At 40.7% G+C, this 288,358-nt stretch overlaps 2 protein-coding genes across 3 annotated transcripts; one reads left to right on the forward strand and one right to left on the reverse strand.

Moving 5' to 3' along the window:
* The first annotated feature begins 49,347 nt into the window (after positions 1-49,347).
* On the forward strand, positions 49,348-130,039 carry TMEM164 (transmembrane protein 164). 2 transcript variants are annotated; one of them, XM_067548231.1, is made up of 7 exons: positions 49,348-49,393; positions 49,697-50,258; positions 88,029-88,078; positions 97,936-98,002; positions 114,757-114,835; positions 123,794-123,894; positions 124,295-130,039. In XM_067548231.1, the coding sequence occupies exons 2-7, from the start codon at positions 49,791-49,793 to the stop codon at positions 124,496-124,498; spliced, it is 969 nt and encodes a 322-aa protein (XP_067404332.1). In that variant the 5' UTR covers positions 49,348-49,393; positions 49,697-49,790; the 3' UTR covers positions 124,499-130,039. The 2 variants fall into 2 exon arrangements, with proteins under 2 accessions (XP_067404332.1, XP_067404333.1); XM_067548232.1 differs by lacking the exon at positions 49,348-49,393 and adding an exon at positions 49,413-49,514.
* A 2,759-nt stretch (positions 130,040-132,798) lies between these two features.
* Positions 132,799-231,482, reverse strand: AMMECR1 (AMMECR nuclear protein 1). The gene is made up of 7 exons (XM_067548233.1): positions 231,399-231,482; positions 230,610-231,144; positions 196,315-196,425; positions 157,968-158,082; positions 146,039-146,129; positions 144,013-144,109; positions 132,799-137,112 (listed from the first exon to the last, which is right to left on the reverse strand). The coding sequence occupies exons 2-7, from the start codon at positions 231,071-231,073 to the stop codon at positions 136,998-137,000; spliced, it is 993 nt and encodes a 330-aa protein (XP_067404334.1). The 5' UTR covers positions 231,074-231,144; positions 231,399-231,482; the 3' UTR covers positions 132,799-136,997.
* Positions 231,483-288,358: the final 56,876 nt, after the last annotated feature.

A 288,358-nucleotide genomic window follows, 5' to 3' on the forward strand; every position in this document is an offset into this window, starting at 1 on the left:
AGTTACTTTCCCTCTAAACTTCCAAATGCCATTAATATTAACCAGCAAAATATACTCATTCTGTATAGTATTCAATTATTTGGCTCAAGCTCAGAGTCCTGCTTAATATTTTATTCAAATATTAACTGAATTTTAAAATAGCTTGGTAGAGTATTTCTAACCTACCAGAAATACATTCAGAAGGTTCTGAATATTTGGATTTAATAATGCCTTCAAGAGGTAATTATTTCAAGAGTTCTTCTGGTTTTAGTAGAGATGAGGTACACACACAAGCAGAATGAGGGCTATCCCAAAAATAGATCCAGAACCTCATCTGATGTAAATAATCATAGTTCCCAATAAAAATAACTCAGTAATGAAATATTCTATCACCTGTCAACATATTATGTTCTATGGGATACATGCATGAAAGGCTCTTGAACAACGGATGCATTAAGAAACCCTTATCTAGATCTGGTCTCATTCTTTTTCTGTATTATTTTCTGATGGGTAATTTAGGCCCAAACTACCCATCAGAGTAGAGGGATTGTTAACCTAAATATAAAAAATGGTTGTATAGAACTACTATAATACTAATAAAAATAACAAAAATTAAAATGAAAATGGGTTTTGTAAGCCTTCTCCAAAATTATTTTCAACTCAAACACTACAGTTCTGTTTTACTGTATTAAAGACAGAAAGTTGAACTCATTCATCTAAATCTGTTTGAAATGCAGTTTTGGCAACTACTGATTTCATTACAAATCTCATGATAGTAGGATTTGTCTGTTGTGATACATGAGAATCTGAGCTTTCATCTTTTTTAAAAAGTAAGATTCTAGGCATCATGGTGGAGAAAAGCTTGACAACATGAACCTTAGAAGGTCCCCAAATCAGAAGGCAAATTTAAAAGAACCTAAAGTGTATTATTTTTTTAAATCTCTTGATTTTTAAGCCAATTTCATGATCTTTGTGGCCTGACTCATGATTTTTGAGCACTTGGGATTGGCAATGCTGGAAATGTAAAAAACAATATTAATGGTCAAAAGTAAATTAGATAATATTTAGGTTCTAATAATGTAAGATGGCAATAACATAGCTGAGGACTCTAAACTGATGTTGTCCTTTAAATTCTTCAGTGATTGTGGCAGCCAATTCACTTTATTTGTAGTGTTTCTCAACTTGGACCAAATCTTTTCATACTATTAACTTTTATCTAACGGTCCTTGTTTGAAGATTTAATGAGTAAAATGACAATAAAAAAAGGTTCAGAAATATGTTCTTTGCCGCAGAGCAACACCTGGTAAAAAAGAAATACTACAGAACTAGGACTTCATACATTATTCAGAAAAATTAATTACCAGTGCCTCCAAAATTGGCTTCTTTGGGGTCATTATCTCATATGCAAGAAGTATGTGTATGCTTTTTATCTGCTTAAAAATCAATCCCCAAAAAACCACACAGCAAAGATTTCACAATTCTTTAAAATTCAGCTTGTATCTTAAAGAGGAAAAAGCCACTGTGTTGCTCAGCTTTTAGCATATCCTCTAGTCATGACGTGGAACAGAAAATATGCAACCCTGGATGGTACAAACCAATGAATCACATTTTCCTGGGCTTTGTGTATGTGCGCACGCTACATCGGCATCAGGCCACTTCCTGAGTCCAGCCTCCTCCTCCGTTGGCAGCCAGGAAGGGGGCGCGCGTGGGAGGAGGTATCACTGCTGAGACCACAAAGAGCCGAGCCCTATTATCCAGCTGCATTCAGCCCCTGGGAAGGCAGATCATGCAGATGTGAGGGGGCAGATGCTGCTGATACAGGGCAACTACAGCAGCAACTGGCTCGGCTTTCAGTGCCTGCTCCCAGGCAGGAAACGGGAGACTCGGGAGTCTCTGCTCCCGGGCAAGTGCCGCACTCCAGACACCCGCTCAGCATCCAGCGCCCATGGAGGGCACGTGTAAGTGGCGCGATTATTGTTCAGGGCACGTCACAGAAAACACAGCCAGACACAGCCCCCGCCCCACAGCTTTTACCGCGCCAGGGGATGCAGCCGGAGGGCACAGCCACAGCGGAGGGAAGGGGTGGGGAGCAGGCGGAGGGCGCTGGGCAGGGGGCCCAGCGGGCACCCAGCAGGCAGCGTGGGTGGGAAGGAGGAGAGGCTGGAAAGGCGAGTCCCTCGCCAGCCGCCAGCCCGGGCCCTGCGCCGGCAGCCCGCAGGAAGGGCAGAGCGCGAGCAGCTTCTCCCCGCCGGCCGCTCCGGCCAGGTGCGGACAGCGCCCAGCAGCAGCAGGGCAGCCCGCCCTCCGGAGGGAGCTGTCCCCGCCAGGCCGCAGCCTCAGACCAGCGCCGTGTCCCCAACCCCAGGGCAGCGGGGGGAATCCCCCACCCGCCGCGCTCCTAGCCCGAGGCCAGCATGTGCGCAGCGACCCCCTCCCGCCACCGCTGAACGGCCGTTGGCGCGCGGACCAGGGGCGCACCGCACTCACCCGCTCGTGGCGCGGAGCCCTGGCTGAGGCGGCTGCAGCGAACCCGGCCGGCGGCTCCCCCAGCCAGCTGTTTAAAATGGCTGAGGAGAGCGCGCGGGGAGGGGGAGTAAGGAGGAGGGGCGCGTGGCCCGCTGTCCAATCCCCCGCCGGCTCCGCTGACGCCATCGAGAGCGGGAACTGGGGGCGGGCGGGGGAGTGTGCTGAGGAAGGAGTGTGGGGGGGAGCGGGGGTGAGGGAGGGGAGGGGAGGCGTGGGGAGAGCAGGGGATGCGCTGCAGGGGTGAGGAAGAGGAGAGGGGCAGGGAATGAGGAAGAAGCAGCATTGGGGTGGGGGTGAGGAGTGCACAGAGGGGCAATGGCTGTGAGGGTGACCAGAGATATGTGGGGCATAACAAGAGCCAGTGAATTGAAGAGGCTCCATGGGAGAATGACTAAGGCAGGTCTCCTGGTCATTGCTTCCTAACCTGCCCGAGGAGCCCCCCCCACCACGTGACAGTGACCCCACCCCCCACTGAGGGGACACATGCCACAAGTAGCTGGACAGGCTTATTTGAAATCCTACATGATTTCTTTCTTTATTAAACTCCAGCCTTTTGGGGCATTCTATTTAATTATTTGTTAAATGCCATCTGTTGCAGTTCAGGACAACTGCACCTGTCTCCCCCTCTGTGGTCCACCAAGGGCACCCATTTTTAGGCTCCCAGCCACTACCTCTCTTGGGTGGAGACATACATCTTTCTCCGCTCCTGACCAGGTTTTTTCCAGGTTGCACAGGTCCCTGCCTACACTGTGATATCCCCAGCAAGCCAGACTGCCTAAACAGGCCAGCCTCTGCATTTTACAATCTGTAATCGTCAGCAATTAAAAGTTACCACACAGCTATTTCTAAGCAAGCACATGTGTTCTTACGGTGCAAACATTGTAGAGAAAGTGTATTAAAAACAATAAAAGAAACTACATGCCTGCTAATAAGTTTACCAGAGATCACTCCAACTCCAGACTCAGGATCTGGTAGATGTCAGTCCTTCAAAATCCGCAACTGGGTTTTCCTTATGATTACAAATTCATGGCATGTTTCATTGGAACCAGAACCCCCACTAATAGGTCAGGCCATATCTACACGTACAGCTGTTCCAATACAGCTGTGCTGCTGCAGCATGTCTGGTGAAGATGCTGTATGGCAACTGGAGAGCTCTTCTGTTGACATAAAAAAACTACCCCTGCGAGAGGCATAAGTTACGCATACTAGTGCTTAGGTTGGTGTAATTTATGTTGTTCAGGGGTGGAATATTCACACCCCTGAACATCATAAACTATACTGACATATGTGGTAGTGTAGACATAGCCATAGTTTTTCCTTTGTACAGTTTGGACCTTTGATCTTGAGATTCCAAGAACAGGTAATCAGCAGATACTGGTTCTCTCCTCTTGGCAAAGCTTCAAAAAGCCAGGTTTTTGCATAACCAAAAGTGTGGAATTTGCATTCATCTCCCCAAGACATTCCTCAGGCAAACCATATAACATCTTTTATCCTAAAAGTCCATTCTTGTCTGGTACATTGTTCAATATAGTCCTTTGAAGTTCATACTACTTCACACAGTTCATATCCCTTCTCCCACTTAGAGAGGTTACATACAATCCCTGCACATAAAAATACATAAATTTTGCATTTAATATGATGGACTCCAAAGATACTTAAACTTCAGTAAGATTTTTTTCAAGGATATTGCAGGAAATTGCTATGTCTGTTACACCAAGAACATGCTCAGATGTTCCCAGGACACAAATCTAAAGGTGTTTCCTGTTCCAGAGAGCTTGCAGTCTAATAATGGCAAAGGGAAAGGCATTAGGAGATCCAGAGGGCACACCTAATTTAGACATATGGATTCAGATCTATTTAAATATTATTTATTTCATTTGCTTATCTCAGTGAGCCTCATGGAAAAACTGAGTCTTTAGAGTCATGTTTGCTGGTAGAGAGTGAAAATACTCAGTGTAAGTGGAGCAGAGGCAGAGCTAATCATAGGTCCAAGCAATGCGTCAAAACACTTGGAGCCACAGTCTACTGCCTTGCAAGGCATAGGCTGACCCAATCTCCTCTTCCAGTAGCGGGACCAAATGGGGAAGAAACTCTCCACCAGGCCTCAGAGTGGAAGGCCACTCATCACCTGATCTCTCCCTTCTTACAACCTGGGGACCTACAAGATTTAACAAAGACCCCTGTGTTTATTATCTGAAATATGGATAATGTGCCTCGTAATCAAAACTGGTAAGAACCACTCAGATTATCCATGCAACAGTCTGAGAGCCAGAGCCTGCTACCCTCCCCATGATTCACCCCCAAATTTGGCAGACACTCCCACATTAAATGTGGGACTATGGAGTCTGCAGTTTATGTGGAGAAGAGGTAGTACAAGATCAGTGTGATAATAAGATCTGGAGAACGACACGTGTTCACTCAGCCTTCCTTCCTCTTCCTTCTAACTCCAATCCATGCAGAGGGGAACAGAAATTTTTTTGTTCCTCTTTTTTGAGGTTTGCCCATGTGTCCCCTTTCTGAATAGAGGCATAGCCGAGTCATTAGTTTCAATGTGGTTTTCACTTTACTTATGTGAAATCTTACACAAGAGCTTTATTGCTCTCACTTTGCTATACTCTTATATATACTCTATATATACCTGTTGCAATCTTTTTTGCTTTGTTTATTGTCTAGTGTCCAGGGTCATCACTAAGGAAAATGACTGGCTTGCACAAGGCACCCCAGGGCACATTTTGTGCAGAATGTATCATTACATAAACTGCCTAATAGTATATTTAGGAATGACTAAGCTTGAAGATAAACTTGCTATGGTATTTTAAATAAACAAATGTAGATAGGCTAATATATTTGCTAATTCTTTATTAAAAAACATTGAAAGGAGTAAGAAGATGTACTAATCTGCAACCTGTTCTGATTTATTTTATACTTCCTGTAGTCCTAAAGCTTCAAATTAACTGATCTTGAATTTACAGGTGAAGTATTAGCAGACAAAGAAGCACGTCTTGTTATGTTTAAGGACATAGTCAAGGCTCTTTTTCATGTAATTTCATGCTGTTTCTGCCCTCAGAAAGGAATTAATTAGCATTAACGCTTTTGACCCAAGTAGTTAGCCTATGTTTGGGGTTTTGCATGTTGATTCCCTTCGGAACAGAAATTGATGATGGAGTCAGGTATTCTTTGATGCAATCCTCTTTATTTACAGAGAATGTGCAAAGTCCTGTTTCCCTGAACACAGCAGGAATCAAACAATAGGAGACAGTTTCTTCGCTGACAGTTCCAAGACCCTTTCCAGTTAGCACTCTTCCTGAAAGCTCTCTCTTAGCTGTTTCTTAGGGTCATATTACAAGTGCTTCTCTGGTTGTTTCTCGTGCTTCCTTGCTTTCTTCTTTTTTTGCTTCTATCATGTTTCTAATGCTTCTTTGACACATACACTCCTCCATCAAACAATACCCAGCCCCCTGCATTAGCATTCAGTCCCCAGCAACCCCCCAAACTCAGATTCTTGACTGGCCTAGAATCTGGACTATGTTTTGGGCAGTGGCTCCTATTGCTTCATCTAGCTTATTCCTTAAGGAAGCTAAATAGTGTTTTAATTTATCCTAAATGAGGGGCAGCTGTTATGCCTGCCAGCTTCAACAGGGTTTCACCTAACCCCCAGCATAACAGTAAACTTGCATCTTACAGAGTAATTTACACCTGTGCTATACAGGTATAAAATGCTACCGTTTTGATACCACCAAATTAAAATGGTAGCATTTTATACCCACATTCAAGCCTTTTCACACAGGGCAGCAGGAAATCAGGTCCCCCAAAACTTACAATCTAAATAGACAATGTATATACAAGGCATTGTAAAGAAGCCATAACACCTAGTAGTGTGAGTAAACGATTCACACACATTAGTCACTTCAATTATTTTTTTAAAACAAATCTTCACTAGTTAACAGTTCTTTGTTGGAAACAGGGATTTTGGACCTTTCTGAAGTGTGTTTTATGGAGGAACTTAAAGTCAGAGAGGGCAGAGTCATGGCCTACTGAATTAACTGAAGGATTCCAAGAGTAGCACCCACCCTAAAAATATTTGAGTGCAAGAATTTTCCTTTCTTTTAATAATTATTTGTTTAGGCTGATTCCAGTCTGTTCTTATATAGTGGTACGTGAAACTGTATTGAAAATTAATCCCTAAGTCATTCAGCAATGCTGGCCATGAAATAGCTGATTTAAATTATTTATAACAGGAAAGATAACTCTTTTATTACATCTGGTCTCCACTGCCCATAGATTTTTATGCTTTTGGGGGGACGAGTGACAGTTTCATAGATCTGCAGCACTGAGCAGCTGTACTCAATTCTGCTGTACGGACCTACACAAATCCCACTCCTCATTCTAAAATGAGTCATTATGTGGCAATTTGTGCAGACATTTGCAATCACATAATAATGAGTTTTATTATGTAATATTAAATCCCTAACTATGTGTCTTGAGTTCTATCTCATGCATACATACAGACGCACTCCATAATTTATACATACACACAGAAGTAACATTTGTAGTCAGTGAACGCACAGCAGCTTCTCTTACCTGCTTATATCCATGCAGTGAGTAAAGCTAGTTTCTTTCCTAGAAGGTTAGTGACCAACAATAACGTTTTGCCTGGTGTGCCTAGAAAGCCAGCAGTAGTTATGATTCATTATGCCATTAATATTAAAGCATTCGTTAGGCCCTAGACCACCCTTGATATCCACAACATCTCATGATGGCAGTCAAGTGCAGCAAAGATATCAGCTTCAGTATATTAACACGTTGTTTTAATGTATATTATCATCTTTCATCTAAGCAAATTCCTAGTTATTTAAAGATAATGGATTAAATTCAGTGCTGACTTATCTCCGTGTAGTGCCATTGTAGTCCGTGGGTTTACACAGTATGTAAAGACAGTGGAGAATTTGGCCCTATTTATTATTATTTATTAGTTACGGTGAAGCTGAAAAGCCCCAGTCAGGATTAGGACTCATCTGTATAATGTAAGGCACTGTACAAACATACGGCTAGATAGACATACAGTTCCTGGCCTGATGAGCTTACATTCTAAGAAAATAAGCAACACTGACTACAACAGAGTTACTCTGGATTTACATTAGCATAACTGAGGGCAGAATTTGGCCCATTGATTTTAATTTGCTGTTAGAAGCAGTCATTGACAAAGCAGTCATATAAATCTCTGGTATACTTCAGTAAACTAATAAAAAAAAATATCTACAAGTGCTTTTCTGCACTATGCAATCTTCTGCGATCTTTGGTGGGGGAAAGAGTTAATCACAGCTGAGACTTTGATGTTATTATATAAAGGGTTTGCAGTACTTCTCACCCAATGTAATATCTTGAGGCTAGCCTAGAGACGTTAAAGAGAAAGTAAAATGCTAAATGAGAAGATTTGTCTTTTTTTCTGTTTACAATATTTAAATTAACCAAAGTGTCCAACCTTGATCAGCAGGAGTCACAAAAGGAAAGCTTACTATAAAGAGGCTATTAGTTTAGGGTAAAGAGTTTTAGTTTGTAGGATGACAGAGACAGAGATTTTGGGGCTATCCAAATAAACACATTAATAGTAATAATTAATTGGTTTGTGCTCTTCCGGTATCTCACACTCCCTTCAGAACTTATCCTTTTGGAAAGAGCAGAGCTCTGTAGCCTTTTCCTAAGGACACTTAATATTTAAAGTGATAGTATCCCAATTCAACATAAAATCCTTTTTGGAAATTCTTTATCCCCATACAAAGATTCAAATTCAGTGATGGCATTGAGTTCAGTGGGATTTGTGCCTGTATGTGACAGTGCTGAATTTTATCCTGACAATCTATTCAAGAGAATGCCTTCATAAAATGACATGTGAGCAATATCACAATTCCGTGCACCAAAGTGAAGGTGCCTAGTTCCGAATCTGGATTTTCCATTTAGAACCTGAGTATCTAAAATTGGTATTTCTGCACCTCAACTCAGTGCTCAAATTTGAAAGTTGGGCTCTCATTTGATATATATGCAACATGTAGTAATTAAAAAGCAAATCAAAACTCAATCTCAGAGAGCAGTCAGCCATGCAAATAAAATTTCAAAGGAAATGTGCAGTGGAGAACTATAAATCATATTGCATTCCCATCCTAACAGTCTGTAGTAATGGGGCTGTTAGAGTTTGAACTTTTGCACACATTCCTTTGTCATGGTAATGAGTTGATAATTATCAGGGCTGTAAGACCTCAAATGTGTATGTTTCTCTTTCCCAAAGATTCACTCAGCCATACTGACTTTGATGAAGTTAGACCAGGGATAAATTTGATCCATTATCTCTAAAATGTATGTTACCTAGTGAAAGAATCTATTATCTATTTCGGTATAAGTAGGCTACTATGCAGGTACACAGCTATGCATACCCAGAGATTAAATAGTACTTTTCCTTTCAAAAGGTTGTAATTATTTCAGTTTTTAAGGCAAAACAAGTCATCAATCTGCAGTCCTCGAGAGTAAACAAACATCAAGCTCATTTATATATTTACTGGTGTAAAACTATGTATTAAGAAAGGAATTTCTGAAAACCCACAGCACAAAAGAGGATCAGAGACATAATCCAGACACAAATTAGAACAAGACTTAGAAAATGGGTAGGCAGGAAATGAATGTGAAACACTCAGAAAATCAGTTCAAACTGGTCTCAGTCTCAGACTTTATTTCTTTTGATTTCAGAGGCTCCTATTACACTGGGTGAGATTGCAGTCCAGCAACGGGGGGAGAGGGGCTGCAGTGGTTTTAAGTCATCTCTGCACTTTCCAATCCTGGACTGCTCTTCAGACACTGTTTAAGTTATGGCAGCCTCCCTGGGCTTTCCTATGGGCCACACAGCTGGCCAGAATTCCACAGCACTATATGTTACAACTCTGCCCTGACATGCTATTCCTGCCTCCGGCCCTTCCCCATATACCGGGCTTACATGGAGGTCATGGGAAGGCAGACTTATAGTTGTGTTCTGCAGTGTGCATTTGACCTGGAGGAATTCTTCCCTGACTGGACATGGGGCTATTAAAGCCCCTTTACACTGCTCTGGCCTTAGCACTCAGCGTAAAGAAGCCAGAGTGAGGGGTGAGGCTCTCACCCAATCTTGTTAGATATGTTGGAATACTAGGTGCAGTTGCAACACCTCTGTAAATAGTTGTCTTAATAAAGAACCAGTTTAATTTTAAAAGCATGGAGTCCTGTTTTTACCCAGTAGTGGTACATAAAACATGGTGGCAGCAGTCAGTCTAATGAGACCCACAGCAAGGAAGAGAGTGTGACTGACAAGCAAATAAAGTACCACATAGAAACAGAGCAGTCAGGCAGCATGGATTCTGGACCACCAAGAATGCTGACTTTCCAAACCAAAAAAACCTTGCGCAAGCAAGGAAGAAGTAAGAGCAAGAATAGAGTCTGTTCACAGAGCTGACCCTGGGGATAAAAAAGAGAAAATCAAGGTAAAGCCTTTTTACTACCTATTTGGAAAAAAAGGATGACAAGTGAGTAAGACACTGGTGCCAGGAAAAACGCCTGAAACACTGAACAGCTTATAAAAAGTATTTGTTGAGTAGTGTGAGCCCTGACAGAAGGTGACTGTAGAAAGCTACTGTTTTGTTTTGTTTTTACCAACAACTCGAAAGCAGAGAGGGAATAGGTATGTTACAGAGCTGAGAACTCTGGCATCCACATGTAACTTTGGAGACATAAAATATTCCTTAATTAAAGTCAAGATCGTTTATGGGACATGTGATTTTAGCTTGTTGAGAGAAACAAATCTAACTCTAGAGAAATGCCTCCAAATAATAAGGGCAGTTGAACTGTCTAGGGAAACATTAAAATAGTAACAGCTGCTAGTGTAGAACAAGTGCACAGGCTCAAGCTAAAACAACCCAGGAGGCGGATGGATACAGACCAGCCAAGAATACAAACCTCATGGCCCAAGGTATCTATTGTGGAAAGAAACACAAAAAACAGAAAGATAAATGTCAAGTTCAAGCTTATCCTCACCTTCAAGGCCCTCTGGGACTGTACTCCTCCTTACTTATTTCATATATCACCCCTCTACTCCACCAATGTTGCTAGCTCTGATATCCCATTTATCCACTTCTCTGAAAGCCATTTTTGTATACCATCTCTTCTACACTATCCCATGCATGGAATGCCTTCTTTAAACTGATCTGTAAATTCACTATCATTTTCTCTTAAAATCTGTTTTGAAGATACCTACTTCTACATCCTATAAGAAATAAGCTAACCAACACAATGTTCCCATCCCAACTATTCAAAAAATCATGAGTCAGGCCCCCAAAACATGAGGTTGGCTTAAAAATAATAATTTTTTAAATAATAAATTTGGTGTTCTTTTTATTTGACTTCTGACATTTTTTGAGCCTGTAGGATTCATGTTATCAAGCTTTTCTTGATGTGTGAACAATACCTAGCATATTGTGGGCAGTATTGTTATAATTTACTTTCATCATATTATCATTGTTCTCTTGTGAAGTTATTCTTTATTAACCCATTAGGAATAATCTCTCAGAAGGTTTTATTTTCTTAGATAGACAAAACATCCAATCTCTTTTCCTGCAGATGCTGTGCATTTTGTGGCAGGAAGTTTTCTTACAAGATATAGAGTTGTCTATGTCATTCAAAAATAATACCAGGCATTCTTCAGCAAATGATCAGCATATCCTGTTTATAATAGGTCATGTGTAATTAAATGGTTATAATTTAACTTAAAGGTATATGTAAAATTGCCAAATAATTAATCCCCCAAGTCCTAAAATGTATTTTTGTAAAAAAATCTATTTATTTCCACCATAACTTGTTTGTATGGTTCAGGTCTCCTCCCATCTTTTGTTTGTCTTGTCTTTATAGATTGTAACCTCTATGGGAGAGTGATTATTTCCTCATTATTTGTGTGTACAGTGTCTAGCACAGTGGGGCCTTCAATATTGTTTGGGGCTTCTAGTCCCTTCTGTAATACAAATAATAAATAATAATAGGTTCAACAATTCAAAAAGTTCCAAAACTTTTCTGTGGAAGTTAAACATTGTTCATGGCCTTTTCATAAATAGTATTTACATAACACAAATTTAATATCTGGCATAAAATAGTGAAATTCAGATCTGATAACAGGAAACACTTTTTCACCCAGTGTTTAAGCAGACTATGAAGTCATTGCCAAAGGATATTGTTGATTTCAGTGCTAATTTAGCAAGATTCAAAGAAGGATTGGACATTTATGTGGATAAAAAGAATATCTAGTGTTCTAAGTTAATGCTAGCAAAAAAATTAGAAGGGATATAAAACCTCATGCTTCAGGATTTAAACCAATCTAAATGTTAAGGATTAAGATGAAACTTTCATGGGGGACAAATTATCTCACATCTGAACACTGCAGAGTTCCTTGCCCCTTCTCTGAAGCTTCTAGTGATGGTCCCCGTTGGAGACCTACTTTACTATATGGACTGCTGATACTTGATGAGAATTGGGTTCCTATGTTCCTAGTGAAACTTTTCATTCCACATTGATAACATTTCTTTTGCTGTTGAAGAATGGCTACATTGTAAAAATAGTATTTTCTGTCTAAACCAGGACTGATCGGTTTCCACATCGTGCATATTTTTGAATGGACATTTCTTGTTTCACAAAAAGGCAGAAAATACACAGAAGACACGTACATTTAATTGTGTGCCTTCCCCTCAATTTGCTGCAAAAGGATAATTCGGTTCTTATCCTTCTTCCATCCCAGGGGAAAGTAAATTTATTTTGATTCAGCACTCCCATCTCAGTTACATGCTTTTTCAAATTACAGGAGTCCTAAATGGGCTTTAATCCATCATCCATTACCTTTAATTCTTTGGCAAAGTCAAAAAAGCTGTGATTGTCTTGAATTCATGTGACTCTGGCATTTAACTTTCCTGTGCTTTTAAAATGAAAGGGAACTCCACAGGCCTCATTGATGCAATCTGCCTCATGTCAATAGCTGAAATCCATGAACATATATTGCCCTGGAGCTTTCATGTGATATGTCATGAAACAGTTAATTAAATTGAAACTGATGGAGCATTTCATATGTATATAGTAATGTTAATGATTATACATGAACACATTAGGCCGAGATATTTTGGGGTCTCAGTGTTTAATTTACCCCTATGTAAAAACATATGCAAAGTGTTTTTAAAAAAAATACTGTAATTGCAGTAGCAGTTACAGCAATAAGAGTATTGATAAAGTAAGAGTAAATGTTTGTGAAAAACCCTGGCTTGGGGAGCAGTTTAGATCCAGATCTGAATCTGAACTCTGAAATCCAATCCTTTCTCTAGTATTGAGTTCCAGTACATTAAAAAGTTAAAGCCAGCTGAAAGTAGACACCATTATTTGTGGTAATATCAGGTTCTGAAGATCTGCTCAGCTATCAGTATTACATACTGCCAAGAGATTCCATGATAACTATTCATACGTAGAGAAACTGTGTCGCAGACCTATTTTTTTTTATTGGACAAGCAGTGGTAGTTGATTCTGGATGAGTTTCAGCCCATTTTGTGTGTATATTAAGAAGTTAATTTATCTAGCAGGAATGTCCTCAGAGGAGATGGAAATATTTTTGGAGACAATCGGGAGGCTCTGAAAAAAAATAAATTGTTAATGATAGCACAAGAAACATTTTGCTTCACTAATAAAACAACTGCTTGAACCACTCCACATCTTGCCTCTTGTATTTTTAATTAAGTATTAATCATCAGTTGTTCAATAATAATGTTCTTCAGGAGCAAAAAAAAAGTTGTTTTATGGGCAGTGTAAGTCCACACAAAGGATTGGATCTAAGCTGCACCTCTCAGGAACCAGGGACACGGCAAAGATGGCTTGGCATCACCCTTTCTATGCCTGAAGTTTGGCCCCTGGTTAAAGCAGCCCCAGTAGGAACAGCCTGAGTGCAGAGCATGTAACTAAGTGCTGCTTCTCAGCTGCAGCGCTGGCAACCAATCAGGGTTGCCTGAACACAATGTGGGCATACTCCTAATGAGTCTGTGCACATTTGTAACATTTCTCTGCACACTATTTTAAGCCCTGAGCTTGCCCAGTGCCTGCCAGCAATATTCCTGGCTTTGGCTGGTGCCACAAAGTGCATTCCTTTTCTGAGCAACAGTTTTACTCATTAAGAAGTAAATTCTACATGTAGATTGAGTTAGGTATGCAGAACACAAACCACAGAGTTTAATTTCACTTGCTATTCATTTCTTTGGTTTCTCTCCCCTCCCGTAGTTTGTTTTTGTTTTTCATTCATTTGATGCTCGGATAGAAACAAACAATCACATTATCTGCTTTGACCACTTTTCCTGTGAACCCAGGGCCCAGTTCTTCTCCCACTGAACTCAATTACAGAATTCTCATGGACTTAAATGGGAGCAAGACTGGGGAAAAATGTACTGGTTAAATATGTTTGTAGCCCTACATTTTTAACCAATTCAATTTTGTCTTTTTCTTGTGCAGAGGAGAAGGGAGCTGAAGAGCAGCTACAGCATCGTGTAGTAAACTATGCATGGGAGTAGGAGCCAGGAACCCTTGAACTATGCCACTGACTCCCTGTCTGTGAAATAGATACAATAATACCTGCCTAGCTACAAGGGTGTTGTGAAGATAAAGTAGAGAATAAAAACGAGAGTTCTGTAGCACTTTAAAGACTAAAGTGCTACAGAACTCTCATTGTTTTTGCTGTATACAGACTAACACGGCTACCGCTCTGGAACAAAAGTAGAGAATGTTTATAAAGCATTTTGAAGTGTTCATTAGAGGGGAGAGATGGTAACATTTGCTGTTCCTGATCCTTACTCTCCTTTTTGTTTTCAAAGCAATTACACACTTGACCAGACACCTGCTTTGTCAGACATTCCTTATAACTCAGACAGTCAGGAAGCAGATACTCAAATACCATGGTGATCAGTGAAGTATAGAAACAAGAAAGATTAGATTAGCTATATCTCCTTGGAATTTGCAAAGATCTCAAATACTTGATTTTTAGAAACTTCTAGAGAAGAGTAAACTTGAAATATTAAGGATTTGACTATGGAAGGGAGTGGGATTGCTGATGTATCTGAGATAGAACTGCCAGATCTGAAATTTCTATCTCTATTTCCCACTATGAACTAGCAGATTAGCTGGAAAGTACTCAGCCTAAATTAAGGGGATTACAAAATTCTGGCCACTATAGTTTTATCACCCTTGCAGCTGAACACATAAAATTCTCAAATTCTTTGTGGCAAGAATTTTCCACCCAATAAATCTGAATGAAAGATCCCTAAATTGTAATACATTATTAAATCCAATGATAAAGTCATACAGTAAGAGCAGAATCATGGAGAAGGTGCAAGCTATACAACTCAAATGATCAGATCTATGTTGCTGTTGTGCCACTCAAGTTTCCCGCACTGAATGGCAAGGGGCGGCTGGTACAAATGCCAACTCCCATTAGTACAGAAGGAGCTACCAAGATTGGAGCAATACTGAAATCTGAACATTTGGAGATGTGTGTCTGTGCTTTGAGCCATGATACAATGTGTTTGAAATCCCAACTTGAGCAGTTTCTGTAACAATGCTGAACTCGAGCTGATTCAAAATATCCTTATTTAGTATTGCAGTGACACCCACTTCCTTTTGTGGAAGCTGGCTGCCCACAGAAGGGGAACTCTATACACTGAACAATTGCACATGCGTAAGAAGGAATAAAATGCTACAAGGTCAGTTTGAGAGTTCACTGACAGAACATAATACTCGCTAATCAGATGAATTGCTACAGACAGTAAGAATAGCATTTCCCTCTGTCTTCATGCCATAATACTCAAGCTACACTACTAAGTCAAAATCTCTGGTCTAAAGGATTAATTATGTTCCAATGGTTTAAACAACATGTATATGCAACTTAATTCTCTGGGTATCCGGGACTAACCAGTCCACTGTGTGGCACATGTTGGCCACCCAAAACTTGGCTGGAGAAGTGGGGATGGTGCTCAAATCCTTGTGCTCCAAAAGCAAAGCCCCTACTACCACATGAACTGAAGGAGAATGCCTATTACTGTTAGTCCCACAGGCTTATAATACACACCTGAGCAGTTCTAAATCTACAGAGCAGAGGGTAGGAGATACACACACTAGCCAGTTTGTTACAATATGTATAGTAGTCTAGCGTAAATACTTGTCTACAAAAGATTCAGTTATGTAAAGTAGATACAGTTACTGGCCTGGCAGCCATAAACAATAAAAGGGAGAAATATCTTTTTTCCAATAAAAGAGGACAGTGGGGTGATTATACAACACCTCTGGGATAAAAAATTCTGCAGCAAGCCAAACAAGCTGCAGCCAAAGCCGAGGTTGTTGCATCCAGGGCCAGCTGTACCCCAGGCATGTACGAGCCCAATAGAATTGAAGATATTAGATTCCAATCTACATGAGGAGAGATTCTTGGAGCTACATACATGCTTTCAGACTAGGAAGGCTCCAGGAGAGAGAGAGTTCTTTAAAGAGGAACTTCTGTATAAAAGGGGAAGCTTTAAAAAGAAGACATTGAGCCCATTTACACCAGGTGATGTTACACAAAGGAGTCTGGCCCAGTGTAAGCAATTTAATTTGCCAATATTTTGTCTTTCTTTTAACCATTGCGGCTATTATTGTTTGTTTGGGAAAGATGATTCTTCACTTACAACACAGCAGCTACTGCTTCTTGGTCATAAATTGAACTCACAACTAGAGTTCTGCAAAACTGTGGTTTTGTTTCAAGGGGATTCATGTGAACTTTGTCTTCAGATTTGATCAATGTGGATTTGCACCCATAAGTCTTGCTTTAAGTTCCAGATTCACCAACATGAAAATCAAGTGAAAGCACTGACCTTCATGTATATTTGCATTGCCATATGGTGAAGAACTCTCATTTAAAGTCAAATCTTGTAAACAGCACAGATGGTTTCAGAAACAGTGAAATAAAGTTTTCTCCACCCCAACTGTAAAGGACTTTTTTCCAGTTTGATCTCATTACCATTCACAGGGCTAGCCTGTGGATTTGGGGGAAGGTCACTGAGGCAATTCCTTGGGAAGATTCGCAGACATAACTGAGTCATTCTGTGTAAAACCTGAAGTTTTCTTGCTACAAATTATCCCAAGTCTGCTGACTCTCAAAGCATGGTGCAAAGCCAATCTCTTACTCAGGCTTACAGTGGTATTTGTAGGTGAAGTAGGCTACAATTTGATTTAATTTCTGGTTGGTTATTTTCTCTCTTTGGGGTAAAGGGACATTGCTGGCTTTATGTCTTATGTCATCGGATTTTTAAATTATATTAAAAGCAATTAGAGCCTGGGATTCTTTCTTACATCTAAATGAACAAATAATATTGTCTCTGTTTTAATGTTCTTGGTGGCTCCTGTCCTCAGATGCCTTTAACAAACATACCTTGTTCTATTAATTCTATTTTAAAACTGCACAGACAAATCTGTTTTGATTTGAAGTAAGGGTGTAAGGAGCCTGAAACTGCATTTGTACAGTTTTACCATTTACCACCAGATTATCAAATTAACAATTTAATTTTGCATTCATTTTTGATTAGGTTAAAATGAGAGAAGACAGAACATGTTACTATAAATATTTGTGGTTTTGCTTTTTTTTTTTTTTTTTTTTTTTTTTTGCAGTGTCTAGACCTGTCAGATACATACATAGCAAAACAATTAATCATCTCTTGAAATGTTCCCTTAGGGGATTCCAATTGTGGTCTGCAAAATGAAGCAAAAGCCAGTTTAGATCCTACTTGAACTAAAAATATGGCTGTTTAACAGATACTGCTGTACTTTGTAAAGGAAACTAGACATTGCAAAATAGTAATTTACATAATTACGTATTTATTAATGATATGTCACCTTCATATATTTGTTCATAATCTAATTAGCTGTTGGATCAAATATTCTAACGTCACTTATTTAGGGGATGTTACAGGTTCAGTCGAGCCCCTCCCCTGCTACTCACCAGACTGCTGTGAGAGGATCCAACCGTTGAATCCCCGGATGTTCTCAGCCCCCAGAATCTGAATGGAATCCAGGCAATGTTGCTGTTGTATGGCCTCAGGGTAAATTATCCAGGAGCAGATTTATCTAGCACTCCCTCCTGAGAGCTGCAATCACTCAATCTCCTGACCAGCCCCTGGAACCTGTGTTGACCCCTCAGACTCCTCACGTAGCTTAAACACACCCTCTCCCAGAACTCCACCCAAAGACACGATGAGCCTTCTGATTTAACTTTTCAAGGAGGCAGGAGATAGGTTTAGATGCTTAACACTCCCAAAAACAGGCTTTGCACAATATTCTCAAATACCATTACTCTTTCTTTAATAGCATGAGAAAAATGCAGATCTACACAAAAATAACTAAACCCAGCATACATTTCCCTGCCTCAATTTCCTTCCCACTCCAGAAGGGACCAATATGATCATCTAGTCTGACCTCCTGCACAACACAGGCCACAGAACCTTACCCATACACTCCTGTAATAGACCCATGACTGAATTATTAAAGTCCTCAAATCATGGTTTAAAGACTCTAAAGTACAGAGAATCCACCAGCAAGTGAGCCGTGTCCCATGCTACAGAGGAAGGCGAAAAGCCCCCAGAGCCTTTGCACCTGTTCCAGCTTGAATTCATCTTTCTTAAACATGGGGGACCAGAACTGCACATAGTATTCCAGATGAGGTCTCCCCAGTGCCTTGTATAATGGAACTAACACCTCCCTATCTCTACTGGAAATACCTCGCCTGATGCATCCTAGGACTGCATTATCTTTTTTCACAGCCACATCACATTGGCGGCTCATAGTCATCCTGTGATCAACCAATATGCACAAGCCCTTCTCCTCCTCTGTCATTTCCAACTGATGTGTCCGCATCTTATAGCAGAAATTCTTGTTATTAGTCCCTAAATGCATGACCTTGCACTTGCCACTATAAAATGTCATCCTATTTCTATTACCCCAGTTTACAAGGTCATCCAGATCATCCTGTATGATATCCCAATCCTTCTCTGTATTGGCAATACCTCCCAACTTTGTCATCCACAAACTTTATTAGCACATTCCCACTTTTTGTGCCAAGGTCAGTAATAAAAAGTTTAAATAAAATTGGTCCCAAGACCGATCCCTGAAAAACTCCACTAAAAACCTCTCTCCAGCCTGACAGTTCACCTTTCAATATGACCCACTGTAGTCTCCCCTTTAACCAGTCCCTTATCCACCTTTCAATTTTCGTATTAATCCCCATTTTTTCCAATTTAACTAATAATTCCTCATGTGGAACCATATCAAATGCCTTACTGAAATCTAGGTAAATTAGATCCACTGCATTCCCTTTGTCTAAAAAATCTGTTATCTTCTCAAAAGAGGAGATCAGATTGGTCTGGCATGATCTACCTTTTGTAAAGCCATGTTGTATTTTATCCCAATTACTGTTAATCTCAATGTCCTTAACTACTTTATCTTTCAAAATTTTTTCCAAGACCTTGCATACTACTGAGGTCAAACTAACAGGCCTGTAGTTACCTGGATTACTTTTTTTCCCCTCTCTTAAAAATAGGAACTATGTTATCAATTCTCCAGTCATACAGTACAGCCCCTAAATTTACGGATTTATTAAAAATCCTTGCTAATAGACTTGCAATTTCATGTGCTAGTTCCTTTAATATTCTTGGATGGAGAATTGGATGGATATTCTTGACTGTCATTAGACCTCAAGTACCCGGCTTTCATCCATCTCCCCCATTGTTTTCTATGCACTTGTATATCTATGTTTCCTATTTACTGTATCATTCTACCTCTGCATCTGACAAAGTGAGCTGAGTCTCAGGAAAGCTTATGCCTACAAAAATTAAATTTGTTAGTCTTTAAAGTGCCACAGAACTCTCGTTGTTTATACTGGAAATTATATTCCTAAAGTCTGTGAGTTAAATCAGGTCACTACAAGTGAAAAAGGTGTTCCTTTCAGACAAACAGGAGACATTTATCTGCCTGATTATATGAAAACTGAGTATTGTATGCTTCTGAATGGATGCCTACTGGCATACTAAGACATCAGCTAATGAAGATGGAGAAATTAACAAGAGATTGCAAAATCTATAGGTAGGACACACAGCAGGAGTTAGTCCAGTTTGTGGGTAAAGGTCAAGGGATTGTTTTGATATATCTGGGGTTGCAAAGGGACAGCCTGGCCATGGTGTCTTTCACCTAGGAAGTAAGCTGACAGGACTTGCTTCATGAATGGAGATCATAGCCAAGCCTGGCTGTAGTACACTGGAAGGATTTTGGATGAGCTTTTGCTCTTTTGACATTACAATGTCCTATTAATTAAATGTAGGCTCTAGCATGAGTGTTAGGATTTTATTTTACATGTAACCCTTGTTTCCCATATTTTTGCTTGCTATCATTTGAATCTCTGTTCTTTATTAAATAAACATACTTGCTTCCTCTATGAACAAATCTGAGTGGAGCTGTGCTCTGTGGTGTAGCTGGGAAGCTGTGATATACTGTTCCTTTGGGAACAGAGGACATGGGAATTCTGTGATTGTCCAGTGGATTGGGAATGGGTATGCCAGAGACGCTTGGAGGACTATGGGATTGGAGAGTGCCTATTGTTGACCTGTAAAGAGAAAGCAGGACCTGGAGAGGTCTGGAAAGCAGTGCTTTATTGGTGTTGGGGAACACTTTAACTTCATTCTATGGGCAGGTGAGAGCGCGGTGCCTCACATCCTGGTTACCCCAGAAGTGTCACAATGAGTGTTTCAGAATCCCTTTTGCAAAGTCTGTATGTTATGTGCTTCAACTATCATGTGTCCCTGAAGAGATAAATTGTAATCAGAGTGCCCACAAGGCTGGAGATCTGGGAAAGGCTCTGCTTAAGCACATGGAATGTCGGGGGGTCCTGGTGAGGGTGTCCGTACTAGTCCTGGGGGCCTAGAACAACTGGATTGCAAAGTCCTTTTTCTGCGAAGGGGTAACAGACAGAGTTTGTGCCCAGTAACTGTGCCAAAGAGGCCAAAGAAAGAGAATGCTGGAGCCTGTCCAAACTTTTAAAGCTTAAAAGCACACAGACCAAATCAGACCAAAATCAGACCAAATCAGATCAGCCTGGTGAGTGTCCAGAAGGGGAGCCTTACTAGGGCTGTGTCACAAACCAAAAATAAGATATGGCCATGTCCCAGAGGCCTATAAGAGTGGGGGAGTGCAGAGGGGGTGCTTAACAAGCAGGATGTGGGAGACTGTTTCAAGAATAGAGTGCATGAAGGAAGTCTCACAGAGCAGAAGATAGAAATCAAATTGAATTTAATACGAAACAGGAAGGAAAGGAAGAGGTTGATGTGGTGGAGTGTCAGGACAGGAAGAGGTGTTTTAAAGAGACTGAGATGGGAGGCAGTCAGGAGAAGATTACAATAACCTTCAAAGCATGGACAAGCGTTTAAGCAATGAGGATAGTGAGGAAGGAATGGAATCTGGTGATAATAAAGACGGAGATGGGGACAGGAATCAGTCAGAAACTGGTCATGAAATGAGAAGGAGAGAAGAGTCAGAGATAACACTGAAGCCGTGGGTCTGGAATACTGGAAAGATAAAGTCAGTGATGACAGAGAAGGAAATAGATCCCTTAAGCAAGAATCCCCTGTCTTCACCACTTACACTATCTAGTGTCGGTGTAGCATTATTACTTTCAACTTCTCTGTTGTGGAACATTAACTCCTTGCAAAGTGTAAAATATTGACTATTAGCCCTTTGACCATAAACCAGCGAAGCAGCATATTTTCCATACAGCAACCTGGATGAACTGAAATTGACAGCAGATGTGTTTGGACATTACTATAATGCATTCCTGTTGAGAGACTGCCCCAAAAAACAACAACAACAAAAAACAAAACAAAAAAACCAAAACAAAACAAACAAACAAAAAACAACAGAGAAGTGGGACCATTATTTCAAAAGGCTAGGCAGGGGACAAGACTGTTTCTTGCATTAAGACAGCTGGAAATACACTTACAAGTAAGGTTTTAATTTCTCCCTATTTTGTTTTATTGCATTCAGTGTTTGTTATTTGACTTATAACACTGCCCACTTGTGGTGCTAACATTAAGGACCATTCAGAATTTCCATTATAAATCGTTGTTGCTGCTCAGCTCTGTGTGTATGAGTATCTATACCTGTCTAGCTGACCTGACAATTTAATTATTAAGGCATTTGTTTGAAAAAACAAATTGAATTTAGTTGTTTTAAAGTTCTGAAAGTGTTTTAAAAGTGAAATGTGGTGTTATTTATAAGGTTGTCTGGTTAGTTATTACTTTGTGTAATGCAGCCTTTGCACACAATTTTTAAAAAAGCCAATGGCTTTACAAGTTTTACAGGGCCTGACTCAACTCCCATGCAAGTTCACTTCCATGGGAATTAGATCGGGCCCATCTTGAGCCAAATGCTCCTCATCTAACTCGTGAAAGTATCCCCAAATGTCGAGGGGAAGAGTTTCAAGTGAACAATGAATGTAACAGCAGGTTCCTTGTGGAAGTCCAAAGTTATTTACAAAAATAAGTTTGATAAGTAATGCAACTATTTTCCTCTTTCCTTGACTAGTCTCTTCTCTTCACCATCTCATGCTTTTTAAAGTTTTTCTACAACTCTTTCTTTTATAATACTCCTTTTTCTTTCTCTCTTTTTATTCCCTATTTTCTCTCTCAACAAGTGCTGTCCAATTTTCTCCCCCTAGCGAGAGAGAGAGGGAGGGGAAAAAAACCCAAAACAAATTATCCTTCAATGCACAATGGGCCAAGTCAATAGGAATTGCAAGCATTCAGCACCTCTCAGGACTTAGACTGATAAAAACTATATGTAAAAGAAAAAGCAAGCAAACAAATTCAGAGGAAGGAGCCATATGAAAAAAAGCAAGAATGATCTACCATGTCCCAGGAACCAATACTTATTAGATGCTTGAGCCTTCTTCTGTTGAAGTCAATGACAGAACTCCATGGCTTTCAGTGATGCAGGATCATACCCTAATTTCAGGATTATCAATAATTAACATATAAAGCCAAATTCATCCCAGCGTGACTCCACTGATTTCTCTGGAGCAATAGTAGGGATGAGTCTGGCCCATATGCTATAGAAGGTGTTGGCAACAGCGCAGGGAGTTTAGGAACAATGGTAGGGAATGTGTGATAAACAGAAGACTTAAACAGTTTTAAACGGATCACCCAGGTTTTTCCTCCAGACTAATTATCAGTCCAAAATGTAATTTAATGGCAATTCCTCTTAATACTGGATTAAAAAGTTTAATACAAGCAATCCCTATTCAACACCCTTGGAGGTCTAATGTAATGCTAATTAAACCCGATAATCTCGTAAATCTATAGCTGTAAGTAGTGCTCTTGGCTGTTAGGTAATACTTCAGCCACATGCTGAAATTTCTATGACCCAGACCATTTGGTTTTTAAAAAAAGAATATTGAGATTTATTGGGACAAGAATAAAGTATCTGCCATTCCCAGGAAATAACAGTAAAATAACTACACTTAGTATTGTACAGCTTTAAAGTCCTGTACAAACAGTAACTAATACATTCTCAATGTATCCCTATAGATAGGAAAAGATTTTTCTCCCTGCTCTACAGATGAAGAACTGATCGAGAGAAGAAGAGGTCAATATCTTAAAAAGTGGCCTCCGATTTTAGGTGTCTTGGGTTTGGGTATCCATCTTGAGGCAGCTTGGGACTGATTTTTCAGAGTGACTGAGAGCCAGAGAATTCTGATTGATTTCGACTCCAATTGTTCATTCTCAGCCACTCTGAAAATCAGACCCACGGCATCAGCTGTGCACCCAAAAATCGGGACACTTACAATCAGAGGTCATTTCTGAAAATGATGGTGGCAACTTGTCCAAATCACAGAGGAAGTAAATTCCAGAGCTTGGATTAGAACTCCTACATTCCCGGTTCTACTCCTGTGCTCAGACCATTAACCATTCCTCCTTTTACTTGCAAATAGCCAAGAAAATTATCTGGTATATTGACCCCCAAAGACATTGAAATGGTGCATCTCTTTAAGACTGCTATGCAGCTATAAGCTGAGAAGTCCCAGATAGCGGGCAGAATCTGTCAGCATTGTACACATGCTATTAGGGAATTGAGGAAGCCAGCTGGGTTTTGCTGTCTGTCTCTGTGCGGGTGTGTATAGAGGCATTCACTCCCCACAAGATAGAACTAGTGTATTCAGTAGCTAGAGAAATTGTCTTAGTATAACAGCTAGTGTATTTAGCAATGGCTTGCCTCATCAAGACTTCCTTGGTGAGAAAAAGAAAGAAAGGAGGAGTAGCAGGAGGGGAATGGATGAAAGGGGAACCAGGAGGAAAAGGAAGTAAAACATGGTTCTTAACAGGGCCTGGAAGAAGGAAAGAAGAATGTAACCTAAGTGCGTAGCTACATGCTCAAGGCTCATGTTGCTACTAGGCAGGTGTAACTGGGTGGCTATGCAGCAGCACTCTCATTAATGCAGGGTCATGTTTCCCTGCGCAGCCTGCCCTTAGTTTGTGCTTGCATATGCAACCCTCCACTCCTGCACTGTGCCAGATGTGGTCCACATTGTTTCCTAGCTGCGTTATGAGCATTCTCCCTAACTGCTTCCCTTCCCAGCCCTCCCCAAGAAAACAAATTCTGGCATCTGTTAACAGTCAGCAATAGGGTGCTTCAGGCCTTCTTTGCCAACCAACCAAAAGACACTTGTTCCAAAGAACAAGAGGCCAGTCGTCTGATGGCATTAATTACACTACAGGGGTTGAGAAAGAGTGAATGTCATGTCCACCTTCTATCTACATAGTCAGAACAGCAGAGTGGGCTGAAATTAAACAGCTTCTGTGCTGCCACCTGCTGCAGGATTTTACATTTATTCTCTGCAAGAAGTTCTTGGCTTCCATTTTCAAATAGTGTGTTTGATGGAAGAGGACAAAGGGGCATATAACAGAGAATGTGTTGCTGGTGCATAGTATAAATTCCCTTACAGAAATCCTTTTAAGTTGGAGTTAAAGGTAAAGTATCTATCAATCTCATTTGGGGATGGGGGGGGATCTTTAAGAGAAGAATATTTCCCAAGAGCTCATTTGTGTGTGTGCATGCACACCATTACAGTGACTTTGCTTGAAATCAACCATGTAGAAGCCTCACTGGTAAATTTGCCTGCGCAGCTCCTGTGACTGAGTTTATAATCATGCTAACTGTGCATTCACAAGCCTGAACATATGGGCCTGTGGTTTTCTCTACAAAATAAAAAAAGTAGCCTGAAAAGCCAAAGTTATAGTGACACTTATACTTTAAGAAGTATGGACATGCATCATTAAGATGACCCAAACAGCCTTTGACTGCATCAATACGGCAGGATTCGGCTAGATAATAAGTGTTGCTAACCTGTACTTATCCACTCGACTTAGATAAGTAATTATTTGTAGGTAGGTGATTGAATTGTTCAGATTTTCACAATCCCCATGGCAAGAATGGGAGAGTAGATTTGATACTTTGGATAGGAAAGTTTCCTGACAGTATTGCAAGGCTGCAGGTTTTGCCCAGCAGGTTTTATTCAAGGTTGTCAGGTACCCCCACTATGAGAAAATTACTGTCTATTTTAGGATTTTCTAAGGTGCCTATGACCAAGGTACAAAAGTATCTAGGGGCTAGAACAGAGTATTAGTAGTCAGGAATGTTTGCAATGCTCTTTGAGGCCAACTGATGACAGACTCCGCATAGATGCAAAGTATTAATATTAATAGCACCCTGTCTCAGAAGTGGAAACAAACTGATATAGCTACCTGCAGACAAAGCTTGATGCATGGCAGCAAGCCTAGGGCAGTTTCATCCTGCCACTGGTCATGCCGAACCTGCTACAGGGATAGAAGTTTTCCACTCAAGGGTCATCACCAGCACAGCATTCGCTACAAAAAAACTCTGTGAAAATGGTTGGGGAGGAGGCTGGTAGCACCGGTTAAAACAGATTTATGCAAGCCCTACATAATATACACAATGGACCTTCACACAAAGATTGCAGGAACTTTTGGGCTGTTTAATAAAATTAAAAAGCATGAATTACCAGATTCTATTTGCAAGTCATATTAAGTGGAACAGCTTCAACAGGAGACATTAGGAGACTCGTCCCAAACTACCTTACAGTCTGGTGTTTAGGGCGCTCACTGGGGTGTTGAGAGACTGGATTCAAGTCCCCGCTATGAATCTGGCAGAGTGAGGATTTTAACCCAGGTTTCCCACATTGTGGCTGGGTGTTCTAACCATTGTGCTATAGGATTTACAGGAGTCACCACCCCCTCCTGCTCTGTTTTGTGCTGGGCCTAATCCAGCAGGCGTGCTCAGAGACTGCCTACCAGATTGTGCCCTACAGGACAGAATGTTTCTGGATCCCACTGGGGCTTAGGTGTCAGTTGTTAGACGCCAAGCTGCTCAGAGGGATCAGGCATTAGGTGGCTTTGTCCATGCCTGCTGGCAGAAACTTAGGTGCCTGGGGACTTTTCCAATGGAAACTTAGGTGCCATGGGAATTCAGGCACTACAGGCTTAGATGGAAGATGAATGGGGAGGTTGAGGATCTAAATTTTGGACTTAGGCACCTAGAGTTGCAGTTAAACACTGTGGCACCCTGTGTCTGAAAACAACACCCAAAACCTTACAGTCACCAATGTCATATAATTATAATATGTTCTGCACAAGGTATGCCTTGTTTGGTATTATTTTAAAAGTCTAGATCTGCTAAACATTAATATCCTGTTGGACTGTATGTGCTACCATAGTATGTGAAATTATAAAATATTGTTCTAAATGCTACTAGAACATGAGCCTAGAACCACCTAAACCAGCTTTTCAGGTACAACAGTGAAGTGCCCAGACCTGGTAATGGCCCATCAAGGAAAGATTCCATTATCAGGGATTGCTTACAGTGAAGACACCACTGTAGGATGCACATTCGCAGTGGGGTTGCTTGACCAATGGGAATCAGCCGTCATGTCACATGCATGGACTGTTCTAGGAAGCTGAAACCGAGTATAAAAGGGGGAGAATGACATCATCACTTGGCTTCTTTCTCTCCCCAACTCAACACCTGACAGATCATCTGGAAGACAAAAGGACTTTGAATGGGGGGAGGAGAGTCCCAAGCAGGGACGGTTGCCCAGCCTGTGTTTAAGAAACTGCATGTACCATCTAACAAGGGTGAGACATTGCTAATTCAAATCCTGTCAGGATGTAGAACTTAGACTGTGATCTTATGTTTATTTTCTTTAGTAACTACTTTTAATCTCTTGCCACTTAAAATCACAGGCTTTTTGATTAGGGCTAGACATTGTAGTCCTGGGATCCAGGACTGGGGAGCCAGCTGGAGTGCCTTTATTGTTGGTTCATGAGTGGCTGGAAAGCTTTCGTTGAACTCATTCCTTAATTTTAGTGGTAGAAAATCTTTGTTTTCTGTTCTTTTGATGTAACAAAATCTTCTGGTCTGTTGCTGGAAAATAAAGGGTGAGATGAATAGATACTGACTATGCTTACTGTTGATTTATGAGATATTATACAAGATTACCACTGAAATGAAACATAGCAAATGTCAGGAGTGCTACCAGGGAAATGAATAGAGTCTGAGAGAGCTGGAAGGCCAGTCCTTGGACATCCCTGTCATGCTGGTTGGATTGCGGGGGCATTTATTATATTGTTTGACATCAGTATGTCAAAATCATAGTAATTCATGTAAGATATGCCATGTCAGGTACTGTTAGAAAGGCTATAATGTGCTAAGTAAGATGATGATGTTTATGTTCATGTGTTATATGTGTAATGGAAGTTATGAATATGTTTGATATCTCTGTATTTCAAATTGTGCTGTCTGGGTCACACCCCAGACAGGAAAGCTGCAGAACAAAAGCCTGCTTGATGGCCCATTAAGAAATTCACAGATGCAAGGGGCCCCAGGGGAGAAGCCAGGGATATACCTGATTAGTCACCAGGACTTGCTCATGTGACTCTGGACTCCATTTTGGTTCCTGTAAAATTCCACAAGCAGCATGGAAAGGGCCAGAGGACATAAAAGGCAGAGACCTGGGATCCATTTTGTCTTCAGTCAGGTTCAGCCTTCAGCCACCTATCTACCTCTGGATCAATTCATCTGCAACTGAACTGAAGCTGTGAAACAAAGGACTGAGACCCATCCAGGTACTGGATGTACACCAGAGGAACTATACAAGCCTGCTAACTCCATAATTCTCCTAGAAACCTGCTATATATGGACTTTCAAATCATTTGTATGTATCTGATTGCTTTAATCCTTTAACATTTATCTTATAGTTTGTTTCTTTCTTTTTATAATAAACCTTTAGTTTTATTTGCTAAAGGATTGGCTGGCAGCGTGGTATTTTGGGTAAGATCTAAACTTATATTGATCTGGTACTGTGGCTAAACCACAGGATAAATCAGAAATTATTCCAAACATTTCCGAGATGTGATCTAAATGTTCCCATTATCCCTTTTTTTCTTTAAACAGAGGCATTGTTAGCATCTGTTAGGAAAGCATAGTTGGCATACAGGGTATTGTACACCTGTGCCTCACCTAAGAGTGGAAGAATTGTGGGATTCAACCCAAGACCAGAGAAGGCTCGAGGCCTAAGAACAGATGGGAAGACGGGACAGAGGTGCAACTAGCCCTGAACTGTGACAAACATCCTAAATCAAACCAGTGCAGCTTTCTTATGTAGACAAGCCCTCACTTTAATGGTCAGAGACCTCTGGGATAGACATTTTCTAGCATATTAGCCCGACTAACTGAAATCAAAGATGTCTGAGCCATCAAGAAATCACTGTACATTAGATTTTTTTTTTAAATCCTCTTTCGCTTGCCACTGTATAAATTAAAACTATCAGTAAACTCTTCCGGCGACAGTCATGAACAAAGAGAGGAGGAGGCATTTATTGCAGGGTTCATCCTAATTCTGACATAGGGGAAACAGCCACAGTTACTAAACATGGATCAGATACAGATTAAGGAGTAGAGTCCCCCTGTTTGTTTCAGACACTTCAAACTATACAGGTGTGCCTGATCCAGACCCTTAGATTTGTGTCCCCACCCCTCCCATCACCAGGACCTAGCCCCCTGTCCATCCCCCAAAAAATCCTTTTGAGAAACTGGGACCCAGATCTAAGCATTGTCACTCAGGTCTAATCCAGTGGCAGCTGCTATCCAAATCTGGCTCTTCCCTGCCCCGCCCCACCCCAGTAAACCACCACCAAACCTGCTTCCTTCTTTTACTGCCACCCCAGGGAAACAGACCATTTCCTGTGCTCTCCTTCCTTCCCAAACTGCTGAGTCTCTGCCATTGCCTCCTTCATTCCTTTATCCCTTCTGCTACTATAGGCCCCCCCTCTCCAACTGCCTCCTTCACTCCTAGACCTGGCCTGGCTTCAGGAATTCAGTCCAGCCATTCACTCCTACCATCCCCTGTTCAGCCTTGGTGTGACTGGGGAAGTTATGTCAAGTCGAGTCTGGGCCCTTCCCCATCCAAGGCCATTGACTAACCCACTGAGCCATCACCAGGCTGACTTTCAGGAGACTCTCTCTACATTTTCAATTAGTAAAAACTGAATCACGGGGCTGAGCACCCTCCACTCTCACTGAATTCATTTTGTGGGCTCAGGCCTACTTCTGGGGTTCAAAGTGAAATTGGATCATATTCTCAGTTTCCACATGGGATATCATCTCGCTGTGTGAATCTGCATCTGCCCCCCGAGAACACTCATCACCTTTAACTAAAACAGAAGAGCACTCACATTTTGGAGGGGTGCAGAGGAATGATAATGTCTCCTAGAGTTAAAGGAGCAAGAATTGTATTGCTAATTAAAAAGAAAAAATTTTCTAGTGTATTAGTGAGTTAAGAACAAGATAGACATATTTTAAGAGGGTGAATAACCACTAGGGGGTATCTTACTCCATAGAGTCCTTTTAATGAACTGGTGGAATTAAAGACAAGGTAGCACTGTTTAAGTAGAGAAACTAAACGTGCAACTCTGTCCTGACTGTAATATTGTTATTGGGCTCCTGAGTATTTTACCAGATGCATAGACTTACACAGCAAGATAGTGAAAATCCCTATTTTCCTCAATAATTGTCCTGTCAAAAACCCTAAAGGGATAACTGATCTGTGTAATAATATGAATTCAAAGTGGATATTGCTGCGCTTTATCTTCAGTGAATGATCATGGAAAAACAAGAGCAACGCTGAAAGAAATTGCACTCACAGAGGCATCCTACAGTAATGTAATGATAAGGAGAGCGACTGATCAAGAGGAGTTTCATAGTCATTATTGTTAGCAGATATATGATGTAGTGGAAGAGTAACTCTATATTATACAGCATCTGTTCCCCTCACTCGCCATGAAATGAACACAAAATATCATTAGCACAATTCTGTGGGAATGTTTGATGCATGACTCTGCATTTCCTCTACGCTCAGATAACAGATTTTAGGATCTGAGAGCGCATTAAGTATTTTGCCTCTGCAGAGACCCAGGTTCGATATTTGTCATGTCAATAAAGGGCCTGAGTTGCTACTTGCTTGAGTAAGGGTGGTGGGATTGGCCTCATCCTGCAAACTGCTGAGTTCCCTCAATTGTAAAAGAAATGGAAAATACTGACTTGGCAAGACTGGGCCCAAAGTGAGTCCTTTGTTGCTTTAGCATTGAATTCTGGTTTTCTACTCTCTGATGTAATAATTTGAAAAAAGAAAAAGAAAAAAAGAAAATGCTAGAACAAAAGGAGTCTGAAAAATCCCTTTGGTTCTGAAAACTTAAAAGCTCCAGTGCCTTGACAGTATGCCAAAGTAAGCAACAAGAGAAACTGCACTCACCACAATCTGCTCATTTTCATAATTAGATGGAACTAATGTACTCTGACAGGTATTAGGGAGCTGGGAAACTATTCAGCGTGGTCTCCCCCAAACAAATAAAAATCTCATAAAACAAAACATCTACAAGTGTTTTTTGAATGTTGCTTCTAGCACACACACACACAGTGCTACACAACATCTAGCAAACACATCTACATGCATGTGTAAATGCAAACAGTTACAAGAATGCAGTGTTAAGGTTGCAGGAATAAGCATTCAAAAGGGAGGAAATGTGGCAGTGAAGGTTCAGTGCACAAATTAAACCCTGCCTCCTTTCACAGATGCATTACAGTATTACCAACCCCAAGCATTAAAAAATCACGAGTCAGGCTGCCAAACCATGAGATTGGCTTAAAAATCATGAGATTTTAAAAAATAATAAATATGGAATTCTTTTTATTTGCCTTCTAATTTTTAAGCCTTTAGGTTTAATGTTTTCAAACTTTTCTCTTCAAACATTGGAGTAGAAACTTACTTTTTATGTATGTATTTATTTATATGAATTAAAATCGAGTTTTTGTTATATTCACATGACTCCAGGAACTGGGGCTTTAAGAAAAATACTAAATATCACAAGACTCATGCTAAAATAACAGCGAACACTGCACTCTGATTCACTAATTGTGATCACATACTGCTTTACAAATAATATACAATAACAGAATTTTTCTACAACCATAGTTAACCAGGGATTACATTGTTAAATACTTCCTCTCTCCCACCTTTTGTCTTGTCTGTTTAGATTGTAACTGCTCTGGGGCAGGGATGGTCTCTTACCATGTGAAGTGCCTAGCACAAAAAGCCACTGATTTTGATTGCTACTTCTAGGTGCTACTTCAGTACAAATAATAAAGACGATAATTAGGTTGGTGTTATACACGAAGAACAATTTGCTTGCCATCAGTTTTACCTTGCTTATGTCAGACATAGGGCCTGATCCTGATTGGTGTAAGCAGCTATAACTCCACATGGAAGCTAATGGGAGTTGCAGGTACTCAGCAACTCTCAGGAGCAGGTCCTCAAAATTCACCAGTCATCTTTCCATTTTTTAACATTTTTCACTGAGCTCAGTCTTGAGGTTCAGATTTAAGAATCCTGGGCAAGTCCCTCAGCTGGTGTAAATCAATGTAGCTCTAGTGACTTCAGCACCACTACACCCATTTACGCCAGCTGAGGGTCTGAACGTCCCCCTCTCTCACACTGTCGTCATCCTGGGCAGCAGCACTGCTGTCACCATCCTCACAAACAAATTTCAGGCTCTACAAAAGTGTCATTTCCCAACATTGACGAGGGATCAGAGACTGACAGGCATCCTTCCTTGCCATCTGCCCGAGGAGACCTGCGTATTGCTCCATTTCTTGCTAACTCACAGGTTTATTACTCAGGCACTTAACACCCACCAGTTCTCCGTGGCAATTTGAATGACCACTGACATGACAAAACCAATGCAAACACTCATTATCTGCTTTCATTTAATAATGTGTGTTCATTTAACACGTTACCTCTCCTAGGCATATTGAAAAGGCAACACCTTGACCTTACAATTTGTGTAACACATCCTCCTCATACAATAAATACATCAAATTTAGGGCCAATTCTTGTATAACTTTGATTAATTACACAGTCCAATGCAGCGCATTAAGAATACTGATGCACAAACCATAATTCATCAAATTGTATCCAACCTGAAAACAGCCATGAAATCAAACAAAAAAATAATAATTTTGGTCCAAATGGAGGGACCCATTCAAACAATTCTGCCTAGCAAATTCCAAGGAAAAGACAGAAATGGACAAAAGAAACCCAGTTCCCTCTAGACTTATTTTCTAGTGGTGTTTATAAAATGTCTTTATTGTAGCCTGTCTGGGGCAGGGACTGTATTTTTGTTCCGTGCTTATACAGCGCCTATCGCAGCAGGGTCTGGTCCATGACTAGGATTCCTAGATGCCACTGTAATACAAATAATAATTTATGCAGGAGACATACTCAATACAGAGTAAAATGGAACTGGTACAATATTGACACATGTGGAGGAGAATTCTCTGTTGGTGTAAATGAAGGGAACTTCCTCGAAGCCAGTAGCACTGTGCTCATTTATAGCAGCAGAGAGCTTAGCTCCGAATGTAGTATGTTGAGTCCAATCAACAGATCTGGTTATTCTAGCATTTATATACTCTTTCTTTTGTTTCTCTGATTTCTTGGGCCAAACTAATCTGGCAAGTGAGAGATGGTAGCTAGTTTGAAATCATTGTTTTCTCTCTGGAATACTAGGGCCAAAGCAGAAAAACCTAGCTGAAGAATATGCTTCACACTCTAACAGAAGCCTGACTAGCAAGTTAAAACATCTTGAAGTGACTTAAGAATTTTGACAACTTTTGTGCACCTGCAGTTGTTATCAGCTAATGAAGCTGGAAGTTAGCCAGACAGCAATGATGTTCTTCTGTTATTTTCAGCTGAGTGTCTGCTATAAATGTATATTCTTTGGTCACCCTGCTTTCTCATTGTTTTAACTTACTATTACTACTTGCAGAGCTGTTCTTTTCTAATCTGGCGTTCAGGCTTTAATGTGGTCTGATGGCCATCTTTCTCCCACCACCTTGCTTCTATCGCTCTTTAATTTCTAATGGAACCTTGTTTATCTAGGCAAGAGGGAAGGATGTGTGTGACCTTGTCCCGGAGAACCACTTTTCATCAATAGAGGCCCGATTTTCATTACTGTTGTGTACCCACAGCTCCAACAAGAGTCAATGAGGCAGCACTTCAGAAAATGAGGCCCAAGGCCTAGACAAGTACAACCAGCTCTGTGTGTGACAGAGGGCAGTAAGACGTTCAGAGATCATTTAAAATAAAATATATTTTTGAAATGCACATTATATCAAACCTAGGGCAATTCCTCTTCCGTCTCTCTTTGGATATCTGTGTAATGAAGTTGGCTGCAGCTGGCAAAATGATCTTCTCTTGAAAATAAAGATGTGGAAGATTTTAGTGAAGTACGGCTACCATGCCTGGACTCTCTCCCAGGACAAAGCAACCAAACAAAAATGGCTGAGCCTGATGGGGATTAACTCATGTGGGAGCTTGCCTTTGATTTACTTCTGTGGAGCTCTTTCAGGGGGGACTTGCTGAAAGACAAAGGTAAAGGAGATGAGGGCATTAATATGGGAAAACAGACAGTTCTTCATACATTCACTGACATATGAAGTGGAAGTGGCTTTTTGTTTGGCTGTTTCTTTTGTGGAGGGGCCGGAGGAGGATATGCAAGGAAGTGCAGTTGTTCCAACAGAAAACATTTTACTGTCATTGTATATCATCCGATGTCTTGTTTACTGTTTCTATGATGCTGTAATTTACTGGATATCTCTATAACTGTCACTATGTCTAAGAACCAATCAAATTTACTTTAGCAACAGAGTACTTTTGTTCATTTTGGGATCTATGTTACAGACCTTTAAACTGAAATAGTTATTCTACATGCCATGCCTTTTTGACATTAATCTCAGTTATGACAGTGCAGCCTAGGTACTGTTAATCACAAGAGCTGGCCAAAGAATGACCATTCCTTTTCATGACATCTGTTGAGGTTTCTTTGTTCTGCTGTGGAACAAACACAAAACCTTTCGAACAATTTCACAAAACGAAATTTTGTTGAAACATCCATTTGTGGAGTGAAAAAGTCAGGCTTTCAATGTGAGTCTCTCTGTCCCTCTCTGGAGAGTCGAATTGGACTTCAGAAACCTCCTTGTTGAAAACTTTGTGAAAGTTTTTGTTTCTGTGAAATAGTCTGGCTTTATGGAAACCACTTATTTAGAAGAAAAAACGTTAGGCAAACATATTCCAACCATCTTTATTAATCACAACCTTCATGCTGTCAGAAAGAGAAATTCTGCCTAATCTTGGAAGATTAAAAGTCTTTTAAGCCTTTTTATACATAGTCAAAGTGTGAATCTCAGTCAAGATCTTGCAATCTATGTTGATAGATAAAATAAGGCTCTTTAAGTAGCCAGGGTTGGTAATCCGACTTTTTAGGTTGAAGCAATAGTAATTAAAGGTCCAAAGGCTAATTAAAAAAAATAATAAGTGGGTTTTAATAAAAGCTGAACAGATTTATAGATTCATAGATTCCAAGGCCAGAAATGACCATTGTGATTTAGCCTGATATGGCCACGGAACTTACTCAAAATATTTCCTGGAGCATATCTTTTAGAAAAACATCAAATCTTGATTTAAAAATGGTCAGTGATCACCACCAGCCTGGGTAAATTGTTCCAATGGTCAATTACTCTCACTGTTAAAACTTTATGCCTTATTTCCAGTGTGAATGATCTAGCTTTAACTTCCAGCCATTGGATCATGTTATACCTTATTCTGCTAGAGTGAAGAGCCATTATTAAATATTGTTCCCTGTGTAGATTCTTATAGATGTAGCCTAACCGTCTCTTGGTTAAGCTAAATATATTGAGCTCTTTGAATCTATCACTATAAGGCACGTTTTCTAATCTTTTAATCATTCGTGTGGCTCATCTCTGAACCTTCTCCAATTTTCAACATCCTTCTTGAATTGTGGGCACCAGAATTGGACAGAGTATTCCAGTAGCAGTTGCACCAGTGCCAACTATAGCAGTAAAATACTCTACTCCTACTCAAGACCCCTATGCAATCTGAACAGGAGAGACACATATTTACTTTCACAGACCTCTGCCCCAACGCTCTCCAGAAGAATCCGTGGACAATTGGTTAAGCATCCAATTATAAGTATTACATAATTAGAAAAAACTGTCATTGGCTGATCATACCCTGAAAACAACGAGCCATTTCCAAATAACTGTTTCATGTGTGCCATATATACTGCACACTTTCATGTGAACTAGGGAAATAGCCCAGGGTGAAAGGTTACTTCCTCCTAACCAACAAGGAGTTAGACATTTCTATCAACTTTGTCTCTGGCACATTAACAAATATTTTACAAAACTACAGGGGGAAACCTCAACCAAGATCTAGTATGTCTATATTTTGTCTCCTCTGAAGATATTAGAATAGCCAAGTGTCTCCCTCTGTTCTTCTGAATACACTGTGAAAATAGCCTTATCTATTAGGGATGGTTGCCTTGCCATGTTAGAAGGGTTACTACTCTGGACTACATTTTTTATCTTATTATCAACGGCTGTATGGTCCAGATCTGTGAGTGGGCTGCTGAGTGGAGTCCTTGATCAGCCATTTAGTCATCCATTTCCCTTGCTTTGTCTGAACAGAAGCTCATTGTTCTTTAGAAGATAAACGTTGCCTCCTTTGTCATAAGCTTAACAAGTCATACTCGAGAGATCAAGACAGCAAGCACTGGCTGCATCTTATGTGGATGCACTTTTCCTAATTATTTTAGTGGTTAGTATCCCTCCTCCTTTTTTTGTTTTTGTTTTTTGTTTTGGTAGAAATAATTTCCATATCTTCAGCCTTGCTCCCTCCACAATGTATTCAAGTATCCTGAATTCTTTGTGAGAAAGAGCCCAGTCCTGTTCCCATTGAAGTCAATAAAGTCTTACCCTTGATTTCAAAGGAAGCAGGATTGATGACAGGGAGCACGTATCCTGATCCCTTTCCAGACTAAATGTTTCCCACAGTCATGTTACTGACATTACAGGGGTTATAAGAGCACTTCCACAGCTTGAACCCAGGCTAACCTTCTTTAGGAGACCCTTCAAAGACCCTTGTCTTTGTTTGATACAATCTCCTTGGGCTAATATAGCCCTGATCACAAGATGAGCCCCATCTGAGCGGAATCAGGTGATCTAATATAAAAGGAAGCTGCAGGGTGAGTGGGAGGAAGTAGACTGTGAGAGCTGAACTTCATCCAGATACGGCTGGGTAGTTTCAGGGAGAGCAGATTGACAGAGCTCTGTATATAGCTCAGGAACTAGAGTTGAATTATGATTTTGGATTTTATACTGCAGACTCGCTGAGGATTGTTCGGATTATTTTATGATTAAGGACTCTGAGGTCTGTGTGGAACTTCATTCGATGTTAAACCAGCCCCAGAAAGCGATGCTGTGAGCCACAACAGAGGTTAAAGGGCTCCCAAGATGGGTCTAACCCCTGGCCATCAGGGGCTGCTCAGCAAGTGGCTACACTTCTACATAGTCAAATATCTCCTTGTTTTTTATCACTGCTACTTGCCTTTTAGGCTGTATGCTGTTCAGGACAGGGAGTGGGTCTTCCTATGCATCTATATGGTGCCTTACACACACTAGTTACCATGTAATACAATTATGAAAATAGGTTTATTTATATCTGGAATAAAAATATGAGTCTACAGTCAAATAAGAAAAATAGCACCTGTTTAATCAAGGTGCTTAATTAAGACTTCATGAGCAGGAAAGCTAATGTGACCAGTTCAGACTGGCTTTATTGAACTCTTCTGGCAGTGTTCGCAAAATCCATTAATGAAACACAAGATAGCTAATTGTCAGAATAAATTATCATTGACTGATCAGCAACCTCAAGGGTCACACTTGCTTAACAACTTGGAAGAAATAATTTATGCTTATTTGCTCACATTAAGCACAGTATGTCTACTGCATAAATCCCAAGTATTTACTAACAAAAGAACCTCCTGAGCCATGTTCTTGTCAAAACATTTAGGATAAGATTTTCTGAACGGGAGTTTAAGGCCACTTTGGACTGCATACGTGGTACCAAGTAACCTTAAATGGCTGGAGAAGATGTCACTGTGGGCAGAAAGCTGGCTTCCTGTACCAGCCACTGCCCCCCATCTCTTCTGAATTTACTCAGCAGCATGGTGTCTAGTGTGTTTCTCTTCTTCCTCAGTAGAAGTTGGAAAAAACATTGTCAAAATGCTCCTTATTGTTATCTTAATCTAGGAAGGAAAAAAACACATACCCATTACAAGAGCTAGCAGAGGGTTGCACCACTGTAAACGTCGGAAGGAATGGTATATTGGCAAAATGGTCACCATCAAAATCTTTTAAACAATTTGCAAAGGCATTTAAGTTAACAAGGTATTTCCTAGGGACTTCTTGAACCAGAAGTAGAGTTGCACAAATACAATACCTACTTCTAAAGGCAAAACCATAAAGACTTTAATGGAAACCAGAACTCTAACTTTATGGGCATGTATCAGTTGCTTTCTATTTGCTTTTGGGAGTAATTCAAGGTGTTGACTTAGATCTCTAAAGTCCTGCATGGTTTGGGCCCTTGCTTTTTTATAGATCGTCTATCTATATGCAGCATAATAGCTGAAATCAGCTGGTATGTTCCCTAATTGTTAATGACTGGGGTTAGTGACAGTGTTCACAGAAAAGGAAATCCACTACACCCTGGAAATCAATTTACCATTGATCTCTGGTTTACTGACCTTCAGGACACAGTCTAAAAGATCAGTCTGTTCACTCATGTTTTCCTGTGAGGTCAAGTGGTTGAAAAGACCTAGTTTTTGGATGGGAGTTTTATTTACTTTACTCAGTTTATGTTGATTATTATAGTTTTTGCTGTGCATGTTCTGGCAAGCCCAAAGAAGTGAATTTTATAAAGCTACAAATAAACCCAGGGAAATCATTCAAGTTTGACCTTCATTCTGAACAAATTTACCATTCATGTCTTTCAAGTTTCAATTCTTTATTATTTGCTATCCATGTAATCCTTTTGATCTCAGCTGAGGAGAAAAAAAGCATCTCTTCCATTTAATTATCTGTTAATCTACTTTTATGGGAAACTCGGTGTCTCTTATATAAATATCATATCGGCTTTTTTAACCTTCAAATCTATCTATAGTTTTCCTTTAACATTCAGCTTTTTCCTTTGTCATTTAATTACAACCTCCTGAAGCTACAGCTAAATGTCACAACAAAATATTGGTTGTTGAGCTCTTTAGAAAAAGGAAAAAAACCCTTCCTAATGCTAATCACTGATATTATTCATTCTCCTCCTCCTTTGACAGGCAAGTTTCTTTGCCACTCTGTTTAAAAACAGAATAATCTTCAATAAAGCCTCACTGAAAACAGTGAGCCCAGTAAGCTAGTCACAAAACAGAGCAAGAATTTCAAATTAATTCTGACCCTGTCTGACCCTGGTTTTTTCCAGATAAAGTCATAGCATCACATATTAGGGGAAGTAATTCTCACCATCAGGCATGTATAAAATTATACCCCATTAAATTCTCTGCTGACAGTTCTGTTGACACCAATAGGTCAAATTCATTTCTAACTTGGAATTAATTTGGTTCATTGTCTTAAATGGATTTTCTTAGGGGAAGAAATCAGGGAAGAATTTGGTCTCTTGTGACCTATGTCAAAATACTTCCAAAGGACTGCCTCTCACTGTGCACCATGCAGTGGCAGCTCTGGTCAATGGGGACACAGCAACTAATGGAGGAGGTTCAGTATGAACTTGAGATCTGGAGGGGGGAGGGAAGATTGTTCTCAGTGAAGACCTTTTGGCTTGGAATTCACTGCTTCTGGGAAACACATTGAGCCTGAGGGTTGTCCCCCTATGAAGAGATGCAAGATTTGCCTTTTTAATAGCCACAAAGATGCATAGGAATTGCTACAGTGGCTCAGATCTGTAGTCCATCTAGTTTGATATCCTGTCTTCCACAATGGCTAGCACCAGACATTTCAAAGGAACAAACCTCCCAACAGCCAAGACTCTGATCCTGCAAACGCTTATACACATGCTGACGCATGTGAGTAGTGCAACTGAAGTAAACGGAACAATTCAAGTTACAAATTAAACATGTTTGCAGGATTTAGGCTCCAATACAGTAAATGGTTCTAATCCTAGTATGTGAGAGGAACATAGAATCTTAATCTTCTTTATCATAGTTCCTGAGGTATTTAAATTCATGTTATGGCACCTACATGCTATTGTGATAAGCACTTTAAAAATGTGTGTAAATTTTTTTAAGGACGCATTTTTGGTTCTTTTACCAGATTAAGTTCTCTGCATTTGTTTGAACAATAGTTTCCTGATATGCTCAAAGGATATTTAGTACTGGTCCCAAATCCTTTATCGTTTGGAACTACAAATAAATGTCTCAGGTTCTCAGAAGTGCAATGGGAGTTGCATCAGTGTTATCGAGAAAACAATTTTGTCCACTTCCTCTAATCTGACTCCAGAGGAAATATTAACCAAGTTTTTCTGTCTGTTGCACATAACAGATGTTTGTTTCCTTTTTCTTTGACAATTAATGTTTTTTGTATGTTTGTTTCTATCAGTGCTACAGTGTTTTTGTAGGGAGGAAAAATTAATTCAACCTCAGGAAACAAATAACAAATGTAATTCTACTGAAAGTTGGTTCACACATTGTGATCTAAACAGATTCACTTGCTGCTTTATAATTAAACCTTCAGCTCACTGATTAGAAACATGATGATCTGACATGCTTTTTTTAAGCATCTATTTTGAATGCTTCATGTTGACATTTAATTATTTTGATACTCCTTGGCATGTGTTCTTGCTACATTAGCTGACAGAAATATGAATAAATGAAGCAGCGTACTAACTTTCATCTTCCTACAAGATACTTACCTCTGAGTCCACACTAGAGGAAATCAGCAAGTATACTATTTTCTAGGTTTCTCAGTTGAGTAAACAAGTCTTAATTTTTTTAAATTACGGTGCATAATGTCAGAATGACTAATGACAGAATCATTATGAAACTGGATTCATGATGGCTGGGGCAAGGTTGGACTGGGTTAGCCCATCATGGCTTTCCCAGAAGAAATGGGGACTGATTTTTGGGCTGTTTTGGTTGCAAAGGTAACCTTTAAACAATATGAACCAGCCTTACAACAATGCAGCAATATTTGCTTGAGTCTGCAAAAAGCTTGACAGGTGTGAGTAGTCCCAGTTTTACAATTAAAGTTTACCCTGGAGACTATTCCAGTTACAGGATTAACTGGACCTTTGCTCCTTCTGTAGTCTCCCCAAAATTAACATTGATAGGAACATTCTCAGATTATTTTTTTTAAACGAAAAGTTTTGAAGTTTAGATTTAATAGTCTATTTCCCAGCCTCATTAGCGAAGTAACATGATAGTGTATAAGAATTCAAAAGTGAAAGTGACTAGTCTATTTGCCTAACTAACTCACAATGAGTAAAATGCAAAGAGTAAACAATCAGTATAAATCATTAGTGCACAATCTGCAGGTTCCATGCAGCCCATATGGTATTGTTTGCAGCCCCATTGCATCTGCCAACTCCCATGCCTTTGGCTAGAGACATTTATGGGGGCAGGAGGAAGAGCAAAGAATTTACCAAGACTGGTTACATATCTCTTTGATACAACTTCAACCTGGGTGCATGGCCACCCCACAATGAAAGCAACAAACGGAGAGCACAGGGCTGGGCAAGTTGCAGTGAAGACTGTTCTTGAGCCTCACCTTTGATCAGGTCCATGTAGAGCAATTTTCCTAATTTTTAAAAGTACAGTTTATCTGATGTCATTCCTATGCCCTAGAAATGGCAACCAAAAGTCTAGGCATGGAGTGAAAAAGTGTCAGCAGAGAGAAAAGGCTCAAGGGTTTCTGTTTCCTATTCTATTCCCATACAAGTCCCAGGGTTTTCCAGGCAATGTAAGTCCTATTGCCTTTAAGAAGGACCAACAGGTTTCTGTAAACATGAATCTAATACATTCATCCTCTGTAATGGCAGCATTGTAACCAAAATCTCAGCATTTTAACTGTTCAAAGGCTGTGGCACGCTTCAGAATGTGACAATATGCTAAGTACCACTGTAAAAAGGTGCTGTAGCCTTCCTCGGAGCCTGGGCCCAAGGAAGGGTCATGATGCCTCTACTGGACAGCACCAGACCCTGCAGGCCAAGCCACATGGAAGCAGAGGGGCGGAGCCAGGGCCAGGGAGGGAACTATAAAAGGCAGGGCCAGCAGCTCAGTCAGGGGGAAGCTGTTGCTGGAGGTGGACATGGCTTCCTGGAGGCTGTGCTCTTGGTTCCTGGCTTGCAAATAGGCTGTGCTCTTGGTCTGACCCAGGCCCTGTGGCTGTTTGGCACAACCGCCCGGCAGACCGGAGCCTCCAAAGCCTGCCTGAGTTGCTGGGCCTGAGTGACTGGGTAGGGCTGCTGGACCCTGGTAGCTGGGAACAGCTACCTGAGCCTGCTGGGTGGAGAAACCCCCTGAGGCTGGCCCTGACCTGGAGGAGCTGCCTGATGTGGAGGACCCACTGGAGTCCACTGAACCTTGTGGACTGGAGGAACCCCTGTGACCTGGAGGAGTTTCTGGACCTGCTGCTGGTGGATGGGGAGGACTTGTAGGATGCCCTCTCACTGTCTCCCCAGTGACCCAGAGGGAGATATGTGGATGCAGGTACCTGGGGACTGGATGGGAGGAAGTAGTCCAGGGACAGCTGACTAGAGAGTAGCTGAGTGCTTAGCCAGACCAGTCAGCGTGTTGCAGCTAGATCCCTGCTGCCACTGATAGGGCCCTGGACTGGGATGCAGTGGAGTTGGGTGGGCCTAACCATCCTGGGAGTACTTGGCCAGAGGACCCCAAGTGGTGCCAGCCCACCTGACTGTAAGGCTGGGGGCTATAGACCACTTACCTGCCCCACCTGCTTGACAGCCGGGGGCTGTAGACTGTACCTGCCCTGCCTACTTGAAGGCTGGGGGCAACAGACTGCTTGTCCACCCCACCCAGCTTGAGGACCAGGGTCTGTAAACTGTGGACCTGTGCCTGCCCCGCCCTGCCAGGGGGCACCAGACTGCTTACCAGCCCCGCCCTGTTTGAGGGCCGGGGGCTATAGACTCCTTTGCATGCCCTGCCCTTGCTGAGGGCTGGGGGCACTAGACTGCTTACCCACCCCACCTATTGGAAGGCTGGGGGTCATGGACACCCTACCAGCCCAGCCCTACATGAGGGCCAGGGGCCTATAGACTGACAGGGAAGCCTGCCCCGCTTGGGGCTGGAGCTACAGCCACATAAACAGGGAGCTTATTCACCTCGACACAGGTGCTGTGGCCTTCCTCGGAGCCTGGGCCTGAGAAGGGTCGTGATGCCCCTGGCTGGACCATGCCACCAGCCTATAACCACCCTTTAGAATAGAAGCAACAAACTAAAGGGAGCCTCAACCTAGCTTCCATTTGTGCAAGTTTGTACATGTGATCACTTATGCATACAAGTGATCTATTTTACATGTGCTACATTGGTTTGTGTTTAACAGAGGCTTACACTTGTAAATACTATCATTTGATAGTGCATGTATTGTTTGTGTTAGGGCTTGATCCAAAGGCCACTGAAATCAGTGGGAGTCTTTTCATCTAGATCATGCCTTTAGGTTTTTAAAAAAAAAAAAATCTAACATTTCTGCTGTTCCCTTCAGTCCAGCTCCTCTTCCCCTAGCTAGCCATCAATTCTCCTCCTACTGTCCATCTTAGTGAGAAGCCCACTCCTCCCTGTTTACTTGAGGCATACCAGAAACATATGATGCTAGCTGTAGTATTGAGGGCTGAGTCTGGGCAGGACACTGGGAAGCTCTTTGTTGTTATGCGCTGGTTGTTGGAACCAGACACCAAAGAAAGCAAATCTCCTGCAAACCCCTTAAGACCTGAGTGATGACTAAACACAACACCAGCTAGGCACCTGAGGGAGTGAGGGGGGAGCCTTCAAGGGATGTGGAATGGAGGTGGGAATAAAATGGAGAGAAGGAGACAGGGAAGATGAGGAAAACAAGGTAGGAATGTTATGGGGAAGGATGGTCTGTGGTTAAGGCACTGGACTGGCTTCAGTTACTGTCTCTGCTGTAGACTTTCTGTGTATCCTTGGGCAAGTCATTAAATCTATCTGTGCCTCAAGTCACATAATTAAAAATGGGGAATAATCACGCTCCCTTTTCTCCCCACCCTTTGTGTGTGGGATGGGTCATCTTCAATATGCTGTGTTGGGCCTATCTCCAATGTTTAAACTGACATGTCCTTGTAATTAAATGCCTTAGAAAGCTTTACATTGAGAACCCATACCAGGATAGACTCTTTATTTTTAAAAAGCTCTGTCCTACTTTTTGCATTTGGTGTGAGACATCATGGACTATTTGTACACAATTGATTAGGAGGTAGGCATACAGGATTGCCTTGTCAAGGCATGAGAGCATTTAGGAAACATCACTCTTGGTGTAATTCCACTGTCAGTAGTTACATCGGGGGATGAATTTGGCCCAAGGGTTAAATTTCATTCAGTTTCCCAAGAAATTGTACTCTTCCATAATTTGCTGCTTAAAAATATTTCTAAAACTTTTTAGAAACAATTTCTACAAGACACAGGTACAGCTATCGTGAATGAAAGTAAAATGGAGTATCCATTGGGTTTAGCTAGATATAGAGGGGTAGATTAGTGATCTAAAGGATAAAGTAAAGTTATGCCTTATCTAGGCCCTACCTGAGTAAAACATTTAAGAATGTGATTAACTTTAGTAGGATGTAAACAGATGCATCTGCTTAAGCATGTACTTTGCTGAATAGGGATGGATTTAGGCACATGCTTAAATGCTTTGCTGCATTGGGATGCTAAAGAAGACTTCCCTCAGTTTCTGGGGTGTGGTTTTTTCTTTTTTTTTAAGTTCCCTTGTCAAATCCTGACATTTGTTGGTTGTATTTGTTATGTAGCAATAAGTTCCAGATTTCAGACATTTCCCTCTCTCCCCACAGGAATCAATGGGAGACTTACAACTGACTTATTAGGAGCAGAAAGGAACCCCCTCTATTTATTTTTGAGGGGGAAGACATTTACATAAATATCCTTTTAAATTCCTATATTTTGCATTTCCTCACACATTAAGTTTAGATCTCACTATTGTAGGTATCTGAGAGATACAATAAACAGAGACAGATAGAGGAAGAGCAAGTGTCAGCCATGTTTGCAAACATTCCAGATGCAGGAATTTATTGCTTTTCTGTGATCAAGTCAACTATTGACATATGAGATGTCTGTTTACATTGGCGCTCAGGAAAGTGATATGCTACCCAGTGAAAGGCAGAGAAGAAAGAGCAAACAGGAAAGGCTTACCGTTTTGCCAGTAAGAGGATTGTGTGGGCATTAGATTGTAAACTCCACAGGGCAGAAACCATATGTTTTGATTTGTTAGCAGAGCATCATGCACATCATTAGTAGTATGGCCCCGATTGAAGTAAGTTGGAGTTGAACAGAATGAGCCTGTTCTTAAGAATCAATATTTTTATAATGTTCTTGTGTTTTCCAGGGTCAGTCATGTTTTATTAATCAATGGCTCCATTGCATTACACCAATACTTAGATAAGCTGAGGGCTCTCACTGCTGACTACAGGATTCATCTGAAGTCTGGCTGGTCACTGTGTATTCAGGTAAAAGCAGTTTGCAAGTGTGAGGGTACAGTGGCAGCTCTTCTTAGAGCAGTGCATTCCATCTTCAAAACCAACAATTTTTGCTGAAATCATCTTTGGTTTTAGTAAGAAGTCTGTCAAGATGAAATGGATTACAATGTGTAAAATAAGCCCCTAATAAATCCTGAGATTTAGTCATATAATTACCTCCATCTATTACAAAGGTCCTCTTTGTTCATACTAATAAAAATGGAGGCTTTGTTCGCTGCTACTGATTCCACTTCTTCAATTTAAGAAGGGTTATGGTCACCTTCATGATACATCTGGAAGCAGCCTTGCTTGCCCATTCTAATGGGCTTCTAATTAATTCAATACTAAGATTAAGATCTAAGCTATTCTGTAAGGACTTTCTCTAGGATTTACGCCCAGCTATAATACTAACCTTACCTAAAGAGAGAGGCTAACCAATCTGGAAAAGCAACACTTAAGTGGATCAGTTTCAAACATTTGTTTCCTCCAGTCATGAACTGTAATCCTCACAGCTTTCACTTCATCTTGTGCCTTTGGTTACAAATGCAATTCTTCATGTTCCTTCTTCTAGAGAAGGTTCCCTATAACACAGGATTCTATTTTTAAAAATAAACCAAAACTGCTCACAAGAAGCTCAATGCTAACAACACTAGGGTGGCAGTTCTCTTCCACACCCTTTTCTCAAAGCAATAAGAACATAGTTTGCAAACAGCAGCACAGAGTATTCCATCTCACCAGGGCTGCCTGTAGGTTGGCTTTTGTTTTCTATCCTGAACAATCTGGAACACATCCGTCCCCTTCCACTCCTTCAGTCATGCACACTAAACACTGTTACCACAAGCAACACCCAGATCTGCTTTATAGCAGCCCTATACCCTGTTAGTATATCTCATCCAATTTTCTCATCTTTTGTAGTACCTAAACTCTGTCTCAGGGACTTCTTTTCTCTTCTTTTGTGAAGAGAAAGTGACCTACAATTAGCTTACTAATACACTATTTTTAACTTGCATGTAGCATTTATCTTAGAATCCATATAAATGTGGGTCAGGAGGGGATCTTGAGAGGTCACCAAGTCTAGCCCCCTGCACTGGGGTGGGACCAAGGTGTTTGTCCAACCTATTCTTAAATGCCTTCAATAATGGGGATTCTACAACTTCTCTTGGAAGCCTATTCCAGAATGGCACTATCCTTGCAGTTTAAAAAGCTTTTTCTGAGATCTACGCTAGATCTCCCTTGCTGCAGATTAAGCCTTTGGTGGACATGAAGAATAATTGATAACCACCTTTAACGTATTTGAAAACTGGGAGAAGTAGGACAGTCTGCTTTTAAACAGGAGGATAACTAGAAAAAAGAACTTGATGATAAAGAGTTAGAAAACCTTTCAAACGTAACTTTTCAGCATTGTAAGAATAAATGAAAGCATCCTTTGGCTTCACCAACAGACATCAAAAGATTCATTTTAGCCTTTCTAGGAACAGGAGATCCATGGCATACTCTCCCCTACCCTTTTTTTTATGCAGCTGAATGATGCAGTGCACCAGGATTTCCAAAGGCATTCAATAAATGGTAATGCAAGCAAAGTAAGAAAATAAATAGCACTAAAACATTGTCTTCTCAAACAATGAATTGCATTAAAAACTTATTTGCTTTTTGTTAAAGATACAATCTGTTTTAACTGAAATTCAACTGCAACTTTGTTTAATGTTTGACAATTTGTAATTGCAGCAATAACTTGCACTGCTCTGTCAACTCACAATTCAGTAATTTTCATTAACAATGTACAAAGAAGGTCCTTACTTATAATATAAAGTCTGGAAAAGCAGTATAAATACTGCTGCAGAAATGAAGTGTGATCTCTGACTTGGTCTAATGTTATAATCTGTAAAACTATTGGTGTGGGGGTTCAAGTTTCATAGCTTCATAATGCACTGCATGACAAAGCATCTTCATATGAAGAATTCTCTGTATGTGAGGATTGGTACAATACTCTACCACAATGATTAAATTTGGAAAAAGACAGATAGTTCCTTGACATGTCAAAAGTCCTTAAATACTTGAAAATTTAAATGAATGTGGCTTTTAGAATAATTGTAAAAATCTGCTATTTCTAAGAGTGACTTTTATAAAACAAACAGAAAATTAGGCACGTGCTGTTACCTAATGTTAGGGGTGCCAGGCTTCTAGATCTTAACACAATTTTCCTGCTCTATAGCACAAATTAAAAACATTAAAGACAGGATGCTAAGGGGATATATAGAAACACCTACATTTACTCTTCCCCATGTAGAAGTCTGTTAATTACTACATGCAAAATATCACCTACATTCCTCCTCCTCTTTTGATTCTGCCTCAGCTCAAATCCATATTCATGCCTCAGTGCTCAATAATACTGAGCCCCTCATAAGTTCAGGCCTTCTTGTACTGCCATCTTTTATGGATTTACTTAAGTCCCAGGCTAGCCAGATTACTCTCTCTAATTACAGGACACAGGCTTTTTCTGCCCTTCTGACTTCCAATTCCACCTCAAAATTCAATTAAAAATCCCTCCTGGTTTTCAAATTTACACAATTCTGTCTATATAACAATTTAGCATTTCTATACTATTTAACTAATTCATCACCCATACCCCCATAAAGGTGTTATCCCTATTTATTGTTGGGAAAACTCAGGTGGAGATGGCTGGAGGCAGGATCTTCTGCCTCCCAATCCCCTGCTGAGACCACTGGACAAGACTGGTTCTGTAATGTTAACATCCACCTATTCCACCCCTCCAATCCTAAGAGAGAGATTTTTGGGAAGGCTTGAGTGGGAGGAGGGGGCAAAGAAGGACAGAAAGTATGTCCTATTCACTACTGTTGTCTGATCCTCTCTAGAATTCTAGAACCTACAGCCATACATTGGGCCGGGGCCTTCCTGTCTCCATGTGTCCTTTCCATCACTACATCTACACCATGTAGTCACAAAGTTCTGAGCTAAAAAGGACAACAAGTTTGGTGCTGCAATTTTTCAGGAGGTGTGGGGTTTATTTATAGAGCACCAGGAAAAAGTGTGGTAAACAGAAAAAAAACAACATACTTTATTTTATTTTTTAGTTCTGAAGTGGCATCCACATCTTTAAATTCTCCTGCAATTTGTACTGTTCCATAATCCTCAATTGCAAAGACCAACTGTGTGTGAGGAACTATTTCTAACAGACAGAAATACAATCCACCCCACAGAAACAAAATAAGAGCAGCCTTGTACAAAATTCTCATCTTTTGTTCTCTCTCATTTTTTGTTCACAGTTGCCTCAAACAATAAATTCATATCCCTATAGTGTGTTTTTCAATCAGTAGTTGCAAAGTGCTTTAGGCAAATAACTTCCTCCTTATTTTAATGGGGAGAGGGGAAATTGAGGCAGAGAGAAAATAATTTGCCTTCAATAGCACTGTAGTTCCTGACATAACTACAACAGTCCTTATCTTTAGTAGTTTACCCTTGTATTTATTCTGGAAACTGAATGGTCGTGAGGCTGACAATTAAAAAGAAGACAAGGGCTCTTCTGTTACACTAGAGTACAGAAATTGGCACATACATACATGCTGAAATGAGATCGATAGTACAAATTTGTTTGCAGAACAACCTGCCCTACTTATGACAGTGTTATTATTTTGAAGTTGAGGTTGGCAGCAAGAATTGGTTCAGATCACCACGCACCCTGGGTAAAACTTATCTCAGAGATTCCAGCAGATGTCTAGATATATTCACTTAAAAGTCCTACCTAGTCTGACAGCATCCCCTTACTTCCGCTATTCTACTTGAGTGCTTATCTTTCCAAGGGCAGCAAAATTATATATACACGTTTATACAAGTACAGGACACAGCTACAGGCCAGCCATAGTTAGGTCATGCCAGTTCTTAGGATCAAATTTGCAAAAGGTGGGTTCTCTTTGTGTGCATATAACTTTGCATCCATAATGACTTGTAGTGCAAATGCACATATGAAATTCAGTGTTCAGACGGAGTATAAATGGATACTGAATCCATTCTGTTTGCGCACACATAGTGCACAAAAGTTGCCAGGAGTAGTTGTGAGCCCTTTTCACAGATGCAAAAATAGGGGTGGGGTTGAAGCCACTTGAAAATCTGGCCTTGAACGGTGCAGCAGGTGAAATAGCAGGCTGCTGCTACAGCTCCTGCCACACTTTACTTTGGAGGCACGTGCAATCCGAGCGGGTCCTTCTCAGGATAGTTGTGCTAGTACTAAGAGGAGGCCAGGAGTGGGGGGGAGGGCCAGGCTGCAGGGGGGTGAGTGGAGGAGGCGGGAGGGAGCCGCAGGGAGGGAAGGGGCGGGGGTGAGAGGAGGGCACAGCCGGGGTTGAGGGCGATGAACGGAGGAGGGGCGGGGAAGGGCACAGCGGGGTAAGGAGCCGCAGAGAGCGACGGGGGAGGGGCGAAGGCGGGCGGGTAGGTGGAGAAGGGGGAGGGGGAAGCGGCGGAGGAAGCGGCGGGAGCAGCCAATCCGGGCCGGCTCATCCGTTGCTCGCTGTGAGGCAGCACGTCGGGGGGGGGGGTCGCTGCTGGGGCCGGGCCCGGGAGAGCCACCAGGGGGCGGGACCGGGCGTCCCCCCACCCCGGTCTGCCTGGGCTGGCACCCGCCGCCGGCCCTGTAGGCAGGGGCGCGGGGCCTGCCCGCCCCCAGCCCACCGAGGGCTCGGACCTCTCCGCCCGCGGGGCTCGGGGCGGGTGCGGGGGATGCGCGGGCGGGACGGGGCGCGGAAACCGACGCGGGAGGAAGGGGGCGGGGCTGCCGGGTCCCCTCCCGCGCTGAGCGGCTCCCTCTCTCCTCAGACTCGCCGCTGCGCGCGGTGCCCAGCGCCCCGCTGCCGGGGCTGGGCGCGGCTAGCTCCGGCCGGAGCCTGCCGAAGAGGGTCCCCCGCCTTTCATGCTCCGCCAGCCCGCCAGCATCCTGGCTTGGGTCCCGCCCTGCTCCGACCTGCTGCGGGACGCTGAAGGCGAGCAGGAGAGGCAGCCCCGCGCCATGGCCCGCTACAGCCTCAGCAACCTCCTGGACTGGCTCTACGGCGGGGTGGACCCCAGCTTCGCGGGCAACGGCGGGCCCGAGTGTGCCGCCTTCCTCACCCAGCAGCAGCGCCTGCGGGAGAGCCTGGTCTTCCTCGCCGTGGGCCTCCTGGAGATCCTGGTGTCCCTGCGGAAGATCAGGCGGCAGCTGTGCTCCAGGGAGGAGGGAGACCCTCTGGCGCGGCAGCCCCAGGCCAAGCAGGAGAGCCTGGGAAAGAACCTGCTGCTGGTGGCCCTCTGTCTCACCTTTGGCCTGGAGGTGGGGTTCAAGTTTGCCACCAGGACGGTCATCTATCTGCTGAACCCCTGCCACGTGGTCACTATGTTGCAGGTAAGGGTTATGTGCCACCTCCCAACTACCCTGGGAAGTTGGCATCAGCCCCCTTCTGGGCACCTCCTCTCATGCCCTGCCAAATTCATGGTCCGTTCTAGTCAATTTCACAGGGGTTGAAAGTTGGTCAGTTTAGGATTTCAGATGTTTTTCTTTTGAAATTTCAGCTCCTGACCCAAAATGGGGTTGTGTGAGAGTCTGTGGGTGTTGCAGACCTGGGGGTGCAATCCTGCCACCCCCACTTGTGTGCTGCCTTCAGAGCTGGGAAGTGAGTTTGCTGCTGGGAGGATGGCCCCAGGCCATCCTGGACTAGCATGGTGCTCCCTGCCACACAGGGGAGATCAGATGTCACAAAGAAGGGCCAGTTTCACAGTCTCTGACATTTGTTTCATGGCCATGAAATTGGTAGGGCCCTACTCATGCTTGAATCAAAAAGAAAGCAGCAAGCGGTGCCTTGCCAAAAGCCACCTGTTGGATGCAGAGAGGGTGGGGTGTCATGTGGGAGACCTGTATGCTGTTGCAGCCAAATAACATCTTGAAAAATCTCTTATGTCATTAGAAACATCTTGAGTATATTAGGTATTAATTGAAAGCTTGAAATAATCTGAACAATTTTTCATTCTTGTCTAGTCTTTGGCCCTAATGAAGTAAAGATTTAACTTGCCTGCTTAACATTATACACTCTGAGCACTTGTGTTAAGGTGCAAATCGTCTCTTGTTGTGAGAGGCCAAAAGGTAAAGATAAGTAGAGCATTCCTTACTTGAGGAGTGGGAGATACTGCAGCTACTGATGGCAAAGTTTGCCTGGACTTTAGTGGAAGCAGGATGGAGTTGGAGAAGCTAATTCTTAGGGTATGTCTACACATAAACTGCTAGTGGCACATCTGCACTGCTGCAGCTATTCTGCTGTGGCATTTCAGTGAAGACGTTACCTACACTGATGGGGGTGGGGGGTTCTGTGGGTGTAGCACTCCACCGCTCCAAGAGGCAGTAGGTAGGTTGACAAGCAAATCTGTCGATGAGCACTGTCCATGCTGTGGGTTAGGTGTTTTTAACTGTGTTACTAAGGGGTGGGGGCTACATTAATGCGAAGTTCATTCCCGCAGCGTCAACATGGGAGATTTCATAGATTCTAAGGCCAGAAGGGACCATTATGAACAGCCAGTCTGACCTCCTGTATAACATAAGCCATAGAACTTGCTCAAAATAATTTTTGGAACATCTTTTTTAGAAAAACTTCCAATTTTAGGGGGTCCAAAAATGAAAAAAGGTTGAAAACCACTGCTATAAGGCATATTTTCTAATCCTTTAATCATTCTCATGGCTCTCCTCTGAACCCTCTCAAATTTATTAACATCTTTTTTGAATTGTGGGCACCAGAACCTGTATTTCACCAGCAGTCGCACCAGTACATAATACAGTCACAGTGCAGCACTTTGGTGCATGCTGCTATTTGCAGCCTCATAGTATGAACTGTGGGGCAGTGTAGATGTGGCCTAACTCACCAAAACTAGTTTGATATTTGAGCTGGCTGAATACTAGAGAAAAAACAAAATATGTGAATAAATTATGTGATTTGGGGGGGGGAGTGGAGGAAACACAAATAACTTGACAAATGTTATTAGGCAACTTGTAAAGCTGACTGAATAATGGAATCGTTTATTAATAAATCCAGGCTCTGACAGATCAAGCAAATTTCAAAATGCCACATCCCTTCCAGATAACACCTTGAAAACCAAAAGTACTCAAGCACCTGTTTTTATTACAGTAATTGTTAGGGGAGAGAGGCTGCCTTTCAAGGAGTGGGACTGAACCCTTTCCAGCTTTGTAGACTAATACCAAAACCTTGAATTCCACCCGGAAACTAATTGGTAGCCCGTGAAGATTCCCTAACATGAAATAAAACATGTGAGCCACACTGTTTAATAAGTTCTGCACTAGCTTCCTATAAGGTGATTCTTGGTGGAAGAGAGCAACATAGCTGCATAATACATCAGTCAACAGTGTTAATGTAATGGAAAATAGAAATTCTGCAAGGGGTTCATAAATATTTAAGCAATGAAATAATATTGCCACACTACTCAGTGTATTGAGTATGTTGCAAAGGAAAATCTGGAGGAAAACTTTCTACTAGAAGCTGTGGAGAGACTATCTACTATCATTATGGCTTGAAGTGTCTATTTCATGCCCTTGGTGGGAATGGCATTTTGCAACAGTGCAGTATTTATTTTTATATATATTTAGAAAAGCTCAGCACCTAACAGTTCCTTAATTTATGTGTAACATTTAGCCAAGGCCTTTTTTTTATTAATGGCCTCTTTTTAAAAAAAAACAAAAAACTGAAAACAAAACATCCAACAGCTTTTTTACTCAGTCAAGTGCATGTTCTTTTTAAAGCAATTTTTCCAACCCTTGGTTTATGACCAATTATCAGGCCTTTTGTAAGTGGTGAATGAGATCACGCAGGGTCACCTATGGTTGCAGTTTAAGTGGGGCTTGTGTGATTTCAGCCTTTCACATTTTAACAGCACAGGATTCCAATCTCAATATATGAAAACTCATAGAAGGAAAAAATCAGGTATAATTAACATTTATATGGTGCCTAAAGTGCTTTATGCACTTCACAGAATGTAGGACTGATAGATGTCCCTGCCCTCTTATTTGTGTGTGCTTTTGAAGTAGACTGCCTTTATTTAGAGAGTGCCTTTATTTAGATCAAAGCTTTTCTTGGTTCATGTTTTCATTATAATATTTTATGATTTTATAGAGAGATCTAACAGAGCCTTATAGAGAATAGTAAGTATTGCTGCATCCCAGAGAGATTTTTAATCCAGGCCTCCCAGATGGTTGACAGAATGAAAACTGTGGGTTCGGATAAAAAATCGGCCAGTGTATTTTATTTTAAACTGGTCCTTTTCCTCTGTTTCCCAGCTTCCTTAACCTTTCCTTCCCTTATCTTCCTTTCTGGTCTCAGTCTCTGCTTTCTTTTTCCTCTTCCCAACGCTTTGGCTCTGTAATTGCTATGATCACTTTTCTAGGTGGTGATCAGCAAATGAAAATTTTTCTATTGTCTAATTCTACAATGAAAGCAAAATGACATCTTCCTGGTTCCTCATAACTCCCAGAGTCTTCTGCTCACTTGCTGGCTCGAATCTTCTGCTCACTTGCTGGCTCGAGTCTTCTGCTCACTTGCTGGCTCGAGTCTTCTGCTCACTTGCTGGCTCGAGTCTTTTGGGAGTAACCTCATCCACAGCTTCAACCCCTCCAAGATGCCTGTCTTGCACTACAACAGCTCTTGCATCATGCCCACTACTAATGAACTGGTTAACGCAGAGATTGTGCTCTCTTTTGTTGCCCTCATACAGGTAAACTAGACAGCTTTTTCATGAATTCCAGTTAACTTGAAACTCCAGGCTAGCCAAGGGGTGGTTATGTTTTTGGGGGCTGCAGTAGTTGAAGTCCCATAGAAGCTTACCTTAACCGTCAGTCCTGTTGATCTCTTAATGGTCCCAGTGCTGAAGCTGACTTGCAGAATTCCTTTGCAGAAACCTATCTTTGAGATTGACTTTCTGTGGCGTACTAACAACCTTTGCTTGATTTTTTCCTATGGTTTGTGATGATCTTCTCCAGAGCTTCATAAAACTAGGGTTAAACTAAGACTGATATAACAATTTTGATAGCAGACATGGGCAGATGGCCAATATTTTTATGATGACTAGAAGATTAAATACTTCGAAAGTTCACCAAAGGGCCTGAGAGGGGCAAGATAATATATTTTGCTGGACCAGCCTCTGTTGGTGAGAGAGAGACCAACAGAAGTTGGTCCAATAAAAGATATTACTTCAACCACCTTGTCTCTCTAGTATCCTGGGACAGACACAGCTACACCAATTGTGCGTACAACAACTGAAGGACCTGGGCTTTTCTGTTGTAATAACTCTAGATTCATTATCTTGCCTGCTCCATTCCAAACATCATCATCTGCCTCTTATATAATGGGTTTTTTGTTTTTTTTTGGTAATGAATACTTATTCTGAAATTATATTGGAGTGGTCTGGTTTTTGCCATTCAGAGCTCTGTGTTAGTGCTGTAGTGTTGTTGCCGCCATATGTTCCCATATGCCTCTGAAAAAGGTGAGCCCATTTGTCTTTTCTTCCACATTTTCCCCATTAAAATAATTGCTTTTTATTATTGACTCAGTAGTAACAGCATCCTGGGCTATGGTTCGTGCATCTGAAGCAGGAAGTACTCTGTGGTTTATCCAAACACTTTAAGGGTGCAGGCTCCACTTTTAAGAAATATTTGATCTGTTTTAAAATGCCCTGAAATGTTTGCACAAAGGAAGCACTTCATAATGAGAGATTATTTCAGGAGCTCTCAGTGAGGTTCATTTCATTTCTCTCTGACTGTTGCAAATAGCACAATAGACATAAAATACACTTTTTTTTTTTTTGTGAGGATGATTTTCTTTTAAGGCTATGCCAATCATGTTTCAACTTCTATTCCAGTGTATTTTGTGCCCATTAAGGTAACCTTGCTGTTTTACCTTTAAAATGGTTAGGGGAAAGAGAGAATCTCTCTGTCTTGCTGACCTTTTCTTTCCATTTCCATCACAAAGAGCCGGTTATTAGAGCTGTGACAGAATTTATGTCCGGGATATCTACTAACTTTCCATATCAATCAGGAAATTATACTGCTGGATTTCAGTCCTGTTTCCTCCTCAAGAAAGTGAGAAAGAAAGTGGTGCTGTCTAGATTTCAGAAGATGACTTCCATTTAAATACTGGATATTGAGGCTAGCATCAGGCTATGTAGGGTTTCATAGCCCATCAGATTGAGGGCATGCTGGACGCATCTGAGCCTTGATATAAGCAGGTGTTACTTCCTTTGGGCGGTCTGTGGCAGGATGTCCCTGTCCATCACAGGCAGAGTGGAATAAAGGACACAGAGATAGACTTTTCTTGAAAGCAAGGTGTTTGTGTCTTATGGCATAACAACAAAGAGTGGCACCCAGATCAGTTCCCCAATTGATGTAAATCCCAGGATAAAATCCTGGCTCCATTGAAGTCACTGGGAAGTTTTCCATTGACTTCAATGGACCAAGAATTTACCCCAGGAATTTATTTAGTATGAGTAGTTAACATCTAAAGTTAGTCAAGCAGGTGAGCTCCCTCCCAACCCGTATTTTTCTCAGGTTTTACATCCCAAGTTCATTTTCAGTCCAGTAGAGACCACTTCCCTCTCTTGAGGGAGAAAAACCAAACCGCTTCCCTTTCTGACATGCTTTGCCAAATGAAGAGGAACAGCCAAAGTTTCCCTTTCCCACTGTGTTAGCTGAATGGCTTAGTCAGGCTTGCGTAGCTTACTTCTGTCAGTGTACTCGAGCCAGAGTCTGCACTGTATTATGCAAGGTTATCTTTCAGGTAAGAGGAGAAAACTTTCCAGTGCCTGTTTCCTGGTCTTTTTTCCCCTCCCTGGAGCCTATTCTCATTGCCCATTTGTCAGAGCTCTTGTCTTGCAGCCCTAACAAAACTGAAATGGGGAGGACAAGTTTAGCTTGTTAAGAACTAACTTGATTTTCCCCCCTCAAAAGCTTCCTTAATTGCCAGTTGTAGCTTGCCATGTTCCACTCCCATGGCTGTTAATAGGCATTTGTGTTGTGTATAGTACAGCTGAACTTGGCCCAGTGTCTCACTTGTGCGTTGCTAGGTAGGTTAGATCATGTTTGTCTTGAGAACTCACTTCCTTTTCTTTGAAATTGAAGGTAAGAATTTCAAAAGAAAGTAGGCTCCTAAGTCGTCTAGGTGCTATTTTCAAAAGGAACTTAGGCTCCTTTGTCCCTGTGAGTTTCAGTAGACGTAGGTTCCTAAATCACTCTGAAGAAGGGACTTAACAGCTTTTGAAAATTTTACCCTTAGCTATTAAACCAGGATTGCTGATTCAAGCTGTGATCAGTTTACTGTACAATAGTAAATTCTTATCCGTCTTTTTGGGAGCTTCTCTGTACCTGCTACCTTCTCACACACAGTGAGAAGATTGTTTTCTCACTAGGTTCCTTTTGGCTTTTCCACATAGCATGTTCTACTGGCAGTGGTTGGTCATTGGGAACGATACATGATGGGTTGGCAAGGAGTGACAACAGAGGAACAGATTTATATTGCTCACAAAATAGGAAGCAACCTGCTTCAGTCATGGCCGTCCAGAGGAACTGCCAAAAGGAAATTGCGCATTGGAATGGTTCCTGCTTTCTTTCAGGAAACAGCAAACAGGAGAGACCTTGTTAGAGACTGTGGCTTCATTTAAAAAAAAAACCTGGTATATATCTGACTCTGAAATCACCTAGCCAGAATAACTGACTGATCAGCTAGTGTTGGGGATCCATAGCCAGGAATCTGTGTAGCAGACTTTTAAAATGATCTGTGTCTATGAACTCTCCTAGGAAATAGGATTGCAGCCTTGATGTATATTTAGGTTTTCCGTTTTTCCGGATTTATTAATTTTTTAGCAATTCTTGAGTTTTATGTAGATGTCCAAAAATTAGGGGATTTTTTGGGCTCTCTCTTTGTATACACTGTATATATATTATCTTCATTACTGTCTGAAAATTTTACACACCTAATAGTTATGAGTAAAACAGTTATTGAGTGGAAAGAAATTTTATTTCCTTGGTGCACTTACAGATAAAATTTTGCTAGTCAGTGTCACTGTTTTGCCTATTTTGTCAGATTGTCCTGCACTGAAAAAATCTGATAAACAGAAGCAGGAGAGTGGAGAAATGTTTAGTTTATTTTTAATTTCAGGATTACTGCTTCAACAGTGCTCTAACTGAAATCAGATGTAAAAACCAAGAAGGTGAGTGTTCCTTAAGGCTGTGAATTGCAGAATGAATGTAATTGTTCTGTCTTCTGAAAAACGTCCGTTCAAACTACATTAATTTCAGATATTTGTCTCAGCAGATGTTATGTGTCAGGCTGAAAATGTGCCTGCAGCAAATCAGCCAAGAGATTTAGGATCCCAGGGTTTCATTGGTAGCGTGATATTCTACCATATGAGGAATTTGGGTTTGAAACTCTAACTTGACCCTTCATTTCTCGGCTCTTAAGGCTTGGGAATTACTGACTACAAGGTGGAGCGGGGATAGAATGAGTGCTTTGGTCACTTTTCAGTGTTCCCTCTGGCTTATTCCAGAATCATGGCTTCAGAAGAAACCATGTTAAACATTCTTAGGGCGTCAGGGAAAGACTAGAGAGGCAAATGAAGAATAGGGTTTTCCCTTTTTTTAGACAAAGGGAGAGGTGAATTTTGCTATCAAGTTCCAGATGTTTGCTATCAAGTTCCAGATGTTTTTTAATAACTAAATGAGTTCTAAAGAAATTGTTATTGGCTCCTTTTGAGGAGAACATCAGGATTTAATTACCTGAGAATTAAATAGTGACCAAAGTGTACCGCATATGCAGTTTGATCAACAATGTTCTGATGAGATAAATAGAAACTTACTCTCTCTCTACATTTGAGAATGGAGTTCTTGATAATTAAACCTGTATGAGATCCAGTGGTGCAGTGTGTCCATACTCAGCATCTTGTTTAGAATGTGGTTTTGCCCAGCATCCATACTTGCACTTTGTTAGTTGCTGCAGTTGCACTGTTTTCTGGATACCTATTCCACAATACCTATTCAGGGACAGCTACCTGAAGCAAGGACTCCTGGAAGATTTCTGAAGGTCTTCAAGCATCACGGGGGAGTTTTGTAAAAAGTTAAACTGCCATAATTCCTCTGGGGAACTCCTATAGGCCCCTAGAAATTGGCAGTGTTTTCAAGTTCTCATCTCGAGATGGAGGTTAGGAGCTCCTTGTTGAGCAAGACAGGTTTCTGCTGGAGCCTTTGAAAAGCTGTGGCGTGAGGGTGTTTTTCCAGTACCTGTACTGATTCAGACACTGACTCCCAGATGATAGGGACTATATTGAGATGATTGTGCTCTCAACATGCCCAGAGTAGCTGTCTCCATGTGGTGGTGAAGGACGGTCACTGGGCAGAGTACTATGTTTGATTCTGAACCATTACAGCAGAATATTGGGACTGAGTCTTTCTTGAGACTCTAAAGAGGCTTTTTAGACATTGCAGGGCATTATTTACCCCGGTTGCCAGCTAATCAGTGCCAGGTGGATTTCAGTTGTTAATACTGTAAGCTAATACAGTATTAGCTGGTGAGATGGCAAGTCAACCTACAGAGACTAATGGGGCATCTGCATATGCTGTTCCTTTCTTGGGCCACTTCATTGAGCAGGATTGTTCTGCTTCAACAAAAAATGGTGGCATTTCTGTTATGCTGTAGTTCTTAAGCTTGTCTATTATTCTTGGCTGTACTTAGTAAACTAGTACAATGCACTGCAGGATACAATCATAAAGCAGATCCAGTTCTCCTATAAGTAAATTTAGGACCAGCGGAATAAATCCTTTAGTAGCCATAACTCAACTGAAATGGGAGGCCTATTACATTCTAATTTATATATCACAATTGAAATGGATAATCAGCCCTCTGTCTAATTCTGTTTAACAACTTGACTGTTGGTGGTGTGTATGCAAAGCAGTTGTGCAGCTGATCAGTATCTTGCTGGATGAGTGTGTAAAATCTGTGTATGCAGCAGAAACACAGTTTTATATTGATGGCCAGGAAGAGGAATGTAATAAGCCATTTAAAGAAGAGATGGTAGCTAATGACGATTTTAAAGTTTTGGCAGAGAGCTGTACTCTGGAGAAACCAAGCTTATATTTAACTATTTTGGAGCAGGAAGCATTGGTATGACAACAAATAATGGTATTTTATTCAGAGGTAGGATACTGTAGTTGGGGTACAAAAGATTGAGGAGAGGGAAAAATACACTGATTTTTTTTTTGCTCTGTATCACTTTTATAGTGTTAAACCTTTGTCATCTTTTTAATTGAAAATTTAAAAATTAAAAACTTTTAAGAATGGTTCTGTGCTCTGAAAGAGGACCCAGACCAGTTAGAACTCACCTTGGTAGACAGAAAGTAGAGGAAGTTTGGTTTCCTGTACATTTTAAAGTACTATGTACATAGGTTGTCTGCAGTGGTGTTGTAGCTGTGTTGGTCCCAGGATATCAGTGAGACAAGGTGAATGAGAGAACATCTTTTATTGGTGAAAAAGTCAAGCTTTCAAGCTGTACAGAGCTGCTCTTCAGGTTGGCAGAAAGGGATGGAAATTCTAATACAAAGAGAATGAACCTAGAAAAATCGCTCTGAATTTCTTAATTTTATATCCCATAATCTTTGCATCTCTATAACACTTTGTCCATACAGTTATTTTGGCAACTGCACAACAACTAGCAGGATTTATCTTGTATTGTTTTTCAAGCTAGGGTAGGGTGTATGTGCTGTAATGAACAAGACTACTAGTGGAGATGAAAGTTTTCTCCTGAGAGAACACACTTGCAATTCAGCCTCATTTAGTACCTCCCTCATAAAGGGTGACTCCAATAGTATGTATGTATATGTATCTATCCTGATGATAGTCATTCTCTCAAAAGCACTGTGCTGAATTCTTAGGGTCTAAAGTACATGCCCTGTGTAAAACTTCTAGTCTGTTCTGTACATCCAGCTTTATTGAAACTTTCTCTGGTGTGTTTCACTGTAATTACTAAGATGTGCTCATTGTAAACAAATATGGTAATGTGCTGAGCATTTACTTTATCTAATCACCATTGTTTGCCCAGTCTTATATTGGTATCTGTTGCTATTGATGGCACACACATTAACCAAGAAGTTTATTAACCATGAGCAAACAGGAGGAAAAAAAGGTGATCTTTCTTCCCAACTGCACTGGAAATACACAGATTTGTATTTAATGAGTGGATTTGTTAGTGGTGTTTCAGTGCCTGCCTTTTTGAAATTCTCTGAGACTTCACTTGCATTCTAGTGAGTCTGTAGTTTTCCCAAAAACTCTTAGTCATTGTAACCCTATCACTGTTATTCCCGGCCATAGAGGCTTTAGGGAAATTGGGACAGTGAAATGAGTAGTTTTAAAAATGAAATGTGATTGAATAATGTATAATTTTTTGAGTAACTTGACAGTGGAAATTAAAATAATTGAATAAATTATTTCCCTAATACAGCTTGGCCTGAATAATGCAAAAAGTGATGTAGTTGAATAATTTAAGTGACTGGAGAAAACGTCCAGATCATAGAAATGTAGGCCTGGAAGGGACCTTGATAGGTCATCTAGTCCAGTCCCCTGCACTCCAGCAAAACTATTATCTAGACTAATGGTGCCCAACCTTATTACCCAGGAGGGCCACATGAACCTAAGCACAATCTTGTGTGGGCCACACAGATTCTACATATTTTAATAAGATTTAAAGTCACCTGTGTATTATATTAAGTTCAGCTTGTTTCATATGTAATTAGATTTTCTGTGTACAGTATTGTTTTATTAAAAACAAATACAGATATAGAAAACGGGGGAAAAAAACAATAACACACAACCGTGGGGGGATGGATGTGGAGGCAGGATGATATTCCCCGAAGGCAGGCCCTGGATTTGGTCATTAGTATATTGTGTTGAAACAGGCTGTGGGGCTTATGAAATGCTCTGATAGGCTGTAGGTTGGGTACCGCGATCTAGACCATCCCTTACAGGTGTTTGTCTAGCCTGTTCTTAAAAACCTCCAGTGATGGAGATTTCACAAGCTCCCCTAGTAAGTTTGTTTCAGTGCTTAAGTACCCTTACAATTAGGAGGTTTTTCCTGATATTTAACCCAAATCTCCCTTGCTTCAGTTTAAGCCCATTACGTCTTGTCCTGACCTTAGTGGTTAAGGAGAACAATTTATCACACTTCTCTTTATAACAGTCTTTTTATATTTGAAGACAGTTTTGTCCCTCCACAAATCTCCTCTTCTCCAGACTAAACAAACCCAGTTTTTTAAATCCTGGTAGGTTGTGTTTTCTAGACCTTTGATCATTTTTGTTGTTCTACTCTGGACTTTTTGTATCTACATCTTTCCTGAAGTGCCCAGAACTGGATACAGTACTCCAGTTGAGGCCTTATCAATGCTAAGCAGAGTAGAAAAATTACTACTTGTGTATTGTATGCAACACTCCTGCTAATATATCTCAGTGATGTTTGCTTTTTTTGCAACAGCGTTACACTGTTGGCGCACATTTAGTTTGTGATCCTCTATAATCTGCTGTTCCTTTTCTGAAGTACTCTATTCTAGGTGGTCATTTCCCATTTTGTATTTGTGTAATTTGATTATTCCTTCCTAAATGTAGTACTTTGCATTTGTCCTTCTTGAATTGCATCCTGTTTATTTCAGACCATTTCTCCAGTTAGTCAAGATCATTTTGAATTCTAATCCTGTCCTCTAAAGTGCTTGCAACCCCTCCCAATATGGTATCATTTGCGAACTTTATAAGTGTATTCTCTGTGCCATTATACAAATCATTTATGAAGATATTGAATAGAACTGGACTCAGAACAGATCTCTGCCAGGACCCCTCGCTTCCATTTGTCTGTGAACCATTGATGACTACTCTCTGAGTGTGGTTTTTCGGTCAGTTGTGCACCCACCTTACAGTAGGTTTGTCTGTGCTATATTTCCCTAGTTTGTTTTTGAGAAGGTTGTGGCACAGTATTGAAAGCCTTACTAAAGTCGAGATATCGCATCTTGTGCTTCTCCCCTATCCACAAGGTTTGTTACCCTTTCATAAGAACATAATGGGCCATGCTGGTCCATCTAGCCTGATATTCTGTCTTTTGGCCGTGGTCAATGCCAGGTGCTTCAGAGGGAATGAACAGAAAAAGCAATTGTCGAGTGATCCATCCCCTGCCAAGAAGGATATTAGTTTGGCTTGATGTGATTTGTTCTTGACAAATCCATGTTGACTGTTACTTATCCCCTTATCTTCTAGGTGCTTACAAATTGATTGTTCGATTATTTGCTCAATTATCTTTCCAGTATTGAAGTTAAACTGACAGATCTCTAATTCCCTGGGTTGTCCTTTTTCCCTTTGCCCTTTTCCAGTCCTTTGGGAATCTCTCCTGTCCTCCATGAGTTCTCAAAGACAATCACTAATGGCTCAAAGATCTCATCAGCCAGTTGCTTAAGAATTCTAGGATGCATCTGTGGACTTGAAGATGTCTAACTTGTCTAAACAATTCTTAACTTGTTCTTTCCCTATTTTGACCTGAGATCCTACCCCATTTATACTGATGTTCATTATGTTAGTCGTCTGATCACTACTAACCTTTCTGGTGAAAACCGAAACAAAAAAGGCAATTAACACTCCAACAATTGCTATTTTTTCCTTTTGTTTTTCCTTCTTCATTGAGGAATGGGCCTTTCCTGACCTTGATTTTCCTCCTGCTTTTAATGTATTTGTAAAATGTTTTGTTACCCTTTATGTCCCTAGACTTCTTTGAGTTTCGGGTCGTTGAAGATCTCCTGGTAAGCTAGCTTACCATACTTCTTGTCTTTCCTATGAATTCGGATAGTTTGCTCTTGGGCCCCTTAATAATGTCTCTTTAAAAATCTGTCAATTCTCCTGAACTCTTTTTTCACTTAGATTTGCTTCCAGCAGGATCTTACCTACCAATTTTCTGGGTTTGCTAAAGTCTGCCTTCTTGAAGTCCATTGTCTTTAGTCCAGAAACATGCTTCAGGCTGAATTTTGGAAAACATTTGAAAATTTCAGCCAAAACATTTCAGATGTTTTTGAGGCTGAAGCTAAGAAAAGTGCTTTGTCCATGTTTAAAAAAAAAAAAAAAAAAAAAAAAAAAAAAAAAAAAAAATTCTGTTGGCTTTTTCTTGGAAAAACTGTAGTGTCCCCATGCTTTGGAGAAGGATCTTGAAATTTGGCAGGTTGTTGGACTGTGTGTCGGGTATGTGGATTTTGCCAACGCTGTGAGAATCTGTCCATATTTGGCCGAATTATAAGCCTTTGAAAAATCAGTTTGCACATTCTTAGTAGACTTCTTAAGTTTTTAGCAGCAAAATTCCCTGAAGATTCATCCACACTGAGCATGCTCCAGCCTGGGACTCAAGTCTTTCCTTGCACATGCAGCTCTGGGCTACTGTGCTGGGTCCAGACACCTGAGCTGAGAGCAAGCCTTTAAACTATGATTTGAGGACTTCAATAACTCAGTTGTAGGTCAGGGGTCTATTACAGGAGTGGGTGGGTGAGGTTCTGTGTCTGTGTTATGCAGGAGGTCAGACTAGATGATCATATTGGTCCCTTCTGACCTTAAAGTCTATGAGTCTATGAGCTTCTCTTCTGTGCTCTGTGACCCTCCTACTGGGCCCAGGCAGCATGGAGATGGAAGCTGTCTGATTTGAGTGAAGAGGGGTTAAGAGCTGGACCTGCAGGGGTAGTAACTTGGGACAAGGAGCCTGGGAAGAGAGGGGCTGTGTGGAAACTGGGCCTTGAGGCTGATTGGATGGGGGAGAGGGAAACAGACAGGGAGCTGGGGGATAGATGGGGACTGGGAGCTAGTATGTGGTGGTGGTGGTGACTGCTAAGCTTGGATGAGGAGTCTGGGGAAATTGGAACTGATAGGGTGCAGAGGCAGGGAGTGAGCTCCAGTGAGAAAGGGGAGGCAGATCTTCCCCAGCTCCTCATCAGAACTGGCACTAGTTGGGGAAAGAGACTGGGACTTGGTCTACACTACAGCTTTACGTCAGCATAAGGCAGCTTATGTCAGCCTAATTATGTCAGTGTCTACACTACAGCTTTGCTCCCACCGATGTAAGTGCCCTACTACACTGATGTAACTCCGCATCCACAAGAGGCGTATGGTTCATGTTGGTGTAGTCAGGGCGATGCAGTGTCCATATGGACACTGCAGTTGCTTACATGGGCTGTTGGCTGTCAGTTTTGTCAATTTCATGGCTCTGTGCTAGAGCTGTGAAATTGACAAGAAAGCTGGGTGGCTGGGGGGATCCAGCTAGAGTTTGACCAACTCTGGGCTCCCTATGAGGCTGTGGCCCAGGCTCCTCATTCACTCTGCCCGTCGGGCTCACTGCTCCACCCCCCATCCTTCCCCCCGGGAGCCCAAGGGGCTGTGCCTGCTGGGCTCCCAGCTTCCTGCTCTGTGCTGCTCTGAGGCTATTGGCTCCTGGGAGCAGGGAAGCAGCCCAGCAGGGAGAAGAGAACTGAGAACCCCAGGAGGATGGGGGGAAGGGAGTGGGAAGCCTTGGTTGGGGCGGTGGGGAGCCTCAGGGCACCCCCATGGCTGCCAGCGGGGAGCTGTGCACAGAGCTGAGAGCCCAGGCTCTCAGTCCCCCATGCTGCCCCTCTTAAGTTGGTGGAGGCGCTCCTGGAGTGGATGCACACCACTGACAGAAGAAGGGCAGTTTGGACATGAACCACTGTAGGAATTACTGCAGTGGCTGTAAATTGACCTAATACAGGTTGACTTAAGTGTAGACATGCCCTTGGACAAACAGCTTGTGGTGGAGGGATGGAAACACTGAGATCAAGACTGGGAGCTGGTGTTGACGGGAAACATAGGTGGAGGGGTGTCAGCTGGAGGCCAGGGTGGGGGAGAATGACAGATGGAGTGAGAAGTAGGGAGTGGGGGGGAACTGGGACTGGCTGGGCAATGAGACTGGAAGTGAGGGTAAGCCTGGCATAAGGATGAGAAGGCTGAGGAGTGGATGAGACTGTGTTGAGTAGCTGGAGGGGAACTGGGGCAAGGACATGTTCCGCAATTTAATAAAGAACCATCTTGTCAACTGAATTTTGTGAGCTGAATAGATTATAGGACCGAGAACAACTTATTCCATGTCATTCATTCATACACAGCCCCACCGTGCACTTCATGTGCCTACAGTGAACTTGAGTCAGAAGAAGCTATGACACTAATGTTTTCTACCCTGTTTGAACTGCAGTAAGTGATTCAGTGTTTGAGGTGCAGGGCTCAGTTTAAGCTGTTTTGCAGAATCTTGCTGCACAGGCAGCTTCTCTGAGCTGGGCACTTGAGGCCTGCGTGCTGCTGTCTGTGAAGCATGCAATAGATAACTAAGTTGGGGAGGCCAAAGGCACTCACCAGAAAATAAAGAGCAATTGTTTTCACTTCATCTACTAAACTGGGCTACTGTAAATCTTAAGAGCAATGCTAAAAATCTAAAGAGAGATGGATTAGAAGCTGTTGTAATATGAAAGTGCTATTGACATTGGCACAAGAACCACTGAGAAGAAAGAACTGGGAAGTCAACTCAGTGAATGAAGAGTTGGGTAAGGACAGCAGCAAATACTATGCAGATCCTTAATTGCACATTGAACAGCCCAGATGAAGCCCAGCAGACTCTGAAAATCTCACATTATTTATTCAGTGATATTAGGTTAGTATATGTTAGTTCAGCTCTTAAAAATCCAGTCACTTGTGGGTATCTCCATTGATGGCAGTCGCTCCCATTAACATTAATAGGACCTGGACACTTATTCAGGGTGGTATAAAATCATTCAGCTGTCTGCTGGTCTGTTTTTTAGTCTTCTGCTAAGTGCAGTAGTTTTGCCTCTATTATCTAAGTGCATAGTAGTCCAGAATGAAGATGTTTTAGTGACTGTGTTCTAGTTTAGATAACTGGTTTGAATGATGTTTAGGAAAGAGAGATTTCAAAAAAGCCAAAACTGGAGGAAAACATTATCATCTTCGCTGAATAATTTCCTTATTCTAACTTATTGGAAGTTAATGGGACTTAGGGTAAAATTGTCAAAAGTGCGTAAGTCCATATTTAGGCACCTACATAAGTGGTTGGTTTGTTTTCAGAAATAAAATGGCTGCTGAACATTACTTCTTTTTGAACATCAGGCACTTCTGTAAATGCCTAACTAGAGACTTAGAGTAACATTTTCAGAAGTGCCTAGATCACACTGACTTTAGGCTCCGAAGTCATGTATGAACATTTGAAAATTTTGCCTTTAGGCTCCTAATTTTAAAGACCCGCTTCTATAAACCTTGTCTTTATATTCCATTGGATATTAGATGTAAGGCCTACACACACATACAGCATCCAAACATCCCCAAACTGTTGCCAGTTCTGTTCTCATGTTTGTACTTTCTTACCAGAGACTTTGAGGGTTTTTTTTAATAGTTATACTGAGATTGACCCTAATTCAAGTAGTCCATCTAGTCACTAGAGAGAATAACCTCATTGAATTAGCTGTAGTAAAATTAATAATAGTTAATGTTTCATGAATGGGGTGATAGGTGAGTCTTCCAGACTCCTGTTAATGCTTGTGAGCATTATTTGCATGAGTCCCCATTGTTTGCAGAATGACGCAATTTAGTTCATGCTCAAGTAAATTTTATTCTCCTGCGAGACAGCTCATATTCCATTGATCGGCCACATGCAACAGATGGACCTACCACTCCCCCATGTGATTGCTGTGAGGATTATTTAGTTAATGATATAAAGGACTATGCAAGTGACAATATTAATTTATTTACTAAATAAATAAAAAAACAAAAAAATGCTTAATGTAGTTCTGGTTTGAGTCATTTAGAGTAACTAAAATGCATGCTGGTTTTCCAGAGGAAAAAACCAAAAGATTTGAACACATGCCATAATGACGTACAGTAGCTTGGTGTATAGCTTAAGTAATCTTTGTTTTATTCTTTAAAGGATCCTTGAGAAAGGAGGTGAACAAGCTGCTTTTTTAAACTATTGGAAAAAGTTGCCTAGCACTTCTTAGTGGATAAGTTACTCCTTCATAACTTTTGCATTATTAATGTTGCTTTGGCAAGTCAAGGATTGATCTAGCTTTGGAGAACTAAATGTCTTTTATTGATACCATATACGTACATTAACTTCAACGCCATTAAGCATTTGTTTCAATATCCGCAGTATGCTTGCTCTGTTTATGACGTGCATAAAGACACCATCTTTTGCTCCAGAGAGGTTGCAGTCTGAAACAAAAATCTGACAAGAAAGCACTGGGAAACCCAAAAATTGGGGAGGAGGTGACACCATATATATATATAGGAGTTAGTTTGTGGATCTTGCAAAAGAAACGTTTGCAAGAGGGGTCAAAACGAAGAGGGTGGGAGACTCTCGTACTGAGATAGGGTGTTGTAGGGGAGAAACCCCTCAGAAGCAAAGTAAAGGAGAGCGATGCTGATGTCATTACAGAGAGCAAGGACTGCTGGTGTTTGGCATTTGAGGAAGTACAAATTTTCTTTCTCTCTTACTGGAAACCGATGTTGTCATTCCCCCATTTCCCCTCCCAAAGTGTTCCATATTCATAGGCCTATTTTTCTAAATATTAATGTACAGTCGAACTGATGGCTGTCAAAATATAACCTGTATTCTTTTAAAGTTGTTTAGGCTGTTAAATAATACAAGAGTTATAAACTCTAAATTGCTACCTGTCTATGTGACAAGCTGTTTATTCTACTATATTGTTTGCCTCAAAGTACGAACTTAAAAAAAACAATTTGAAGAGAAAAGGGGATGTTGTAGAATCTAAGCCTCCCTCCTGGGACTTCTTTCTTCTTGCATTTAGGAGCGTGGGGGTTCCTTTCCCTCCTGTGTGGCTCATGCAGGGACTATATGAGTCGGACTGTGCCCCATTGCCTCCTCCTTGTGTTTATATTTTAGAGTTAAAAGGACACACTATTACTTAAAGGGCTTGGTTTGTTGGTACAGCTTTAGAAGCATGAAAATAGTCTTATCAATTTTTACTCAGCATTTGACACAGTGTCTCTACCTTCCCCATGTGTTTCTGCTGAAGTTAACAAGTTTCTCTGTTTATACATTTGTCAGAGATAATGGAATATTAACTGTTCTAAAAATGGAATAGAAAAATTTCTAAACAGTTGTGTGTGTGTTAATTTAAAACTCCATTGGAAAATACAGGAGTTTATGTTGCTTGAGCGCAGGCTTACATTTTTGATGATTTTCAACCTGTCATCTTTTTTGAGTTTTGTATTTGCTTTTTAAATAAACTATTACTTTGCTGAATAAATTAGAATTGGCATTAGGGTTAAATGCTAAGAAAAAATAATGACCATTTTAATTATTGAATGAATATAATACCTACCTATAAAATCCCACCATGCCACGCTAAGTCTTTGAATTAATTTTCCCCTGGCATGGTTGTAAGTCTTTGTTATATTAAACAGAAGTGTCATGTTAATAAATATACTTCATGGAACATTCTTGTTGACTCTCACTCCAGGTTATGGGATACTCTTGGCAAAAATCTCCCACTTCCCAGCATACCCATGGCTTAGAGTCCTTCAGGTGTGGATAAATCTTGGGGAAAAATAAGTGTACTTGCAGAGCAGGTTTGAGTTGGATTTGAAGTGAGATTTGTTACTTGAGGGGAATGGACTAAATGTCCAAAGACTTTCTTTCTACATCTAACTCAGAAAATAAATTCCATAGCCAATTTATGCAGTAACTGTCAAAACTTGGAATGATTCAATGATGTGCCAAGAGAGTCCAGTTCTTCTTGTTTCAGGCAAGGCTGCTTTTTGGGGCTGATTGTAAATCCAAGAAATGTGATGAGTTTTAAGAATGACTTTTTGTTTGGAGCAGGATCAGGCTATTGCATTGTACTGGATTGTAACATCAGTAAAAGATCAGGGCCTTGTTGTGTGGGTGCCATACAGACAGACAGACAGCCAAAAAGACCAAGTGGGGACAGGTGGGAAGAGGAGGTAGCAAAACAGACTGTTTAATGGCAAAATAGGCATGTGTTTAGTGGAGACCTCAGTGCCAAATGAGAGTGACTTGCAGGCAGTGTAGCTGAGGTAGGTTTTAAGGGGGGATTTAATTGAGGATAAAGTGGTATCACTTTGGGATTAAATGGCCAAAACTGGAATGAACTGCCCCTAGAATGATTCTTTTTCTGCTTTTTCGCTGAGAGTGAAACATGCATTATCAAGTCCAAATATATGCATCATTCCACTTGTAACATGGGTAAAAAAGGCAACAATCCTCAAAATTTTCATATCATTCCATCAAGATTGTAAACTTGTCTTATGTGACTACACTGGCGTACGGAGGCACGAGATGTCTTTTTTCCCTATTTCCCTGCGTGGCTTACCTGGACTGTTGCTCTGTTTGCAGGTTTGGGTGAGGGAGAGCAGCCGCAGGACCATTTGCCACCATTGCTGCACGCATGCATATGGAGGGGTAGGAGTGGGAGAGGAGAAGTGGGCAGTTTTTGTTCCATACTTCCCCAAACGAGTAGTCAGCAAAGCTTACTTAACACTGAGGCAGAAGTAACCTGCTAGCGGTGAAGAGCTTGTGCAGATTATTTTCACCTTGGAACAAGGGAAAGTGATGTGACTCTTAAATGACAGTTCCTTCCCTGGACTGTTTCTGAGGTGCCCCAGCTACACACTGCCCTGACACAGGGCGAGACTTTATACCTTTATGATTAATGTTATTACAAGAATGATCAAGGAAAGCAGTCTCTCTCCCAGGGCTAGAGTGCTAGAGAGAGGGATGGTAAAACAGGTTAGTCCAGTAAGTGTGAAACTGACAAGCTGCGGCAGAAATTGAAGGAGCTGGCAGATTTTGCAGAGGTGGCTGAAATTGACACCCCTGAAAATTCCCCGGGTGCACACCCTAAACTATGGGTGCACACCCTAATGAAATGTGCTGCACACGCCTATGAATGTCCTGGTAAGCATGTTTTTACTCTCAACACCTTAGGTATTCCTGCACACTTAAAGGCTAGATGTTGTCAGCCCTGCCACAGATCTCCATGTCCCCCTAGTACAATCTTGATGAGTTATAAACAACGAGAATTCTGTAGCACTTTAAAGACTAACAAATTTAATTTCAGCAGGCATAAGCTTTCGTGAGCTTCAGCTCACTTCCTCAATGCAGTTGGTAGAAATGATACAGCAAATAGGAAACATATATAGGAGGTAACATATTCATATCCAAGGGCATAAATAACAATGGGGTAGGTCGATAAAAGCCAGGTACTTGAGGCCTTTTATCCACCTACCCCATTGTTATCTATGCCCTTCCTTCCCAGTTGAGCCTGCTTTCAATCAATCCCTGCTCCCTGGTGCAGCAATCCCTCTTTCTCCAGGTGCAGCCTGTGGAGTTAATAGGCCTATCTGGCCACCTTAACCCCTTCCAGTCCTGTGTGGGGTGGACACCCCAACGCACTGACATAGCTTAAAAACCAAATTTCTTCCATTCATTTGGTGTCTCCTTGTTCCAAGGCACCAGATCATTGACTTCAGCTGAAGTTCTGAGTGTCCACTATTTCTGAAAATCAGACCCATGTCGTGTCAAGTTGGGCAAACAAAATCAGTGGCTACTCTTCAAATTTGGTCACCAAAAGACCCAGTTGCTGTTTTCGTAAAATGATTGATATCAAATGAGCTTTGCAGGCTAGCAAATGTCCTCAAAGGTGAGTAAGCATCAGACTGACGTTTCTAAGATAAGGCAATGGCAGATGGCTATTAAAGCAAACAAACTAAAACCCCCTTCAAAGGCCGGTTGAACTGCCTGTTCTTTATTTCTTCTGTTCCAGAGGGTACTTAGATATGGCTCATTTGGGCTAACTGAAATATAATTATATCCTATATTATACAATTACATGGTATATCTGTCACACTAAGAGCATGTTAATAAGTTGGAAAAGCCTGATAGATTTTAACTTGTGTTGAAGTTCGAAAGCTTGTCCCTTTCACCAATAGAAGATGGTCCCGTAAAAGATATTACCTAACCCACCTTGTGTATGTAAGTAAATAGCCAAATTACAGTATAATTTTATCCTCATTGGGAAACTTTTACTTTCTGATGTTTTTTCTTGCTAAGCTCCTTCATAGTATACTTGCCTTAGTTTGCCCATCTGTAATATGGTTGAAATAATAATAATAATCTGACAGAGATATGGGAAGCGATGGGTGATCATAAAACACTTTGAGGCAAATAATTATTGGTTCAATATGTATTACTGCGCAAAGTCTAGTCGCTTTGCTTTGTATTTGTTTTGTTCTCTTATGACTCCTGCGTTTTCATACCGCCACCTGCACTCACAACATTCAGAACAAAATTTTCAACTCAAAGTCTCAGCAGACACATTTAACAATTTAAAAACTCTTTTTAAAATTCCATCGCATAATCATCTTGATTTATAACCTAGTCATGTACATGTGCATACAGATGTTTAGAGAGACATACAGGCTCCTGTCCTATTTAGGATAATTTAAACCTTCTTTTCTGTAGTTTACCTGTGTGAAATGTAACAACTTGCCTGTAGTTTGCTCAGCTAACTCTTCTACCACAGGCACCTTGTCTTGTGATGCTATAAATATTCCCAACTATGTTCTGTGTGCCTCATTGTGTTAGACATTTGAATTCTGAATGAGGCTAAAGCTGTGTGTGGATTTACCACTCTCTTCCATTCTTTCCCCTTTTCTTATACTTTTTTTACTTGTTTTCTTTACCTTTCTTTTTTTAGATTGTTTTTGACACTGGGTCTTGTTGAATTATGCATGTTGTCTTGGTTACCACCCTCTCAGCCTCAGCCATTGAGGAAGGAAAGTCTTGCATAAGTGAGGTTTTGACTGACATCGAAAGCCTGACTGTCTGCTGATAAATAGGGAAGGCAGTGTAATCTAGTGCTGTAGTTAAGAGTAGGGGAGAGAAAGTCAGGACTTCTGGGTTGTACTCTTACTCTGCTATTCACTCACTGTGACTTCATCACGTCACTTAACCTCTCTCCCTGAATGTAGCCACCTGTAAAATGGAGATAATGAGAAACTTAGTCTTAGGAGAGCTGTGACGCTTAATGTTTTGTAAATCTCTTTGAGGTTCTTGGAAGAAAAATACCCTAAAAACTAAATTAAGTGCCAAAATGTGAAACTACTTATAACTGGCAATTCAGCCAAATAATACAAAAAAAATCACTGGATTTCCCTCATTTAGTATGGATACTCTGTAATAGATGTGGTAGTGTTGTTAATAGACAGATGGAATCCAGGCCTAAATGTCTGAAAAAAGGCAACAGCAAAGATCACCTTTAATTTAGATGTAGTAATACTGTTGTACTTTTTGGTCTATATATTTTTCAGAAGAAGCATTGCATCCCTTTGGAGAATAGCAATAGGGAGCTTCAGAACTAGGAGTTGCTGGAAGATTTTTGAAATGCAATACAGTCCAGCTGTGGTAAGCAGGGATTTGAGCTGAAAAAACAGAGATCAATCAAATCTCAGAGAAACTAGGGAAAGTCAGCCAAGAACTCTAAGTCTTATAAAATTAGCTCTTGTATTTAAATGGAAGCCAATGGAGAAACTTTTTCAGCTGCCCTTTTTAGAAATTCTCTTGAACCAACTCTGTCACCAGAGTTTCTCAGGACCTGTAACATACATAAAGGGCCTTGTCAGTTAGATCAGAGTTGCCTTAGTCCAGGCTCCAGTGCATTCCCTGGCCCCTTGCTATCTACACTCAACAGCATAGTTTTAAATCTAGCAACACTCCTAAAATAGACAATTGGAAAACTGTTAAGTAATAGGCTGGTAATAAGTTGGAGATAAGTTTCCAAATGCAATACCTCATGCAATTGCTCCTCTAAATTCCCTGTATGTGGAGGTTATAATAGTTCCACTTCAGTAAAAAGACCAGTTCACATAATAAATTTGGCTGCCTCCTCTCCACCGAAAAAGACCTAGAAATATCTGAAAATAAAATGCATTTAAGAGGCACTGTTAGTAAGAAAATATTTGTAAACCTACTTTAAATATGATGTTAGATATTACATTTCAATTTTTTTCCATTTTAATTGACTGTTCAGTGCTCTCTTTTCCTTTTCCATCTCTCAGCCTGGTTAATGAGCGTATTAGTCAGTTTCACTTTTGTTTTTAAGGTTGCTGGTCAACTTCACTTTTAAGATGTGCCACTAGCCCATTACTGCAATGCTTTGTTTACAAATACTGCAGGAGACACTTATTTAATATTCTGTTTGTACTGGAGAAACAAATAATGTTTGCCAAATTTGTTTCTGTTTTGCCAAATTTGACCTGACAGTCAAAGCACAAATAGTGCTATAAAGAACAAACAGTGAGAAAGCAGACTGAAGGGGCTATTCTAACCTCAGAAGACAAGGAAATCAGAGTAAATACTAAAATACTGGGCTGTTACTGGAAGAGCTAAGTGAATACTGCAATCATTTTCCTATGATATATTATTTCAAAACAGTGCATAAATTTGCTTTGACTACATTTGCTTTTGGCAAGTATTCTAACTGTCTAGCTTTATTGATGTGAATAAATATGAAAGACAAATTTCAAACTTAAATATTTGCTGGAAGCAAATTTCCAATTGTAGAACCAGGAATGCAAATTGAAAATTTTGCATTCTGATATGCAGTTAGCAATTCATGTTGTTGGTTAATTAAAATATCCAACCAGGGAACAGAAGCAACATCACAATACTAGTATGACTACTAGCATGAACATTGAATATCCTTAAACTTTTTCTAGACTAAGAAGAATTTGCTGAAAAAAAAATTGTGATTGTCTGAATAACAAATAAATCTGAGAATTTTTGGCTCTCTCTGAGTAATGAAACAGGGTGGGAGTGAAGGAAGAGAGAGATTCATTCAGCAAATTTATGATATGTTTACCCAGTTTTCTGTTCCTTTGCAGTTGTTCATGGTTTTTTGTTTGTTTGTTTTGTTTTTTAAAGTAACTATTTTAGGAAAGAGTGGTATTTAAGGGCAGGTGAGTAAGGCTAGATGTTAGACTGAATGCTGCATTTTCTTGCTTTGGGTGGTGGTCTTCTTTGGTTTGTGTGTCGACAGAGTTCTGTGCAGTTTAATCAAATAATTTCTCTTTGTAGCTCAGGCCTCCCACCCTCCCCTCCCTCTTGTTTGTGTTGGCTTTGTTGTGGTCGTCCTCCCCACCCCAAGCTTAGTTTGGAGATTTGTATAGCTTGCTACCAGGTTTTTACTACCGTTAAAACCAGATGCAACTGAATTTTGCTTCTGAAGGCCACACCCCCTGATTGTCCGTGTTTATTTAGCAGTTTTATGTACAAAGGTATTGGTTTTTATCTAAATGCATTCATTGCTTGTCAAGGAGTAAGTTGTTTTCTTTCCTTCTTCCCATTTCTTGAACACTTGAATTTTTGGAGTTAGTTTACAAAAATCTTTCCATCCATCCCCCCAGTTCCTAATTAATCATAACATTCCCTTTGATCTGAATAACTAGGTAGCTGTGTTCTCCTTTAGTGATTTTAAAAAGGAAGGGGACTGGCAGGGGGACTCTTAAATAGTAAATGTAACATCTTGTGACATCCATCTCTCCCCACCCAGTCACTTCTACCCAGGAAAACCACAAGCAGGGAAAGCATGTTTTGAAAAAGGCTGCTCTTCCAGTACATGGCAAATGGATGGTTGACAATATCATTGCAGCCTGAAAAGTGCCTCCTGCCATGTGTTAATAGAGAATAGTGAAACCAAGGTTGCCTCCTCTGGCTCTTTTCTCCATCAGCTACTGCTCCTTGCTTGGGAGTGATGGAGAATTGACATGGAATGGAGATGCTCCTCTTTGGCTGATATAGGAATATAATAATAAGGGCCAGATACTGACCTCAGCTACACCGGTGTAAAATCCAAACATAATTTGATCCCATTTGTTCACTTACTGTATAACATGGTGCATCTGTGGAAGGACTCTGCTGTGCCTTAAATTATCTTTGATCTGGAAAAAGGAAGCAGGGCAGACCAGATTAAGAGGGTAAGAGGCTGTGTAGATTAAGTTCTTCAAACATTATGATGAAGGCTGATCGTTGGGATGCTATCAAATACTGAATGGCTGGGAAACCTACAGCATGGGACATAGTTTTGTTGCCCCTTTCTTTAATTTGGCACTGGAAGAAATTTTAAGCATATAATGCGTATATTAAGGAAAATATCTCTGTTTTCAGAGTCCCAGACCCACCCCCAAGCTTCTACACTGCATGCTCTGTGGCAGTGTTTCTCAACAACCAGTCTGTGGGCTGGCGTCAGTAACTGAGATTTCCCTGGCACAGTTTAGGAAGGCAGCAAGCCGGTCCCTGATATCAAAAAGATTGATAAACACTGCTCTCTGGCACGTAAGAATACAGATAGGTATATAGGCCCTTGTATTCATTTCTGCACTGGGGCAGAGTCCAGTGGAGGGATTTGGGGGAGGGGCTTGTCCCCCATACCTCCAATCCTGGGGCTGGTTTTTGGTCTGGCACAGATTAGGGCAGCTGAGAATGGCCTTACCTTGCACTCTGCTGCCCATGGACTTCTCTGGATCTCGCGTCAGTAGGGGACTAATTGGCATGCAGGACTGCCCTGATCACATGCCCCCCCTCCAGGCCTAGAACAGAGCCCCCAACGTGCCCTGGAATGCCCTTTGCACTAGGGGCTGTCACATGGGGGATGGTGGCCCTGCATCTAAGCAGGGAATGCTTTCTATGCCAGGAGCTCTCCTGGGGAGTGAGTGGAGGGGTGGGTATGCTGCTGCACAGCGCCAGTGAACTGGGCCAGCTGTCCCCTTTCTTTCTTAGCTTATTTGGCAGAATTTATCCTTGGGCTTCTCTCTCGTTAGCTTCTTACCTGACAGCAGCCAGGGGGCCTGCTGGGCAGCTAACCTTCCACTTGGCTGCTGGGACACTGCAAGATCCTGCTTCATGTTCTCAGCACGCCACACAGTCCCCAGTTAGAACAGAGATGTTGACCCCATTCCCAGGTCTGGCTGCCCTATATCTCAGGAGGAGACACATGAGATGATTGCATGAATCATTCCAGAGCCTGTTTCCTTTTCCCATTAAACCCTGCAGTTTGAAATTACTTCAGCCTTATGCTCTGGAAGAGAGGAATTCTCATCTCTCTAAAAGCTCATGTTAACACATGCCTCATTACCAAAAGAGGGCTTGTGCTCACTTTACCCAGATTGCACGTGCCATTCAGCTATGGAGGACAGCCAGTTATGCTAACTGGAGCATCAGAGCAGGTGTCCTTAAGGGGAAAATAAAGGATCAAATTTTGTTCTTTCTCAATAAAATGCAGAGCAGCAGAAGTGTCTTGAGGTGTAACAAGGTGTGCTGATGGTATACCCAGTGCTTTGTGCATGCAAAGGATGAGATCATAGAATCATAGAATCATAGAATATTAGAGTTGGAAGGGACCTCAGGAGGTCATCTAGTCCAACCCCTGCTCAAAGCAGGACTAACCTCTGCTATATCATCCCAACCAGGGCTTTGTCAAGCCGCAGCTTAAAAACCTCTAAGGATGGAGATTCCACCACCTCCCTAGGTAACCCATTCCAGTGCTTCACCACCCTCCTAGTAAAAAACTTTTTCCTAATGTCCAACCTAGACCTCCCTCCCTGCAACTTGAGACCGTTGCTCCTTGTTCTGTCATCTGCCACCACCGAGAACAGCCTAGCCCCATCCTCCCTAGAACCCCCTTTCAGGTAGTTAAAGGCCGCTATCAAATCCCCCTCACTCTTCTCTTTTGCAGACTAAACAAGCCCAGTTCCCTCAGCCTCTCCTCATAAGTCCTGTGCTCCAGCCCCCTAATCATTTTTGTTGCCCTCCGCTGGACTCTCTCCAACTTGTCCACATCCTTTTTGTATGGGGGGCCCAAAACTGGACACAATATTCTAAATGCGGCCTCACCAATGCCGAATAGAGGGGAATAATCACTTCCCGTGACCTGCTAGCAATGCCCCTCCTAATGCAGCCCAATATGCCATTGGCCTTCTTGCCAACCAGGGCACACTGCTGACTCATATCCAGCTTTTTATCCACCGTTACCCCCAGGTCCTTTTCTGCAGAGCTGCTGCCCAGCTCGTCGGTCCCCAGTCGATAGCTGTGCATGGGATTCTTTCTTCCTAAGTGGAGGACTCTGCACTTTTCTTTGTTGAACCTCATTAGATTTCTTTTGGCCCAATCCTCCAGTTTGTTTAGGTCACTCTGTATCCTATCCCTACCTTGCAGGGTATCTACCACTCCCCCCAGCTTAGTGTCGTCCGCAAACTTGCTGAGGGTGCAATCTACCCCATCCTCCAGATCATTAATAAAGATGTTGAACAAAACCGGCCCCAGGACCGACCCCTGGGGAACTCCGCTTGTGACCGGTTGCCAGCTAGACATGGAGCCATTGATCACTACTCGTTGAGCCCTATGCTCTAGCCAGTTCACTATCCATTTTATAGTCCTTTCATCCAACCCATACTTCTTTAACTTGCTGATAAGAATACTGTGAGAAACCGTATCAAAAGCTTTGCTAAAGTCAAGGTATATCACATCCACCGCCTTCCCTACATCCACAGAGCCAGTCACCTCATCATAGAAAGCAATCAGGTTGGTCAGGCATGACTTTCCCTTGGTGAATCCGTGTTGACTGTTCCTGATCACCTTCCTCTCTTCCAAGTGCCTTAAAATGGATTCCTTAAGGACCTGCTCCATGATCTTTCCAGGGATTGAGGTGAGGCTGACCGGTCTGTAGTTCCCTGGATCCTCTTTCCTCCCTTTTTTGAAGATGGGCACTATATTTGCTTTTTTCCAGTCCTCAGGGACCTCCCCCTGTTGCCATGAGCTTTCAAAGATAATAGCCAATGGCTCTGAAATCACCTCAGCCAACTCCCTCAGCACCCTCGGGTGCATTGCATCCGGCCCCATGGACTTGTGAATGTCCAATCCTTCTAAATAGTCTTGAACCTGTTCCTTCAGCACTGCGGGACGTTCGCCTCCTTCCCATTCTGTGCCACCCAGTACAGCAGTCTGGGAGCTGATCTTGTCTGTGAAGACAGAGGCAAAAAAGGCATTGATATTGGGTAACAGCTTGACTAGACTTGGATAAAGGGGGGTGACATTAACGCATGCTAACAAACATGTTTTGAAAGGCTGCTGTGAACCAGACACCCTACCTTGAACACATGCTGCTGATTGAATAAAAGTTGGGAGGGGGGAGAGTTCAAGGAGAATGGAGCCTGAATTTTAATTTGACCTGTTTAACACTTGATAAAAAGTACACTGCCTTGTCTTCACTAGGCATCTGGATTGTGTTAGCTAGCACAGGTGTTAACATCATGCTTGTCCTCCTAATCTCGACAAGGCCGTAGTGGTTAGAAGAGAGAATCAGAAGTTGGCTTCCTTTCCTCCCAGCTGTGCCACTGATTCAGTATGATACTGGGCATGTCATTTAATTTCTGTCTGTTTACTGTACCATGGAGCTGGTGCCTGCTGTAAGGATAGGTATCTAGTTGCTGGTATGTGAGTGACTGTGCTAGTGAACGGTAATGTTAGTATGAGAGTGGATATATAAATACCTGTGTCGAAACCTTTGAGCATTCCCAGTATAAACTAGACATTTTCAGAAGATTGAGCACGCTGCAAGCCCAGGGTACTCATGCTGTCAATTATAATTTCAAAAACAACCCTGTGATACCTTCCTTTATAAATCTGACTCATGGGTGCCTATAAACCATCCCAGCTCTCTCCCAGGAGGTTGTGAAGCTTAGTCTGTTAAGCACTTGTGTGGATGCTTAGAAGAAGATAATATAGAAGTATGTTATGACATGAGATTGAAAATAGATAATGCATCTAAGCATATGAATTTTACATCCATTATGTTAAAATATTCATACTGGGCTTTCTAGGTAAATTTCTCCCTCCCTCCTTCCCAAAAATACAGATCACATACACATTGCTCTAAAAGGTCAATCTCAACAGAGAGACTTGCAAAGCTAAAAATATCAAAGGCCTCAGTAAACCCCTATGAAGCCCTGCAGCTCTGTCTCCTGCTGAAGAGCTGACCTGAAAACCAGCAGTAGTGAATTCTGTTCTCTTCTGTATTTATTTAAGAAAATACTTCCTTACTCGCCTCTGTTGCAGTGAATGTATTTTCTACTAGATTTATGTGTCCAGGCTGGGAGATCAATATTTGCAATTGCTAGAGTGACGGAATTGTTTCAATAGATTTACATTTTTTGTTCTTCTCTGCTGAAACTCAGCCGTCCTGCAATGTTTCCCGTACTCTTAAATAATTGGATCTTTCTGCAGTGTGTGTCAGAATAGGAAATGGCTGGTCCAGTTCAGTGACATGTTTTTCTTTTGATAGTTGTTTCCCACACATGAAGTGAAACCATGTACTTTTGGTCTGTATTATTATTTTTTAAGATTAAGGGAAATACTAAACAAGAAAGAACAAAAGTGAAGTCTCCTTTGGGAGAGCGCTTTGTGTGTCTCCTGTTCAACGTGTGGCATCAACTTTACTTCATAAGTGACACCTGCCTTCTGCCAAACTGCTACCAATTTAAATGTGCGGTGGGTGGGAAACAAAACCACAAGGTATATTGGACCACAATGATAAATTCCTACCGTTAAGACAATCAGTTCAAAATAAAGTTTTAAATTAAACTAATGGGGCTAGCAATGCAGTTTCAGAATACTGTCTTTGCTAATGTTGAGCAGGGGCGGGAAATTACAGACCCTCTGTCAAATGCAAGTAAGGAAATGTACTTCAAATTTTAATGTGGCTGATGGCTAGAGGAAAATCCAGGCATTTTAAGAACCTTCCAGAAGTTGTCGGGGTCCCCAGGGGAAGGATGGTCTGTGCCACAGTTTGAGGGATTCTGGTTTGATTAATGGAGATATTCTGTTGAAAAATTCCCGAAGGAAGGAATAACGAAACACGATCGGGGAATTGTGTAACATTTAGCATAAAGATAAAACATGCAACAGAAGTGTTACTTCATGTTTTTTCAGACATTAATCCTAACAATCCTCTGTGTGATGAGATGAGTGTCATAAACTTCTGAATGGTTGGGGCATCTGTAGCAGCGAGGTTAAGAGTTAGATCTTGCAAGGTGCTGAGTATTGTCTTTCTGAGAGGTGCTCAAAGTCCTCAATATTGAATTCTCTGGGAGCTGAGGACGCTTTGGATTTTCTCAACTCATAGGACCAATCTCTGTGACTTGCCCAAAGTCATGTAGGGAGTCAGTCACCATGGAGACTAAATTTGTGGCCTATAGTCCTGTGCTCCAACCACTAGCTTTAACACTCTCTTGTTTTAAGAAACAGGTAGGTGGAGTTTCTGCACAACTAAAGGTATATTAAGCAGAATGTTATTCCGGCTTGGAATTGCTAAGAAAATTTCTGTCAGCATCTTTTTTCATGAACCAACTCTTTTTCAGGGGCTGACACTGTCTTACAATTTTGGGCTGTAATGTGAAATGCTTTGTCTCTAACACTTGTTTTAAAAATAGCTCTTCAAAAGAAACTACTGTGCAAGTGTGATACATTCCTCTTAAGGAAATATATTGATTATAGCCCCAATGCTGCAAGACCTTACCCACACACTAGTTTTGTACAACTCAAGTAGCTCCACTGGCTTGTGTAGCTGCTTGCAGGGTCATGGTCTTGATGTCTAATTATAGGGTTTAGTATGCTTTATTGGTGGCTGATCTTGAGCCATTGTGATCTCTCACATGCATTTGAAAGAAGTTTAATATTTGACTATAAGAACGGCCATATTGGGTCTGACCAATGGTCCATCTAAACCGGTTTCCTGTTGTCCGACGGTGGCCAATGCCAGGTGCTTCAGAGGGAATGAATAGAACAAGTGTACCTATTCCTATCTAAAATCTGCTCTCCTTCCATCTTCTCTGTTGTGCTTTCTCTAACCTTTCAGGAATGATTGGACTTTTACTGTTTTAACCAACCATATTCTGCTGTTAATGGGTGAACTGTATGGCTGTGACAATACAGCCTAGAATGCTGAGTGCCTCTTTAAAATAACAAAACAAAAAATACCTTCTGCAAGCTTTGGAATATTTTGTGGCTGGCTGTTAAATTGAGAAGACTGTGCCATCTGCGGGGCCAGAGAATCTGTCCTTGGCAAGTGTCCTTTGAAAAAATGTTCTTTAGGGAATTCTTAGCTTCTGTCATGTTGGAAGTTGTCCCAACGGTCAAAACACCAATTTACTGTCCCCATTATGAGAGACCTGAATGCAAGTTAAACGTGTCTTTTTATTTAACAGGCTTCTTGTGAGTCTGGAGGAGAGCCTTTCCCTATAAGGTGGTTGATGGGTACCCTCAGTTCTCACTGAAGTTAGCAACCTCAAGCATTAAAAAAATCATATTAGTATTTCATCTGAGAGTTGATACCTTTTGAAGAAATGTCACTTTTTAAACATGTGTGAGTTAGTGTGAGAATAAGCAAAATATACATCCTGTAATATTGGAAATACCAACTGTTATCTGCACACCAGACACAGTGCGTAATCTAATACTGGTAGTTTGATTAGCTGGAATCTTAGCAAGTGAAGGAAAAAATACTGACACTGGTAAAAATGTAAGGCTTATCTCTATTCGTACTACGATATAAGGATCATGCATGGAATATTAAAATATATCCTTTGGCATCTTTTCATTATGTCTTGTATAACTGATCCTTGCATCATCCCTGAGTGATTCTTGCATATTTATAGTATGGATGGGACAAAACTATCTTATTTCAAAGGCTGCTCCCACTCTTTCACCCTGGCACTGGAGCTCTTCTGAAGATTTATCTGATGTAGGTCAGATTTGCTCTAGTTCTTTGTCGAGGTGGTGTCTGCCTTTCTCACCTGCAGAAGGCAAAGGCACTAACAGGGTGCTGAGGTAACACATTGGCAAACTGAATATTTTTCCAGGTTGGCAGATTTTGAGATTTTCAGCCTTTTATTTATCTGAGGCATTTTCTTGGTTTTTTGAGGGTACAGTCTTACAAGGTGCAAACTGGTTATCTGCTCAAGAGGGACTGAGGTTAAATCCATCCTCCGATCCCCCTTCTACAAATCCAACGCTTTGGCAGGTACTCAGGCTCGAACCTAGTGCCTTTGCCGTGTTCCAACTTGTATTGATTTTAATACACTCAAAAGCGATGTTAGAAAATGGCAGCTGCATAATTTAATAGCTCACTTTTGTACCATTCTAAGAAGTTTGAACTAAATGGAACACCTTAGCAGGGTATTTATTTCAATGCTGGGGAAAAGTCCCAGGGACAGGTCTAGGTACAAGGTACCGATGCAGAAAACACATCACTTGTGGAGTAATCACAGCAAGCTCCTTTTCTCCACTTCCTCATTCGAGTACCTGCGCCGATCAGTGGGAAAGCAGTCTAATTTCTATTGGAGCTTCCTGTTCCACTCACCCCATGGTGTAGCCTTGTGTAAGGACTGGCCTGAACTGAAAGTCCCGCACTCAGGGGATCACAAAGGATGCTGCTGAGATGCTCCTTCTCAATAGGAGTAGAGCCGTGGTTCTTACCCCAGCATGCTCCAGTCCAGGGAGCTACCCAGCTGGACTGGGTGGACATGCTACATGCCTTTAAAGGGATGCAGAAGATTGTGTTCCCTGCAATGGAGCTCCAAGGAGCAGTTTGCCATCAGCCCTCCCATGGGGTGCAATGGCTTCACGCTGCCACTCATTAAGGGATGTGTCTGTCTACCCCAGTCTAGTTCATTATTTTATTAAATTTAATATGAATTTTTTTCCAAACACTTCCCAATTTGGGACATCCATAAAGACTATCTGTTAGGTGCCAGGACCACTCTCTCCCTCAGTGTGCTGGGGAATATTTGTGTGGGGCAGGAAGTGTCAAAGTCATTCAGACAAGCAAAGAAGAAGAGGGGATATTCTCCTTTGTCTCCCAGTTACCAGGAACAACGTAGTGCAGTCATTAGGGAACTGCAATACTTGGAATATCTTGAGTTTGGGATTGTAGGACTTGGGGTTTTTAGTGTCTTGGAGTAAATTTAAAAATGTGCCTAATTGTTCTGCTCAAGAACTCCCTTCTGTCTGTGTCACTTTATCTAACAGGTCAAGATTGCTTGGGTAATATATGACAAAAGGCCAGGTAGCTGGTTTAATATTTTAATATTTCCCTTGTGCAATATGAGCATCTTTGCAGTACAGACAATTTGTTAGTGCAGCCACTAAACCCATCTTGAAAAGTAATTCAAAGCAGAATCTGCTTAATCCTTGGCAGGGGAAGGGGCTGGTCTACGCTGCTGGCGAAATTCAGTGGTACTCAGTGGGAGTTATGCAAGCTAGTCTGTGTAGCTTGCGTAACTCCTGTTGACTTCATAAATTCCATTTAACGCGTCATCTCCACTGTGCTGCCCCGACAGGAAATACCTACCTGTCAATGTGGCGCTATGCTTTTTGAGGAGGTGGTTTTATTAGATTGATTCTGGATCGATTGAGCATGTCTTCACTGCCGCTCAGTCGAACTGGATAAATTGATCTGACAGCAGTGAATTTGCCGCCATCAGTGTAGACATAGTCCTACAGGGACTATATATTATGTGACTGATATGTGGGAAAATATCATCTAAGATGTGTGCTCCTTTTTTGCCTCTGCACACAAAGCATTAGTTACTGGACTGTTCCTGTGCAGCCATTGGATTAACTTTCTCATTAAACTAATGAAGTGAAATGATTTGCTTTTTGAATGCAAGACTTGCAAGAAGTTCTGATTTTGGTTTTGAGGTTTCTTGGTAAGTAAATGTCTGAGGCCCTTTCAGTTCAGTTTAATTGATACCTTTTTTTGTACTATGCAAAAACAGACATTTTTTCTGCTGACTAGGGTGAGATTTTTAATGCTCCAAACTGAACCTGAGACTATTTTGCTTGATTGAAAATGAAGCAAATAATTTGAGTGGGTGAATAATCCAATGTGTTACCCTGTTAAGAACCTGCACTGTAATCCAAATATTTGCTGTACAAATAGTTGTATGTACAGTAACAGATTAAAGGCTCACTTTCAGACTCTAATGCCACAGTTCACAATATTGAGTGATTTAACCTTCTCACTGTTGCTGTAGCATGTGCATGGTCTGGTAGTTATTAAGTTGAACATCTGCTAGGTGCATAAAGTATGCCCTGCAGCACTGGAGAGAATCATATTTGCTGAATATACCTGATGTTTCACTTTAGAGAAATAATTCATTTCAAGTGCTCTTGCATAGAACAATTTGATATTTGGAATACCAGCCTGGCAATGGAATAATTCATTGGATCCGCCTTTTAATCAAAGAAAGATATTTACAAATGATTCTATTCACAAGGGCAAAGTAATGAAGCTGAAGTATCTTTCAGTCCGAATTATATTAAGATCCTTCTTGGCTAGTTCGGTGCTTGTGTGTGTTGCACCAGAAGCCAATAGGCGATGGAATGTAACTCTTCTGTCCGCTAGTTCTGTTAATCACTTTGTATGTAGGTTAAGATTTGCTGATGCAAAATACTTGATGAGTTGGATTTGAATTCTAGCACCAGGGGATGATGACTTCATCCCTTGCAGTTTGAAAGTGTATCATCCCTGTTCAACAATATTCTGTTACACACAGATCATACCTGGTCTTGTTTATGGCAGATGCATGGCTGAAGAGAAAATCCAAGTGCACACTGTCAGGGTGGATTGATTTAAATTAGGGCTATCAAATGATTAAAAAAATTAATTGCAAGATTATCAAAATTAAGTGTGATTAATCGCACTGTTAAACAATAGAATACCATTTATTTAAATATTTTTGGATATTTTTTTTACATTTTCAAATATATTTTAATTACAACACAGAATACAGTGCTCACTTTATATTATTTTTATTACAAATACTTGCACTGTAAAAAAATAGTATTTTTCAGTTCCTCTCATACAAGTACTATAGTGCAATCCCTTTATCATGAAAATGTAACTTACAAATGTAGATTTTTTTATTCCATAACAGGATTCAAAACAACTTTAGCGCCTACAGGTCCCCTCAGTTCTACATCTTGTTCAGCCAATAGCTAAGACAAACAAGTTTGTTTACATTTATGAGAGATAATGCTGCCTGCTTTTTATTTACAGTGTCACCTGAAAGCGAGAATAGGCGTTCCCGTGGCACTTTTGTAGCCAGTGTTGCAAGGTATTTAGGTGCCAGATATGATAACATTCGTATTCCCCTTCATGATTTGGCCACCATTTCAGAGGACTTGCTTCCATGCTGATGACTCTCGTTAAAAAAAAAAAAAGTGTTCATTAAATTTGTGACTGAAACCTTGGGGGAGAATTGTATGTCTTCTGCTCTGTGGTTTTACCTGCATTCTGCCATGTATTCCGTGTTATGACAACCTAGCATATGTTGCTCGATTTAAGAACACTTTCACTGCAGATTTGACAAAACGCAAAGAAGATACCAATGTGAGATTTCAAAAGATAGTTCCAGCACTAGACTCAAGGTTTAAGATTTTAAAGTGCCTTCCAAAACGTGCTGTCAGAAATCTTAAAAGAGCAACACACAGATGCAGAAACTACAGGACCCAAGCCACCAAAAAGAAAATCAACCTTCTGTTGGTGGCATTTGATGCAGATGATGAAAATGAACATGTCAAGCCACGCTGCTTTAGATTGTTATCAAGCAGAACCTGTCATCAGCATGGAAGCATGTCCTCTGGAATAGTGGTCGAATCATGAAGGGGAATTCAAATGTTATCATATCTGGCACCTAAATACCTTGCAATGCTGGCTACAAAAGTGCCATGCGAATGCCTATTCTCGCCTTCAGGTGACATTATAAATAAGAAGCAGGCAGCATTATTTCCCATAAACGTAAACAAACTTGTTTGTATTAGCGATTGGCTGAACAAGAAGTAGAACTGAGTAGACTTTTGTAGGCTCTAAAGTTTTATATTTTTGTTTTTGAGTGCAGTTATGGAATAATAAAGAAGTCTATATTTGTAAGTTGCACTTTCACAATAGATTGCACTATAGTACTTGTATGAGGTGAACTGAAAAATACTATTCTTTTTTACAGAGCAAATATTTGTAATAAATAATATAAAATGAATACTGTATACTTTGTATTCTGTGTTGTAATTGAAATCAATATATTTTAAAATGTAGAAAAACATCCAAAATATTTATAATAAATTGAAATTGGTATTCAATTATTTAAGTGTGATTAAAACAGTGATTAATTGCAATTCATTTTTACAGTCAACTTAAACTTAATTTGTTTTGAGCTAATTGTGTGAGTTAACTGATTAATTGACGGTCCTAATTTAAATAATTGATTTTAATCAGCAAGCAGGAAACTTTGATTTAAATAGTCTATTTTAATTGTGGTTTGCATTTGTACTTTTTTAGTAACTTTCCTAAAGAAAGTTTGGTAACGTTACTTGGTAACTGTTAAAACATTTATTTGTAATTAAATATAGCCTTTATACTAAATTTGGTGCTTCTTTTTGCTAACCACAAGGATGTGCTATATCTATACATATTTATATCTATATAAATATATAATTACTATAAATGTCTATATAGCTTAACTGACGTTTATTCAGATTAATTTTTATATATTTTTACTTTAGAAAATGGTGAATGATGCATTTCTTTATTTACTAGATTAATGTCTTATTTGTGATTTAAATCAGACTATTGGATGGAAATTCAAATTCAATTACACAAATTCAATGCACAAAAAGAACATTTTAAATTTGTAAATGAAATACAACTACCTTAAATATGCTGACAACAAGGAAAGTTTTTCAAAGTATATTTTTTTCATTTAAAACTAACTGATTTGTTAAAGAAAGAAAGAAAGTATATCAATTACTGAATTGAACTGATTGTTTATGGTTACTATTATTCAAGATTTTAGAACTAGTAGATTTATCCCCTCACACCTAATTTTTATTCAGCGATTGGAACTGCAAAACCAAGTTCTCCTGCCTTTTTCAACTCCCAATTGTTTTCTTAACTTTGACCGAACAGTTGACCAAATTGAGATGAAAATATTCATTGCACCTGCAGAAATGACTACTTGGGTCAAAAGCTGGTTTAGCACCTCAAGAGATTCTAGTCCCAGTTGACTTACCAGTGACTTCCACCCATTGAGTAATTTGACTTTCTTTAAAACTTGGCAGAAAATACATATTACCTAAAATGTTATTTCATTTCATTTAAATCATATTAATGTATTCTAAGATTAATCTTTAGCATACATTGTCAATTTCAAATTTAATTTTAAATTAAATTAGATTTGTTTTGCTTTTTAAAAATAAATGTACATTTAATTTAAACTAAAAACTGATTTTTTTAAAAAAAATTAATTTTTAAAAAAATCATCAATTTTTACCCAGCTTGACTGCTGTTCCAGTATCTCTGCATTATCTTTGATCTCAGGAAATGTATGGCCAGTTACTTCTGCGGTTTATACCAGTGCTTTGGAAAGAGAATGGTTACCTTTAAACATGTCAGTTGCCTTAGATAACCTCAGTATTTGCAACATGGATAACTATAGTAACCTTATTTGGTAAGCATTGGCATGTTTTTAAGAGCAACCATGATGCATAAGATCTTCAAGAGCCTGGTCCTGCACCACTGAAGTAAATGGGAGCTTTGCCATTACAAACATCTGGGAACATGCACAGCACAGGGCTTTGTTCCTGATTGGAGCTCTGGCAGCTATCACAGTAGAAATCATTAATGATGATGTAATTTGCTCTTGCACAACAACAAAACCCCTTGGGCTTTGGGGAAGTTAAGCTCTAGGTGCCACTCTTGTTGCTCAGATCCATTATGCAGGTGTCGTGGAGTCTTTGCCTTGCTAATGTTTTTGAATCCTTTGCTGGTACAGAGGCCTGCTGGAGCTGGAACAGTCCATCCAGGAAGACGTTCTCTGAGACACATGGGAGTAGGGGAGAAATGTTTAGGAAATTAAGTTTAAAAAAAAGCATACTGATAACAAGCTGTTCTTGTTTAATATTTCAGATTTTCCTCCTCGCCTGTCCACCATGTCGTGGTGCAATGGTTCTTTTCAGGTAACATCCGTTCTCTGTCTTACTGCTTTCCTATCTATTTGCATAGTGTATTTAGGTTGTAATGCTTAATGACCTCAGCCATATTTTATATCTGGGCTCCGTGTGTCATGCTCTGTAGCCCTGAGCCATAGAGAAACTGGCTGGAATGAAAAGCAGAAGATGGTTTGAAAGTGTACATGACTTTAAATCAGGATTTACTGTCATTCTTAAGCTTGTTTCCGTGTTCTGATGGTGTTTGATCTCTCTGGCAATAGGCAATGGCTCAGCAAAAGCTCAGTGGATGCAGGTGTTCTTACACTGATTAGATTCTGGGCTTGTATAATTTGCATCACATGCCTTATGCTCTTTGATTATTTCCCCCTACCATTTTTTAAAATGTATTAATTCCTCTACAGAGGATGTCATTCTGCTGGCTGTATAGGATTAACACATTCTAAATGCCATAAAGATAGTGTTAAAAATTAAATAGCTGCACCAAAATTCTTACCAGTTGATCAAACAGACTGACAAATATTTAAAGCTGTATTTCTTTTTTAAACATGATTTACTGGTGGCTAACTTGAAAGGTGATACTAGTCCCTGAAGCAGTTTTTACAGTAGCACTCAGTTTCAAATAAGGGAGTCAGTGTGACCTTGTGGCTAGAGCTCTGGACTGGGCCCCGTGAGACCTGTGTTCTCTTTCCAGCTTTGCCACTGCTTTGCTGAATAACTTGGGCAAGTCACTTCACCTTTCTGCACCTCAATTTCCCTATCTGTAAAATGGGAATAATGTAATTTATCTCCATTTGTAAAGTGCTTTGATATCTATGGATTAAAAGCACCACATATAAGCTACATATTGTTGTTGTTGTTACGTAGGATCCAGGCCATAAGTTATTTTGGTCCCAGATGTGCTCTGTCAGTTCAAAAGCACTGTCTGTGTGCTAGTTTTGCCTGATAAATATCTTTTGATACTCTTCTAAAAGGCACTCCTCAGGGGCTTCCTCAAAGAGCAACAGAAATACAGGATGGAATTTCCTCTTACTCTGTTCAAATAGATGGTTGTACAGGGAGGAACTTTTTTTAGTGAGGGAATATGAGGATCTCTTTTAATGGACTGTCTTGGCATTTAAAGACAGGAATGATTTTTTAAAAAAACATACGCAAAATGCATAGTCATCAGGTTCCTGATAACTTGGACCAGGTGTGGTTCAGTCTGTGCTGACATGAATCTAAGAGAGTTGTTCATTTTCCAGTTCCTCTAAAATTTTCCAGGCATACTCAAGTTGACTCCATCATTAAGTTGCTCCATCCCAGCTCTTCATCAGCTTTGCAGTATGGCTTGCTTATTGCAAAGATTTTAGCTATACACATCAGCATGTGATGCCGAGACAGCCTTTCCTTTATATATGTTACTGATCAGCAAGAAAAGCACCGTTAGGAGGAGAATCATAGAAGGACCATTCCAATTAATATCTGACATAACCTTTCCTTGGAGGCAGCATAGTTGTGTAGTTAGAGCATGAGAGTAGGAGGCAGAAAGAGGTACATTCTGTTCCCCCATCTTCTCTTACTGGCTTGCTGTGCGACCTCGGGCAAGTCATGTTACTTTGTGTATTCCCTGTGCAAAAAAGGGATAATGCTCATCTCTGCGAGACTCTTTGAGTTGAAAGGTGCTATACGAGTGCAAAGGGTGATTATCACGGAAGGTGATAACTTACTGGTTGTGGAGATGTCAAATCCCAAAAGGCCCTCTTTCTTGTTGTACTCCTCCGTTCCCTGAAAATTCCCTTCTTTTCATTTCTGAGACAGCGGGTGGAGGGTTTGCCTGTCAGTTCTGCAGTGGAGGGTTTGATGGGATGGTTGGACTCTTTGCAGCTAACTTGTGTTTTGGGAGTAGCCGTTACCAGCTGGTTTGGGGAGGTGGACCAGTCTAGTCCGCCTGTGATCCATGAGAAGCCTACTCTCCTGGGCATGCTAAGCTTGTAGTATTTTGAGTGGTTGCTGCTCTGATCTTTTAAACTTAAGACTTGAAAGCAATCTAAAATTTCACAGCCTGCACATTCATTTGTAAAATTTACAAATCTGACTCCCTCTTATATGTACTATCTCTTCCCTTCCTGGGGCGAGAAAAGAGCGTTTTAGGTATTAATCAGAAGAGAGGAGTTGGTAAAAATGGAAGTGCAGTACAGAGGCTCCGACAGTCTCAGTGGTCATTTTATTTCTTGACAGAAGAGAACACTCATTTGAGAAAATGGCGTTCTTTGGCAGTTAAAGAACTTAGCCACTGTCCCACTTGCACAACTCTTCTATTATAAACTGCCTGAGTTTTAGCGAGACAAGGTGGGTAAGGTAATATTTTTGAGTGGACCAACTTCTTTTGAGCTACAAAGTTTGGTTTTTTTAGGTCAGGTCTCCCAAATATCCTGGGACCAACATGGCTACAACAACACTGCAGACAATGAGTTTTTCCAGTTACATTTTGATTTAAAACTAGGCAGCAGGCTGTTAATCTGAAATTAACCTAGTCACCCGGGAAAGTCTAATAATCCCAGCCAAGCATGTCTGTCTGTAAGGTAATTAAATTGATAGTATTGCAAAAGTGATCAACTGAAGGCTTGACACCCATTTCAACTGCTGCTTCTGTTCTCTTGGGCAGTGGGGAATACAAAAGTGTAGGTGTGATACTGAGAAACACTCTGTTTCGCATGTGTTTCTAAAGTGCCCATTCTTACTGTTTTATTTTCTGTCACAAAGAGAATCGAGAGAGAGACAAAGCAGAAGGCAAGGTTGGAGCCAGTCCATGTAATATTGTCTTGCATTTTTGTAACCTTAGCAATGACATTCTCACCATCAGCGTCACCACATTTATATCCGGATAAGTACTGATCTCGAAGTCCAGTTATGCACAGAAGGCCCTTTAAAATTTCTTCTTTTCTCCACAGGGGGAGTTCCTTTATAATTGTTATGTCTTACAGGAGTCCACCATTGATTAGCACTCACCTTACAGGGTGAGAGGAATTTGAAAGGGCTGGGATTCTGTGGGCATGTCTACACTGCAATTAAAAACCCATGGTAGGCCCATGCCAGCTGACTTGGGCTTGTGGGGCTCAGGTTATGGGGCTATTAAATTACAGTGTATACATCCAGGCTTGGGCTGGAGCCTGGGCTCTTGAACCCTGTGAGATAGGACCTGAACATCTACACTGCAGTTAAACAGCCCGCAGTTTGAGCCCTGTGAGCCCATCAGAGGACACAGGCCAGCTGCGGGTGTCTCACTGCAGTGTGTACGCACCTTATAGCAATTGAAAGGTATTGAACCTGATTCATTGTTGCTCCATGCAGCCAGCGTAATTAGGTCATAAAGATACTGCAAGTGACCCCTACGAAATTCACAGGAGTGTCTACAGCAGGCATGGAGTTGCTGTGGCAGTTGGAACCTCTTTTTGAGGGAGGGAGCCTGTTCAGAGTTGATGCAACAGCCCATTGGTCCTGTGGCAGCTGGGTGCAAATGAGAGAAGCCCACAGGCTACTCCAATCTGTGCCAGCGGCCACATCAACATCTGGCAGCTCCAGCGTGGGAAAAGTGAAAAGCCAAGCTCAGCTAGGACTGTGGGATTAATTTGGCTTCATATTTTCTCTAGCATTGTCTTTTTCAAAGTGCAGATGGAGAGCAATGTAGTGCCCATAACTATTTTTATTGGGGGAAGGCAGAGGAAGGGAGGAGATTAATGGGAGGAATTATTTTTGCCTATATTCTCCACTCAGTGGAATAGTTCAACTCTTTAAATGAGATCAGCACCACTGCCATAGCTTGTGTCTCTCTTCAGAGGCTTTCTGATGTGTGCTGATTTTCCTATTGCTATATGAACATGACCAGAAAAGTAAAACTTTCTCCTACCGCTATCCGTAAAACTATTACAAACCTATCTTGAGTCTAATCTGGTATGAGGTTACCCTGCCAGTTTATGGAGCATGACTTTGATGCACATAAGGAGCTTTTAAGTATTCCTGTGGGATAACAATAATACTTAGCATTAGTGATGTACAGTGCTTTCTACTGGAGGATCTTTAAGAACTACCAGCATTCATTTGAACCAAGCTTGGCAAATGTTTTTAAATCTCTTTAAAAAAAATGTGCTAATCACATCCTTCATTTCACAAAAGGAGAGTCTGGGGCACAAGAGAGGCTAAGTGACTTGCCAAAGGTGTCATGGAGAGTTGGTGTTGAAGCCAGAGCCTTCAAAATGAAGTGGTAGTTTTTAGTCATCCTTCTTACATATCAACAGAGCTTAGAATGTATGACTAGCACAATAGTGTGATAATGGAAGGAGGAAAAACATGATTTTTCTGCCCTAACTAGTAACCTTTTCTGTTTCCCAACACCTAGTACTTAATATTATTGTATAAGTGCTTGCACACAAAAAAATGCTCGCTGTGAGAATCATTGGACATTGCACTTTTAATAGTGGGAATAGACTTTTCAAAATGCTATATGGACTCGTATGGAATCTCTTAGGTGGATGTCTGGCAACAAATTAAAAAACAAAATGCAATCAGAAGAGTGAACTCTGATTGGATCCTATTGTGTGTACCAAATTCCAGCTGCATTAAGAAAAGCTACAGCTTCTTGTCACATATCTGAAACATACGTGTCCTCTGCCAACAATCAGCTTTCTAGCTGATTGTTTCCCCTTGCAGTCTCCATCTTGATGTGGTCCTGACCCCAATAAAACACTGCCTCTGAGAGAAAGGAAAAACTAGTATTTTATTTTTACAGGTTGTATGTCAGTTTGGAAGAAGTGAGGACTCTGAAAATTAAATGGTCTGAGCAAAGGGAATTTTTAAATGAGGAATGTGGGTGCTCTACTCTTTGGAGGGATTGCTGTGCTCTAATGTGCAGATGTCAGGTTGCTTCATTGAATTTAGGATTATAAAATTAAAAGATAACCATCTGCTTTCACTTGTGCATGGATCTTCTCTTTTCCTTTCTCCATGTGAACGTGTAGACTTTCCTAAGGGGATAATGGCTTTGGCACTTGGATTGCTGAATATAGTACAGAGTCTCTTACAAAAAAAACTTCATTTGATTTCCCCAAATTTCAATGAAAACTGTTTTTTCTTTTTAAAAATGAAAACCACTCTTTTTTCTGTGTCTGGTAACAACTCTTTCTGCACCCAGAGGTGCCTGGGATGGTGTAGTTTTTGAAATCACCGTGACTGATTTATGGTGTGATCTGCAAAGATATAATTTTTACTTTAGTTGAAGATTGTCCCTACAGAGTTCAAAGGGAAAAGAATATGAGCCGTTTGATTATCCCTTACAGTTTGTCACAGAGAGAACCTGTAGTGATAAATGCAGTTTCCATGTTCTTTAATCAAGGTTATTAGAACTGTTAGCATGAATCTTTGTGAAATGTCAGTATTAGTTTGATTGATATAATAGCATGCCTTTGAACTCTTGCTATATAAGGCTAAATCATGCTGCCCTTACTTCTTGTCTTCAGTAGGAGTTCTGCCTGAGTAAGGATGGCAGAAGTCTGTGACCTCAGTCCAGTGTAAGTACTGTGAAATATAAGAACAAGAAGTTATAGCATTTCCACATAGCTCATTAGTGCATTACTTGACTGTACAGCCTCAATCTCCACAGTAGCTATATAAAACAATTGAATGAGAACTCTGTGAGATGCTTTTAGCAAGCAAGATAATGAGCAGAAACTCCAACCTGTGGGTGACAGCTCACCTTAGAGTAAAAATCTAGAACTGGCTTCCAGACAGCTGAAACCTTGTTTTGGTTTTGGTTTCTAATGATGCATACATTTCTATTGTTTAAGCCACAGATTTTAGCTTTTTAGCTTTTAGCCATTCACTTCCTTGTCAGCCCTGGTTTGCACAGATGTCCTTATTCGAGGAGAATCTTGTAATGAGATTTTAGCATTAGCATTTTCTCCACTGCCCCTTCTTGCTCACAGCTTGAGATGAGCTTTTTTTTGTGTGAATGTTTGTCCTGTTCCTGAAATTAAATGATATATATTACAGTAGAGCTATTAACCATAGCTGGGTCTCTGCTGTGTTAGACCTACAGATACTTAAATGACCCCTTATTACCATAATATCAGACACAATCTTTTAAATGTATTTATCCTCTCGACAATCCTTTAAGGAACTTCTACTGGTTTCCAATTTACTGATGGGGGCCTGAGGCACAGATACACTAAGTGACTCGCCCAGAAAATCTGTGGATGGAGAAGGGAATTGAACCCAGGACTCAGGCTAATACCCTGACTATTGGTTCATCCTTCCCTGCATAGTCCTGCGGTTTTAAAATGTTTAAACTTCCTTCTTTATTTGCATGACAGGGGCTGTTATGTCATATTTTTGTTGTGTTTTAATACGTGCTAAATAAGACTATTGTAAATTCTAGTGTAGATGCTACAAGCCAGTGGTTAAACATGATAAGAAACAGACACTTACATCCTGGACCAACGTTTGTATAGTGTCTGCTCTAGAATTTAGTCATGTTAATTAACAATTGTTAAAATACAACTAACTATTCGAGTTTAGACATAGTGTAGACATATAGGCTGCGTTTTAAAACCCACGACAGTGAGTCTCAGAGCCTGGATCTACACTCAGGCTTGAAGGACACATGCTGTGGGACTAAAAACAGCAGTGTAGACATCACAGCTCGGGCTCTGAAGATCAGGGATGGGAGCGGGATTCAGAGCCCAAGCTCCAGCCCGAGCTTTGATGTCTACACTGCTGTTTTTAGCGTCATAGTGCAAACCCGAATCTGTAGACCTGAAGTCTGAGACTCACTGCCACGGTTTAGAAACACAGTATAGGCATACTCTGTGTGTTTGTCCTCCTGGCTATGTTGTTTTCTACAACTGCAATCTTTCCTGTGTCATAGTGAGCAGCATGCAGCCTGCAGTTCATACCACTCTTGGCTTTTGATATTATAATCTTGTTCATGCACGGGGGTGAACTGATATCTAATTGGGGAGGAATTTCCCCCTTGGTTCATTGACATTGCTCTTGTAGTTGACCAAGGACCCTCTGCCTGGATTAGGTGGGCTTGTCTCATTTGGTGATCACTTCTGCAATTGCCTGCAACGGGCATTGGGTAGACCTTTCTACCCTCCCCATTGTTAGCCAAGTTGCAGAGTTGCTTGTCTTGGAATTTCTCCTGGCTCCCTTTCCTTTTCCCTGAGTGCATCATTGCCCAAGAATCCTGGCATCCACTAATGTGGGCATCGACAATGTTCTGGTCCATAGTTTCTCACCGTGTGGTGCGGATACACGAGACACAGGCAGAGGGTACTCGGGGGGGGGGAAGAGGAAGAGGGAAGGGGATGTGGGCAGCAGCTGCCGACTTCTGGGGAAGCCTGGCGGCAGCAGCCTGCTTCCCACCCAGTCCCAGCTCCTCGCTGGGAGATATGCAGCAGCCCCTGGTTTCTGGGGAAGGCAGGCGGCAGCTTCCCCTCCCCACCCCCCTACCCCCACTGCCTGCCCAGTCACAGCTCCCAGCTGGGAGGCGGGCGGCAGCTGCTAGCTTCTGGGGGAGGCAGGTGGCAGCCGCCCGCGTCCTGCAGGGTCACAGCTCCCAGGTGGGAACCCGGTGGCAGCCTCCTGGATCTCGGGAGCTGGGCTTGCAGCTGGGTGGCAGCCACTCATGCGTGGCTCCGAGCCGAGGAACAGCCTCCAGTGCCCCGGCTTGAAGACTGGCAGCAGCTGCCTGCTCACATCCCGGGGTCCCAGCCAGCACGGAAGCCTTCCCTGCCCACCTCAGAGTGGGTGACAGTTGTCCACCTCCCAGGCTGGCAGACAGGCAGCAGCTGTCTGCAACTTGCCCAGGTGGCAGCCCTCCTCCTTGGCTCAATGCCCAGTGCCTAAAAATCTTGTCAATTTCACTGCTCAGCTAGACAGCCCCAGATTTTACCAGTTACCCTCTTTTCCTCTCTCTCTCTCGCCCTCCTTCCCTGTCTCTCTCACCCCATCCTCCTCTCAAATCTATGGCAAAAAATTTGGCACGGCACTTTATATTCCCCAGCATTGGCATGCCGCTCAAAGCCTCCTAACTTTGGCCAACATCACCTCTAGCCCAGGTACATACTTGAGTTGTGCACCATTGGTGTACCCACACTAGATCTGACATCTGTCGTATCATGGCCTTATATACTCAGCCCTTCTTCCAACATATGGCTCACATTAGTCTGTAAATATAGAATCCCGTGGAAAATTGGGTGTTGGGGTACTTATTAAAATTTTAATAAGTTAGGGGGTACTTGCTACTTAAAAGGTTGAGAAACACTGTTCTGGTCCACTTCGGACCTGTGATTCCCACTGTTGCCTTTGAAAACTTTCTGGGCGAGGAGAAAATAAACATAGACTCTTTGTTCATTGTAGTGATGGTTTGGCCAGCTGGGCTTGAATTCAATTGTAATTAAAACTTTCAAAAGATTTATCGAATTTGTAAGAAAACATAAAAGTAGCTTTCCAAAGAATTATCGGTGCCTGGTTTTAACAACTGGACAGTCATCTTTCAATACTTAACTTTTGTTGCCATGCTCAGGAATGTCAGACTACGTTTTACATTCAGGATTGAGCTGAGCTCCTGCATGACTGAGGAGAGCACACTGTGCTTTCAGTCAGTCAGCACTCATGTTCTCTTGAGTTGTAGTTTAATAGACAAGAGGTGTATGGAGGACTATCCCCAGATGAACTGAGATTTCTGAGAGAACAGAGCATGTACTCCTTTTGTGAGCGAAATGCATTCTGACCTCAAGGATACGCTCATTTTTCTTTATCAAACAACCTTAAAGCAGTGCATGCTTGGATTCATAGGAATGTGTTTGCCTTTTTGCCACTGGCTTGCCCATTTCAGTGTGTTAATATCATGACATATTAGGAGGTAGGGATGAGTTGTTACGCCTGGCCCACCTGCAGCTCACGTTCTGCAGGGTTCAGGATGCACAAACAATTGAACTGTGACACTCCTTGATTTTTTTTTTTTTTTGTCTTGGGATTGAAGAACAGGGGAAAAATAACTTGCAGATAAAATGTTCCCCAATTGAGGGGGAAAATGTATTTCACAAATACCATTCAACCCTTTGTAGAGTGGAACAGAGGAAATTATTCCTGTGAATAATTATTTGGGGGGAAAAATGAAGTAATTTGTAACTAGCGTTACTCTGAACAGATGCTTTAACCAGCTCTGCTCACCATTTGGAGCCTTGTATGTGCACAGTATTTCTTCTGTAATTCAGACTTAAATAGGGCTGATTCCTCTTAGTAAGTGAGATGAGATTGTAGTTCAGGGTGAGATGACCTTCAGCTACAGGAAATACAGCATTTGAATTGCAATAGTATTTTCCCTATATGACCCCTTATCAAGATTTGTGGTGTTGATTTGAATGCAAAATGCATGAATCTTTCTTATATTTTAAACTTAGACACCACTCATAAAAATGAGGCTTCTGCTTAAATGTCTGAGATCTAAGTTTGACATCATGCATTTTTATAGTAGAGTTGGGGTAAAGGCGTATAGTAAAATACCTATTTTTAGCACCTCCTCCCCCCCCAAATAAAAACTCTCCAGCAGCATGACCATGATTACAGACCAGCAGTCCAAACCATTTAGGAATCCGAAGCTCATTATAGAAAGCATTTTTACTTCAGGAAGTTATTTAAACATTTATTTATTAAAGAGGTTTTATCCGGTTTATGACCGGTTACGGTGGCTTTTTGCAAATTCAAGCCAACAGAGCTTTTTTTCTACTTTGTGGAAGATCATGCTACCTAAAATATTTTGAAAGTACACATTTCATACTTAATTTCCAGGCTGCGAAAATAACATTGTACCTCTTTCTTCTAAGGTTACAGATGCATATGTTAAATGGGGCCCTCTTGGCATTGCTGTTTCCTGTGGTTAATACACGCCTGGTGAGTAAACCACGCCCTGCTTTCTCCTCTGACTTTTTATTTGGTAGTTCTGGAGTTTATTTGTATGTCCTTTTTCTAAAATGCTATTTCCCTGGAAAGAGGTTTGATCTTTGCAACAGGCTCAACACTGCAGAGATTTCTTGAGCTTCTCTTCAAAGGAGTAACCAAACTATGCAGATATGGCACAACACCCAACCACCCACATGCAATGGAAAGTTTGATCTTTAATATTCCTTATTGCTAGTAAATTGATGATCATAGGAAGCTCCTTTAATTCCATAGCTTTGTTTCTGCAAGGATTTCCCCCTGCAAACTCAGTTGTGTGCACACCATTTTCATAATGAATTTGTGTGTGCTGTAGTTATATTGGTAGTGCTGTATTTTGGTAAGTTATCTGAGATGTTGGAAAAATGCTGGCTTGAGAGAGTCCCACACAGAATGGCTGGAAATTGGTCCTGTTCCTCAGAGATCTTGCTGAAATGCAAAAATAGATTAAGTGGTTTCTTTCAATTAATTGGAACATAGAATTTGCCATGCTCAGTCAGATGGTGGGTCCATCAAGTCTGATGTCCTGTCTTCAGCAGTGGCCAACATCTTACTGGACCTGGACTCTTGTGGCACAGCTGCCTGTTACAAGTAGGAATGTTTTGTGCTTGTAAGCGCAAAGAATGTGTATGTACAGAGTATTTATATGCATAAACCAAGTGTGGCAGTTGTACACACATTGTTTCTTGCTTTTGAATTTTCAAATCTAGCACAAACTCAGCTGCTTGTGATGAAGTAATAGCTTAATTTATCGGGGTCTGGAATAATAATTTTCCAACTCCAAACTGTTTGTAATTGGTATTGAGAGTCAGTGATAAGAAAAAGCTGACCTCCTGACTCTAAGCCACATTAAAAATGCCAAGAGATTGACTTTTAAGGGACCTCTTTTTCTGTGCATATATGTATATGCATACAGTGCTTGTTCACTGAGACACCCTTCAAAGCACTAAATATGGGGCACAGCTCTTAAACTGATCTGCTTAATGAAATATTACTGTAACTCACCATCTAGCTAGCATACGTTGGGGTTAATTATATTCTTCTTTAGCCAGATTACTGTGTGCTTTAGCTGAGGTGAAGTTGAAGTGGAAAGTAATATCATAAAGCCAGTTGCTGGTTGTCCATGTGTAAATCCTAACAGTTTTACTAATCCTGTTCTGCATAAAATCAAACTAGTCTCACTTGTATTAAATTTTATTAATCCTCCTATATGGTTTTGGTTGATCACTTTGGTATCCAGGACATATGAAGGTCCATCAACCTTAGCATATGAGCATTTTTTCTAAAAATCCAAAAAAATGTATTGAGACCATATTATTACCAGAGCAAATGCATTAACAGCATTCACTTGCAGGAATATATATAAATATAAATAAACATGAACAATAGTTTCTTATGCTACTTAGTGTAAAAAAATGTAAGGTTAAAGATAAGATCATTTGTGCTGTGTTTTTTTTTTATTTCTTTAAATGCTGTGAATCTCTCTCTGGAATACAATGAGGCTCTGCCATAATTGATATAAAAGCCAAAAGACCAACTACCCCCAGATGTGAAGAAGGCTTAGAGCAGCAAAAGGTTCATTGATGTTGATGATGATGATTATTTAAACTGGAGCTAATTGGGAGAACCAGGGGAGTGGAGGGAAATACTGGCAAAATTTTTCATTTGTGTTGTCAAAATTTTGTGTATGTTTTGAAATTTTGCAACTGACTATGACCTAGTTATTTAATAAGTCCTCAGAAAGCTGATGAAGAGTAGAAAGCATAGTGTGGGTATTTGTTTGTTGTTAGTTATACCCTCCCTCTCCTTTGCATCGGCCACTCCTTCCCTACTTGATTCTTTTATTTCAGAGGTACCAGGGATCTATCTTCTAGTGATAGAAGATAGCTCTTCCTTCTGCACTAAGACCTGGGCTTTGCTCAGGGGGCTCCCAGATGGGTGGGGAGAGGACAAAATCCTTCCACCAATCCCTAGAGTGTGGCACTGCAGTAGAATCACACCACACTTTTTAGTGGTGATGGTTTTATCGAAGTCCTCATTGTTAAAATCTTTCTTGTTTTGAGTCTTCAGTTCTGTAATAAAGATCCTCTAAATGTGTCTGTGCTCTGCCATCTCTGTCTGCTCCCCTGCATCCCATGATGTCTCAAGTGTATTCTGAGCAGCCTGTTGGAAGTGTGAAATGTTTCACTCCTGTTAAACGGAGCTGTTTTTAAAAACACACTCTTGCTTATGACTCCTGGTATAAATAATAGGTGGTGTTGCGATAATTACGTAATCGCTACTAACATGCAACACCATAGATAATGAAAATTTAATTACAGTTCATGAAAACTTTGAGATATTAATTGCTGCTTATCGACTCCATTCTGTATAAGCCTGTCTTTTATCTTTTATCTATGGACGCCAGTTTATTCAGCAGAGAGTTTCCTCAGAATTTGTCTTCCTTTCTAATTGAGGTAACCACATGCAATGATTCCTCCAGTGGAGCAGTTCTGCATGCAACTGGCAATTGTAATGTTTGCTAAGTAAGAAATACATATGCTGTTGAAGAGAAAATCATTAAATGTACATTTAAATCTATAAATATGTGCTTGAAAATGTGTTAAGGCTGTACTAGACTGCTACTGACTTCACTGGGGCCAAGATTTCATTCCTTGTTTCTAAACTACCAGTGCAGTGGGTTAGAACCAGAGAGTGAAATTGTTCAATCTCATCTTAGATGAGTAAAGTATCAACATAAATAGCAAAAAGTAAAAATGAAATTCTCTGAATGGTTTTGGTGGGGTGTCAGTAATGTGGGTAGAGAGGGTTTAAAATGTGACTGTCCTGTTGTAAACATGTTCTGAAGTAAAAAATATCTGCCCACTCATGATTCCCCAGCTAAACAGACAATAGTCCATATTCGGACTGGATGTCAGCAGGTGTCACTCAGTCATACTCACCTCCTCCTTGTCAGAATCTGGCAGGATACAATGTGTATTGTAGCTGGGCTGTCCAAATGGAGTTAAATCTGCATCATTGCTTGCCTGTTCTCCCATTTGTTCTTAGTTCTATGCAGTTGCATTGTAACATGGATTCATGAGAGAAGCTCATTGCAGGAATTCAATTTAACACAAAAAGCAAGTTAATATAAAATGTGTTGTTCCTACAGGAAGCCCCACTATTGAACAGCTGCTACAGATTTAGATACAGAGCTGCTAATTGAAAAATGTGCGAGATTAGTAATTTGGTACCAGACTCTTCTAATGTAAAATTTCTCACTTTCGGTATACTAGGTGGATAGTGGGGATAGATATTGCTTATTTGGGGGCATTGGAGGTTCTTCAGGGAATATGTAGATGTTTTCAACATCACATGAAATTGTGAGACTGATTAGGTTTGGTGGATCCCCAAGGCCTTTTGTCCTGAATCATGTGCCTTTGAAGTAAGCCTAGGGCACATTTATGCTTTCACACCTTGCATGGTATAGGGCTGGTCTCTCTCTTCTATCTTTCTCTGGCTCAGAGACCTATGGTGCTAGTTTGTGGCATTGCTGCTGCGGGCTAAATTCTCTGCCGGTCTACATGGAGGCAGCGCCATAAACTTAAATGGCATTTCACTCATTTACACTAGCAGAGAATTTGGCCCATTGACCTAAAGGCACTCAAGTGGTTCCCTTGAAGTTTAATAGAATTGCAATAAATTAAAATTCACAAAAAGACTTTGTCTCTTTTAGTCTCGTATGTGGAAGGAAGAATCCCATGCACAGCTATAGACTGGGGACCAACGAACTGGGCAGCAGCTCTGCAGAAAGGGACCTGGGGGTAACAGTGGATAAAAAGCTGGATATGAGTCAGCAGTGTGCCCTGGTTGTCAAGAAGGCTAATGGCATATTGGGCTGCATTAGGAGGGGCATTGCCAGCAGGTCACGGGAAGTGATTATTCCCCTCTATTCGGCATTGGTGAGGCCGCATTTAGAATGTTGTGTCCAGTTTTGGGCCCCCCACTACAAAAAGGATGTGGACAAGTTGGAGAGAGTGCAGCGGAGGGCAACAAAAATGATTAGGGGGCTGGAGCACCGGACTTATGAGGAGAGGCTGAGGGAACTGGGCTTGTTTAGTCTGCAAAAGAGAAGAGTGAGGGGGGATTTGATAGCGGCCTTTAACTACCTGAAAGGGGGTTCCAGGGAGGATGGGTCTAGGCTGTTCTCGGTGGTGGCAGATGACAGAACAAGGAGCAACGGTCTCAAGTTGCAGGGCGAGAGGTCTAGGTTGGACATTAGGAAAAAGTTTTTCACTAGGAGGGTGGTGAAGCACTGGAATAGGTTACCTAGGGAGGTGGTGGAATCTCCATCCTTAGAGGTTTTTAAGCTGAGGCTTGACAAAGCCCTGGTTGGGATGATATAGCTGAGGTTAGTCCTGCTTTGAGCAGGGGGTTGGACTAGATGACCTCCTGAGGTCCCTTCCAACTCTAATATTCTATGATTCTATGTGATCGCCTCTTGAAAGACTGACTGTTGGGAATGGAGTTTGGTTCAGGTGTTGCTTAGAATTATTCCTCAAATCATGTCACTTACTGTCCAGTCAAAGCCTGGAAACTATGCTTGAGGAGTGGGTCTCTCATTCCTGCAATGCACAGGACAGACACCCCTCACTCCTGTATGGTGGGTGTAAAACAGACCAGAATATCTCCCTCCACATTTGAGAGACCTAAACGTAACATAGATACAAACAAACAGGGAGGAGACATTGAAAACTGGGCCTGCACTGGGTGTTGCTGGAAAGTAAAATATGATATTTTTGTGATTTTCTTGGCCACAGAAGTCAGTTTTTGACAAGCCACCCAATTTTTTCACTTGCTGTTTGTAATCTTTGCACTGATGTTGGGAGAAGGGCAAATTTCCATAGTAGTACATAGCCCAGTCTCTCCATCTCCTCCTCTCATTCCTACACAAGTTAAATTCCTTTGATGTCTTGTCTAAAGGATGGACAGTGCTGCAAATGCAAGCATGGGGAAGGGATTTGGAGGACTGGGCTTTAAAAGATCATAATCTAATACCTCTTGTGGTAAAGTCAGGCCAGATGGCTACAAAAGGGTATTTGAGGGCAGGTGTATGAGCCCTATAATGTTAAAGGCCCTTTTCCCTGTTGGCAGGGGTGAAGTTACTGCAGGTCAATTAGAGGCACCTGAGGCAAATTAAAGGCTACTTCAGGCCTACTAAAACCCCACCTCTGCTAGAGAAGGGGGGGGGAGGGGAGACAAAGAAGCTGCCAGAAGGCTTGTGGCAGTAAGAGGAGAGACTTCCCCAATTTAGGAGATAGCACTTTTTTCCAGACGGGGAGCAGTAAAAGAAAAACCCAGGCACCAGCTTGCGGGGGAAGAGCTGATATGGCTCTGACCCCCAGGGCGACGACACCACATCTACAGCCCCACCGAAGGGGCCAGAGAAAGGTACTTCCTCGGGATCTGGGTGGTATAGACTGACTATCCTGTGGGGTGGAGGGACTTTCCATCGGCCCAAAACAAGGCTCATCCCGACCACTATAACAGAGAGGTGCTGAGGAGAAATGTAAAGGCCTCATCCAGGGTGGGGTAGATTTACCCCGGGCCCGTCCCGCCAGAGGAGACAGCTGTTATCCGGCAAGACTGGCGGGGGTGCTTTGCCACACTATATAGAAAGTTTTTTATATGTCAAACTTCTGTTTTTGTACCATCTATTTCACTGAAACAGATTTTATATTTCTATCTCTGTACTGCTGAAAAATCATACGGTAAGCTTCACAGGAGGATACACTTTTCCTGAAGAGTTTCAAGTCATTGGAAGAACAAATCATGTGGTTTTTATAAATTCCCCTAATGTAACCACGAGCGCATGTAAACTCAGTAAACTCAGCATGTAAACAAGCTCAGTAACTTCAGTTCAAGGAATTATGTAAATAAGTTAATATTTTCATTTCTTGACTTTTGAATGTTCCAAATGTATTGCATTAAAGTCAGTTTGAGTTCAAGATATATATGTGTGTATATAGTATATATGTGTATATAGTATATGTGCGTATACAATTGATACATAATGAAAAACATGCGTACTACGTGGAGCGTCAGTGGTAATCCCATGACCAGGTGGACTTCCTCCTCTACAGATTTGTTTTCCTGTCTTTCAGATCTACCATCTTGCTAGCAAAACAACTCCCCAACTTAAATGAATCTTATGCCCAAAATCCCAGCTTCCTGTTCAACTCACTTATCAAACTCTCCCTTCCTTCTGCCCCCACGTCGCTGCACAGGACTGTGCCAATTTCTTTCGAGACAAAATATGATGTGACCATCCCTCTCCCCTTCTTTCTTGCACAGTTGCAGAATTTCGCTGTTTGCTCTCCACTTGCCCGAGTGATCCCATCCTAGCTCCTGATCTCTCTTGTACCCACACTCGTCCTTCCCCTATTCATCTTAACCTCACTTTCATCTGGCACTTCCCCTCACAATACAAGCATGCTTTAGTATCTCCCATCTTAACAGAAAAAAACCCAATCCTTCCTTGACCTCATTTGTCTCTCTGACTAGTACACCATCTTCCTTCTACCTTTCATCTCTACGCTCATTGAACATGCTGTCTACAATTGCTGTCTGGAGTTCCTCTTCCAGCTCCATCCTAGACCCTCTTGAATTTGGCTTCTGCCCCTTGCATTACAATGCAATCACTCTTGCCAAAGTCTCAAATGATCTCCTGCCAGTGACCTAACCAAAGCACAGAACCAGTACTCCGGTCTCATTCTCCTTGACCTGTCAGACACCCTTGACACCATCAACCATGATCTTCTACTTGAAATCTTGTCCTCCCTTGGCTTCTGTGACTTTTCTCTCCTGGTTCTCCTCCTACCACTCTAATCACACCAGAAGATCCTCCTCATCACCTGTTCACCTTTCTGTGTGGGTTCCATGAGGCTTTCTCCTTAGTCCACATCTTTTACACGTTATCGCTAGATAGTTTAATCCACAAACACAGATTCAAACCAATATTCAGCTCTGTGCTGATTACTCACAGATTTACCTCTCTGCTCCGGACTTGTCTCCGTGTATCCAAACTAAAATATTGGCTTGTTTCTCTGACATCTGCTCGCTGATGTCTAGCCATCAGCTCAAACTTAACATGGCTAAAACAGGACCCTTAATCTTTCCCCTCAAGTACTTCTCTCCACCTCCTTTCTTGATCACTGTGGACAACACCCCACCCTGCCTATTACTCAGGCCCCATAACCTGGGCATCATCTTTGACTTGGACCTCTCTCTAGGTCTTCATATCCACGGTATGTCTATATCTTACAGATTCTTTCTGCATAAGATCTCCTAAAACAAGGCCTTTCCTATCCATCCACACAGCTAAATCTCTCATCCAAGCTCTCACCATGTCTTGATTACCACAACATTTGTCTCTTTGGTCTTGACAGATGAAACCTCACCCCACTCATGTCCTTTCAGAATGTTGCTGTGCACATATCATTTTGCTAGTCCATAGTTTTGACACCTTTTTGAATCTCTCTGCTGCTCCTCTATCGCATCAAACAAACTCATTTTCTTCATTTTTAAGGCCCCTATTAGCCTATTTCCACCCTGCCCATATCTCTCATTGACTGTTGAAATGTTGACTTTTGCCTCTGCTCAGTCCATGGTGCCAGCTTCCATTGACCACTTGTTAATTTTTCAAACAAGCAGTGCTTTCTCCCATGCTACCCTTCACACTTGAGGAGCTCCACCTAAATATCTGCAAAGCCACTTCCTTGTTCTCTTTAAAGCTGTCCTTTGCCATGATGCCTACAGAAAAACTTGAGTTAGGCCACGGTGTGCTGAGAACATTATCATGTTGACTAGTATTGTATCCTTGAATTCTCTATCTCTGTCTGTCTGTATCTAGTTTTATATTTAGATTGTAGGCTCTGTTTGTATAGCACTTAGCACAATGGGGTTCTGGTCCATGAATGAGGCTCCTAGGCACTATGATGATATAAATAATGAATGAAATACAGCTGTGAAATGTATCAGTCATCTCATAGGCAGCAGATGTTTAATGCTGACCTAAAGTCCTCTTTCGAGCAGCCTCCTAATTTATCAGCAATTTCAGCAACCTGCCCAGCCCTTCATTTGCCAACTGAATACAGAAATGGAGCAAATGGGATGCAGTAGAAAATGACAGGTGTAGAGTGCTGTGTACACTCCAGGGAGCTGACAACAGCAAGTGGTTAAACATGGGGTGAAAGATAAATATTATTCTACAGACTGGCGAGTGCGTGCCAAGGAGTTTGCAGCAGGTGGCAGGATTCAAGATTACAATACCCCGTAATATTTTATGTATTCAGGCTATTGCTTGAGTGGCTCAGCTGGTGAATTTTCCATTTTAAGAATTGGCAGTATAGCACTGGAGGTGGGAAAGGGAATGTAAAATAATTTGGGAACAAACAGCTATGGACATAATTTATGCATCGTGACACATCAGAGCAGGAGACTGGGAATCCAGAGACACGTTCTATTTCAGTTTTTGCTACTGATCTGCTGCGTGAGATTGGCCATTTGAGTTGGTATTGAAGAGGATTGGCTGCTGGGTGACTGAACTAAGGACGCTATTCCAGTGAGGGCTGGAGGCTGGGTATTGGAGAACTGTGCCCAAATTTCTCCTCAAGTTTAACATTTTTCTCAGAGGAAAAAGACCATCATAGTAGAAAACTTTTTATTAGTGTGTGTGTGTGTGGGTGGGTGGGTGTTAAAAAGGAATATATCAGTCTGTACATGTTCTGTCTCTCTCAAAAATTAAAAAAAAAAAATCTTCAGAACACATCCAAAAGTGTAAGACACAGCACCTCCGTTATTGCAAATGCAAAAATTTTGCACAAAGGAGAAGTTACTAAACGACCCAGTGCTCTCTTGTTCCAAATGTAAGCTGTTCAAAGTATCTTCCGGGCTTTCCCTTTCTGCCCACAATAGTCTGGATCCCCATTTAATGAATCACATGTCAGATACACCAAAAATATTCAAAGGCATTGTAAATATTTTTATGGGAGGTATATGGTAGTCTAATCCTCAACCAGCTAATGAAGAAACATTGTTCTGAAAAGGACATTTTTATGGATCTCTGGATCAGTGTCAATACATGCTTAGTGGTATTTGTCAGAACTCTTCCTTAAAATAAAATCCCAGTAGTTTCGTAGCTATGCTGAGCTATCTGGCAACTGGTAGTGGAAATGGTAAAGAGTTCAGATGTTCGTTGAAGTTCCAACTGAAATCTTTCTCACTTGGTAAATGGTAACCTTTCAGTGACTCTCTTCATTAAAAATATCTCTGATGGCAATGGGTACCTAGGATAGTGATGTGAAAAAGTACAACTTTAAGTATCAGGTCTGTTTCCTCAGGTGAATTTAAAAACAAACTTTTGCCTACTTTGGCAGATAACCACTCCGCATGATGTATAACTGCCAACACTTACTGGCCTGGGTAAAAGACATATCGATTTATGTCGTTTCTTTACTAGCTAAATATTCCTGTGAGCATTTGTAACACTGTTTATTGAGCATGTGCAACTGGAAGTCAGTCTCATAATGCATCAGAATATTTGTTGGACAGAGACAAAACTCTTTACTTTTTTCTTCAGCTAATGTTTATCAGAGCACTTATTTTCTTTTCAGTAATTAGATAAGGGATATTTTTGTTCTCATTTAAAGTCTGATCCAATCTGTAAGATATTTACATTCCTTGCTTATTTTAAACAATCCATAAGAAAGTAATGTGAATTAAAAGATCTTTGGGAAGGGGAGAGAAGGAAGGAAATTATGGAAATTCACAGGCTTTCATGTACCAATCTGTGGTCTCAGCAGGGTAGGAGAAGAAATGTGAGAGCCCAAGACATTTTGTGTTTGATATGGAAAAAAGGGCACAGATTAGGCCATGATCATCTAAGCCATAGTTACAGACGTGAGGAGCTGTGTTAGTAGGTGCCAGATGGTGGCCAGGGTTCACGCGCACATATCAGTTTGCAATATCGCAGTCATAGCGAGTAGATTCCAGTGTAGCTGTCACAAAGACTGAAAGTGCTTGGGCAGTAATTTTTGTGAGACCCTTCATATTATGTTAACAATCTCTCTACTGGTTTTAAAGTTTTGTTTTGTCAGCTGGTGTCCTGAAAATGTTGTTGTGGATTAAATTAAAAATAGGACAAGTCCAGAGGTGGTTGACTTGCTGTCTCTGCTGAGCCTGCTGGGATGGATGGTGCAGTTATGGCACATCCAGAAGCGATTGTACTGTTTGGATCAAGAGATGTGTGTATTTTAAATATATACTCAGTCAAAGTAGGATCAGTATTTACTGTGCAGCTCCATAGTTGCCATGAGTGGCCTAGATTTTCTGTTTAATTGACTGTCAGTTGGTGAGGTAGTGAACGAACTTTGTATACTAAAGGATTTACCCATCATTGTATTGTGGAGTTTTTTTTTTAGTGATGCCTCACGAGAAAAACCACATTTAATCTGCAGAGCAAAGGATAATTTACTGCATTTACCATCTTGGGCCCGGTCCCTGTAAACACTTAAGCAGATGCCGAACTTCTTCTCATGTGAAATGCCTCACATAGGCAAAGTTAAGTATGTAGGTAAGTGTTGTTGCATTTTTGTTATGTCTGAGGTAACACCAATCACTGATGCTGGTCAAATATTTAAAATAATAATAGTGATTAAAGAAAGAAACCCTACATCTGACACGTAGAGATCAACCATGACTACCATTGCTGCTTGGATAGGGAAACTAGCCTGATCTTCTTGATCAATTTCACTTTTCTGGTAGTGATAGATCAAGACCAAATCCCCTTGTATGTTTCCAAAATTTGGGCAGGATCTGAATTCTGGGCCTATGACCTATTTTGGCTTTTCTGGGTTTTTTTTTCCACTAGCAAAAATACTGTTATGGTTATCCAGAGTGATGGGGGGCTGTCCCCACTCTTCTGTTACCTAAATTTCCCCAGATTCTTCATTTCTAGAGTACCTTTCCCACAAATACATGGTTTTTTTTGTTTTCTGGTCTGTGCTCATGCACATTAGCACTTCCCTCTGATAACAGAGGCAGACTCTTGGTCTCCCCTGCATATAAGTCCCACTCTGACTGTGCTAATTGAAAATGTGAGTTGGGTAAAATCAGTGGATGAAACTGCTGAATTAAACCCTAATTGAAAACACTGATACTGTGCTTCTCTCTCCCAAAATAAGACGGTTTGTGCAGCAGAATAGCTGTGAGGACAACTGTTGGTGGAGATGCCTGGATGAAATTGAGATTGTCATCAGGTTCATCAGGATTTACTTAAGTTAGTTCTGAATATCTGTGTGTGTGTGTGGCAGGAAATTTGAATGAAAGTCTGCCTGTAAAATATGAAAGGAATTCCTGTAAAGAAACGTTAAATGGATGTGCTTCCGAATCCAATACCCATTTCCTTGTGCAACTGGCACCTTTCTATACCTTGGACGCTCTTTATTTTATTTTAAAAGGTCTTGCTGTCCACAGATTATAATGCTAACAATATTTTAATAGTTCTTCCCCCCCCCCCCCTTTTCCTCTCCCCCTTAGCTTTAAGATATGGGGAATACTCTTGTCTGATCCATGCTATGTTTCCAGGGCTAGGTGCTCAAGCCAGAGAGTTGTGCAGCTCCTGTGGAAATAACTGGCATTAAATATCAGTTTCTTGGCAGCTCACCTGCTTTGGCTTCTTGGAGAATTCCAGCTCCTGGCAAGACTGAGTTGAGCTGTATTTATAGTAGTATACTTGCTACTATCCAAATGCCACTCATCAGATAACATTCAGTTTGCAGGGCTCATGTCTACCCTGCAAAAAAACCCGAACAATCCCCAAGTCCTGGTGGCAGCAAGTCTCAGAGCTCAGGTCTATGCACTCGGGCTACAGGGCTAAAACGAGCAGTGTAGATATTCTTGCTCAGGCTGAAGCTTGGGCTCTGAAACCCAGGTCGGGAAGTGGGTCTTGGAGCCGGAGCCCAGTGGGAGCCTCTTAACTGCTATTTTTAGCCCCAGTACACAAATCTGAGTCTGTAGATCTGGGCTCTGAAACTTGCTGCATGTTTTGTGTAGACGTACCTTTAAGTCTGATGTCCTGAATTTCTGATAACTCTTTCTTCACTGTAAAAGAAGCCATTCAGAGCTATGATTAGACCAATAGCTAGATAGGAATCCATCCACTCCCTCCGAGGTATGTTATGACAGGTAATAGTCAGCTGTGTAATGAGACCTGGTGGTAGCTTGAAGCATGATTCCAGCGCTGTATGTAGCTGCTTACAGATAATTCCCAAGTCATTTAAAATGTTTCAGCAAGAGGTAGAATGTTTGCTTGGCAGCAATACTGGTGTTAGAGACTCTACGACTTTGGTGTACTTTGGGGCTCCCATACTGAACGTATGTATCCTCACAGCACCCCAAAGCTGGGAATAAATTCAGGCATAGTTCAGCTGTCCAAGGTTCCTGCAGTAAGGGCTAGTTCCAAAGCCTAATGTAGTTAATAGAAAGACATCATGAGATGATTTCATTGGGGCTATAGCCAGCCTGCCTAAGGGCTGCAAGAACTTGTGTGCTTAGAAGATTGCCCTGCATGCCAGTGTCTCCTCTTTTTGCTATACCCCTGTGTAAATCTGATAGGAATCTAAGATGAGCACATGTGAGAGCTTGTCCTTCAGTATTCCATGTATCATGCGCTGCTTTTCCTTTCCAAGGACTTCTGAGCAGTAAACAAGGCTGCCATGAGTGCAGCTGAAGTAGGAAATTCACGAATAGTCCCATAGCCTACTCTGTTTTTGGGGTGAGAGCTGCAAGACTTTTTGTAACGTGTTCTCTACTCTCGGAAGCCATCCAGTGAACCCTTTAGCATGTGTCTGTGTTGTGCTGGACTGGCTTTAAGGACCAGCAGCCGATGTAGCATTGTAGTCATGCTCTTTGCTCATTTATATCCATGTTAAAAATTCTATGGCTAGCCAAGACATTTCCCAACTCCACATATATTTTAATATTGAAACCACAAGCAACAAAGCCAGTAATCTTTAAAAGGAGAGAAGTTTTTAATAATGTGCTGGGCTATGCTTTGCTTTAATTTTAACCGGTTATGGGGACCTGGAATAAATGGTTAGTGAGAGATGAAATATCTGCTAATAGAAAAAGGTGACAGTATATCTATCTTGGACGTTTGCTTGTTTGCATGTTCTAAGAAAAGGAGGCAAGTTTGGAGAGTTTCTTCCCATTGCCACTTCCAGTATGTTAGGACCCCCTAGCCATGGAAAAGCTGCATCCTGGTTGACCCATACTTTATGTCAAGTTGTTCGGTCTCTCTGAGCTGCTATAGCACATTGGGCAACCACCAGCATTGGGGAACTCTGTTCACCTCCTCTGACATCGTGTGTATCTCTGACATGGTAATCCTAAGAGAGACACTTGTATGTTCAGAAGCTAAAAACATCTCATGTTCTGTCCTGTTTTCAGAAATGGCATTAACTGTGATGTATCAGCGCTAAAAGGGTATCCAAAGAGGTAAATGCCAAGTCAGAATGAGTTATACAGAAGCATAGAAGTTAGATGAAGAAGACCTACATCCAGCCCATCTCTCCATCAATGCCGAATTACTTCCTGTGGTAGCCTGTTTAGTGTCTTGCCCAGTTTAGTTTTAACTTTCCCAGGCAGTTGGGTTTCTGCAGCTTCCTCAGGAGTCTGTTCTGAAGATTTTACTGTTGGGAAAGATTTCCTGACATGGAGGCTAGCGATTCCTTTCTTAATGTTGCCCACTGGAGGCCGGGAGAGCGACGCTGGCAACCTGTAAGAAGGGAGTTTGGGTCAGGCAGCCAATCAGCTGACTGAATATAATGCCCAGAGTTTAAATTGTAAACAGCAGTCTGCCTCAGTCACCAGGAGGTGTGACGCTCCCAGGGGGTGGGAGGTGGATACGTGCACAGGGACAGTGGCCTGGCCTCCTTTGCCCATTGCTAGGTGGGTCTTTGCTCCCTGAAGTTAACACATCCTCAGGAGGTCTGGCTTTGCTTCCCTCCCTGTGTGGCTGGGAAGAAACCCACAGGGGGCTGGCACCCTTAGTGGTGGTCCCCTTTCAAATTGTTGAGTCTTGGTTTAGAGACCATGGACCTTTGGCTTGCAGCTGCTTGCCATACTTTATGTTCATGTGCACGTTTCAGAGCCAAATCAACTCGAGCAAAGAGTGTTCCCACCCCCTCCTCTTATGTGCCCTGGTCAGGACACCTCCATAGTGCTGCCTTCCCTATGATTTATAGAACGGATCCAGGAAATCTGTTGTGATTAGCAGTTACCTGCAGAATTCCTTATATCCTGAATTGGCAGGTGACCCATTCTGTGCGCTTTTCACTTGCTAGGCCCTAGTAAGTGTCTCACCATCTTAGTTCTTGGTGCACGTACACATGCCCAAGTGTTTCATGGAGTAAGCAACACACCCAAAGTGAACACTTGCTAAAGCCTAGAAGTGAGGAGAGTCACTTGTTCTGTACAGCTTTACGATTCCGCTCATATTTGTTTTGTTCTTTCTCTTTGTTGTAGCCTGGCTGTACAGTGCGGTTCTATTTCTTGGCATTTAGTGTAGAAAGGAAGTCAGTGTTATCTACTCCATACCAGGAAATGCACTTGCATAATTAGCTAGGCCTTAGAACAAACAATCTTTCATGACATGAAAATGCTGTTTTGTTGCGACAGTGTTGACAGTTTTTGCTGTGTTAAACAAAACAACTGTCCCCTGTTCTCAGTGTGTCCTGAGTGCAGAGTTTGTGTAACTGACCCTCACGTTTACTCAGCTAGTGCAAAACCCCTTATGAAACCACAGACAATGGGTGGAGAAGGCTGCTTGGCAGGAGTAAACATTGCATATTGTGGTGTTTATATCTGAAGCTATTATTTCTGATGCTCAGGCTTTCCAAATGGCAGAGCTATAAATCCTTTTCCATTTGCTAAAGCCATCTTAAGCTCCTTTCAAGTTGATTTATCTCTGATTCTCTCCCTTTTGCCCTCAGTGTCTTTCAGGAAATAACCTAGAAGAGAGAGGAAAAGGTTAGGATGCACAAAACTTCCAAAGCTTCTGCGATGCTTTGCCTTTGCAGAATATTGATGTATTGTTTTATGTTTTTTATTACAGGATATTTGAACAATCTGTTTAAAAAAAGAATTGTATGGAATGTTTATAAATCACTTCCATAACAGTCGGATGAACATCTTAGAGTTAGCAGTCAGGACACTGGCAATGCTAAGCCATTGTGAATCAGGGCCCAAAGTGCTACCTATTTAAGGAGATTCTTACACTGGAGTATGGTTAAGAGAAAATATTTTTGTGCAAATAATGTTTTGCCCGTAGATTCCTATCCTGTCTTTCTGCTGCTATTAACCCTTATTTGAAACAGTTTCATTATCAGTCCAGCTTCTCTCTTCACTTCTCTCTCATTAGTGAATCCATGACTCCATGTTTAATACATCGGCATCTGTTGACTTCGAGGTTACTATGCTGTCGCTAGTTCAGCATCATAACATCATTACAAGCACAGCGCTGTGTCAGGGCGAGCTGTGCTTCGGGGAAGGCTTCCCTTTTCTACCAGTAACTAATACAGATGGGCCCCCACCAGCAGTGTTTGGATCTGGATTAGCATCAGGTTATGGTGTGGGTCTGAGATTGAATCAAGGCCAATGAATGGGTTTGGGTTGGATGATATGAATTTTGGTGATCTGTTGTGAGATTTCAGCCTAAAATGATGGTAAATAATGTCCAATTTTCACACCTGAACTAGATCAGAAAAATAGATATATCTGACCTTGGAAGTGACCCAGAACTGTCTGTCATTCTGGAGGCTGTTATGAATCCTGGTTTTTGAATCAGGATCCTCCCTGTCTCCTTTCCCCCATATTTTGAATTTGAAGTTCTGGTTTGAGCACATTTATAATTAAAAACCGAGTCCAAAAAACAATACATGAAAGGTGGATGGATTTAAAAAAAATCTTGTGTCAAGTTTCTCCCAGTGTGAAATTTCCTCTTTACGTAACAAACTGGGATAGGACTGAAACTGAGCCACACTTTCTCTCTGGCTGTTCCTTGTTGAGATTTCCTGCCTACCAGTGTTGCACTGTTTTTGTATTTGCTATCGGAAAATCCAGACTGCCAGTGCCAATGGTTAATATATTTGCGACCCCTTCATTGACACGGGTAGGTGGCAAAATAACATAATTGCAAAGAATTGTAGTGTGGCTTTTGTCACTTCACGTGTGGTGACTGACAATTCAGTTGGAATTTGGCCAGCAACACTACATAAGGGTTTCGCTCAGGTAGGGACGGCTGATTTATAACACTGCTCTAGGACACGCTGGTCTCTGAGTCAGGTCTCTGAGTCACTGTCCCAGGCTGATGAGATATAAAGTAAATAATTGTGGTTTGTTAATTACAGGGACTTCCAAAGCAGGTAATTACACTGTCTTCCTAACCTTCCCCATGATTTCGCTATAAAAAGGCATTCTTCCCTTCCCGACCTAACCTGCTAAGTAGTGGTGTGAGTCTTATTATGGCTTTTGCCTTCTGACCTGCAAATGGAGTCTGAAGAGAAGTGATCCCTATGCTTTGTATGGAAAGTTTGCAACATATTTTGGCTTGCAAATGATGCTTTGTCAATCATGAAAAATGCTTATTAATGTTTTCCTTGTTTCCTCAGCTTCCCTTTGAGGTGGAAATTTATTACATCCAGCACGTGATGCTCTATGTTGTGCCCATCTATCTGCTGCGGAAAGGAGGTAGGCCTGCAAACAGCCGGAGCCATGTTACGCTATTGAGATCTGTTGGGTTGGCGTTAACTAATTAGGCGCAGCTGGTTTCATTATGTTTCTAGTTCTTCGAAAGCAACACTTTGCTTTCCCTGCCATTAGCATACCAGTTTGTTCTCCATCTGGGACGGTGTCCTGCAAGAGGAAGCGCTCGGTGTAGTAAATCTTCTCCATCTCTAGCATCCCATTGTTCCGGCTCTCCGTCATGTATCAGTTTACAGCTATCTGCTGCCATCTAATGTTGTCATGAGAGCAGTGACACTTTCTGCTGGCTAATGGATGGATACCTTTTGTAATCACCCTTGGCTGAGGCTGTGAAGCCAGTTGATTCCAGCTTGTTTTGAAATTGGCCCCTGTGGTATGACAGGGTACCTGATTGATTAATACCACATTAATACCTTGTTAACCCAGGACATTGAACTACTTATTGTACAGTACTTGTGTCTAGTGCCCCCGGAGACTGGTTCCCAAATCTATATCCTGTCTATTCTTGGGAAAATGTGAATTCTTTACAAACTTGGTGGGATCCAGTACAGATGGAACAGCTAAGAGGCTGGCCTAATGTCTGTAGAACCGATGCTAGAAAATTATTTCCTATTAATATTCTGCCCATCTCACTAGCAGATCTGGTTGAAACCCTTTTTGACTCAGGTGCCTTCTGCTGTAACAATATTCCATGTGGCTTGATCTATGATCGCTGACCTTCAGTTACATGCAGCAATAAGCTTATACTCTATATGTGTACCTGGGACAGAAGTTTGTATCAGAATATGATTATGTGGATTGTGACCTGGGGAAATAAGTTACATGTGCAGCGAAATAATAGTTCATTGGACTTGGAAGCACATTAGAATGGTACAGGAGTTTGATATTGGGGACATAGAGCCTTTTGCGTCTAGGTCATTGGTTTTCAGTCTAGCCCATTGCTTAATGGCTGTTTAGTTTATGTGAACTGAGTTGGTCATAGTCCAGTTCCTGGTTGATGCATCAAAAAGCAACAGTCTGAAGTACTGTGGCATTGACTCACGCTGGCAGCTTCATCCCAGGGCTCTGGCTCAGAGACACAGCTGCCTGTCAAAGAGCTCTTTCCAGGTCAGGACAGGAAAATGAATGGTGTGTCATAGGGAAAGCTTACACAGGTTCAGCTCAAGCACCTGTAGTGCATGTGAGAGTCCATAAATGTAGGACTCCAGTGTCCAACGCTGCCATTTTGGAACTTTTCACCAGCATCAGGATATTTGGGGGGTGGGGAGGTGGAACCCTTCAACTGATGTAGAAATTGTTTGTGTGTCTGAGTTATTCATCTTTATTCATTCTCGTGATCCTCTTGGCTGTGGCAGGCAAGGCTGGGTCACATAACACTGCCACGCTTGCAGCTTCTGCTTTGTGTCTGTACTGGATGGTGCGGGGGCTCCACCGTGCTCAGGTCTGATCAAAGTGCTAGTGTGATGCTGACTGCTCACATTCCAGTATTGCACAGTGAGCAGGATGAGCTGCCTTGTCCTGACTGAGAGCTGTGCTGATTAGTGCAGCCTTCTAGGGAAAAGAGATGTTTTCCTCCCCATCCCACGTTTTTTGGACATTATAGCACATCATAGATTTCCTTATTCCTCCTCCTGGTTAACTAATTCCCCCCCCAAACACATACACTAGTTGTGGACGCAAAACACGTTCCCTTTCCTCCTCAAGGGGTCACACACCAACCCCAGAACAGACGAGAGAGAAGGTCACACACCAAGGGCCAAATCCTTGGCCACCTGTGTTGTGACTGATGGTGCAAAGCAGATGTAATGCTGATTTAACAGAAAAGTGGGGGAATCCACAGATGGAGTAGAGTTGCAGATAGCAGCTTCCTTACCAGCCTCCAGCTTTGGGGTGTGGCCAGGGAATTTCTGTGCACTGTTGATTTCTGACCGCCAGTAATGGCTCTATACAGCTGAACGTAAAGTAGCATGCCTGAGACAGCTCTAATTTACTCCTGTTGTCAGTCAGTCTGTTCAGCCGGGATTGGAAGGAGGGACAGAAAATGTGGTCTAAATCTACTGTCTTATTGCTACCCCCCTGCCTGTTGAACTGTACCACCTACAGTTTAGGATTTGAGTCTCAATCTTGGACCTTAGAGCCGGGGTCCTGTTACGATAGCTTTGTAGAAGACCCCAGATTTACACCCCCCAGTGGTGAACAAATCTGTCTCCTGTGCAATGGGTGCTGAAAATATCACACAACATTGTAGGTTGCCCCAGAATTCCACTGTCCTCAGTGTGGTGCACCAAAGGGTCTTGACTAAAACCTAATTTTAGCCCATGCTCTGCCTGGTAAGTGTTTAACAGTCAGTTATTTCGGCAGATTGGACAGAAATAGATGCTCACCATACAATGTGCTGGGATTGTAAATTAGATTGTAAACTCATCAGGGCTGGGATTGTCCCCTTCCAAATTCTTATAAAGTGCTGTGTATGATAGTGGCACCAAGTAAGTTGTAAATGTATGGCTGCTCCCATGGAGATGGAATTTGGGCGATGATGGCTTTCCCTTTTCTAGTTTGATGGCACCAGCATCTACTTAATTGATTCCATGGAAGAGCAGAGAAGGGGCTTTTACAGCTGCAGAAGCAATTCAGGATATTGCGGGGGGTATGCCTGGAGTTTCAGAGCTTTCCTGTGACTCAGGGTTGTAGGATGTTGTGTCCGTCTGTCTCTTTTAGCCTGTATACGTGACTGATTATGCTTTTGTTTTGGCCAGCTCCCAAATTGTCAGCTGGGGAGGGGCAAGGTCTCTGTTGTTCTCTCCTTCAAGAGTGTCTGTCAGTTCGTTAGGCATGTGGGCTACCCTGCTTCTGGGAGAGGTGGAGAGAGGCTGTAAACTAAGGCTCTTTCCTTGCTCAGAAATGCCTGGGTACCAAACCAAAACACAAGCTGTAGCCAGAGCTGACTGTAGCAGTCTCACCAGCTTTGGATGGGCAGTCGTGCACACTGACATGAGAGTCTCGTAGGAGATGATTCATTGCTCCACACCTGTGTCCTGGAGTGGCACGCTCACACAATTAATTAATTGAGCAGATAAGTCGCTTTCTGGGAACAGAGCCAGAGTCGCCGGCTTGTAAGCAAGAGATGCACCTATTAAGCTAATCTGTCCTCTGTCTCAAGCCCCCTAAGCTTTTTTCTTTGGTCCAAGCTTCCTTAAAGAGATGGATTTCCTCTACACTGTGAGAAAGTGAGCAAAGATCCAGGACGCTCTTCTTGTGTGGAGTTTGCTCGTCGTCTGTCACATGAATGAGAAGTGGGAGCAGCTCCAAGGAGCCAACTTTCTAAGAGGCACTGCACAGACTCGACTTAGGGAGAAGATAAGCTGTGTTGTGTGGCATAGGGCTTAAGCATCAAGCATGGAGAAAAGGGTGATTTCCCCTCCTCTCCTTCCCCCCATGGCTGTGAATCCGGTGACTACAGCAAAGCAAACTGCACCCCTTGGGCTGTTCAGATTCACTAGCCAGATTCCCTGATCATTATATTCAAGGCTTTTCTGCCCTGTCTAGCTGCACCCTCTGCCCTCCCTCCCCACCCCTAGGGTCCTGAGTTTTCTTCGGTTGCGTCCTTTCATAGCTTTTTCACATCTAGTTACAAAAAAACTTGATTAACTATGATGATAGAGAAGGAAATATTTGACTGCAACTATTTGAAAATAAACTAGTCCTGTGACTAGCTAATTATTTGCCTCTCCATGTAAAGTCCTGGGGATGGGCATGCTCTGGATTGTAGAAAGCTTGTAGAAAGAAACCCCACTTACACATAGGAAAATTCCCTTTCTGCTCCCACTGAATCCCCAGCGTGGGAAGGAGAAGCCTTTATTTACTTTTTGTGCTCTGTGCCTGCCTGCCGATAGCACCATGTAGAGGTTTGGGAGGATTGCCCAGTGCTGGCCTTAATAGCTGCTCCGCTGCTCAGCCCAGGGTAGTCTGTTACAGGCCACAAATAAGGAAGCTAGTAATCTGAAGGAATATGTTCTGTATAAACTGAAGTGAAGGGCCCTGTCCAAATTATGCTAATTTGTATTTTGAAAGGGCAGAAGCTTGAGAAGGCAGTTTCCTGATAGATGAGTGAGGAAGACCCTAAGTCCTGAGAATACTGACCCCAGGTGGTTCCAAGAACTGCTTTGTCTGTGGAAGGTCAGAAAAGTTCCTGACAGGACAATGCACCTCTCACCAGCTCTGCTGGCCTTACTAATTGTGATGAGAGATGCTGAAATCTAGGGAAAGAGTGGCCGTAGGCTCAAAAGGGACAAATCAAACTTAACTCTAGAGTTGAGCGGAATTGAACTGCAGCACCAAATCTTTGGTTTAAGGTGAGAATGAGTCCTAATAAAATGCTGCGTAAGGGGCAGGACTGCACTCTAAATCCTTCCTTCCTCTGGGAAATTGAAAGGGAAGTGTGTCCCCAGGATTTAATAGCTGTCAGCTCAAAATTCAAACCTGCTAGAAGGAACTCTGCACTCTAGGTGTGCAGGACTGACTTAGGAGAGTTGTTCCTGTTTTGAAAATCAGAGAGAGAGAGTTGCCCACATCAGAGAGAGAAAGTTGGCAGTGCTTCGGTGCGTATTGGATATTATGGTCCAGTGGCTGAATTCAGCAAAACTATATCAATGTCTGCTTACAGGCAGCAGAGAGAGACTTTCTGGATTGGGTTGGAAGACTAGAAAAGTCCAGTCAAATGTAGTAGAAATGAAGCCAATAGGGTTCACTAAAAAAATCAACCTATGGAATTAAACCCCTAAAATAGAATTCAATAGAATAATTCCAAGTACAGTCATATTATTTTCTATTTCAACTCTATAGATTTCTAGAGCAATTTCAATTTTCTAAAGTACCTATGGGAAGACTATAACTTTCTATTAAATTCTATAGGACTTTTGCGTAAGGGCGTCTTTTTTTCTAAAATGAGTTTACACTTATTTCAACTCAGGTATTTTAGTGTTTTGTAACAAAGATTGATCAGAAGTCCAGCATAAAATAAACCAAGATCCTAGCTGGCAATATTAAGAATTTGCGGTACTTTTCCAAAGCTTTATCTCCATTTAATAGATGGGTAAATGATTTAAGTGACTTGCCCAAGGTCACACAAGGTGTCCGTGGCACAGCCAGGAACTGAAACCAGAAATCCTGACCCACAGCCAACCTTTTTCTCACACCATCTCATTTTTCTTTCCTGAAATATGAAAGCTTAATCTAAATGGAAATGCCCGTAGTCTTGTTTTCCAGCACCAGAGAAGTGTGAAATCCACCTGGCCGTCGTGATTTGGGATTGACTTGGTGGTTTTGCACCTTCAACTGCCTGGGGCCTGGGCATTTCTAAGAACAGGGTCACTTGGTGCCAGTGTGTGCCAGTCAGATTAAATATTTGGAAGTGCTTAATATGCTCAAACCTCTTGTGATCTCTGGTGAATGGGAAGATAGTGAAGCTCCTGTTCCCTATTGAAACTGATCTCTCAGGTGAACAGCAAACCTAACATGGTCACTTAATCAGCAGCTCTTTCATTTCCACTTGCTTTGTCAACAGGACAGAGCACACCACAGTGGTCCCAAGAGCCCTGATACAGTAGCAGGAGGATTGTAGAGAGTAATCAAATCCACAGCAGTGTACTTCTCTGGAGAGAGATGTGCATATGTTGTGCAGGGTGTCAGTTTAAAATTTATCTCCCATACCTGTTCAAGAGATTTCAAGGCTTTCTGAAATGTTCCATGTGGAGAATCCTGGTGGCTTTTTCTCCCTTTGGTGGTTGGCTGGCTACCACCTCTGCTGCCAGCCATGCTTTTCAGTGCAGCTAATTCGATGTGGGCAAATCCTATGCTAGGGTTCTGCAAGGAGAATTCATGGCTGCTTGGATAGACCTGATCTGAAATCTGTAAGAGTCACCACTACATTGCATGGGTTTGCACAGCAAAAGGCACTGATGGAGCAGTTCAAAACCCTTAGGAAGATAGACTAGAACAAGAACAACCCTCCTAAAGAGCTGCTGAAGCATGGTCGAGTGGATAGAGCACTGGACTGGGACTCAGAAAAACTGGGGTTTAGTTCTCAGCTGTGCCACTAACCTTGGGCACATCATTTCACCTCGTGAGGGCTATGCTTTCCCTCTGACTTGTCTCGTCTATTTAGATCGTAAACTCTTCAGAGCAGGAACTCTCTCTTACAGTTTGCATAAGCACCGGAGGGGTCTCTAGGCCCTACAAGTTATAAATAACGTTAGGTTAACAGAGGCAGATCTTTGGGGCACAGTCAGGGACAGTTTTGTGGTCTCTAGATTCAGAATCCTCCAAGCTTCATCTCTCTGGATTTTAAAATGCTTTTTCCTAAGGTTTGCAGTGTGTGTCTGCAATGGTACCCTGTGCAGTTACTACACCCAGGAGCTCTTGCTGAACCATATGGTGGCACTGTTACTCCATAGGCTCTTAGCAATTGGTTTAAATGGCTTGCTTTGTTTGCGCTTAAACCAGATAAGGATTATTGTAGAGGCAGGGACTTACACTACACTTCTTGCCTATTGATAAGACTTGGGACCAGAGCACTGTAGAGAGTGAGACATACATAAATCTAACCCCCACAAAAACTTGGTGAGGCAAGTGATATTTTCCTCTGTGTTATAAATGGGGAGGAAAAAAAAGCACAGGGAGATTGTGACTTGGCCAAGCCATGCCTGAAATGGATGGTAGAGCCAAGACCAGACCTCGGATTGCCTGCCTCCCAATGTTGAACTCTGACTCTAAGACTAGTTGCTTCCTCTTCTCTCTGCAATGGAACATGGTGTGCCGACCAAGTCTAATTGTGCATCTACTGTCTTGCTAGATACTCCTAATGAGTATCACTGTTCCAGTAGATCACCCTGCATGAGATCTACATTGAACAGTGTCCAGCTCTTTAAGCTGCCGAACCTGCATACCTGACTGTTCTTCTTTCTGTGTGAACCTAGCGGCACTGGAGCTCTCCGTTCATCTCCCTCTTTAACCAGAGAGGACTCCACTCCGAGTTATGCAAGCAGAGTTTACTTTTAGCTTTGGATTCTGATAATAGCCTGGCACTCTGCTGTTCAGATGCTCCCCAGGCTGCTCTGACCTTCAGCCACGTGCTGGTTAGCGAATCTTGTAAGATGCCTTATGCTTTGAAAGCAGCTTCCCTGCCCCAGAATCCATGTAGCCACGTCTCGTTTGTTAAGCCAATGTGCAGAGTTGAAATTGCATTTCCTTGTTGGGCAAAATGGAACCAGTGTTGCTGCTAATCAGAATCAAGAGAGAATTACTAGCGGGGGTGCATTAATGCTACTTTTAAGCCCAAAAAGCCAACTATTTTGGTCTTGAGTGAGACCTATGAATAGCACAAGAGCAATGCTATAAACAGCTTTTTGAGAGCGGACTAGGAACAGATCTGCTATTATGGAACCTGAAGTGTGGGTAACGTTGAGGAGAGTGTTGTAACCTTCAGATGAACCTGATGTTAAATAGATATATTTTGCCATAGGTGTCTGAACCCCCCCCCCACTGCTCCTGCATAATGGCTAAAGTTGCTGGTAGAAATCAATGTACAAAAGGATTGTAACGTGGCAATGATGATTTAAATACATGAAAGCAATGTGTAAGTGATTTATAAAACCTAGGCACCGGGTATGTGCATGGCAGCTAAATAGCTGATTTAGGATTGCTTTTTTATCAGTTGTTGGGGGGGAGCAGGGTAGATTTTATTTTATTTTTTTTTTGGTTCCTGCTGCTTATTAAGTCTGGTACTTGCTAATTGAGCTGGAAGCTGATCAGCCACCCTCTGGTAATTGTGTGTGGATGCTATGCTGCCTCTCTCATATGCCAATGTACGTTTTTGTTAATGGAAACATAGATGGGGAAACTGAAAACGCCTCAATTTTGTACAGTATTTTCTTTATGGCTCCTCGGTATTTTTTTATTTAAACTGAAATAAATATATGAAATTTTTGTATGTTAGTGGAGTTTGGAAACCAAATTAATTCCGTTCCTGTTCTCATCATAGTTCAGCTGGTGAGTATTAATTAAAAAATCAGATGCACTGCGCCCAAGAATGCTTTCATGAGAACTCCCAGAGGCCTTCCTGTCCTGTAGATCCTAAATCACTATACACTGTTTAACTGCCATAAGACCCTGCTTCAGGTGTGTGAGAGCCATGCATTACTGGGGAAATGTTACCTTTCAATAACAATGATCCCTGCTGAACGTGCGTTTCTCCAGTAGAGATTTCTAAACCCTGTGGCAGACACACCTCGGCAGCTTTTTCCATCTCTGGAGTGCAGCCTCATATTAGCTGACACGCTTGACAGTGGGATGTGTTTATACAGCCTGTACACTGTTGGTGCAAGTTTATTTTATAGTTATCAGGAGATAATTCAGTAACATCCACACGCATTGCAGTGTAATTGCCACTGCAGTGATTTAACACACCATATTGTGGTAACTGTTACTACTTGTTTTAGTTCTATGCATGTGACAGAATAAGGTGGGCAAAATGTTAACAGTGTAATACTTGAATACCTTGACTGAAGCACCTTTGAAAATCAGACTCTATATTTATGAAGTAAAATTAACACTCCCTGTTTGCTTCTGTGGCCAAGAAAATGAAGAGAAGTCTTGTTTCAGTGGAAAACAAGCAGGATTAGTGAGAGCTAATGTCTTGTATAGTGTTAATGATTAAATTAAAATACATCTAGCCCCAAACACTGGATCAGGAGGGGAAAGACAATGAATATGATATTTCAGTTGAAAAACAAGGCTCTCTCAAATATTCATTATCATGAAAGTATTAGGTTATCAACTAAAGCCAGATGCCCAGATATTCATGCAGGGGGGGGAGGAGACTATTTGAGCGCTTAGTGAAACCAGTGTAATTCAGTTCAATATTAATATACTTTTTTTTTTTAAAAGGTATCTACACTCCAGAGCCACTTTCCGATTTCTGGTGGGCTCTGTTATCCACTGGGCTGATGTTTGTCTATCATTTTAGCATCTTACAGATTCTGGGACTGGTAAGTGAATGTGTGTTAATTATTCACTACTCATAAGTTAAACGTTTGGGCCAAAGTTTCAAAATGTTGAGGTGCAAGTGAGTGCCTAATTTGTTGAGGCAATTACGTGCACAAATCTGGGTAATTGAATGCTAATGGCTACTTATGGTCATTTGCATGTCAGTCACCCCATTCACACAACACATTTTACCATGTACAAATTAGACATGCAGTTGCATACACGTTAAGTGCACTACTGCTTCTGACTTCTGAAAATATTACTATGTGCTGCGAATTGCCAACATATTAACTTGATTGCTTTGATTTTGAGGGGAGTTAGGAAATCCCCGTTTTGGGTGCTTGAGTCAATACAGCACAAGATAAGATTGATTTATAAACTTGTTATTGTCCCTTTCCCCAGGTCACGGAAGTGAATTTGAACAACATGTTATGTCCTGCCATCTCGGATCCTTTCTATGGGCCCTGGTATCGAATCTGGGCATCTGGACATCAGACTATTATGACTATGGCTCATGGAAAACTTGTAATATTGTTCTACAGTGCTGTCCCCGTCTTTAAATATAGTGTGGATTTGCTTAGACTCCCAGCTAAGAAAATAGACTGAAATTTCTCCCTGGGGACTAGCACTTACAGGAAGCAGAGGTATCTGTATTCATATTGGAGAAGAAAGAGGAGGATGAAAGGACAGTGTGTTAGTGTGTCATGTCTGCTTCCCTTTCTCCTCTACCCCTCCACCCCAAATGTTTCTTGCCTCAAAAGATCAATACAATAGAGTGAGGATCTTTTTCTTTCAACTGCTGTTTTTCACTGCCCATAGCCAATGGCAAAACTAGTGGCCTTATTCTGGGAAAAGTTGGTGTGTGTTTCTTAAATATTTTATGCCGATTACAATGGAACCTCGCTAACCCACATTAGATAATTACTCCAGAAAACGGCAGGCTCTGTTTGCATCCCACCAAGGAGAGTGGCAGTACAGTCTCTTTATCAAGACTTCATTATTTTTTGCTACATATCCTTCAGTACATGTATTGATTACATTATCAAGTATAGGAAAAAGTTAAATTACAACTCTCCCTCAAAGTGAAGCAAGCACATTTTGTAATTCATCATCCTGGCTTAACTTTCATCAATTGAATTTTGCAAGTTGGTGATTAAGTGATGCAATATGCTGTGGATTTCTCAGTCATTGATGTGAATTAGTGAGGTTCTACTGCACTATTTGAAGCTGGCTGAAGATAATGGGGAACAATAAGAATAATTCAAAATATTTTTAAAAAATTTTATTTTTAAATTGGACTATTTCTTTCTCAGCTGCCATGGATCTCCACCTATGTTAGAGCCCATCATAGCTAATAGCTTTGAGGATGCTCTGATTTAAATGTGTGAAAAACATCAGGTTGAAATAACTGTTTTAAAAAAATCAAGCAGGGTGTAAATTGTGATGGGTGAGGCTTCACCTAGCCCTCCAAGTTGCCCTTGAACAGAAAGAAACATGAATTAAAGGGACACTGTCAAACCTAGTTTAGACTGAGAAAACAAATTACAAAACCCCACATGAAGAATTTTAAACTTCATTTCATGCCTTTAAAAATTCCTGCCCTGTATTCTGTTACAGCATTAGTTCAGTATGTAGGGAAACAAAGAGAAACTGCTATTTTGGTTTCACTCTAAGGGTCTACACACTATCTATGCAGTGATTTAAACTGAATCGGTGCAACTCGAGTCTGGTGGCAGTTATACCAGTGTAAAGGTTTTTATACTAGTATAGTTTGTTTTATTTACTAGTATAATAAGCTGTACTGCTATAAACAGCTTTATACTGGTATAACTGCCTCCATAGTAATGGGCTGCACTGATTTTTAACTATACTTATTGCAAAAACTGCATGCAGAGATGAAAAAAGAACCAGTGTAACTGGGGAAAGGCAAATTTGATGTATCCATTTACTTCAGTTTTAACAACCTTCAGTATTAAGATGTTATACAGACAAGTAGAGAGGGGGGAAATCTTGACGGTGTTCCTTTCAATTTTTGAAATCTGAGTTCATGTTCATTGTATTTCAGAGCTGCATCACAGGGATTTGCTGCAAAGAGTGATTTTTAGATTGCATGTGTTGCATTGCCATAGTTGTGATAGTACATAAAGCCACCATACCTCTCCCTTCAGCTGAGTCGCCCTGCGATCACATCCTGAAGTTGATACAGCCATTTATACCTCAAGAAGAGAGCTCATTGACTAGAAAAATTATTCAAGTTACAAACTTGCATTTTGTTTTTTACAAAGTCAGATTTTGATAGGGGAGTGGGGACACAAATGACTTCTCTAAATAATTTCACTCCATTTAATTAAATAGATATGTATATATTTACAGCTGCATTCAGGAGTATCCTGTCAATCTGTATTCTAATTTGTAAACCCTTTTCTGGACACACTGTGCCTGATGGTAAGTATTAAAGATGATGAATAACCTATGCTGCCATAACTTGATAAAAAGGCAGATTTACTGAATTGTGATCAGACCGTTTAAATTCCTGTTACCCAGACCAACAAAGTGCGTGTCCCTGCCCCCATCTCAGTCTCTAGCAGGAATTCGTGGTTGAGAGCTAAACCCCTGCTACTCGCAATGAGTATCCGTTTACAGTGTCTCTCTCAGACCCTGAGCCTGCAAGCACTTAAGCACATGTTTAAGTTCACTCATCAGAACAGACTCACTGCTACTTCTGTATGCATCCTGCTGAAGCATTTGCAGGAGTAGGGGGGAAGTAGGACCAGTGTTAAGAAGGGCCTGATCTTCCCATGTCACAGCACTCAACTTCCATTCCCCGTGGGAATGCAAGATATGATGTCCTGGCCCCAGTGATATCAATGGAGGGTTTTTTTGCCACTGATTTTAATATGGCCAGGATTTCATCCAGGTACTCAGCATATTGCAGGGTCAGGCCCTCATGTACATAGTGCTAAATAGCAAGCAGTGCCCCTACTTGAATATATATGATCTCATAGGAACAGCTGAGTTAAATAACACAGCACTTCCTCCTATCCTCTCAGCTTGTATCAAGTTTTTCATTTATTTATCTAGCTCACAGTCGCTTAGCAAAATGCCATGGGCCAGACATCCCCGCTGTAACGACAATGAAATGTGTTTAGAAAGACCATTGGTGTTACCACAGGGATGCATTTGGCCCGTCCCTTTAGCTCTGGCACTCTATTACTTGGATTTAAGTTTTTTGATTCTTACCTTTTTCTAACCCATTTTTTAAAATGTTCTGGTTACTGACTTATCCATTGAGCACAGCAGCCGCCTCCCACTTTTAAAGTGACTTAGTATTTTTGAAAATACGACACTTCCTGCCTCCAGCTGTGTGCGTCAGAGCATTCTGAGAAGTACAGCAACAGCTATTGTAGGCCAATAGCCTCCTATGTTCAAATATTGAGGCTAATGAGGAATTTGCAGTGCATAGTTCAGTGTGCCACCTCCATGTAGTGCTGACTTTCTAGCTCTTTTGACTGGTTTTAAAATATAGGAGCAGGAACATCAATTTTGAGCCTATTTACTTAGTCAGGGAAACCCAAAAAGCATTAGGTCTGTTCCTAAAATCTGACACTCATTCCTCAGATGAGCTCTCACGCTAGACACAGACTGTAAGGTACAGCAGAGGTGGGGATTGCTCATTTATGATAGTGGATACTCAGAAGCTGGGCAACTTATTAAAATATCCCCTGTTGAGGGTTACTTAGCGTCAATAAGAGGCTTATATTTCTCCTTTTGAGGGGGAGTGGGTTTTACAGGCAGCTATAATAGATGAAGATCTTTGGTTGGCTTTTTGCTTCTGTTTATGCTGGAAATGAAGAGGTGAAGCCAGGTATCCCGAAAAGGAAAGGAAAGCACAAGGTGAATGACAGGTCGGTGTGGAAGTGATCGCTTACTGCTATCAGAGCTGCCTGAGACAGACCACTTTCTCTTTCGCTAATGACAAGTCGTCCCCACTAGCAGGGAAAAATCACTCGTGGTGCTGATAGCTAACAGACTTCACTCCAAGGTGGTTATTTTCCATAGTATTCAGACTTCCAGTGACAGGAAAACAATTTGTCTTTAATATTATTGCGTTGCCATCTTTAAGCAGATGGCTTGTCAGGTGGAAGCCTGACTCTTGTGGTAGCTTCTTTTAAAAACAGGAGGAAGAAAAAAGCCTAGAAAGGAGAGAGAGAGAAAATCATAGAAATGTAGGACTGGAAGAGACCTCAGTAGGTCATCTAATCCAGTACCCTGCGCTGAGACAGGACTAGTATCTATTCCAGACATCCCTGACAGATGTGACTGGCTAGTCTTTGTGCCAATGGAATCAATCCACTAAGCCTAATTTTATTTACTAAGTGCATCCTTATTTCGGGGGTCTCTCCCCCCTCAGTGGAGAGCTTTGGGTCTGGTGAGGGCAAAATTGTCTTTAAAAGCTAGCTCCAACTATTTAGCGACAAGGTGCTCTGGCCATGGAGTTCTCTCTACTCGATAGATGGGCCTTTCTGAGCACACCAAACTCTGCCCTTTTCTCCTCCCTACTCCCCAAGAGGAGCCTTTAGCAGCTGCAGTTAAATTGTTTCTTGGTCAGAGTTTGTTTATGCTCAGGCAGAGAAGTACGAACTGAAGATGGTAACTCTTCTGTCCCCCCCCCATCTACTGTGGGGCAGCAGCCACTGCACGTTAATGGAGTGTGGTGCTAAGGCTTTCTGTTGTCCAGGACACAACCAGTACTAGTTTTCAAAGGTTCAGACATACCTCTGTGGTGATTGAGCCATTAGTCTGTTTTTTGTCCATCTTCTATTTAACCACATTGGACGTTAAACACCAAAGATGAATTTGCATCTTGTTTCTGTCATAGGCTGGAGATTAACAGCTCTTAGTCCTTAGTTCAGAAATACATATATTAATGGATGGAAGGCCATAGCCTCCAACCATACTTCTAGACTTGGTATTAGTTTGCCTTCTTAGTGCTTGACAAATGCTGCTTGTAGGCAAAGTGCTTTGCTGAAGCTGGGAGACATGAGCAGTCAGTTCAGTTGTGCACTTTAAGGTTTTTAAGTACCTCAGTGTAGATGTATTTACCCTCTTTGTCTGTAGCCTCAGTCAGGGTTTTGATATTTGTGTATTTGATAACTGAATGTTTTGTAAAAACCTAACTGTCTTTCCCTTTCAGAAACAGCTATTTGCAGTTGTTTAAGTACTTGATTCTATTTCCCATGTCTTGTCTATAAATCACAGGCATTGGTTTCCTATGCAGTAATAGCTATGAGAAAAAAATACAGATGTGCAGTTTTTCTTGTTGCAGTCATCTTCAGTTGCACTTGTTATACGAGGTGAACTTTTCACAATTTTATTTTAAAAGCAGGGGGATGAAGGGACATTGCAGCATAAAGATGGGACACTGAGAAAGTTAGTATTCCTAGTTTTAACAAGGTTAGATTCAAAGGCAGCATCTGGCATTAGCCTGCAAGTGGAAACGCTGCAGGTATGTTTGCAAAGGCAAAGGCAACTACTTTGTGTCATTCTAATTATAGTGATAAGATTCATAACAAACCTGTCAATTCTTTTGTGACCTCGTGCTCAAGGTGATATTGCTGTAAATCTGTTTTTCTGCTTACAGTGGTAATTAGTTAAAGCCATGCTGTTTTTAAAATGGCTTTATTTTTCTTGAGGGTCAATTTTATACCTTTTTTTATTTCTGCATTTATTCCGAGTCAGTTCTCTTGCTGCAGCAGGCAGAGTGGTGAGCGCACCCACAATGCTGTGGCAGGGAGTTGGAATTGCTACATGCACTGGCTGACACACAAAGCAGTCTTTGGAACTTTGCCGTTCCAGGTAGCCAGCTCTTGCTTCCAAGCACCAACTGCAGGGTTGGCAGGGACCAATGTGGGTGCTCAGCTCCACCTCTGCTGTTAGTTCGAAGTAATTTGTAAAAGTGTTCTAAATTTTGTAACCTTTTTAATGTGCTAAAACTTGATTATCAGGTAACATTTGCAAATAAGGGGTAATTTGTGTACTTGGTTTTTTGTATTTTGGTCTTTTTGTTGTTCCCTAAATGAGGTCCTACTCATTGGGCAAATAGTTGTTAAATCTTTAATTAAAGGAATAAATACCTTCTGTTGTGTGTGGGAGCAGTTTTGTCATCATTTTAGCTACCCCAGGTCCTGAGCCTACCTGAACAATGTTGTTGCACAATTCTAACCACTCATAGCCAAGAAAATTGAACATCTTCCACTACATTCCCTTTTACATTAGAGCACAAAGGAGAGAGAGGAGACCACCCACCTACACCTTTCTCTCTATTCACTGTTTAAACCTCCCCTACCCACAAGAGGTGGGTAGAAGATATAGGAGGCAGTAGATATTTTCAAACCTTCACCCATGAAGAAAGTGCTTTTTAAAACTTTGTACATATCTTATTTATACTCTACCCGGCCTCAACTCCCTCTCCATTGAATAGTAGTGTTCTTCCTAATTTTCTGTACTGTTGCTTCAATATTTCACTGTACTCAAAAGAACTGCAAGTATGGAACAGAATACACATAGTTCTGCCTACACATTTTTTAGACATGTTCTTGTGCAATATTTGAACATTTTGTCACTGCTGCTCAGTGGCAGTGGATGGTTAAGTCCTAACTTTTAGTTAATCATTACAGATGACACTAAGCCCTAATTAGTAGGCTTTTAATTTAAAAAATCCCCACCCTTTGAGTGGTATAATCACTTACACTACAGAGCAGCACGATTTGCAAAAGCTGTTTAGCATCTTTACTTCAATCCCATGAACTGTATCATTGTGACAGCTACTGTATAATTTGCTAGTTGTGCATGATTTGTCACTTTCCTTTTCCATGCACACTTATCTATTAAATAGTACAGAGGCCATCATGAAAGCTGCAGGTTTCATCCAATCAAGGAACAGAATCAATGCTATGTCTTGATGACCAATCACACTACGGGAAGGCTCCCTGGGTGTCAATGTGAAAGTGCAGCTCAAACCACTAGACTAGATTAACCTATGTGAATTTGAGGCAAACTGACTAAGCTGGAAGTCTGGCTACTAACTCAAACAGACAAGGGGCTAAAGTAATCAAATTGTTCCCTATAAATAGTTGATGTAGCTATAATTGTAAATCAATTGTATTGTTTATATTTGTTTTGATAGATTAAAATTGACAACCATTTGCTTTCTCCTAAGAAACCGCCTTAGCTCTCAATGCCACAGCTGTTTTTAAAAAGCATATTGCTTCAGAGACTGAAGCAGTGATCAAGTTGTGGGGAGTTTTTGGTTGGTGCAGGCATAGGTGCAAACCACAGTCCATCACACTTCAAGCATGGACCATTTGGGGGATATTACGATGGGGAAAAGGAGAGCGGTTCTCTATTTGAATACTGCAGGATAGAAAAGCATACAGCCGTCACTAATTCTAGCATTCATAAAATTAAATACTACTTTATAAACATGCCTTTTTACAGGTGACAAAATTTGGTAAAAGCCAAGAAGGAAGCTTTAGTGGGAGATGTTTGATTGCCACAGCATTATCTATTTGTATGGGTGGCAGAACGGGGAAAAAATACTCAGTATTCTGCATCCATGGAGTGATTTTTTTACTTTAGCAGCAACAATCAAAACAAGCCAATTCCTGAGAATTAGTGATGAGGTGACTGTTTGTGGAAAGGCCTTTGTTACCAAGCTAATGACTACTGTCTCCAAACTGTCCCATGCCAAGATTATCATCACTCCATTACTTCCCCAAGACACACACATAGCCCACTGTCACAGAGGGCCATTTCTAAGAACTCTATTTGGTTTTTTCTCCCCCTTCAGATAAAGGGTGCCTCCAAAAGCCTTCCTACAGAATGTCAAGATGTAAAACTGGTAGGAGTTGGACAAGTAGGAAGAGATTATTAAACATGTTTAAGGTACACTTATCAGTCTGTAGATTAATCCTTAATAGAAAAAGTATTAAACACAGTTTTGCTGCTTGATGCTATTAGTCACAATTTTGAAAGTACTACTGTGATGTCAAAAAAAGGTAAAATTTACTTACTCATCTAATTTTTCCTTCTCTGAAGTTGGCACCTGATGCTCTGTGATCCATTACAAGTGGGTTATTTCTTTTCATCTTCCACATGCGGAGGCTCCTTTTTTTCCCCTAAAACCTCTCTAGCTTCACAATGTACAGCCAACAGGTGGAGCTTTTGCAGAGAACTGGAACTCCCCAGCCAATTGCCCTAACTTAAGACAACCTATACATATTCTGATTATTAACTTAAAAAATTAGTAGTTCCAGGCTGGAGCCTATCTACTCATCTATTAGACAAAAAGTGGCGACATCAGATCCCAATATGAGGGAATCCCAAGATTTCTCCCTCTCAAGAGAAATGCTCCATAATGGGAAAGAAGGAAGTATTGAGAGTTCCCCTCAAACTGTGTGTATTTACTGAGCTCCGTACTCTTGTCACATCTCCCAAAGATTTGCTACATACGCGGATAAATGACAGCAGCAATTGTACCACTTTGACTGGTTGTGCAGCAAGAAGGCCATGTCTAAAAGACCAGACCCCTCCCACACTTTCATTTAAAAGTGACTGAAATCAATGGAAGCGGAGGGCACTCAGTAAATCCATCTCTGAAGGAACTGGAGTGTTACATGCTAAGCACGTCTGAGTTAGATTGTCAATTTTTCTTTACCACAGAAATACTATGTGGCTAATGCCCCATTTGTGCCTCTAGCTGGGAAAATGAACAGATTGATGCCTTTAGAACAAAATGTACATCCAAATTCCTTTTTAGAGCTCTCCATAATTTCAAACGTTCAAAAAAGTAACTCTGATCAGGCCACACAATTTAGCAAAGAAACATGAAGACAGGAAATGGTGATTCTTTTTCCTTATTTTATTGGGTAAATGATTTAAAAGGTAAGAACAATAGTGTTAAAACTACTACAATATCTTTCCACAGCCATATCTCACAGACCCACAGATAACCTTCTATATATATTTTTTTCTTTTTCCTCATTTTTACCTTTTTAAGCCATACTTATATTATTAAAATGCCCATTTCAACAGTTTCTTCACACTAATAGTAATTAAATGTTGGAAGGGAGGATCTAGTTATAATGGAAGGGGGCTCAGGTAATCTGTGATATTTTTGTAATCAATAATCAAGTTACTAATAAGGAAGGAATTTATAAGAGCTCTAAAAGCTACTCCAGGTAGCTCAAAGCCCACGCCATGTGTCACCATTGCATCACAGATAGCTCATTATGCTGGTGAACACTTCAAAGTAATTTTTTCATAACATATAAAACACTAAAATAACTTAGAAACTAGATCCAAATATTTTGAAAAGAATCAACTTTGATATACAAAAACAGTCATAAGTTGTTACAAAAGTTTCAAACAAAAGTTTGTCTTCTCAGTGCGTTTATGTACCAGCGTAGTTACTGGGTCCAGAGCAAAGAAAGAGGTTTTTATTTTTTTCTTTAACAGTAATAAAAAACAAGGAAAACGTATCTTTGTATATAAAGAATCACTGCTGGTCTTAAGAATAAATGTCACCAGAAACCCTTAAATCTGAGAGGCACACTGTGGGTTTCTATATTTATTTTTAAAATAAAAGGAAAGTCACCAGTTTATTTAAATGAAGGAGGTACTCAGACTCCTCAAATAAACTTAATTCAATTAACATCACTAGCAAAAAATCAGTTAGAAACTGTACAAAAATAAAAAAGTGAACATTTAATCCTGCAGGGCTTTTGTAAGGACTGGAAGGCAGGCTTTAGGAGCAGCATTTGGGCATGGCTGGAGGCTTCTTTGGTTCGATAAAACACACAAGAGATGTAACCTACTCCAGACAACAGTGTCAAAAACCCGCACATTTGAAGACAAGTAAAGAGGTCAATATACAAACGTCCGGGCGTGCCACATCAATTAACCTCACACTACAGGTCAAAACTCATTACTGTGCCCTCCACCTGCTGTGACTAGCACTGGGGTGGAGGAGGTAGTGTTGTGGGTAAGTCAGTGCCACAGTACAGTCTGGGACAGAAGGAAGGCCACTTAAGCATGACTGGGAAACAATTGTGTGTGAGCTAGAGTGGGGTGCTGGCGAACTCAGCATGGATCTGAGGAAGAGACTTTAAAGTGACAATTAAAGCCTCTCTTAAATGAAATAAAGCAAACTGCTCAGTGCTTCTCTAAAGCTAAATATTAAATGGTGAAACAAACTACTTCACTATATTTTAACTTCTTAAAGTACCCAAAATAAAAATATTTCCTGAACAATAACTAAAAGGGCTCTCAGTGTAGTTAAATAAAAACGTGTGTTAAACTGATTTCACACACTATTCTTGATCAGGTTTAGAAAAACAGACCTATTCTGTCCCAGGGCATGTCTGAGTGAAATGTGTGTTTATCCAAATATACCCACAAATATATAAGAAACAATAAACAGCATTCTCAGCACTTAGGACATTGGTGCGCTAGACACACAGTAGATAATTGATTATTCTAAGCATGAAAAATCAGTATATTTCTATGCATCTCATACAAAACTGATTGATTGACCACATATCTGTAACAGTTTTTTAGTAAACAACACAAGATGCTGGTCCGGAAGGACCTGGGGCATTAATTCATTTTAAAACACACCTTTACAGTTTGTATAATACTCTTTGAACTATTTTTTTAAGCAACAGCTACTGAAGGATAGACAAAAATGCATTGTGCATTATGCTGTGTACAAAAAGGAGACAAAACTATCCTTTTTTCCCCCCCAAGCCATGATGGGAAGTATTGCTGACCTTGTCCTTCAAAACCTGCAGGATTGTTTATTTCATCAGTATATCACTATTACACTGGTAAGAAATTCTGTATAACATCTGCATATATCGAGGATTTTTAAAAAATCTGATATGATTTTAGAGTCCGCATGACCAGTCACGTGACCTGCTCAAGGTTGATTAGCACCTTTAAATACATATATATTTTTATATATAATAGAGCTTTTTTAAAAAACTTCTAACAATGAGCTCATACAGAAGCATGAGCATGCTGTAACGAGATGATGGGTAAAGATGGGGTGAGTGACTTTTTTGTTTTTGTTTTTTTTTTTGCAGCAGACAATATTATTCAGCTTGTGCTCGGTTTCCCTATAAGGGCAAGAAAAAACTTTCAGTCAGGTAGCCACTTGTTTGTTTCCACTTAAAAGCTAATCCCCTTTAAAATGTTCTGCAAGTATAAACACCTGATTTTTGCAGTGTGTCTGTCTTGCACATCTCTTGGCTACTGAATTTTCAGGCCCTCGTGTTTGCTTATAAATTAAGGCATTAGAACTGAAAGTGTTAATATTTGGACATCAAATATTGTGGATGAAGGAATCCGGAATCTTTCTATAAGAACCCTCTTAAAACTAATGCACCAAAACCTGCCTTATTATGGGTGAGCAGTAACTATTTACCCAATTATCTTTTGAAATGTAGAAGTTTTAGAATGATCAACTAGCAGTCTGCCATTTGCTACAGCAAAAGAATTATTAACTCACTCATGTCTCAACTGTTTGGAATATATATTTTGTTTTATACACAAACATCCATTCATTGAAATATTTGGGGATTTCTGCTTAATGTATTTTACTCACCCATATGTAAAAGGCCTTCTTCTTTGATGCATGGGGTATATTATCCCCTTGAACATGCAGTAAACTACTGTTGGTGTTAATGTGAGTTCTACAGCCACATGAAACGAGAGAACAGGCCCCAAAATGTCCAGGGCTTGCTACTATACCACACATACCTTTCATAAATCCCATCTCCATTACTACAGCTGTTAAAACGATTCTGATCAATACAGTAAATGAATTTCTACCTCTTCTTAGCGCAGAAAAGTTACCAGAATTATTTCACAGTACTTACATCTCTCCAGACCTCTTCCTGTAACAGATGAAGACATCTGAAACCATGGCATATTTGTCCTGTGCTTTTTCTCCAACACCAACACTGTTTCTTAAAACAGCAGTTACTTGTTATCTGGCTAATCATGACTTAATAAAACTTAGGAAACCCACAACTAAAAAGAAAGAATAAGATAGGAGAGAAGAGAAATTCTTTTACAAAAGCTCAGTTTAAAAAAAATTGACACCAGATCAGTAGAGAACTGAGCATGGTTTGCTAAGCTGTCTGATGCTTTTAATATAATTCTTCCTATGATTTTTATGTAACTTATGTCCTAGTCAAAAAGGCACAAAAATCTAAATCCATTTTTTTCTTAATAGAACATTGCCTACTCACTGACCATTATTAAAACAAAAGTGACTCCTATTTTGAGAGACGTCTTTTCTCTGAATTACAAACACTGTTTTGGTGTCTGATTCTGAAGGGGGCAGAATGCCCTCAATTTCCAGATAAGGAATGAGAGTTGAGGGCACTTAACCTGTCTGTAATCAATTAGACCAACTGATCCTGAAATACTTTCTATCATCATTGCCTCTTGTGCTAGGTACAACAGCTTCTCTTCATCTGAAATATCATTGTCTTTCAAATTCTGTCTGTAAGTACTGGATCTGAAGCTCATGTATTTAACTACATGAAATAAAGAGCCTTTACTACAGGTGTGGGAAATTATATGCTTAATACCTGAATCTCTGATATGTTTCATTTCCTGTTACAACTATTAATGCAACAGTAACAAATATCTTACTCAAAAAAAGGAAATCCTTAATTGTAACCTTTAAACATTAAATTCTTCCTTCCATCCACAGTCACAGAAAACCTTGATTGATATAATTCATTGTTAATGAAGTAGAAATTTAAAATTTTATAAAAAAAACACAAGGGTTATATATGCTGCAAAAAAACCCCGCATTGACTCAATAAAAAAGAATTATGGGATCTTGGTAATAATGTAGTTTTCCCACCCGTTGCCACGATGAACTTGACCAACCAAGGAAAAGCGTCAACATGGCAACGGAAACTATCATCATAAAATGGTACAGTAATAGAGATAGCTAGACCAAGAAGGGGCGGGGTCTCCTGGGAAGAGGTCTGCAGAGAGGTCCAGTGACTGGTCATGTGGCTCAGTGTCAGGAATAATGGTTGTATGGTGGAAGGGGGTGCCCAATGCCATTTTGGAAGTGATGATGCTGACGATGGGCAAGGTACTCTGTGTAGCTCATGGTCATCTTCTCACTACGGTACCTAAAAATGGGTGAAGAAACAAGTCTCAAAGGGTTTTAAAGGAAACCATTAGAAACACTAGGGCTAGGCTTGGAAGGATTAGATTTTATCAGTAAATGTTGGTAAATATCAGCTTCTCTGTACGCACCCAAACCGACAAAAAATATTTCCATGAATAATAACTAAAATGTACAAAGGCAACATAAGAAAAATGCTGCTTGAGAACTTAAAGAGTTTGATTTAAGGATATTTACTTCGTATATTTTGACATGTGGTGTTGACAATTTTTTTTAATAAAAGTTTTACTTTTTGAATCTGTCTACTGTCATTAAATAATTATTGTCTGGCCCCTGATTGTCTGACAGCCCTCCTCCCACACATAATATCCCATAACTGTGAAAATTTAAATAGATAAAAACAGAAAAAAGTGCTTAAAAATAAACATTGATATTAACTGCCAAAAAATAAAAATACAATTCTGCCAACCCTAACAGACTATGGTACCAGTTGTTTTTTTCCAAAAGTAGCAATTTCATCATTTTGCTGCTAGGGGTCAGACTCTAACCTCAGTTTCAGTGGTGCAAACCCAGAGTAACTCCATAAATTAATCCAGATTGATCCATTTTAATTTCTTTAAAGCACCTATCTGGGTGACTTTTAATACTGAATATATATAAAAGATATGTCTTCAGAAAGTGTTGCTCATAAATGGCACTTGGCCAAGGAAATGGTAATAAATCAACATCAGTTTGTACCAGGGTTACTCCATATCTTTAACAGCTCTCCCCACAAAGTCTGAGAAGATGTGAGACCCACATGTTGCCCAAAATCCATGTAGATTCCTCTCACATAACTTCTCTAACAGCAAAGGCCCACAATCTGGACTAAATTCTGCTTTTATACTGGTGCAAATACAGAATAAATCCACTGAAGTCAAAATGAAGTTACTGGCCTTTTTGCACCAAAGCCTGGTATACACTTAAAAATTATGTTGACATAGCTACGTCTGTCAAGGGCGTGAAAAATTCACACTCCTCAATGCTATAGCTATGCCAACCTAATCCTTAGATGCAGCAAGGTTGACAGAAGAATGCTTCCATTGACCTAGCTCCCACCACTCGGAGAAGTGGCATTCCTACAGTGACGGGAAAACCCCTTCCATCACTGCAGGAAGCATCTATACTATGGTGCTACTGTGACGTAGCTGTGGTGCTATAGCTGTGCCGCTTTAGCACCCATAGTGTAAACATGGCTAAGTCTAACCAAGAAGAATCTGGCCCCTGTTAGTTTATATAAAAAAAGAATAAAGTCTACCAACGAAACTGCTGCCACATTTATACTTGTGCTGTATTGTAACACTGGGAACTGTGCATTCATGTTGAGACTATATCTCGCTCTACTGCCACAAACTGATTCAAAAGACCAAAAATACAAGAGAAACACAAATGTACTTAACCAATAGTGTTTGTTAGTGATGTACTAATTCATCAAATGGCTTCAGGCCTTGGCTGAAAGACTCACTGTGGGTCTCCTCAATTTGATGTTAATGGAGTTGGGCACTCACTATGTTGCATGGGTAAGCTGATCTTGAATGAAATCCCCTTCCACTCTGAAACTAAACCATAAACTTGGCAGCTAATGAAGTTACTTGAATATGCGTCAAAGCAGGCCAAGGGCAGTCTGAAACTAGAATCACATCTGCTTGTTTAACCACATGGAAAACCAAAATGCTATTGCTAGCCTTTTCCTGAATCCCTAAAGCACTTTTCAGACATTACAAGAATTTCTGTCAGAGAAGCGAGACCTAATTAAAGTTAATGCCAATACTAGAGCTCAAAGGATGGCTGGAGCTACTGCCGTCACTTTGAAGTACGGCTCATGAGCAATGGACCAGTTTTGGTCTATTTAAAACTTTATTCATCCCTAACCTCCTGAGTCAAGAGAGAAGTTATGCCTTTTGCCTGAATTTTCTCAATAGTCTGGGAAGAAAAGGGGGCAGCAGAAGCTGCTTGACAACACAAACCTCATTTTAATACAAAAAGCAACTGGACCTGTGCTTAAAGGAGTGTTATCTGACAAGCGTTTACTGTTTCTCTGTTCTACTGACATCTGTGATATAGGGTGAGTTATTTGCATTGTTAAGCTAACACAATTAGCAGATGTGGAATACTGGGGGGGGGAGGGGACCCGCTCAGTCGATCCAGAAATTGACGTATTAAGACCACCTCTCCAAGTGGCGTAGCACTGCATCGACGGGAACACGTTTCCTGTTGATGCAGTGTATTGAAGACTGAGCACAGAAGAGAAGCACAGAAGTCGACGGGAGTTCTGCAAGTTTTCTGCGTAGTTTGCGTAACTCCGGTCGACTGCTGCCGAATCTCCAAGGTAAGTGTAGACAAGCCCTTAGTCTCTGAAAACAGTAGGAGACTAATATTCTTATGGCCTTGTGACTTGCGGAAAGTCCTACATCAAAGGTCTAATACCATTAACTCTAGCAGGAGGAGCCTCCCCTATCATCTTCAATTATTTCCTTTCTAAGTAAAAGGTAAAATGTTACAGAATTCAAAATATCTTCTGAGTGGTGGGTCTTTTTTTATTTTTTGGTGCAGGTTTGTGGGGGGAAGGAAAGTTACCAGCCACTGAACAAAGAGCACCAGAGAACCGGACAGGAAGAGGGAGCTTTGGACAAGAGAAAACAAAGTTGCAAGCTGGAGGAAGGAAACTTCACAAGGGAGAAGCCACCCAAAGTGTAACAGCTTGCCCAAAGCAGGGAAACCTTGCCTGCCTTCCTGGATACCAACGGCCTCCAAGGACTGCCAAGGGAAAGGTGATCTAATGAGGAGCATTGCGTTTAGGATGTTAGTTATGTTCTATAGGATCTGTACTCTCTTCTGTTTTACATGATTAAGTAAAAGGGCAATTATATGTTATACTTGAAGCATTTAGCAGAGACACTTTGCATAAAAAATGGTTAGTAACCTTCCGTAACTGTTGTTCTTCGAAATGTGTTGCACGTGTCCATTCCACTCTAGATCTGTGTGCATCCCGAGCAGTCACTGGAAATTTTTCCATCAGTGGTAACCGTCAGTGCAGCTTGAATACCCTCTGATGCTGTGCGCCTATCACGCTGGTATAAAGCACCCAGCCGACCCTGCGCCCCCTCAGTTCTCTCTTTCCAAAAACTCCAATATAGAAGGGCAGGAGGGTGGGTTGTAGAATGAACACGTGTAACACATCTTGAAGAACAACAGTTAGGAAAGGTTAGTGACTGTTTTTAATTCTTCGAGGGACTGCACATGTGCATTCCACTCCAGGTAACTCCCAAGAAGTTGAATAGGTGGAGGGATTGGAGTTTGTGGACACACTGACTGCAGAACGTTCACCCAAATTTGGCATCATCTCTGGCCTGTTCAGTGATGGTGTAATGGGAGGAGCATGTGACCAGATTGCTGTTTTACAAATGTCCTGAACAGGGATTTGTGCTAGAAATGCTTGCAACTTTGTGGAATGAGCAGTCAGGTTAGCTGGCGGTAGAGACACCTGCCTGATTGTAACAAATACGAATACACAAAGTGATCCAGGACGAAATTGTCCCAGAAGAGATTGGGACACTCTTCATCCTGTAAGCTACCGCTATAAACAGTTGGGTGGACTTTTGGAATAGTTTAGTTCTTTCTATGTAGAAAGCTAGGGCTTGTCTAATGTCCAATGAGTGAAGGTTTTGTTCATTCCTAGTTGCATGCGGCCTTGGGTAGAAGACAGATAGGTAGATTGCCTGATTGCTATGAAATTGCAAAATCACCTTCAGGAGGAAACTGGGGTGAGGACATAAATACACCTTATCTTTAAAGAAGACTGCATGGAGGCCTCTGATGTGAGGGCATGGAGTTCCGAGATCCTTCTGGCCAAAGTGATGGCCACTAAGAAAACCACTTTCCAGGAGAGGTATAATAAGGAGCACATTGCCAGTGGTTCAAACTGTGGTCTCATAAGCTTTGATAAGACAAAGGGTCCTAGGGAGAAAATGGCTCCCTAACTTGAGGGTATAACCTTTCTAGGCCCCTGAGGAATAGGACAGACATTTGAAAAAACAGACTGGTTATCCACTCAAAGGTGGAAAACTGATATTGCTGCAAAGTGAACCTTGAAAGAGTAGATAGCTAAGCCTTGCTACTTCAGATGCAATAGATAGTCAAGTATTTCTTGTAAGGATGACCACATGGGCGAGACTCTGTGTTGGAACGACCAGAGAGAGAACTGCTTGAAAGGTAAGTAGCTCTGGTGGAGGGCTTTTTACTGCCTAACAGGACCTGATGAACCTGTTCTCAGCAAGCCTGCTGTCTGGGATTTAGCCCTGGAGCTTCCAGGCTGTTAAGTGAAGGGAGATCAGGTTTGGTTGGAGCAGCCAACTGTGGTCCTGAGAGATCCGGTCCAGGTGTAATGGAAGAAGGATTGGTGTTGCCACTGAGAGGCCTAGCAGAGTGGAGAACCAGCGTTTGCGGGGCCACGCTGGGATTATTAGAACAACCTGGTCCTGGTCCCATGAGGGTTCCTGCTTTCAGAAGAGAGTGCGAGATAAAAGGTCAGCATCCCAACAGTATGCCTAGGGAAACCAGGACTGGAGCAGTGGCTGGACTTTATTCAGGCTCCAAAGGCTTAAAACACAGATGGATCCAGAAGTCTGGATTCCGTTCATAGCAGTCTAGTGGTGGCCAGCAAAGGGGCCCTTGACCAGATCTGTGGTACTGGGACCTTACTTCTACTTTGCATTGTCACACATGAAAATAAAAGGACAGACTTTTGTCCTGCTTGTTAATTTTTCTCCTTGTTTCAGTAGTTGGGGTAATAACATAGGACAAGTATTCCTACATCTCTCTTTTTTATGTTGCTATATTGAAATAAATGAATAATAGAGTGGTTGTTTACAAAAAGACGAGGGAAATAATTCTATGTTTAGCAGTTGTTGTACTGGTATGGGTGTTGGAGTAATGCCACCAGGAGCTTTCTACCGAGGTCTGGGTTGTTACAAATCTAAGTGACAAGTCTGGTTCTGCTCCTGTCTGCATGCAGCAGATAGAATCCAAGAAAGAATGAGACATGCAAACTAAAAGAAAAGACAAGTTTGGGTGGTTTTTAATCGTCTTTTCTCCTAAAGTGTGTAAGATACTTCATAAGAATTTTTGTAAGCTATGGGGACATTCCAAAAATAAATTAAGCATTCGGTAGGAGGCAGGAAATTTCGTGCAGTCTTAGCACGAAACAGATTATGTAACACAAACAGACCAAATGTGACTTTTGTTCAAAGACTGAGTCCAAGCAATAATGCTTTGTGTAATATATTGGCCTAGTGTGGATGATCATGACTTTTCGTAGTGGCTGTTTCTCAGCAACCATACAACCATATACTTAACTCAGCGCTATAGGTGGTCTATGCTTTGGTGCCAAAGATCCTAAATTCTGTCCCTTGTAATAACCTATATGAAGAGGAGTGGTTACCACATAGCTCCTCTGAAAATTTCACAGACAGAAAGTGATCAGTGGCTTGCTAAGGAAGCAGACATTACTCTTGTCATGCCTTAATAGGATCTTGAAGTTTTAGTTCTGTAAAAGAGTAGTAATGAGAGATTCTTCCCCATGGTTCTTTTGGAAACATGTCCTGGGGTATTGGTGCCAAATGAAGCAAAATGTGCTACATGGACTTTAGTAATCTCATGGCCCATAGATGATGAGCTTGCATAGTAAGGTCTTATTTGAATAGACACAGTGACTTGAGAAGAGCATTGACAGCATGATGGTTGACTAAGTTGGAACTTCACTACCACCTTTGGAAGAATTTAGGGCAAGGTGTTGCACCACTTTATCCTTAAATAATTTTGTATAAGGTGGGACCAGTCACTGAGGCTTGAAGGAAATTCAGTGTCTAAAATGAAGTAAGTGTCACCAGGGAAAAGACTTATCTAGAGACATTCTATCAGCTTTCCAGTCTCCAGGAGTGGTTAACTATTACAAATGGTACCTTTGGGGAAGTGAAAATGACTTACTTGTAATTCTTTTATCTCTGACTCTAAGTTTAGTGGCTAATCACCTAAGCAAACAGAGTTCTGCAGCCTCTTAATTTTGTAATTTATTTATTTTTCAAGTTTATAACAATGCACCTCCCCAGGTGCATGCAGAAAAGCCCCTGTAAAACCATAATTCTACATAATTCAATTAACAGTGTGCCCACTAAAAGTGAGAAGGTAACCTCAAAGCACTAGAAGTCGACTAACACTACCTGGTTTGTGTGGAGGAAGTAAATCCTAGATTCAAGGATTCTCCACTGAGAATGCCCTTCCCCAGCCCAACAATAGAGAGACTGTCAGCTTGATTATTCAGTTTGTACTCCAACCCAGCTCTAGGGATAAAGTAACGTGTTACCTTTCTTTCAGATAGGTTGATGGTAATGGGAGGGTACTGTGGTTTCATAGCAGGGGCATATGAAGCACCTGCACAAGCTAAACTTCAGAACTTTGAGTGATGAGAGTTCCTAATCACTCTCGAACCCTGGAGGGGTTATTTATTACAACCAGAGCACTAACTTTGGAAAGTAAGAGCTACCACACCCCTCTGGTTTTCAAACTTGCAATCTTTAAGCAGCAGCATGAAGTAAAGTATACAAAGGACTCTTGGAAAGCCTTACACTATACAGCAGTTCATTCTTCCCTTGCTGAGTGTTGTTAACTCCTGTTATACTTAATAGAAGTTACCGACACACACCAAAAGAAGAAAGGACACTGTTGCAGAGAGAAATATATTGCTAAATCTGTTACTGTGAAGGAAGACTTTACTATCAATATTTTAGCAGATGTCTATAGGAAATAAATAAATCATGGCAATATGAAAATAACAAAACTTATCTCTAATGTAACCCCTAATACATACCTGGTCAGTTTTATGGTTTTCCTGAACTCATTAGTAATTGGAGCTTTGTAGCCTCCTTTCCTCAATAAGGAATCTATGGTCTGAATGTGGTCCCATCCTGTTAAGTTTTATCAGAATAAAGATCAGCAAAGAGCATGTGATAAAACAGACTTTGCATTAAAAGTATTACTTCATGTTATATTTTGTACATCTACTCTGCTGAAGTCCATTATAAAGATTCCCATAGATTGGTAACATGTAAATTCCAGTGTTCCTAAGAACAGCCTCTTGCAGGAAGTTCCCTATACAAGATTTCTTCCTACATCAGAGTAATTGTATTATGCACAGCAAACATTTTGCATGTAATTTAAAAGTAGACCCGATATAGCTTTTTCAATATGGGGAAACAAAAGCTATATCTTTCCAAAGTCTAAAGGCTGTAAAAGAAAATGAGGACTTCATCCTACTGTGGCCAGGTCATGTATCACAGGCACCCTTTAAATCATACTGAAATAAAATGTAGATAACCACTGGAAAATCAAGTTTCTTTTGGAAATATTGCATGTAAGCAAGCTTTACTGGCTCAAAGCATGCTTTCAGGGGTGCAAGCAGAGGATAAAAAAAATCCCACACCTCATCACTAATGGTATGAGGTCTCACAGACCTTTCAGTAAGCGGTATTGTTAGTTTTAACAATGATCTTTCCAATTTCAGCATTACAACACTAAACAGGTTGCTGGCAGTTGGGTTTATAAAATTTTGGACTATTAACTCACAAATAGTTTAAGTTCATTAGGATTCTCCTCCAACAAGTCTTTTACACTATTTTAAAGAAATATATAAAGATCAAATTTGAATACATGGTATCTCAATAACATGTAGAAAATGAATTGTGCACTTTTTGGTGATAAAACTAAGTGTTAGATGTGTTATTTCAGAAGTATACAATGCTTAGATTATTCAGATAGGTGTCTAACAAAATTAAACATATAACTGTGGGTACTTTAAAGAAACCAAGTTTTTATACATGAACATAGTTTATTAAACAGACAAAGTGTGCGCTCTCTCTCTAGAAATTTTTACCTAAAGAAGTTCAAACAACAGTTTCATTTTATAAGTACAGTGAAAATTGTCTTAAGTGATCATAAAAGGGCTCAGCAAAAAATAAGTTCCTAAAAGATGTGGATCTATAACTACAGATCAAACAAAACTGTACTGGAAATCTTAGGGATAATTTTAAGTGATCACTTGTGGACAGGAAGTTGCATATTTCAAGGTGATCCTTAGTGCAGGTTTCTCTTTATCTTTTAATCTACCAAATCCAAACGTAAAAAGGAAAACACGAAACAAATGCAAACATGAAAAAACCCTGAATTATGGCTGGAAGAGAAAACATTAGTAAGTAGTAGTTAGCGGATCAGCACCACATACTGGTATTAAACAGAACTAGTATATATTGTTCTTCCAAATTATGACCTTATAAATCTGTGCCTCTTTAAAAGGGACACTTTTTCATTTACAAAAGTATTTTGAACATTAAGTATAAAACCAACTCCCTTCTACCCCCCCAAAAACAATGGGAAGCCAAAGCCCTTAAAGAGGATTAAGTGCCAGCAGCGAGAGCCTAATGAGAGCAAAACTTCAGTATTGCAGGTTGAGAAATAACTCCACCGTTAAGATCCATGAGCAATCATACCATCACTAAGTTAAAAGGGTTTTGCATATCACTGATTGTAGCACTCTGACTGTATAGAAAATGGCAGCTTTTAATAAGCACTGTACCACCCCCTACATTGTTTATTTTGCATACTGCTGCTACTTTATCGCTTATGACTTGCTTAACAAACTGCTACAATTTACTGAAATCTTCCCAATGAAGGAATTGATTTTATACAGGCATGTAAGTGGCATTTATATAAGAGTCATTCCTTACAGTTAAGTATTGCTCCATCATCTGACATCAGTGCAAGGTCAAATATTGCATTTTAAGTTTATATGTATGTTTAAATTCTTCACCAGATCATATGAAATAAAGTGCAACAATGACCTTGCTCCTTTGCAACCTCCGGTAAGTAGGTGGCGGTGCGTTTTGATCCTTTTTCATTGATGAATTCTATTCTAATGCCATGTACACCCACCTGAAAGAAATTGGCAGTTATATTAGTACATTTAAAAATAATACAAGACATTTCTAACATGAAAAAGCCCAATATGCGAGCCTTTTAAGGAAAGGTTTACCCAATCTTAGAATTTGTTGTTGTTTAAAAAAAGAAAACATTTCAAAGGTGTTTACGAAGTGAATTTAGCCCTCTTGAATGGTGTCCAACTGAGTCTTGCCAGGGCAGTGGCAGTGCACACCTGCCCTACAATGTCCCACCAAAGTGCTTCATCTCTGACCTGAAGGGACCACCACTTGAGGTGAGAGTAGTTTGGTCTCCATGCCATTCAGTGCTTAACTTCTCTTCTGATCCTGCCAACAAGGGTGTCACTTATGTGATGTGAACACCTGTCCACCAGAAAGTGAACCAAGATCACCAGCTCCATTCCACAGGCAACCAAACAGCTAGCAGATCTAATGACTTGTGGCCATTAACATCCAGGATCTTGTCCTAATGATGAAAGGCTTGACCTATTTCCAATCCCTTGAGCCTTCCAATCCATGAACTTTTCACTAATGTATGAAGAGGAGGAGGACAGGAATAAAAGAGGCATTTCAAAGCTTTGGGAAGCTAATCAACTTTCACTTCATATTTCCATATATAGCAAGACTGTTTTCTGGTGTAAGGTCCGCTGCCTACAATGAAGAAACCAAAATTGCTGACAGAGGAGCTATGTGCAACTTTCATGAGATGTTCCAAATTCCAAAAAGAACTAGGCTGGGTGCTCCTGAAGCACCGTTTGCAAAAGTAACGTGTACACACAGCACTTCTCTGTTTTCAAGGGTACAATAATTCTTCTGTAAACACTTGCTCTTGATTAGTTTATTATAAGAGGCTTCCAGCTGGGAGAGAAATTTCTTATCAAAATTTGATAAACAGTTTTCAGTTACTTTTAAGTAACAAATGTAAACATAAAATATTAGTAGCCTCAGATTTTTATTCTTGTGTTCCTGTAAATACGATTTATTTTTACTTAAATTTTGCAGTCCTCAGGTGCATGTGGAAACATGAGTATTGTGTGTTTAAAAGTCTACAGTGTTGTTTGGTTTAGATACCTGTTTCTTGGCACAAACTAATTTGATTTCAACAAAAAGTATACAAGAGCTTTAGAATGAAGACTTACTTTAGAACAACTGCATGGCAGCCAAATTAAAAACCAATGATTAATACAATGGAGCACATAGGTTCTCCAGGGCCAATTGTCCAATTAACACACAGATATTTCAAGGTAAATATTATTCAAATTATTTCTGCCCTAGCATCTTCACGTGGCTATGAGTGTGGGGAGGGAGATTTTCTCTGATGATCATGACTTGAGAATCCTCTTTATCAACCTACCATGTTTTAAATATGAGTTTTTTTTCTCCAAGTGACTGATTGAGATCTTCATTCAGAAAAGTTTCAACTCTAATCCCCTTCATATCAATAAGTCTCTCAATGTCTTACAGTTCTGAACCTAATTTTTTAAGTAATCAGATATAACTTTGTTTAAGAAGCCAAGTCTGTACTCTTTGAATCAGAGGATTCTGTTATGACAAAAGGAAATTTGGGAATGAAAAGTTTAAGCAGATGTTGCCTAATTTATTCTTAGGATCAAAGAAACCAATTAGTAACATCATGCAAACTGTAAAACCACATCCAAATGATGGGAAATTTCAAACTAATACAAAGCTATGCACATCATCATAGCCCATACATGTGAAGCTTGGGTGTCCCCTTTTTTAGTGTAGCAATTTGCATGTTTTTTCAGATCAGTTTTGCAAGACAAATTGATTAGAACAGAAAAGTAATTACAGATTAAACTGATTTAAAGGGACACTGCCAAGATAAAACCCAAAATGTTTTCTGACCAAAACATTTATGTTTACATACATACACTAACAGTTTTAAATATTCCTACATGCCAAAAACTGAAAAAAATATCTATCAGCCCTCGAACACAACTGCAACTCCTATGAAATCTCTTTATAGTACAGCATGTAGATCTAGATTGGGGACCCACTGTTGTAGACACTATACAAACAGTACAAGACGGTCATTGCCATGAACATCTTACAATCCAATTTATGAAAAGGCTCAACAAGTAAGTTTAGTAAGCAACTTAAGGTAGAAAGGGGAAGGACAGACAAATGTAACATTGACAGGCTCGTAGTGACATAGCCTTATTAGCATACAATTTGATCACTGATTCAGTTTTAAACCTTAACTTTTTAAAAAACATTTCCTATTTCCAATTTGTACAAAAATATTTTATTTAACGTCTGTGTGTGGTAATTTTTATTATTATTAATCTACCTCTTTCCATGCTGCTTCTACCAGGCAACTCACAGAGCAGTCACCCAGGGCATTGGTTGTGCTGGGATAATACATATGCACTGTCATCACTCTTGCCTTTTTTATGGTAGTAAAGTTGACAAGGAACAAAAAAAAGTTTAGGATGGGTTTAATTCCAGGCTTATCAGCTCATCTCATCCTCGTCGTTGGCAATCCCTCAGTTCGAGGATGATCTCTACCACGGATTTACATTGAGTCCTGAGATGACTCAAGAGTCCAATCCTGGAACCACAGATCTGCACACGATAGGTACACATATTTCCTAGTGGGTCAGCTGCCTGCTGGTTGAAAGTTGTTTCTTTTTCCTTCCTTTTCTCTTTTCGTCTTCGAGGCAAGATGCTTCTCCTCGAAGTGAGCCATTGTCTGATGGAGGATATGGCACCACTGGGGGCAGTTGGTGGCTTGCTCCTCCCAGCTGATCATGTCCACATCCGTTTTCTTAAGATATGCTTTCAGTATATCTTTTTAGTGTTTCCTCTGACCACAATGAGATCTCTGACCAGAGATAAGCTGAGAGTAGAGAACTTGTTTTAGGAGGTGACAATCTGGCATCCGCATACAATGTCCAGCCCAGTTTAGTTAGTACATAAGGATCACTGCTTCAAAGTTGGTGACATTGGCTACAGTGAGGATACTGGTATTAGCGTGGTGATCTTCCCACTTGATGCAAAGGATCTTCTGGAGCCATTGCTGGTGATACCTCTCTAAAGGCTTTGTCATGGGTCACCCAGGTTTTGCATCCATAAAGGAGTGTACGTCCTTCTGCAGGTCACAATCCATGAAAACGCATCGGAGCAATTTCCCAAAGGAAGCACTTGCACACTGGATTGTTTGCTGAATCTCACTGTCAATTTCTGAATTTTGAGAGAGCTGGATACCGAGGTAACAGAAATGCTCGACTGTTTCCAAAGTCTGTCCCTTGACAGTAATTTGTTGTGGATCATGTACAAGACTTGAGGCAGGCTGATTGAGCACTTTAGTCTTCTCGATATTAAGTGAAAGTCCTAGGCTTTGGTAGGCTTGTGCAAAAAAATCCAGTGTGGACTGAAGGTCATTCTCAGTATGCGCAAGGATAGCACAATCATCAGCATACTGAAGATTACAATAATGAATCCTTTGAGGATTTTAGACTTTGAGCAGAGATGCTGAAGATTAAAAAGCCACCCATCCATTCTATATTGAATGTCAACTCCAATGGGGAGACGGTCTTTAACGAGGACCAGAATGACTGCTAAATAGACGGAGAACAGGGTTGGGGCAATAACACAACCTTGCTTGACCCCAATTTTGATGACAAAAGGTCCATCTCCAAGCCATTACAGAGAACAGTAGCAGTCATTTGATCATGAATAAGCCTTAGGACCTTATTAAATTTTGGAGGATAACTGAATCTGGAAAGCACCTTCCACAGGGCTTCATGATTGACAGAGTCAAAGGCCTTTGGTAAATCGATGAAGACCATGTACAGGTCCTGATTTTGCTCCCAAGACTTTTCCTGGATTTGGTGGGCAATGAAGATCATGTCAATTGTCCCACTAGATGGTCTGAAATTGCACTGAGATTCCGGTAATATTTCCTCAGCAAGGGGAAGCAAATGATTTAAGAAAACAGAGCAAGAATATTCCCTGCTGTAGACAGTAAGGCAATGTCTCGATAATTTCCACACACTGATTTGTCTTCTTTCTTAAAGATTATAACAGTATTGGAATTTCTCAGATCTTCAAGAATCCTCTCATTATAACAGACTTGAAGAAAGTTTATTTAGCCTCTTTACCAGTTTGTCACTTCCAAACTTGTAGACTTTGGCTGGTTTGCCATCTGGTCCTGCTGCCTTGTTCTTAGTTTGCATGATGGCTTGTGTTACTTCTTCGAGGGCGGGGAGAATCAGCAAGTGATTCTCTTCCATGTCATTGAGGTATGGATTCAATAGTGGCATCCAAGACAGCTGACTCCTGGTTCAGGAGTAGCTCAAAATACTCCTTCCATCTGGCTTTGATAGATTCACTGTCCTTAAAGTGCGTCGACCCATCTTGGGCTCAGAGTGGTGTGAGACCATGGAAGCCTGGACAACAAATGGCTCTTGTTGCCTGAAAAGAGCGCCTCATGTCATGTTTATCAGTGTAGAGCTCTATCTCCTTGGCTTTTTCATGCCATCACCTATTTTTTGATGTCATGAATTTTCTTTTGGGCTTCAGCCTTGAGTTGCTTATATGACGCTTTCTTCTGTTGGTGATATATATCATTTTGCCATATTCAATGAGCTTTTCTTTTCTGGTCAAGCAGGCCCTGAATCTCAGCATCATTCTCATCAAACCATTCTTGATGATGGCAGGTGACATAGCCAATGGACTCAGTGCAAGCCGAGAGAATGTCAGCCTTTAATCCCTCCAAATATTTTCATTATTGTCAGCTGTAGGCATGGTAGCAAACCTCTCTTGGAGAGACTGCTGTAGTTTCTCCCTAGTCACTATATCTTGAAGAGACTTGACATTGAATTTCTTTTGTACTGACTTTTCTGTTTATGGTGCCTTGAGGTGATCTGAAAAGTTCATGATGGATCTAACAAGGTGATAGCCCTCATAATGCAGACATCCAATCGTGAGCTCTGGCAATAACATAGTTAAGAAGGTGCCAATGCCTGAAGTGAGGATGTCTCCAGGAGCTCTTATACTTCTCTTTTTGTCCAAAGATGGCATTCATGATAACCAGGCCATGTTCTATGCATTTACTCAGAAGAAGGATGCAATTGGCGTTGGCCTTCCTTACTCCTTCTTTTCCAATAGCACCATTCCAAAGATCTGACTCACACCCAACTCTAGTGTTGAAATTAAGGAGAGAATAATTTTGTCTTTGGGAGTATTAGTCAGGACTCGGTCAAAAGCTGAGCAGAATTGTTCCTTGGTATTCTCGTCAGCATCAAATATGGGGACATATGTGCTGATGACAATAGCAAACTGGTTGTTGCTAAGCTTGAAACAAAGAATCATAAGGTATTCATTGATTCTTACAAGTAATTCTATGAGCTGCCTAAAACTATTTCCGAATTGCAAAGCCAAAATCGTGAAAGTGCCTATCCCTTTCAAGAAAAAGGTGTAACCTCCACCTTCTTCTCTGAATTGATCTTCATTTGGGCACCTTATCTCACTCAGGGCAGAGACATTGATGTTATATCTCGCAAGTTCCCTGGTCACGATAGCAGTTTCACTTTCTGGTCGTACATTATCTTTGTTATTCATCAGGGTGTGAATATTTCATGTAGCAAAAAGTCACTGTCTTCTTTTATAATTTTGATCACAGGCAGAGTGATCTCCCGCTGGATGTGGTAATCCAGTCAGGAGTGGGTGAGACAGCCTAGCTGGGGCACCTTTTTTAGCCCTCCCCATATAGGGTGAGCAGAGGGGATTCCAAAAAGGACTGCTCAGTCATGATGGCAGCTGCCAAATTGTACCCGTCTCAGTCAAGGTGTCAGGCAACCATTTAACTATCACTGCCTACATGTAGATTTGTGGCTAGGGACTGGGGAAGAATGAAGGATTTTAGGATGGGTTTAATTTCAGGCTTATCAACTCACTAAGTTTTGTTTGAGAAAGTGTGAGATGCTGTACTGATAACAAACAGATACAATTATAATAATTAGTAAAAAATGAATTTATAGACCCGTATTCTTGTGCTAGCATTATCATGCTGCACAATTAGGCATTTGGCAGTTTTATAATAAGTAATAAATGCAATTACTCAAGGTATTTTGTATTTTTTTTTTATTTTTAGCATGTCTTCAAAGTCAAATTTTGTGGAAGATATAAAATAAGTTACAGATGTCTGTGCTAATATCTTGTGCAACTGAGGTGACCATGAGAACATATAGTTTACAATATTCATGAGGAATTAAGTAGTAATACTGATGATGTGCTAAATATGATTCAATATCCAACCAACAGGTAACTGAACTCCAACAGAGAGTGTAAACCAAATTCCCACTGATGAGTAGATTGTGTTCATCATAACCAATTCAATGGACTGTCAGAGTTCATGGAAACTTCTTGCTCCGTTTATGGTGTCCAACATACTCTCCTGACAGACTACTATCCCTGCCCACAACTACACAAACAAGTCTGGTATAACCTGAAATTTGAATGGAAACCACTATAGTTAAACCAATGCAAACCTTTATGAAGACACTCTTATCCTGGTATAAGTGGCTTTTTTTAGTTTAGTTTAAATTGACTGGAACAAGCTGAAGTAGTGGTTGTTGTTTTTTGGTTTTTTTTTTAAATTCTCTCCTGGTACATCAATTTTGACACACCTGTTCACCGGAAACTCTAACTATCTAATTCCATTCAGATTGATAAAAAGTCTTCTCTCAGTCTTAGTATTGACTTCCATCTCATTATCAAACCCCACTGCCACAGTCTCAAGAGTTTTCTACAGATTGCCGACATTTCATCAGAGGACAACAAATTCAGGCTAACGGTCCATTTCAAATTATTTTAGGAACTAGAAGTTGACAAAATACTTGCCATGAGATAGCCTGAATTTGTATGACAGTATGCTTAATGTGGAGCTACTGGAGAAACTTGGCTAATTTTCTGTGCTGTTCAAATTCTGACTTTTCTTGATGTCAGGAAGGCTTGTTTCAGTATCCCAAAGCTTTCTCAAGGAATCTGAATCACTTTGTGGTGAGAAAACAAAGATGATCTTAACAGGAGAAAAAAAATGATTGAAAAGAAAAGTACTGGGGAAACCAATCTGTGACAGGGTGTGAGTGACTGAGAAATTCCTTCTGTATTCTCATAAAAGAGAAATGCAGAAAACGTATAAATTAGTCTGTCTTTCACATATTAACACGGTATCTACTCCCAAATAGCCAGAGTCTGTAGTATCAAAGCTTCCCTCATGAAACATACGAGCATATTTCATACTTGTCCTATTCATTTGTAGGAGTAAATTTTTTTCCTTCCAGGGGCTCCTGATACAGCATCCTGTACCTCTCTCATGGGGTAAGAGATTCAGTGGCCTGTGATGCAAAATGGATAAGAACCTCCTTTTTCTTAGGATCTAACCAAACCGAACACTTGCCTTTTTAAAAAAGGATTTTGAAATCCCTTGTACTGCTTAGTAATCTAGCAGAACACTTTTAGGGTTTCATTTCCTCTTTGAAGCATTGTATTGTAAGGAAATGCCCCGCTAAACAGGATAATGGATTTCCACTCTGGCATGAATTGAGGGTAAATTGTACTCCCCGCCCCACACACACTAAGAATTCAAGAGCAAAAATGTTACGAGCAAAAAAAAAAAAATTTTGGAGAGGAGGGATTGCAGTGTCTATGCAGGAAGGGGATGACTTTAGTGGGAGGGTAGATGGATCAGGAAGGTAATTGGAAGATCGTTGACAGAAGCAATAAAACTGACTTTGCTTTGGGGATGGATGGCTGCAAGAGGAAATGGAATGGGAGAACAAATCCCATCAGATACACCGATGGGTGTGAAATGGTACAGATCTTACTGCCTCCATGTCAGTAGCATTAAACAGTATTTTCCCTCCATGAGCTGCTTTCCCATTAGCCCCCTGGTGTCTACATTCTCTACTAAAGAGCATTACCATTAAAAATGTATCCCAGAATTCATGGCACTGCCTGTCTCAGAGCCTTCCTTTGCTGGAAAGGCTGTGACACTCCATACAAGTAGCCATCAGACAGGGGTAGTGGAGAGATGTCTCGTGGAAGGAAGACTGTAGTTAGAGAAATGAGGAGACAATGCTTATCTGCCCAGCACCCATTTCAAACCACCACGTGTCTGAACTACTGATGCATAGTGCAATTACATACAATCATGCATGAATGCAAACCCTGTATTATTTTATGAAGTGTCCTCATAAACCACTGTACTGAAGTGATCCTTTGACAGTAACTAGAAAAAGGTGCAAACCTTTATAAAAAGGTGATAATGGCGGCAATTTGAAAAATCATATGGGAGCTAATGGCAGTCAATTCACTCATATCTCCTGTTTACTCGCCTGAAGTCTCTGCTGCAAAGAGGATCTCCCACTGCTTGCTGCAACTGAAAAACTGATCTCTTCAGTTTGGGAAAACAATTCATTAACCAGTGGAAGGAAGATCTATCAGTCTGCTTCAGGGTATAGGAGGCACTCCTGTCCTGAGCCATGTCTTCAAATGATCTTGTCTCTAAACCACCACAGCACTGCAAGCTGTCTGGATCTGCAATTTTGAAATATTTTGACTTCCGTCAGCAAATTGCTGAATTAGCTCCCACAAGATCATCAATAGCATACCTACAGAAGTAAGGTCTCCTAACCAGGCTGATGGTTTTTCAGGATGAGCTGGAAATGAGCAGTTATACCAGATGGAAGACCCAGAATCTCTCTTTAGGTCATATTCTAGCCATCTTGAAATGTCTTTTTGCCACTGACATTGCATAACTGCAGTTCCCTTAAAAGAAACATGGATGACATAAGCTGTCTCACTCTAAGGGGCATGTACAGTGACACATCATTCTTTTAAGGACTAACATTTCAGTATAAGCTTCTTACTTTATAGGGAATGCCTGTGCATCATTATATTATCCATAGCACCATACTTGAAAAGCATGGCAGAAAAAACTACAGGATTTTGCAATGTCTCAGGGAACTGACTCATATTGTGGCCACCTCTTTTTGACCCCCTTAGATCCATTTTAGAAGCTTTAAGAGTATAGTATTACAGTAGCTGACAATACTCTCACCTTTCCCACCCTTTCAGAAATGTTTATGGTTCCTCTTATTGAAGTATCCTAAGACATTTCATAGAGAATATTTTTCTACAGAATTTTTAAACCAATGTATAGAATTCTATAGCAGGGATATTATTCTCTATTAAATTCTATAGGGAGAATTACAAATTCTATAGAAAGGAATTTATATTTTATTACTTTCTAAAGTAATTTGTATCAAATCCTATTTTTTCTTCTAAATTCTATAGGACTTTGCAATAAAATACAGAAAGTGAAATTCCTAAAGTTCCATATAATAGAGACATTTAAGGTATAAAACTAGAGATTGGCTCCAAATCACAACACTCAGATCCAAAATTTCCCAAAGTTTGGTGGGTGTTCTGAGCTGGATTTTTAATTTAATCATCCCCTCTGTAGAATAAATATGTATTTTGATCATTTTCAAACTAGATACTTATTTGATAGAACATAATGGCTCCTTTGAATCAGTTTCAGTCATTATGTAAAATATTTATCTGGAAACTTAAAATGCATATTTCAACTTTGGAAGGTAACAATTATTACATTGTACTGTACCAGACTATAGCATGAAGCCAATAAAATATTAGGGTGCATTTAAACTGTTGTGAAAAACAGTTCTGGACATGCCCACAGGCAAGAGTTAAAATAATTTAAATGACTGAGTTATAAAATCCTTAACATTGCTAATTTTAGCATCAAATGTTAACAATACTGTAACATGCAGGCTAGACAAAATTCCAACCAGACAGTTTACATTCTTTATTAAATTGAGTTACTTGTTGGCCTGTGAAGTTTCATTTAAAAAGCAGCTGTAGTTATTAATGCTTGAAAAACTGTGATCCACACATATATTGTACCTCTACAGCTCCGAGATACACAACTGGATTTTCTGGGGGGAAAAAACTGTTCCTGGTTTAGGACAAAGCTTCAGCTCAGAGTAAATTTTTGACAGATGAAAAATGGTGTTTATGGTGAAAACACTGATAGTTCCTCAAAAGAAACTTGCACCCATTTTGCTCAGCAGTACAGAAGACAAGAAGCTGTTGTCACTCCGAATTAACTGTGAAATGCAATATAGTTAAGCTTTCAATTACTGCACAACTGGCACTTCTGAGGCTAACACTGGAGACTGTCATCCCCATGCAAGTGAGGCACTTAAGATTTTACCAGTAAGAGCACCCAGTTGTGGTGACTACAGTTTTCAACCTGTACATACAGCCAGTAAAAAAGCCATTACTGCTTACAATTTAAAAAAAATGAACACTAAGCATTAGAGCTCGTTTATGTGTGTTAAACTATAATTAACACAAGATAGTAGAATTTATTTGTCTCTTGTACTGGGCTAGAACATGTCCATGGTTATCACAAGTGACGAATTTTCAGTAAAAATGTCACACTCAGAAATATACATTGTAATAAAAAAGAAATGTCAACATAACAGCAATTGCTTCTTAACTTATGAGTTTTCATGCTGCTGTGCCACAACAATGTGTGCAGTTTCCGTTTAATCATAACAAGAAAAGTGAACGTTTTTCTTTACTGACTATTAAATAGAAAAAAAATACATGGTATAATTGGTTCTCATTGGTTTCCAGGGACTAGTGGGGATAGGTTCAAAGTGTCTGGCTTGCAACACTTTCATTAGATAAAGTGATTTGGCTTCAGCGATCCATGCTCATTCCTATATCTAAATGAGGCAGCTGTGAGAGACCTGTTTTTTTTTGTTGTTTTTTTGCAATGAGAGCACTGTGTGCTTCCAGCAGCTTAAGGTCAAATGTAGTATCAGTTTATTGTCTGGTACATCCTCTTTCTAGAGACTTATCTTGTTCTGGCAGTGATGGACTATAACTAAGGATAAGATTATGTCATGGAGGTCACAAAAGTCACAGATTCTGTGACTTTCCGAGACATCTGTGACATTATCTGTCTCAGCCCTGGGACGGCGGGGCTGGAACTGACTGCTAATGGGGGGCCCTGCAGCTCCCAGCCACTGTGGGGGGGTCCATAGCCCCAAGGTGGTGCGGGGAACAGGGACACCTGCAGCCCCTAGGCGCCGCAGACATTGCGGTGATCTGGAGCCCCAAGACACGGTGTGGGTGCTAGACCCGCCCCCGCACTGTAGCAGGGCTGGGACTCACGTTTCCTCTCATTAGGCTTCAGTCATCCTGTCAGCCCCCCATCTCCATTATTTTTAGTAAAAGTCACAAATAGGTCATGGACGTCTATGAATTTTTGTTTATTGCCTGCAACCTGTCCGTGACTTTTACTAAAAATAACCGTGATAAAATCTTAAACTTATAGAGGAAACCTAGTCAGTCATAGTTAACTACTATATTACAGTAAGTTCTGATCCAAAAAACTGAGGATGTATTTTAGACTATGCCTATTTTAACACTGCAGAACTGAATCTTAAAAAAACAAAAACAGACATCAATGGTGTCTTGTTCATATATCTTTACAGAGCACAGGTTTACTGTGATTGTTGAGTGGGCATTAAAATGGTTCAGGTCCACTTTATGGTTTTCATATCCTAAGAATTTGCAAGGTAACACCAGATCTCTGAGAAGACACCAGAGTTGCATCATCTTATGCATATAAAAGACAACTAAGACAATAAGATAGCTACACTAAATAGTTCAAAATTTCAATTATTTTCTTATTAGGTTGGGAGGAAATGTAGGATACTGGTATCAAGGTAATTTTCTTTAAAAAAAAAAAAAAATTGGGAATCCTTACCTCCCAGTCCAAGTAATCACATACATCTTCAAAATTAGTGAGTAGAGACACTGAGCAGAAAAGCCGTGGCAACTCGTCCCTCGTCATTGGGGGGAAACGGCTATCTTTAAGGGCACTGTTGAAAACAAAACAGATTTTTAAAGTACCTTTTTTTCCCCCCCCTAAATTGAACCATCTAATGAATCAACTAAAAAAATAAAGATAAGAAACAGCAAAAATAAAATCTGGTGGAATGATGACTAGTCTGACAATTAATTCTTAATAATGCAATACACCAGAAAATCCTTTTCTTTTAGACAGATTTTTTCGAGATTTCATGGATGGCCAATTTATAGGGTCACACCAACTGACCATGTGTCTAATTGACTAGATTTCCTGGGTGGTCATGCATTACTGAGTTGGTTTTACGGGACAATCTTACGGATGAACTAATTTTTTTTTTTTGGGGGGGGTGGGGGAATGGAGGGGAATTAACTGATTAATGACAAATCTGTTTTGAAAAGATTAAACTACATAATTTTGTGTGGGGGAAGAACATTATGCTGAAAAAATAAATTTTGACAGCTTGAAAATAATCAGACTGATAACACTATAAAGAATTATTGTGTTTAATATATCAATGTAGACAATCTGAATGAACAAAATATTCATGCAAATTAAGAAATGTCAACATAAAAAGGTAAAATACGCATAAGGGCACCATCAAAGAGACTCAAATTTGTGAAACTACTGGACTTGAAACTGTTCTGCAAAATAGATGTCTGATAAGTAATAGAGAAGGTTTTGAGCATCCCAGCTAATCCTCAGATAAGGGAAGGTCCTGTGAGCAAGTGTGCAATGTAGCAATGCAAAATTAAAGGGAAAATGGTATAATCTACATTCATCCCAATAATATGTATATTACAAAAACAGAGAGTGGTTAACCAGAGATGCAGGAAACAAATGTCAAGGCTACGAGCAGTATATTGTACAAGCTTTGGTAAAAGGAGAACTGGGTAAATCAGTTAAAAAGGACAAAAATGAGTGCAACACATTTGCATTTATTATTTTCTAAGCTTTGGGATAGGAGCTACTTGTATATAAATGTGCCTGTGTTTAACAAGAAAAAGCACTCATCTGCCCAACTGGTTGCTTCCGCAAAGAAGGAGCATCTAACAGTGCAGAACACTAGTCTAAGGAGCTATCTTGTCCTCAACTGTTTTTATTTTCCACGCATCAAATGTAAATACAGTCACTAGTTCTATGAACCCTATTTGGAAAATGAGTAGAGATTACAACTCTTGGGTCTGATATACAACTGTGTTTCTAAAGATGCTCAGGGTTCATTAAAGTCTCTGGGTCAAATTCACCCATTGTGTAAACATGCATCGTCCCATCAATAGCAGAATGTGGTTCAATATAGCTAAATTTAGCTCAGATGGAGTTGGACTGAACAGTGCAGTAGACTCAAAAAAGTTTAAATTGAAACTGGGGGAAATTATAGTATGTACACTTGATCCAGAGCTAATATTCCACAACAACTAGTGGTATAAAGTGAATGCCTTCTCATGAAGCAGGCTTTTAAAAAAGAATCAGTGTTTTATTCAGGGGTGATTATTTAAAAGATTCAATGAAAAGCTATTGGAACTACTGAGGTGGTGAGAATGACCAGAGGCCCCTTTTCAAACACTGGTAATTTTACACACAAAGAAGAGGAGAAAATCCAATTTTATTTTTGGATGGAGTTAAATGTAGTTCATTGTATAAGTTGACACAGGACAAGGGGCTTGCTCTACTACTTAAAGAGTATTTTTGGGATGCCCAGCTTCAAACCGTGGGCAATATAGAGATTAGAGAGACAGGAAAATATGGGAAGGATACAGCAAATAGAAGAGCTAAGTATCTTTTTTATGAATGAGGAATACACTTATTAGGAAGGAAAGATCCAAGCACTCTGTGTCTCAGCTTTCCCACTAGGAAAATGGGGATAATAGCAACCTATGTAATGCATCAAGAACTCTGGATGAAACACACTATATACATCTGAACTATGATGATCATTGGCAGGATTGTGGAAGTACATTTGTGTACGTGACTGACTTCATTAGTTCATCTCAGAAGGTGATATTCTCCAAGACTTCATAAAGTTATTTGCAAACCAGCTGTGTGACTGCTGCAAATTGAAAATTAGACACCAGTTCCTCTCCCTCCCTTGCTCCAGTGACATGGAGCATTACCAGAAAACAAAAACTATGTTAGACATAGTAAAATAGTGATCATGAGAGGCTATGAGGCTACATTAGCCCTTTATAGCTCTCCATGTGCGTTCTTCCTGAGTTTGAGTGAGGTACTGCACAACATTATGACAACTAGGACAAATGCCAGTGGAAAAAAAAGGCAATTTAGGAAGAGACATGTAGCAACATAGGTAGAGCCAGACTTTTTCAGACTAGTGAATTTAGAATGGACATAGCCATAAATACTGCTTACATTGTAACCTCTGTACAATTATTTTGAAAAGAACTCTTACTTTACTATCAGCTTGTTATATGTTTTACTGTTTTCTAAAGAGGTTTCATTTCTTTGTGGTTCTCAGACTGAGGAGATGAAATGATTCTTCATCTATAAAAGACTGAGAACCACTGCAGTAAAATGTACTTAGACTGATGTTGGTTATAAATTACTACTTCAAGGTTTATTTCTCAGTGTCACTGCACAGAACAATTCTCAACAGCAGTAAGTTAATGAAACATTTTTGTTTTTCAGATAACTTGGCATTACTTACTGCTATGCCTATCCATCTCTAGAAAGGCAATGTTGTAAGTGTGATAATTACTGGATAATAAAGAAATATGCTAAGCAAATATATATACAATCCAGAGACTTTTCTATACCTCTTAAAATCAAACAGTAAGAAAAATTATGTTCTTCAAATTTCAATTTGATATTACTGATTTCTAATTTTAAAAATCAAGATGGTAGGCCACATATATCTACTGCCAACCTAAACCTGGCCTATGTTAAAATCATAGTTCAGTTTGTCTGACATATGCAGGTTTGTGATTTATTACTAATAAAACAATGCCTACGGTATTTGTACCACTTTAACATCCCCTTTCCCCCTCCACACACTGTGCCAATGGTGTAAAAATACATTGGTTGAATACACTGGCATCTGTAAGTCTGAGAAACTTAAGTCATCCATGTTTTTTTGGGTCAGATAAATGTTTAAGTCATAATATTAAGGCATAATTCTGATTTTTTTTCAATTAGATAGTGTTTTTTCCTTTATTCAGAAAGATTATGTTTAATTAAGATTCCTTGTTATTTGTGTTCATATGCTTTGATTATTGTATTATATTAATATGCTTGGAACTGTTCACTTTTTTAATTTTAAAGTTCTTTAATGAATTACACTGCATATTATTTTTGGGACATGTCTCCCATTCCACAGGAAAAAGATGCTGCTAAATATTATGGCAACTCTATATTAGATTTCTAGTTTCTTGGTAGCAAAATGTCCCTGTACTGTATTAATAACTTATTCAGTTCTACTGATGATTAGAGCTGGGTATTATTAAATCTAAACCAAAAATTAAAATTCTCTCAGGACATAACTGTACAGATGACTTATTAGAAAACACTCTTCTAGGTACTATGTATGCTCAGATCTACCTTTCTTAATTTGTGCAGTAATTTTGACACGTACAGTAAAATGCATTCAATACTAGCTGAATTTGATATCTTCAGGAACCATCAAGTTGTGCAACAGAACCTTATGTAATCACATGAACTTATTTGTGTAACCTTCACTCTTCCTCCCCTTTTCCTCCTTTTCTTTCATCCATCATATTTGCTTGGTACATCTTGCCTTAAATTAAAGACTAAACTCACTGGGGCAAGGACTCTCTCACTATATGTGAAATCCTGAGCCCAGTGAACTTAGTGGCCGAAGTCCCATGTGCAAATTCTCAGCTGGTGCAGACTGTCATAGCTCCATTATTGATTTCAACTATTTTACACTAGTTGATGATCTGCCCCATTGACTTTAATGATGCCTGAAGTCATCCTATGAGTTTAATGCAGAAACCAATTCAATTAATGCAGAAGCCTCAATTCTAACTTGGGTCTCTATTAGCTACTAAAATACAAAAGAGTAAATAAGTAACATTCTGGGAGATGATATGGACAAACTATAACAAATTTGAGTAATGCCAGAGAAATGACATATGAATCCTCAATACAAACATATCAAAGACAGAAAGGTACATGCTATAACACAGTAAGATGAAAGTCAAGTGTATTATAATACAAATGAAAATGTATGGCCACCTCAATTTTGAAGCCTGTGGCAGGAAAAAACCTGCTGATGTTATTTTCATACTTGGCAGCTGATTGAAGGTTTTAAAATTTTGGGAAAATAAGCATTAATTGTATTTTGCATAGTTTATCATTAATGTTCACCTTTGCTGTACACTCTTGTAACTGCTTAGTTACATCATTATCACAGAACTACACAATATTATGGTAACAACTCTATAGCTAAGGATGAGTCAGAAGTTTTCAGTGTAATAGGAGTTTTAAACCAGTTATGTAAAATCAACTGAAGTGGCAATAAATGAAATACAGAAAGTAAACTAAGTACGATTTAATGTTTTCATGGTGGTCTGATGAAAACTGGATTGATAAAGACAAATAAGAGTTCTAAAGTGACCATTTTTTAAAAATTTGTCATCGATTGTCTCACTTTTTTAAAAACACTTTTACAAGCTGGGATCTGTGCTTTCCTCCTCATGGTCATTAATACAATATTAGTTATAAATAAGTAGTGTTTGTTTGGGTCATGATGATTAACTTTGTTTCCATAACTGAAAAGAAAAACATCAAGCCAAACTGCCATATTTAGCAGCAACAAAGTAATACAGACATTCGGGTAAAAATGGGGGACAGATGAACAGACATCAAAATCCCTTTGTGAGTGTGCTTTGTGTAGATACAAGTGATATGGGTGTAGTTCATGTCATTAGGTATCTCACTATCCATTTGTGCCACCACGCCTGTAATAATTTGCACCTGGAAACTGCATGGACAAAAAGACAAATCAGACTTTAGAAATCTGGCTGCATGTGTCAACATATCCACATATGGCACCACATGAGCTAAATGAACAGTTCAATTCTACAGAAAGCAGAACAGCAATATTTTGAACCTCCTACATACGTTCTAAATCAAAATGTATAATATTGTATATCATAAGCTGTTATGATCACACTGTTCAATAAGAATACAAAACCGGTACAAGTACACTGCCGTAGTAAAACTATTCCATAGTATTTAAAACCATATTTATCAATGATAGTGCAATGTATGTGTATTTAAATTATTTTTTTAATTGCAAAGTTCCATTTCTTGTTTGGCCTGCTCTCTTCCTAAAGCCAGCTGAAAATGTGCATTTCAACAATGACACATACTTCTGTCATGCACTGTTGTTGCTGGTAAAGGCAAAATATGGAGACTTTTGATAGGATAAATGCTTCACAATTTTTATTCAAGTTTCTAGTGTGTTTCCCCTTTGGGTTTTAAGAACAATGAACTGAGATAGATGATTAAAGTAAATTGAAAACAAAATTGTGAAACCTTCAATACTGGCATATTACTCACCAATGCATGATCTTGCTACTGATACCTCCCTTCCTTTTTCCCTGTCTCCACTCCAAATCCAGTTTGTCACCTCATTTTTTTTAACCTATACTGTAATCTCTCTTCAGAGCACCAGTTTTGTCTACATTGTCGGAAGGATAAGATTTAATGTGTTTGGACAAATCTGTTGACAATGAATCAAACTCCAGAAATAAAAATATTCCCATGAGCAGACAGAACATTAAGTTACACTGGTTGCGCACATCTAAAATATTCTGTCTACATATAGAGAGAGTTACAGAAGCAGTGTGATCTAAGTGATTAGAGCAAGGACCAGGATTCATGAGACCTAGGTTAAATTCCCAACTGTGCCACTGACTGATAGTGAGACGTAGGTGTTTTGCATACCTCAGTTTCCTTATCTGTAAAATGGAGAAATATTCACCTTCACAAAGTGTTACATACAGTGGTAACAGCATTGTATCTTTCAATAACTCTCCTCTCCTGGCTAAAGCTCTCAAATGAAAATGTTCAGATACAAAGTGGGTGAGGAAGCTGTCCAGATACGCTGTCTGAAAACCAGCAAAGCTAGGCTTCTTTAGTATCATCCTTATTGAGGTTAACTCTGTGTTTGCATTTTTCATCTTCTACTAACACCCTGTTTATAAGAGATACCTTTCCCTTTAAATTAATTCTTTCCATCCAAAGTCAGCAGCTCTCCTTCTTTAAATTTCTATTAATTCCAGTGGGTCTAATTCTATCCCTGTTTGGCAAGGGTTTAAAAAAAAAAATCACCATATGATGTTTTGGGATTTATGCAAAATGAATGAATGGTTCTCAGTCCAGTTCCTCAAAGACAGCCGTCCACATTGCATGAAACCTAACAATACACTGGTTAACAGTCTTTGAGGGCATGGAAAATAGTTACAAGATGATCCTGCCAGGTAAGCATGGAGGCACACTTGCATAGCTGTGTGAGAGAGCCTGCACTATCTCTGTTGTATCCATTCTTTGAAAAAAAGAAAACACCGGTTTTAAATAATATTATTTAAATAATATTTGCCAGTCAACTGCTCCTTACTTCCTCAATCCTCAGAACTCATTCACATCTGTGACTGCTAACCAAGAAAAAGTATACTGTACTGCTTCAAGTTGTCCAAACACACTGAAGAAAACGCAATGTTTCAGCATGGAGTCTGCTGCTCTTGAAATTAAGAGTTTAAATGGAATGCATAAGCAATACCAAATTGCAACGTTAATGTGATGAATGCATAATTTATGGAGCAAGAAAAGAGTACTGCAAGTCAAATATAGTAAAAGCACATTTATGCAAGCTTAGGTGTCCTATTGAGGGTAGATCAAGTTACTGTCAATCAAGAAAAAACAAAGCATTACTATCACTTTTCCTTAATATAAGACGCTACATACGTCTCAACTTTTCACAAATAAAATTCAAAATGGTTTGTAAATTCTCTAAAGCACTTTTCTGACTTTATCCTAGATTCTAGAACACACTTCACATTTGGGATATGGAGAGAGATAGAAAACGTAATTGTCTACAGAAGCTGAAGGATACCCAAAGGATGGGCAGGGGGGGAAGAGAACTTGTTTAGCGTAATCCAAGATGTTATAACTAATAGGATGAAATTTAGCAAAGAAAAATTAAGCTGATATCAGTAATATTTCTTAATACTGAGTATTATTGGATTGTAAAATCTCCCCCAATGAAAGCTGCCACATCACTTGGGTAATTTATCAGAAAGTATTGCAGTTTACTTTATCCAAAGTATTTTCCATCTATAATTTCTATGGTTATATGGTATGGCTTTCTGCAGGAACACATACTAGAATATGGAAATACTAAAAATATCACTTACCTGGCTGAAATAAAAACTTCAATCTTCCAGTGATAGTGCCTGACCTTGGAATCGAAAATCTAAACTACAGCTCATGAGTTTCAAGGCAAAATCATTCAAATAAGTCTTGTGGGAGCATGTGCTTGCTTTGGAATAATGGCTATGTCCCGCTGTAATTGGATTGTAATTTTGTTAATGACACAAATAGATAATTAATCACAAGTGACAGACAGTGCATTTTTGGTTAGTGACTGCATGTTCTGTGAGGTGTTCTGAGACTCGAGGCTGAATGGCACATGAAGATAGTCCAAAGAAGTACAATATACACTAGAAATGCACAATTTGGAGTGTGTTACTGATAGTTTGAAAGATTAAAATGAAGGAATTTCTGATAATGGGGAAAGCCCACTCCTATAATGACAAATCAAGGTTAAGTGATTTGCCCAAAGCACACAACTAATCAGTGGTAGAGGTGGGAAAAGACCCCAGTTGTACAAATTCCCAATGCTCTAGTCTATAAGTCTCTGCTGGACCAGACTGCCTTTGACTACTAGGCCTCTAACTCTAGACATTCTATAAAAGATACTATTGTATCTGCCATAAAAAGACTAACTTGATGGTTGAGAGTGAAAAATAAGATCGTGGTGACCCCCACCTCCATGAGACCCATGGATACCTCTGTGGGTCTGGAGGCAGCGGACACCGGACTCAACCCTGACAAAGAAGTCATGGATGAGGAGGTCGAGTTGTAGGATGATGTGGAGCAGAGGATTGTGTTATTTCATGACATGGGGAGCCAGGCTCTCTTCTCGATCCCAGAGGGTTCGAGCCAGTCCCAGCCCTAAACTCTAACATGCAGGATGCCGGAGAAGAGAGCTCAGATAAGTGATTTTTTTGAGCTGATGCTGCTCTGTTACATGAGGTACAGTTGTCCTTTGCTTTGTTGCATTATAAAGGTTGTTGAAGGGATAGAAATGCATAACAGTAACTTTGCATGTGCTTCCCATTCCCCTGTTCAGCTAGGCAGTGCGGCGGAAAAGTGTGTTAATGCACACTGAGATTTCACAAGAATCCACCAGAGAGCTCTCTAGGAAAACTTTCCTGAAGGTACTTGCCAATCCTCTGCTGGAGATTCCTCAGCAGAGCTACTTTGTTTCTTCCCCTGTTGTAGGAAAGTTTCCTGTGCCAATCGGCAATCACTTGCGCAGGGACCAAGGCGGCACACAGGCGAGCAGCACAGGGACCCAGTTTGAAGCTGCTCACATGGAGGAGATGCGCCCTAGCATCCCTGCTTACTCTCAGGAGTGAGATATTGGCTTCTATAGTCCCGCCTGTGGAAAATGGTGGCACAATTTGAAATTTTGTCCCTATCTACCTGACTCAATACCCCAAACAGTCACCCAGAACCTTTTCCCCAGGCACAACTCATCATGCCCTGGTTGATCGTCAAGCTGTGCGCTTGCCAGGGGACAGTGAGAAAAAGGTGTATTTTACAGTAATGAATCAATGCTGTTATTGCACTCACAATCATGCTTCTGTTCATTGTTTATTATGCTTCTACAGATGTGCCCTCAAGGAGAAACCCCTCCACACCTGCTGAGCGCCTGTGACTGAAAATCAAAATGTTGATAGGCAGGAGAGGAGGGAAAACCAGTAGTGAGTGATAGCAGGTCACGAGTACATGATAAAAGCCATGAAGGAGCAAACGGAGCAGCTAAAGTCACTAATAGTGCTGCCGACTGAATTAATGCGTGCTCGCCCCCCTTGCAGCCAATACAGAATTGCTTTCCATGCTCTTCCCAAACTCCACCCACACATTTCTACCAAACTCCCAGCTCGTCTCAGTACCCCGTTCACTCCACCCCTTCAGACAGCTTCCCGAACGATAGCTGGACTTACACCCAGCTGTCATAGCTCACACTGCTCCATACTGCTTTCCCTCCTCCAGCCCAGACTTTTGTGTGTGTTGTGAATAATTTTTATTTAATAAAGACATACTCTGTGAAGAATAAGCAATCTTTATTTGTCTCTTCCACATGTTGGTTGCAGCTCACATTGATACACAGTGCAAGCTGGATAGCAGTCATAACATGGCACAGTGGCATAAATGGCTCCTGAAGGCCTCCCTAAATTGAATGGCCCCCCGTTGTACCACTCTAATAGCCCTGACATCTGGTTATTCGTACTCAGCCTCAAGGTGATCTACCTCTGCACTCCACTCAGAGGAAAACTGTTCACCCTTAGCTTCACATATATTATGGAGCACACGGCAGGCAGCTATAACCATGGGAATATTTTCCTCATTTAGGTCTAACCTGTCATAAAGGCATCACCAGTGAGCTTTTAATCTGCCAAACACACATTCAACGGTCATTTGGTCAACCTGGTCAACCTGTTACTGAAGCACTCCTTGCTGCTATCCAAGTAGCCCGTATAAGACTACATGAGCCATGGCAGAAGGGGTAGGCCGAGCCTCCCAGGATTACGATGGGCATTTCAACATTCCCATTGGAATCTTTTGGTCTGAAAAGAAAGTCTCTGCTTGCAGCTTTCTGTACAGGTCAGTGTTCCCGAAGATGCCTGCGTCATGCACCTTCCCTGAGCAACCCACGTTGATGTCAGTGAAATGCCCGCGGTGACCCACAAGCGCCTGCAGCACTAAGAGAAGTACCCCCTTTCTATTGATGTACTCCGTCGCAAGATGATTTGGAGCCAAAATTGGGATATGTATGCCATCTATCACAGTTAGGGAATCCCATCGCTACAAAGTCATCCACTATTTCACACACATTTCCAAGACTCTCAGTCCTTCGTAACAGAATATGATTAATAGCCCTGCACACTTGCAATAAAACAGCTCCATCAGTGGACTTCGTGACTCCAAACTGATTAGTGGCTGACCAGTAGCAGTCTGGAGTTGTTAGCTTCCACACAGCGATCACCACACGCTTCTCCATTGAAAGGGCAACTCTCATTCTGGAGTCCTCGCACTGCAGGGCAGGGGCGAGCTCCGCACAGAGCTCCCTGAAGGTGGCTTTGAACATTTGAAAGTTCTGCAGCCACTGCTCGTCATCCCAGTCCTGCATAAGGATGTGATCTCACCACTCAGTGCTCGTTTCATGCGCCCAAAAGCAGTGCTGCACTGTGTGCAGATACTCAGTGAATGATCCGGCAGTGATCCAGCATTGTTTGTTTGCATGGCACACAGCAGGTCAGGCACTTTGGACTCCCATTCCTATTGGGAGCTCACGATATACTGCATGACCAGCTGCGATGTGTTCAGAACACTGACAACAACAGTGGAGAGCAGTGCAGGATCCATCCTTTCAGATAGAGATGACGGGTGCACAGGAAACTGGAGCTGTTGAAAAATGCCTGAAATGCAGTTGGCAACTCATGGAATGACGGGACAGAAATCACTGCATCATGAGCCTGCACCCATGATGCGCTGTGATCCTCTCCGTCTTCCCACAACTCCTACTGGCACAAGGTGGTGAGTTGCATAGTGAGATAACTGTTCACAGTGCACTGTTCTCACTGTCGATGCTAGAGCACGAACTGTGGACCCGTTTCGGCAGGACAATGAGTGCTGTGTGGACAGGCACAAGCATTGTAATTGTGTCGACAACACTTTTCTAGTGTAGACAAGGCCTAAAAAAAGAATTAGCGTACCTACTGCAGAACTCTTTGAATGTGGATCATAAGTACATGCAAATGCCTAGAACGCAGACTGTCTTTCACTTCAGTACAAACATGCCTACAACAGTTCACACTTCCATGCCCCATATTCCATTATTTGCATAAGAATGGATGCCAATACATGCAAAACATTCAAACTTCTATAAAAACTGCTAGAATAAAGATCACTTGAGTAACTAATTTGCTGCTAATACAATAAGTGTTCCACTTTTATTGTAGCTTTCTAAACACATTGTGCTTTTTATGCTCCAGACTCATTTTCCCTTCTGCCTCACAACCAAAAGTGGGATCAGAGAATAAAAAAAAAAGTAGATTCCCATTTCACAGTTATATTGACACTGAGTAAATCAGTTTACTTTATTGGAATTGCTTCCTGCATACCTAGCATACCTGAGATCATGGTATATTAGTGGATTACGTAGCTCAGAATTTTATATCTTCTTATTGTTTACTTGAGGTGAAACGTATTGGAAGTCTCAGCCCATGTTCTTGATAGACACATCTCTCACCAGAAAAATTCCCATAATGCAATGACTACTTATTTCTTTGTACACAGAGCCATAAACACTTGCTGACATTCATTACAAAGACCAAGAATTAAATATGAAAACTACCCTCTTATCCATAGAGATAGTTCCTCATAAGGATACAGATGCCTAAGAAAGCAATATGGGAAAGAATGCACTGCTATTATATTTCAATGTTGCCAATCTGGCATTTTTGCAACCACTAAAAATTGACTAGAACTGCTGACTGCTATCTAAACCAAATATGTCCTACAGAACATACCTGCAACATGCAGGGATGAACCTGATATGACCTAATGTTCCATTAATTTCAACAGAATATCAATAAAGGAGTAGGAAGAGGAGAGGTACAGCAGAATTTTTTAAAGAAGAAGTTGATTATCATAAACACTACCATAAGTCTTCAGACCAAGAAAACAGACACTGGATACTGATAGCTGAACAAAAACAGCACGATAGACAAGGCAAGGAAACCACTGATACCAAAAGGCTGCATGAAGGTGAGACCACAGGACACAAAAAAACATGGGATGAACTAACTGATATGGCCAGTTAAGCCAGGTATTAGAATTGTGTAAAATGACATGACAGATTTTATATGTTACTGATCTTATTAAATTATATTTACATAGCAAGTTAGTTTTTAAAAAGTGCATTAACTAGAAGCTAATCTGACTCCATTAAAGAAATCAAGTAGTACTTTCAAAGCAAGTAACAAACATTAAGTTTCAGCAGCACTGTTAAGTAGGCATTATTAAATCTAACAGCACCCAAAAGCATTCTCATAGCATTTCATAGTACAAAGATCGACATAGTTCCTAACCCAAACGTTTATAAGAGAACGTTAGATGTGATAAGTATGGGTAACAAACAATAGGGTGGAGATGCGGAAAATAAGAGCATTACAACAAGATCACATGTTGCTCAGATATAGACATATGAATGTTGCTCAGATATAGACATATGAATATCCTAATGATTCACTTAAAAGCTTTCTTTTAAAAAGATGTATTGTTGACTCACTTGTGAGCATCAATGAAACAGCAAATATCAAGGAGCAACCTCACTAAGGACAGAGAAGGCTTTCAGTGTTTATAGGTGGCATAGCTGAAGGCATGGAGAGGTTTGTGGGAGAATTGTACAAACTGGGCATTGAGGCTAGCATCTCTAGAAGATACTAAATCAGTTATGTAGCCATAGGTAGAGTTATGTAGGTTACTGGAAATTAGGTCAAGAAATTTAAATATGATTCAGTGGAGGGAGAAGCAGTGGAGACATTAAAAGATGAGAGATGATACAAGTATTATTCCACTTTTGTAAATAAGATAAATGAAGCACGGAGAGCTTAAGTGACTCACGCAATTGAAGAGGTTTGCATACAGTGAGTCAATGATAGAATCAAGAATAGAATTCACACATCATGACTTCCAAAACCTATTTTTTAATTCTGTTACACCCATTCTTTTACACTGTACTTACACTTTTACTGCTGTGCAGAACGTAACATATGGCTCCCAAAGGATTAGTCAAAACAAGATTGATTAACACAAATGTGATTAATCCAGTTTCAGAAAAGGAATTTCCTATAAATTGGTGCCACTTTTTAAAAATATACTGCAGTAATTGATTTTGCCATGATAAACGTTTCATATATTTGGAATAGGAAATATGGTAAATAACAGTAAATTTACCACCAATGATGGTAACTGCTTTAGCACCCACTGTAACCAGCAATTTACATATACCCAAGAATGAGTATGAAATATTTGTTAAAGACCCAACTTTGCAAGAAGTTCACCCCTTCACAAAGAAGGTATATTAGACATTTATTGTAAAGGCACTATGAAGTCCTAAATAGCTTCATAGCTGTCTGAAAGACCATTCTCTGTGACATGCCATCCAGAGCTGCACTTAGCAAAAAATATTCTAGCAGTAGACACTTTGGGTAAAAGAAAGGGGGCTGCTGGCAAGATATTCTGCAAAAGGACGCCTGGAACTTTGCAGCAGTTGGTCCAAAACACCCTGAGAGTTACTAACCTGTAGGGAACACTGCAAAGCTCACCTATTTTTTTTGCCTTTTGGAGAATGGGGAGTTGCATGAAGGTAAAGAATGACAATAGGTGTCATGAGTTTCACAGGTGTCTGTTAAGGTTTATTGTTTTTTCCATTGTTGGTAGATGTTAATTCCCCCTCCCCCCAATAGTTTTAATTGAGAGGGAATTAGGGAGTTCTTGTCACACAGGTCATCAGTATCGTCTTAATGAATCCTCTCCCAGCAGATATCAGCATAATTCTGCTTGGCAAAGTTAGACAAACAAGCAGCTTCTGCTATGTAACACAGTGCTGCTAATTTTTTAATTAGGAGACCAGTGCAAAGAGTGCGGCTCTCTAAAGAACAAGGATATTACCTGTAAGATTCTCCTCGCTTTCTTTGTGTAGGAAAGTAGAGAGCCTGGCAATTAACATGGTACACATGAAATGGATTAAAAACTGGCTAACTGATAGTAGTAAAAATGTAAATGTAAACAGGAAATCATTATCAAGCAGGTGCATTTCCAGCAGGGTTCTGCATGGATTGGTTCTTATCACTACACTATTTAAATGTTTTATCAATGACCTGGACAAAAACATGAAATCATCACAAAGTTTGCAGATTACATAAAGGTTGCGGGAGTGGTAAATAATGAAGAGGACAGGCCATGGATACAGAAATAGCTGGATCACTTGGTAAGCTGGATGCAAGTTAACTAGCAAACAATATGTGTTTTAATATGGCTAAATGTAAACGTATACATCTAGGAACAAAGAACGTCAGCCATTCTTACAAGATGGAAGGGAGACTCAATCCTGGAAAGCACTGCCTCTGAAAAACATGGGGGGTCATGGTGGATAATCAAGTGAACATGAGCTCCCAGTAAGATGCTGTGGCCAAATGGGCTAATGTGATTCTTGTCTGCATAAACCGGGAATCTCGAGTAGGAGTAGAGAGGTTATTTTACCTCTGTATTTGGTACTGGCCTGACCTCTGCTGGAATATTCGGCAATTTTAAAATCAAAATTGGATTTAAAAAAACACGCTCTAGTGTAAAAGAAATTACTTTGGGACAGTTCTATGGCCTGTGTTATACAGGAGGTGAGAACAGATCATCATCTGGTCCCTTCTGGCCTTGGAATCTACCAATCTCACGTTGGATAATTCTCTCACGATCTTGATTTATTGTCAGCAGAAATTTGCCAACATAAATATGAATTGCAAAGAGTGATTCAGATGTATCATCAAATCACTTAAAGGAAAATAATTTATTGTCTTCCTGTTGGGGCAGACTGCACAATTGTCAGGAAACAAAATAACTGTGAATGACGTTTCACTTCTTGAACCTTCCCTTACAGTTGTGAGGTTGACAGGGAAAGAACAACACTCGTGCTTCCCGAATGTTATGTTGTTAACTGGCAGGCATAGTGGTAATTTTTTATAATGCTCTTGTTGCACTTTGGTTCAGAACCTTCCTGAATTAGTGCAATGTCGCAGGCCATGCCAACATCTAATGCCAGGTGATGGAGACAAAACATCAATTTGGCATTTTTGCTTTTTTTTAACCAATTTCTCAAATTTCCTAAATTAGAAGTATGCCAGAAAGTTTCCTCCAAATCTCAATCACATGTATAGAAGTCCATGTCTTCTTCTTCTAGTAGTTTGAATTCAGCCACCTGCTCTTAAATGTCATATTTTTGTTTTCTTGTGAAGTAGATTAATGAAGAGGACAATATGGAAAAACTATTAATAGGGATCTACGAGAAGGTCTGTATCCTATTTAAAAAATGTGCAACACCCAATATGATGGTAGTGATAGACTCCAGCAATTTGGAAAGAATAAATTATTCATCTCCTATTGGAATTAATTATAATTTATTATTATAATATTATTTTATATAATTAATTAATAATTATTTCAAATGGAGTAATTGAACATAGTTCCCTTAATAATCCATATCTCCTTCAGATTTAACAAGAGGCAACAAGTTCTTTCACATATTGCTCTATTTTTCTTACATGCTTCAAAATGGCTTATTGTAACATTTACCTTTGAAAGAGAAAAAATGTACATAAACTTTAAACTAGGACTGAATGACCTATTAATCCCCAGTTAATGTATCATAGACCTTTAATGTTCATATAAAAAGAAAGACTAAATTAAATTTGAATTAAAAAGATAAAAAAGTCATCAAAAATCCATAAGACTGGAATTCTTTAATATTTAAAAGACTTTATGGTTTCTTTGCAAGTGGTCACAATTTCTTCAAGGTCAGTAACTAAGTATTGCATCTAATTTTTCATTCAACTTTTTAATCAAGTTATATAAAGTTAGCAAGGTAAATTCTCCATCTCTGAATGAAAAGATCCACGGTGTGAGGATGATGCTTCACACCAGGTGATGCCTGGTGTGAAAGGGATGCTGAAAGCCCCGGGGGCACATCCAAATCCAGGGTCTCCATTCCAAAATTGATCCTACTCTTAAAAATTTATCATATGGCTTTTGTTAGCTTTATACTGGTGGATTTACACTTCCTAAGAAGCACAAACTATATAGTAAGATTCGTACTAGAAAAGTGCCACCAGGAAACAGTTACACAATAAGATTTGCTCAAAGTTAAAATGTTAAGTGTAAAATTTAGAAGACTGACAATGGATATCTCCATCAAACGTGCATAACATTCCTGTCATGCACTACTGTAAAAACAACCTTAAGGGGGGGGGGGGGGGAGTGACAAAGGAGAAAAGGGGAGCATGTAAAGCTCATCTGTGTGGGAAACAGAACTTTCTAGGGGCTAGTCCAAGACTGTGAAATGAATTCCCACAAGAACTAAGGACCATCACAGACCTCGACATCTTCCGCGCCACGTGTGAAAGGTGCATTCCTTTGACCTTATCTTCGCTAACATGAACCAACAGCAAAACATACATTAAAAACAACAACCAAAACAAGAAACATCTAACAAAAACAAAAACTCAACAGAATAAGGCATTCCACTGCACACAAATCTCCTCCTGGAAAGAGAATGAGAGAACAAACACCATAAGGCATATGTTGGTCACGTTATTTAATGCAGGACTGGAAGCTATTCAGATGCTAAAGTGACGAGTGCAGTATAAGACTCTACAAAGAAAGAACAGAAGGCTTGAGAAGAGAAATCCTCCTCAACAGGCAGGGCAGGTCCAAGATAAGGGAAGTATGACATCCAAGCGCTAATTTTTAAAATCCAAATCTAATTTTGTACATTATTATTAATGCAAAACACTTAAGAATGATGTCATGCAGCCAGTCTGTTCTTTACAGATTTATCACTTCCCATGACAGACCCACATTCTGAGGAATGCAAGTTCTCTTTCTTTTTGTCCTTTTAATGTTTGTGATCCTTATATCTGACAAGACAACCCTCCAAATGTGAACAGATTATAACTGATGCAGTGCTGTCTTTTTCAGTTTACAGGCAGCCTGAATCCATTCAGAGAAAGATGTGAACTTCCTCTGTTGGTCTCAATGGAGAGTTAACTCACAAGGCTCAGGACTCTAGAGCTAAATCTTCAATTAACTTTGCTGTGCAGTAATGTGCCAAATGAGCATGCAATTACCACAATCTGTGCATGCCAAATGAGTAATTGTACATACAAAAAAAAAGGGGCGGTGAAGTAGGACCACCACTGTTTCTACCAAAATATTTAGTCAGCACAATTGCAATCTTTGTCACTATAGAAATTCTGCTGTAGATATAGGGGACAATATATTCCTAACTTTGTAGGCCTGGTTTGACAATCAAGCAAATAAGTATAATTGGGTGTTGTCCACTGCCTGAGTTTGACACCCTTTACCTTACACCTAAGACCAGGAACTGAAAAAAAATCAAAATAAAAGAATGTCTGAAGAACACATTTTACAGCAGTTCTCTCTATCAATTTTAAAACAACCCTACACTTAACTGTTACACTGATCTATTTCTATGAGTTTTCTCTTTTCTACCTGCAATTTGCAATGCTTGTAATTTAGTTAATTTATGAGAGCAACAAAAGGTGCTTTGCTAACCACTTACACCCTTGATTAATTACTTAGTAGAGATGCTCTGGAATGTAAGCAGCACATCTTTTCTGAATTAAAACTATCACAAGCCTAATATTGTGTCTTCAGTGGCATACAAATTAAAACATACTAAGTAGGTTATAGGGTTTGTTGGTACCATTTACAGAGTTTTTAGAATTTAGACTTTCATGTGCAAGGGGCAAGACCATGTGCCAAATACTGATCTTACTTGCTTTGCTCAAAAGGAGCAAAGTAATACCAACTCATGCTGCCTGTAACATAAGTGAAACCAACATTTTATATATGGTGCAATCCTCACTAAATTCAGTGTGAGTTTTGTCTTAAACATCAGCAGAAGTAGGTTAATGTCCCCATGCAACTCCTACTGTGATGGGGTATATGCCCCACGTTTGAACTAAAAAGGTTTACTGGAAATGGAGAGCTCAATCAAAGCACCTGGTTGCACCTGGAGGCTGGGTCAGGCTCAAATGAAGATGAGGCCCAGCTGTGGAAGGAGTCAGCTGGTGAGCATAAAGGAAGGAAATCCTAGATTAGAAGGACACTGCAGGCTGAAAAGGTAAGAAGTTTGCAGGCCTTCTGTAGTTATTAGTGAGCAGAAGAAAGGCCTGCAGGAGGCTGGCCTGAAGGAAGACCAAGTTAGGAAATGGTCCAGGGAGATAGCAAGGAGTTCACGGGAGCAGACTGTAGCTGTTTGCTACAGGGTTCCTGGACTGGAACCCAGAAGAGAGGTAGGGCCAGAGTTCCTCTACTGGTCTACTTGAAAAGATGGTGCAGAAATACTGATATAAGGAGGACGCTTCATTAGGTGTTACTCTGCACAAGAGCAAGAGGACAACATGACAAAGCCTGGGAAGGGATGACAAGTCTGCAGAACAGTAAGTATGGCTAGAGTTTATTGGACTTTGTATACCCTGGAGAGGTGTGAATAACAGTGATCTGGCTGGAGGGCTGAATCATGAGAAGAGAAACCCCTGCAGAGCCAGAGCACCTGTCAGTAGGACTAGAGGAGAAGAGCCTTGCATATATGCCCAGCCACGAGAAGGTGTGCCAGTGGTGAGTTCAAACTTCTACACCCATTTTAGAGTTGGTTACTTATCTTTCTTGCCCATAAAATATGAAGTCTTTCTGCCATTAGATGCTACTGTTACAGAGAAGCTTTCTGCAAGGTTACAAAAAGCTGCTCCTCTGTTGCATATGGCTTCAACCATCTGAAAAACCAACAGGCATTAGTAGAGTGCAATGAATGAGTATTAATTAAATGTGATAATACAGAAGTGGGTGGGCCAGGTAAAATTCAGAAAGTGCCAATTTAAAACAGAAAACAACTGAAGGTTGGTTTATGACTAGAAGGACAGTTAACTTTTTCACAATATTAGAATTTTCACCTTATGAAGTGTTCTGCTATCATTATAATTAAATTCCATGCACACCTATTTTGGGAACTGTGATATTTTTTAGACTACATACCACAAAATGTTCATAATTATGGCTCATTATCTATGCGAAGACAGGAAGGGGAAGAAGGTAACAAACGAGAGAGATAAAGTTAAATAGTATTTGGTGGCTATTACTGGCATGGTTATACTTCCAATTATATATTCAACAAATGTATTTGATTAAACTAAGCCACTTATATGGTATACTGGCTCCAATTAGTTTTAAACCTCAATTTTTTAGGCTTTTCTGAGTAAGAGGTATATTGCTTGGTCTGCATATGGAATCAATGTGAAGGAAGCTCTCTGACAGCCCTGCTGAACATGTGAGAGTTAGAGGGTCTCTTGTAACAATGGAAGTTTCTAGATTGAGAACATGACCATTTACACTACTTTATACTTCATATGGGCTTTCTTAAGAAAAGTTCAACAATATAGTAGATTAACTGCTTCTTTCATTTAACACTAATTATTCTGATAATTGATTGTTGGGCTTGGCAGAATGAATGTTTTCCATTATTAATGGATAAATATAAATGTTAAGCAGTTTTTTATTTTTATAATTTTAACTTTCACTGTTGTGCAATATGGGTTGTAAGCATTTTTTATTTTGTGGGGCGTTATGGGGCAGGGTCTGACAGCGGATGTTTAGAATAAAAGTTAAAGCTATTAAAACACATACACTCAGCATAACATTGAAAATATACAAAGTAAATCTTAAATCAAACTCCACTAAGTTCTCAAGAAGCAGTTAATAATGTATTTATGTAGAACCTTCATTCACTATTAGTGACAAGATGTTTTTTATATGTATCCCAATATCTTCTCCTCCTTCTAGTTTTATTCACCAATGGTTCAGATTTTGACAATAAAACCAATCCCATAATAACTGGTAATATGGTATGTCATGATGCCAGACTGAATCAGACAAAGGTCTACTAAAGAAGAAAGTATTTTAATTTAAACACAGATCTTGGTAATCCACAATACTGGATGGAGTCACAAATTAAAGTGGTTTTGCTGGTTTCAATCACATCCTTAGCAGACGTTTTTCACAAAGCATTCTATGCAAGTGTTACAGGTCAAAACTGAAGTGCATTTGCAGAGCTGTCTGGGAAGAGCCTGTTTCTTGGTCTCTAGCCAGTGCTATGAGTCCACTTCCCACCAACCCTTTAAATCAGCAACGTATTTTTTTTATAGTCGGTATCCTTATTTAGTAGTATACACTTCTCAAACAGACCCCTTTAACAGGAAAGAGGAATCAGCAGCTCATTCTCCTAGCATGTCTCAACTGCCCCAGAAGGATATTTAACACCTCACAATTTAACTGACATATGGATAGCTCCATGTAAATGTGATGGGTTTTTTCTTTCCCTCCCCCCATGTTGCAACATTGTAAAATGTAAATACCTTGAAGTGGTTTCTCTGTTTTACCACTCATACAGTGTCCTATGTGATCCTCAATGAATTCACTAGATTTGTCTAGGGTTTTTTGTGCTCAAAGAGTGGGAAAACAGTCACAAAAATGTAACTGTCTCAACTCTGATACGAGTAGAAAGCAAAATAGGTATAACTCTTAAAATGGAGAGCTGCTAAAGAATCCAGATCTCATTAGTAATATTGCAGAAATTTTCTCCAATTAATTATGTTGAGGAGAAATTGATGTTTTAGGAAAAAGTTGAAGCTATACAAAACTCTCCCCCGAAGCCACAAAGTAGGGTGTATTTTTTTTATGGTATTAAAAGGGATCAGTTTTTCAGATTGCAAAGGGATATGGGCTTGATTTAGAGCATCTAAATCTACTGGTGATTTAATCCCACATGGGGTGGGGGGGAGAAACAGGAATCTTGAATTACCATAAAATATGCCTCAATACTAAAAACCAAAGTCATTTCTTAATTCTGATGGGTGAGACTGAGTCCTATATCAGCTCTTAAAATGCAACAAGACATGTTAAGGGCAAGTATGAAAGTTCTGCACAAGTTAATGACAAGAGGGTAAGGAATAAAATAGATAGTGGATGCATGCTTGTAATAAAGTAACTACAAACTGATCACTCAAAGTTATAACAGCATGTCACGTGTTCCGTATTTTGTCCTGTTCTGACAGTCCTATTTAAAAAAGAGGTGATGCTCATTCAGTAGGCTCATGATGAGTTCTATGCTCTTGATTCCTGGACAGAGACTTATGACTAATATGCCAGAGAAGGTGGCTGTACACAATAGTTCCTGCATAGGCAGTATTTTCGCCCTGCATTTCCCTGTGCTGGGATAGATTGGGGCAATGGAACCAGTGAAAGCATAATTCCTGGAGGTCATGCCAGTAAAACTTGGGTAAAGCTGAGAGATGCCAGTAACTTCTACAGATTTTTTTCCCTACTATATCATAGTGGAGGAGATTCACTGCACTTAAGATAACATTGGAGAGGTGTATTAAAAAAAAAAAAAAATTCTATGGCACTAAAATACTGACCAATGCATGACAAAGAAGGGATAAAAAAGGTAGTAAAGGAACCTAGTAATCCAGAGTACAGTTCTACTACAGCTAAAGGCTTTTCAGCAAGTGGCAAGACTTACAAGTAATTAACAAACAAAACATTAAAGTACAGTTAGGTTGGATCCTGGTGCAACCGTATCCACTTAAATCCCCAACCATGAAAACAAGAATAGTCTCCGGCATTCCTAGCTGTTGAAGACATTCCATAAAGCAATCACATCAGTCTCAAACTAACAGAGAAGGCAATGTCTCCCCCCTCCCCCCCAAATTCATCCATTCATCGTCAGGCAAAACCTTGATGGTGACATCAGTTTGTGTTGAGTTCTCAATATACCAGATGTTCACACAGTTCATTCATTTGCAATATTAGTCTGCCTTAATGTTGCTGAAGTCACCATTGAAGTTTTTATAATAGAGTGAGTTAGATACTTTAGGAACGTAACTGCTGTGAATCCAGCAGCTTATTTGAAAATCAAGTCTGATATCAGAGTTCCTTTTTAATTTTAAATGGGCTTAATGGGCTTTTATTTCAATACAAATATCACCCAGTATTAAGTGAGTAAAAAACTTTATATCTCTACAATAAAATGCATGATCCAGTAAATCCTATTCCTTTGCTGCTCAAGTATGATATGATTTAGTAGAAGTGATAACTGAGGTAGCAAGAAGATATAAGATGGGACATGAAAAGTATATACGAAGGTACGGAGAGAGTAAATCAGGAGCTTCTGTTCTCAGTCTCCCAACACAAGCACAATGGGACATCCAATGAAATTGGAAGAACTTTTTTTTTTTTTCCCCCTTTCCCCCTCACGTAACAAACATGTAATTATATTGTGGAAGTCATTGCCAAAGGATGTTGAGACAGAACCTTGGTAAAGTCACAGATGGACTGGTCAGGAACATCCATATTTACAGTATTAATGCTAAATTTTGGGAGGGATGCAAAATCTCATGTTTCATGGCTTAATCCCACACTGAAATGGAAAATGTGCAAATAGATCAAAAATGTAGAGTAATCAGAATAAGACCTTCAGGGAGAGCGGATAATTCCACAACAGTCTACTGCTGGGATTCTTACACCCTCCTGTGATGAGTCTGGTGCTGGCTATGGTCACAGACAGGGTTTGATACTGGATCAGACCCCTGGATCTGTCCAGTTGGCAATACCAGTGCTTCAGAATTGTCTTGGGGTATGAGTACAGGGTCGGTTGGGAGTTAAGTCTTGAGTCCCAATCCTTGTCTTGCCACTTAATTGATGTGTGATTCTGGAAAAATTGCAAGTTGTACTACAGTAGCATCTCCAGGACACCAAACAAACTGTACAGACACTAGCAGGAGACTATGCCTCAAGAAGCTCATAATCTTCACCTTCCTCTGGCTCATTTTCTCTGCTTGTAAAATGGGCATATTTATACTATCTAATGTTCAACACATTAAACATACTGACCAAACAAGTGCTAAATGTTCCAGATATCATTACAAGACCTGAATTCCACACCATAGCGCAGATGAGCTGTCAACTTGTTCTTTCTTTAGCAAAGTACATCTAATCACACTGGAGTTATTTACTTCTGCCTTGACTAATAACACAAAGTCTATTACTCTGTAACAGATATGGCAATTTCCTGAAATATCTTTAGGAGATCTTATTGCGTTAAGATTTTATTATCATTGTGGGCTAGGGATTATATGTAATTCCATAGGGGAGGATGCCCACAGTCCCTCCAGGAACTAAGAACAGTGGTGTGTGATTAAGCAAACTCACTCAGGTGGTAACACCTCCAGAGAGATACCACCACCTGGAGAGGCTTGCATATCCTAGTTCAAACTGGATTCTTCAGAGACCAACAGACAAAGGGACTTTTGGATAAATAGCCAGAATTTAAACTGAGTCAGGGCCTTCCTTCTGATCCAGCAAACAAACAGGACCTTTTGCCCTAGGAAGGGCTGGAAGGATATTGACCTACTGAGCCCCCATAAGACTGATGGGTGACCTCTGATAAGCATATTAGCGCACATGTAGCTTTTTAATGTTCTCTTTAATGTTTTCACCTTAATAAACGTGCTTGCTTATAAGGAGCTTTATGGTTACTTATAACTGCTGGCGATCACATTGCTTTCTCTTCAAAGGCTATAACCAAAGTGCAGACAGTTGGCATGCTTAGGCAGTCTGGCTTGCTGGGAATATCACAGTATAAGCAGGGAAGTGTGCAGCCTGGAAAAATCCCTGCTCAGGAGGGGGAGAAACGTAGGCCTCCGCCAAAGAGAGGTGACTGCTGAGGAGCCTGGAGCCTAGAATGGGTGGGAATAGACATGCAGTTGCCCTGAATTGTAACACATCCCTTCTAGGGAAGTTTCTCCTTTCCTCTCACTGCTTTTATAAGAGTCTGTCCCTCTTCTAGGAGTGTCATGGAAACTGCTTCAAATTTAATTGCTTTCTTGGAAGTCAATAAGGAAAAATTGGTTACTTTTTATATATCTTAGTACTCTTTATTTGTAAAGATTAGGGGGAAATATCTGAAACCAAGATTGTTTACTGTTATCACTGGAAGAATCTTAATTTATATCAGTTTGTTTAAATAAAAATAGCATCTTGATTTGATATTTCTTAACTAAGTTTCAATCTGATGCAATTTGAAAGAAGATAGCAAACTGAAAATCAGAATTTCTAACAAGGGACAACAGTCTAACTCCAGCTTCACTGCAGTAACTGTAGCGCATACAGGAAATAATTGCATCTTTTAACTTGCGACTTTAGAGCCACAACTTTGATCTAGGCTATTATCATAACAAGATGACAGTAGTGTTAATCTGTTACATGATATGGCTGTTTACTGGGTCTGCAGGGGAAAATGTAAATCTGAGTGTGAGCATATTGGTTGGAATCTGAGTCCATGGCATCTCAGTTTCTCACAAAGTTCCCTTGTATATGTAAAAAATGAAACGGGATAAGATCAAATGATCCCTCTGGAATGCCACATGTGATAAACCTTGAGGACAAGGCGTAGTCAGCCTTCAACTCATGGGACTCTGTTTAAGGACAAAACTATTTTAAGTGCTACCCCAGTTCACTTCTGCTAGGTCTCAGACATGGGTCCAAGGACACCTTAATCCACTATGCTGAAAGTTGCTGTCTCAAAGCTCAAATTGAACTCCCCCTTCATATATCCTTACAAACAGTGGTAGTGACAATCAAAATCTTCATCTATTTGTTTCTATGTATGGAGTCAAATCCAATGTATGCCAAAACTCATTACAGATTAAGCTGTGATTAGCTAGTACCTGTGCCAACCAATATGCATAGAATATTTAAACCAGAGAGTCCCACACTTCGTTGCTTCTGCAGAGAACACATTTACACCAGAGGATCCTTGCATTCCTCCATTCCCACTCCTCCAATTTCCCTGTGTTAACAACTACCATTAACCTGTTCTTTGATCTGTTCAAAGTTAGAGGTGGATAGCTGATGCATGGTGCTAGATAGATGGCAGGAGCTCCATGCATTTTCCCCCATTCCTCCTTCTGGCTTTCCAATTTTCACCAAATAGCAATAAGCTTCTCCCCACTGAGGCCTAGAACAGTCACTGAAAGTTTGGAATTATGATGTTCAAAAGTTTTATATTACATCCAAAAAGAAAAATGCCATCAAGCTGAGTGTAAGCCCTGCAAGATCTGCCAATATAAAATAAATTTCAACTACAAGCCTGTCCATTACAGTTCCCCATATTTTTAGGTTCCCTATCCCAAAGAAGTCTTTTAGTAGCAGCTAAAAATATTCATGTGTAAATAAGAAGCACAGGCAAAAGCTCAAGTTGGACAACACTGTTTTATTGCCTCAATTCTATAACTTAAATATTCAAATAGTACATCGTTAACCTGCCTGAATACCAGTGAACTTGTAATCTTCATTCTGAGTGAGTAAATTTTCTACCGAACATAAAGTGTAGGGAGGACATGCATGGGTAGGAGACTGAAATGAAAAGCTTGTGCCTACTAATTAAATATTTTATATAATAACCCTTTCCCATAAAAATTAAAGGCCCCTGGATTCTGCTCCCCTGGAAGTAAAAGGGAATTTTGCCATTGACTTCAATAGAGTATGACTGAGCCCTAAAATATTAAGTGATTTTGTGCGGTCAATTCTTAGGGTAACTTAGCCTTCAACTACTGCAATATACCAAATTGTTACAAGCCAACTTAAAATCTTCTGGCTTGGGAGGTTATATTTAAGTTGATTAAAAGTTCCCTTATCTCAAATCAAAGCACTAAAATCTTGACATTTGTTAAACAGCTATAAATATTCCATGTACAGATGATTCTAGATTTTTAAAATATGTAATATCTATCTCACTCCATAATTCCACCTGTTTTGAAACTCTGTTTTAAACAACAAATAGGTTTCATCCACTTTCAAAAAGCAGAACTCTAAAGCATCTCCCCCTGCATGTCAAACTCATTCCTACTACACGTTTTGTGAAACTGTGCAAGTGCGCTTGGTAACCTAGATTTTCAAAATATATTTTCACACATCTGTAAACTTTCACCAGCATGGTAAGAGTTTATGGATGAGAAAATAAGTCACTGCTTCAGTAATGTGAAAGCAGAACCCAAACGGGGGGGTTGTCCTAACTAATGAGGCAGCATGCAGAGCGGAGACCTCCACAGACAAAGCACAGCTGCTGCTCTTTGCAGTAAAAGATTTAGCAGTCTAGGTCAAGGGGAAAAAAGCCTCTTTGTGGAGAAGGGAGCAGAACTGCAGAATGCATCCTCAGCATAGAAGTGAAATTTACTCGGTTTGCAAACTGTGCAGGAACTTCTGAGGACGAATAATGAAAAGCTCCAATTCTTTAACAGAATGTGTGCAAATAAATTGTCCAAGATAGCCGTCACAACCCATTAGAGGATTGAGAAATTAATGTCCTTTCCAAACTGTCTTTTGAAAATGCTGTCCCCCTCCTTTTCCTATGTTTTATAAAAGATGAAATGTACATGATGTAGTTTTCACTAGATTTTGCACCAGCATGACACCATCCAGGCTGCTGTAAGAATGACTGCGAACTGCTGCTCCACAAACAGCAGAACACTTTTTATTGTCTCCTATAAGAATTTAAGCTAGTTTATTTAAAAAAAAAAAAAAAAAAAGGGGGGGGCAAGGGGGCTTCATATCTCAGATTTAAAGACCTGAATTAATTTAAACTGCCTGTCTCTTTAAAGTCACTAAATCAGACAAATGACCAATGAGTGTGTCAGACCACTTATGTCTTCTATTTTTGGCTATTGGTTGAACTGAATAAGCCAATGACTTAAGAAAAAAGTCAGATCCAAAATTTAAAGTTACCTACAAAATATATTTCATATTCTAAAACTATTCACTCTAACAATGCTGGTTTGTGGGGGAAGAAGGGTTTTTTCCTGTACAATGTGTTTCTAATCTAGCTTTTCATTATAGGACCCTGAAAACACTACTTAGACATCAATTAAACTAGTATTTGAATTGAGGAATGACTTGTAAATTATTAGTGACTTGGGATCCATTTCACTCTGCTGTATTATGGAAACATATGCAATTAAATATTGCACATATCAAAAGTTACGCTGTTTATAGAAGTGCCTTTTTTCCCTTCTCCTGCTAAATCAAACCAGATCCAGGCCAAAATCTACTCAACTGAAAACTGAATGAAATGTAAGGAAAAGCTTTAATATTCATTTGAAGGAAGTCTGAATTCCCCCTTATAAGAGAAGCCTGGTTTAAATCTAGTTTCAGACACTGAATTGCATGATAAATTAGCAATTACTGTTTGCACAAGGGCCCTTCTCAGTGAAGTTGGGTACTGCAGTGTATGACAGATGGATAAGCTTCCTAGAGCAATTAGTTGTGCTCATGATTGTCAAAGTGCTCTTTAACAACTGTTACCATTACAAAACTTCTTGTGGGAGTTATTTACGTTTAGTATCTCTCAACCTGCCAGATGAATTACAGGACCAGTGACTCTTTTGCTATTAGTAAATTGTAGTAAAAAAAGAATTACACCAGCACTATAGGATAGAACAGTGGCTCTCAACCTTTCCAGACTACTGGACTCCTTTCAGGAGTCTGATTTGTCTTGTGTACCCTCAAGTTTCACCTAACTTTAAACTGCTTGCTTACAAAAACAGACATGAAAATACAAGTGTCTCAGCACACTATTACTGAAATTGCTTACTTTCTCATTTTTACCATACAATTATAAAAAAACGAACAAATATTGTACTTGCATTTCAGTGTATAGTATATAGAGCAGTATAAACAAGTCATTGTTCATAAGAAATATTAGTTAGTACTCTCTTCACTAGTGCTTTTTATATAGCCTGCTGTAAAACTAGGCAAATATCTAGAGTTGATGTACCCCCCTGGAAGACCTCTACGTATCCCTAGGGGTACAAATGCCCCTTGTTGAGAACCACTGGGATAGCAGACTTGAGTTTAAACTATTGGGCTGTCCCAATCTGAATTAACTAAAAAACAAAGTTTAAAAAATATATTTTTAATGCTGGAGCATACCTCCTGCAATTTCTCAATTTGTCTCCTTAAAGACTAGAATGTAAATAACCAGTCACAATGAAGGTAGAATTAATAAACACATTGAAAAGATTACACTCAGATCATAAATAGTTAACTTTAAAATACTTTTTCTAAATTTTAAAGTGGAATGGATTGAAACAAAACATTCACACACAACAGCCATTCACAAAGTTGAAAACTGCATTGTGAAAGATTCTAATGTTTCTTAAAAATTGGAAACAAGATTTTATAGGTTTTTCTAAATTGTACCTTTGGAATGCCATTTCTGACTCAATTATTGGAAAGACATTCAACTGCTGTTTGTAAAAGACCAATAGAATCTTTTGGTGGAGCTTACACATATATTGCTAACTTAAAGATTTTGTTAGTGTCAGCAAAAATACACCCTTTAGGAAGATGGTTCAAGAGGGAAGAATGCTTCAACAAATTTGACTGACAAGTGACTACCCTGAGAGTGTAACTGATTCTAAAATGGTTCAATTTAAAAAAAAAAAATTTAGAAAAGGCTTGACTTGTATACATTTCTGCCACAAAAGTAGCCTAATTTTAAAACTCATGAACTTGTGAGCCCACTATTTAAACAACTTCAGAGATCACAGCCCTTGCTGAAGTTGGGTGTATCTGAGCTGAACTCCCAGCCCATGAAAAGCTCACAATAACTGCTGCTGATGCTTTGTTTGGGGTAAGGATGCCATGGGCAGAAGCCTGTGAATTTAAGTTTTTGCCCTGTTCAGAGTCTGAACTTAGTCAAGCTTTAGATGCTCTCTGATACTCAACATTTTGAGGGCTCCTTGAGCTCCTTCCAAGAGCTCTTCGGCTACCTGAACTGTGCAGCTCTATAAAGGAAACAAACTTTTAAAGCAGATGTAGCTTTGTCATTCATGGTCTCAACAGGAATAGCTTTTAGAAACCACTTACAGCTGTTGGCACTGTATAAATCTAGCGAAGTTATGAACATGTATATTTTAATTCTCATTATGCTGACTGGAGCATAGCCAATTCTATTTCAAAATCTACAAGATCCTAGTGAACAGTGAGAACGCTGGCCTTTGAATCCTGGTCTCACACCCACTTTGACATTTCCTCTACATACAACCTCACAAGTGCCCAGGAGAAGCAGAATCTAAATAGAAAAATTTAAGAGGCCCCTATCCCACAGTCTCTTCTACACAAAGCAGCAAAGTTCAGAGCCTTTAACAGCTTGTGTGAAATTTTCAGAACCCTTTCTTTATCCTCTGTCCCCTTGCATCCCTGTAACTTATGCAAGAATTGTACAGTTAAAATAAAACATCTCCTTAAAGCAAATTGAGCCTTTCAGTTTATTACTAGTGCGTTGGATCTCCCAGCATACAATTACTGCTCCTGAATCTCCACCAGCCCAGTCTATCCTAAAAATCCAGATATAAATTAAATTGTAACAATCAAGAGGCCATCCTCCTATTCAGCACATATAAGCAGCGTTTAGTTGGTGCAATCCATTCTTTTCCCACCTAGCATTTAAGTTGAGGGAAACTCCACCTACTGCATATCTAAAGAGACAGACATTTAATCACTGATAGGAACAAGCTGAAAAACAGGAATAAATACACCCAGAAGCAGCAGCAAATAACTTCCATGCCACTTGGTGCCAGAGCCAGGCTAAACCAGTGTTCCAATATACACTTCTGTCTCATTTAAAAAAAAAAAATCCTTTATACCCAGCCACTTTGAGACAAGTTCCATTTATGCCACTATCTTTAGCCAATGTATAGTAATATCTTGTACTTTTCAGTCTGTCCTTAGACTGCGAAGGAACAAGGATCTTCTCTGGCACAGTTCTACTGTACAACACCAAATACATTCAGAGTGCTTTAAAAATCAACTGTCCACTAAAACTGCATTGAAAGTAACTCCAATTCCAAAAGATTTGATGGAAATTAAGAACTACGCGATCCACCAAAGTGGTGCACAACTCAAATTAGAGTTAATTGAGAAAAATATGGATTAGCAAACAGTGATCCAGCTTGGCGATTGAAGGGGGGTAGTTATAATGAAGTTTTAGTGCTTTAGTGTCTGACAGAGACAAAAGATTGTACCAACTCAACTGGAATTCTGGCTTTGAACCAAGAAGGTATGCACCAGCTTCTTAGTCTGGTGGAAGGGGAGTGTGAGAAGAATTTGAAATGCCATGAAAGCTTCATGGGGAAAGGAATGGAGTCCCAAGCTGCACAGCTCCTCCTGGACACCACTGTGGAAAGCCTGGGTGACCACTGGATGTCCCAAGCTACCTGTGAACACACATTCAAATGGAACTCCAACACCATCTAATATTCACAAGGATCAATCCGCATTCTGTTACTTTTCAAGCATGCACTCTATAATAAGTATACATATTTCCAGTTCCTGTTTTCCATATATGTTCAGCTATCCTTCTTAAAGTCAGAGTAAAACTTCTGAATTCCCCTATTAATACCGCCTTAGTTATATAGAATTATACCAGATGAAAGAGATTAACATTTATGATGAGTCTCATCTGAAAGAAGCTGTTTGAGAATGTCCTGATGCGTGTATTTAGTAAAGCAGAAATCTTCATTGGGCCACTTAGCAGACATTCAGCTAAGTCACTTCTATAATCCTTTATAATAGCAACTGCAAAATTCCACGTTTTGAGACATTCAAAACATTGAACTCTCCAAATTTGCCACATAGGTCATAATACATTGGCCTTTATATACCTATATGCAGAAGTATTCCTGTATTTTGGTTGTGCGTGTGGACCTTGACCTGCTTTCTCCAACCTTAAGGCTTTATTACCTTCCTCTTCCAGTAAAATTCAAAATAATTTAAACATTATCCTTTTATTTGTAATGTGTTCTCTGACTTTTCAAGAAGTTTTCCTAAAGAAGCAGACTTTCTTCCACTGTTTAAGCCTTAGGGTCTAGCCAGGCTTCTCCAGGATGAACAGATGGGTCTTAATTTTTAAAAAGGGACTAAAGCACTAGAACTCTTAATAGATTTTAAAAGCAGGTTTTCTGCTATTTTTCTATGGAAATGTTTTACTTAATTTAAAAAGTAAAATCTTTCTTTTAAAAAGATTCAGAAAGCATTAACTTTACCTACCCACAATTCTCAGGAACTTCAAAGCACTCAAGAAGTGCAAGGTCCTTATCTCCCAGTGAGAGGAATGCTACAGCTCCTCCAGGAGATGACAGTATCTTTCCCATATTCAAATATGATATTAATCCAAATACTAATGTCTGCCATTAAGGCAGAATTGCTGCAAAAACCAACTGCTAAAGACCCTCAACTCTATTTGATGTGCCACACCAATACGTTTGTTTGATCGCTAATGACTACTTGGGTTTTCACACACCAAGGTTTCACTTACATTATTTTTAGAACTTTTTTTGATAAAGATGAGCATTTAATTCAATAGTTAGGCAGTCTTTTTAAATCTTTTTATTAAAGGCAGCTTGCTTTTTAATTCTGCCTTCTGAGGAAGTCTGTAATACAAGCACTAATGTTTTTGAAATTGTGACATGCACACCATTCCATAGTAATAACACAATCATATTGAATAAACTGAGTCTTATTTAATAACTAGGCTCAGTTGGATAAGGTAAGGTTTCTGTGACCTTACTTAAATCTAAATTCTTTGTTTTATTCACTTACTATAAGTGAACTGAAGCTAGATATGATAGGTCTAAATTTATTTGCCTTGAAGTGGTCCTAATTATAAAGTTCATATCTGAGAAGCATTTCTTGGTTCAAAGAAGACTTTAGAAACATGAGTTATTGCCAGGTCTTAGTAAAGTAAGCCTTGACCACCCGTGTTGTGACACAGCACATACACTTGCCTGATTGCTAGTTCATAGTCTGTGCCTAGACAGACAACGTACTTTCAGACCCAAAACAATAGTTTTGTCTGTCAGAACCTTACCATTACTTAAATGTAGTTGTTAGGTATTTTTTTAAAAGGTTGCTAATCTAACTGTTTCACTTTACACTGTAATATAAGTAGTAAGACCCAATTAATCCACTATGTTTTTGAAAGGAAGCAAATCGTTCTTAGTTTACCAGTAAAAATTTCTGGAGGTGTTTCCTGATGTTTCTAATGTCTTCCACCTTCGATGCAGCAGTCCTTGTTAGCATGTTTTAAAGCAATCTGGCTTCATTTTCCTTTAATTGGTTAAGTTATATATTGACCATTCTGTACAATTGGCAGTTCATAACAAGACTTTAATAGGACATGATAAAATTTGTTACATATACTTAATGATAGAAAAGACTAATCAAAACTGTGTAGAACAAAATATAGGCAGCCTCTCTCTCATACTGAAGTCTCGCATGCACAAAGTAGTTTAACTTCAGAAAATAATTAGGAGTAGGGAACACAAACAACAAATTTGGAGGAACAAGCAAGAGCGAATGTAACACCAGATTATATAAAGTGCACTACTGTCAATTTATGAAGAAAACACTTCAACGAATCTTTAAAGACTACACAACTATTAACATAACCAATATGAAAATGAAAAGAAACCTGGTTTACAGTACATATTGTGAACATAAACAAATTTACTGAATTCAGAATTAGCTTGCCTATGGAAGACTATTTTGGAAAAAACTATCAGAAGTGCTTAAGTCACATATTTTAGAGGCCCATTATATATAAAGCCCATTCCTTACTAAGCTTGACAAAGTAACCCATAGTGCTCCTCCCCCAATTATTCATTTTTATTCAAATGGAATCACTGAAATAAATCCGTTTCCAATTTATGAATTGAGAAGGTCTAGAATACGCAGAGATGAGACGCTCTGTGCAGAAAAAAATGAGCCTCATGTGACTCAAACTGCTCAGGAATAACAAGTTGACTCTGAATGGAACTTATTTCAATTCTGTAAGCTGAAGTGAAGCTAGCCTTGTTGTGTGTTAATAGCTTCATCAAGTGTGTTGTGGCTTGGCAGAACCCTGAACCTAGCATGGAGCTTAGGTGTGGTGAAAGAGAATAAAGATGTATAAAGCCATAGGGGTAATACCTGATAATGGTTTTGTGGAGTTAGTGGGAGGAAGAGTGGTCCAAGAACTGAAGAGATGTAATGGAAGTTGTACGTGAATCTATATATTGACCTTAAAATATGAACAAAAAACAAAAAATGCTAAAGTTCAACTGAACGGGGGGAAAGCAGAACACAAATATACATCTATGAAATTTACTAGATAACTTGAATCCCCTTTCACTGTGATCAATCATTCAAGTGTTTGTAATATGAAAATATAGCTCATACACTGAAATGTTTAGTTTCCTTTCAGTGGAGAGGGGAGAAAGGAAGAACTTAATGATTTTAGTTTTAATTATCGGGAAATGTATGCCAATTGTTGACTTTACTGGTGTTCAAAAACTCAATCTCTCGTTTAAAAAAACAAAAACAAATGTAATTTTAAAGGGGGGAGAATTGTGTAGCACTTCCTCCTTTCTTGGATTTTGTAGCTGGGGTCCCAAGTCCCTCCTTTTATTCCTGTTCTTCCACAGACCACATCACAGGAGGAATGCTGAACATTCCTCCCTCTCGAGGAAGAATCCAGCAGATACTACTCTCAGCTGGAGATGGTTAGTAGAGAACATAAGACATTTTTTTTTTTTCATTTAGAGAACAAGTGCACTATGTGCACTCCTGGATCCCTGCTGGCATAAGGCACAAAGATATTTTGTTCCTAATGGGCATGCACAGATTGTAGCCCATCGGGCCAGTCCACTTCAAGTTTGTGGGCTTCCAATATAAACTTTTTACACTGCTCTACTCCCCCTCCCCTCCTTCTGTCATTGAATAACTTTCCTTTGTCTGCCTCTTCTCACTGCCCAGGAATATGTACAAGTTGGAAGAGGAACAGCAGTGTGAAACTGATGTAATTGTAGTTTTGCACCACTGCTCTTGCTAGATCAAGAAGTTGTTTTGTGCTCTGCTATCTTAATCTGCCTTTCAGCTATGGTATGACCTATGTGGGAAATAAACAGTAATTATAACCAAGTTAACAGGTAATTAAAGGATTACTAGCAAATAAACAATTTTATTTTACTGAGCACTTCAACTATAAGTCTTCAGTACCAAAACCTAAGTGTTACTGCTGAACAGAATACATGAAAAAGTTTGTCAACCTGTTCTGAAATGTTGTAGTAACCTGCTTCCAAGTTCAGTGTATTTTCTTGAAGCTGCAAAACACAAGGTAATTTTTCATAATCTAGATTGATTTATTGTATACGTTCAAATGGATTACTCAGTTCATACAATCAGTCTGAAGGATTGCTTTTCCAAGGTATACTACTTAAATCCTACAATACAATGTTAAATACTGCAATGCCTTTGAAATAGCTAGATTTATTTTTATCCAACTAGCCTTTTGCTAAACTCACGTCAGTCACTAAATACAAACTGTTACTCAGACTCAAAACCAGAAGGGACTATCATGATCATCTACTTCTAGCCTGACCTCCTGCACATTACAGGCCACAGAACCTTACCCACCCACTCCTTTCATAAGGTCCTGCAGAAGCAGTATTCCAATAATTCACTTCCATTCCCATCCCATACTTTTATGTATCTGTAAAGAAAATTGAATTTTACAAAATAGATTTAATTAGAAATACATTACTAACTTTTTTAAGTATGGGTATTCTCATCCCTTCCTCACGACTTGGGCAGATGCATCCAATTAATGATGAGTCATTCCACATCAGAAATTTCCTGTTTAGAGCATGCTGGCAATACCACTAAAAAAACCTACATTGCTCAAAATGCAGAACAACTCATTTTCTATCACACTACCTTTTTTGGTCTAAGACTGCAAAAAGAGATTTCCAGACTTGTGGGCTTGCTTCCAAGAAGGGTGGGGTGGGAGGAAAAACTAATCATTTCTGATTGCCAGATCCACTCTCCTTGTTATTGAAAAGAAATTAAATTACTATGTACCGTGAAGATTGGAGGGAATTAGAGATCACCTGCAAAAGTAATGAAGTCTGATATCCTGATGTGCTAAACATAACTGACACTCTGTATCGCAGCACAACATGAAAGAAATCTAGGATACCCTGATTAGCACAAGGGTGTATTTTTTCACTCCTTGAAACTTGGTTGTGGGTCCATAGCCACCTGACATACTAGAAAAGTTACTCTCCTAGTATGGGGAGAGTACCTTGGAATTCCTAATTCCAAGTTTTGAAAATTATAGTCTAGCTTTAAGAGGATCTCAGTCATCTGATGGGTGCTTCCTTAGTCTTCAGTCAGCTGTGGGTAGTCAGAAAGGGCTGTGGATTCTGAAGGGCTTTGAAAAATCCATGTTAATCTACAGTCTGGAAGTTACTAGACAGGCTGAGAATGACTGAAGAAGGCACCTTTTGCAAGAGCTGCTTCTCTCCCCCCCCCCCAAAAAAAAAAAAAAAAAAAAAAAAGCTGAATAAGATGTCTTGAAGGCAACATGTGATCCAGGTCAGGAGGTGCTTAGCCTACAACTTTGTTCTTTGACTATCTGGATCAAGCTCCATTCTCTGGAGCAGCTGGCCTGTTGATGTGTAGTCTGCTCTGTAGATTATTTTGCCTCCAAAGTGTTTCCAACAATTTTTCTTTGCTTTTTGGGAACTCTTATCTTCCTCAAAAACGTCACTGCCCACATACTGTTTGACCAATTGTAACAATCCTAGTTTCTGGTCCCTCCTATTGGGGCTTGGTAAGCCTCACGTCATGAAAGTTCATGGCCATTTGAGACTCTCTTCTGGTCCGGTTTTCCAAATTTCAATCTGAGAAGCTCCCGTGTGTAAAAGACTGACAGCTGAGGGCTGCTTCCTGATGATTTCACTCTTTCAAGATAAAGAAAGCTGCATGTCCAAGACAAGTTAACCCAGTCTTAAAGTGTCTCCTCTTTCTAAACATTACCAAATAGAAAGTCACCAGCACAATCTCATTCTAGCCAATGCAAATCAATAGGCTCTCTGAGGATATGTGCCATCAAATTCCAGAAACCCTATAATCTATTCACAATCCCAGTGCTCATAGCTAAAATGTTGCTACCATACTGAAAGCATTTAAAAAAAAAAAAAAAAAAGATTTGAGAGATCTTTCTATAAAGATAATGGGGAATTCCAGTAGAACCAGTAATTATTTCCAACTACATAGTAAAAATTAAGCATGTTCACTATTTATAGAGTCCGATTTGACAAAATAGTTTCTTTTAGTTCTTGAGGTATAAGGTTTCCTTTCATTTGGAAAAATATTGAGCTGTAATCACGTTCTCCCATGCTCAAACTTGATAACATCTTCCTATGAAAACCTCTTTCTGGATAGCTTAGTGTTGTTTTTCCATATTCGTTGTCCATTTAAGCTGTTTTGATTCCCTTAAGTTAGGTGCCACTCTTCATATTTTTGTTACCCTTTCCAGCTTGAATTTAGGATGTGATAGTAAGTACCTTCCAAGCATCTTCTAAATCACACGAGTACAGTGCCACACAACTCCTGGACGCTGACAGGCTACGAAAGACACTGCAGTTAATTTACATATTTTTAACTCCCTTCCATGGAGTCTCACGATGAGCAAAATTGACCTCTTCACATCAACCTCCACAGGTTTACCAATTCAATAGTATTTACAGTATTCCAAGTGCCTCCTCATTTTCTTTCTTTCAGTTTTATTGTTTCACACAAGACTTCACTTCTCTGGTCTGATTTTTTTCATCATAGTCTGAGGGAGGTTTTCTGCACAAGCCTACAGTACCCGACCCAAAACAGCAGAATATACTTTTAGACTGTAAGCCCTTTGGCAGTTTATCACTCTCTGTACAGAAAGTACTCTCTGTACATCATGCCTAGCATGATGGATCCTTAACTTAATTTAGAACTCTAGGCACAATGTTATACAAGTACTATAATAATGTAGAATATATTTTGCAAGTCTTGTTTTACTGATCATTTTGATTGCAGAGGTTCTTAACAAAGCATAGCCAGAAACATTCCAGGTATTGTAACGGATACAATGAAGCCAGCTAGGTTTTCTCCAAGTTTGAGGGACCCAAGCAAATGAACAGCTGAGCTGCTTCATGCATTTCCCTGCTAAGCCTGAAGTAGCCTCAGGATTTTATTAGCTTGATCATTCATATGAGAGACAGGACTAGACTATACTCCATTATGACAATAGTTAATACTAGCACTGTGGGGGTTTGACAATAGAAGATCCAGCACTGGAAGCACCTCTCCAAACTGAAGTGGTCTAGAAATGCCAAGTACTTGAAGTAATAGGGATAGGACGGTAACCATCCTAGAAGTCTACATGTGACAGAATATATTATCCATTTTGAAGTGCTACAAACTGGTAAATTGAATTGAAATAGAAATTTTAACAGCAATCCCACCCATCCTTTAGAGAACCTAAAATATCACAAATACTCAGAGGAAACCAAGTACAATGCCCACTTGTAGCTCTAGTGATATTTTTTTCCCCACCCTATGCAAAAGGAAACAAACACTAAGGTAAATGATTTTGGATGTGGGTCAAAAATAAAGGGTTATGCTGTCAGGGAAGTGAAGGATTATCACTTACCTCCCTAGTCCAGAAGTTTCCCACTCAGGGGCTGGGATGTATCTGAAGAGTAACATGTAATGGAAATTTGTAGGGTTAAATTAACTGCAGCTGATTGGAAGCACCTGATGGAGAAGAGGTGAGAATACCTGCTGTTTTAGACCTGTGAATATGATGAGCCCCAAAACTGACTTTCTGGTCTTCTGCCCTCAAGTTAACTACTAAGATAAAAAGTTTTCTGTCCACTGGGGAAAAACTACTGAATCAGTTACAGTAAATTGCTAGAAAATAATATTACAGATACAGAAAAAGAATCCAGCTATGGTTTTAATGGAAGCTATTAACCCTATGTATCAGTGAAAACATAGCTGAGATTTAGATGGTGTCAAAGGGGTTAAAAGCGTTGGCTGACAATGGTCAGCCAAAACACAGCAATCACAAAATACAAGTTCTGTTTTGATTCCCATTTAAATATTTAAGTGCAGAAGTTGAAACAACAAAACCAAATCTTACCTAGTAAGTGTGTACTCCCTGAGTCCTGAATGCAGGTTCATGGCTGAAAAAGTACCTATGCATCCACGCAATCTCTTATCTCGACCAATCTTCCACGTTACAAACAGCGGGCTGTTTTAGGGAGGAAGAAAAGGCATGTGTGACTGCAGAATTCTTACAAGTGGTACAATATTGCTAGTCAAAGTTGTATTTCAATAACATAGTACATCTCTGCAAGACTGGGCCTAGCCTATATATTAGCAGCTGCTTCACTAGCAACTGCTTCCCTGTATTTAGAAGCCTATTTTCTTATTTTTGTTTGTCTGCTGGGGGAAGACCCATGTCATTCAGATACAAATGTTGGAAACCAGACTGGTCTCTAGCTACAATACTCAATAGCCAGAGAAGCAAATCTCTTGCTAGCTGACATGAGGCATTTTGTGTCCCTGCTTACCTCCTATTAGACTCTCCCCAGAAGGGAAGAAATCTTTCCTTAGACATCTCTTCGCTATAGAAGGAGAGTTCTTATGAGACCTCCATAGAACAAAGAGGATAATATCCCATTCATGCTAGTCAAAGAAAATCCTTGCTCTTTTTTAATTCTGGGTTGAACACTAACAGAATCCTCTGTAAAGCAGGCAAATGGCATTTAAGGATAGATGCTATCTAGTTTTTAAAATATAAGCCTGTACAAAGGAAATTCTCTCCACAATGGCCCAAGTCTCTCTTGGCTACTGGCCCAGCTTCTGAAAGAGGATACTCGGTAGTACAAAGGCCAGAGTGGTATCTGCTCTGTAAACAGTCTAATTCAACAGCCAGCACTCATGTTCCTACCTCAACATAAGTCTTAATTAGTCTGTGCATTTATAACAATTTTGCTAATCCACCACCTCTCCCCCTGCCCAACCCCGCCACCCCCACCCCACTCTCTAATAGAGAGAGCAGTCAGGTTGGTCTAAACCTCATTCAGAAACTTGAAAGAATACCAGGAAAATTTAAGCCTCAATTTCTTTTTCTTTTTTTTTAAGCAAGCCTCATATTAACTCAAATGGATTACTGACTCCTACCAGTAACACAATCAACTTTAGGGCTGACCCGTGCATGCACTCATACGTGTGAGCAGTCTATTTGAAGTCAATAGAAGTATTGTGCACAAAGTTAAACACAAGCACCAATAGGACCAGGGCCTTGGTTTTACCCACTTCAATTTGTGGGGATGGAGGGGCAGATTATAGTAAGTCAATGTGCTCATTTTCTTAAACATTAACATTTAGAGAATCTGGCTTAAGGGGGCAGTGTCACAATGTATGTTTTGGCCCTAAACTGTGTTTAACAAACTTAAAGATCAAAAGAATTTTTTATTTAATGGGGGAAAAAAACTGGATCTAAGATTTCCCCTACAATGTATGTAACCCCAAACATTACAACATTGTGCCAATGCATGAGAGCTAGAAAATTATGGTGACTTGGAATTTTCTAGTCAACCCATAGCCAAGATAGAACATGGAAGTCAAATGCAATAAAGTGTAATCAATTAATCTTTTAAAAAATGCATATCTTAATACATTAAAGGTATTAATGCAGGCAAGGAATGTTTCAAGGAAATTTGAACCTAGTTCATCTTCAAGCAAAATAATTTACAGGTAAATCTAAATATTTTTGCAATTCTCTCTTGTCCTAAGCTAGGGCATTACGTTCATAGACTGAACACTTCTTCTTAAACTGTAGTCTAAGGCTTGAGACATCTCCTGATTCTCCTATATTAAGACTTGTTCTACCTCTCCGTCCCTCCCACCTCCCCACTTTCACCAAGGGGCCAAGGCTTGGAGAAAGGGACAGGGAAGGTATTCAATGCAGGGGTAAAGTGTGCAAGGGAGACTGGGAGGGAGATAAGGAATACCACAGGTGCTCAAGGAAATAAAACCAAACTATGGCAAGGGACTCAAGCAGGCAGAGAGAAGCAGGAAGTGCATGATGAGTGAGGCAGGAGGATCAAGGAAGCATATCAGGGAAGAGGGCACTGCACAAATTGGGACAGAGAAAAAGCAGTCTCTCTCTGGGGTAGTAGGTAGAGTGGTTCTGGACAGGAGGAAAAAATCTGGATACTAGCAGAAGCAAGTCCCAGGGAACTGGAGCAGGTAGCGTTCTGGTCAGAGGGAGAAGAAAGTTCATGTAATTCCTGTATCTCCAGTCTCTTGAAATCTGCAGGGTTGGAGTTCAAGTCCTACAGAGTTCTTGAGTTGCACAGCTGGGAGTTCCAGAGTGCAGGAAAAGAAATGGGTGGTGGGGTCTGAAGAGGAGATAGGAGTCGGAGGGAAAATGGAAAGAAAAGTAAGAGTAGTTTACTGCATTTTCTGGTAAAAACAGACAAAATTATTTATTTGTATTTCACAATGAAAGGTACAAATGTCAGTCCTTCAGACAGACTCTAGACATGTCCTTGTTTTAGTCTTTCATATAAGCCCGGATGACTAATCATAATGGGGTCATAAAAAGGAGGGAAGATGTACACAAGACACTCTTTATTATGAAGTGGTTTACACAACAAATTGTGTGCCTCTGTTCTAGACCTTGATTATTCACCTCAAATAAAACCTGGCTTCAATTTTCAGGGAAAATCTGTTCTCAGACAATTCTGGCAAAAGATGAGTGCTATACTTGATACCAAGACTTCAACCACTCTATTAAACCTGCTACAGTAAGGCATGCATCTACCTCTTTCTGCATTTGCCTAGAGCTCAGTTAGCAGGCATGCATTTATGGCTCCATGACCTTCATTCAGTCTAACAGTATCTTGGAGAAATAAATCCTCTGACTAAATACATCTTAACCAGCTGCTACTGCCTCATGAATGCTTGGGTATGCTGCATTGCTTTTTCTACCTAAAATGTCCTTTGATTGGTCTTTTTCCCGCATGGTTACTGAGGCTCATCTGGCACAAGCTCCCACTGCCAAGTCTACTTGGTTTTGCACTGATTTTTCTATCAAATGTTCTGAGCTTGGTCACTGCCTTTAACCTCATGAGAAACATTCCTCCATCGTTAAATCTACTGGGTTTGAGAGTCAGGAGATTACATCGTGAATGCAATAGCTACACTCCTTCTCTAAAGAAACAAGATTAATAAATCTGATATGGGTCCATGAATAGCCCAGAAAGCTGAAATGGCCACATCAAAAGAGATTGATTGTTGCTATCAGCTAAGAATGGAGCTAGATGATAACATTGGGAATAGGGCACCCCAAACTTATGAGTTTTGAAAATCTTCTACATTCCATAACACACTCCTTTTTTTTTTTTTTTTTAGACTAGTCAGAAGACAGCCTAGAAGCTTCTCCACTTTTGCAAGAGTGTCACCTTCTGCTTGCCATCTCTTCCTCTCCAAGCCCTAAAACATTTTAACCCCCCCCCCCCCAAGTATTTCAATTTTGAAGTGGTCTAAGAACCAACCATTAGAGAGCTTTTTACTATAGAATAAAGATCATAGTTCATGTGAACGTAGAAATCTACAAAATGCCTTTGAAGATAGAAGACCACCATGGGATTGTAGAATGGGAGGTGGCAAAAACTATTTAATATCACTAGTTTAGACGGTGACATAATCTGCCGTTAGCATCCCTCCAATAATATGGCAAACTTTGAGGGGAGATCTTGGAATTCCATAGATAACGCACTCATCTCTGAAAGTAAGATTATCAGAGCAATTTTTGGAACTAATCGGTTAGTGTTCATGTTCTGGAGCCATGTCGGGTCCTTTGTTTTCCCAAATAATTCAGTCACTGCAAAGCTGAATGAGCCCTGAAACCTTACACGTTGAAGATTTTTCAGAGCACTAAACAAGGGAATGTGACCTGCCTTTAGTGGAGCCTTTTGCATCTCCTTTATTAACCAGCAGAGTTCCCCTTCTTTGCAATGATGTCAAACTAAGGAGGCAGTTGAAGTCTTTCTTTTGTACTTTCTTAATTTGCTTTTTGATTAACTTGAAAAGGAACTAGACAAATCTTAGCTCTTTTGCTCTTTTCATAGATTTTTAAGGCCAGAAGGAACCATTAGGATCATTTAGTCTGACCTCCTGTCTAACACAGGACATAGTATTTCACCCAATTACCATTGCATTGAGACCAATAATTTTTCTGACTATAGCATATCTTCCAGAAAGGCATCTTGCCTTGATTTGAAGACATCAAGAAAACTATTTAATTGTGATGGTGCTGGAAGCACTCCTCTTGCTCAGACAAATCTGAGTAATATTCTGATTGGAGCTCAGCATCGTTTTCTTGCCCTTTTTGTCTCAGGTTAGATTTATTAGCTGTATGATGCTTACTGGAAGTTAGAATTCCGAGAAGCAAATATTAGCTTACTCCATTACTTTGTTCTGAGTTCTCTTTTTCAGGCCAAATGGGGATTCCTTCTAGAATTAACTGATATGACTGCTTTAAAGGGCCAGGGGAAGCCTGTAAATAAACCACTGTTGAATACCAAAGGGTCAATGGAACTATGATTTTCAGCAGGGTTGCTGACAGAAGTACATTTAGATAGTATGAATGTATCTTGAGCCCTGTCTATGATGACTGTTCAAATTTCAATCTGGATACATAGCTATGTTCTAATTCAATCACACATTGTCAGGCTAAATGTGAGAATCATTGGTTGAAGTTTTATAGGCCATCTAATGCAGGTGGAGATTGCCATCCTGGCTTTAAAATCTCTGAATCTATTAAATCCTTGCCTGCTATTAAGACCTCTTACAGCAAACATGATACAGGAAAAACCCATGTAAAACTAAAAGAATATGCAGGAAAAAGATATTAGCTTCATCACTCTCTCCAACATCCATCTGCTTTTTATTTGGTAAATTGTATATCTGGCTTCCTCTTGTTTGCCTGACTCTTTAAAACCAGCAGCAGTTCTCAGGTACCTTGAAGCCACTGAGCCACAACCAAACTTGCTAAGTGATACCAACCAGTGGCTATCACAAGTTTTTGAAGTGTAGTGCATAACTTCAAGCACAAACAAAGCACAAGATTGTCAGAATTATCCACTACAGAAGCTATAAGCCCATGGTCCATAGATAGCTGGCTCATTTATTACTGGCTCTCCTCATTTCCAGTTGTCAACTGTCAATAAAAAGACAGCTAAAATACACTAAATATTTAACTAATATTACCTCTCCATGTAAGCAATTGCTGCAGTTGCCACAAGGATGTTAGATGATTGTGAATGGAAGGGAAAGTTGTCCTCAGGACAGTGTCTACTAAAGTGTGCTCCAACCCAAGAGTTTAAAACCCCATTGTCACTTCTGAACTTTTGATTAACAGCTAAACAATAGTCTTGTGGCTGAAACATAAGCCTGGGAGTCAAACTAAGGTTCTAACCCTAACTATGCCAATAAATTGGCTAGTGTGACCACAGACAACTAATTCCTCCCCCCCTTACCCAATATTTTTACTACTGGAGTAAACAAAGCACAAAGGAATATTATCTAACTCCCCAGAGGTGTTATGAAGCTTGCTTTCTTAGAACTTATAAAGAACTTAGTACCCTTCACCCAAAGCTTTCCCATCTTATGTATCAATTGATATATATGTTGAAAGAAAACTTGGAAAGCAGTTCCATTACAACAAAAGTTCTAGATGTTCCCATGGTTTTGCTATGACACTCTGTAGTACAATTCTAGTATAAGATAATAGTAACACCCAAGCATTCTTTTTGTTAAAGTTTTACAGTTGAAATCACCTAAAATTTACCTGTGACCTACTTTCTATGCAAGGTTACAGGAAGCATTTAGTCTGAAAGCAAAAAAGTGCAAGATATTTTAGTAATCCAGTCAATTATCGCTGCAAGAGTGAATGAGCCATGGACTGTCACACTTGCACTATTAAGTGTTTATATTTAAAAATCAATAAGCTGTCAAAATAGACACTTCATGCAAGTTGCCATTCTATTGTGTTAAAGTGCATGTAAACATGCATGTCTTACATTATATATTTAGGTTCAGCAGAATTTGATTTTTATAATTTTGACCGATATCAATTTCAAAACTTTTTTAGATCTTTATTCATTTAAATTTTCAGTTGTGGGAAATTAGGGGGGAGGGAAATCAGATAATATTTAATGGCAGACATTGAAATTCAAAAAGTAAGCTTTATAAATTTAAATTGTCAACATCACCCACATGTCAAAATAAACAAAGTAAATATTCTTAACTCAACATGTTTTACTTGTTTTTACTATTTGTTAGTCCACTTGTAACAAGTCTGATGGAAAGGCTCCAGCAGCGGGGAGCTGTCAGCCTTTCACTGTGGTGTGAATGCAGACTCCCTTTCACTCCAGTGTAGCTACCCATCCTACATGCTGCTGCAAGTGCCGACGAGGCCTTACATGCAGCAATGAGAGCTACAATAGAGAATCGGAACAAGTTCTGTATAAAACTGGCCAGAATTTACGGCCCATGGAGAGGCAATGTTGGATAGAGATTACAACCCAGAATTAGGTGCCATGAGCTCCTGATTATAAACTTTGACACTGACTGACTCACTGTGTTAATTTGGGCAAGTATCTATGCCTCCATTTATAAAGACCTCTTCAATTACAAACATGAATTAAACCAACAGGAAAAATGAGATCTATTTCATGTACAATATCTAAGTATTTGTCTACTAAACATTACAGTACTGCCATATTAGGAGTTTCTGAAGGAAAGTTGTTTTCCTCCTCCCCCATCCCATATAATTACTATTTGATTCTACCCACCCCCTTCCACAAACAAGGGTGCTCATGGGGGCATGGTACTCGGATTTTGAGCCACAGGGAATCTGAACTGTATCTGTGCCAGTATGAATTCCCTATTTTTTCCTTTTGTATAATTTTTAGCTTTTCAAAATCTAAAAAAGGGGGTTGCAATGTTTAATAACATCACAAACCCATTCAGTTCAGTAATACGATACAAGCTATTTAAACACATCTCAGAGTGGCAGCTATCGAGAGATGGCCTTAAACTTCAGAACAGCCATTCACAGAAATAGAGGAAAAACAAGAACTGAAATGAGTTTCAATTAGCAGTGCTGCAGCCAGGCAAAAAGAAAAACTGACAGCATACAACTTTATGGTCTGGCTTTTGCTGGGCTTTATAGAATTAAATAAAGGCGCACCTCTATTCCAACAATACACCAATGACTAGGACATGCAGGTGAATGACTGATGGACACCTGAGATGGGTTTAAATGGCAGGCCACAACTTTATTCATTATACCTTGAGGAGGGGCAGGACATTGCTTGCCCCAGCTCTCACATACCAGGCATTTAATTAGTTCCAGTGTGGGTTACAGGGCTTTTACCATAAATCAAACACCAATTCAATGCTGACACCTCCCAGTCTACCCCATGGATTCAGTTCAGTTGTGAAAACTCTGCCCCACTTTAGAGGGGGAGTGGTGGAGTGACAGGCCACAAGGCTGGGTAGGAGGAACCTCAGTCAGCAAAGATATCAAACGCCTCCCCTAGAAGCACAAGGTCCAATTGGGCAATCCCGGTCTTATTTACCCCTAGGAGCTGGCTGTTCTAGCCTTTTCTCGCACTGGACATAGGCCACAAGTTGTGATGAGTTAGTAATCATAACAGTATTATATAAACCTCAAATCCTGTTGCTTCTAACCCAACTGTGCTAATGGGAGACTGCAAGGAAGACAAAAAACCCACCTAACTGTGTCCATCTGACCCAAATAGGAACAATTTCTTACTGACTTCTAAAAACAGGTGACCGGTGACACCCACAGTATCATAAACGGCACAGCTCCTAATCTACAACTAAAGGGAGGAAGGGCAGGACAGCTAACCTGACAGCAAGAGATTTTTGCATAGCTCAGGCTTAGCTCAAACAGGCAAGGCCACACAACAACCAATCAACTGTCCCCATTCCCCTTTATCCAGCCAATGGCTAATCAAAGAGGGAAGGATTGTTGGGGGAGGGAGGAAGATACAGTTCTCCTTCCTGTTACACCTGCGATTGAACTTCTCTTATTCCCTGCTCTCCAGTCAAACCACTTCACTTGCTAAAGGTGGTAATATTTGCTCTACTGCAGTGGATATTCGTTTTCATGGCTCACTAAGTAGTAGATAAACGGTAGAACTTTATGTGAGCTGCAGTTGTCTCAAAGAGCTACACTGCATAACTCTTTTCATTGATTTTTCTGTGTGTGTGTGTGTGAGATCAGAAACTAAGGGAAAACAATTAAATGTGCAATTGATTATATGTAGAAATACTTAAGGTTTAAGTACTGCAGACTACTATAAAGAGAGAGAAATAGCAAGCTTTTTTTCTAACAGGGTCATGCTTTGGTATCCATAATGTATTTTTAAATGCAAAACTAATGCAAGACTAGTCTTAAACTGTAAACTGTTCTAACTACAAATCACCCTAAAAATGGAGATGCTACAATCCAAAAATAAAACCCAGTACACCCACAGTCCTCTTTAAGAGGACAATATGATGACATAAGTATATTTCCTCTTTGCTTTTCTGGCAAGACTAAAAGTTTTAAACAATTCAAGAATTCCCATAACAAACAGTAAAGAAAATGGAGAAGTACAAATTTAACTTAGCACTGAATTTATATGTGCTAAGCAGCTCTGCATCTTCCCCTGCTTTCCCCAGAGTCTTTTTCACATCTCTCCCAGAACACTATGGATACCCTCATTTTTCCACAATTTACATCCAGCTTCAAAGATTAGCATAATCGTTCTTCTGGACAGTAACTTTTTTAGGGGTCAAAGTCACTTGATGAAAAATGTCACTCATTGGCTTTATTTCCTTTTTTAACACTATCTGCAGCAAAACATCCTTTTTGTTTTTCTAATATCCAATGAATGTTTTACCGCACTTAAATACCCTAGATCAGGGGTTTAACCATTTTTTTTCATTTATAGACCCATAAAAAATTTCAAAAGGAAGTGCAGACAACCTCTTTGGAAATTTTAGACAGTCTGCGGACCTGCAGGGATCCATTGACCACAGGTTGAAAACCACTGTCTTGATACAATGTTCTTTTGGAAAGTGAATGGCTTTGGCCTGAGTTTCTTGACATTGACGACAGCCCATTATGTGACACTGAAGATGGAATGAAGGTACTAGGTAATAATCTTTCTAATATTCAGGGATTATCAATGAACATACATTATGCAAACCTTGTGGTGACCCTAGGGCCATCTTTGGTGGAAATTCCCCTTTTACAAGGTAAAATAATTGAGTTCATACACACACACAAGCCATTCAGTTTAGAAATAAAGAATTACAGCTGCGTAACCTGGCAAAACTGGATTTCCTTGGACCAAAAGGAGCCAAAAATAAGCTTTTGTCCCCTTCCTAGCCACTATTTTTAAGGCAGACCTGCTGCAACTATTTCACATCCCTGAAAAATTTCAGGTCAATTAGACAATTTACAGTTCTGCAAAACTTTTGATTTCCAATTATGTCTAATGGACAAAACTGGTTTTTTAGTCCTCCTTCGCATTGATTTATCAAGATGGCAACTCCTCTGAATGCTAGTCTTATATTTCATACAATACATTTAGGGATTTCCTGCTTTAATCAAACAGCGTTTAGAATCATTATACTTGAGTTTTCCTTTAAAATCATCATGCACCTCAGTTAATCAACGATTAAAAGTGAATTGTTTATATACTACTGTTAGCAAGTTCTGCTCATCTTAGCAGCTAACCTTAAAGGGTCAGAAAGTGGCTATTATCGTAAAACCTAGTTTAAACAGGACTATAACCAGGGCCAATGAAAAATTATGGGATCAAATCATTATTGATTTATCTCCTTCCTGACTGAGTCTACAATACTTTCATTAAGAAGCTGGTTTAAGAATTTTTTGGCACAGATATCCGTCAGCTAGCCACCAAGTAATAGCAGACTTGCACAAGAGGGCTGACTGTGTTTAGCTGCTGGGCTAATGCTGCAATGCAGCTGCTCCATACAGGGAGTGTAATGAGGTTATGTGAAGATTTCAGGAGAGGTAGTTGCCTAAAATGAAGAGAGTAGGTGAAAGTTCTGAATCCTCATTACCATGTCCCAGGCAATCCTTGATTGGGCAATTTCACACTCAGATAGCCAGCCCTGTCTGAAAATGCCCTCTCCCTGCATTTCCTCTTTCTACCTCTTACAAAAAGTCTAGCCAGTTGTGCAGCATGGATTGTATATGGTCTTGTTAACCTTTACAGTTCACTTTTTAAAAATATACATCCTACATAATGACAAATTAATTTAGAAATAATTTTACTCCACGTTATGTCTGTCAACTTAGCACTTTAAAAAGGTAGCTGACATTCCCGGAGGCTTAAAGTTTGGTTCTGCTCTGAACAGTGACTAAACATTATATTGCACTCTTATTTAACAGAGCTGCTCCCTGTGTACTCATGCACATCTGCTAACTTGTGACCAAGTTTTTACTACCAACACAACTGTAGAAGAAAATGGATAATATTCCTTGTGAATCAGCAGTATTTAGTCTAAATTTACTAGTTATAAGGCATAGCATCTCAGCACTCCCACTGAGAACAAGGTTACACAAGGGTAACTGAGCACAGAACTTGGCTTGTAGAATCTATTGCTAACAAGAATGCAGGAGAAGAATCTATATTGGCAATCAGATGCCAGGTTGAGTTTGCAGGACTGGGAATTAGAAAAATGTTTATTTGTAAACTGAGCATATTTTATCTTAAGACTCTTAAGACAATAAAGAAACCCACAATGACAGTTTTTGCAGAATCTCTTTTCAGAGCAGAACAAGACTATAGTCTTGTCTATGTTTAAGTCTGTTTTGATGTTGCCAGCACACAAATAAGCTTGTGATTGAGTACAAGGGTTTCTAGCACCACTGGAACTGCAGAGACTACAGAGATATTCTGCAGCATTGATGTTTGTTTAAGTTTGAGTCCTTTTAGTATCTGGCACCTTAAAAGCATTCTTGAAGCTTTCCCTGAGAAATTTTCATGCAATACTGATACCATTTATTACAAAATACATACTATTTAAACACTGAAAAAGGCACCTCTCCAACTGTGGAATGCTACTTCCACAGACTCCTAGTACAAAGACCTGTATTTGGAATCGTAAGATAGGTACAGAATACAGTGATACTGCAACAATTGGAGGAAGTGCTTTTTGAATGTTTACAAGAGCCAGGATAGTTTGTTGATTAGTGAGAACATTTCAAATTACAGTGGTTCAACTGAATTGTAACTGCATTTCTCTTCCTCCATATTCATTGAGTTCTTGGCTTTCTCTGCTGAGACTGCCCACAGGTGAGCTGTTAGAGTTACATGGACACGACCACTAGAAACTCCAAGATAATCACGCCATTTTACACATCCAACAGCTGTCACACTAATCCTATTGGTTGGTAGCTAATTATACAGTCAAACTAGAGACCCAGAAATAAGAAGCTTCAAATAATATTTTTAAATAAAGATTTTGTGGAGACTGAATAACTTTAGGGATTGATATATATGAAGTTTAATTCCCAAGATACTAATAGAAGGTGGGAAAGGGTTCAAACTAAATGGCTGAATACTTAAGTGAGAGTTTATAGTCAGTCTGGAAAAATTCATTTCCCACAATTATGTGGGCAGGTTTGCCTGGCAGGTGTAGGGCCTAAGCTTTCTATGAGAGCAAGGGTCTCTGTTTTTAATAAAAGCTTTAGAACACTCTAGCCTACATGGCTGCAAAGATAACTTTTTAAGTGTGAACTGCATGCAAGCCAATGCAGTATCATTGGAGGTGGTAGAGGCTGCTCCAGGACCTTTGCTGATGAGCTTAGCAGCAGCAGTATGAAATTAAAACTCTGATCAAGTTCAGTTTCACTGTTCAGAATCATGGGTGCAACAGGGAAACGATTACTCATTTCAGTTTCATATTGCTGCTTGAGAAAGCTATGAGCAATGGCAGGCGTTTTCCACCCACACAGAAGGGAAAAGGAAGGAGGTACAGAGTAACAAAGATGAGAGAGAGAAGAGACTGGAGAGGAATCAAACTGAAGATCCACCCTTCCCTTTGTAGCATCCAGGATGTTCTGGAGTGGGGAAGGAGAGAAATTTTTCTTCCTTCCAGTATCTAGAGGAGGACAGAACATCGCATCAATCTGATCTGTTAGCTTAAGAACGATACAAAAAACTGAGTCCCCACGGAGGGTCAAGGGACAGTACCCTGGTTGAAATCATAGCAACTAGGACATCCAAGCTTCTCACCAGATTACCACCTTAATATCTCCTTGGTTCCCCACTCTTCTTCCATATCTACTTCTTGTTAGTAAGCTGATTCCTCTAGCTTGTAAATGTTTGTAATTTTATTCAAGTCTTGGCTACACTATGGCTGCAGACTGTTTTTCATAAATAGAAACAATAGATCAACACCATAAAGACACAAACCCCATAAACAACCAGAATGTCTTCTTTTTAAAAAACGTTCCCATTGGCATCTTATGCATGCTCATACTCTGACCTTAGTGTTTACAACAAGTACTCTCGGAATATTGATGCAATTTGTACTGCTAGCCTCATACTATTCATTCTATGTAATTTGGAATATGATGCATCACAATATAGTGATTGACTATAAACACTGCATTCCTCAAACACAAAAAGAAGAAATATTATTCACTATTGATATTACTGATTAGTACGAGTTGGAAAAAGTGCTGGTGACCTTGGGCTTGCCAATCCTTCTCCAACCTCTTCCTCTCCCTACCTGTCGGAGCTATCCAGGATGTTAGATCCCAGTTGCCTCTCCTCCCCCATAAGGTCAAGTACCATTCATATTTCACCGTTCATATTTCTCTCCATTCATTTGCAGTCTCAAACTAATCTCCCTTTTCCCCACTCATACCCCTGTTGTCCTCCCACATAAAAACAAGCAAAGACCAGAACTCATATGTCCATCACTGATCACTTGGGGGAAAAGAGATACAACATACAATCCTACCTCTGTTTTGTTTTTTAGATTGTAAGCTCTGCAGGACAGAAGCTGTGCCCTTCCATTTGTTTGTATGACTAGCACAATTGGGGCCCTGGGCGAGGCCTTTGGCACTACAGTAATAAAATCCCATTAAAAATCCCATTATCTCCCCCCCCACCCAAAAAAGGCCCCAAATAATAAAGCTACATAAGAGTGGATTTTAAGTTTCAGAACTTAGATTGCTTAATTTATAAAGACTATCCAACAAGTTTGTTACATGCACTCAATTTAAGACATGTACCAAAAGGAACTTTGCATCAATATCATAAGCATCTAAGAATGGGTACCAGTGCCTGCATATTTTAGGTTATTAAACTACCATAGCATATAACATTAATACAATTACATAACTATTTGTTTATACTATACAACTTTTCAAATTTATACTCTGACCTATTAATTAAAGCCAACTACTTTTCCCCCGATTGCACAACTATGAAGCAGAACAGAAACATCCAAATTTTATAACTTGTGAAAGTTAACAGATCAATTCAATGTCATTTTAAGTTTTTCAGGTTGTTATTATTCAACAGAGTATGCCACTCACCTAAAGAAAGACCCACAACTCTATATGGCATGCTTAGATATACCTTAAAAATAATCCTGCTTCCTAAAATTCATTTGTCATTTATTAAAATAGTGTTACATGTATTCTTTTGATGACACATGCAGGTCATTAAAATGAAATCTGTATTATGCTTTTTAAAAATTGTGACCGTTTCTGTGTCAAAATATACAATTACAAAGTTATTGGAATAAGGCCTGGTACATTTATGCAGAAGGATAGTAGGCTTAGCCACCACAAAAAATTAGAAACTGCAGTTTTCCTTTGATAATAGCACTCCGCACACTGTATGAAGAGGCAAGAACTCCCGATCCTCTTCCTGGCTCTGCATTGATTCAACATGTGACTTTGATCAAGTCATTAAAGGGTTACATCTACACACAGCAAAAAAAACCAAACAAACCCCAACAAAAAAACAACCCCACAGCAAGTCTCCCCCACAGGGCTTGCACTACAGGCCTAAAAATAACTTTGCAGACATTCCTGCTCTGCTGGAGCGCTTTCCTCCTCTCTGGGTTTCAGAGCCCAGGCTCCTGCCCAAGCAGGAACATCTGCACTACTATTTTTAGTACTGTAGCAAGAGCCCAAGTCAGTTGACCCGGTTCTGAGATTCGCTGCTGTGGGATTCTTTTGTTTTGCAATGTAGACATACATGAAGTCACCTCACAGATAACTGAACGCCTCACAAGTCACACAATTAAAGCATTCTGCTGACATGCATAGGTCTGTGCGTGAGTTATGCTCATTTTCAATTACAAACCACAGAACTAGAGTAACCACTGCCAACAAAGGGCAAAGTATTCAGTCAAGTTTGACAATAAAATGTTGCAACTTCAAAGTTAAAAGGCAGAAAAGCAATATATGCCCAATAAGTAAGTTCCCCCCAAAAAAGCATGTCCTTAGTCTGTAATTGCAGTAAGGGTAGTTATAGACTGAAGAATATGGCCAGCACAGAACCAGTTTTAATCAGCACATTTAGACACCTCTCTGGCATCCCTTATGTTAATTTTTGGATGCACATTTAAAAACAGGTTTGACTGGAAACAGCTAGCCTTAGTTAGGAACATTATCTACTATAGCTGGGGAAGACTTAGCCCTCCATAAAACCTTGCAGAATATAAAATAATTCAAATTTAGCAGCTCTCACAACCACCTCACTGTAAAAGAAAAGGATGGAGGTCCTTTCACCACAGAGTTGCATAAACATCTATTTTCTACAGCCTTAAACTTAATTTCCCTCCCCAGCACCTGTGGAAGTCTCATTCAGTCATCTGTTTTTAAGAACTGAAAGGCAAATTTTGAAGATATGACCATTTTGACAATTTAGGGCTATACACCAGTATTGTCTTTGATGCAAGAAAGCAAATTATTTCAGGGACCATTTAGAACTTGCCTGACACAAACTACTGCATGCTCAGTGCATATTAACTCCCAAGCTAGGGTCAGAGGAACATGCTATTTTGTAAAGACTTTTGATTGGAGCTTAATGAACTAATAATTTCTCCCACCTTTATAAAGAATAAATAACAGTTTAGTGGAACCTATCTGAAACAGTCAATCAAGGCATCAGTGAAGACAGGTAGTAGAGACTATCCTTAAAGGTCAAAGTTCTACCAGAAATCTTGAAGATGTGTTCATCATTGATGGTATAGCTACACTGCAAAGTAAACCCAGGGTTCAAACTCAGACTTCAAGCCTAACTCTCCCCACCTCCACCCCCTTACATGTTAACCCAGTACTTGAACCCAGGGTCTCTTCCCCTCCCCCAGTCCAAGCCTGAGTCAAGCCAGAATCCAGGATCCATTGCTCTGCAGTGTAGATGCAGCCACACCGGATTGTGTTCTGGGAATCCACCAAAAGTATCCCCTAGGCCAACTTCCTTGGACAGTCTAGTTCTCCCACATTGCACCATGAACAAATGGCTAGAGCAGCCACATTTTCGGAAGGCGCTAGGAAGTCTGGGATATGGGTGGTTGGACTCAGGCTCTCATAGTGCAGTACAGATGCTGGAGTCCCAGGTTGGGATTTAAGGTTCAACAATTCCTAATCTGGGGTTACAAAAGTGTGCTCAAACCTTACATTAAGAAACCCAGGGTCTGCTAATTGGAGTTGTGCCAATGCTGGTCTTACAGTGCAGCACTGACATCCTTAAAGGGTTTCCATGCACATGGCCACAGTGCATGTTTCACTTGGGGCTATGACAAGAACAGCTCACCTTTCAAACTTTCAGAGTACTAGATTGAGCAAAACAGGCAATGACGATTGATTTGTGTAGTCCTTTTTCAGGTGGGAAAACAAACAAACAAAGCTTACCTCATTAAGAACCATGCATTTTGGAGATATTGTTAACCACATATTGGAGCTCTGTCCATGTGTTCATTTAAAATGCCTTTCACTAGCTGCAATGTGTGCAGAAAATATCCAGGTACTTAACATTATGTACATAAAAAAACTTCAGAAAGAAAAATTGTGCCAGTAATCATGCCAATTAGTCAAGCTGACAAAGTTTTAGCAAGCTTCAGATTTTTTGCTTAAGTGGCATTGTAACTTAATTCACATTACAGTAATTTGAAATATTTACAGCAACCTGAAGGAGATTTGGAACTACTCAGGCTTAATTGTATTACTAATGTGTCCAGCTGCCAGCCATTAGAAAGTTCAGCTACGCCCACTGTACTGTTCTTTCAAAACACACTACCTGTATACTTTTCATGTTAACTTAAACATGCAGACTTCATCAAATTCTATTACATAATATTAGATCATAGGAAACCCTTGGTCAGTAAGTGAATCTACAACATTAGTCCAAAGTAAAACATTTTTTTTAAATGAATGATTTTCAAAATGTGTTTATAAAGTTTTAAAAATCATATCGGAGGAATTTTAAAATAATACTAGATAATGAGGCAAAACTAAATTTAAAAAACCACCTCAGTGGGCATTCTAATTTCTCACAAGAATGAGAATTCACTCATCCTAGCATTGGAGTAAATTAATCTTATGGATCATAAGAAATAATGGTGGTAGGAAATCTAAAGCATCCACTGGGGCAATGATATAGTGGCATACAGACAGAGCATAAATGCTAAAGTTACAGTTAAGTCAACTGGAATTAACCAGCATAATATTACTTCCACAGAATAGATTCCATCTTTCAGTATGCCAGTCTGAGTCAAACCTAAAAAATTCCTGATGGTCTATTCTAGTGTTTTTAAAACCACAATATTTTCACATACGTTATCAGTCAATACCAAAAATATTCTAGATATGAGTTTACTGAACTAATAAAGGACTGCTTAAATTATGGAAGCTATGAATGCACTAGTGATTATAAAATACAAGAAACAGCATGTTCAAAGCAGTTTTTGCTTAGAAAACGCAAATTCTTTACTGCTATAAATTTGAATAGTGACAAGTTTAGGATTAAATATCTTACTGTGAGGGAATTGGTCTAGGGAGTGAAAAAGTATCCCCTTTGACCACCTGTACAAATACTCACTGTGTCAACAAGGAGACCTGACACCCTTATTCCTGTGAACAGTCCTGCTGATTTCCACTGGCCTACTCATGAGGCTGCAATAGGTACCATTCAACATTGTTTGATTTTTGTCAAATAATTCTCCAAACACATAGCACTGACCTAGAGCAAAGAGACTACAGAGCTTCCATAACAAAGCTTGAAACATTCCTTCTAAAACTAGACACTCTCAAACACCACAAACAGTGACAAACAAATACAAAAGCCAACACTTCACTGATATAATTATGAATATAAAGTCTTCAATAAGAACACTTTAAATGCTCTTTAAATTGAATTTTTGACAAATCCATCAACCTGGAGACATAGGAAAATACCAATCTGCATATTAAGCCTGATGCACTATCACTGATACGGTTTGTGAGTTACAGCTGCAGTCTTTTCTATGCAGTTAGTGAGTAATACAACACCTAATAGGAATAAAGAACTTTATTCTTGATATTAAGCATACAATATTTTAAGTGACCCATTATTAAATTACTTCAGTTACATTGTTTAGAAGATATACATCTCCTCAGAGTAATGTGCAGTTCTTGAAATATATAGTACACTGCAACAGGTCTGTCACAAAACTTTAATAAAAATAGCAATTTCACAAGAGTGCAAATATAGGCTTTTGTTGCACTATTCTATAATAAACCTCAAAATTCATAAGCAAATCCCAATTCAATTGTTATACTGCTCCAAAACAAAGTTTAGCCTGAAGAACAAACCAATGACCCAGAGGGCAATATTATTTTGCCAGTATTTCAACTGTGCATCAGTCATTTTCTAAAGGCCAAACCACTAGTTAAATTTTTATCCCAATACACTGGAGAGTCAGCAATCTTCATCGTCTATTTACTTCTCACTATGAAGTAAAATAAACTGCAACAGTCAACCTGCTTTTAATGGATTACCAAAGTAATCCATATAAACTCCTTGATAAAGAGGTTGTCATGGTTACAGGGCTATCTGCACTTCTGTCCCCTTTCTGGTCTCTGTGTGCATCTTCTCAGGTGTCAGGCCTCCTGCTTATACCTAGCCCAGGGCATAATTCTCCCACTCTTTAATCAGGTTCAGTGCTACAGTAAGCTGTGTATTAACTGTGCTTACCCAGAAGGTGCAACTGGCACTAGCACTTACTGTTCTTCCCTTCGGGAGTCTGACCAGTAGCGTATATAATGACCAAACAGCCTCCTTAAAGCCAAAGTATTGTTTGTTTTAATATAGGAACAAAGCATGTGGAGAAACGGGTTTAAAATACAGTCTACGTGCATGTCTATCTTACCTTATGGAAAACTACTCAGGTCTAACTTCTTCAGACACCCCAGAAGGTGTCTGTGTCCGTCTGGTTCCCCCAAACAATGGTCTCCTGCTTTCTTGAGGCACCTTTTATTAAACTGCCAGGCTTCCTTTGTTCTTGTGCAGGTTCCTGGGATTTGGCCCTGCTTATCAAAATCAGTTTTGTAAGTTGGCTAGAGCCAGGATGTATTCTTCAAAGCTAATAGGTAGGGCGTTGTCTCTTAACAACCTTTAAGGGTATGTCTGCACTGTACCTGGGAGCATGCTTCCCAGCACTGGTAGACAGACACACTTGCTCAGTTGAGCCAGCATGTTTAAAAACAGCACTGTAGCCACAGGTAACATAGGTAATAGCTTGGGCTAGATACCCAACTACAGAGCCAGGTGGGTTTGTACCCTGAGCTGCCACCTTTGGTACACTGCTATTTTTATCGTACTACTTCAAGCAGAGAGAGCATGTTTATTAACCAGCACTTGGAGGCATGCACCTAGCTGCAGTGTAGACATATCCTAAGTGTCTACTGAGGGGTGGCTTACCCTGAGCCATTTCTCCCCTTCCTTGGCTTTTCCCGACAACCTCTCTTCCCATTAAATTAAACCAATATATTCATATAGTAAACATCCTAATAATCAAGTCCAGAATACAGTGGTAATAAATTACAGAGCAACTTCAATTCTGTCAGTTTACTTACAGAGATTACACTTGTTTTCTAAACACATTGCCTCTGCAGAGACACACGTTTCCCTCAGTTCCCCTCTGCCTCCAGGAGTTTTAAATCTAACTCGGAAGCAGAGGATAGGAGGGATAGTCAGTATTGCTCTGCCAAAGCAAAGCATACAGAAAACAAATTATTTCAGTAAATAACCTCTTTCTTCTTGACGGCCCTCATTGTTAAGGTTGTGCTATATGAGACTGGCTAGCAGCAACCATCTTCAGAAAGTGCATTAAGGATAGCTGCTAGCTGGAGAATGCAGTGCAGCTCTTCAAAACAGAGCTTCTAATTTTGTTGCAACATCAAATGAAAAGAGAGATTCGTGAAGGTATGTTTTCTCCAATAGGACAATTTCCTTCCACTAGAAAACTGGTCTGAATCTATGAATAGTTATCATTATTCCTCCTGGTTTCATTTTTCCCTAAAATCTCATCAGTTTTACAGCATAAGTGATTCATTCCCATTTGAAGAATCAAACAATCACCTAAGCTATTACTGACAGATCTGAAGTTCTTAGCCAGGAATTTCTACAGACCATTATTGATATGGCTAAGGACCAAATAGCTATATCAGCTGTTTATCGGACAGCATAAGGAACTGTTTGGATAACACTTGTACCTTCTTAATTAGCTCCAAAAATCCTCATTTTTATTGACAAGAATATATTCAAAGTAAATTAAACTACAGAGAAAAACTGTATCTTGCCATAACAGCCTGATCAATTGAGGCTTCCAAAGTCAAATTGAGTGTGTCTTCCTTTTGAAGATGTAAATATGTTTTTTGGATTCCTTTTCCACAGGTATTAAGATTTCCCTCAATGCTGAGCAATCTACCAAAGTAAAAGTCACTAAAAGGCATGTCTATAGAGTATTTTGAAGTCTGAAAGGGCTGGAATAGATTGTTAGGAAAAAAAAACAATATTCAATTAATCTGATTTTCTTTGACACCATAGTAACACACTTTCTTGGATATGTCTCAAAGGCCTTCACTGATAGGAAAGGCCACCTTATCTTTCTCACTTAGCTGCAAAACAGTTTGAGTGGTTTTTATGGAACTGAGATCAAACGGGATGTCTAGGGCTTTGCAAGCATCACTTGGGCTATGTTTACACTGGCGGTGCTGCCGCCAGATCGATCTTTCATGATCGATTGAGCGGTCAGTGAGACCCGCTCAATCAATGAGGGAGTCGACTGAATAAGTCCACCCCCTCAACTAGCATAGCGCTGAGTCGACAGGAACAGATCAGTGCAATGTGAACAGCGCACAGAAGCAGTCGACGGGAGTTACGCAAACTACTCTGCGTGGTTTGCGTAACTCCCGTCGACTGCCGCCGAATTTCCGGGTAACTGTGAACAAGCCCTTGGAGAATAGCTTCATCATGTAATTAATAGGATGCTAGAAACTCTGAAGTCTGGAGCTTCAAGCTTCTTGTGCTGCAAGACCAAACATCCTGGAAAATCTAGATTAGACCTTGATTTCTTGCAAGGTGGTGCCTTGGTCTCCACTGGCAGACTTCAGACCATCTCATTCAGTCTTCAGAAAGGATTCCTTCTTTGGTAGGCTGTGAAGGGGGACATCACAACCAATAATACCCTTAGGGAGGAGAAAGTAACTTGGGAAAGGTTTCCACCGAGGAGCTATCTAGTAGGAAAACTTGCAGCTGTTGTCAGCAAACCAGGAGGAACAATAGCCATTGATAGATTCAACCTAATACGGATCCAACAGTGACTCATTTCCAATCCAAGGGAACACCTCCAAAAAGACTAAAGTCACCAAAGCAGCCATTCTAAGTAAGAACAGTCTGAGTTCAGCCAAAACAGAATGATCCCAAAATCACTCCAATACAGGGAAGCAGCTGGACAGTGCCTGATCAAGTGCCTCTTTATAGATGCATTGATTTTTTTTATTAGATCCAATAAAGGGTCCATCTCTGGAATGATTTGAAGATTGCTGATCTTCCTAGTGGATCCTTCCAAGAGGTTTTCGGCTGCTCTAACGACTCAAGCTTTAGTGCCAAGAGGTTGGAGATCATTCTGGCATGCTAGGATAGGTTCTCTTTCAGAGAAATTTCCATTGGATCATCAAACCAACAGATCCTTCTACATCAAAGGAAGGCTTATGTCTGTAGCTCCTTTCCCTACTAACCCAAGATAACAAGGCTGAATAAGCAGCATATCCATTGGAGGGATATCTGTCATCTGGGCAATGGCAGGTCATGTTAATCAAAAATGGGTCTTAAAGTCTCAAATCTCTGATTTTAGAGTATGCACTTTTGCTTTTAAGTGTGATGTAAATAATTAAGAAATGCTTAGGTCTGATTTCATTAAATTATCAGTATTTTAGTACTTTTTCCTGCAAAACAGCAGTCATAATTTATATTGAGAAAGCACCTGCACATGAGAATTACCATATGAGATCAAACCAGCGGCCAACATAATCCAGTACCCTGTCTCTGAGAATGCCAAGCACAAGAGGCTTCAAAAGTATAAGAAATGCTGTAATGGACAATTATGGAATAGCCCATCTATTTTGGGGGGGGGGGGGGAGAAGGAAGGGAAAGGTTTCTTCTTAATACTGCCTAGCGTAACTATGGATGTTCTCCATGTTTTTTCTTTCCATTGACAAAAAAGTTCTCCATCTGCTCCTGAGTATCTGTGACACTGTTTTTTAGATAAAACTACTGTGAAGCACTATGGCCCAGGGAAGGCAGCCTTCAAGTAGGCAGATCACAAACCACTATAAGTCAAAAACCCATAAAATTCCTCCAGAAAAACTGGTAGCAGCCAGTGAACATCATGGGGCACTGATTTCATGAGTTTGCAGTAATATACTCAGGAAGTGGGCAGCTGCTTTCTGCACCAGCTCAAGTTTCCATGTTAATAGGTAGCCCAATGTAGGGCAAGTTTTGGTAATTCAGTCTTCAGGTGACTGAAGAATGGACCACAATAGTCAGGTGCCTACTAAACTTTAAATCCTATTTTTTAATCCTGCTGAGTTATTAGCCTCAGTGAAATCTCGTGCAAACAAGTCCCACGAGTTAAACGTGTAAAGAAATATGTGCAAAAATACATGTGTATTTGTAGCAGTCTTAAATTTCTTACAGTTTACTGAATGCCTCCTTTGTTCTTCTATGAAAGGAAAAATAGAATGCAATTTACCTTGTCTATAACTTTTCCTTCTTTTGTATATCTTTGTCTGCTCTTACCCATCTTCTCTCTAAACAGTCCCAATCTTTTCATCCTCTCCTCACAGGAAGATTTTATATGGGTTCAGATATAATGGTAATGGGGGGGCTATGTAAACACCTAGATTTGTGTCACCTATTGCTTCCATTTCTGCTACATATTTGAGACAGGGTGACCGTAACTGAACAGTGTTGTATGTGAGGACAACAGACCCAGATTATTGTGCTATTTTTTATGGAATTGTGATCCTAACCAGTAAAAACTGTAGGTCTCTATCACTCTGTTAGAGGTAATTTGTTTTAATAGATTACATTTTCCACTAAGATTATTCAGTCTTTGGCTCTCTAAGGATGAAGTGGCCCAGAGGGTGCTATCCTGAAAAACAGCCTGTCTGCCCTCACTTGGGCTTGCCATCTTTTTTGGCTGGGCAAAAAGCCACCCTGGCTTTCCCCAAAACACATCCTTTCACAGCTACAGACCTCCCTTCAGGCATTGCGTCGTCATCTGGGAAGAGCTCTTCTTTCTTCCCTTCGAATGCATTGGGGACAACTTTTTATTTCAGAAGGTGGAGCAAACAACTAGGGAAGAGACTGTTTAAAATTTGATTTTGAAAAATATGGAGGAGCTGGCTGAGAATATGAAGGTGGAAGGCAGCTTGGGTGAAAGTGATCATGAAATGATAGTGTTTATGATTCTAAGGAATGTTAGGAGGGAAAACAGCAGAATAAAGGTAATGGATTTCAAGAAGGCAGACTTTTGCAAACTCAGGGAGGTGGTAGGCAAGACCCTGTGGGAAGCAAGTCTAAGGGGAAAAACAGTTTGAAAGAGTTAGCAGTTTTTCAAAAAGGCATTATTAAGGGCAAAAGAGCAAATTATCTCCCACGGTGTAGGAAAGAGAGGAAGTAAGGCAAGAGACCACCTTAGCTTAACCAGGATATTTTAATGATTTGAAACTCAAAAAAGAGTCTCCAAAAGTGCAAACTAGGTCAATTACAAAGGATGAATATAAACAAACACCACAAGCATGTAGGGACAAAATTAGAAAGGCCAAGATGCAAAACAAGCTTAAACTAGCTAGAGACACACAGGGTAACAAGAAAACATTCTAAGTAAAAGGAAGACCAAGGACAGCATAGACCCACTACTCAATGAGAGGGGAAAGACAGTAAAAGAAAATATGGAAATGGTAGAATTGCTAAATGCTTCAGTTTTCACCAGAAAGGCTAGTAGTAATTGGACACCGATCAGAGTGAATGCCATTCAAAATGAGGTAGGATCTGAGACTAAAATAGGGAAAGAACAAGTTAAAAATTACTTAAGTTAGATGTCTTCAAGTTGGCAGGGCCTGATGAAATACATCCTAGAATATTCAAGGAGGCTCCGGAGCTGACCAAGAAGATATCTGAGCCATTAGCGATTATCTTCAAAAAAAAACTCATGTAAGATGGGAGAGATTCCAGAGGACTGGAAGAGGCAAATATAATGCCAATCTATAAAAGGGGGAACAACAACCATCCGGGGAATTACAGACCAGTCATCTTAACTTCAACACCCGGAAAAATAATGGCGCAAATAATCAAGCAATCAATTTTCAAATACCTAGAAGATAATAAGGTGATAAATAACAGTCAATATGGATTTGTCAACAACAGATCATGTCAGACCAACCTGATGTCTTTCTTTGACAGGGTAACAAGCCTTGTGAATGGGGGGGAAGTGGTAGATGTGGTATATCTTGACTTTAGTAAGGGTTTTGATATTGTCTCACATGACCTTCTCATAAACAAACTAGGGCAGAGATGGGGGCAGAGACGGGCTGGGTGGCGCTTCCTCCCCACCCCCACGGGGGTTGGCCAAGGCCCTGCTGCGCCCCCCCAAAGGTTCCTCCACGCCCCCTCCCTCCCGAGGACATGCCCCACAGTTTGGGGACCTTTGAACTAGGAAAATATAGCCCAGATGGAGCTCTAAGAGGGCACTCATGCAGCATCAACAAGAACTGCTTTCCAGAAAGTAACCAAAGCCCAAGAGTGCCAGGGGTGTTAGGGCATATCCTCTAATCATACAGTGGGGGTAAGCCTGGGTCACCTCAAAGTATGAGTAGCATGGAGTGAGCAGGGAAGTGAGAAAACACAGCAGCAGCAAAAAGGAGATAGCCTTTCAAAGATAGATCTCAGGAGATCACTATGCAGGAAGAGAGTTTTTAGAATATTTTTGTGAAACGGTAAGTTTAGTTAAATTTGTGCTCATTTTAGTTCACTGCTATATGACCTCATTGTTAGACCACATTTTACTTCTGTCCCTCACAAAGCTGGTCTTTTATATATGACTATAAATTGTAGTGCTGCAACTCACTGAAAACTTCATATAATTTTAAGCTTTGCGTTTTGTGCACATTTGAAAGACTTCTAGCACTTATACTTTGCAGGCTGAGTATAAGATGAAGAGATGTTTTTCACATGAGATTAAAGGTTACTGAAAGATGCAAAACCCTTATTTAACACTCGTAAATAGCTCCTTATACTACTCCCATTATCCTATGATCCTGTTAAAAATGATACAGAAACGTTTGAAAGCCAGCTATCAATCTAGCATAGAGGAAAGGTTTTGTTATCAATGCCAGCTTGAAAAGCAACGTAGCTCTGTTTGACTAGGCAGCATAAACTGTAGCACTGACAAGTGCCACCCCAAACAATCTACCATTCTAGGTTTAAATAACTAATTTTATGTTGTCTGGAATTAGCACTGTGCTTGCAATTTCATCAACAAAACTTAACTGATGAAACAAACCACACTCGGTAGATATTCCATTTCCAAATGTACTTTTGTTTTAGTAACCTTCTTCTGATAGCCATGACTGAACTTCAGTTCAGTTGCCAATCAAGTTTTCTTAGCAGGTGGTTCCTAGAAATTTGCAGCTAAAAGAACCCCACACATTTAAAGCTGAAAAGTTCTGCAAACAAACTATACTATCAGCTGGCAATGTAATTCCCAATTTGAGGAGACATAGCTGTACTAGCTCTCATAGAGCAAGCACAATAAAAACAGAGGATGGCCATGGTGACGGTAGGGGCAAGCCACCAAGAGTACATACCTCTTTGAGATGCTAGATATGTATTCAGGGTGGCTAGCTCATCTCACCATTTGCGCTTTCACAGCTATGCTATTTTTACTGTGACAGGTTCAGTTTTCACAGCTAGCTCAGGTATGTCTCTTCAAGTTGGAAATTACAGCCCCACGTTACAATACAGATATACTCTTGAAGGGAAATCACTTAAATTCTTAAGAAGAAAACATAGATCAACAAATCCAGACAGCAGTAAAACTTACACATGCCAATGTTAAACAATGCTGCACAGCATCCAAATTGTGAAGGCCTAATATAAGAACACAAGTGACAGATTTAATAGACTGCTAAAGGAAAAACACTATTTTGCAGCACATCACTACCAAGGACGTATTTGCGCATTGTTAAATTCTTAACTATTCTGAGATTTCTAGGGAGCAAAACTACTCTTCAGAAAGGGATTTGCATAAATGAAATAATTCAGTTTTAGGCTCCAATATGTCCTTTTTCAAAGACAAATAAGTTGATGTTAAAATACCCAAAATACACTGTCACAAAAAAAATACATTCAAAATTACATTTAACAATATCCACACCTATATAGGATTTCACATTTTCAGTATTTTATGGATTCTGTGACCTTAATGAAATCATGATTAATACAAGGCCTTAGGTGAATATCTCTACCTGGAAACTTCCAAAAGGGTGGGGAAGAGGGGAACAACAAAGATATGGATACAATAGCCAAGACGGAAGATGCAACAAGGAAGTATATCTAAATAGACAATGGCAGAACAAAGAAAAAGTGGTTCCTCCACATACACATCCTTTAGGATCGGATGGAACAGCTGGTCTATCCAAAGCTAGCATGGTGACTGACCACATATGGCATATGAGCAGTACCAAACTCTACAGTGAATGCTTCCATCGGAAAGAATAAAACCCTGGGTCTTTTCCCAAGAGCATCTACAGTCTCTGATTTTCTACTGCAAACTCCTAACAGATTCCATCACGTTTGCACTTAGGAAAATTCACTCAAATCAGAAGCATGTGCAGTTGACAGAGCTCTCAAAATCTCTCTCTCAACACTACTAGCCTTACTAACCTGTTGACATCTGGTTAACGCTTTACTGAAGGTTGCCCACTTCCTGTGCCCTGCTGAATACCGTTCAATATCTATAATTCCTATCTAGTACCCATTTTAACTATATAGAAAAGGGCCACTAATACCAGTAAACTATGGAAGGGTATTCAAAGCTTTTATCATCTCAGTACTACTTCGATTTTACAAGAACACCAGGAATTAAGCCTATTGGCAAAAGTATATTCTTTCTGCAGCCTCTTAGTTTCTGGTACTCATTTTTTCTCTGCTACACTACCAAGGCATAGTCATCAATCTTACTTTGAACATGCTGGGAATTCCCTGCAGAATGCTACTACTGGCAGCCAACATACCCTGGATCTCTTTCTGTATGGCACTTTTTTGAAAAGTTCTCGCAATAAGATGCCACTTTGTAAGACTCTCTGCTTCACATTCAAATGTTTAATGCTCAGTGGTAGAAGGGAAAGGAGCAATTACAATGGAGTAAAAGTTTTTTTTTAAGTTTATAAGGAAAAAAAATAGGACAAACAGCAGAACAGCTTGGATGCAGTCACAGTCACTGAAGGAAAGGAGACCTACAAACTGGGAACACTGCAGAACCCATTTCCTTCAGTATAAAGTGACATGTTGTATTGTGATAGGTACTGATCTTTACACAAAGACCAAGACCATAGTTATAGATGACCTCTAACATTAGTTTCTCACTCAAAGGATAAATGTTTTATTATACACAGCAAAAGCTCTATAGTCACGCAAACAAGTACTCTAGAAGAAAAGTTGAATCTTCTGACATTAAGGGTATTAGTTTAACTTTTCTGAAAGTGAAGAACATGTACAAGACAGTCAATATAGGGCTGGCCAGATTGAGAGTTTCTCTTAGATCACGTGGTCGTTTTGTACTTTGATCATACTTTTACAAGCATTTTATGCTATTGTTCCTGGAAACGATGAAGGCAAAAGTGTTAAGTATAAAGCCAGTAAATGTGTGTGGAAAAAATAATGTGGTAGAGAATAAATGCCAGAAATAGTACAGGCGACTGTATGTGTAGGTGAAAAACCAGGACACACACAAAAGATACATGCAGCCCTTTGGATTTGCTAGCCATAAGTAAACATATAGAATATCCACCTACCTATGTTCATTATTTTGTGTCTACTAAAATCCAGTGCCAATCTTAAAAAAGCATATTACAGTAGTTTAAAGTTTCAAAGACACCAGTCTTGGGATTGTAAATGGAGGAATAAAGCTTTTTTACCTATCTAAAGTATGGTCAAATCACCAATTCCTCTGAGGCAAAACCCTATTCATGTAATAGTAGTAAGAAGTTGTAGCTAAGACAAGGGAACAAAAAAAGCTGCAGCTGGGACTGAGGGGAATGCATACAAGCAGGGTCCTCCAGAACTTTTTCTATCCCACAGGGTCAATTTACACTCAGCCTGGGCTAAATCACAACTCCTTTCCAAACCCTGAAAGCTGATAGGCACCAGAGGATCCCAGGTCATGTAACTTTATTTTAATGTTGTTGTTACATTAAGTAGAAGTCACTGCAGTATCTGAAAAAACGCTGCTGAACAAAACTTCAGTAAGGAGAAAGGATTTTTGGTTCTTCATTTGGTCATCTCATATGGCTTGTTTCTTCCCACTTTAATAACAGTAAAATATTAGAATAGAAAAGAAAATTAAATTCATAATTCTACCTGTGTATTTAAAACAAACCATCACCATGACTGTTATCCCCACAGTTCCTAGCTTCCAAAAGTTACTCAGGTCATTTGTTTATCTGCTTACTTAAAATATGTATCAGCAGAGGGGGAAACACTTAAATTTAAAAGCACAAAATCTTTGTTAAGCCAGTTAAGGTTACCTACTTGTGCTCTGTGTGAATGCGAAGAGTGGCTAACCTTTAAACCTCTGAAAACTAGGAATACAATGTTAAGGTACATACCACCCCATGGGGGCAATAGCCATTGGGAAAGGTTCAATAAGGGTGCTACAAATGTTAAATTATGAAAGGAAGTGGTGGGTTCTCTATCTATGGATGTCTCCAAATCAACACTGGATGCCTTTCTGGAAGAGGCGTTAGTGAAACACATTATAAGGTTCATTACAGGAGTAATTTGATGAAATTCTCTGTCCTGTGTTACACAAAAGATCAGGCTGGATTATCTAATGGTCCCTTCTGGCCTTAAAAATCCATGAATCAATAATAAGCAGATTTGAGGAAGGACTAAGAACGTGCCACTGTTTGTGCTGGCTGTTCCACAGATTGGAATCCCAGCATTTATCTGCTCACACGCCAGCTGCCAGCCTTGTGTTATGTGGTGATGGGATTAGCTAGAGCAGCATGGCAGAGATATCACTGGGATATGAAGGGAGGTGCATATGTACCTTCAGGGATCAAGTTTGCCTCATTTCAGCACTGAATCCTGTAGATTGAGTCATCAGATACACAAGGGTCTTTTTTTAACCACGGGGATTATCAGCAGTCTGGTGGCATACATGACAGTGGTCTCCTGGGCCTCCTGAGAGGGAGGTGAAGGCCACATCTCAGAGGAATCCTCAGGGGACTAGACTACAAAACCTTGCAAGGGCCCTTTCAGTCCTATGAGTCTATGCTTAGCGACTCCTGTTTGCTATGCCTGATATAAACCCAAGTTTTGCCTTAGCAAAGAGGTATTACGCTTTGTTTCACAAGGTCACGTGTTCTGTTCCTGAAGTGTTGTGTAGTCTCTGTAAGAGTATAGAGTTCTAGTGTGTGTCATTGGACCGTTGGGGCTTTGCTCAAAGGGGCCAGAGTTAAGGTTTGGTTGCAGAGTGGCATGTACTTTAACTTTGTATTTCTTGGTTTTCAGAGGTTTAAGTTTAATCACTCTCCACATCTGGGAACAGCACGAGGCATCACTGGGAAATCTTAGCTCTTCATTAACAACATTTTGAGACATTTAATTTCTTTGGTTTTTAATAAAAATCACTTGGTATCTCCATGTACCAAAGGCCAGCTCCGCTTTTCCCTTACTTCTGGCTACTGACAATGATTATTACCCTAGTCACAGAATGCAGTGACAGCATGTTAGTCTTTTACTGACCAGCATCATCTCCTGTCTCTTTGCCTGAGCAGCACAACCTGGTTCTCCCTCCCCCGCATGGAGAGGTGGGAGCCATCATGCAACCCACAGGTTGAGAAGCTAAGGAAAAGATGCTGGAACAGTGCAATGCTAACCTGGGATCAGTGTGGACACTTTTTGCAGGTGAGACAGATGAAGCCCCAAATACCACTCAGTGCCTTGCTCTGACCCCTTCCTTTCCACCCCACATTCTCCTGAGCTGCTCTAACTTCCCCTTTCCCCTCAGAAGCAACATCAGTGGGGAGAAGGGTGAACCAGGAGCCCCTTCCCCATAGCTGGTGGCAGCAAGGGGAAGGTGAGGAGTTCTGAATTCCTTCCCCAATCAGGGAGCAGCCAAGCCCTGGAACAGCCTGGGGGAGGAACTGTGGGGGATGGAAGGATATTTGTAGGGGAGAGAGGAAAGGGAGGGCACAGAGGGCTACATTTCCTTTTTGGCCAAATGTCACTGAAGGGAAAGTTGACCAACATTCCCTCGAATGGATCTGCTCTGTCAGCACATCTGACCTCCTAGAGATCAAAGGTCCATTTGAGAATGATCCTTTATTTGTGGAATTTGTAGAAATATTTTTTTGGAAAGTCAGTTCTTCAAAGCACTATTCACCCAGCTGAGTTTGCCTTAGCTGGGCTTGCATTCTTTGTTGTCCCCATAGGGAAAGGAAATCCAGGACTAGTAAGCAGCATGAACATTAGCTGGAGTTTTTACATAAAGGTGCTTGCAAAGGTGGGCTAGCAGGGAAAGGGGCATCTCAAAACATGCTGGAGATTTTAAAGGGGGGTTCTCCTTCCAGTCACTGTGGCCCTGGGGCAACAGAGTTCAAATTTGTGACCAGAGAGGTCAGTGTCATGGGGGACAATTGTTGGAGTACTATTTTTAGTGGTATATATAATGCAGCATCCACATATTCATGTTCCCAGTGGAACAGCGCTGGTAGAGGATCTATGGCATTCAAGGAAATGGTTTTCTGTCACTGACAGAAAAGTTGGGGTTTTATTGGCAGGACTTAAAATTGAATGTGGATGCATATGAAGATGTGCAGGAATAAGAACATGTTACTGGTAAAATTTTGTAGTGTAGATCAGGCCTAGCACAGAGAAATCCTAAGTGGCCAAGATCAGTTTACGGAGGATCAGAGCCATAGATTGAGCCTAAGTGTACATAAAAAAAATAGTTGATGTTGTAAACATTTTTAGGGGGGAGGTTGGAGGTGTATCTTAGGGAACCCCTGTGTCAAATGGCATGAAGTTTGAACACTAATCCTAACCCGCACCACCATGAATCACAGCAAATTTCAAGTAATGTGGATTTTAGAGCACTTAAAATAGTTGACCTTTAGACAGAAAGTGACACTCAACTTTAACTAGCAGAGCTGGTGAAGTCTTACTGGAGAGAGTTCTATAGGTTATTTATTCTTTACCAACCTAGAGCAACTAAATTGTGAGCAGAACTCATTTCTCCCCATCAATGAAACCACAGAATGACAGCTGTAGAAAGCTGAGGCTGGTTATCTATGTAGGACTGGGAGGGAGAACAGAGACAGAGGATGTGGATCCCACACACAGGATAATAGCTACATAGTACAAATCAGGAGAAACAAGAGTTCCTAAGAAACTGGTATCTATAAGGGGGAGCACACAGGACCTAGAGAGGAAGGGGTAAAGAAACTCACAGCTGAGCCCCTCACATTGGTACTCAGATGTAGTCACTCAGAAGTTATGAAGGGTGTGTAGGGAGTACTTGCTGGGGTTGTAGGTGACGCAGGAGATCTATGGCAGCTGGTTGTCATGATGGCAATGGGTATACATCCCCTACACAGAGTACTAGGGGTCAGCATAATGAGGGTTCCATTAAGGTTATTAATCATGTGCCGGATATATCTAGAACACAGAGGACATTCATTAAGTGTCACTGGTGAAGCAAGGGCTGTGTGGTTGCTGGCAATACTACTGCGGGTGCATGGAGGTATAGGAGTCAGGGAGGGGAATTCATTAGCAAATGTTGGTGAAGTGGGGGGTCCGCCAAGCATGGTGGTCATGCAGCAAGTATGAGGTGTACTGGGGCTCTGCAGGTGCTAATAGCTGCACACGGGGGGGATAACAGGGCAGATGAGGTCACCTGTGAAGCCATGGCTCTGTGTGGGATGGTGGTTGTACAAGAGCATTGAAGGATACTTACTGGGGTCACTGGTGAAGCAGGTGCTAGATGGGTGCTCTGTAGGAGCTCAGGGGTCAGTATGAAGGGAGATGGGTACCTGAGGTGAAGTACTCACTAGGGGCTGGTGTAGCAGGGGCTCCAAACTGTTTAGGACTGGATGGAGGTCTATGGAGTGGCACAGGGGTATGGTGCCTGAAATGCAAAACTCACTAGGGCTCCCTGATGAAACAAGGGCTTCATAGGGGCTGGGAACTATGTGTAGGGGACAAAGAGCAACGTGGGCACCTTGTGTGGGATACTCACTAGGAATCACTGGTCAACCAACTGGTAGCCATACAGGTGGGTACATGGGGCAAGATAGGAGCATAGCGCCCTGTGTCAGGTACTCAGTAGGGGTCTCTGGTGAACTAGGGCAGCTCCTCAGGTGCTGTCAGGCATACGGGATGATATAGGAATACAGTGCCCAGTGTGGGGTGTTCACTAGAGATTGTTCATGAGGAGAGAGCTCTGCCGGCTAGTAGCCATACAGGGTGGAATGCATGGGATGCAAACAGGTAGTATGGGGCCTAGCATGGACCACTCACTAGGGGTCACTGATGAAGCAAGGGCTCTACTGGGACTGGCAGCTGTATGTGGTGAGGTGTAGGGAGTAAATGGTGGCATAGTGCCCAACAGGGGGTACTCACTAGTGGTCACTGGTGATGGGGGGCTGATAGCTATATGGGAGGGGGGTACAAAGTATATGGGAAATGGTGCCTGCCATGGAGTCCTCAGTAGAGGTCACTGATGAAATGGGATTTGTGAGAGCACAGTGCCCGAGGGGAGGGTTGCACTGGGACATGGTGCCTGGGGAGGGTACATGGGATAGGGTGTGGGGTACTCACTATGGGTCACTAGTAAGGGGTGGCAGGGTGCCCAGGGGTGTATGGAGCATGGTGCCTGGGGACACTCACTAGGGGACACTGAAGCAGGGACAAGATGTGTGGTGTATGGTATGGGGTATTCCCTAGGGAGGAGTTGGTGACATGTGGGCAGGGTGCCAGGAAATGCATGGAGAAGGTTCCTGGGACACTCACTACGGGTCACAGGTGAGGGGGGAAGGGCATGGTGCCAGGGGAGGGCAGGGAGCCCAGGGTACAAACTAATCACTGATGAAGGGGGTACAGGGTGCCTGGGAGGAACATGAGGCAGTGTGTGAGGCACACAATAGGAGTCATCGGTAAGTGGAGGGGGCAGACACCAAGGGAGTTAGGTACCCAGAGGACATGGGGCAGACCATGAGGTACTAACTAGAACTCATTGATAGAGGGGGTAAAGTGCCCTGAGGTACTCCCTAGGGGATTCTGGGAATGGGGGGTCAGGATGCCTGGAATACTCACTAGGGACTGCTGGTGAGGGAGGCAGGGTGCCCACGGTGATCACTAGGAATCATTGGTAAGGAGAGGGGACAGAGTGCTCAGGAGAACACTAAGCACAACGTGGGGTACTCACTATGGTTCGCCAATAAGAGGGGGCAGGATGCCCTGGGCGACACAGGCACAGCATGGGTACTCACTAGGGGTCGCTGGTGAGGGGAGTAGGATGCCTGTGGTGAAACAGGGCACAACATGGGATACTCAAGAGGGGTCACTGCTAACAGGAGTACAAGATGCCTAGGGGGACACGGGCCACAGCACGGGGTATTCAGTAGGGATTGTTGAAGCAAGGGCAGGGTGACGGGGGAAGAGGAGGAACACGGAGCATGGAATGGGGTACTCACGAGGGATTGCTGGTGAGGAGGGGCAGGGCACCCAGGTGGACATGGGACAGGGCATGGGGTGCTCAGTATGAGTCACTGGCAAGGGGGGGAAGGATACCTGGGGAGACATGGGGCATGCCATGGGGCACTCAATGAGGTCACTGGCGAGGGGAACAGGGTGCTCAGGAAACGTCGAGGAGTTGCTGGGGACACAGAGGTCACTGGTGGGGGACAGGGTGCCTGCGGGGATGTGGGATACAGCATGAGGTACTCAATAATGCATACTGGTGACAAGGGTGAAGTGCTCAGTGCACTCCATAGAGGCACTGGTGACTCGGGGCATGAGGCCCAGGGGTGACTCTTCAAGGGTTGCTGGTGAGGGGGACATGAGGCAGGGTGCCAGGGGTATTTACTAGGGGTCGCTGGTGAGGGGAGCAGGGGTGCCTGCAGAGGCACAGGGAGGGGTTTCAGGTGAGGGGAGCAGGTGCCCAGGGGCATGAGCCCAGATACTCACTAAGGGTCCCTGGCAGGAGGTAGGTGCCTGGTGGCCTGAGTGCAGGGCCTGAGCCAGGTACTCCTGAGGGGGCGCTGGTGGCGGAGGGGGAAAGGTGCCCGGAGCTGGAGCCCAGAGGCAGGTGCTCACTGGGGGGCGCTGGCGGGGGAAGGTGCCCGGGGGCCGGGTGCTCAGTGGGGGGCACTGGTAGGAGGAAGGGGACCGGGGTCGGAGTTGGGTACTCACTAGGGGGCGCTGGCGGGGGAAGGGGCCCGGGGCCGGGGCCGGGGTCGGGTGCTCACTGGGGGCGCTGGCGGGGGAAGGGGCCCGGGGGCCGGGTACTCACTAGGGGTCGTTGGTGAAGCGGGGGCTCCGCGGGGGCTGGTAGCCGTACAGGTGACAGTAGAGCACATCGAAGCAGAAGCAGCACATCTCGGCCGACACCACCATCTTCCTGCAGCCGGGCCCGCCGGAGCCGGCCCCGGGGGAGGCGAGCAGCGAGGCGGCCGGGGGGGAGAGGCCGCCGGGGCCCCCGCCGCAGCTGGGCGGCAGCGGCGGTGAAAGGGCGCAGCCGGCGGCGCCCCCCGCCAGCCCACCCAGGCCGTTGAGGCGGACGATGCTGGGCGGGGGCAGCGCCCCCGGCTCGCCGCCCGCTGCCGCCGCCCCTCCGCAGTGGGAGCTGCCGCCGCCGCCGCCCCCTGGGCCGGCCGAGCCCGACGGAGGGGAACTGGAGAGTTTCTGCTTCTTCACCCCGCAGCAACCCGCCGCCATCTTGGAGCCGTCTCCCCCCACGCAGCGCTTCCGACCCATAGCGGGGGGGCCGGCCGGCCGGCCGGGGGACGTGCGGCCGCCTGCTCCGCCTCCTCCCGGGCCCGCTCCGCCTGCAGCGGGGAGGGGGCAGGAAAGGATGAATGGGGGGAGCGGGGAGGGGGAGAAAGAGAGAGCGGAGTTAGAGGCGCCCCGTCACCCGGCCTTACAGGCCCCCGCTGCCTCTTCCCTGCCCGGCAGCTTCCTCCCGTTCCGTCCCCTCCGCCCGCGCCACCCGCCGGCCGGGGAAGGGTCCCAAAGCCACCCGGCCCGGGGCCCGGCAGCCCGGGCGGCGGCTGACAATGCCCCACGGCACAATGCGAAGGACCTGAGTTGGCTTCTGCTGCGGGGCGGGGGGAGCGCTGGAGTCAGCGAGCAGGAGCCTGGCAGGGAGCGCGGCGCCCGCGGAGCGGACCATGCAGCCCGGTGGCGGCTGGCAGGGGCATGCAGCGCCGAGCGGCGATGGGTCTCAGTTAGGGCTTGGCTGGTCAGCATCCAATAAATAGACGATCGGGGCAGAGACCAGCAGCCAAGGGGTAAGCGGACCTGACCCTGATGGTCTAGTGCTTGCCTTCTTTCATCTGTGTTTCCTAAAGATGAGATCTGCCCCCAGGGATGCGTCCTTGCTTGAGACTCTTAAAACTGGACTGACCAAAGCCCTGAAGAATAGTAGTTGACCTTTATACCTTGCATCCCCAGAGGACAATCAAGCATTTTTAAAAACTATATATTAGAGAGAGGAATTGCCTCACCCATCACTAAAATGCAGCTACCGCTGACGTGGAGACCAGCAGCTCTCTAACATGGAACAGCAATGCTACAAAACTATTTAAGACAGGGAGTGAAGAATATCATAACTAGTTGAAACAGCGGGGGAAATTTATAGGCAGAAAATCATTATCCAAATTAAAATACAGCCTCAGAAAGTCTCATGGGAACTTTTATGGCCACAACCGGTCAGGAGCTCGGTTTTTAAAAGGATGTTGAAAAAAAAGCATCACAGCAGTGTCCTAACACAAGCCTGGGCATTGATTCATTGTGGACTTGAAGGGAAGGGTATCACTTACTAAACCTACAAGTCCACTTCCTGGTGAGTTGGAGAGGCTCCCCTCCAAAAAGTGGCCTAAATAGGCATGCTGCAATTCTCCAGAAAGAGCCATATTTTTGGAGTTTAATGTACCCACCCTACACCGCCCACATCATATATCATTTGAAAGCTTATGTTATGTATGGTTAGATGAGATCTGATGTGGAGCTGTCAAGTGGTGCCGTAAGCCTGTAGGCGAGGTGAAACAATGGTACCCAAAATGAGAAAGTGTCATTTATTGCAAAGTTCCAGGAACACTGCAACATGACTCCAACTACAGTTTTTGCTGTTAAGTTAATTTCAACACTTTAATTTGGTGTGTATTGGTCAAAGCTACCAAATGATAGTATATTATAAGATTTTATTGGTTCTGCATGGGCAAATATTTTTTTCAGAAATGATGAAGCTGTGTAACGTGGCAAAAATGGCAAATATCAGCATTTTGCAATATCCTACAATGAAATGTTTTCACACCACTTAGGCTTAATTGTCAAAGTATTTCACAAGTGATTATAATAGTTTTCTGTATTTTCAGTTAAATTTGCTGACTAGATCAGTTTCACGCTGAAGATTGTGCACCAGTAGCAGTAGATTACATGCCCATAATTTATGCTTCATAGTGGATAGATGTAAATATATGTGAATTCCTAATAAAATGCTCCTCCATTTGTTAGCTTTTATGCATGCAATGTAGCATCTAGTCAGCTGGTAGAAGGTTTTAATTTGTAATTGCCTATGCGTGCAGAACTAGCCTTTGACATATTCTAGAAACTAGCTTTTTAATTCAGTGACACATACAGGTCACGTTAGTGTTAGAGATGACAATACACAACTTCATAGTAGTTTCAGTCAAAGAGCTCACTAAATTAAAATGGCAATTTTGATACTAACATATAGATCTAACCTAGCACAAGACCGTATACTTACACAAAATGAAAAACAATAACAATATAATTTGGGAATTTTACCTCTACAGGGAAGTTTAAGTATATGAAGACATGGAGAATACAAGCCCCTGAAAGCTTACATCAAAGAAAAAAAGACTCTTTACAAACTTTGAAAAAAATGTGTTATTTGTCAAGAAAATTAAAAGAATGCAAAACTGTCAAGCCACCAGTGCTGGACAGAATTCTGTGACTGGCAGCAGAAGCCAGGAGCAATAATTTGTATTGGCAACTACTGGATGAGTTTTCTAGGTTAGATGATATGCCATCAGTACTTTCAGAGAAATTCATTCAGAAATACACAAGCTAGTTGAATTTGTCAGATTTGTATATCAGAGTTGTATTAAACCCAGGAAAGAAAACAGACTGAATCTGACCAGGTGAACATCATGTTCACCTGCTTCTATAGCCACCAGAACAAGCATGACCACCCGTTGCATTGTTTGTTTGAGAAAAACACACATGAAAGACAAGCAATGTCATAAAATAGAAACATTTGAGAGAGCAACCAATCTAAGAGGGGTAGCACTTCAAAAACGAGATGATATGTTGCACAGAATATCTGTGGAAGTCTTGATTGCTAATGATGCAGTTTATCACTCAACATGCCTTTCTTCCTACTTGAATAAAACATATCTTAAAGCAAAACTATCTAGTTATACGGCAATAAAACAGTCACCTTATGACATTGCATTTTATTAGCTGATTGAAGAGATAGACAATAACAACAAGAAGGCCCTTCTCCTGTCCAAGCCACTACAAAGATATAAAGCCCTACTTCCCTCACATGTGGAAGCTATTCCAATAGCACATAACAGGCAAGATTAGAAAAATACTATGGTTCCGCAAGTTCATTTCATTTACAGCATGGACATGGCAAATCTACCATTGTTCTATGCAGCACAATAATATTAGCTGATGCTATCCAAGCTGCTAGTAATCTGAAGCAGGAATTTAAGTCATCCAAACGTTTTGTGGATGTTCTTCTGTTGAGAGCGTCTGATGAACAGCTTTCAAATGAACAAGTGGTTTTGTATAATGTCGCTTCAGTCCTTTAGTTTGAAACAGACAAAATAAAAGCCTCAGAATCTTAACCAAAGCCAGATGATTGTAGTTTACAGAAATCGGTACTTTTGTTTCCCAATCGGTGCAGGAGTTTGTCCTTTAGTTGATAACTAAAGCAGCATATAATTCAGCCAGCAATGAGTATCATCCCTCAGAAGATATTCAGAGAAGGTGCCTCAGTTTCGGAGTTCAGAGTATTTAACAGTTCCAAAATTATCACATCACTGCACATAACAGCCTTGTTGCACAGCTACACCATGAGCTTGGGTCTCACAATTTAGTTGACATACTACACCTTCATGGATTCTGCATCAGCTGTAATGAGCTGAGGCTGCTCATCACTAGTGCTGCAAAAATGGAAGTAGAAAGACACCAGGGAGATGTGTTAATTCCAAATGAAATTATACCGCTTCATGCTGACAAAAATCTCATTGATGAAGGAGATGATGATATAGACATCAACATAGAGACCACTAATGGAAAGAATAAGTTCCATTCAATGGACAGAGTGCTAATTCAAGAACAGCCTGCAGATAGTCCAACACCACAAGAAATATCACTGAAACATGGGAGAGAAAAGTCACTTACTCGCCACAGGCAATCAGAGTCTCTTATGCAATGTGCAGCATTTGAAAACCATAAATGCATCCAGAACTGACTTGACATGAAAAAGTACTTGAGAAAACAAACTCTTGTCACCTGCAAATGAATGCTGTCCAAGATCTCACCTCCTAGTGTATTTTAAGACTATCTTGTAGTGTCCTACCAGCACCAAATGACTTGATAATGGTCACACTCAGGTGATTTCATTTTGGACTGGTTTCAACCACAAGCTTGCAACAAAGAAGAGCACCTGCACAGCAGTTGCATATGCATTTATTGGGGATGCCAGATTAGCTGAGATGGCCACAGTCTATACTACAGTGAGGAAATGTCAGCAGCTCTAGGAGAGCAGCATGCTGTTCAGACCATGGATCAGCAGCTGCATGTTGCTCAAAAAGTGAAATGGAGTCTCCCAAACGAACTTGGTACCAATGTAATTTGCCTGGGTAGTTTTCACACTCTGTGTTGTTTTATTGCATGTATTGGGAAATTTTGGGGGAGATGCAGGATTGCAAGACGTGTTGATTCTGATGGGTATGCAGCTTGTGTTGCAGATCAAATGCTTGATGGTAAACAATTCACTGTGCTCTACATAGCTTAACTCTATCATCTGAGACCCTGAGAGCTCTGAAACTTTATTTATTTGCTAAATGGTGTGAGCAGGGACTATTTGGCTAAAAGTCTCTCCCCCAGCCTCAGGGGAGGAACTACTGGGCCCGGGACTCAACTAATGTCAGGGGACAACAAATGAGAAAACAGGAGCAGGTGTGAAGGTCAGAGGGCTAAACGGAGAGAACTTGAAGGGGACACCGAGCAGAGAATCCTGAACAGCACCCACTGCTCCTCAAAAGTAGCTAAGGAGTCAGCAGACATGACCCAGAGGAACTCTGCCCGGATACGTGATCGGACAGAGGAATGGAAATAGGCCCCACAGTTGCAGAGCACCTCCTCAGCCAACATCCTCCCCCTGGTGTTGTAGATGGCCACCTTGGCCAAGGTGAGGAGGAGATTGATGAGGAGGTCCCGAGACTTTGTGGGGCCACGGACAGGGTGTGCATAGATCAGAAGGTGTGGGGAGAAATGCAGCCAGGTTCTGGAGGAGCCAGTATAGTGGCTGCAACCTGGCGCACTCCACATATACGTGCGCTAGAGTCTCCCTCATGCTGCAAAAGGGACAGGTATCAGGATGAGGGGTGAATGGCACCAGGTACACGCCCATGCTCACGGCTCCATGAAGGAGTCGCCAGCTCATATCCCCCGCGGGCCATGGAACCAAGATGGAATAAAGACTGGCCCACCGGGGTTCCTCATGCTCGACAGGTGGTAAAAGGTCCCACCACTTGGTATCAGGGTGGGACACCAGGGCAAGGAAATGGAGAGTGTGGAGCACAAGCGTATACAGGTGTGCCTGTGGCATGGTTCGGAAGCACACCTGTTGCAGGTCCTGCAGCCAGCTCGGGGTGTGTGGAAGGAGTTGCTGAGGGGGCTTGCGGGGCAGGGGCCTGATGAAAAGATCTGGAGGGCCCGGGGTAAGGGGCAGGTGGGGAGCGCCCTCTTGCAGGACCCACTCAAGATAGACCTGAGCAGCAGGCAGTAAGGCTGCCCTCACCTCCTGGAGTATGCGCTGGGGGTTCGAAGGGTGGAGCACTCCAGCCGACCCAGCGCTTGGGGATCCACCCAGTCCCCCCCCGGTTGTAGTCCAGGAGGTCTCCAATCTTGGTGATGTCTGCCAGGACCAGCCTCTGGCACACCGGGAGGGACTCCGCCACCTGCACACTGAGACCCTCTCTACACTTACCTCCAGGATTCGGTGGCAGTCAATGGGAGTTACGCAAGCTACGCAAAAAACTTGCATAACTCCTGTCGACTTTTGGGCTCCCCTTCTGCGCGCCGTCTTCACTGCGCTGCACCACTTGTGAAGGTGGTCTTAGTACGTCAATTTCTGGATTGACTGAGCGGGTCTTCACTGACTGCTCAGTCGATCCAGAGAAATCGATCTGAGGGCAGAGACTTTGCCGCCGTCAGTGTAGCCGTAACTTGAGATGGGGATTGTGTAGCAGGGGCTCCGTGAGGAGATCCGCCCCCCTCGGCGGCCACCACGAACCAGCTTGCCGAGATCAGCCTCCAGATCCAGAGGATGTCTTGGTAGAAGACCGGCAGCTCGGAGAGGTCTCACGGAAGACCCCTCGGATGGAGATAAAAGAGCTGCTGGTTGTATCAGAGCCCTTGGAGGTGGCAGTGGTGTGAGCAGGAAAGAAGTATTCATGTAGTTCTAGCAAATGTTGGCAGACACTCAAAAGGTGTTTGAGTCTGAAGATATTGAGTCCTTACAACATGTCATTAAAGAACTTGATGATTCAGCATATGCTACGACTACTGGAGGAATTTCAGACAAAGACGTATACCCACTCTCCTACATTCAAGTTCTGGGATCATTTTCTCCAGGCTATGCAATACTACTTCTAAATGTCCGTGCAGAGCAAGAGGGTGATTGGAAACTTCACCTACATACACAGTGTGCCATGCTTCCATACTTCTTTACTGTAACAGGCCCACCTGTGCCAGGTGAATACCAATCTACTTTCTTGATATGTTAAATCTCCTTGAAGAAGTACACAAGGGATTATTTATTATCTGGGAGATTCACCATGTTTCAGACTCCTGGTTCTTTCAGTGGAATTTGGAGTGACTTGGGAGCAGAGAAAGCTGTCATCAAAGACTCAAAGGGTAGCAGTGGGATTTTAGAACTGTCAAGAAAGAAGCCAGCCCTTGTCAGATGGACCCTCACAACACATATCCTGAGTGAATATGCACATGCTATCGAGAAAGAAATGGTCTAACAAGAAGTAGTGAAGACAGTCCACAAACAAGTTCTTGTCTCTGCATTGAAGGAGAAAGGAAGAGCATGTTACAACCCTTACCAGCCATGTCATTAATAATATGACAAACCCATCTGACCCTGAATTACATCCAGAGGTGCTTATCAACATCTACTGCACTACGTGTAACATCAAGAGTCTCTAATGAAGAGCCTCTAATGAAAACAAGAGTCTCTAATGAAAATAGTAGATGCTGATAAAGAACAAATGGAGAGATATGTGAGAGTTGCACTTGATTCTGATGGGACACATAGCTTCTTCAGGCCAGTCAAGAAATCTGGCATCAAAACATTTGCTGACATGGCCAAAAAGACCAAATTTAAGTTTAGCCAGGGAAGGACAATCATAACAGCTATCATTTCAGAAATTGTTTTCTGCAGAGCACTGTCCTAAGCAAATTGCAGAGATATTTCAGTGGCAACTGTTATTAGACACCCAATAGGGCCTGTACCTATGTCCCTCTTCCATGCTGATGGAACAATGAGAAGAAAGACAAAACTGAATTAGGGCATCAGATGGAAGCCAAAACGGAAAGAATCCGTGAGCTACGAGCATGCAACCAAGAAACCACAGTGTACACCAGAGATGCCATGGCTGTCATAGAAATAATGGCTGGAGACAAATTCCACATATTCGATGAATTGGCTGCTGAGTTCTTGAGGCAGGTCCTAAAAGGATTTGTCAATGTTAATTCAGTAATTGAAGTCTTTGACATATATGAAAGCAGTAACTCTGTGAAAACTGCAGAAAGACAGTGCCAGATAGGATCTAACACTGGATACAAGAAATACCAGATGATTGATGGGTGCTCTGTTGCTCTATGGAAAAAAGCTTCTAAACATGGCACCCAACAAGCAGTCAGTTGTAAAATTTCTCTATTAATATTCAGTTCAAAATGCGTCTGAGAGTGTACAAGCACACTCAAGACAAACACTCCTTGCGGGTGGCTTTTCCAGTGCTGAAGTAGCAAAGTCCATCACCAGTAGAGTTGCTGAAGAAGTCCAAGACTTGTACAGTATTCAAGAGGAAGTGGACACAAGAATGTTTCTTTATGCTGTATGTTCCAATGTCTTTTGGTGTCCAAGGAACCATAGTAATTAGGTCACCTGCTATAGGTGTTTTGGTCTTTGCTGCTCGCTGCTTTCCAAAACTGGGAAACAGAGATAACATCTGGATTGAAACAGACACCATTACCGGCATAATTAACAAGCGTCACTTCATACCTGTGCATGCAATTTGTGGCACACTCACTCCTGATTTCTGCAACATACTTCCTGCTGCACATGCATTAACAGGATGTGACTCTGTGTCATCAGTATTTGTTATTGGGGAAAAAATATCTGTGTTTAACGTCAAAACAAAGGGAGTTTACCATTTCAGAGAACTTGCTAAATTGTGAGAGTGTGATGGACAAGCTACAATTCTGCAGCAGGAAAATTGGTAGCAGTGCTGTATGCCCAGAGTAAAACAGAAGAGGAGGCCCACAGAGACCTGAATTTCTTGTGCCTCAATCTAGCAATCAAAAATGAAGTCACAGGCCAAACTCCCACCATATGAGGAGAGTTTTCCTGAGCAAGTCAAAAGAGCATCTTGGCAAACAAAGATCTGGATATGTTTGCACATAGGTAAACCAGATATTGGGCCACCATTGCAACATGGATGGAAAATACGAATGGTGAACTATTTCGATTATTCTTCAAGGGGCCAGTGGCATCTGAGGTTCTACAAAACCTTATTTATGCCTGCGTCAGTAGGGGTTGCTGCCAATCAACTGTGCCGGCAGTCAGAACAATCTTCCCTGCACAGAACTCTGAATATGCTGAGGCAATGAGGACTGTGGTAACCCACACATTCTCGACAGAGATCATAATGACAAACAAGATATTGATGATGACTAGAAATGTCACCAGCATTATGAAATTTTCATGATAGCTGTACAAATTTATTCTTAGATTTTGTTTTACCCTAAAAATTGTTGTTGTTGTGATGCCTTGAGGTCACAAAGAAATCCAATTTTATGTTTTGAAATAATATATGAAGTCACTAAACTGAAACAAATGCAAATATTCCAAAGTGGTCATTTAAACACCTTGATGGTATCATTGTCTATTCCCATTTCTTTGGTAACCACAACATTTGACAGCTCCACATCATATCTCATATTAAAGTGGACATAATAAGCTTTCATGTGATAGATGATGTGCTTGTGTGTAGAGAGGGTGCATTAAGTTGACCAAATTGTTGGTGTCTGCCGCTTGCCTAAAACTTAGTCTGCTTTGTTTATTAAATAAGTTACCACCACAGCTGCAGGCAACAATAATGAAGAGAACAGTCCCATATAGGCAGGGAGAGGAAATAAATGATATAATACAGCCTTTCCCTAATTTGAATTCTATGTTTCTACTTGGGATTGGTGAATAGTTAAAAAAAAGGAAACCCAATTTCCCCTTTCTTAAGTAGCATTTAAGTCCTTCTACCAAAAAAAGGGCAATCTTCTCCGCTTATGAAATTCAATCATTTAACTGCAGTTAGTAGTGACACCTTGTGTTGCATTTGGAGGAAAATCCTCTGCAGGTAGTTCTGGCTCTTTCTAGTTTTTAAACACACTACATTATTTAACATTTGTGTGGATAAAAATATTCACTAAGTAATTATAAAAATTTAATACTTAGATTTGCTTAGCTTGTGCAACCATATAGTGAAATGATGCTCATGAATAGTGTCAGTATGGCACAGGCCATGTCACTCTGTCCTGTGGAACAGAAAATTATACTGCTCAGGTTGTTCCACATGCCTGGTGTTCTTACCTAGAGCTGATACTCCAGTGCAGTACTGGGAAAATAGTGCTTTGTTGTTAGAAGTGATGTCCTTTGGTTATGCTTTATGCTTATCTCTTTTGGCTATCCCACATAAAATTAAAGATTCCATGGAGCTTCTTGAATGGAGAAGCAAATTTAAAAAAAAAAACCCAATATCCTGGGCAGTATTCCCTCTCTCTCAGTAAAATGTATTTTATTGTCCATTGCTGTGTATACGCTATTGTTGAGCCCACACTGGCTGCTCCATTTGCCTGCAATCTTCCTAGTATGAGTAGTCACTGAACTACTACTCTATCTAATTCAAGTGCTTTTCTGTTTACCTTGAGTATGCAGGATTATGTATAAAGTCAGATTTTATTATCGTAGAGAAAGTACCACATGTAAAATTATATTTTAGTGCAATAGAACACAAGTGTATTGTAAAACATTTTTATCAGCTTCTTGGCATGGAGAGAAATTTAGACCTGCAGAAAAATTTGCCAAGTTCAGTGGAAATTTTCCATTCATGCTTGAAAAAAGGGTTATTTTGTCCCCCTGAATCTGCCAGCTTTGCAAAACGGTAAGATTTGTTTTTATTAGCCCTTGTCTTAAGTTAAATCTTGTGCATGTGTTATTAGCGTTAAGTTCCCTTTACATTTCTTGTTAAAGGGAACCCTGAATCCATTAATTTTCTTCTTTTCATACAGTACTTCTTTATTTTGCTAACTGTAGAAGTTCTGTTGCCTAGTCATTCCGCTTTTCCTCTACATACAGTCATGTATAGTAAGTGAAATCAGTATGAACATCAATGTAAATCTTTTAAAGATATGAACAGATACTAGCATTGTAGTTGGGTGAAATGCATTCAATTTAAACCTGATTTGTCCAGTCACAAATGGTGAATGTGGTAGTTCTTCCTTACTACCACTACTTATGTGCGCCGTTGCTTGCCTTGAATTCACCTCAAGATCAGCCTCATATTCTAAAGCCACAAAAAATCTAGAGTTGCCACTTGATTATTTTAAATATCCAGGAAAGAGATAGGAAAAACCTAGGGACTGAATTAAATTGATTTTTCACATTCAGGGTCAACTGCAATGCTCTTGGCAATCCTGTTAGACCCATACTGATGGTAGAAATTAAACCAAGAAACACTTACTTGTGTGAAGATATCTCCAAGTGATCTAAAGATACTCCCAAGCATTATTCTCCTTCAAAAATATTAAACAAATTTAGTGCCTAGAAAAAGGGGGAATTTCACAGGGCAATCCAACTCCCTTTGAAGTCTAGAGAAAACTGCCACTTATTTTAATGAGGGTCCGATAGGACTCTTCATGACAGCCCTGGAATCACAGTCCTCTGTTTCTCCACAGAACAGGTACATTACAAGTAGTTGCTGTGAAAGCTTTCCTAGAGTTCCCCACTATTTGGCCTCACAAAGGATTCCCTGAACACAGAGAGTTCCCCACCTATGGTGGAGCCAGCAATTAATTCTGCCTCCACATCCGTCCATCCTATTTAGCAATTAATTCTGCCCCAACATCTGTTCTCTCCCCCCAGCAATTCAGCTTCCATCTATTCACCTTCTGCAGCTCCTGTGATTCTTCACCACCCCCTTTCCCAGGCCTGGGTGTGAGGGACTGAAATGAGGTCCCCAGAGAGTGAGGAAAGAGGAGCTGTCCCATTGCTTATGGGAGGGGAGTAGAAAGGAAGAAACGGACTGGAGCCTCACCAAGCTGCTAGTCTCTTCTGCTTCCTCCTCATCTCACCTCCTGTGAAAAGGATGTCAGGTTGTTGAGGGGAAGGTGAGTAAGTTGAAGCTGCTCTAAACTATGCCAGGGATTGGGCCACCAGAAAATCAACCCCTAGATCAGGGAGCGACAACTGACTCCTTTGAAGTCTTCCCCAGATCACCCGGTGCCCAGGAAATACTAGGCAAGTTGAGAGTCTGGTCCTGAAAATGTGTGCAAAATCCATAGACAGTAATGGAAGTTGTATGCACATATCTGGGAGCAGTAGTTGTCCCCCAACAACCAAGGGCCATATCCTGCTTTTGTTCCACATATGGAACAACCATTGAAGTCTCCTCTGAGTTTTGCTCAAAAATTGATGTCAGGATGTGGTACCACTGCCAGCCAGGAGGCCAAAGGTCCCCATATATTGTTTTATTGGAATCCTTGCCATGTTTCACATTTTGAGCTCTGTTATAACTTTACCATGCTGTGAAGTCAAGCTCTGTCTTATTTTGAAGTTAATATTTTCTTTCAGCTATCTTTCACTCTCACACGAACACAGGTCTTGGTCCTGCAAAATCATCTGTGCATGGAATTTCCATTGCAGCATTGGGCCTGGGTTTTGTTGCTGCAAACAATTATATTCTAAAAAGTGACTTATCAGACCCAATATGTACATATGTCAAAAGGGTATATTGATTAGAGACTAAAAAAAAAAAGTCAAATTTAGAAATTTTAGTGGAGTCAAAAGGTTATTAATTTTTAATAAACAGTGTAACATTTTGTAATATATATCAAGATGTGTAAATCCACAGAAGGATGGATAGTAAGATTTTCATACATGTTTTTTCACATATTCATTGTGAAATAGAATACTCCTAAAGAATAATATTAAGGCAACTTTTTGAAAATACATTTTTCTAGGATGCAATGTTCAAAGCAATATTTAACTTAGATATCTATATCCTCAGCTGGTATAAATTCAGCATACCTCCATTATGAAGTTAGTGAAATACACCAGTTTGTGATAGTTGAGGATAACCCATAGAACATGTTTTTGATGTAGCTGTTTGTAGTTTTTCTCCTTCCCTTCCTTTTCTTGTATAATGTAGTGATAGTGATCATACATATATGTAGCACCTCTCATTTCTAAATGGCCCAAAGTGCTGGCTTAACAAATTTATTATAATGACTTAGAACAATATATAGTTCTCTTTTTCCACCACAGAAATGCAGTCACTTCTCAGATGAAACATGGCAACTATTTAATAGAGTACAGCAAATACTGAACAACAAATTAGGACAGGAAGTGAAGAACACACTATCCATTTAAAATATATGAGTAATTTAGGTAGACGGAATGTTATTTACTCAAGTTGGAATCTAACCAAGACACCAGTGTTAACATACCAGTTTTTTCAAAGTGCTATCAGATCTTTAACAATCACAAACGGTCAGGACTTCAATTTTACATCTCATCTAAAAGAATTGATGTGAAACCTAGTTTTCTTAATTTTTCTTCTTTCATTACCTAAAGTGGTGGTGAATTTTAATGAACAAAATGTTATTATTGATTAGGAGGACAGGAAATGCTACAATAGAAAGAGGCTTAAATATCCCACTTTGATCTTCCTCTTCCTTTTGAATTCATTTCATGCTCATTTTTTATTTCAGATACTTGTTTAATGTCCTTGTTAAATGACTTAAGTTCTTCTGATTGCTGCTTTTGGTAGCTTATTGCATATATTAACCAGCTTTCTGTGTAAAGCAATTCTACGTACATTCCTCTAATTCTTTTTAGCTTATGTTCATTCTGCCTTGCTGTGGTATTTCACACAGGCTCAAATAGCACAGTAGCAATATTCCATCATTCTCCTTCAGAGAAATGAGATATCCCTTTTTCCAAAGACTAAAGAACTATTTTCTTTAATCTTTTTGAATAGCAATAATAATAATAATAATTAATATTTGAATCCTTCTGTTTGCCCTCTGCTGCTCTATTACTATAAAAACCTATTACTGGTAAGTTGGCTAAGAACAACTCATGTTCCAAATGGGGCTTCATTAATCACTTTGTATTAAATATCTTTATTCATTCATCACAGAATATTATTGACTTTTGTTTTAAACCACTTTTCATTAACTGTGCTATTAGAATATTATAATTTGTAATTACACATACAGCCCCTCAGTGCCTGATTTTGTAACAAATTATTATTAATTGAATATTTCCTCCTTGTTTTTTTCTCTCCTAGAATCATTATCTTTCTTTGCGCTGGATACACTAGATTGCATAAGTATCATATCTGACAGTACTTTTAATCTGGATGTTTATCCTGAATTTCAGTTCCTTCCTTACTTCTCTGACAGGTTTCATAAGATCATTAATTTTATCACCTTACTTCACTTACTCATTTTTGACAATTTGTATGTAAAGTGAAGAAAAACTGCTCCTAATGCATTGGGTTCACACTAGCAAATTCGGGTGTTTTGCTGCTGCCAGTGTTTCAGTGCTTTCAGTCTGAAATCTTTCACAAACCCTAAATAAATTCACTTAAAAAAGCCAAGAAATATAAATAGTATATTAATTAATACCAGCCATCACTCCTTGTGACAAAATGCCAGCAGAATTCCAGGCACACGTGCCTCATAGCAGTTGTTACTTTCATCATTGGCATCTAGAGCAGCGCAGCCATAGTAATACTGATCCTCCTGGCACATCATGAGTCACCTCTCTCATCCTCACCCCTATCTGCTTTCACTTATTCCATAGTGCAGTTGGTTCTTTCTTTCTTTCTTTCTTTTTTGGACTCTATTAAAGCAAATCATGTTCACTGCTTTACCCTGTTAACTCTTTGCTATAGCCTCAAAACATTTTACTGGAGATATACAGGTCATGGGGCCCAGTTCTACAAGCTGCTGGATGAATAAAGTCAGTAGGAGTTAAGGGCACTCAGCACCTCACAGAACTGGACTCTAACTCATAACTTTTTGTAGTATCCCTGCAGTAGTAGTAACTTCTGTAGTATCCCTGTTTTTCTGTTCTACTATATTTTCTACTGCAAAAGTCAGTTCTCCTGTCACACATGTATAAATAAGAGTAAATCCACTGAAGTCAATGGAGTTTCACTGGTATAAAATAAGTGTTAGTTCAGACTCAGGCCCTAAAAATCTGTAGTTTCCCATCTTAAATGGAGGTGTAATTTAGCTACCCTCCAATCCAGTGGCTCTCAACCTTTCCAGACTACTATATCACTTTCAAGAGTCTGATTTGTCTTGTGTACTCCCAAGTTTCACCTCCCTTAAAAAATACCTGCTTACAAAATCAGATATAAAAATACAACTGACACAACACACTATTACTGAAAAATTGCTTACTTTCTCACTTTTACCATATAATTATAAAATAAATTAATTGGAATATAAATATTGTATATATATTTCAGTGTATAGTGTACACAGAGCAGAATAAACAAGTCATTGTGTGTATGAAATTTTAGTTTGTAATGACTTCACTAGTGCTTTTTATGTAGCCTGTTGTAAAACTAGGCAAATATCTTGATGAGTTTATCTACCCCTGCGAAGACCTTCACATATCCTCAGGGGTAAGTGTAACTCTGGTTGAGAACCACCACTTCAGTCTATTGATACATCTCCTGATTCCAATGAAGTTTTAAATATTCCTGCTAAGATTCTCCTATGTCAAGTTAGCTATTAATATCTTATGTGGTGGCCTGAATTTCCTTCTATATTTCTTACTGTCTTGTAAAACATGTGCATTCCTTTCCTCTGCCTTCTGAACACTCCCTTGAATTAATAAACTACCAGTGGTCTCTTCTAGAAGCTCTTCTGTCTCATTCACTGTTCTCCGTTCTTTATGTACTTGATTAATGTATTGTTATCTTTTTTATTTGGGCGGTTAGCCAATATTTGGGATCTTGCGGGTTGTTTCTATTAACAGAAATTGATGATTGCATCAAAGAAATAGCTGACTCCATCCTGCTTATTTACAAAGAATGCACATAAAGTCCTGTTTCTGTAAAGATGGTAGGAATCCAAGAACAGGAGATAGTTTTTGCTCACATTTCCAAGACTCTTTTTAGGCAGCCCTTTACCAAAAAGCCTGTCTTAGCTTCTTCTCAAAGTTACATCACTATGGAGAAACTAAATTAATTCTTTGCATCAGTCTTCAAGGCTGAGGATGTGAGAGATTCCCAAACCTGAGCCATTATTTTTAGGTGACAAATCTGAGGAACTGTCCCAGCTTGTGGTGTCATTAGAGGAGGTTTTGGAACAAATTGATAAATTAAACAGTAATAAGTCATCAGGACTAGATAGTATCCACCCAAGGGTTCTGAAGGAACTCAAATGTGAAATTGCAGAATTACTAACTGTGGTATGTAACCTATCATTTAAATCAACTTCGGTACCAGATGACTGGAGGATAGCTAATGTGATGCCAGTTTTTTAAAAAGGCTCCAGAAGCAATCCCAGCAATTACAGGCCGGTTAGCCTAACTTCAGTACCAGGCAAATTGGTTGTAACTATAGTAAAGAACAGAATTATCAGACACATAGGGCTGGTTCACACTGACCGTGCAATTCGACGGCAGTCGATCGGAGTTATGCAAACTACGCAGAGTAGTTTGCGAAACTGATGTCGACTGCTCAGCTTCCCTTCTGCGTGCTGTTCACACTGCTCTGAGCCGCCAGGAACAGCGTTCCCGTTGACTCAGCACTACGCTACTTGAGGGGGTGGACTTACTCAGTCGACTTCCTGATCTATTGAGCGGGTCTCACTAACCGCTCAATCGATCCTGAAAGATCGATCTAGCGGCGGCAAAAGTGTAAAACGTAGCCATAGATGAACATGATTTGTTTGGGAAGAGTCAACATGGCTTTTGTAAAGGGAAATTATGCCTCACCAATCTTCTAGAATTCTTTGAGGGGTCAACAAGCATGTGGACAAGGGTGATCCAGTGGATATAGCGTACTTAGATTTTCAGAACGCCTTTGACATGGTCCCTCATAAAATGCTCTTAAGCAAACTATGTGGTCATGGGATTAGAGGGAAGGTCCTCTCCTGGATCAGTAGCTGGTTAAAAGATAGGAAACACAGGGTAGTAATAAATGGTCAGTTTTCAGAATGGAGAGAGGTAAATAGTGGTGTCCCCCAGAGGTCTGTACTGGGACCAGTACTGTTCAACATATTCATAAATGATCTGGAAAAAGGGGTAAACAGTGAGATGGCAAAATTTGTAGATGATACAAAATTACTCAAGATAGTTAAGTCCAAAGCAGACTGCTAAGAGTTACAAAGGGATCTCACAAAACTGGGTGACTGGGCAACAAAATGGCAGATTAAATTCAGTGTTGAAAAATGCAAAGTAATGCATACTGGAAAACATAATCCCATCTATATATATAAAATGATGTTGTCTAAGTTAGCTGTTACCACTCAAGAAAGAGATCTTGGAGTCGTTGTGGATAGTTCTCTGAAAAGATCCACTCAATGGGCAGCAGCAGTCAAAAAAACTAACAAAATGTTGGAAATCATTAGGAAAGGGATAGATAATAAGACAGAAAATAACATATTACCTCTTTATAAATATCGGGTACACCCTCATCTTGATACTGCATGCAGATCTGGTCACCCTATCTCAAAAAAGATATATTGGAATTGGAAAATGTACAGGAAAGTGCAACAAAAATGATTAGGGGTCTGGAAAAACTTCCAATGAGGAGAGATTAATAAGACTGGGACTTTTCAGCTTGGAAAAGAGATGACTAAGGGAGGATATGATAGAGGTCTATAAAATCATGACTGGTGTGGAGAAAATAAATAAGGAAGTGTTATTTACTCATAACACAAGAACTAGGGCTCACCAAATGAAATTAATAGGCAGCAGGTTTAAAACGAACAAAAGGAAGTATTTCTTCACAAAGAACACAATCAACCTGGGAAACTCCTTGCCAGAGGACATTGTGAAGGCCAAGACTATAAACAGGGTTCAAAAAAGACCTAGGTAAGTTCAGGGAGGATAGGTCCATCAATGGCCATTAGCCAGACGGGTAGGGTTTGCTGTTTTGCAGAAGCTGGGAATGGGCAATAGGAAGGATCACTTGATGATTGCCTATTCTGTTCATTCCCTCCGAGGCACCTGGGATTGGCCACTGTCAGAAGACAGGATACTGGGCTAGATGGACCATTGGTCTGATCCAGTATGGGTGTTCTTATGTTCTTATGTTCACACTACAAGTGGTTCTCTGGCTTTCTCTGGGAATTCCTTGCTGCCTTACTTGTGTGCTTCTGTGGCATTTCTTCCCTTTCGCTTTCACACCCAATCCCCAATGCCCCTGCATTTGCAGTCAGACCCCATGGAAAAAAACCTCAGACCACATGGCTCAACTCCTATGCCAGCCTTGCATGTCACCTATGTTTTGGGCGGTGGCTCCTATTGTTTCAGCTATCTATTCAATAAAGGAGGTTAATTGCTTTTTATATTTCTCCTGAGTGACAGCCGACTGATGTGCTCAACCGCTTTTCTTTTTTTTCCCCTTTTTTGCATATGAACTACCTCCGATAATCACTTCCATCTGATATCATTGCTCTCTTAAAACGAAACATTTTCCTTTAACTTGATTGTTACATAGTCTCAAAAAAGTAAAGTAAATCATATTTCTTGAACAATGAAGTAAGCCATAGTAAATTAATAAAAAACTTTGTTGCTCATCTCTTTTTTTTTTAAATAGTCTTTATGAGCTCTTAACATATGACATTTAAAAGATGGTCCAGAGCTGCAAAGTTTGGATCCAAACACCACAAGCTTGGGGTGAGGGTGTTTTCCTAATGAACAGTGGTCATATGTATCCAGACAAAATAGACAATGGGGAACAAACCTGGGACTTCAAACACCTAAAACACAAGCCTTCACTACTTGAGCTAAATGATAGCTCCTTTGGCTGTGAGTAACTAGTAGGTTGTATCTATAATGAAGCCATTATATTCCATTTGCAACAGGGGCTTTAGTTTGGTACTCTCTCCACTGATAACATTTTTTATAACAGATCTTTCATTTTTAGTTTGAATTTCTGAAGAGTAATGCAGGAGCACAAGGGTCACTGTGACATGGTGCAATATTTGAAGGCTGATATACAAAGGAGAGTTTACTGTGAAATCAAAACTAGTATGTCAAATGTAACCTAGCATTGGAACATTTGAGGGCTCTATTTTCATAGGTGTTGTTCTTACATATAATATTTGATATATGGGAGTTCTAAAATTTCCTTAAAAAACCCCAGACAATTTGACCTTTGTGAAAAACAGTTCCATTGTAAGAGTTCTCTCCGTTTTTCTACTGTGCTTATGCTGTGCTTGTTTTCATAGGGCAAAGTCGTATTGTCCAGTTTTCATCACATTCAGATCCCATGCTAGTCTGTAAGTGTCTAATCTCTAAACTCTGTAATACAATAGAACAGCTGTAGGGAAGTCCATGTGACCACAACATGAATACTGAAAGTGCTGAATTCATGTGTATTTCATTGTGTTATCACTCACCATTATATGAAGGGATACAGAGTAGTTTATTATATAGTCTGTTTTACAAAACTAAAATGCATGTGACTTAAGTGTGGATGCTTGTAGTATAACACATCTACATTTTTAAATTATCTAACTTAATGATCTCATTCATTACATTTTAAATTTGACATTTAAATATAAAGCAATACTTTAAAACATTTCCAAAGCAGCCCTTATTTTTAGAACTAGTTCTTCACTTGACTGCATGAGACCGAAAACTATGAAGGAAAAATATTACATTTGCCCTTTAATGAACAATTATAAAGTGATACATGTTCAGTGTGGAAAATGGATAGCATTTTATTTTAAGAGTCCACTACCTCATATTGAATTATAATAAAACTCCTCTGGGAACACATTTGACATTCACATGAATAACAGATGAGTTCATTATAATCTGTGCTTCTAAAAAGAATGGCAAATGAATTAATAATGATTAGACATTTAAAATAACATTCTCTAGTACTGCATTAAATACCAGGCTGTAATTCAGCTGCAGGGCTGTGAAGAATATGAAATGAAATGGTAGCAATATATGTAGCTGAAACTGAATGACAGACTGAGATTTCAGTCATTTGCCACGTGCTTTTAACTGCTTCTTAACCAAACTAATGAAGACTTATACTCTGTTTAATGTGTTTGAATTAGGTATGAAATTTACAGATGGTTCTTGTGCTTGAACTAGGAGGAGGGTGCAGATAAGAGTGTATGGAACATAAAAGGAATAGTGTGTGTGTGATAAGAGCAAGAGGCATATGGTCACTGACATGCATAAAGTCTAAAGTTACGATTCCTTTGAACATGCAGTTTGAAATATATTTTGGACCTGAATTTTTGTAGAGTTATTTTGCTCGTGGTTATGGGCCTTTATATACAATGAATACCACTGAGGACAATTATTGCTTTCTTGGGAGCAACATTTTCAAATGCTTGCCATGGCCTCACATTATCACACTGCTGATAGTCTAGCAGGAGAGTGTCTCTTACTTGAATTCTGACCTCTGTGTTGCTTCGTGGTGACACTAAGAGCACAGCGGTCTAGTAAGGTTAGTTTTCCTGCCTGCCCTGGCAAAGAAGAGAACTGATGAATATTGAGGAAAGTGAGACAGCCCAGGAAGAAGAGGATAGAGGACAACACAGAGCAAGTGCAGAGGAGGAGAGGAAAGGGGAAAATATATAGGGAAAAAGTATGGCTGCTCCTGGAACACCCAGCATCCAAAGGACCTGCAGAGGAGATCAGAAGCAGATCACCTTATTACTAGAATTTCAGTAGCACACCCATTGTGCTAGGTGCTGTCCACACATAAAGGAAGGCAGAGTCCCTGCCACCAAAAGCTTAAAATCTAGCTTAGGGTAGCTGAGGTCCCAGAGCAGTGAAGTCACATCACAAGTTTAGCACATCAGCACAGGCTATACAAACCTACCCTGAACCCTGGCTAATTAGTAATGGGGCTAGTCTGTGCTGAAGCTCACACTGCCACAGCTCTAGTGCTCTGGGACCTGATCTAGCTAGATTAAAGGTAGTTCGGATATGTTGACTCGAGCTGCAACCACATCCAGTGATTGCAGTCTAGATATACCCTTAGTGATCTGTGTAGTGGTGATATTGGGAGTGGGGAGCAGGGATTCAGCACCCTGGCCCACCCCTGGTCACCATCTACCAGCCCAGGCCCATCCACTTCCACCACCTGGATTCTGACCAATTGGAGAGGCCTATGTGTTCTTCCAAGGAATAGGGAAGATGGTGCTAGATGTGACTGTCTCTCTACCACTACACAGTGCAAGGGGATACATGTGTGGAAGGCCCTGTCTACAAACGGATTTCAAAGGCATGATCTGGCCACATGATTCCTTACATTTTTTTATAGGAGCTGGGAAACCACACAAGCATATTTCATAGTTTCCTTTGAATAATTCTATCGGCGGGTTGTTTTCACTCCCTCTCCCCTCCCCCCCCCCCCATGAAACTGGCAGGTGGTTCCATCCCAGACACCCACGGAGAACTACGGTATGTGAGGATTTTAGGACATCCAAAGGATGTAGGAGCATTGACATGGAGACAAATTGCCTCCACAGAATTCCCTGGGTTTCTATATCCCTATGGCAGTCCTGCTCCGGTAGTAGCCATGTTGCCATAGAGTCCTTACATTGTTTGCATCAGAAAGGAAAGTTGCCGTATATAATGTGACCTGCTTTAAGTTTCATTCAAAGGCCTGAAACAGACATTCTACATCCAGAACTCTATCATGAGTTGGGTTGTGGGACTGGGCCCATGCTCAGTCTCTGAAGGGCTATAAAAGCAAAACCAGTGTGGGCTGTTAGCGCTGAGGAAAGTCAAGGCCATGGTATGATACAATCATGAGTGAGTCATGGAGTCAGGAAGCAAATTAACCAAAAAAGAGTCATATAATTTAATAATTTCCCGCTCTAGTCCTAGATAACTATCCCTGCTAGAGAAATGAAGACACAGTACTGAGAAAGCAGCTTGCGTTATAAAAAAAAATTGTGAAAGTCCTTCAGAAACAGAGCTACTACACAGATTGTACCGAGGCAGTTAAAGGGACTCAGGAAGGTTTTGTATTGTTCTAGGATAAGAAACCCCAGCTGAGCTTTAAAGCAGTACAACTGTCCATGGGTAAATCTGATTAACAGTTGGGTTGCATTACTTTTCATTTGGCTCTATATGGTTATCTCCAGGTTGGGTAGGAAATACCTGACTAATTCCTTTTGCAAAACTGGGCTATTATGAATATACTTGCTGTGAGACTATATTTTTATTTATTTGTATTTTTAGTTTATTAACATAAATTTTTATCTGCAATTTTTGGAAAGCTATTTATCTATTTATATAGTATTCAGTACTACTTACCTACATATTTACTTACTTACTAACTACTATTTGTACATCTCAATACCTAAGTACTTGGGGTAATGATTATTATCCCCATTTTACAGGCTATGGATATGTCTACACTGATGGCGGCAAAGTTGCTGCCGTCAGATCAACCTTTCTGGATTGATTGAGCGGTCAGTGAAGACTTGCTCAGTTGATCCAGAAGTCGCTGCTGTAAAACCACCTTTTCAAGTGGCATAGTGCTGCGTCGATGGGAATGTGGTTCCCGTCGGCACAGTGCAGTGAAGATGCTGCACAGAAGGGAAGCACAGCAATTGATGGGAGTTATTCAAGCTACTCTGCGTAGCTTGCGTGACTCCCGTCACCTGCCGCTGAATTGCCAGGTCAGTGTAGACCAGGCCTATATAACTGATGCAGAGACAACCATATCATAAAATTGAGATCAATGGGAGTCTGCTAGAAATTGATACCATAATCTGGTCCAGAGAGACTACAGGCAACATTTTCAAAAGTGGACTATGGATATTGAGTGCCCAAATAGAAAAATCTTGAAACAGCTGTTTTAAAATTCCAAGTAACCCATAACTGCTGCTGAAATCAATGGGAGCTGTGATTACTCCTTGCCTCTGAAAATCAGACCCATGGCGACTCAAGCTGTGCATCTAAAAGCTGGGCCAGCACGGTTTAAAAATGTTGACCTTAGTGACTTGCCCAAGGTCACGTAGCAAGTCAAAAATAGAGTCAGGAATAAAATCTAGAGGTGAACTCCTGGCCCCACTGAAGTCAATGGCAAAACTTCCACTGACTTCAATGGGGCAAGATTTCACCCCGGTAACTGGTTTCCTGGCTCTGTACTCGTTCCACTCGACCACTGTTGACCACCAAATGGCTCAGTGAGCAAATATTTATTTTTTTGAAGCACTACTAGCAGTCAGTCAATTTCCCACTTTAGTGCCAAAGGCCTGATTCACCACTGTGTTATTCCCGTTTTGCATTAATTTTGCTGGGTGAAACAGGGTGGCAGATTGCTTCACTCTAAGAGCAAATGACGGAATCTACCCGATGAGTAGGTGATGGAAGATTGCAGGGAGCTACAAATTAATTATTGCTGATCATTGCTGGCATTGGGGGCAAGTATAGTTCATTAGACTCCATATTGAAATTTAGGGATGTGGGACTGGCTCTCAGTGTTAGGGCTTGGGATGGGTATATCTTGCGGTAAGGAGCTCTAGTAGTACCATGCCTGAAGAGATGATTACAAATAATGGAATTCCAAAATAATCTACATAATCTACACTCGGAGGGAGTGCCTTTTTGACTCTATAAGAGCATAAAGGTTTTTTGTTTGGAGCTAGGAGGGAATGCCATCATTTTACAATGGGATTGACTTGGCTTTAGAGCATGCTCACAACAAGACAAGCCTCACAGTTTATGAATCACCTTATTCTGTGACATGTTGGCTTGCAATATATAGTAGAACATGGTGATTTTTAATCTTATGAAACAGTAATTACAGTAAGTGAAGGCAGTTGTCAGTGAATGTAATAATAATAATAGTCTGCATTTCAAACATTTGTTTATAATTACGGTGACCCCAGCCTATTATTTTACTGTTAAAGAAGAAACTTCACTCAAACTGCATTTGTCTACCTCTGTAATACTGCAACAGAACACTCTAAACAAATTAGGGCTAATTGCTAATAACTAACTCACGGAAAGCCTCTTTTTTATCAGGTTTGTTTATGCAAAATGGGGTTAAAAAGTAGGCCCATTTCTTAGAGGCTGCTGAGCAAATCCACCTTCATGTTAATTATTCAGAATCTTCTGGGAATAAAATGTGATCCCTCTCATAGGAAAAAAAGATTAGTAAACACAATATTGAGCTGAAATAATTTTTTTATTTTAATAGGTAGCATACTAATTATTCATATGCAGTTACATATATCTACAAGATAGAGTATACTCAGATTCCCTTTCATGGCAACAAGGAAATAACATGTCGGTGTATATACCACATATTTAATAGAAAAAATAGTTTAGAAATGTTCTAGAGTTGTAGTCTTTTTTGTTGGGAATATGTTTTGTGTCACTTCGTGCACATAACCAAATTCCCTTTGTTACCATGATTCCAGCTGTAGTGCAAAATGCAAAGTAGTGCAAAGTGGCCAGATTGTAATGGAGAATCTAGCCCAAAACTGACAAATTAGCTCCTGTGCTGTTAGCAAATAGTGTTGAAAAACCTTACTCAAGAAGAACTAAACAAAAGCACAGATTGAGAAAGCCTGGGGAAGGGCAGAGCTCCACCTGCTGATAGTCTTATTTTAGTTTCACATGGTAGCCATGATCATCATAACACTTGTACTGTGTAGTGCTGCATGTCTGTGACTAAGCAAAGGTTGCTGCATAACTTCCAGATGACTGCAGAGGTAAAAATAATCCTTCGCATACATCAAATTCATTCTGTCTCGGAACAGAATTTAAATATCTACTGCTGGGTGTTTTTCCTTCTGTGTAAAAGCCGCAAGTTCACTTCCTTGTCTTATCCGAGTCAGTCTACAAAATGTTTAATGAAGACATTTACAGTGGGCAAAGCTACCACCAGAAAGGACACAACTAAAGTTAACAATGCATGAAACACAAAGGTACATGGAAACAGTTTCTTAAGCATTTCATTTTCTAGCCAAGATAGTAGGGTCATATCTTTCCATACTATTATGAATTCTGTAGGTGAGCAAAACAAAGCCCCTGGGAATTCTGTGTGGCTTATCCAGATACTTTCCTCATAATTTTCACCAGGAGATATGTAAGGAACTTTGATCCCACCTCTGTGATTCTGGGGAATTGTTGTGGAGGTCAAGCTCCTCTGTGTTGCTATGTGCATGACACATACCTCCCATAGTACTACTCCCACAGAACCTAGCTGCTTATTGTTTCTATGTCCTATCGCACCCTTTGGGGAAATTAGGATGTAGTCTGGAAAATCCTATGAATTTATTGGGGCTCTGCATGGGCGTATGCTTAGGTCTGATTGCAGGATCAGGGCCCTGAGTATGACGTATAGACTATGAAAATGAGAGCTTTCCAGTCACTGATCTTTTCCCTACACTTTGCACTTCTTCTGAAGTAAGGCTGTTTCAATAGCTACATTACCAAATTACACACAAAGTTACCAAGAGGAAGATCAGAGTTCAAGATCCCCAGTTAGCTGATACCATGAAACCAACAAGGGCTTCAAGGATTTCAGAGGCTGCATCTTCAGGAACTGGATGGCAAATTAATAGGCGCATCTCCTGTTACACAGTAATGACCCCTGAGAGTCAACTCAGAAGTGATCATGATGGACTTCAGAGGAAGCTATTGCCCTCATTGTCACAATGACACAGAGTATTTTGGGGGGTAAAGTTTCCAAGGGACACTTGGAGGAACCGTCTTAGGGAAAATAAAATAGATTATATGTGATGTTGGGCAAGTGTCGTAGGCTCCAGTTCAGCAAGGTACTTAATTATACATCTAACTTTAAGCATGTGAGTAGATCCACTGGCTCCTATATTCTAAACATCATTATATGGCTCCTGCTGTTTTGTTTGGTATTTTTCAAGGTTTTCTAATTGTAGTTTATTTGTATTATAAATACAAGCCTCAGCCAAGATAGGGGCCCCATATAAACTGTTCAATCACACTAGTAACAGCCAGTCCTTTCTCTGAAAGTTTACAATCTAAATGTTGTTGACAGACAAAAAGTGGGAGGAAGGGAGAATTATTATCTTGATTTTACAGATGGAGAACTGAGACAGAGGATATGTATGTCTACACTGCAATAAGACACCCACGGCTGGCCTGTATCAGCTGGCTCGGCTCAGCTACAGTGTAGATGACATTTGGGGTTGGGCTCTGGAATGACTACACTGCAATTTTATAGCCCTGCAGCCCAACCCCTGTGAGCCCAAGTAGCTGACACAAGCCAGCCAGGGGTGATTTATTACAGTGCAGACATACCCATAGACTAGAGACTAAGGCTATGTTTACATTGGCGGTGGCAAAATTGCCGCCGCCAGATCGATCTTTCATGATCGATTGAGCGGTCAGTGAGATCCGCTCAATCGATGAAGGAGTCGACTTAATAAGTCCACCTCCTCAACTAGCGTAGCGCTGAGCCGACGGGAACGCTTTTCCCGTCAGCTCAGCGCAATGTGAACAGCGCGCAGAAGCAGTCGACTACTAGTTTGCGTAACTCCCGTTAACTGCCGCCGAATTTCCAGGTAAGTGTGAACAAACCCTAAGGCCCTGATTCAACAATGCACTAAAACACCTGCCTAACTCTAAGCACATGGGTAGTCCAATTGAAAATAGTGAGGATTCTACGTATTTGAATTTTTCAATGTATTAAGGTTAATTTATGACATTTTATGCCCCCAGATTTCTAATCTTAGCCGTTTTGATAACTGATGGCAAAAATCAGCAGATTTTATAGGTGGTGTTCAATCTGATTACTGGATCTGTAAATACAGTTGGTAGCTAGACTATCAGTAAAGTAGCAGATTTTCTGTTTGTGTGCATGCCTAATTTTTAAAAAGTCATTCCTGTAATGTTTTCTTTACATTATGCATATAACTATTCAGCTATATCAGCTACATCAGCTATATCAGAGGCAATGCATGCACAAACACACACACAGACTGGTATGCTAGTTTTTCAGTACAAAATAATTGGGTCATTGTATTACACCAGTCTGAGAGTCTCAGCCTGAAAGGGATATTTTATTGACATTTAAGTGAAAAGGCAATCATAATATAATGGATCTTAAAACTGGCTGCACTGCTTCTGGATTTACTGTATTGTTGCTCAATATTCCCGTCAAAATCCATATGCCCTGCACTACCAGACTAATGTCCTATATTTCTGTAAGCTTTAAGACTATTTATAGCAATACAAGTAACAATGTACATTCAGTGCAAATGATACATTCATGCAGTTTGATTTTATCTAATGCGTTGGTAGCAGCTTGAAAGAAATAATGCCAAAGTATAAAGAGGTTTATTTCCCATGCATGCTTTGACACACTCTAGTGGCAGGAAATTGCAATACCGTTTAGACAATGGAGCCCAATCAAGATTAGACTTGACTCTGTGCCAATCTATTTTTAATTTTCCATGTGCAATAACTGTTAAACTGGAAATAACCTTTTGTCTGTTATTATTATAGCACAGTCAACAGTCTGACAGTTCAGAATTTAGCGTTTAAACTCTGACTTTAGAACAGTCATTTCATTTTTGTTTATTTTAATTTAAAAAAGTTTGGCTCCAGGGTTTTTGTTGACTGTATACTCAGATGGAGTCTCACACAGCAAGCCCCAACCTGGCTGAGGCCTCTTGGTGCTGCCACAATACAGAAGTTTAATAATAATAAATAACACCCACCCACAAACTCTGGGCACCTACCCATTTCTTAGCTACATTTACAATTTACATTGGAATTTACTCAGACAGCCTCATCCATAAACCAACCAACATCATATAACAAACCAATAACCCTTTCCACATAGAATCTATCCTTTTATAGCCAAGCCCCACCCAAAGCTAGTGTTCTGCTTATTGAACTCATCATAAATGTCTCATTGTGCTCCCTCTTTCTGTTTGTTGTATTCACCTATTGTCTATCATCATGAACTTAGATTGTAAGCTCTTTGAGGCAGAGACTGTCTTTTGGGGGAATGGGTGTATGTGTGCACAGTTCCTAGAACAATGTGGCCTTGAACTCTGATTGAGTTTTCTAGGCACCACCATGATACACATATGAAATATTATAATAATAGTTAACATAAGTTTGGCCCAGGAAAATCTGTTACATGGTGCAGTGGTGGGAAAGGATTCTCCTTAAAGGTGGGAAGATGGTGTAGTGGACCATGAACTGGGTTACGACTCAACAGACCTGAGTTCCTTTCCACTCTCAGCCCAGGACTTCCTGTGTGACCTTGGGAGCATCACTTAATTTATGCCGTGCCATAGTTGTCCTTTTGTCAAACAGAAGGATAATACTTCCTTACCTCATGAGTGTTTTGTGGTTAAAGCCACTCAGCTCTGGTGAAGAGGGTCATATAAGTATCTAGATAGGTACTATATCAAACCCTATCTATGGAACATACACTTGGCATGACCAAAAATCTTTTATACAGGATCAATAGCTTGGAGACACTGGCAGTTACAGTGTTCTTGGTCTGGGAGGGAACGATCATGTCTCCTTGGGTAAGAGCAGCCTCATGTCTATCACAACCAAAAGGAGCTGGGGCAGAATGGAGAATCAGGCACTTTGTTGCAATAGACACAGTAACTTAATTCATCTACTCCCTAAAATAAAATATTTTTAATAGAGCTGGAAACGCCGATCCTTCTAAATTTGCTTTTGTTACTGATTGGAATGAAAATGAAAATTTTTACATTTTTCAGCAAAACAAAATTTTTGAAAAATATTGATTTTGAGTAAATTGAAATATCCCATTTTGATAAAATCAAAAAAGTTTCATTCCAGTTTTGACTTTTTAAATTTTAAATTAACTTTAAAATGAAGAGTTGTTTTGAAATGCTCCATTTTGACCTTATCAAAACACTTACATTTCAATGTTTTAAAACAAAATCTCATAGAAATCTACACATTCCTGAGGAAAACTTTGATTTCAATTAAAACATTTTTCAATGGAAAATGTTCAGTCAGAAAAAAATTGACTAGATCTAATTTAATGCATAAAGGTAAACTAGATTTTAATTTGAAAAAAAATTCTCATGAATAGACACTATAAATACAGTAAGTAACAAGAGTTTTAGAGACAGAATGTATGTGATTTCTGTTTCCTTTACTCGTCACTTTGTTATGAGTGAATTACATATATATATATATATATATTTACATATATATATATATATATATATATATATATATATTTTATTTGATGTCTCTCTTTCACCAGAGAAAATTACTGATAACAGAACATGTTCTTGGCTCTTAGACTCAACAAGTATATCTGTGAGATTCTTTTCCATATAGTCTTTAATTATGTTTCAAAATCTAAGACTAGGAATTTATCTCTTCTCCATTCTTTATTGGACTCAAATCTGCATGTTCCTAAATACCCCTGCTACAGAAAATGTCTGATTCACAAAGGATGGACAGTTTTAATTCAGCACATTCCCCTTTGCCTTCTCAGCCACCCTTAGCCCCTTTACTTAGCCCCTTTACATGTATAGTACTTGTACTTCAAGTGATTCATTTATATCCTTTTCCCTAGGACAGCCTGATCCAGATGAATTCTTCCTTAATTCTTAAACACTCCTTACAGCACTTAATTAATTATCACTAAGTGCCTGGACATGCAGTCCTTACTTAAGCAAAACTTTCAGTGATTTCATTCAGTTATATTTGAATTATAAAGATTGTAGATTTGGATGCATCACAGGGTAAGCTGGGCCTCGCAGAGGTTCAGGTTCCCAGCTGCAACCTATGCCTGGTTTCCTGCCCGTACCTTATGTGGTAGAGCAAGCATATAATTTGAGAGCTGGGCCTGGTGGGAAATATAAGAGGCAGCTGCAATGACTGGGGTGTGGGCAGTCATTCCTAATGGTTAGTCAGGTTCCAAGTCAAAAGTCAGAGCCAGAGCCATTCTCAGGTGCCAATCCAAAGGTCAGAGCTGGAGACAATGTCAGGGATAAGGTGTAGGAACAGGGACCTGAAGAGAGACAGGAAAGTGAGAACAGAGGGGGATCTAGCATAAGGAGGACAAGAACCAGGAGCAGGCAGGCATGCCGGACTCAGGTAAGCAGGAAGGGGGTCCATACTAGGGATTTCTTTAGTTGCTCAGACAGTTTCCTGTGCCCCTTCCTGGTTTATATAGCGCTTTTCAGCTAATTGGTGGTGCTGGATGTTTCCCCCAATCAGGAGCTTCAGAGGTGGAGCCCTTTGCAAGCTAATTCTTCACTGGTTCCTTTCTTTAGATGCTCAGGTGAGCTTCTGGGTGGTGGCCTGAGACCTGCCTGGGGACACACAGGCTTGAGTTTCAAGCCTGTGCACCTTCACACCTGCTTGCTCTCAACAGGAGGGAGAGTTTAACTGTGCTGGGAGGTATTCTAGGAACTGGCAGTGGGGGGCTGGCAGTGATTTGCAGCTGGTGATGTATCTGGGAAAGAGTCAAGAAAAGGGCCTGGCCAGAGATGGGCGCCATAGGAAGTAGCCATGAGAAGTGGGACAGGGCCGGGCCGGGCACTGCCCACAATTTAGGGGCTCAGGGTTGGTGCCTGTTGTGGGATGGCCTGGGCTGGAAAATTCTGTAATGAGAGGAAGTAGTCAGGGACTATCTTACTTTGGTTTTGAATCTTTCATTTTGCCTCAGAAAGAGAGGACTCTTGCTGTGGCTGGAGTGCCAAACTATCTACAAACCTCAAATCAATTGTCGAGCCAGATGGGAAGCTGACTTGCTGTGTGAGGGTAAACTTAAGCAGAGGGTGCATCCTTGATTCTGAAATGCAGAAGCGTATCAGGTATGTTACACCTATGGACATTCAAAAACTGATATTAGTAGCTTGGTTAAGTAGTCATCGCCGTGTCTGAGGTTAGTGGACAACAGTTAGTTTGTCACAGTCACCAACCAGCTAATGATATGTTTTCCATTCATCCCCCTTAATTCGGTGCCCATTTGGTGCATGGGACTGTGTCTTTCCTACCCCTTTACTTGTGCCCAGGTGTATCTTCCACTTCTACAGAAATGCAACAACCTTGTGCTCTTTGCTGTGTGCCATGGAAGGACTTGCAGAATCAAGAGCTCTGGGAGAGAAGTTTTTCAGGTTGTCAACATTTTAAACTGTACTGGAAGGATGTGCAGAGCTCAGATGGGAACTATTGTTTCATTGGAAGGTGTTAATAGCTGCCATCAACTGGTTCTTTGAGCTATAGACAGTTACAGAGGTGGTTGAAGCAGCTGGCTCTGCTTAGGGACTCCAGGTGTTCCACATTTCCCCCTTTTGTTTTTTTCCAGTTTTCACCAAAATCAATAGGGTGCTGTTGATTGATGGCTCGCTAGAATGTTTCTCATACTATTGCATTATAGACAAGCAGACAGACAAAAAGAGAAATTCTATCGAGCTGAATGTTAAATCTTACCTAAACCTTTGATTCCTTCTTTCTGATGTTCTGGCAGCAAAAGGATCAGCTGGATGGTTTTAGACTAGTTTCCCCTATCATTCCTCTATGTTTATGTGTTTTTTTTTTAAATTGCTTTTTATTGATAACAGCCAGTCTTTCGTTTGTTGGTTGAACTCAAGATTACTGTCTAAAAATGCAATGAAAATTTGCTTTACTTTCGGGATGGTTACTTTGAGTATTATCTAGGCAGGTGTAACTCAATACTAAATACTAGAAAGACAGTGGACCAAATTTACATTGGAATAAAGCTTATGCATGGAATGAAGTAGGTCCAATATGGTTTTGTGTAATGCCAATATAATCCGTTATTGGGTCTGCTATAGAGTGTTCTGTCCTTATGCCCATCCTCATGAAATCTGAGACATGAGCTAGCCTGGAAAAAAGATTCAGATTCAATCTGAAGCAGACTAGTAACTTTAAAGTCTAGGCATCTGTTATATTTGATGCAACCCTATTTGGCTAATAAGGTAGCTTATATTTCTCATTGTTCGATGGTAATACAATTAAAAGTGGAGGGACATGTGGTGTTCTCTGAAAGTTGTGTTATCTGAAGATACATGCTTTAGGACTAGCTGGCCTCTGAGGCCTAGCTCTGGGGAGCAATTCATTGCTCAATTAGTTAAAGCAAAACTGTTAGAAGTACGTCTTATGTGCCTTAGGGGTATAAATACTATTTCCATTGGCATTACTGTCAGTTCCTTTTTTGACCTAGGTCCAAGCAGGGAATAAACCAATTCATAAATGAGAAGAGGATGGATGAGTGTGCATCCAAAAATAATAGCATCTTGTCAAGGCGCAGTCAATCATATCCATTGAAGCATCAGTAGTTAACCTAAGGTCATTCCCATCAAATGGAGCATTGTGAAGCTGCAACATGGATGTTTCTCTAGATGCATTTACAGAACGCTATTGTAGTGACAAAGCTTTCTTGAAAGATTCAACTCAGCTCTTTCCATCTCAGTGTTTTGAACTGATGTCATCTTGAGTCTATAGTGAATCTTGGTATTTACTGTAAGCTTGCACCAAAAATAGATGATCAATGTAGCATTGCATATAAATGTGTTAAAGATTTTATGTATGGGAAAGACAAGGATACGAAAGGTCAGAGGCTCAGAGTGAAATGATTACAATCTAAAGATGTTTGGGGAAAAATGTTTGGAAATGTATTGATAGAAAACAGAAAAAAATTCTAAAGAAACCTGTCAACTTTGTTAACGTCTTCTGTTAGAAGCTCTCCAAAGTAGAGTTGATTTGGGATTGTGAAATTCTAAACTCTGTTATGTAGCTCATGGCTTGGCATCGCATCAGTGACTCCTCTCTTTTATTTTGAATTACTAATCTTATGAGGCTTAATTTGGAAGTCTTAGAAATGGCTGCTCTTCCTGTTTAAATAAGTCTGGTTGCCCTCATGAAAAAGAGAAGTGAATATATTTTAAAATAGAATAAAGAAAGTCTGATAAGTGAGTGCACAGAGAAAACTAATAAAACTCAGCACATTAAATGTTCAAAAAGCTCTGCAGATTAGCTAATTAATCTTCATACCAGCCCTGTGAAGTCAGTATATAGGCAAGAATTGTTATATAGATGGAGAAATTGAGAAAGAGTTTATGTGATGACCAAGGCTATTCAGTGCATCAGTGTCAAGCCAGGCTGAAGTTCAAATTGTGGGCTTACTATTTAGGTTACCAATAAGTCAAAGCCCAGGAAGGGGGTAAATTGATGTGTGCATAGTTTGTTCTGAATAGGGTAAAAACACCACCTGCTTCCACCTACTTCTAACATAAAGATTCTACGTACTTTTATGGTCCGAATTACTAGTAACTGAATGCCTCCCATTACTTCATGGCAACATTCTTTCTCTTCCTTCTCTGTCACCAAGAAAGAGACCTGAAGAAGAGCTCTGTGGAGCTCAAAAGTTTGTCTTTTTCATCAACAGAAGTTGGTCCAATAAAAGACATTATCTCACCCTCTCATATCCTGGAACGAACATGGCTACAACAACTCTGCAAATGCCAAAAAAACCCAAGGCCAGGCTTTTTTCTTTTGGGAGGAGAAGAATCTAACCACAATTTTTTGGGACAGATGAGGACAGGCAAACTATCTGATTTCTCTTCCATGTTACCTTAAAATATTTGGTGGTAAAATTGAACTGGTGTTAATGAGAGCAGAATTTTGTCTGCATTTTGCCACGATGCTTGCTATAATTCAATATGTACATTTAATAGGCCATTTCCGTCAACTGTATTAAAATATATTCTCTCAGTTAAGTATTTTGATCTATAAATGTTTCTTGGAACTATAGAATTCCTTCAGTCACATGTCAGAGAAAGTATTGTGGAGGGTGGTGTTATCTAATACAGTCGACTGGGAGCTAGGATCGTCTAGGTTCTATTTCTGTCTTTGCTTGTGAATCACTGTTTGGCCTTGGGCCCAGATTTTCAAAAGTTATCACTTATTTGGAGTGTCTCCAATTTTGGGTCCCCATCTTGAGAACCTGGGGCCTGATTTCTTTTCAGAGATACTGAGCAATTAAATTTAATGGAGCTGTAGGTGTTTAAAGTTCGGCGTCCAAAAATGGAGGTACCTAAAAGAAGCATGCACATCTGAAAGTGCTGTCCTTTCCCTCTGTGTCACTTTCTTCATCCATGGATAACTCTGACAATATGCCTCTGCCCTTTGCCAAATGGGATGACAACTGTGGCTGTCATAGGCCCTACATTACTAACAGCTAATGGAGAATCTCCTTTACCAAAAATAGTTTTGGAGCAGAATAATCTGAATTCTATCCTTGATATTGCTAGGCATTTTGATGCGGCTGTGGCCATGGTATGGAATACATTCTTTAGTCAGCTATGAAGTATTCGGGATAATCCTTAAAGTTTGTGAAGGACTAGGTGATTACAAAGTTGTTACAATCTATACTTATGAAATCAGGCCTTCAGTCTCATATAGGAAATGTGAGAAGCTAGGTAGTTAATATGTCTACAGGGCATATTTACTTGACATGTAAAGCACTGGATACATGCAAAGAACTATCATTATAACTCATCAAGGTAAAAAAGAGACTAGTTTCCTTTTTCCTAACTATTCTTAGGCAAAAAATTATTTGAAAAAAAAAAAAGTTTAATAGAGTGAGTCTCTTATACATGTAGTGTTCAGCTGGTCTGTCCTGTGTTTGTTGTTCAGCCTCAAGTTTGAGTTACTAGATCCTAAATATCTAATGCTTTGTTGCAAAGGATTTATTTCTTTTCAATACAATAAAACTAATATCCACCTGTGATTATGGATGAGATGTTTATTGTGACAGCCGTTTCATGCAGCCTGCTGCCATTAAACGGATGTCCTTGATATGCTATGCCCTGTACTGCTAATATAGGATCTTAGAGAGACAAGGTAATATTTTTTATTGGACCAACTTTTGTTGGTGAGAGAGACAAGGTTTTGAGCTTATACAGAGCTTTTCTTCAGGTCTGGGAAACTAAGGCGATATCTACACTACCACTTTTGCCGGTGTAACTTATGTCATTGAGGGGTATGAAAAAACACCCCTCTGAGTGACATAATTTACACTGATAGCTCTGTCCACACTGGCCCATCTAAGTCAGTGGGAGAGTGCCTCCTGCCGACATAGCTACCACCACTTGTTGGGGGTGGTTTAATTATGTTGATGGTAGAGCTCTCTCCCGTTGGCATAGAGTGGCTACACGAGAGGTCTTACAGCAGCACAGCTGTACCAATGCAGCTGTGCAGTTGTAAGCTCTCTAATGTAGACATGGCTTAACTCAGTGTCACTGTTCAATACAAGGTTTGAACAGATTGTTTAGCATAAATAGTTGACACATATTTCAAGGGACCATTCAATGGCCTGTTAACACCCCTCCAGTCATAGGGAGGAAAGGAAGGGGGAGGGGTGTACCTAGGGGGGTGTTAGTAAGTTACAGTTTATTGTAATAAGCCATAAATCCAGTGTCTCTATTAAGTGCATGATTTTTAGTGTCTAGCGAAGTTATGAATTTAAGCTCCCAGGTCATCTTTTGAAAGTGTTGTGTAGGTTTCCTTTGGGGATGAGGACTGATTGGTCAGATATAGAGTAGGATCTGACTAGATTCTCATAGATGGTTTGAATGATCAAACGTTGTTAATATTTGCACGGAGTGATTCTAGTTTTTGACTGGAGCTTGCAATAATATACCTCAAATTTCAATCATGCAATTTGCCAGCAAATTGTGTCTCTGGGTATGTCTACACTGCAGCTGGGAGTGAGCCTCCCAGTCCAGGTAAAGAGACTCATGCTAGCTCAGCTCGAGCTCTAAAAATAGACGTGTGGATGTTACAGGGCAGGCAGCAGCTCGGGTTCTCAAGCCCATCTGACCGTGGGGTTCCGAGCGCAGGTGGCTAGCTCGAGCCTCTGCTGGTGCTGCAATGTCCACATTGCTATTTTTAGTGCGCTGTGAGCTAGCGTGACTCTGTTTACCTGAGCTGGGAGGCACTCTTCCAGCTGCAGTGTAGGCATACCCTTAGAAGTGTTCATTTGGAATTAACAGCTATTCCGTTCTAAGCATATAGGTAACAGAAATGCAGATGTCCTCGTTAGATGCCTTTAGCACTAGTCTTCTCCTCTTACATCAGTACAGCAGTCTATGAAAAGCCTTCTGTAAGCACATAGGACAAATGCACTGTAATATACAGTGTAGTCTGACGTCCTTGATAATGTTTATTCATTTGAGTCTGGATCCTGATCTCACTTGGAGTCATTCCAGGAAAATTACTCTAGATTTACCCCAAGGTTCCTGCCCTGTTCTTTATGGAAACCCTCTATGAATGATTTTGAGAGGAGAAATCTCACTCCAGCAAGAGACTGAAGCTAGCTTCTGTTAATTACTAACATCTGCAATACATGTAAATATTCCTGCAATTGTACTGACCACAATAGGTTCCTCAGTTTCTTCAAAAAAGATGGATTAACCACACACAAATGGCCCCACACATGCTTCCCTCATCCAAAGTACGGGTCTTATTATCCTATCACTTTCATTAGCTTTTTTCAGTGTCATAAACTAAATCTGGCCTTTCTTGATGTTGTCATATTGTTACAACCTTAGTCTTTGTACAGAAATCCCAGTGATGTCAATGGGAACTCCACATGCAGAACTAGAGTAGAATATGGCCCTTATTATTTAGTCATACATATGAGGACTGATTCTCATTTCTTTTACACCAGTGTAAATCAGGGGTATCTTCACTGAAGTCACTGGAATTACCCCTGTGTAAAGCGAGAGCCAGTGAGAACAGAATCATGCCTGCAGTCTTCTCAGCTACAGCTTTTTAGCTAAAATTGGCAGGACAGTTTACAGGTTGATCATTTACAAGAGTAAGTCTTTACCCTTCTATGTAAGGGAGTTATATGACTGTTTGTATGAAAGAATAAATAAATATATCCTTTCAGTTCATGGTCAGACTATGTAATAAGCTCTATTTTTAATCAGTTAGGTTCCATTCTACACCGTATGTATTTTTTTAAATTTATATTTATATCCAGTAGCTCTTAATAGCTAATCCTAGGCAGGGCCCATCATGAATTCCTGAGTTTGTACAATAGCTACCATAATGTGGCCCTCCCTGATCCTTGTGTTTGCAGGTACTACTGCAATATAAATCAATGTGCTGAAAGTTTAATGAGCTCTTCTTAGCCTCTATATATTTTGAGCCAGACTGTGGATGGCCCTGTGGGGGTGCACAAGGGGAGGAGAAGGTGCAGTGAACTTCGCCCCCCGCCGCCCATTTGTGTTCCTGTGCAGGAGTGACTTGCAGTCCCTAGAGGGAGTGCGAGAACTGCATGAATCTAGCACCACCAGTGGGTCTACACTCACTAAAAGGGATGGGCAGGGCACCAACCACCAGAGTTGAGCAGGTGTGGGAGAAGTGCACGCTGTAGTCTGTAACAGCTTGGTAGAGCTCCAAGTGATAGCAAATGCTGCACATGGAAGCTTAACAGAATAATTGCAGCCAGCGGCAGGAGCATGGATTGAAACTGTCTTCTTTACCATGGCTCTATAAACAGCAGAGAGGCTGCTTCACAGGCCCTCCACAACAGGGAGTCCTGCATTCCAGGGGGCAAGGTCTCTATGTGTATGCAAGTGTGATCCCTCTTTCAGCAATGGCCCCCATACACGGATCTGATGCATGTTATTCTTGTTCCTGGCATGAGAAATCTGAGCAAAGGGTCTGCGGCCAGCCAAAATACAAACGTGCATTAACACGGCATAAATGTGTGCCCAATTTGGCACAGTTGGAAATGATTAATCCCTTTAATCCATATCCCTTTAGCCTTAACTCTTCACTAACATCAATAGGTGTTTTCAGTTTGCAACAGGAGAACTCATCTATGCCGTAGTCTATTATAAAGATGAAAAATTAATCTATACTTGATCCCATCTACTTTTCTATTTCAGAGGTAATTTCCTTTCTGCTTTAAACTGAAGTGCATTGTAGAGTAACCCATTCATGATCTCTTCCTCTAATAATAACTCTTTTTAATGGCACAATTTAAAATGATATTTTCCCTAAAATAATCCCAAACCAGATCTATTTATATAGTTAATGGTCATCTTTGTAAATTTACCAGTATAATGAACTTTATCACATTAAATTTTTCAGATTTTAAACGCTTCATGGACTTGTTCTGAAGGCAAATCTTCCTTTGACTTCTGGCTTTATTGAGAGTTTCTTCTTTCAGAGCAGTGTAGGATCTGGCCTTACATGTTTGGATTGTAATCCTTCTAATAACTCATATCCAATCCTGTACTGGCAATAAGCAGCAATAATTCCTTAGTAACCTCTTTTTTTTTTTTTTTTTAAAGCAATAGGTCTTCAAAATGCAGCTAACTATATTAATTTATTTATTTCTGCCTTCAGTTTCTGTGACAAGGTATACGGGGCCCTTCAAGATTCCTAGCAAACCAGGAGCTAGCTCCCTGCCTCGCTCAAATATTCAGGATGGAATAACAAGGCTGGATTAGGGGCTAAAGATCTGATTGTGATCTCTCATTAACTTTGTGCCAGTGTAGTTCCACCAGGTTCAGTGGAGTTACTTCTGAGACTCAGTAACGTGAAAGGAGAGTTGGGGCTCAAAGCCCAGTCAAGCATTCAGAAGGAATTTAAGAAATAACATATAAATGGTAGTGAATGGGGACAGAGGCCTTATACAAGAGGCAAAACTCCATGCCTAAGGTCTAACCCAAAGCCTGTTGAAGTAAATGGAAATCTTTCCTTTGACTTCAGTGAACTTGCTTGGTTGGTTTTTTTTTTTCTTTTGATTCTTTTGTACCTCAAGCATTTGTTCACTTTTTTCGTATAACTCAGGCCCCCCAATGCCCCAGGAGAAAGCCTTGACTCAAAATCTTGCTTGTTAAGAGTCTTTGTTTTCTTGCTGAACGTGCTGGCCCACCTCACCTTTCTGCACTCCTACACTCATGTAGCATTATTTCTCTCCACCCCTTAAATCTGTCCTATTGTAGAAAACCTCTCACAGGGCATTTTCAAGCTAAAAAACAGAAATAAATTTCTATCCTATCGAAAGGTGGCAGGTGAAGGTTGAACAGCTCAAACTCTGAGGGCTCGGCTAACTTTCGTTTCCACTGCGGATGCAATGTCTAAGCACTTTTATAGGAAACTTTATTCCTCATGGAACTCCATTTGTACATTATGCTTTCACCTTTTCCTAACAGTAGATACAGGAAGGAGTCATTACTTATTCTGTTAGCAGGCCTCCCTACCTCTGGTGCAACTTCAAGCTGTCCAAAATGTCTCTCTTAGTAGGATGACAGACACTGAACTGCAGTCAAATATTGGATGATAAAGATTAAGCCCACAGGGGACTTCTGTTGTTGTTGCAATAATGTATAGCCAACCATGAAAGGATATTTTAAAGCTACTCCAGTTTTTCCAAAAGGCCTCTGGAGAGGTAAAGAAGGAAAAAAAAACCCTTTGCATTTACTATCTGCAGGCAGTCCTAGAATTTGGGTTGTAGATTCATCAGAAATAAACAATTTTCACCTTCCTGGGGTGGTATATATAAATAAAGTCCCTGCTGATATTTAACTGTTCTCACCACTATTTCAACCAAACTGTATGTGCTGTAAAATGGGACTCTCACCATCCTTGCAGAGCTTAATTCATGCATTTCTAGAAGAGAAGAACTGCATAATAAAAAATCTATTTATTTGTGGTATAAATAGGTCCACTACTTTAGTATTAGTGGTATTCCTGAGATGTCTTTATAGTGTTAACACACTACTATACGGCAGCTTTAAAATGCTTGAGCAAAAGCCTGTGCACAAGACAAGAAAGCAATGTATGTAACTGTAAATCAGCAATATCAGGTCCTTTTTTATAATGTTTCTATTTAAAGTACATAAAACAAGCCCCAGTCTTGAATCATTTACTAAGCTAAATAATAAAACTGACATTCAGCCTAGTATCAGGGAAGCTCAGGCAATAGACATATCCACAATTCAATCATGGTTAAAAATTACACATCTCCAAAATGTGCTGAAATGTAATGGAAAAAAGAAGGCTGGAACTGAAGAAAATTAGTGTCAGTTGTTGATTGCTAGAACATACAAAGATGGTGAGTATAAATGTGTTACTTACAAGTGCTGAGGATTTTAGGGAATGAAAATGGAGACCAGGAGCTGAAGACTGCCTGCCATGCCAGCAGTGTTGATTTGGAAGCGATGGACACAAATAAACGTTCAGCAAAGCTTAAAAAACTGCAGTGCAAAGCTAGCCAAAAGTGTCCATGTCCTTACCGTGCTGTGGCTGGCAGGCAATCCGTGTCTGGGAGCCTTCAGTCCCGCTAATCAGGCTCCGGGGATTTTGTTTGCAAGGGAGATTGTCCTCTAAGTGATCAGTGCAGGAAAATGGAGAAATAAAGAGAAACGAGCAAATTGTACAAGGCAAATAGCTGCAGGTCTTTAGCATGCTCCCTGCGTTTTCCTAAGCTGCGTGTGCAGCAGGAGAAAATATCCCCAAAATAGCTCAGGCTGCCAATGACTTGCTGAAACCCGAGGAAGAATTGCTGAATTCAAAGATCTGCGTTGCTGTGAGTGTATGATTCAAGTGTGAAACTGCTAGCTGGAGGAACCTGGGATGGAAGCACATGCTTAAGGAGTAACTTGCAAGTTCACCAGTGTCAAAACATGATCTGACCCCCCTGATTTTCCCCTTCTTCCCTTTCACACCAGTTAACCCTTAAGAATTCATTGTGGAAGAAAACTCTGTACTAGTGCAGTGGGAGGGGGAAGATACATAGATGACCCAAAAAAGTTCTTTCAAACCCTATTATATGTGATTCAGGGATAGTAAGTTACAGCAGCGTCCTACTGTCTAAATTTCAAAGCAGTCAAATGAGCTGATGTTATGCCTAGGTCTCCAGAGCTGCAAATATTAACCTACAGAAATCTCAGCCGCATGCAGATTCCTGTTCTGACAGTCTGCGGCAGGTTAATTAATGTCAACCTGGTGCTGAGGCTAGTTTAGTCTGTTTGAATCAGCCTTGATTTTAAAAACTGCACCAGCTCTGTTGTTAAAATGATTCATGAAAAATATTTTGAGTGGTGTAAATGCCAGAGAGACAGTGGAACTGGAGGGTGGATAAAGATATAACCAGGAATAGCGGGGTTAAATGTAAATAAGGGGAATTTATGCTAATATCAAGAAAAAAAAAAAACTGACCACAGGATCTGTTGGGCTTAGAAATAGACTCCCCAGGCATTTGGTGGTAGCCCCATTGCTTTGGACATTTAAAACAAGACCGAACAAGACACTACAAAAAGTTCTAAACAATACAGCCCTGCATTTCTGGGAGATGGATTAGAAGACCAAGTAGTTAGTTATTTTCCTTCTATAATCAATATGGATTTAGTCCTGCAAGGGGAATTCTCTCCTCCTCCTCCTCCCCCCAGTCACTTGATGCCAGCTAAGATATAGGAAGAGACCGTGCAAAGCAGCAGTAAGGGCCTCTTACTGCTAGCAAAGGGGTGTCCAGACAAGTAAAGAGCCAGCATGGTGAGACCCAGTGTAGGAGCATGGCAGGCAGCTATCTGTCCCTCAGCTCTCCCCATCAGCTGGATGGACAAATAGGGACCATTGAAGTAAGGGGCAACTTCAAGTATCCCCTGAGGCTCTTCTAACCTGCACCAGAGACTGAGGGGCCCCTAGGCTGGGGGAAAGTGTACTGCCTCCGTTCTTGGACCTTGCCTTCACTGGTATCAGCACGGGCACAGGGAAGAATCAGGCCCAAATACGTATTCTGACAAAACTCCCGGAGATTAAAGGGATAGATAAGAAAGCCTGGTGTGCGGAGGAGGCCGTGAACCAGGTGGCTTAGGGCCCTATTCAGGTCACTTTAGTCAGGCAAACTCTGATTGAATTATTGCTTATATCATGGTAACACCTGGGGCAAGGTTCTGTTGTGCTGGGTACTGAACAGAGCTTGTTGGGAAGTTTTAGACAAAACAATTTTACATCAGAGAATGCTGATTTGTCAAAAAGGAAATTTTTGTGGGAATGTACCAAGGTCGACAAAACTCTCGTTGGGAAAGATTTCACAGGTCCACAATGAGTTTCTGGTCAAAGTGTGTGTGTGTGTGTGTGTGTGTGTGTGAGAGAGAGAGACACACACACGCGAGAGCCACCCTAATATAGCCTTGTTGGTAGCCTGGGATGTGGGAGAGTCATGTTGAAATCCCTGCTCTGTTTATTTAGGCATGTGCCCTGTCCACCGGGCTATTCAGGGCTGTCAAAGGTGTCCGTTTTGTCCTGATGCAGAATGGGAAAATTGGAATCTCAAAAACTATCATGGGCTGGGAAAACCGTTTCCCACCCTGTTCTAGTGCTGAACAGCCATGAGAGAGACAGACCCTATCCCACAGAGCTATCAGATGAAGGGACAAATTTGTGATACCTTTTTCATGCCGAACAGTTCATTAGACCACGATAGTCCCATTGAATCAGTGGGATTAGCAGTGAAGTTAGGTACTATTCAGTGGGAGTGAGGGTGTCACAGTCTGGCCCTAACAGCATTCATTGGAAGCTCATTCATTGCTACTCATTACTGGGTTTAGGGATTAAATCCTCAGTTGTGCTGGAGCAGAACTTGGCGCAGCTGAGGGACAAAGTCAAAGGTGACTCTAAGCCTCCTTTTAGTCTCCCACCCCTTCTGCGGTCTAACTGCGGTCCAAACCATCCCCAGAGCAAATTAGAGTAGCATAAGGATTGCCCGGGTTTGTGCTGCTTGCAACCATCCCCTAGAGCTGAGGGTTTCTTCGGCTTGCATGGGTCTCTGGAGCAAAGCATGCTTTGACCAGTCTGTGAACTGCCCTTCTCTCATATACATCTCCCCTTGCTGGGAAGGGAACCAGGAGGGGTTAGCATACAGCTGTCTATCTTGGCTTTATGACAGTTGATTGTCTCCGCCCTCCCCACCAAATGCCAGGGGAATCTTATCATCAACAACCCATTTAAGGCAGCTTTATGGTCTCTTTGTGCCACCACAGCATGGTCCAGGATTTGGCTCTAGGCCCTTTTCCCTTTTTATACTTGAACTGAAAGGGGAAAAGCAGTTTCAGAAATATAACTAGGTTGGATTCAACCGTGTGGGATTCCATTATGAGAAGCTGCTCCCTTGAAAGAATTTCTGTAGCTGAGAGGCAAGCTTAATGGCACTTTAGTTTTAATACTTATTTTTTGATTGATGCGAAACGATAATGTACCACATAGGCAGAACTTCAGATTTAATTTATTTTAATGGAAGTGGCAAGCCCTAGGTGCCCTGACATTGAATATGTAGGCTTTCGGACAGAGTCAGTCCATGTACATCTGAGCCCATTGTGGTGGTTTATTTTTTTCCTAAGGTGCTTGACCGTTTTGTCACGAGGAAGTGTGTATGTGTTTAATATTGGCTAACTACTCTAGGCCTCAGTCCCTCAGTGTAGCTTTGCTGGATTAAGGACTCTGAGATTTGGCCCCTAAAAATGAGTAAATGTTTAAGTTGCTCCTACACAAAGATTGCCGAGGCCCCTCAGAGAATGTCTGAAACCAACAGTAACAGAGAACAGAGAGTCAAGGTGGGTGAGTTGGACCAATTTCTATTGGTGAAAGAAACAAGCTTTCGAGTCACACAGAGCTCTTCTTCAGGTCTGGGAAAGGTATTTCCTGTGTGATGCTGGGAGAACCCTCCACAGACCTGAAGCAAAGCTCTGTGTGGCTCGAAAGCTTAGCCCTCACTCCAACAGAAATTGGTCCAATGAAAAATATTACCTCACCCACCTTATCTTTCTAATATCCTGGGGCCAACACGGTTCCAGCTACACAATACAGTATCAGAGAACAGTCAATCAAAGAAAGCCTGGAACCAGTTTAAAAATGAAAGGCAAACAAACTCATTTTGCAGAATAGTCTCATGTCATGGGTTTGAAGGCTTGGCTCTGATTCAAACACAGCTCGGTTTGTGTTCTATTCAGGGACAGGAGAGAGAATGGGGGCCAAGAATCATGTGAAAAATAGAATAGAGAGAACAATAACTACAGGGAGACTGGAGAGGAAGGAAGCGGAGGAGAGAGAAAATACTAGTGGGGTATTTCCTAGTGGGAAAATGCAGCATACTCATTGATGCCAGACCTGTGTGTAGCCTAGATATTCTCAAACTAGAAACTCTCTTGAAATTGACCCTCCCTTGGCACAATACAATGGGTTCAATCCCAGGAAAAACAGCTGCATGATACAAACTAGTTTTGTAAATTCTGTGAATCCAAAAAGGCACACCGAAGTTCACAAGCCCTCGTACTCCAGAAGATTCATCACTCCGTAGCAAAAATAAAACTCCAACCCACCACCCATTCATAATTCCCCACTTGCACCCCAGACAAGAAAATAAAAATGTATTTGGTTGTGCTAGCAAAGGTATCACCAATAGACTGATGTGTCACTATTTGGTGTAAGGTGCCCCCTTGTTCCCCTGCTTGGGTTACCCATATTGCTGGTAGCAGCACAGGAGCGAGGAGAGAGCAGTGTCCATGGGACTGCAATGTCCCCTTTGTACAGGTGGGTGAGCAGTCTTGACTCCGAGCCCCATCCCAGTGCACCTACCGGTGCAGACAGGGAAGGAATCTATGCCAGATATAGGGCAAGGGCAGATTACTTTCTCCCGACTGCACCCTCCTGGAGCAAGGTGGGAATCTGTCATCAACTGCAGCTACGCTTTGCCTCTTATTCAGGGTTTATGGCAAAAACACAATTGAGCCCGGCTGTGTGTTTGTACAGGGCTTAGCCCAACAGGGATCTGGTCCTCCATGGGCTCTTGATGCTATCGGAATATTACTGCTCCAAAGTGATGTTGTACCTTCAAGCAGAGAGCATTCAGAATCACAGGTCTTTGGTGAAAAAGGCCATTTATCTCATCCCTGGCCAGTCAGCAATTCCCACCCCACTGATCTTAAGTGTCATGCCAGGAAATGGGGCAGCAGGCAGTCCCTGAAGTCGGTTGGCCATATGTTATTTATGGCTCTGTATAACAGGAACATTTTGAAGAGCATCTGCTGATTAGCAGGAAAATGCAGACATAAGTTACATTTACCTTTGGTGAATGAATAATTGTGACTTAGTCACACACCGCAGCATTCATCCTCAGAAGAAAGGCAGCAAGTACCTGTATAAATCCATTAACTGAATAGATTATTTGAGATGTCACAAGGCCAGCACAACAAATCTGACTACAATCTAATCCATACCTCTGCTCCGGCCATCGTAGCAGCCACCAATACCATAAATGATTTTTCTGAACAGCTTTTGGAAGATATTAATAAAACCCCAAGGGAATAAATAATAATTGATGGATAATGCCAAATAAGGTACAACTACTAGCTCTGCAATCAGTAAAAGGAGACCATAATTAGAGACTAGTGCATGTGCTAACAGAGTGACCATGCATTTAAAAAAAAAAAAAAAAAGAATTCTGTGCCTCAAATGAACTGACTAATTCAATCTCTCTCTGATCATTATAAAGGGGTTGCTTATGCAACACAGTAAAGCATCATCTGACCTTCAGCGACTGGAACGGATCGTTCTAAACCACATACTTCCATTAAGCTACACTAGTGTGGTAACTGAAGAGACTAGAAATATATGATTTGTGTGAGATAAGGTTTGTTTTGTCTTTTTACCTAAAAATAGCATAGATTTGGTTCCACTGGTTATAAGTAAATGAATTCTCTCTGGTTCCTTTTCAACCACAAAGAACATCAGGTACAAATGATCTTCATCTGGCTTAGTTTATAACCTTACTAGTTGAGGGCCCACCATATGATAGGTGTAATTAATAAATAATGTGTAAATCCCTGCATTTCCGTGGCCAGTATGCTTTGACAGCTGTTATTCTTGCCCTATAATAATTGTTGGTGGATTGGGAAAATAAAATTCCAGCTATTTTCCATCCAAGGAAGAAAATAGAATGAGGAGATTAACATCACTTACCTAACAACACTGGCCATTAACTATGGTTTTATTAAGGAAATTTATGCTCAGAGTAGAGCAAAATTCTGGTCCTACTGAAGTTAATGGGTGAAATCCTGGTCCTACTGAAGTCAATGGCGGATTTTACCTACTGCTTTTCCAGTTAGAAATCCTTGTGACTTGCCGGTTATGTCTCTTGGTCTCTAGTTAAGTGAGCTGTGTGGACTGTGAACTTTTGAGTGATGTAGACACATCCAGATCACTTCACTAAGAAGTTCTGTAATGGCCAACCAGATGGAGATGAATTTTACTAGAAGGATGCTACACTTACTAGTAAAAGTATCTTGCATTACCAAAACCAGGACTACAATATTAAGTAAAAGGCCCCAATTCTGATTAAATCAATGGGAATTGAGAGCACACAATACCTCCTACTGGCACTATCTGACCTTTGAGAATGTACTCCTGTGTGGTGAACAGTTATTCTGCCTGTAAGGAAAGAAGGACAAAACCTTTAAGGAGAGCCTTCTCTAGTCAATACACAGCTAATTGCTTAAATAATGCCATCTTCTAGGTAGCAAGTCAGAATAAATGTCTTCTGTTAAAAGAGATCAAGAAGAAATCTTGGATTAAGGTATGGCCCCAATCCGGCTCCCACTGAAGTCAATGACAAATTTCCTATTGATTCAGTGGGTGCAGGATGAGACCCCAATTTGAATATTGACTTTTGGTGTATAGGTTCTGTCAAAGGTATCTGTTAATAATGAAAGAAATAATGACCTGTCATAAGAAATAATAGTCCGTCGGTGTGAAGTGCTAGAAACAAAACACACAATATACATGTGCAGTAACTGAAAAGGTAGCAAATGTCTACACACTAAAACTGATGGAATTCTAATACATCTTCCTGGTTGTGACTGAATATTTGTATTTCTCATCCATATTTTGGTTTGTTACAGGAGCAAAAGGTGGTAACTAGGGTCTACCCAAAGAAATTGTTTGAAATAATGATTGACATAATCTTGCTTCTCCATAGACAGAGTAGTTACAAATGTCCAGCTCCAGTGATGTGTTGTCCTATCAGATGATGAAGCACTGAAAGCTAAGAGACTGACTCAAAGAGCCAAAATAAATAAACCCATTCTCCTATGCTGAAATTCTGCTGGATTTAGATAGAACTGTTCAGTCTAGCTGAAAAATGAAACTCCTCAATGTTCAGAGCATTTTTGGTGACTAGTTACTCTCCTGGCACTAACTAAGGAATCAGCAAAGCATTTTCAGCAAACTTTAACACTGGTAGTCAAACAGGATCTGTTGAATCAAAACAATAGGAGAAGTCCCTGGGGCATTTAAAGGATTTTCTCTATTTCAATTACTGTATCAAATCAACCTCTGCTTTTATCATTCCTTTCATACAATATATCCCAAGGCACTTGCATCGTATTAAGTGGCAGCTCAAGGACAATATCTAGGAAAATGCCAGATCAGAAAGCATAAACTTTTTCCATTTGACTTCTGAAGACTCCATTGCCCAGCATTATATGCCAGATAAACTGATTGAAATGAAAATGATTTCTTGTCATTGTATTGTTTATATCCATAATAAAAATATGGGAGATCTTTCAACTTCTGTTGAGTATCTGTAAGAGCATCCTCAGTATCCTCCTTCTTGCTTCAAATCCAACCCTACCCCTCTTCTCCCCAAACAATTCCTCCTTTTGTCTCATCAATTAGCCCTACACCATCATCCTTTCTTATTTAGATTGCAAGCTAAATGGCTGGGATGGAGGAGCCTGATCTGTAAAGCATCAGGTATTCTGACAGTGTTGTATAAACCTTTTATAATAATACCTATGCTTTGATTTCCTACAAGAGTGGTGACTTGCACAGTCTGTAAAGAGTCCATCACAATTATCTGAAAAAAACCCCCAAAACCTAAAAGAATACCACAGGAAAAATACAACTCCCTACTCCACTGGCAAAGCACTAAGCTTCTCTGTGATTGTCACTCAACCCCATGTTGGATGGGTTTCAAAAAGCCTAACTCCCTGCTATGCTATGTCTGGTTAATGACTGGCTCCAGAGATTTTCTCTGGTGATCACTGCATGAGATGCCAAGAAATCAGTTGCTTCAGCAATGTCTGGGAGCTGGATGTGTCAAAGATACAGCTTGCTCGTCTGAGTTTATAATGAAACATCTTATTATAGCAATTGCCCAGAGGTACTAATCTGATACATACCAAAGCTACTTGGATTGAGCAGTCTGGGGCTGCCTCACAAGCAAACACACTATGAGAAGAGATTTAGTCACCAAAAATCATAGCCATGCATGTGCTGCGAAGATTTAGGTGAAGCCTCACAGTATATTTATGCACTATTGTATGTGCAACTTGTGTACATTGTAATAAACGCAGTGACTAACCCTGGAAAACCGTCAACACCATTATATAAGATGTAAGTTCTGTTAAATATCAGAGAAAAATCTGAGCAGAGTGGGCCAAATTCGGCTCTCCTGTTCAGTTGTAAATCAGAGTGACTCTACGGACTTCAACTATGGTCTAGTGTACACTAGGAAATTAGGTCGGTATAACACACACCTAAATGACGCAGTTAAATCAAGCTACCGCCCCCGTGGAGACAGAATTCTCCCGTGAACCCAGCTATCGCCTCTTGGGGAGGTGGAGTACCTTTGCCAATGGGTGAACCCCTCCCGTCGGCGTAGGTAGCATCGTCACTGAAGCACTATGGTAGCACTGCTGCAGGTAAGTGCAGTTATGCCACTGCAGTGTTTTGAGTATAGACAAGCCCTAAGTCACTCTAGATTTACACCTGTGTAACTGATAGAGGAGTGTTGGTCAGTCAGTAGGTAGGTACATACATTTTGTTTATAAATTTTCAGTTGTATCAAATAAAAGATATCTTTTCTGGGAGTCGCAATTAGTTCCGCCTGTTCACAAACGGACATAGGTGCACAGGGCAAGGGAGTCAGGACTCAGGTTCTGTTTTGAATTGCATTGGTATAAATCAGCAATAATGCCTCTAAAATTAAACAAGTTGCAGCATCAGGCCCAGGGCTTTCACTTGGTATGGTGCAGCTGTCAATGCATGACCATTTAGGGAGAGCTATTGCTGTACGACTGTACTTACAGTCCTCCCTATGTGGTTCTCTGTGTCGCCAGGGACTGCTTCTTACAGTCATTCTAAGGTATTTTAGACATGTTCCCATCTTTAAATATAATATTTTTTTCACATCTATATTACCTTCAGTCAGATTATCTCAATACGGTGTATGCACATTAATTGAATTAAGTGTCACAATAGCCCTTTGTGGTAAGGAAGTATGATTTTTATATCAAAGTGGAAACTGAATGGAGAAGTTCAATGACTTTCCAAAGGTTAGTAGGGTATCCATGGCAAGACCTAATCTTCATTCCCAAGCCTATGTCTTATTCACAGACCATATGCTTCCATGGCTTCTGAACCATGAACATTTTGAAATTGGAAGTGAGAAAGTATCAGTCAATCAAAAAATCCGGGGGAAAAAAAAGTTTCCAAAGGTGTTTCTGAATGTAACCCAGTCCTTTCTCAAGCAAAACTCCCGCTGACTACAATGGCAGTTTTGCCTAAGGACTGTAGATTCAGACTCAAGCATTGGCTATATGGACAATTATCTGTACAACACACCAGAACATGAACCAATGTGGGACCCTGGTGTTCTAATTTGAATCTTATAGTTAATACCTCTGGTATGGCTAAGAAGCCAGACATTTCTTTTAAGTACTAGCAGGTACTACTATAGAAAGGAAAATATTTCAATGATATTTTAAGAAGATTCTATTTGTTAGTAAAAAAATCTCACACAGGAAGACTTAGCATTTAAAAAAAGTTCCACATAGACAACATAAAATCTGTTCTAAGAACTATTTACAAGGTCCCTGTGGTATGAGTAAAATTAAAGGAAATCCTGTTCAGACAAATGGAGACAGATTGTGGGGTTTTGATTTGCTGGTTTGTTCTATTCAATATATTTTCCAGTATAGCACAATGCTTTTCAGCATCATTGCTTGTGAATCACTTTCAAGGCTATATTTTGGAGGGGAGGGTGCTGGTGGGTGTGAAGTTAATAGAAATGCTTCAAGTCTGAAGTTCTCAGCAGAAGAAATACAAAAATTTAATGTAGTATTAATGGCAAATTCATACAACAGCATTTAATATGGCTGGCAGTCCCTGCAAGACCTGGCTGAGATGGTCTTGCATGGATATAGATTTGAGATCATTACCTCCCTGATCCTCTGTCTAGTTCCTTCATTTTCAAAATCTTTCTTCCATTATCTTTTCCCTCCCCCATCTGTTTATTTCATATTTGGGGCTTAAGGGCCAGAATCATTGCCCTGCTCAGAAAGCACAAAAGCAGCAGAAACCACCTGCATCTCCCGAGCTGAGTATTCTCCTAGTGTGAATGAGTTCACAGCAGGTGTAGAGTTGCATGGCCAGCTGCTGTATCATTCCTTTGCAATCACAGTGCAGCAGCCATGTGGAGGGATGGGATGGGGGTGTGGTTTGTGTATGTCATGCTCTGGCTGTCCTGAGATGGTAGAATGTCTTTGAAGAACTAGTGCTAGCTGGTGCCATGGCAGCTCTAACCTGGGTTGAGGCAGTGCCAGGCAGAAGATCTGGAAGCCATAACTGTCTCACTGACCAGTCTGTTTGCCCTGTGGCAGATCTTGGCTACAGCAGAGGTCTGGCCTTAAGCTCTCTAAGAAACTACACCCGATAACATACAATCTTCATTGCCCATATAAGTAAGATTTTATTGATTGTTGTCCCTCCCTTAATCTGGATCTCCACCGTCTCATCATTCCAAGGCGCAACTCAGCTTCACGCTACCCAAGAGCATCATTTATTCTCTCAGTGGCATCCAACCCACCTCCCTTAACTCTGTAACATCTAAAAGCACTTTCCTTTAAATGGATTTTTGCAGATCAAGCTGCAATTTACATGTTTTTTTTTTCCATCAGTGAAGCTGCTTAGCCAGAAGATTTAATTAAGTCACTCCATCTTCATTGGTCATGTCACGATCATTTCATCTTGGTTAGTGAGACCAACACCAGAAAAGATTCATGATTTATATTTTGTGCTTTACAGGAGGCAAATCGTTGCTTTCTTATTTCCAATTATGTTTAATTTCTACTGCCACACTAGAGAAACCCCTGCTACTTGTGGGATGATCAAATTTCTCTTCTTGTGAATGGTTTCTTTATGACCTCCAAATATTTTCTCATGCTGCACTTTAACCTGACTGCTTTTCTGGAATTCCTCTTGGACTGCTAGACTTTCCACCTCCCATGGACAGACTTATCTCACCAGACTCTGGAGAGACTGAAATTTAGAAGTCTGCATACTGGAAGGAAAGATGGGTTTGAACTAAACCCCTCTCCCCACAGATGTGAACGCCCCTGAATTCTGGGAAAGGTCAGTTCTGAATCCAGTTTGGACTTGGGCCCATTTCTTACCAGAACAAGATTTTCCAAACAAAGATGAGCCTTTTCCATGGTTTCAACCCAAATTATGTATCAGAATCCTAATTTCAGTTTAGGGAGCCAATCCAGAAAAGCATATAAGTATGTGCTTAATTTAAAGCAAGTTGTGATTGGGGTGGGCTTATCCCGCACTGAAAGAGTGTACCACACCCTCTGGGCAGCAGAAGTCCTGTCCCCTAGGCTCTGCTGGGCATGCTCCAACTGCTCCCCTAGCATAAAAGGGAGGTGGCCCAGCTCATTCCAGGCTGACTGCTGAGGAGGGACACTTGGTGGAGGCTCCAAGATGGAGTGGCTTCAGCCCCCAGCTGATGGAACCAGATGCCTAGGAGACCCAAACAGAGACCCGCTGCCCACGGCCGACTGCCTGGAGCCAGACATTCAGGGAGCCACTAATGCTAGGGAACCCGGAGGCCCTGATGGGACCCGGACAACAGTGGTCCAGGGGGACAGTGTGAGTGGTGTCGCCCACCTGTGACAGGTCAGCGTGTTGAAGTGGGATCCCTGCTGCCACCCCCATCATGAACAGGGCCCTGGGCTGGGATGAGGTGGAGTTGGATGGGCCTGCATTCCCCTCCCCCCTGCCATCTCCCTTGGGGTGACAGCAACCCCCTACCTGAGCTTCAGACTGCAGAAGTGCACAGTTGCCTACCATCACTATGGACTGCTTACTTGCCCCGCCCTATCTGAAGGCTGGGGCCACAGACTGCACACAGCCCCGACTCGGGCAACCATTGATTCTGGCCACTAGGCCATATAGGCCTGACCCGAGGGCAACTATTGACTCTGGCCACTAGGCCATGCAGCTCCAACTTGGGGGGCAACTAGTGACATACTGCCCTGATCTGAGGGCAACTATTGTCTCTAGCCACTAGGCCACACATCCCTGACTCAAGGGCATCTATTGACTTTGGCCCGTAGACCGTGCTGCCCCGGCGCTAGGGCAGCCACCCTAGCTCAGACTCTTGAGACCTATGGCCAAGAGGGAACCAGTCTGGTAGACTGCACCTGCAGGGATGCCCCGTTCCCCACAAACTTCCCCATTAAGGGGGGAATGGGGTGGGTTTAGCCTATGACACATGTGAATAGTCCCATTGACTTTAATGCTCACAAGTTTAAAGTTAAATAATTAATTAAGTGCTTTGCTGGCTCAGGCCATAATTTTGACCAGGGTCTGGCAAGTTTCGGGATGTTGGTGCTGGCTGAAGACTGCAAACTCATGAAGGCAAAAAGTCACAAATGTTTGTTATCTTGGAATTGCTCTTCCTAGAACTGATGGTTAACTTATTGATTTCCTGTTTTGTTTTGTTTTTTGGTTGTGACAGGGATTTTTTTTGTTTGTTTGTTTGTTTTTCATTTAAATGTTTATTCTCCCCATCCCTCACCTGATGCTATTTCTATTTGGAAAGGGCTCGCACCTGAATTTTACATTGTAACTCAGCACTGATTGCTGGGTCTGAAGTGGTAAGAATTAGCACTTTGTCCTTTATCCTGTGAATTTCTGGATACCTTTTATGTTGTAGTAAAACTGGGATAGCAATTACACAGGGTATACAAGGGCCGGATATGCCTGTGTCAGATTATGAACTCTCTCTTGTACCAGTTATCAAGTGCTAAGTGCTGTGACTGCACAAGCCTGAACATGTCCAAGAGCAGCCTGTTGCCCTGGATACCAGCCTCATAATTGCCCTGCCCAGGAAAGGTGTTTGACACCTTGCTGAAGAACTCTCCCCAAGAGCCATCATGACAGCAATCTCAGGCAGTTGACTTTGATTCTCTCAGCTAGGACCCATCCTCATGGGGAAAAGTGTTTTTTACACAGGGGCCCACAAGAAGGGGCACACATGGTGGTGGGGCTGGAGCTTCTCAGCACAGAAATGGAGGTCCTATTTGAAAATAGGGTTCAACCATCACCTCACATAAGAAGGACTTGCAGGAAGGACTCTGCCCAACCTAAAACACTAACAAACCGTAGACTCACAGAAGAGATGAGCTCAGCCTAGAGGAGGGTGTGTCTCAGGACTTTTGTTTTGTTTTAAAGATCTGTAACTCTCAATTGCTTTAAGAGCAAAGTCACTGTGGTTAAGAAACTCCTTTGTTAAGGCTGCGTTCCATGCTTTCTGCCATGTTTTCTCTGAAGGGATTAAACTAGAAGCCTGGAGCACTCACAGCTGCATAGGTGCATAGCTGGAACTCTGAGGGAATGTGTGTAAGTGACGGAGGGGCTTGGGAGGTCTCTGAGAGTAGTTTTGGGGACTAGGGCAACTGAACTGTGGTGTCCCACATCCCAAAGAGGGGTGTCAGACAAGCGGTCTGCGCTTAGGAGTCTGCCCTGGAGTCCCAGAGCTAGAAGAAATGACCAGCAGACTGAGGACTGTACAGAGCGCTAAGCCAGGTTGTAACATAGTGAATAAAGGACTATTTTGGGGCCAGATTCACCAGTATGTTTTGGTTGCTTTGGGCTTTCCAGTGATGCAGAACAGTCATAAACTTGCTTTAAACCAGGTGTATGTCTACTTTGTATCACCAGACTGGGATGAAGCATCATAAGATGACCCTAAATGTGCAATTTGGCTGCCTACGGTACACATCATGGGCCTGATAATGGATATTTTGGGTGCACAAGGAGTAAAGAATTATGTCCTTCATAAGCAAGGACTCTCCAAACATGACTAATCTTTGACTTTCAGCATTACAGATGATTAGCTAAATATTAAAGTTACTATCCTGCAGTCTCTCCTTACTCAGCCAAAACTCCCATTAAAGTCAATGAAGAAATTCTCTGAGAGAGGACTGAAAGATGATTCCATGAACACAAATGTATTGATAAAATATAACCTGAAAAACAAAACAAAAATCACTTTGAAAGGAAGGGAATTGCTAAATTTGGTTTCAGAGAAATGATGTTACATTTTCTAAGCATTGTGCTGGCTGTCAGTTGCTAGAGGGCAGCATTGTACAATAGACAATGAGCAGTGGGAGCATGACGACATCTTAATTTCCATAAACATCTAACAACTTTTAGGCTGACGTAGTATTTTCTGAGTGTATAAGTAGTTCTGCAGTTTTACCACTTCTGGAGTCATACATATTGTTAGATTAACTAATAAAGCAGTTCCCAGTTTGATTGCTGTCTTGGGTTAATTGCTACATTTGTCCACCTCATTTTTTCCCATACTCTTTTGGTTCATCACAAACACTTCAGAGACAGCCTTGTGCATTTTTCTGTATGCAACAGTTAATGTAAATAAAGGAATTAAGAAACCATAGTACTAGGTTCCTTAATTCATTCTCTTCTTTATACGAAGAATAATCCACAATCAGTTAGTTTTCATGCTTCCTCAGTAGGTGGCTTCCATAATATCCACGTGCACCAACCCCCAGTCACCCAGTAAAGGCTCAAATTGAATAGAACAGGTTAGATATATAATTAGTGACAAATTATATACTAAACATGTACAGAGTGAATGTGTTGCTTTCTGATTGCACACACAGGGGTGTGCATCTGCTTTCTGTTGCTGCTCTCTTACTAGTCCTTTTATTGACTAATGCAATGTACGCTATAGTTGCATTCAAACAAATTGGAAATGAATGTAGATTCAAATGTGGTTGCCATGCTTTTGTGGACAGTGCTCATGAATATTTGAGCACTCTAGCTTTACTAATACAACGACTCAGAAAAAGCAAAGTTTTAGCTCAAATACTTGCCTCAAATAAATTTCAAAAGTGAAATCAATGAATTGCAATTCATACAGCAATGTAGTAACACCTAGGAGGCCTTTTTTAATGTGGGGGTTTTGTGTGCATGTGGGTGGAATAACAAGGCCCTATTATCTTTTCTTCAGAATCTTTACGGGGTGGAGAAGGGACTATGCGTGTCCCCCAAGCCACACCCATTTCTCCCTCAGCCTGGTCACCCTCTCCTGAGCGCAGAGAGGCAAATTTGTGGGTAGAGATCTGAGGTCTGTTCACCACTGAAATCAATGGAGTTATTCAGGGTTGGGTGTAAGCAAGGTTAGAATGATGCCCACTATAATACAAACATATCTGAACGAGGATCCCACTTGTAATAAACAACATGAAGTCAATCCGAATGTTTATGCACAGGAAGTCACTGTTGCAGGAGTGTGCTGATTATCTTTCTTGTTCCGTTGTTTGCTGCGAGAAAAAAGCAATTACTTTGTAACTTGAACTCACAGTATATACTCGGTTAAACACCAGCCAAGCTGGCTAGAGCTGCCAATCCATGGCTTTATTTTTTAAAAGAAATCTCATTTTTAATTTGTGTTTAGCAGCATGAAAATATACACCCCGCCCCCGCCCCCCCCCCCCCAAAAAAAATCAGCGGCCATTGCCTGTGGATTAAATGCTTTAATTATAGCAATGTGTGTGCAAGACTGTGTCAGTATTTCCATTAAAGACCTCTATTTTATGAGTTTATTATTTGGCTGTACAATTATACTTCAGGCTGCAGCTCAGTGCACTAGGTATTTATGGAATTAAAAAATATTTTTTCACCATTTTAAATTGAGTTAAAAAATCGGGGCCAGACTCTAAGCTAGTACTGGCATAGCTGTATTGAAGTCAATGGAGTACACTGTACTGGAGTACAAAGCTAGTACACTGGAGTCTTCCCAGTGTTGACGGCTGTATAATTCAAACCATCTTTGATTTAAAAAACTAAAATTAATCAAGAGACAAGGTGGGTGAGGTAATATCTTTTATTGGACCGACAGATGTTCATCCGATAAAAGATATTTTACCTTGTTTCTCTAATCTCTTGGGACCAACATGGCTACAACCACACTCTCACAAAATTCATCAAGTAATAAATCCCCAAGATAGTTTAATTATGGGCTGGAGCCTACTCCCATTGAAGAAAGTGGAAATTCTGCCATTGACTTCATGGGATGCAAGGTTGAGCAGAGTTAGTGTCTCTCTTTCTACTTTTGCTGGGAAGCATACTCCCAGTTTTAGTGTAAGCATACCCTTAGGGTCAGTGGGAATCTTTCCATTGACTTCAGTGGGAATTGAATCAGGCGCTTGGAACTCTTCTGGTTCTTCAGGGTTAGAAGGAAGCTTTCCCTGGTGCAGATTAAGCCACAATTGCCTACTGCAGGTTTTCCTGCATCTTCGCTAAAGCAGGTGGCACTGGCCATTGTTGGTGTTGGGTTCCTGGAGTAGATGCAGCAATAGTCTGATCCATGGTGGCAATCCCTATATTCTTATAGGAACAATAGCAGACTTCAATCTCCAGGGCTGACAATCTTGATCCCTTTAGTAATGCTACAATCTTTTTGTTTTTTAAATCCATGCCTTATTTACAAGATCTCAGTATGAAATTTCTTTTGATTATTTGTATAGTTTTTAGTTCCACAACTAAAGAACAAAAAACACTTTTCAACCTTACTTTAAAAACTGATTTTTTTTTTCCGGGGAAACAAAATGCAGCCAAAGACACACAGTACTGAATTAGTCCAATTATGCTGCATTCTTGTGGTTCAATAAGACACAAAGCAACTAAAACAAACTAACAAACAGGGGAGCCAAATAAAATACTTACATTTATATAGTGCAAGAGGATCTTATGCTCTGGAATGTAATTCAAGCTTTTCTTTTTCTTTTAAACAGGCAGAGCATAAAATAGCTCAAGATCTATAAAATGCAACTCTAGTGTGAGCTCAGTATAGATTTGTCAGGTAAGAATTCAGTTAAACATATTTTAAGGTGACTAAATGTTTGCTCATCATGCAATGGAAGTATAACAAATCTAAAGAGAGGATCACATAGTTAGCCAAGCCTCCTCCTAAAGCAAGACCAAGTTATCTAATGAAGACTCAACAACAAAGTAGGGGAGGGTGGGGAGAGCAGGAGAGAGAGAAATTGGGTGGGTAACTGACACACAGTTTACCCAATGTTGGAAGTTTGAGTTCTTCATGAAGAAAAATGAATATGGTATGTCAGGAGTGCTGATGTTTATCTATATATCTTTGCCGCTGGGTTTTCTCACAATCTTCCTATTAATTGTGCTGCAGGAGAGCTTTTGGACTTTTACAAAACAAATTTGACCTTCCCATCACTCCCCACTTGAATGCGCTTTGTGCAAAAGAAAATAAATGATGAAGTAGCTGTCGCATGATATGGACATACAAAGAAACAGGAATGCAAGGTTGTAACACAATGTAAGGTAGCAAAAATGCATTTTGGGGCTTTTTTTTGTGGGAGGCAAAATTAACTGGCATAAATGATTTACCTTAAACCAGTGGCTCCTGCACGGTTATCTGTGGTTTTCAGTGGTCTGTAGTGTATTGGCTGGTGGTCATCTGAGAGCTGGTTGATCACATAGTTGCTGTTTCCAGCTGCAAAACTGAATTAAAAGAATCTAAAAATTCATTAGGAAAATATTTAATGTTACTGTTCCAAGAGCCACGAGTCAACCCCAGGTGTTCTGTGACTGCGAATGGAAGGGGTTTAGGTGATTGTGAGGTGAGAGGGAAGGGGGTACACGCA

Source organism: Emydura macquarii, unplaced genomic scaffold, assembly GCF_026122565.2.
Source record: "Emydura macquarii macquarii isolate MOO-44397 ecotype Brisbane River unplaced genomic scaffold, CSIRO-AGI_Emac_v2 contig_1253, whole genome shotgun sequence".
NCBI classification, from domain to species: domain Eukaryota; kingdom Metazoa; phylum Chordata; order Testudines; family Chelidae; genus Emydura; species Emydura macquarii.

Bases quoted from the DNA above. Each gene is read 5' to 3' on its own strand.
- TMEM164 (XM_067548231.1), top strand. From the start codon at position 49,791: ATGCTCCGCCAGCCCGCCAGCATCCTGGCTTGGGTCCCGCCCTGCTCC. The intron at 98,003-114,756 runs GTGAGTAAACCA...TTGTTTCCTCAG, and splicing joins CTGTGGTTAATACACGCCTG to CTTCCCTTTGAGGTGGAAAT. The intron at 114,836-123,793 runs GTAGGCCTGCAA...TTTTTTTAAAAG, and splicing joins CTATCTGCTGCGGAAAGGAG to GTATCTACACTCCAGAGCCA.
- AMMECR1 (XM_067548233.1), bottom strand. From the start codon at position 231,073: ATGGGTCGGAAGCGCTGCGTGGGGGGAGACGGCTCCAAGATGGCGGCG. The intron at 196,426-230,609 runs GTGAGTACCCGG...TCCCTAAAACAG, and splicing joins CGCTTCACCAACGACCCCTA to CCCGCTGTTTGTAACGTGGA. The intron at 144,110-146,038 runs GTCATTGTTGCA...AAAACTTAACAG, and splicing joins GGAGGTTGCAAAGGAGCAAG to GATGGGACCACATTCAGACC.